Here is a 288,358-nt window from a genome sequence, read left to right as displayed (position 1 = left end):
CAGGTGAGGAAACAGACGCAGTAAGTCCAGCTGCCCAAGACAAGCTAAGCAAAGAACCTCTGATTCTAATCTTTCTCTTGCACCACACACCCATCTTATCACTTGAATGCTCAGGGTCTTAAACACTCTCTTCCCAAAACAAGGAAGAGCAGAAGGCTCAACTGCCTACCTTCTGCTCTTTGCATTCTACTTTTCCCCAAGGTGAACTTAACTATCACCTCACCTAAAACTACCATGACTCCTAAATCTGGGCTTCCCTCTCAGGCCTGGAATCTTCTTCAACTAATGGCTGGACATCTCCATCTAGTCCTCCAAAATGCCTAGTGAATGGGACTGAATGTCCTGCATCAGTTAAAAAATAAATAAATAAATAAATAAAGGAACACAAAACAAACAAAAATTTAATACTAACTGCTCTTTAATGTTACCACCTGCTTTTCACTCCCCAGCTTAAAAAACCCTACAATACATGGGATAAATGAAAGTGTAATAGTTGAATGAATTTTATTATATTTTCCCATCATGTTAGCATATGGTCTATAACAATTTGTTAACATTTTTTTTTCTTTCATTTTCAGTAAACGAGCTTTGTGGAAATAAAAGAAAACTTTGCAGCACCTTAATCTAATTTCTCCTTTACTATCTAAATCCAGCTGGCCAGGTTTTGGGCATTATACGTAACAATTCATTCATTCATCTAGCAAATACCAATTGTATGCCACATCTTTCCAGTCTACTTTGCATTCTATTGCTACATACTATGTAGTCTTGTGTGTCTGATTTCTTTCACTTACCATAATGTGAACAAGTTTACCCCTATCATAGCATGTATTAATACTTATTCCTCTTTTTTTTCAACCTTTATTTATTTATTTTTATGTGGTGCTGAGGATCAAACCCAGTGTCTCACATGTGCTAGGCAAGTGCTCTCTCTACCATTGAGTTACAACCCAGCCCCTATTTCATTCCTTTTTAGAGCCCAATAATATTCCATTGTATGGATATTCAACATTTTATTTACCACCCATCAATTGATGGACATTTGGGTTATCCCTTGGTTGTTGTTTTGTTAATATGAATAATGCTACTAGGAATTTTTTATTACTTTGGGTGCATACTTAGGAATAGAATTTCTGGGCTATCTGGTTAATGTATGTTTAACATTAGGATTGCCAGTTTCCCAAAGTGGCTATACCATGTTACATTCCCACCAAGATACAAGGGTTCCAATTTATTTACATCCTCACCAAATCTGTTATTGTCTCTTTTGGTTTATAAGCTATGTTGCGTGTAGAGTGGTTTGTGTGATTTTGACTTATTTTTCCTTAATGCCTAATTATATTGAGCATTTTTCATCTTTCCATTGGCTATTTTTTAATTCTTTGGGGAAATATCTGTTCAGATCTTTGGCCAATTTTTCAATTGACTTGTCTTTTTTGTTATTGAGTTACAAAAAGTGTTCTGGATACAATTCTGTTATTAGATAAATAATTTGCAAATATTATCTATCATTCAGTGAGTTGTCATTTTATATTATGAGGGTGTCTTTTCTTTTGTCACTTCTACCTTTGGTGTTGTGCCTAGGAAAGCTTTGCTTAAACCAAGGTCATGATGATTTATCCCTGTCTTCTGTTTTTTTTTGGTGTGGTGCTGGGGATGGAACCCATGGGCCAACTCTACTACTAACCTTCATCCTCAGCCCTCTTTTTAAATTTTGAGACAGGGTCTTGCTAAGTTGCCCAGTCTGGCCTCAAACTTGCAAACTTCCTGCCCCAGTCTGCTGAGTCTGAGATTATAGGAACATGCCATGGTGCTGAGGATTGAACCTTGTGCCTCACACATGGTAGGCAAGTGCTCCAGCACTGAGCTACAGTTCTAGCCCCTCGTAGCAGTATCTTTGGTGAGCAGAATCTTTCAATTGAGTTTCAAATTTTGATAAATTCTACTTTATTGATTTTTGTTTTATGGTTATTGCTTTTAGTATCAGAAGAATCTTTGCTTTATCCAAAGATCATGAAAATATCCTTCTATGTTTTCTTCTAAAAAATATTTCCATGGCCAGTAATTCCAGGACCATTTGTTGAACAGATTTTCTTTCCATATTGAACTACTTTTGCTCTTTGGATAAAAGTAAATTAACCACTATTTCTGGACTAACTATTCAGTCCCATTGATTTATTTTTCCATCTTTTTGTCAATACCATCCTATCTTGATTACTGTAGCATTCTTTTAAGTTTAGAAATAAGGTAAACTCACTGCCTCTGTCCTATTTCAAGACTGTTTTATTCTAGATCTTTAATGTATGCATATACATTTTGAACCCAACTTGTTGATTTCTACAAAAAAGCCTACCAGAAATTGGTTAATATTTCTTTAAACCTATTGATCCATTTGGGGAGAACTTAAGTTAATCATATTGCATTGTTCCAATCCATGAACATGGTATATTTTCCATTAGTGTCTTTAATTTCTCATCAGTGTTCATAACTTTTAGTATAAAAGTCTTACATATGTTTTGTTAAGGTTATCCCTAAATATTTTGTTTTTATATTATTTCAATTTTATATATTTTTCAATTATTGTATAAGAAAAAACTGAATTTTGTACATTCATCTTGTATGTTGTCACTTTATTAGCTTACTATCTTAATCCAGTTGTAACTTATTATTAAAATAGAGTTCTCTTTTTTCTTTTTTTTTGAATTTTTTAAAAAATTTATTTTTCAGTTTTCAGTTGACACAACATCTTTATTTTATTTTTATTTTTATTTTTTTTTTTTTTAAATATTTATTTATTTATGTATCTTTAGTTCTTAGGTGGATACAATAGTTTGTTTTTATGTGGTGCCGAGGATCGAACCCAGTGCTTCATGCATGCTAGGCGAGCACTCTACCGCTGAGCCACCACCCCAGCCCCTTTATTTTATTTTTATGTGGTGCTGAGGATCGAACCCAGTGCCCTCTCTTTTTTCTTTAGATTTAATAAGCTTTTTTTGTAATGATCATGTTCTTCGAAAATGAATATAGTTTTAAGTCTTCCTTTTTTAATCCATATGCTTTTTACTTACTTAACAAATTGGCTACAACCTCCAGTAATAAAATAATGAATGAACTGATAATAGGAGATATTATTGCTTTGCTCCCAAAGTTTTTGGAAAGATGTAGAATATTTTCATTATAAAATATGATAATAAGTTTTTCATAGATTTTTAACTTACCATATTAAGGATGTTTTCTTCTTAGTTTTGCTGCTGTTATTTTTGTTTACTGGTGATTGAAACCAGGGCACTTTACTACTAAGCCACATCCCTAGTCTTTTTTATTATATTTTATTTTGAAACAGTGTCTAAATTACTTAGGCTGGCCTAGAACTTTGCAATTCTCTGCCTCAAACTTCCTAAATTTCTGGGATTACAGGTGTGTGCCACTGTGCCTGACTATTCCTAGTTTTTGTAGTTTTCCTTTTGTCATATATAGGAGTTAAACTTTATAAAAAATGCATGATTTATCTTCCATGTGCAACAAAATAGAACAAGTATTCTGCAGTTATTGAGTGTATTTTATAGTATTTTGTTAAAAACTGGATATTTTAAATAATGTAATAATAATAATAATAAGCCTTGTTCCAAGGGATTGTATCCATGTCAGCATTATTTAATAGTCAATGATTTTTTTTTCAGTGGCTGTGCTCAAACACCCTGAGCTACTAGGACTTCTACCTTCTGCAATGGTTTTGTTATAAATCTATGGGTTGGGGAACACATACAAATGCAGTTTATAAGTCTGTTCCAGCTTTTACTCTCTGTTAGGCATATTCCTGTCTGCTTCAATGAATATGAGTATAGCCAAGTCTCTCTTTGGTCTCTCCTGCACATATGCCTTGCCAGGTATATGTAGGAGTTTATCAAAATCTACTAGGGCTATCTTACTCCCCATGTATCTCTGGTCTCTTACTTGCTCCAGTGAGGACCTTAAACTCAGGCTAGCTTGAGATCTTCCTGGTTTTTTAGTCACTGAGATTGCTGCTGTTTCAATCAATGCTCTGCTCCAAATCCAGTGAGTTCCCTCCCACAGCAAAGCTTCAGGTTTTCATGAGTTGCCTTTCCCTATAGAATAACAATCATGGTGCCTGAATTGGGGCAGGGTGAGGGGGAATAGGAAGAAGCTCCAGGCTAAAATACCACAGACTCCCCCTTTTCTTACCTGAGATTCAGTTTTTCATGAAAGCATCATAATTTATTATAAGCCTTTGGACAATTTTTTCCAGTTTTATTTATTTATTTTTTTTAAATGAGGATGTCCCTAGCTCCTTACTGGACCATTCCAGTAGTCCTGCTCCCATCACTCTACAGCCTCCTAAATTGTGGACTTATTTACTTTCTTTCTTTTTTTTTTTTTTTTTTAAGTTGTTAGTGTTTACTTCATGTTACTAAGTGTGTGCACATTTAAGGGTGTTACATCTTCTCAATGAATTAGTCCTCTTCTAAGAAATATGTCTCTTCATCTGAAAATACTCCTTATCCTGAAGTCTACTTCATCTCATATTAATATAGCCATTCCAGATTTCTTATGATTTATGTTTACCTGGTCTTTTTCTATTCCAGGAGTGTGTGTGTGTGTGTGTGTGTGTGTGTATTACTGGAGATCAAACCCAAAGGCCCTCTACCACTGAATCACACCCCCAGCCCTTTTAAGACAGGGCCTTGCTAAATTGCTGAGACTGTCCTTGAGTTTGCAATCCTCTTGCCTAAGTCTTCCAAGTACTGGAATTATAGGCGTGTGCCAGCTATCTCTGGACTTTCCTTTTTTTTTTTTTTCCCTCTTCTTTTTGGTATTGGGATTAAACCCAAGGTCACTTTACTACTAACTTACTTCCTAAGCCCTTTTTATTTTTTGAGATAGGCTCTTGCTAAATTGCTGAGGCTGGCCTTGAACTTCACATTCTACTGTCTCAGCCTCCCAGGTCACTGGGATTACAGGCCTGCACCACAATGCCTAGCTATCCTGGAATTCTTACTCTACCTGAATTTTTCTGTTTACATGCTCTCTTATGAGCAGCGTATGTTTGTGTAGTTTTTTTTTTTTTTAATCTGGTCTGAAAATTCCTATTCATTTTGTTTATGTATATATGTATATTTCAGTACTGGGGATTGAGTCCAGTGCCTCACATATAGTAGGCAAGCCCTCTACTACGAAGACACATCCCCAGACCTTCTTAGCTCTCATTTTGAGCCAGGGCTGGCCTTGACATTGCAACCCTCCTGCCTCAGCCTCCCAAACAGCTGGAATTAGAGGCTTGAGCCACATTTGGCCCAGTCTCTTTATGTTTAATGTTAATATGGTTAGTTTAAGTCTACTAATTTTCTATTGCATTTTACTTGTCCCATCTATTCTTTGTTTCTTCTTTTCCAACTTTCTTCATCTTTATTATTGGTTAAATTATTTTTGCATTTTGTTATTTTCAGTGATTTCTCTGAGTTACAATATGCATACTTAACTTGTAACAGTTTACTTATTTTCAGTGCTGGGGATTGAACCCAGGGCCTCATGCATGCTAGATAAGCACACTACCATCGAGCTACACCCAACTCTAATAGTTTATTTTTAAATGATATTATACCACCTCAAGTATAACATACTTGCCTATTTACTCTTCCCATCCTTTGTGATAGTTTTGCTATGTAGTTGATTTCTGCTTTTGGACCCCACACTATTACTTGTGCTGTTAACAATCAGGTTTTTAAAAGATACTTGAAATACAATTTTATTCTGATTCTAAACAAAAGGAAATGGGAATGTCAATAACAAGATTTTATTACTGAATATTATGATGTGAAATATATTTGAAACTTAAGGAAGATGAGACTCTAGAAGGAAACAACTGTTGGGCATAGTGGTGCATGACTGTAATCCCAGTGCTTAGGAGGCTGAGGTAGGAGGAACCAAGTTCAAAGTCAGCCTCAGCAATTTAGCAAGGATCTAAGCAACTTGGTGAGACCAAAAATAAAATATAAGGACTGGGGATATGGCTCAGTGGTTAAGCACCCCTGGGTTCAATCCCTGATATTTATATATTAAAAAAAAAAAAAGGAAAAAACTACATTCCAAAACAGCTAAATATATATGTCCAGCTAAATGTTTTTTAAACTGCCACACGCACTCCAAAGCCTATTCAGTCCTTCAGCACTTCAGAGATGAAGCTCAAGTTCATGTTCCATTTAGCTAATGCCAAACATGCTGCACCACTGACATGAAATTGGAGCTATACAGTATGTAGCCTTCTTTTACTTAGTAATAGACTGTCCCTAACTTAGAAAAATTTTACCTTGTGATGAGTTTATCCAGATGTAAACCCATTGTGAGTCAAGGAGCATCTGTGGTGCATTTAAGTATCTTCTATGTCTTTTCAAGCTTGATAGCTCATTTCTTTCTTGTGTGAAATAATATTCCATTATGAGGATAAACCTCAGTTCATTCTTCATTACTGACTGAGGATATCTTAGTTATTTTAAAATTTTGGCAACTACAAATAAAGGTGCTATAAACATCTGTATGCAAGTTTTTATGTGGATATGTTTTTAACTTTCTTGAATACTTAGGAATGTGATTAATTAATTATATGGTAAGAATATGTTCCGTTTTTTAAGAAACCATCTAAATGTCTCTCCAGTGATTGTGACAATCTGCATCGCACTAGCAATGAATGAGAATTCTACATCCTTGCCAATACTGGTATTGTCAGTGTTCTGGATTTTGGCCATTCTAATGGGTATGTAGTGGTACCTCACTGTTGTTTCAATTTGCAATTCCTTAATGACAAATGATACTGAGCATTTTTTATATGCTTATTTGCCATCTGTATGTCTTCTTTGCTGAAATGACTTTCCCCTATTTTTTTAAAATCAGTGTTTTCTTCTTGTTGAATTTCAAAATTCTTTGTATATTTTGCATAATAGTCATTTGTCAAATGTCTTTGCAAATATTTTCCTCCATTCTGTGGCTTCTCTTCTCATTCTTTTAATAGTCATTTCCAAAAACAAAAGTTTTGACCTTTAATGAAGTCCAATTTACCAATTCTATCTTTCAAGGATCACACCTAAATGTCAAAATTGTATCTAAAATGTCACCACTGAAATCCAAGGTCATAAGTTTTCTCCTGTGTTATCTTCTAGAAGTTTTCTAGTTTTATGTTTTACATTTAAGGTCTGTATTTAGATTCTCTCTCTTTTTTTTTTTGCTTGTGGATGTCCAGTTGTTCCAGCATCACTTGTTAAACAGATGATTATCTTCCATTGTGCTGCCTTTCCTCCTTTGTCGATGATCAGTTGGCTATATTAAGGTGGGTCATTTCTGGGCTGTCTGTTGTGTTCCACTGATTTGTCTTTTTGTTTTTCTCCTTGGTACTGGGGATTGAACCCAGGGGTACCATACTATGGAGCTATATCTCTATACCTTATTATTATTTGTGGTGCTAGGGATTGAACCCAGGACCTCTGCATTTGAGGCAAACACTCTACCAACTGAGCTTTATCCCCAGTCCCCCATACCTTATTTTTGAGACAGGATATTGCTAATTGGATAAGGCTGACCTTGAACATCCTCCTGCCTCAGTCTTCCAAGTGACTGAAATTATAGATATGTGCCACAGTGCCTGGCTATTTGTCTTTTCCTTTACTAATATCACACTGGATTCATTACTTTAGCTTTATAGTAAGTCTTGAAGCTGGATGGTGTCAGTCATCTGACTTTCTCTTTCCCTATTATGTAGATTATTCAAGTCTTTTGCCTCTCCATATAAACTTTAGAATCAGTATGTCCATGAAATAACTTGCTAGAATTTTGATTGGGATTACACTGAATCTATAGATCAAGGCATGAATTTTTTAAATTACATTTTTCAGATCTTTAATCTCTGATTTTTTGTAATAATTTTTTGGTGGTACTGGGGATTGAACTCGGTACCTTGCACACTCTAGGCACTACCATTGAGCTACCTTCCCTACCCCTTTATAATTTTACTTATTGAAATTGTTTATTTTTCCCCATTATGTTTGTACTTTTCTAAAGCCTTAAATATATTTATAACAACTGTTTTAAACTCTTTACTAATTCCAACATTAATGTATTTATGGGTCTATTTCTATTGAATGATTATTCTGATTATGGGACACATTTTTCTGCTTCTTTGTATTTCTGCTAATACATTTTATGCTGGACATGATAGGTACTGTATTTGGGGTGTCTGGATTTTGATTTTTTTTTTTTTTTGACACAGGGCTCTAGCTTCAAACTTGAAAGCCTTCTACCTCAGTGTCCTTGAGTAGCTGGGATTATTGGCATAGTGCCTAAGCTTTGTTATCTTCCTTAATGGAGTGTTAAGGTTTGCTCTGGCAGATAGTTTATTTATAGATGAGCTTGATCCTCTTGAAGTTGGTTTTTAAGCTTTGTTAGGGTGGATCTAGAGTAGCCTTTACTCTAGAGCTTGATTTGCCCTACATCTTAGGCTAGGCCTTTCTGAGACCTCTACTGAATGCTTGGGAGATTCAATGAGAACTCAAACATCTCAGTTCTCTGCATGCAATAGTAGTTGCTTAGCTTCCAGTTCTCTAGGAATTGATTCTTTTCTTGACCTTTTAGACTGTCACCCTATGCATGTGAAGGGTATACCTGTGCACATTTCTGCAATCCTTTTCTTCCCAGTATTGATGACTGAACCCTTGCTTTACTACTGAGCTAAATCACCAGCCCTTTTTAAAATTTTTGAGATAGGGTCTCGCTAAACTGCCAAGACTGGCCTTGAACTTGTGATCTTCCTGCCTAAGTAGTTGGGATTACAGGTGTGAGCCACTGTACCTGGCTAGAACTACTTTTCTGTGCAGCTCCATATTTCCTTAAATCCTGTCTCACAAGTTTCAGTTGCCTCAGTCACCTGAACCCCATCTCAGCAAAACTCTCACGTTCTGTTTGGCCTTTCCTTTCTTGTGTCAGAAAATGCCTCCAAATTGGGCTGAAATGAGGCACACTTCATTTTTCCCCCTTCTATTATGGATTATATATATTGTGTCCATTTTTGTAGTTACTTATTTGTAAGAAAGGGGAGAGTGCTAATTCAGTACTAGTTTTTCTATATAACCAGAAGCAAATATTTCCCAAGTTAAAATCATTTTTTAACTGTGTGATCTTCAGCAAGTCCCCTAACTTTCGTAAATCTCAATATTTTTTCAGGTCAAAATCAGGCCGATAACATCTACTTTAAAATATTATTAAAATGAAATAAATACTGTCTATAAACTCCTGAACTTACTGCCTGGAATATTACTGAAGTTGTAGATGGTTGCATTATGTTAAGGTCTATACAGGGCAGAGGTGATCAAAAATACTAACAAGAGCCGGTGAGGTGGCACATGCCTGTAATCCCTGTGGCTTGGGATGCTGAGGCAGGAGGATCACAAGTTCAAAGCCAGCCTTAGCAATGGCAAGGTGCTAAGTAACCAGTGAGACCCTGTCTCTCAATAAAATACAAAATAGGGCTGGGGATGTGGCTCAGTGGTCAAGTGCCCCTGGTTACAATTGCACACCCCCCCCCCCCCAAAAAAAAAAAAGAATAACAAGAAGTAAGAGGTGAGGAATCATACCTAGTCACAAGCTTTTTCACCATCCCACAGCAAAAAATGTAGCCATAAAGACACAGTCTGTTGGCTTTGGGTTGCTCTGACCGGCTGCTGATGTCCCTGGTTAACAGGTGCTATTCTAAAACCAAGAATTAGGTAAAGGCCGTTCTCTATAACAAGAAACGAAAGCAAAAGAATTGATCACAATGGAGGTAATGGGAAGTAGAGCAAAGAATACACCGGCTTTGGAGCCTGAAGAGGCCTAAATTCCAATCCCAGATGGGTTATTTGATCCTAGGTAAGCCTCATAATCTTGAATGTAAAGTAGGGGGTAATACATACCTCAGGTTGTTATAAACTCAGAGAGAATATATAAAATCTCAGTATATGGCTAACTAATATTATCTCTATCACTTGAATATATAACTTAATACCTGTCCCTGATTTCTTATATTCCTTAAGATAAAATCCAAACTCGTTGTAAGACCTACCATGACCTGACCTCCTTCTAACTCTTTAGACTTGAATCTTGACACCCTGAGCTTGATCTTACTTCAGGTACAATGAACTGTTCTTCATCTACCCAGATCTTTACATTGCCTTTATCTCTGTATGGGACATTCTTCCTATCTCCAACTTGACCTACCAACTTACTTTTTATAAATAAAAATATTTATTTTTCAGTTGTAGTTGGACACAATACCTTTATTTTGTTTACTTACTTTTATTTGGTGCTGAGAATTGAATCCAGGACCTTACATGTGCTAGGTGAGCACACTATAGCTGAGCCACAACCCCAGCCCTGGCCAATCAATTTAAATACCACTTTATTCATCCATTCATCAAATGTTTATGGAGAAGCCACCACGTGTCAAGGTCTTTGGATACAGCAGTGAACACAGTATATACACCCTGTCCTAATTGGGGTTTAAGCTCTTGCCGTGCCGTACTCAAAAAGCCTGGAGTTGGACCTGCTATATGTTTTTACAATACCCCATATTTCTTCTCTCCTAGCCCTTCTTTTAAGTTATTGCAATTGCTTATTGACCTATAGGTAAGCCTCACTAGATCAAATATTCTGTGGGAACATGAACCATACTGTCCTAATCCTCACTTTATTTCCACTTCCTAGCACATTAAATATTACTGAATTAACAACTAACTACTGAAAACAGCTACAGCACCCACTCTGTTGGGCAGGTAACAGTGGGAGATAAAGATACAAGCCCATCACTTCAGTTCTGGGGACAAAGTCATGTGTGAGGGTAACAATCACCAAGATCTGACTTGAGTCCCCAAATCTGCTGCTGTGGTATTATTACTATATTGTCGTGTCAATCTCTCAACCTTGCTTGAGGTGATAATTTGCCACTTTTTTCTGTACCCCGGCTTCTGCTGGAGAAGTTTTCTTACTTTTTAGGTACTTTTAAGGCTCCCAATTTAAAAAAGTTCTAACAGCTTTACAGGCCTTGCTTAAGTCTCTAGGAAGCACATCAAGTCTGAGTGGCAGCATCTGCACAACCAAGATGCCTCCCTTGCGCACACTAGGCAAGCGCTCTACCACTGAGCCACATCCCCAACCTCTAGAGAAAAATCATTCTTATGTACTGATGATGAGCATAAAAGCTGATGCAACCTTTGGGAGGGCAATTTGGCAACAGGTATCAAGAGTTTCTGTAAATGTATATCCTTTGACACAGTAATTCTATTTCTAAGAATCTATCCTAAGAATAATCTAACATGCTTCAAAGATTTGGTTGTAGTTACCCAAAAGGTGAGCATCATGCTCCGGAGAAATTTATCTCTGTCATATTTCCTTACAAGTTGCTTAGGAGACATTCTGTTTTCAGAAGAGTTACTATTACAAGGCATTTAGGTCCAAAATTTAGCCATCTGAAGGATTTGAGGGGAAAAAAAATTTCTCAACTCCAAAATGTGATAGAGTTACTGAGAAGTGGATTAGAATTTTAGGGATCAAGTTCTACCACTACTTACACAACAGACTTGGTAAGTCACCTACCTTTCCTGGGCCTATTTTCATATGAGTACGGTGGGGGAATCTCTGTTTTCTACTGACCTTTAACAGGCATTAAGGAATAGTCCAGCTCTCCCTTTTGTCTGAACTAGTGAGGTCTCTATAATGATAGGAATTGTCTTCAATGACTTCCCCTTGACTTGAGAATAACAATTCCTAGCCACAGCCTACAAGCCTCTGAAAGAGCCATCTGGCCTAGGTTACCTCTCTAGCCTTAATTTGAGCACTACCTCCCTGTTGATCAGTGTGCTCCAACCACATGCCCACCCAGCACCTTCACATACACTGTTCCTCTGCCTGAAATTCTTTGCCTGACCAACACCTCATGATCTCTAAAGTCTGAACTTAAGTGCCATTTTCACCAGGAAATCTTCACTGACAATTCCCAATGTGGTTAGGTCCCCCATTAGATACTCTAACCACATTGGGAGAGGCAGTTTTAAACTTCATTCATTCGATAAATATTTTCTAAGAGCTCACTTTGTTCCAGGTACTGTCCTAGGTGCTGGAGATAGAATGATGGACAAGACAATCCCTGCCTTCCTGGAGATTATACTGTGAGAGAGGGGATGGCCAATAAGCAAATAGAGAAATAATAGCTAAGAAAAGTGCTATGAAGAGAAAGGTGCTCTGTGGACAAGTCACATAACCAGCAAGCACTCAAACCTCTGCTTTCTGCTTCCAAGTGTAGGGCTCTTTCCACTACACCACGCTGTCTGCCTGAAGTAAACAAACAAAACCATAATTTATGAGTCTCCCTCAGCTGCCTGTGTGTGCACTTGGTGGGGTGAAACCCTCATGCTGTCCATGAAAGAGGGCCAACATCATCAGAAGCAGCAGCTGACTGGCTTGCTTACTAAAGCAGGTGTCACAGCACTGGCCAGCCTGGCCTCTGCTGCCTTGAAACTTCACATCTGGCATCCAAAGAGAGGAGTGTGTTTAAATAAAACAGCTATTGAAAGAGTGAATTGAGGGCTGGAGTTGGCTGGTCTCAGGGAATGATGCAAACCACAAGGGGACAGTACTCAGGAGGTGAACAGAAAAAACAGATGGGCTCAAACTGCAAGCGTGACTATTGCCTGGGCACCCCATATATCACTGGGGGAGGCTTCTTTGCTGCTGGAGACCTGTTTATTTTTTCATTAATCAAGGTACCCTCTGATTTCTGAAGTTAGGGAAAACATTTCAGGTAGAAATTGCAACAAGTGTATTCTGTATGCATGTAGAATAACACAGCTCACCCAAATCAGATGTGCTAGTGGATCATAGTCACAATTTGACAAGTGAGCAGAACTACAAAGATATGCACTGAAAGATTAAGTCCAACAGCACCTCTCCTTACTTTGATGTAACATCCGTTCTGATAGTTATATGTGTTGTCTATAAATAAACTGGGCATTCTAAATTAAAACTTAATGAAGTATGACATCTTATTTTTATCACATGGATAAGATTTAAGCCCAAGGAATTGTTTGGAAATTAGTAATAGTTAGCACTTGTTGACCAACCACTACAAACTGGGCAATTTAAGTCTAATCCTATAGTAACTTTGAGGTAGGTGTAGATTCATCTTACAGGTGAGCAAAGTGAAACCTGGAGAAATTAAGTGATTTTTCTGAAAAGTCAAGTTGATAATAAATGGGCACTGAGTTTCACTGTGTCTCTGAAGTCATGGGGGTATTTCATGCAGGAACTTCAGGATAGTTGTTCCCATATTTTAGGGAAGAACATAGGGGTTTATAGCAAAAACAAAAACAAAACAACAAAAAAAACCTTACTACTAGAGAAAAATCATATCAAAGTACCAAGTGTAACAGCCATCCAGTGAAGGCCTAATATGAACACCAATTATGATACATAAGACTGCTGACTGCATTCCATGCCATTGGGTAAGACTCATATCAAGAATGAATAACAGGATAGTCTGACTCTTAAATCCTAGCTCTTCCACATTCTAGCTGGGCAACTTCTATAGCACTGAACTTCCTAGTTCATGAAATAGGGCTAACTACATCTCACAAAATTGTTAAGAATTAAATGATATAAAGTGTATGAAAGCTCCTAGAAATACAATAGGTGTCTGATAAACATGAATTCAGTTGACCAGTCTGAGACCATGGTTCACTTTGGCCCAAAGAATTCCAGGGAGATGCAGTCAGTTCCAGCTCTAAATCAGAGTGTGTGCATGTGCGTCAGAAAAGGGCCTACATGAATCCTGAGTGGAACCGTGGAACCAATCCCATCTCCATGCTTTAACTAGGACCATGGCTCAGGGAAGAGCCAGAGGATTTCCAAGCGTGAGATGACCCAGCAAAAGGCTAATCATTCCACACTGAAGTCATTTCTAATACTCTCCTGTCCTGAGTTTCCAAGGGGATCAAGGGAGTCATCTGCCTAAAAGGGAACAAAATTCAACTTTGAATTATTTTCCTCTACTTGTTCTATCTCAAGATGTAGATGCAATTTGGCTCTTCATACCAGTAGTTTTCTCTCCAGTTGACTAAGGGTGATTTTTTTTACAAATCTGAGATGTCAAAATTCTTCCTCTGTCTATAAAGCAAAGTCTAAACTACTTAACAAAGGCCTATGATCTGGACTCTGCCTATTTGGCCTCATAATGCACTATTCTGCCTTTTACCAAGTCATTTTTTAACTCTCCGAATATTCCATGCTTTCTCAAGAGCCAGTTCCCTCAGCCTGGAACGCCCTTCTCACTTTTCCATCTGGCAAACTCATTCTTCTCAAGACTAGTTTAAGTACTTCTTCCTCTGTGACTCCTTCCTTAACCCCTCACCAGTCACAGGCAACCCTTATCTGGGTCCTTGGGCACACACCTTCTTTACACAAGACCAGGGACATGTTATATAGAAAGAATACAGGCTTCAAATCAGAAAGAATAGAATCCAAATTTTGGCCCTCTCTCCAGGGAAGCCAAAACACCAACCAGAGGAGAGAAAGCTTTAGCCTCTAACCTAATATATGGTCCACCAGTGTCATCTTCTGCATATGGAAACAAGACACAGGAGATTGCAGCCAAAGGGTTCAGTGTCCTGAACCATTGGCAAGATCATCGCATGAGGTTGACAATTTTAAAGGTATAATTCAGTTTGCTCCCTTTGTTATAAGTGATGGTGAGTCTGTATCCATGCAGGTTTGCTAATCACAAGCATTTAAATATTCTAGTGCTTCTAATTTTTCATTAAAAATCTATTATTAAAAATAAACGTGGGCTGGGTCTATAGTTCAGTGGCAAGCACTTGCTTAGCATGCATGAGGCACTGGGTTCAATCCTCAGCATCACATAAAAATAAACAAATAAAATAAAGGCATTCTATCCATCTACAACTACAAAAAAAATTTCAAAAATAAAACAAACAAACAAACAAAATAAACATGTCAGCCTGGGGATATAGTTCAGTTGGTAGAATGCGGGCCTTGCATGCACAAGGCCCTGGGTTCAATCCCAGTACCCCCCCCCCACACACACACACAAAAGTCTTGCTAGGCATTGTGACAAACACCTGTAATTCCAGCAACTCATGAGGCTGAGGCAAGAGGATCACAAGCTTCAGGTCAGCATCAGCAACTTCGCAAGACCCTTTCTCAAAAAAAAAAAAAAAAAAAAAAAAGGAGGGGGACTGAGTAGTTGAACACCCTTGGGTTCAATCCCTGGTATCAAAAAATACAAAAATAAATTCTTTGCCACTTACTGGGAAAATTATAACTCTCTGAGCCTTCCTGTCTTCATTTGCAAATAAAGCATTATGAGGATAAGAGAAAGTGTGTTTAAATATCTAGCAAATTTTGGACCATGGTAAGCATTTGAAGGGCAGGTACTGGGGATTTAACCCAGAGGTGCTTTACCACTGAGCTACATCCCTAGCCCCCACCCCCCATTTTTTTTTTTTTTTTTTTTTTTTGAGACAGGGTCTTGCTAAGTTCCAGGTGATGGTAATGCTAAATTGCTGGCATGACCTTCAACTTGTGATCTTTCTGCCTTAGCCTCCCAATTCACTGGGAATACAGGCATGTGTCACTATGCCCAGCTAAGCATTTTTATAAATGCTATGAAATCTGTGAAATGCAACAACATGCACATGTTTTTGTTTTTTCAAAAGACTGTCAGTTCTAAGAAGGCAGAGAACTTGTTATCTGTTTCTCTTAAATCCTCCATAGCAGACACCAGGGTTGTTGGGCCAAACAGTAAGCATTCAAATACTCAAAGCACACTTACGAGTGGACCACACATTTTCCCTAGGAGTTGATATACTGTGATAAGCCACACGATACAAAGTCTGAAGACCCAAGTTCCAGTTTTATTTCATTCCCTTACAGTGAGATGTTTGTTAAGCTAGCACAACTGCCTGGGCTTGTTTTCTGCAAAGTGTGGACAAGAAATACCTTGTAGGATTTCTTTTTTTACTTGCTGATGGACCTTTATTTTATTTATTTTCATGTGGTGCTGAGGATCACACTGAGTGCCCCACACATGCTAGGCAAGCACTCTACCACTGAGCCACAACCCCGGCCCTTCTAGGATTTCTTAAGGATGAAATAAGAGAAAAATAAAACATCATAAATGTAGATGATAAATATCATAGATAAATTTAGACTATATCTAAGAGGGACAAGAGAAATACTCTTATTAGGTGTTATGGTTTACAGGATAATGATTCTACCTTCTGTGTCTCTCACTCCAGAACAGACTTAAAAAGCTGTCTACCATCATTATTCTGCTTACATGCCTTTGAAACTTGAAGAAGTATCCCAGGAAAACAAGATTTTGATATTCAAAATGAAGACCAAGACCCTGGCCTAAACCAGGGGTCACTTTCCTACCTGTGAACTATAGCATGGCTTAAATAGGGTAAAAAATGCCAAATTCCTTTTTGATTTTTTTACAATGCTTAAATCAAAGGCAAGGCGAAAAATTAAATTAATATTTTCAGGAAAACTGAAACCAATTAAATGGATAATGTAGGGAACTATACTCTATTTAGAATCATTTCCTAATGATCTAAAATTCATCAGAAAACTTTATTTTATTCTAGTCTCTTTAAATTCTTCTTAACATTTATTAGTCTACTTATCTGACTTTGTAATTTAGTAAGCTTGGTATACTGAACATAATTGAATCTTTGTTTATAGATTCAGGACCATTTGGCAGGGATGCTGTAGAGGACTCAAGCAAGCATCAGACGAATGGCTGACTTAGATAAACATTTAGATTGCCTTCAAATCTGACAACCTGGTATCTAAACAACTAGGTTGACTTTCACTTATAAAAATGAACATTATCAAATGGTATGGAAGTTTAAACTAATATATAGCCAAGAGGGGATATAGCAGTGTTAAACTAATGGAGTTAAATTGTTAAGATTTAAATCCTTGCTTTGCTACTTACACTATCTCTGTGATCTTGAGCAAACTATCTCAGTTTCTTCCTATGCAAATGGGAATAAAAGTACCTATCTCATAGGCTGCTAGGATTAAGAGTGAATGTATCTCATGTGCTTAAAACACTGCCTGGCACATAGTAGGTGCTCAAAAAATTCTGCTTTGTATTGTTTAATACTAGGGACTGCCTACCCATGCATTATTTCACGAAAGCCTTAAAACAACCCTTTAAGGCAGGTGGCAGCTCATTTTAAAAATAGGGAAACTAAATTTCACAAAGGATGAGCCTACAGCCAATGTTGGAGGCTTTCTGCCTCCCAAGACTATTGTTTCCATCATAGCACCCAGCTTCCCCCCAAAACTGTTGATATACAAAATTGAGTTGAACTGGTGCTGAATCAGTATATATCCTATAAATTGCCTTTTGAGATAATCCTACTAACTGCTTGCTTTCTTGTCAAGACTCTAATTCTCTAATAAGAAATAACTTCATTAGAGATTCACCTCATCATGTTTTATATATGTTATGAGCGTATAAATGGTGAGTAAAGTTTGAACAATTAGATAAAATCCACTAAAATGGTGAACCTTCCTCGGCTGTTCCTATCTTAAATCCTTTGATGTTCTCTGCATAGAACTATGAGAATTTGCTCATTATGATGATGCCAGTTCTTTTCTGAATTATTAAGTCCCTTGTCTACCATTCATCTACGCACTGTCTCAAGTGCTGTTATGTGTGTAGACCCTATACTCCAAAATGGTAACTTCCAGGCTCTTGTAAAATCCCTAAAGTATCTTTTCCAGGACTAAACATAACTAGCATTCAAGAACCGCTTAATGCTTTGAATTTGAATGATTCAAAGCAGACACTAAACAAAGCAGTTTTTCCATTCTTCAAGAACAGTCCAGGAAATGACATGCCATATGGAAGAAGAATCTTGAGAAAGAAAACCTAAAAGACGAGAAGAAAAAAGCTAAAGAAGGACTAGCCATGATGAACTCTGAGCATTAAAAAAGAAGGTGGAGAGAGCCAAGGGAGGCCTTCAAGAAACAAGGAGTCTGGCAGAAGCAGGAGAGAAAAATAAAGGAGGAGGGGGAGTTTGGGGAGTCAGACAACATTTAAGGTTTGAAATGGAAGGGGAACTCTAGAGTTAGGTAGGTTCTGATCCAATGGAAAATTATTGGATCAGAAGCCTTACCAAGTTACTCTGGCTGAGGAACCTGGGTGGCAATGTGTGGGTGGCCCACACTTAAGAACATAAAAAAACTGGACACAGATACAAGCAGAGAGAAGTGTCATGCAGCAGGGAGTGGCAAGAGTCAATCCTAAATGCAGTCATTTGGGTACAATGTGCCCTTCAGAGAGGGCATGGTGACAGCATGGTCTAATTTACAGAGCTGCCAGGGCAATAACTCAGAAAGCAATACTGCCTTCTCACGACAAAACGAGGCAGCCCCTGAATGTTTCATGGTGGTAAAAGCTGCATTACAGCATATGAGATCCCGGAACCAATGAAAAGAGACAAGTTTACCAAAACGAGTCTTGACACAGAGTACATTTCTGGCAAATACATTATTAGGCACTCCTTCTACTCATATTCTGAAGAAACTATTTAGTTTCCTTATAAGGCCCTTCTCCTCAGCTCTCCCCTGTATAACTACTATGTCTTCTTAAAGAAACAAAGATAGAAAAGGAAGAGAACTGTTCCACTCACCCCTTCCCCCCACACCACACTCCCTCAGTGTTTTTTTAGGAAGTAGAGTAAGGTTGCTTTGTCATTGAGAGTCTCAGAGGCTTACCAGCTTATGAAATCACTTTTAAAAAACCCATTCTGCTAAAGAATTCTAAGTTGATGAGGAAAGATAAGGGAAACAATACAACTTTCTATGCTGGCTGCCAGAATTAAGCAGCATGTTTTAACCATGAGAGGTTTCTTTAATCCTGTTAAAACTTTACTACTACTAGACCTAAAACTTTACTACTACTAGACCCAAGACACAATGTACCAATGTGGGTGAACACACTATCATGGCATACATAATCACCTTAGGTGCCAGCTGCTACTCTTAACTGATAATCAACTTCTAATGTTACTCCTTAAAATCCTCCAGTTGGCCCCCATTATCCAAAATAGAATCCAAACTTCTCAGCAGCACCCCAACTTCACTTCTCATATATTTCCCATTCTCAAATTCTACAGCCCATCTCCCCCACCAAAAAAAATCTAAAAGCCATGCTCCTTTCCCTGGAAATTCCTGTCCATTCCTCTAGCTTGGTAAAAATCCTACTCGATCTTCAAGAAATTGGCTGGTTTCCCATCCTTCAGAAAGATTGCTTTGACACCCACCGTTCTATGAACTTTAGAGGACCCTGTGCTTATTGTCACTGTACTTGCATATGGTACTGTTCAGTGGCTTGTCTCTTCCACTGCATCCTGAGGAAAAGATACAAATTTTATGGTTTTTATTATATCCTCTAGTGCCCAAGTCAGAGTCCTGATTCATAGTAGATACACAATGAGTGTTTTAATGAATAGTAAATATTCCCATCTATAAATCTCACTTTCTTCCAACAAAAATCCACTCTTTAAAGTCTGTCATAAAATAGGATAACTGTCTTCCCCCCTTTGACCAGAACAGCTGTACAGCCAAAACAGCTGACAGTATACCATTTGGGTTAGATCCTTGATAACTTTCAGGAAGCTGATAGCTGATTGCATCATTCATGACATCAGAAAGGAGGTCACCATCTGCAGAGTAGCTATGCGGTTGCCACTGTGTACCAATGCTACATATACATTACTTCAATCTTGACAATCCACAGTAACTCATTTTAGCTCTATTTTGTTAAACAACCCGAGGCTCAAAAATTTGCCCAAGGTCACACACAGCTAGCAAATAATGAAGCCAAACTAATATAATGTGCAAAGTCAGGACTAGATTTTCTTCTAAATGAACTAAAAAATGAGGTTGGCTGAAAGTAAGATTTCCCACAGGGCTGAAAAAATGATGAAGGAAGCAAATAACTTGTCCATCTCAGACTATGGGTATGCAGTTTTAACAACATAAACTGAAAACCAGTCTTGTTTCTATTCGGAGTTTAGATAATTGCACATACTGCTGGCTGGCCTGTCAAATAACAGACTCATCAGATATTAGGTTTGAAGCACTGTTTTAAAACAACTTCTCAAATTTATTTAACTCATGTGGATAACATGGTAGAGTACTTTGTATAAAAAGTAAAGGAGAGGAAAAAAAAAAGCCACCACTCAATACTAACTTAGCCTCATAGACAGCTCTGAGTTTAGGCAGCATGATGGACATAGAAATCACAGGACTTGCATTATCCCTTGAAAAATGAAACTCCAACTAGCAACAGATTTTTCCAATTCAAATTCAGTTTTATTAGAGATCCCAGCATAGTAATTAAAAGAAAAAAAGACTAGATTTTTGCTTTTTAATTTTCCATTCCTATTTTAAAAAAATGACTAGAGGCAATGACAAAAATAACTGTTATAAGGCATTTTTCTCCAGAAGTTGTCTGTCAAGCTTTAATTCCAGGCTTTCCATCCTTTTCATTTTAAAAAGAAAGGGTTTGGGAGCAAGTCAGCCTTGGATTCAGCTTGCTATACAAAGCCTCTGCATTCTCAAGTCCTAGACATACTGCCAGCACTCATCTCCCAGACCTCTGGCCTTAATCAAGTCCATGCTTGGGTGCTAAAGAAGCTCATGTTAACCCAAGGTCAGTCACAATCCTAACCTTCAACAATAGACAGCTGATTGCATCACTTATGATATACACCAGGCTGAGGCGGAAGGAACAGGTCAGCCATCCCTTGTCTGCTATGGGTGAGTCACATCAGAAGTTGAGCCTGGTTTCCCTTCCCCAGAGCTCACTGTGCAAGATCACTGCCACACCACCTCAGTCCACTATCTTACTGCCAGCCTAGCCACAGTGGAAACTGCTTGAAAGTTACTATATTGGAGTAGATGATTTTCCATAAGTACAAAAGAAAATGTTTCATTTATCATTTAGACCTACCATTCAGCTTTTCCATTTCTTCTTAAGGAGCCTCTACTATTAGGCAAATAGGAGAGTTAAAAAGAAAGAGGAACAACATCTGTGTATGTGTGTCTTAAATTCTTTAACTTCCCGGCAAACTGCCATTTCTGAACATCCCATTTCCTTGAGAGGGACAAATTCTATGTACGTGTTGTACACTACATGTAGAAGTATTTCTCTTTTGTATCTTCATCTCACTGTATGGGTTCTCCTCTCTAGGTAATGAAAGTGGGAAGGTGGGGGAGCAAGAAACCACAAAGAGCACAGTATTCAGCATACCCCGTGTTAGCAACATGACAACTCCTCTAATATCATCCATGCTGACTCTAAGTAATTTCTGGTGGAGTTGGATACATCATTAAATTTCTATTTGTGCCCTGCCTGAGGCTTTTCCCTAACCACTAATTGCCAGGGAAGGTCTAGAGAGCTTTTGTGAAAGAAGCAGAATGCAAGCAATGTCCTGGGTCTGTAGCCAGGTGTCAGTGTACCATATAATGGAGGAAGGAGATTACAAGATGATTTTTGTTTCAGCTTTTAGTCCAACCAAGATTTAAGATTTACAGAAAACAGCTTTATGAGGCGAGGGGATAGAAATGTGGTAGTGGGGAGAGGAGAACACAGGAAGTAGTAAACACATCCAGTAGAATTCAGGGATAAAAACATCCACACAAGTTCACGGAACACAGAGGAACAAGAAGGAACACTTCCTGAACCCTAAGAGGAACAGGGTACAGGGTGAGTGGGGCACAGTGGGTAATTATGAAACCTGTCAAATTAATTTTGAAGTGAATTGTCCTAGACAGGTCAAAGATTGTGCTTTAAAAATGTCATTAGAAGGTAACAGCTTTTTAAATATCCTTTTGCCTCCTGCTTCCAGATGACTCTTTTGGTTAAAAAACCAGAAATAATATAAACCTCACAGGTTAGAAGCATAGTCTTTTGATACTGGTGAGGTGAGGAGCTAGATGAACTTACATAGTAAGTGAGAGCGTTTATATTTCTTGGTCTTCTCCCTTGACCACTCCAAGTCTTTGACCTGCCAGAAATAGCAGTTATTTCCTCTGGAAGAAGCCAGTAATGGACACTTGTCGGTTGGCTTTGCCCAGAGCAGCAGTCCCTTTTTTGGGGCCCTTTCGTTCCTCTTTTGGCTCTTTTTTCACAGTCATGGCAGGAGGTCTTTGGACACAGGATGTCTTCGTCTTATGCTCTTCTTCACTATCTGTGCAAGATTCACTCTCGTAAACTTTTTCAGTTACTGGAATAAGGGAAAAAATGGGGACATGGGTAAATGGAGTAATTTACCAAGAGAATGATATGTCTGCTTCCCACCCCACCCCATCCCTGAAACTGAACCTTTCTCCTATTGGGAGACCATATCTAGCTTCAGGTAGAAAGTACGTGGGCTTCTGAGCTTACATATCCTCCTAGCAAGGCTAAGAATTAACATTCATCCCTCCTTCCTCATGCCATTAAATCGGCCTTTATCATTAATTGGGTCCCATTCTAGGCTAGCTAACTTCTAGAGCTCTACATCTGAGTCATCAGTCTCATAGACACCTACTTATAATACCATGCTTTAACTGGTTCTATCTCTGTTATTCACAGAGCTTGCCTATTCCCATTGCTGGTTTTCCTGGTGTTAAAATTTCTGGCCCACTGAAGCCCCCACTCTGTCTGGTCAGGTTCACTGTCATGGACCCTCCTGGCTAGTTCCATCCTGATGTCATTCACACTCTGTACATCTTAAGCACAGAGAACTGGACATTAATTACTCAACAGTTCAGTTCTTAGTTTTGTGTGACTACAAAATAACCTAAGATTAAATACAAGTCTACATCATTAAGATAACTGTCCCAAGCAAATCCTACCAGATGAAATACTTAGTAGTTTAAAGAAAGGGCAATAACAAAATGAGAAGCAAAGTTACTAGTTTTCTTCCTTCCAATCGGCTGAAGGCATAAGTTGTTTGTTCTGCCACTAAAATTCTGCAAATCCTTCTCCAGGGAAACTTGGAAAAGAACTACACCAGTGAGTAGTCATTCACTGTAAGCAAATCCTAAAGGGCTCAGGCAGAAACAGTGGTTTCTAACCATGATGTCACAGAACTAATGAGGATCTCTTCACTACTACTGTATTACATACACCAACCACAAGTCAAAGTACAATGCCACCTTTCTGCAACTTTAGAGACTGTAGCATCAATGCCATCTAAATTCTTTCTCAGCCTTTCTGGTTGCAGCAGGTGGTGGAAAACATCTTTTCTCAGATGAAAAGAGTATCTTAATATGTACAATAAATGCTCAAAGTATCAAAGTATAAGGTATTTTCCCCATTAAAGAACATAACAGTTTTGAACTCTTAAATTACTAATAATTATTTCTAATATATTAGTTAACTTGTTCTAAAAGGCCTAGTCTTTGGAATCTAATATATCTGTTTTCAAATACCTAGTCTGTTACTTATATTCTCTCAAACTTTAACATTAGAATCATCTGGTGTGCTTGTTAAAACACAATACTGAGGGCTAGGGGTATGGCTCAGTGGTAGAGTACTTGCCTAGCATGTGTGAGGCACTGGGTTTGATTCTCAGCACTACATAAAAATAAATGAATAAATAAAGGTCCATCAATATCTTAAAAAAACAAAACACCACATTACTGGATTCTATCTCCAAAGTTTCAGATTTAATGGGTATGGGACAGGAACTGAGAACTTGCTTTTTTAACATGTTCCCAGATGACTCTGATGCTGCAGGTCTGGGGATGTTATTTTGTCATTGTCCTCCCCATCCCTGTTAAAATGGGGATAACACTGTACCTCAGGATATATAGATAAGCCTAACAGTCTTTGGCAAGTACTTTTTAGTGCTACTTTTTTCCTGCACAATAGACTGTGCTAAAGGTCAAATGACTACTACCACTATAGCATTCCTTCACACTATCCATCTAATTCCATTAGGGTTGCATAATTAACAATCCCCTCCCTAAGAGTTCCTATATTTCTTTACTTTCAAGAGCCTAGAGCTTGCTTTGATGACTCCTACCAACTTAAATGCTAAGAAATTTATATATGTGTATATACATACACACAAACAGATACATATTTAAAGAATATCAAGTGTGTGTTTGATTTTTTGGTACTAGAGATTGAACCCAGAGGCACTTTACCACTGAGCCATATTCCCTCTTCACCCCGACCTTTTTTTTAAATATATCGACCTTTTTTAAAATATATCTATTTTTTAGTTGTAGTTGGACACAATACCTTTATTTATTTATTTTTATGTGTTGCTGAGGATCAAACCCAGAGCCTTGCACATGCTGAGCCACAACCCCAGCCCCATTTTTTAAAAATTTTATTTTGAGACAAGGTCACACTAAATTGCTGAGGCTGGCTTTGAACTTGTGATCTTCCTACCTCAGCCTCCTGAGTTCCTGGGATTACAGGTGTGTGCACCACCATGCATAGAATATCAAGTGTTTCTGAAGGCTTTGCTACTCAAATTGTGCTCCCCAGACTAGAGACATCAGAATTATTAGAAATGAAGAATCTTAGGTCCTACTCCTGGCCTACTGAACCAGAATTTCAATTTTAGCAAGATCTTTAACTAATGCATGTAGTCAGTAAAGTTTGAGAAATCTTCCAGTCTTTTTGAGAAAATACTTAGGGAATTTCCATGGACTACCTAATAGAAAGCAGGATCCCAGAACACCAACCCCATCTCACATGCATCTTCAAAAGCATTATGTAACTGGCTTAACGGGACAAAATTATGAGCTGTGATTTATTCGATATTTTAAATTAGCAAAGTCTGAAGAGCCATCTATAAAAAGGAAACCATTACTAATAGTTGGTGTATAAGCCATTGCTACTTCATAAACTATATTCTGTATTCAAATGGCAGCATGTCTGAAATATTATACTTCAGCATCAATTAGTTTGTTATTTCACTACTTCTTAATGAAGCCACTGGCTGCCTCATTGCCAATTTTGTGTAATACATTGCTTAGGGGAGTTAAAAAACAGCCAGGGCAGCACTGACAAAATTTCATAAGCAGCACACTCAGTACACCTTAAAAGCTAAAAGGCATGTTTCTATGTTCAAAGTTGTAGCCACTTAAAACTATAGGACAAAGGAGATTTGGACTTAAAAATCCCAAGTGTTTTAGCTGAACAACATGCTATCTTTCTCAGCTTCCATTAACAAAAATATCTGGGTTTTTGGTTATTACCAAATATCTTGTAAATAACCAAATATCTTTGGCTATTACCAGGTATCGTTTCCATTTAACTACTTGGCTCTTAGAAATCCACCTATGTCAGAGAGGAAAGCAGAACTCCTTTGTTGGTAACCAGAGCCAAAATTCATTAGGTTGAGTTTGGATTAAAAACCTTACCAAAACAGTGCAATGTTACCACAGTTTTCACTCTTGCATCCAAGGCTCTTAATAGTCCTCTCTGAAGACAGAAGTGCAAAAAAGTCCATATCCTACATCTGGTCAAAACTTAAGTATTGTGTCTTGCACAAAGCAATAAGTAATTAGCCACAAATTCCTAATGAATTGTCATAAAGATATCTTTAACATTTTTTTTTGGTGGGGGGAGAGGAGGAAAAATCTGGCACTGGTGCTTTTGTTCTCTTTGAACTAAAAGAGGGAGGGGAAAAAAAGACTAAGAAATTCAATTGTACATACATTTATTACCACCAATGGCCAAATCATTGTCTTGAAAATGAACTATATTAGAATACTGAAACCAAAAAACCAAACCAAAACAACAACAAAAAATAATAAAATAAACTCCCACTCAAGGTCAAGAATCCATAGACTTGTCAAAGAAATCAGGCATGAAAAACACAATAAGTCATAATCCATTTATAATGTGTCAATGTATATAATAATGTATCAAAATGCATTCTACTGTCATGTATAACTAATTAGAACAAATTAAAAAATTAAATAAAAAAAAAAGAAATTTGGCATGAAAAAAGAATTCATACAGGTAAGGAATTGTATTACCTAATCACAAGCTACCATCAAAATGGCAGGGGCTGGACTGGGGCTGTAGCTCAGTGGCAGAGTATTTGCCTTGCAAGTGTGAGGCACTGGGTTAGCTCCTCAGTACCACATTTGAAAAAAATAAATAAATAAAGATACCGTGCCCATTTACAACTAAAAATATATTTTAAAATAGGGCAGGGGCTTTTTACGGGGAATGAGAAGTGGTAATTAATGGGATGAGGCACACGACAGATGTTTTCACAAGTTTTAATAACCACATTGCCTAGAAGTTGATTCTTCAAAGCTGATCAAACTTTTAAAACAGAAATTTGAACTAGAAAAGGAAATCAAGAAAGGGGGAAAAAAACCCTCTAGAAGATCCAAGATGTGGCTAGTGCCACAAGAGAGAGAAGTAATAATGATGGGTGTTCCGACTAACAAGAGGTTTATAAACCTAAATCTAAAACTCTTTCCAGACACAAAAGCACAGTATTGGGATCTGAGCATCTCATTGGGCCTCAAGTGCTAAATCCTAAATGCCTCACAGAAGTCTGGTCTGACTGTGGTAAGGGCAGAAGCAGCATTTTGCTTCTGAAGAATCAGCTAATGACTCAAAACTTGAATTCTAATTCCCTTCCGGGCCTTCATAACAAGCACATGCTTTTACCTAACATGGCTTACAAAGAGAAACAAAGGAAGCAATCTGGATGAGTCATACTCTTCTAAGAGCAAACGGGACCAAACACCAAAGACTCTTGATTCTCTCTTCAGAGTCTAATCATCTGTAGGTGCTTTTTCCCCCACTGTTCAAATTCAAGAAACAATCATTCTAAAACAACAAATGTTTCTCGATGTCTATGACAATATCTTAACTTTGTATTGTGATTTCCATCTTGAGTCTTTAAAGATAATTAATTACCTCACCTGAATCTTCATAACAACCCACATTCAGGCAAAGTATGTACCTGCCCTCTATTCTATAGATCAAATAACTCCCCACCAGAAATCACAAGACCTTTAGACAAGATCTCAGCACTTACTTTTATGATGTATGGCCCAAATAAGAACCTGGGTGTTTTGACTATAGTTGCAGCATCTCTATACTTTGCTACTTAATGTGTGGGCTATAGACAAGCAACATCAGCACCACTTGGGGGTGAGTTATATACACATTCTGAGATGTACTGCTCTACATAGGATTATGGGACATCTCTGTGGTGAATAACTTTCTCTCTGGATTTGGAGCCCCAAATTTGTCTTACCTATGCAGCCTTCCTCATCCAAAAATGTTTTAGATTTCAGTACACGTTTTCGTTTTCTTTTGTTTTCTCCACTTGAACTCTAGAAGATCAGAGGAAGATCAGAGGATACAATGTTAAGTTGACAAATGAAGCTGTAGAGAAAAACAATGAAAGCTTTTTAATCGATAACAACCACTGCCCAGTATTCCATTATGATTTAAAAAGTTGAAAGAGGACCAACCCTACCACACAGATAAGTTAGATATACTATATGTACACATTTGATGTTTCAGTGACGTTGAGAAGGAAAGTAGCATGCTGAGGAAAGAACTGTATTCATTCTGCCAATAAGTTTTTGTGGTGCAGTACGTGCACCATGGTTAAAAAGACAAATTGGATAAGGATGTTAGTGGAAGACAGAGTCAAGGAGAGAGACCATTGCAATATACTGTGTAAGAGCTTTAATGGGGGCAGATATTAGAGAAGCACACAGCAGTGGTCCTTAAATCAGACCAGGGATTTCTTAGTAAATGCCCAGGCCATAGACACTTGCCATGGTCAGCCTTGGCATTTCAATGGCATTACACCCACCAAGTTTAGACTGAAACAGGTGTTACTAATATTACTTTCCTCTTTACTCCATGGGTCTCTTTCATTCCCTCTTCCCTTCAGCTAAAGACAAAATCAGTGCAAGATTTAAATAAGTCTTAACGCAATGAATTAAGGAAAATATCACAAAGAAAAAAAAAACCTTGTCAGTGCCCATTCTCAACACTTCACTACCTACACTGATAAAGGCACGCACAGTTGAAGAGCATTCAAAACTGTATTTCCCCACTTGTTCTCATCCAGTTCTTTTCTTGAAGAACTTTACCAAAGCAACAAATGTTCATGAGTCCTTTGTTCCCTTCTATCTTTCACACTTTGCTCTGATGCAGGCATTACCTCTTTCTTTCCCTGCTTTTTGTGGTACTGGGGATTGAACCCAAGGATGCTGTACCACTGAGTTACCTCTCCAGACATTTTTATTTTTTTTGAGACAGGATCTCACTAAACTATAGCAGGACTTCTTTTTGCACAATTCCAACAGCAGCTGCACATCACAGCAGCCCTTGTACTAAAGGTCATGGAAAACAAAACCGCTCCCCAAATCCATCTCTAACCTCCCCGCGACTGACCTTCAATAAATCTCCCTAGGCTGGGGATATAGCTCAGGGCTGGAGTTACTTGTCTAACATGTGCAAAGCCCTGGGTTCAAGCCTCAGTACCACAAAAGTAAAATAAAACAAAATAAAAGCTCCCTTCTAGCTGGGCACAGTGGTGCACGCCTGTAATCCCAGCGGCCTGAGAGGCAGAATCAGGAGGATCCCGAGTTCAAAGCCATTTAGTGAGGCGCTAAGCAACTCAGTGAGACCCTGTCTCTCAATAAAATACAAAATAGGGCTGGGGATGTGGCTCAGTGGTCAAGTGCCCCTGAGTTCAATCGCCGGTAACAAAAAAAACCTTCCATTTTGTGAGAAGAGAGGGAATACCCATTCTGGTCAATCTGTAGAGGAGCAAAATAAGAACCATGTACTGGCATTTGTGATTTTTATAGCAAGAGAAATGACTCAGAATAGTAACTGTAGATCCTTGGGCAATCAAGGATACATGGAAAGGAAGCCTCCCAGTGAAGTTTACCTTGACAGAAGGAGGCTCAGGTTCAGGCTCAGACTTCCGTACGGGATCAGGAGATGGAGATACAGGAGGAGGTGGGGACGGTGACTTAGCTTCATAAGGCCCAGGAGAGTCTGGGAACGCTGAAATAATGGAACAAGCTAAGAGAACTACAAGCTTAGGCTGGTAGAACTTCTCCACTGGCATCTCTATGTCCAGCAAAGAAGACTTTGCAAACAGTAATTGAGGCCAACCAAGCACTCTGCAGTTATGAACTTATCTTTAAAATATACATTAATTTTGTACAACTAAAATCAAAGAATCAAAAATTATTAGTGCTAGAAGTACCTTAGAAGTCATTTTAGCTAAATGCTTTATTTTACAACTTGGTCAGGGCATGAAGTTGATTTATAAATATGAACTGATCACCTTCCATTTTTCATATATTTTACTTTACCCTCACAACCACCCTAAAAGACAGATACTATTTGCATATTACAACTGAGTAAAAAGAGGTTCAGAGAGATTCCTTCACTTGGCAAAGTCACACAGCTTGTAACTGAGACCAGAAGTTTTAAACCCAAGTCAGTCTGGTTGCACAGCCTTCCTAAGCCAACTATCCATGCCACCTAATGATTCATGACCAGACATTCTCTCTTTAGATCAAGTAAGTGTAAATAATCCTCAGATTACACCAAATGCTCCATGCCAGTCTTTGTGATCTGAGGATTATTTGCAATCTTCTGAGGTGTTTGTAAGATTGAAAATTTCCTGCCGATGGTAAGAGCATGAACTTTGGGGGACAGATCATCTTTGAAATAAAAACTCAGTATTTTGTATGGGAACTATTTCCAGGCTTGTTCTGCTATACCGAGAGTGAAGAAAAGAACACTTTTAGGATAGAAATGTTATGGAAGTGGTATCACCTAAGAGTGCACCAAAGAGAACCCATCATTTCTCAACATTTGCAGAAACAGTGGTCCTAGCACAAGGCCCTAATAGAAGAAAAATGAAAATCCTCAGCTGACCTATTGCTTAATCACCACAAAGAAACTGCTGGTCAGGGGATTGGGTAGCTGCTTAGCCTCACCTGCTCCCTAAACTTCCTGGCTGCATTCAAACTCTTAGCACAAGTCTTGGATCTAAAATTCTCCCAACTGATTAGGTCAGCATTAAAAATTATGACAGTAGAGGGTTCAAGGCCAAATGACCTGAAGAGGTAAAGCAGAACAAGGGCCAGAATGAAACAATAAATTACACACTTTGAGTATGAAATGGGCCCCAAAACTTTATAAGTGCTGGGAAACAAAAGACAGAACATAAAGACAAAGAGGTCCAGCTATTAACCCAGCTCAGGGAAATTAGCACATGATGGGAGCCCAAGCAAAAGGAGTGTCACACCCCAAAACCAAGCACCCATTGTGCTAAAGCAATAGCTGTTAAGAACTGGGCCATAATGGCAGATGTGTTACAGTGGTCAGAGGAAAGTTTAAGCAGTAAGGAAGCCAAAGAAAAGGAGTTTTGAGTACTCACAGTAATAAATTTACTTATTCTATTTCCAGTTCTGCAACCACTTGACTTATCCAAGGAAAACACTTAATCCCAGTAGCACCAGCTTAGACCCCTCTTACCACACTGCATTGCAGCTGTGTGTTTACCCACAACCACCCTCCAGACTCTGTGCTCCAAAGAGGCAGGGATGCCACAATTCCCCTGGCACCACAGAGCAATATTTTTTTTTGTTTGTTTTTTAATAAAGAAAAATAATAATTTTCTGAACTAAATTTAGGATGAGGAACATCCAGGTTAAGGAAGACTCAGCACAGACTCTTCCATTAACATGTCCCCAAGAGAAATATTATAATAAAGGAATATTGTGATCCCCCCTCATAAGAGAGAAGAGAACAGAGAAAGAATCAAGAGTCCTTAATAAAGAAGAAATTTCAACCCATGCCTGGAAGATGGAGAGCAGATGGGAGAAAAGTGACAAGGAATCATCAATTACATGATTCAGATGATAGAGATTACTATCTATTATAAAACTTCTGAGTTGAAATTATGTTTATCTACTACTTTGTTTAAACTTTAAAAAATATTTTAAGGAAGGGTAGAAAAAAACTAAAATTTTCTAGACTTTACAAACGCTAATCATTTTTTCTGATAAAACCCCACAAATCTCTACTATGTGTTTTAAACACCTAAGATTTCAAAAACATTTCTTAAAAAAATTTGCCCAGGGCTGGGGCTATAGCTCAGCGGCAGAATGCTTGCCTAGTATGCATGAGGCACTGGGTTTGATCCTCAGCACCACATAAAAATAAACAAAAAATAAAGGCATTCTGTCCATTTACAACTATTAAAAAAAAAAATTGCCCACATTCATATGCTGGAATAGAATACAATGTCAGTTTGCCTTAGTACTTAACCATCAAGTCGAGCTTTCTAACTCAATATATTTTTAGTGACATAAACCTATGGAAGTTGGATGCATCCGTGTATATTTATAGCAAATCTGCAACTCTTCAGATGAAAGATACTGAAGTAGTAAAACAGAACTTAAGCCAGGAAAGCAACTTTTGTTGGGGCAGAATAAGAACTGTGGTAAAACTAATTTCAGGGATCCAGCAATGGAACCACTTGTTTGTTAAGAGTCCTCTGGCAGAGATGGGTCATTAGAATTCCTGGAAAGCATTCGCAGCTTCCTAGGACCTAAGTTTTTAAAATATCTAGCCTTACCTTAAGAAAGGTATTTTAAAGATGAGGAAACAAGAAATTAAAGAAGTGAAGTCATCTGCCTAAAGTCACATAGTTAAGTGGTGCAGGGGAGATTTAAACACAGTCCAACTTCAAAGTCCTTACATTTCCTCCATTCTTGCTGCTTCCCTGCTAACTACTAGCTTAAGATAGCTAACATCATATAATTAGTGCAACAGAAATAAAATGATAATATGTTAGAGGCTGTAAAGATTTAAAATAACACTGGCTTTGAGACAAAGAAATTTAAGAATAAAATGGCAGAGGTTTATAAATTTAGTCAGGGGCCAAAAAGTATCTTGCCAGGGGAGAATATTTGAGAGCCTCTGGCTCTCTGTCATCTGTTACTTTAGGTTGCTCACCTCTATCACATTTCTTTACATTCCTTTCCAAACTAAATAGCTCCACCCATATTTCTAATCACCCATGGGTATTATTATTTTTGTGGGCTATGGATCAGAAACTAGGGAGAACATTTCAGAATTATGTAATGATGTTCCATCAACCATAGTAATTCCTTGATTTAAAGCTGACTCTCACTACTACTAGAGTATTTAGTGTTTTGTTGCTTTTTTTTTCTTCTCTCTTCTCCTTCTCCCAGTGGTGCTAAGGATCGAACCCAGAGCCTCACACCATGCTAGGCAAGTGTTCTACCACAGGAGTTACATTTCCAGGCTTAGCTTACCTTTTTTAAAAAAATATTTTTTTAGTCGTTGATAAAACTTTATTTTATTTATTTATATGCAGTGCTGAGAATCGAACCCAATGCCTCACACATGCAAGGCAAGTGCGCTACCACTGAGCCACAACCCCAGCCCCTTAGTTTACCTTTTAAATGTATATTAGGCTGATGGTTTACCCCTAAATCTGTAAGAATCAAAATGGTACTTCTACCCCAGAGATTCAACTTCCTAGGGCTATTTTTTAGATCTGTTCATTTGCAATACAGTCATCTACATATACAATTTGTTTCTTAACTCACTATTACTATCCTTTTGTGGGAAACCTCTTTGACAGCAACAGTAGGTTCCTCTTTTGCATTTTTTTTTTTTTTGGCACTGGGAATTGAATCCAGGGCCTTGTGCACGCAAAGCAAGCACTCTACCAACTGAGCTATAACCCCAGTTCCTCGTTATTCTTTAATCCCTTTTACTATCAGTTTATTTGCATTGTGTATGTACTTTTTAGTGATACTGAACTCCTTTGGATTGGATTTCCCCCTAGTACCTAAAATGGTTTATGCCAGGAATTCTTGGAGAACTGATCATGATAGCTTAAGCTTTTCACCAACTGGTTTTACAAGCATGACTTTCAAGGTAGCATATCCAGCATATAAATTCATCCCAGCTATCTTTCTCTTTAGCCTCTCTATGTATACTTTCCTCTATATTATGTGGTATGATATCTTGGTTCTTAAGAATAGTTGACATTCTTTTAAAAAACATATTAATTTTCCTGGCCAGAGTCTTGCTCTTATTCTGTTTGCTTATCTAACATTGCCCATGGTCTAAAACTAGAAGGGTCCATAGTGACATTCCCTTTCAACAACATTTTTATCATGATTTTATTTCTATGGTGTGGAACACCAATATCCTCGGTTCCTAGAACATTACAATTCTTAAGATTCACAATAAGGTAGCCAAAGGAATACACCCCCTTAAAAAAAAAAAAGAAAGAAAGAAAACGTATTAGACAGTATGTATACTAGTAGTACTTATCCTCTTTCCCTTTTTGTTGGTTATTTTGGCGAGTTACCAAAAGGTCATGGTTCTGGTCAAAAGGCTAAAGTAGATTTCAAACAAAAATAGATGCTATATTCTCTCAGTGCTAGGATTACTACTCTCATTATGACCCATAATAAATTACTTTTTAGCTCCTTCAGCATCATAAGAATTGATACTCTTAATAAAAAAATTAATAGCAATACCCACCTTCATCTTCACTGCTATCAGACTGAGGAAGTTTGATTCTTCGCCTCTTTTTCTTCATGATTTCAGTTTCCTTTGTTTCATCATCAGATAAATCTACTCGCTTCCCCCTGTTGCCATCAGGAATAAATTAAGCATGTTACATAGAGCAAAAATGTAAGTATTTACATGCTCCTATGAATCTCACTTTATAACTCATGGTCTTAATTCCAGAGGGTAGAAAAGAATAATCAAAGTATACCAATAAAGATTCTTTTTAAGGATATACTGTCAACCAACCATAGCTAGGTCACTTCAGAAGGTGACCAGAATAAAAAATTTCTCTAGCTCTCTGTAGACCACTGGCAACTGCAACCAGGTTATCAAGAATTTTTCTCAATGCTTTCTTACTTTCCCCATTGGCCTGTTAGTCATTTGACATGAATTAAATAAGCAGCTATTACCTATATATAAGGCTCTTTGCTTAAACACAGAGGATGCAAAGATCAGGAAGGAAAGACTGTTCTCAAGAAGCTCTGGCTGACATAACCAGCTATATAATACAATATAATAAATTTTAATGGAAAAAAAAAGATACAAAGCATGACTATTACTTGAAAACTTTAAAATCTAAGTAAAAGTTCATCAGAAAAGAGAAATATTTTAAAGGGAAAAACCAATAGGAACAAAGACATGACATAAGGCCATAAGGTGATTCTTATGAATAATAAAAAAACCTAGACTTCATCTTGATATTATTTAGCTTCTCTGGATATTCCACCAAAATTCATTTAATCAACAAATAATTTATCCAGGGCACATCATGTATTAGAAATGAATAGGAATTAAGACACATCCTTTGTCATCAAGCACCTTATGTCTTACTTATTTTTAAATATCAACCTTTCTTCTATTTTGAGCTAGAAAAAGAATATACTAAGCTCAAAGTAAGTAAAAGGAAATAATAAAGAGCAGAAATCAATGTGATAGAAAACAAAATTAAAGTGAAAAGTTGTCAGTTGGGGGGTAAAAATAGAGTTAATAAACTTTTTACATGGTTGATTAAAAAAAGAAAAGTTTCTCACCAATCAGAAATGTAAAAATGAGGGACTGGGGTTGTGGCTCAGAGGAAGAGCACTCGCCTAGCATGCGTGAGGCACTGGGTTCGATCCTTAGCCCCACAGGAAAATAAAATAAAGGTATTCTGTCCACCTACAACTAAAAAATAATTTTTTAAAAAAAGAAATGTAAAAATGAATTTTTTAGTGATAACTACAGATTCCACAGATATTCAAAGAACAAAGCTGTATTATTAACAACTTTATACTAACAAGCTCAATAACTTAGAATTCCTTTAAAATTACAACTTACTCAAAACTGATCCAAGAAAAACTAGAAAGTTTGAATAACTCTATTTAAAAAAAATCAAATTCACAATTTCAAAAAACCTCCTATGAAGAAAATCCAAGCCTAGATTCACTGATGAACTTTATCAAACATTTAAGAAACAAATATATCTATACAAATTCCGTTGGAAAACAAAGAAACTCTTCTCAACTAATTTTGTAAAGTTAGCACAACCTTGACACTAAAACTTGGCAAAAACATTACTAGAAAAGAACTGACCTACAGTTCCCGTAAAAAGAGAGGAAAAAAATCCTTAGTGTATATTAATAAATCCAACCCAGCAAAATATAAAAATAATACATCACAACCAAGTGAAGTTTATCCCAAGAATGCAAGATTGGTTTAACAGTTTAAAAAAATCAATCAGTATAATTCACCACAGTAGCAGAAACACCATAAGCATCTCAATAAATGCAGAAAAAATTATCTATTAAAATTCAACAGCCAAGCTGGGGTTATAGTTCAGTGGTAGAGCACTTGCCTCACATGCGTGAGGCACGCACGCACTGGGTTCGATTCTCAGTGTCGCATAAAAATAAATAAATGAAGATATTGTAAAACAAACAAAAAAACAACAATTCAACATCTATTCATGATCAAATCTCTCAGCTTAGAAAAAAAACTCAACCTGGTAAAGGGCATCTACTAAAAATGTACACTTAGTATCACGTTTAGTAATGAAATACTGAATGCATTCCTGGCAATAACCACCAACAGTAAGTATTATATCCACAGTTTGGGACATTTTAATCCATATGTATCACATGTTCCTAGGAGGCAAGGTCTACTAGACAGAGCCTTAACCCTCTGAAACAGCACCATTTTGTTGATGTTTTCTACTAAAGTTACCCCAACTTTGCCACAAAAGTCAGGTCTTTGTGGGCCTATCAGTGCTGACAGTGTCCTTTAGAATTTCTTTCAACAGACTAATTCCTACCAACTATGAGGTAGTGTCTCAAATTCCTGGATCCATTTTTAACAGCTTGTGTGCTTTTTATTTTCTTTTCTAATTACATTTTACCACTTGAAAAATAAACTCATTGATATAAAAAGAAAACAAAGAACTTTTTCTCTTAAATTTGACTGGAAACAGTAACCTTTCATTTGGCAGCTTGAAGTAAAACACATATGCTCACGCACACACTCACACACACTTTTAGGTACTTATACCATGTCCACATGTTTAAAATTAAGTAAGGAGAAAAAGGATTATCAATTTAGATCAATGAAGCAAAAATGAAACTTTGGGCCCTAAATCACCCAAACTGTCTTGATTTCACAAGACTATTTCACTAGATAAGCTACTAAGCTTCTCTCTCCATTTTGGTTGTGTGGTTGTATCCCTAAGGCATTAAGAAGGATTTACTACTCAACTGAAAAGTGTCCTCTGTCAATAAGCCCAAATAGACCTCTCACCCCCAGTAGACACTCTTCCCTCACAAGCGACAAAATTTTCCTACCATTTTTTTTCCTTCTGCTGCATCTTAACAGGCTCTGCTTTTTTGCTGGATTTCTTCAGGTCTGCAGGAGTTGCCAGTTTTGGTTCAGTGACAGGCACTTGAGGTTGCTCCACTATTTTTTCTTCTTTCACAGCTTGTTCTGAATCCAAATTGACTTTAAGTTTATCTACAAATAAAGTATAGCTGACGATACATAACCCCATGGTGCAATATTAATCCATCATTCTTTTGACAGTCCACTATGCGCCAGGTAACATATTAGCAGCAAGGCTAAAAGGATAAAAAACAGTCTCTCTCTTCCTAACAGATCCCATAGTCTATTCAGAAAATATTTCTCCTTTTTGATGACTACTCTAGCTATAACTGTTTTCATTTCTGCCTTCCACTAATCTCTCATCATATCACAGCCCCCAGGCCAAATGACAGTAAAAACAAGGCTTAGAAACACAACTTTGTGAGGTATCATCTTTCTAATTTTTTAGATAAGGAAAACTAAGAATCACAGGAATTAAAAGATGCTTCCCAAGAATACATAGTTTACAAATGACATCAACAGAATTTGTAGCAAGACCTTTCTATCATATTCAACCTTTTAATACCAGGCTATCTTATATTATTTTAATGATAAAATTGAAAGACATATTTTAGTTCAAATCCTCTTTCCTCCTGAGCAAGTTATTTTATCTAAAAGTCATTTTTCTCTTTAAAAATTGGGATAATAGATACAAGATTTTCATAAGGTTTCAAAAAATGCATTATAAGAGTTAAATGACTTACCCAAGGAACACTGATAGAAAAAGTAAAAGTGAAGATAAGGACCTGGTTTAACTCCTCAAAATTCTGGTCTCTTTCCTACACGAAACTAAAGAACATGAAAACAACTACTGTGCAACACAGAAGACTAAGAACTGCAAACAGGGTGGGCCTAGTCATCTGAGAAACTATAGAAGCATATAATCTTGGTTTCAAGCTGAACTCAAGAATAGCTTTCTGCCAGCAAGGTCACAAAATACAAATAGAAAGCTGTAAACCAGCCGGAGACTCCTCAAAAAGGTTTGGTTGCAAATTTTATCATAGTTTAAACCATCTATTGTGTAGGAAAAACAAAACAAAACACTGACATTGTAGTTTTGGCTGTTATGCACAGCTTAGAATAATGATTTTTTGTCATGTATATTACTTGAAAGTGTAAGGGATGGATCTGAATGTAAAATGCAATCCATTTATACTTTTGAAAACTTGAATGAGAAACCTGAATGGTGGAATCCATCAGCCAATGATGATACATTTGCTTGCATTTTCAATACTGTTGTTCTCAAGTACCACTGCTTTTCAAACTTTCCATCAGAACATCCCAAACTGAACAGGAGAATAAATATGTTGCAAATGATAGAATGCCATTCCTTTTTATGGCCAAATAATATTTCACTGTCTGGATATACCACATTTTGTTTATCCATTCATGTAAATGATTTTTAGATTGTTGCCACTTTTTTGGTTATCATGAAAAATGCTGCTATGGACATTTTGTACAAGTTTTTGTGTGGGAATACTGTTTTAATTCACCTGATACCTAGGTATGGAATTACTGGGTAACTCTGGTTTCATTTTTTAAAGTACTGACAAACCATTTTCCAAAGTAAGTACATTATTTTACACTTTCCACAGCAACATATGAGAGTTCAAATTCTCCACATCCTTGCCAACACTTGCTATCATCCAGCATTAAATTTAAATAGTTCAAGTCCCCACAATAAACTCTCTTCATCCAATTCTAGAGCTTATTTTCATTGCAATGATCTTGTCATGTGTCAAATGCAATAAAAAAATCATAATTTTACCCTGAACATTCAGCCTTTAAGAACATCTGTTAAATAAATCAACTTTGTAAGTGATTCTTTTATTAGGTGAATAATTTTCTTACTTTGTCCAGGTTTTCCCTCTTCCTCTATTACATGTTATCATAACATCTGTCTAGCAATTACACTGATTATTTTATTTTTTTCTATATATTTCTCTCTCTCTCCCATTTGTGTGTCTTCTCCTAGTAAAACATTACAGCCAAGGGCCTTTTGTCTTTTGTTTAACATTGTACCACCAGTACACACAGTAGGTGCTCAATCAATATTTGTTAAATAAACACATGAATAAATAAGTCTATTTTTATGTTCAGTTTGGTATTTTTTTCAAAACAAGCAAATATTCAAGTATCTTATGTATTTTTAAAATATCACTGTTTCTTAAGGTTACAAACATAAAACCACCACCAACTCCTGGGTCTCATCAAAATTGCCAAGAAACCATAATTTGCTTGGGTACTGGGTGGCCCAGTACAGTGACATCAGCATGATGTGTTTTCACAGAAGCCCTTTGATGCACTGTGCCTGTAATAATACAAATGTTGTTTCTCAATAACCTGAAAGTATAACATTTTCTATATGCTTTCAGAACACAAATGTTCTTCTTTGATAGCTTTCATGGTAAACAAGACACTATTACCTTAGTCCCTTCCTTGGCTACCAATTTGGCCATCAGAGGCAGAATTCGACTAATTTTCCTTGCATGTAACAAAATTTTTCCCTAAAAACTCTTCGCAAAACTGAGACTCCAGGGAAGTGTGCCATAATTATTCTGCTTCTCTTGAGTTGTTTCTATCCTAGTATTTTGTCACATATCCTCAGAGGTTGTGTACTTGATATTAGAAGTAAAAAAAAAATGTGACAATTGATTTTTTTTCCAAAAGAAAGACTTATTATTATTCTAAATATGGGAGAGTTTTGGTTTCCCAAAAACTATGTTTAAATGACCATTACTACTTGGGCTTGTCAAAATCATAATGAGGTCTAATTCATTATTGTGAATACTCTAAGTGAATGATCAACAAATATTATGAAAAAATCTTCATCATCACTAGCAATTGGAGAAATGCAAATTAAAACTACACTGAGCTGGGCCCAATGGCGCACATCTATAATCCCAGCATCTTGGGAGGCAGAGGCAGGAGGATCATGATTTCAATGTCAGCCTCAGCAACTTAATGAGACCCTGTCTCAAAATTATATGTGTGTGTGTATACATATATATTTTTTAAAATAAATAAATACACACACACACACACACATTCACATACAAATATAACTGGGGATGTGGCTCAGTGGTTGAGCATCCCTGGGTTCAATCCTAGTACAAAAAAATAAGTAAAAAAAAATACTACACTGAGATTTCATCTTACTCCAGTCAGACTGGCAATTATCCAGAATATAAGTATCAACACATGTTGGCAAGAATGCTTTCCCTGCTTTTTAAAATTGGTTCTTCTTAGTTGTACATGGTAGTAGAATCCATTTTGATAAAATTATACAAGTACAGAATATATCTTATTCTAATTAGGAGCCCCATTCATACATTTTTGGTGGGACTGCAAATTGGTGCAACCACTCTGAAAAGCAGTATAAAGATCCCTCAAAAAACTAGGAATGAAATGACTATTTGACCCAGAGGACTTAAAAATAGCATACTACAATGACCCAGCCACATCAGTGTTTATACCAGCACAATTCACAGTAGCTAAGCTATGGAACCAACCTAGATGCCCATCAACAGATGAATGGGTAAAGAAAGTATGCTATATATGCACAATGAAATATTACTCAGCCATAAAGAAGAATGAAATTATGACATTTGCTGGCAAGTGGATTGAACTGGAGACTATCATACTAAGTGAAATAGGCAATATAAAAAAACCAAAGGTTACAAATTTTCACTGATTTGTGGAAGCTAAACCACAATTAAGGGTGGGGGAGAGGAAGAGGAGAAATTCAGTAGATTAGACAAAGGGGAACAAAATGAAGGAAGGGGGAATAGGAAAAGGAAAGACAGTAGAATAAATGTAACATAATTTTCCTATGTACACATATGAAAATACCTAAGTGAATCTCACCATCATGCCCACCCACAAGAATGGGGTCCTAATTAGCATAAGATACTTGTATAATTTTATCAAAATGGATTCTACTGTCATGTATAAGTAAGAAGAACCAATTAAAAAAAATAACTAAAGAAAGGCAAAAGATTTGCTTTTGAGGCCCTTTGGGACACAGGAATAATTAAAGTCATACAAGTAAAGTGATGGCAATATCAATGACACTGACCTCAACATTATACTGTGTAAATAGGCAGTCTCCCTTTTGTTTTGAACATCCATTTTCAAGAGGTTTATCAAGTAAATACATCATTCTTGTTTGTCAAGGCAGTAAGTAGAAGTTCAAATAGTAAACTACCTTCCAAGATATCTCAACTGAGCCCAGCTAACCCAGAAAATTCACCTTGTCAGTTCATTACTTTCATCAACATACGATTAGTATATTGCAAATGTATGCAAGGAAGCAGGAGTGCCCGGATGGGCAAAAACTGGATAAGATGGCATTCATCTCAGGTTTAAAATGTTATTTCATTAACATTCACTTATTAGTCAAAGGAAAATAAAAACATGCTTACTCATAGCAGCTTTTCCAAAAAAATTGCTCATCACATTCCCCTTTCCTGGTACTTTGCTGCCTGTTGAAGATGCCTAAAAACATGGAAAAGAAAACACATGATTTTTTTTCTAGTGTTTAGGCTCCTCTTAAAGTAGCATTGTCTTGAACAATCTCTTCAATAACAGAGCACTGGCCAGTGGTACAGACTCTATGTAATCATGTGAAAATGTGTAAGTATTAGATTATAGTATCAAATGTTAATTTCCAAAGCTTTACTTCTCATAGTTCTTATAAAAATTATTATTATCCATGGATATGTTTAGGTTTTTCTTGAGCATATTTTACAACAATTTAGATTAAGAGGATTAAAAAAGATCAGAAGCAATACAGCAAAGAGGGAAACAAAATATTACGTTTTTAATAATCAGTAGTAGACTTGAATCCTGGTTCTACTTTTTTTTTTTTTCCACTTTCATTTTATTTGTTTATTTTTACGTGGTGCCAGGGATTGAACCTGGTGCCTCATGCATGCTTGGCAAGTGCTCTACCGCTGAGCCACAATCCTGGCCCTGGTTCTACATTTAACAGCAGTATAACCTCTACGCAAGTTATAAGTTTAGGCTTTAGTTTTATTACATATAATATAAAAATGGTAAGATCCAAAAAGAATTGATAAGAGGATTTAAGGGCTGGGGTTATGGCTCAGCAGTACAGCGCTCGTCTCGCACGCGCGGGACCCTGGGTTTGATCCTCAGCACCACGTAAAAATTAAAAGAGTGAAATAAAGGTATTGTGAATAAATATTAAAAAAAAAAAAGGAGGATTTAAGCAAAGATCAAACCAAATCAATAAATGTTTTGTTTCCCTCCACCCCTCTTTTCCTCTCCCAGAGCAAAAGCTTGAAAATGACAGTGATGATAACAGTAGTAACAATGCCATACTTTCCTGAATATTTTAAATGGCACCTGACATTTTTATTAAGTCAATACCCAAATAAGTGAGTTTAGATGACTAATCAATAAAAAACATGAAGAGAAGAGAAAGAAGGAAAAGATTCATAAAATAAAAACGTTAACTACACTAGGAAGGTATATATGGCAAAGACCAGAATATAAGATATTCTCAAAATGACACATTGCTAATACACAATTTCTTGAACTTTGTAATTTTTGAGGCATTTTCACATGCATTATTTCAACGGGCTCTCATAATAATCTTACAATGTGTATAGGGTAGGCATTACCATTTTATAGAAAGGGAATGCAAGCATCAGTGACAAGTATCAGCCAAAGAAAAAGGACTTGAGAATACAGTATTACAGGGATCAAAGTGGTAGAAAAATCAGAACTAAATGTCAGAACCTTACATAATTAAACTACCAAGGGCACTAGTAATGCTTTCCTGGATAACATTCCACACTGTAATAAAGGTCCATTTTCAAAGACAACTTACATTTGTTACTTCTTTAGTCTCTATTTTGGTCTCCTTGTTTGTATCTTGGCTTTTAGAAGCAGCTTTGGAGGCAAACATTCCCATAATTCCCTTGGGCTGCTGGGAAGCCTGTTTGGAGGCAGGTGGGCCATGACCATTGGTTGTCAGCTCATTACTGGCTTGTGTCTCACTGGATGCCTGAAGATTGGACTGTTCAAAATTGCTAGAAGATGAGGATTCTGTGGGAGCTCTAGGGACCGCAGCTGCACATTGTATGGCACTAAATCTAAAGACAAAATGGTAATATTAATTTGATGCCAGTATCAAACTCTTATTTTCAAACTCTTGTTTCTTTCACATAGTACCTTCTAACCCCTAATATTATAAAACTAGGGAATGTTAGAACTAGAATGGATTTTGGAAAAACTTTTGTACAAAATTTTCATTTAGATAAATAATTGGAGAGAAATAAGTGATCTGTTCTAAGTTATCCATCCAGTTAGTAATAGAGCTAGATTTGGAATCAAATAAGGTATTTGGAATACCTTATTGAATACTCTTGCTTTTTTGGAAAAAAAAAAAAATCCTAATTTAAAATAAATAAGAATATACAAAACAATAATAAAAGATTTAATAATTTTTCCATCCTTAGGAAACCAAATAGTTATCCCTTATTTAAGGACCTTCCTCTTATAAGGCCAGATACGCAACAACTATTGACTGAATCAAAACTAAAAGCTCCGTAGGGTGCAGTGGTGCATGCCTGTAATTCCAGCAGCTTGGGAGCTGAGGCAGGAGGATTGCGAGTTCAAAGCCAGCCTCAGCAACGGCGAGGCACTAGGCAACTCAGTGAGACCCTGTCTCTAAATAAAATACAAAATAGGGCTGGGGATGCTGCCCAGTGGTCGAGTGCCCCTGAGTTCAATCTCTAGTACCCAAAAAACAAACAGAGTCACTGGCTCTTATAACTTGTGGTCCTTCACAGCCATTTGCTACTAATTTCTTTCTTTCTTTTCTTTTTTTATTAGTTGCTCAAGACAATACAATGATCTTGACATATCATACATTTGATTCAAACAGGGTATGAATTCTCATTTTTCCATGTGTACAGATTGCAGGATCACATTGGTTATACATCCATGTGTATACATACAGCAATCCTAGTGTCAGTTGTATTCTGCTGCCCTCCCTATCCCCCCCTCCCCTCCCCTCCCCTCCCATTACTATTCTCTACCCATTCTACTGTGACACTTAACTCTTTTTTTTTCTTCCCTTCCCCCTCACACTATCATATATGTATTTTGTGAACCCATGAGGGTCTCCTTCCGTCTTCCATGCAATTCCCCTTCTCCCTCCCATTCCCTCCCACCTCTTTTCCTTGTTTCGTGGTAATCTTCTTCTCATGCTCCTCCTTCCTACTCTGTTTTGAGTCACCTCCCTTATATCAGAGAAGACATTCGGCATTTGTTTTTTAGGGATTGGCTAACTTTGCTTAGCATAATCTGCTCTAGTGCCATCCATTTCCCTGAAAATGCCATGATTTTGTTATTTTTTTAGTGCTGAGTAATATTCCATTGTGTATAAATGCCACATTTTTTTAAATCCATTCATCTGTTGAAGGGCATCTGGATTAGTTCCACAGTCTAGCTATTGTGAATTGTGCTGCTATGAACATTGATGTAGCTGTGTCCCTGTAGTATGCTCTTTTTAGGTCTTTTGGGTGTAGTCCAAGAAGGGGAATAGCTGGGTCAAATGGTGGGTCCATTCCCAGCTTTCCAAGGAATCTCCATACTGCCCTCCAAATTGGCTGCACCAATTTGCAGTCCCACCAGCAATGTACAAGTGTACCTTTTTCCCCACATCCTGGCCAGCACTTGTTATTGTTTGACTTCATAATTTAATTTGCATTTCTCTAGCAATCAGAGAAATGCAAATTAAAACCACTCTAAGATACCATCTCACTCCAGTAAGAATGGCAGCCATTATGAAGTCAAACATTTGCTACTAATTTCTAATAGTACCAACTAGCAACAGCAGACAAGTATTATGCTGAAGGCCAAGTGAAGGAATATGGTGAATGATCTGCATGGCCTATTAAAGGGAATATTCATCTCTTATTCTCTAAATTGTAGGTATGCCTACTTCACACCAATATATAATGTAATGTTCCACATTGTGAATGGGTAACTGATTCAGCTTTCACAAAGGGCTCTACATAAAGCAAAGTTCTTCAACTTTCCATATCAAAACATTTTGCTTCCCCTAGTTTGTTGCTTAATGGGGTAGGTGAGAGTTCCCTGAAGATCTTATTCATCTTTCATATTCCAGTCACCTGACACAAAATCTGACATACAGCAAGTTTCAGAAAAAACATGTTGAAAGAAAGACTATTTAAGCCACTGAAAGTGAGGTTTCTGGTTTGTCTCCCTTCTTTAGTGTATCACCTCAATTTGGAGTGGGAGATGGGGAAGATTTAGAAACTATGCAGTGACAGCAATTACCAGAAATCACAAATACAACTTCAACATTAACTGTTGGAATCAGTGGCGTAAGGAAAAAAAATCCCTAATATATCATTTCAATTCAGAAATAACATTAGACTCGAAAAGCTCTAAAGCTAGAGTTTACAGCTCCAAATATCTTACACTGATTCATTATGATCCCAGCAGAAAACCCTACATTAAAACACATCTTTGGTGTATCAGAGCTAAGAACAGACGGAAAACATTTACTTTCACCCACTGTTCTTCCTCTCTGGCCTTGCAGTGCTTCCATGCACAAGGAAAAGGGCAATGTTTTATTTCATTGTCAACATATAAAGTTGGCCCTCAGACAATTCTTTCTCCATTTGGTCTGCATTCCACGCCTTAGGGTCAAAACCAGGAACAGGCAATGAGGAAGAGACCAAGTTAGGTTGGGAGCATGTCTGAAGAGTGAAGAATCTGCTTAATCCTAAAATTTCAATTTTCTTCCTGTCATAGCACTTAAAACACATGAAACCATGAGTCAGATCTCAGTTGGCCCATAATTCTCAGGACCAAACACAAACTTCTTTATTGGAGATAAATTCTTCACATTTCTACCAAGGATACTTGAAGAATTTAGGTAAAGTTTCACTGAAGTGCATCCTATTACCACATTTCTACTTGCCCTGTTTATTTTAGTGGGCCCTGGGCAAATTTCATTTTGAACTTGTGAGTCACTTTTATTCTTGTTTGCTTACTTGCTAGCTATAACAGAACTGGTTTTAAGAACTTGACATGCCATGATAAGATTTTAATGCAGATTATTTTTAAAATCTAACAACATATTTTATATAAACTTATCAGAGTACTCTTGAAATCCTTCCCTAAAAGACACTGGACTTATAAAATTATGACTCTCTGGCTATATAATTACATTTATTTACTTAATAAATATTTGAATAGCTATATAATCAAAGTTTCAAACTAAAGAACAATTATTAAACAATTATTAAAGAACATTATAAAGAACATTAGTTAGCATTACTGAATGCTAACTAAATGCTAGGCACTATTTTTGGGTATATAGTTAACAAAATAGACACAGTCCCTATTCTCATGAACTTAACTATTTTTGGCAATTCTATATCTATTTCTTCTCAAGGACCAGTCTCTATCAGTTATCCCATCTACCCCAGGACCCTCAACCTTTTCCTATGAGAGTTTCTTAATAATACAACTTGAAGGCATTCTTGACTTTAAAACTGTATATTATCCTTCCTCAATCTCAACTTCTCAGCTACCGCTCTCTTTCCCTCCCATTTTCACAGTTAAATTTTCCAAGAAGAGTTGTTCATATCAGTTTGTCTCAATTCTCCTTGTTCCCCATTTACTTGGTTGACTAGCATCTGGTCCTTGCCCTGAAAAACTGTCTTGTCAAGGTTATCTCTAGATCCAGTGGACACTTTTCAGTTCCTACTTTACTTGGCTATTCAGCAACATTTAACAATGTCTACCAGTCCATCCTTGTTAAAACTTCCTTCAGCTTCTGGAATCCCATGTCCTTGTGCAATTTTCCTCTTTTCTCTGGCTGCTTCCTCTAGCACCCCTCTTTTTCTGACCATCTCTTTAAAAATAACCATAACTAGGGCTGGGATTGTAGCTCAGTGGTAGAGTGCTTGCCTCGCTGAGGCCCTGGGTTCAATCCTCAACACCACATAAAGATAAATAAAAATACTGTGTCCATCTACAACTATTAAAAAAAAAAATAACTATCACTAAACAGTGCTTACTATGTGCCAAAGACTATTCGTAAGAGCTCACATATTTTAATTTATTTAATCCTCTATAGCCCTGTGAGGATGGTACTATTAGATCAATTTTACTGGTAAGGAAGCTGAATCACAGAGAAACAATTTTCCCAAGGTCACACAGCTACTAATTGTGGCCTAGAGTTTTACTTTCTGCCTTTCTTCCATTCTATAAGTCTCTGCATGACTGTATCTGCTGCCATGGCCTGACTGTTTACTTACCTCCTTTGATTCTAAAATCTCTGTCTTTACCGCTTTTGTTAGCTCTAGACTCACCTATCTAATGGAATGCACATTCCCATCGGGATTTCCTACAGGCTTCTCAAACTCAACATGTCTAAAATCCAATCCAACATTTCCCCCTCTTTTCCTAAAGCCAATCTCTCTTAAATTCTCTTTTAGTACTCATAGGACCAAGCCAGAAACATGAGATCATACTTAACACCATGAACAGTGACCTCCAAACACACACCTTATCCCCAGCCACTACCATACTTAGAGGTTTTGAAGAGTTTTCAACCTTCATACCTCTCCACCCAATACCATTACTTCAATTCAGATAACTGTCAAATGCACACTGGATCACTGAGATATTTCTCCACTCTCATGTCCTTGCTTCCAGATTATTTCCTTCTGATCTACCTCCAACATCATAGCCAGGGTCACCTTTCTAAAGTACAGTTATGATCATTTCATCCACCTGTTTGAAAATGTTCAGTGGTTCTCAGATGCTCAGAATCAAAGCTAAACTCCATTTCCTAGTAGTCAAAGCATAATTTGACTCCTTTCAGACTTCTCTAGTCTTCTAATTATTTCTTACCTCTTACTCTAAGTTCAATCATAGATGATTATCATGGTTCCACACAAGCATGTTTTCTCTTAGCTGTATTTACTCTCCCATTTCTTTGCCTGCCTATTTGTACTGGGCCTTCAGTCATCAACTTAGCTGTCCTAAACTTTAGGGAGCCTTCTCTGTCTTGCCCCTTGCCTCATTCATCCAGAAGTGGGGAGAACTACCCATCCCCAATATCTTTTACACTATTCCTCCTGTGATTGCACTGCCAAGCTGTACTGTAACTGCTCATCTCCCATCAGACAATTAGCCCTAGAACAAGTACTGGCACATACTCAATCTATAGTGTGTGGCATTTCATAGGGATTCATCAGATATTGCTGAATGAATTCAAATTACCTTGCTTAGTATGTGTCAAAGCAGTAGGTGCTCACTATGTATGTTTGGGGAATTGACTTGAACCCTCAATAAAATCCCACTAAGCAGGCTAAATTATACCTAATTTATGGATGAATAAACCAAAGCTTAAAGAGTTTATGTAATTTGTCCAAAGCACTGGGCTATTAAGCAGCAAAGTACAACTTAAGCCTATAATCATCAATTTCCAAAATGTACAGGTATCATAGGCCATTACCTCTCTGTGCTGTAGAAGATACAAAAGATGGCCAAGATCTGATCCTAGCTACAGAGGAAAGAGATGCTTTTGGATGGAAGGCAGAGGAACATCAAATTAGGAATAATTTTTTGAAGGACAATATTTGAACTAGCTTTTGAAGGATGGGTAGAATTTAGACAGCAGAGACTGGGGTAAGGGAGTAATGAGGGGACACAACAAACATTTCTGGTGGTGGTGACAGGATAAATATATGAGAAATAGATTTATGGGGAGTCCACTGGGGTTTTCAATATGGGTTGTGGCTGCTATTTTTCACCTTATGATGTACTAATAAAACCAGGCATGTGTCTTACTGCAAGATAAATGGGGTTTTACTAGACTTGGCATTCACTCTTAAGAGGCAGCCACTGTGTAAACATCTTACAAAATCAATTCGTAAAGAAGCCCACAAGGAACATTAAGGAGCTTACTTGCTGCAGTTCTGCAAGTTGCTTTTAAGGATGTCATAGTCAGTATTGAACAGAGGCCCACTGTCCTTTAGCATAGCTTTCTGGATGCTGTACACATGGATGCTGGCAGTCACAGCTAGCTTGGACTTCACTGCTACAAGTCAACAGGAAAGCAGTCTGTTAATACACAAACTTCATAGCATGGGGGACTTTAACAAGAAACCCTTCTGCATTAAAACCATTTGCAATCTGTGGTGGTCTAAAAAACTCTAAAAGGCCAAATAGCCACATATACAATGTAATATCAACTCTTCTGTCTGCAATGGGGACATTATGACAAGGTAGGTGGTGGTGAATCATTTCTAAGTACTTCACCTGTGAGATTATCACTCATCCAGTAGACACTCAGCAAATATTAATTAATGATTGATGATGATTATGGGTTCCCCCCCGCCCCAGTCAGGGAGAACCTTACACTAGCATATAAAGACTAAATAATCTCAACCTGAAAAAAGTTGTTTATGTAGCCCAATTTTACTTTAGAGAAAGCAACTATATAACAAAAATACAACTAACTAGATAAGTCTGCAGAAGAAAAACTAGCATAAATTTAAGTTTCACAAGGGAAGGGGTTAGGCCTAACTTGCTCCATGTCCCCATTCCCTACCATAGAGCTTGGCACACAGTAGATAATCAATACACATATACTAAATGATGAATGCCTGCTTGCTTTGCTTCCACTGTGGAAATCCAGATAGAAAAATTAGACATTCCCAACACTTTGAATATTTCAGAATTAATTTGGTAAAAATCGCACTCCACTGGCAGGAGCCTTTGTATATACAAGGTACAACAGTGAAGTTTTGTCTTCAGATATGGACCCAAGATCATGAGGACATGAGGGTCATATTATTTTTTGAAATGGATTTTTAAACAATAGAATAGTAGCATTAATAGCACTGAAAGTCAGACTTTTTGTGTGTTTGATGCTAGGGATCAAATCCAGGACCTGTGCCCATTAGGCAAGCATTCTAACACTGAGCTATATCTCCCAGTTGGATTTATTTAATTTATTAGTCTTTCTGACTTTTAGAAAAACATTCTACAATGTTCTTCTCTAAAAATGTGTTATGAAATACAGCGCAATATTCAGACTACTGTCTTTTTACAGTGGATGAGATGGCCCACATTATATACATGACAGTTTTGCGTGTCTGCCATGAGGTTTAAAATCCTATGATAAAAGTGCTTTATAAATGTCAGAAGCTATTGACTTAGTGGGAAGTTATGCAGATGAAGTATCATATTTTAACATGTTTCAGAAACTACTAATAAAAAGAACACAGGGTTCTTAGGCTAAATTGCTAACATATTATATGCAGATGTTAGGGGCAGATTTATTATTATACCAACACTGATGCCATAAGAAGAAAAAGGAAAAACTTACTAAACTGTTAAAATACCTACCTTCCAATTTATCTTCTCTCACTACTGCAACCTTGTGGCACTGTAAAGAAACAACACTTCATCAACAGAACTTGAAACCTGGAAGTTTCCTTGTTAATAATTCAATTGTGCTTGAATTGTGAAATTAGGAAAATAATGGTACCATTCAAATGTATGTTATAGTTTAATAAAGTCAGATTCATTTTTAATTTGCTTCCTTTAAAACTTCTTAATAAGGTTAAGGAAAATGAGAGTACAGGGATAAATACTACAATGAAATAAAATACAGCATCTCAAATCAGTGTGAGAAGAAAGAGCTTTTTAGTAAGTGATTTAATGAGAAGTATTGTATTCCCATATGGATCCAGATAAAATTAGATCTTCCCCCTCATACCGTATACCAGAATTCATGCTAAACAGGGAGCATGGAAGTCTGGGTAGAGGCTGAAAGGAGGAAGAGGTTCTGGGGCTGTGGGTAATTGAGAGCCCATGCCATGGAGAAGAAATACCAAAAAAAGAAGAAATAATGGTCAGGCCAAAAAAGCCGCAGCCATGTGCAGCCTATTTGTTGCTCAAACTGTGCCAGGTGCATGCCAAGGACAAGGCCATTAAGAGGTTCGCCATTTGAAACACCGCAGCCATCAGGGACGTTTCTAAAGCAAGTATTTTAATGCTTATGTGTTTCCCAAGCTCCATGTAAAGGTGCATTACTGTGTGAGTTATGCAATTCACAGCAAGGTGGTCAGGAATCAATCTCATGAAGCCTGGAAGGACTGAATACTCCCACTCTGTTTTAGACCTGCTAGTGCCACCCCATGACCTCCACCAAAGCCCATGTAAGAGCTAGGTCCTTAAAGAGTGAAGAAAAGCTATCTTCTAGAAAAAAATAAAATGGGAATTATAATAAAAAAAAAGAAAAGAATGCTAAATGGATCAGAGATTTAAGAGTAAAAAATGAAAACATATATGCAATAGAAAACATACATGAATTCTTCTGTAATCTAATATAACCTAAGAATGAGGAAGTATCCTATGTATGATTCAAATCCAGAAAAAATTGAAATAACCCATAAAAAGACAAATGATTAAGTAAGAAAAGTATCTGCAACTAGCATCACAAATGGTTAATAGAGTTTCTTAAAAAACAAAAAAACCCCCACAAAACTAAAAACGAAGACCCTTTAGAAAAATGGGCAAGAGTTACAGATGATTCACAGCAAAAGGAATATAAATAGCCCTGACATAGATGACAACATATGCTGTGTGGAAACAGGTACTCTTCATACCTGTTCAGGAAAAATAAGAAATGGAGATGTATTCGTCAATCATCAACAAAAGTACATATATAGCCTAGTGACACATGCTTATAATCCCAGCATCTCCAGAGGCTGAGGAAGGAGGATCCCAAGTTCAAGGCCAATCCGGGAAACTCAGTAAGACCCTATTTCAAAATAAAATAAAAGGGCTGGGATGTAGTTCAGTGGGGAAAGGACCCCTGGATTCAATCCCTAGTATCCCCCCACCAAAAAAATACATATACATTTATACTTTGATCCAACCATCCTACTTCTAAGAATGTAATTTCAAAACACACTAACAAAAATACACATAATTGCCAGGTATGGTGGTGCATACCTGTAATCCCAGCAGCTTAGGAGGCTGAGGCAGGAGGATTAAGAGTTCAAAGCCAGCCTCAGCAACAGCAAGGCGCTAAGCAATTCAGTGAGACCCTGTCTCTAAATAAAATACAAAATAGGGCTGGGGATGTGGCTCAGTGGCTGAGTGTCCCTGAATCCAATCCCCAGTAACCCCCCCACCCAAAATACACATAACCCATATACTCTGAGCTATTCACTGAAGCACTATTGGCAATAGCCAAAGATTGTAAATAACTCAAATAATTCAATGTGGGACTGCTGAATCAACTAAGACATATTTATCAATGAATCCAGATGTGGCTATAATGAAAGAGGAATAGTTTTATAACTGCTACGTAATACTCAGGATCTACCTCTCAATTTCTTACTTTCCCAGTTGCTGGGATAATTGGCATGATCTACACCATCACATCCAGCTATGCCACCATGACTGGCAGATGAACAGAATCTTTTTTTTTTTGCAATACTGGGTTTGAATCCAGAACGTAGGAGGGGTGCTCTACCACTGAGCTTCATCCTCAACCCTTTTAAATTTTTGTGTTGAAACAGAGTCTTATTAAGTTGCCTCAAACTTGACTCCTCCTACTCAACCTCCCATGTCCCTGGGACTATAGGCATGTTCCACTGTGCTCAGCTAAATGTCCTCTTAAATTTAGAACAGAAGGCCCTCTATAAGTAAGGCACAGCATAAAAGTTTTTAACTTCTCCAACAGTTGGATTTTCAATGTTCTCTGATGGCCCATGGGTTAAAGGCTCAGCTCCCAGCTTGGTGCTATTGCTTGATGGTAGAAACTTTAAGAAGTGGAGCCTAATAGGAAGTTTTAGATTAGTGAGGGCATTGCCCTTGAAATGGATTGTGGGATGATACTTTCTTCTCTCTTTTGCATCCAGCCATGAGATGAGGGCTTCCTCTGCCATATATTCCCATAATGATGTTCTGCCTCATCACAGGCCCAAAAGCAATGGGGCCAATCAACCATAAACTGAAACCATGAGCCAAAATAAACCTTTCCTATTTTTAAGTTGACTATCTCTGGTCTTTTGTTATATTAACAAGAAGATGTCTAACAGAATTTCTATAAGTTTTTAACTAATCATAGGTGATACATATTTTGGAAGAAATTTTTTCTCAGAAAAATTCACTGGGGAACACAACTAGAATAAAATTCTAAGATCTCATCTAAGAATCCCCTGAACCCTAAAGATCAACTGCTAATACCATTTAAGGATTCCAAATTAAGAGTCCATGCCATAATGAGTTGGAGTAAAAACGTATGTTATCTGAAAACATAAATTCTTAACTTTAAATCCTAATACAGAAGATCTGTGAACTCTCAAAATTTTATGAATAACAACATATGAATCTCTATTACAAATTCTCAGATCAGTGACCAAAAACAAAATCACTGTAGGTTAAGCAACCCTAACTCAAAATCCCAAAGCTATAAATTCTGAAATCTTTTGAGCACTGGTATAACATCAAAAGTAAAAAATTCTGTACCATGAAACTGCTTCATGCAGTTTCTTCTTTTTCTTTTGATAGTGCTAAGGATTGAACTCAGTACCTTGCAAATGCTACATAAACATTCTACCACTGAGCTATGTCCCCAGCCCTTAAGCACAAAATTATTAAAATACTGTATAAGATTACATTTCAGGCTATGTGTATAAGACATATATGAAACAAAGGAATTTCATGTATAGACTTTTTATATTATAGTTCCAGGTGGTATCTGGTTATCCATCAACACAGATTACTACTGAGGGCTCTGAGAAGGAGCCCTGGTCCATGGGACTGGTGGTGAAAAAACAAAAGAACCGTCACATAGATTTCAAGAAGATGAGAACAAAGAGGGGATGTCTACTTTTGGGAGGAAGCCAGAGAGGGGGTACTAGATCAGAATTTATCACATTTCCCAAGATACCTTATTATGCATATGCAAATATTGAAATAAACAAACAAACAAAAACCATAATCTGAAACACTTCTCGTACCAAGCATTTCAGAAAAGGGAAATTCAACCTGTACTTCAAGGGAATACAAAGATACTGAGGAAAAGACTTAACTACATAGTTTAAAGGTACTGACATATCTAAAGAGACACGAATGTAGTTAAACCTAAAAAGAAAAATGACATACAGTTGCCAACTTTGACAGTATCCATTCAAAAGCCATACAGAGAGAAAATTCTGGTGGCAGGTTTATCCTTGAGAGTAAATAAATCAAGACTGCTTAATTTCCTATTTCAGATATATAATGATATCTGATTCTAAACTTGCAAATACCTTGATTATCATTTGGCTTGCCAAATAGCTTGCCAATAAGGACAGAAAATGCTGGCTAGAAAATATAAGGATTTGATCCCTTGAGGAGTTTTGTTTCTCCTTATGAATTACTAAATTAACATTCCAGTTTTAAACATCACATGTTTAAAATTCTTTTGCTAAAAAACAAAGAATCAGTATTCAGACAAGTCAGGGTTCTAAACCTACGATTCTGAGGACAAGTCAAAAGGGAAGAGGGAAACATATTAACATATCTCTGAGAAGGAGCCCTGGTCCATGGGACTGGTAGTGGAAGAAGCAAAAGAACTATCACACAGACTTGAAGAAGATGAGAGCAAGGAAGGTGTCTACTTTTGGGAGGAAGCTAGAGAGGGGGTATTACTAACATTGTTCCCAAGGCTCAGCCTGGTACAGGAGATGGAATAAGATATCTCGGCAGAGATTCCAGTGCCCACCAAGGCATGGGAATAGAATAATCTCTATGCCCCTGAGAAGGACAAATACAGAAGTAGTTAAGAGAAAGCCAACAGATTTGAGAAAGCTTTGTTGCTGGGTTGATGAAAACAGAATAGTAACCTGTGTTTAGAATGACCAGATAACACCTGGACCACAATATAAAAAGAAGATGTAGGAGCATAAAAGTGTTTCCAGCCCATGCTTCTGCACTGTATTAGGTCAGTCCCTGGCCAATATTTCCTACCCATTAAACATAGCTACACAACTACCAAAATGAGTGCTCAGAATTAAAATGAAGTTAAAAAACTTTTTTTTTTTCTTGTTTGAACACCTAGATTTGTGGCTTGAAATATGAACAAGATGAAAATTAATGACCACTGTCTCCAACATATCTTGAAGAAAGATATAAAGAATAATGGGGGCTGGGGTTGTGGCTCAGTGGTAGAGCACTTGCCTAGCACGTTTGAGGCACTAAGTTCGATTCTCAGCACCCCATTAAAAAAATAAAGATATTGTGTCCATCTATAACTAAAAAAAAAAAAAAAAAAAAAAAAAAAAAAGAATAGTGGAAGCAATCTCCCAATATCTTGTTGCCTAGAAAACTGCATAAAGATACAGCCTCTGTATCACAGCCAAGATATTTCCCAGGCAGGGGTTGTGGCACAGTGGTAGAGCATTTGCTTAGCATGTGAGAGGCACTGGGTTCAATTCTCGGAACCACATATCAATAAATAAAATAAGTCCATAGACAACTAAAAATATTTTGGGGAAAAAAGGATATTTCCCAAACTTTGTTGAGTTTCAGATGTAGTCTAAAAATTCAAATCCTCTTCTAAGATGAATATTTTGAACTTAAAACTTCCACAATACTGAATCATCTTCTTGTTTTTTTTCTTCTTCTCCAATGTAAGGTTATAACACTGTTTGTAGCTTAAACACATATAAGCCCATTATAAAATTCTGAGAACTCACGGAATGTCCATTCTGAATGATACTACCAGACACTAAATAGGTGACATGCAGTTGGGCTCCTGAATTTTCCCTCCGTTTCCTTTCGACATAATCATATAGCATCCTGTTCCAAAGAAACAAAAGTAATTCATTAGTAATAGTTTTTAACCTCATAAACTCTTTTAATTCATGACTTAAAAGCAGCCAGGCACAAGTTCAAGGACAGCCTCAGCAAGTTAGTGAGATCTTGTCTCAAAATAAAAAATAAAAAGGGTTGGGGATATAGTTCAGTGATAAAGTACCCCTGGATTCAAGCAGGATCTTTGTTCAGTCCATGAACAGAGTTTTTTTTTAAAGGGACTTTAGATTGGACTTGGGGATAGGAGTCAACTTGTTTGAGTTGGCATAGTGATTCAGTAAGTAACATACCCCTGGGTTAGATCCCTGGCACAGCAAAAAAAAAAAAAAAGTCTAATAAGAGGATAAGAGGGACAGAACCCATATTAAAATGGGAGCCATGATTTAGAATGAATACACTGCTGAATCAAGAGTAAGTTCAGTCACTTATCTATCTAGCTATGACAGATCCAGGATAAATCAATTTTTCTAGGCTCTTAACATCCTGAGGTAATGCAAGGGAATGCTGTACTAGATTAGTGAATCTCTTAATCTGGGATTCACATGTCTTATATAACCCTAACCACCAAAGTATCAGCAAATATATATGTGCTTTTTGGAGTGGAGATGACTCAGGGTTTCAAGAGATTTAGAATTCATTACTCTAAAATATTAAAAACTCTATTATGTATATGATCACAAATGTCCAGCTCTGAAATTCTAATGCTAATAATTACTCAGATTCAATGCTGCTTCATAACTAGAGAATTAAACAGCTTACTTATACCACCCAATATCCAAAATATTCATTAACCTGAAAGAACCAAACACTAAATGCAAAATGTTGCTTTTAATAAAATCCTTTAATTCATTTTTATTCTTTCTTCCAGCAAATGTTGCAGCTGACTCCCCTCAATAATTTATAGTTTAATGACAAAAAGATATCATTTATCTTTTATTTTAAGAGGCATTAATTAAGGTTCTTATATCATACTTCTACTAGGACAGCCAAAAACTCAAAAATTCCAAGAGAAAACTCCACCTACACTTTTGATCATTCTCTTCACCTCCTTAGCTACCATGAACCACGCCCCACTGAGTCTCCTACTACCCCTCCAACCGCCAAAGAAGATATACAAATGGCCAATAAGCACATAAAAGGACGTTCAATGTCATTAGGAAAATGCAAATTAAGACTATATGAGATACTACTTCATATTTACAAAGAGGTGAAATAAAGACATAATAAAAAGGGTTGGCAGGCTGGGGTTGTGGCTCAGCGTGTGAGGCACTGGGTTCGATCCTCAGCACCACATAAAAATAAAACAAAGGTATTGTGTCCACCTACAACTAAAAAATATATTAAAAAATAAATAAAAAGGGCTGGCAAGAATATGGAGAAATTGAAATCCTCACACAATGTTAGTGAGATTATTAAAATGGTTCAGCCATTCTAAAAAATAGTTTGTCAGTTCCTCAAAATGTTAAACAGCAATATGATCCGGCAATTCCAATCTGAGGAATCTATACTTGAGAATTAAAAGCATGTGTTTATACAAACATTTGTACACAGGCATTCACAGCAGTGCTATTCATAATAATCAAATGTAGAAACAATTAAAATGTCCATTAACAGATGAACAGATAAAATTAAATTTAGTATATCCATGCTATTGGCTAAACTGAGTCTGAAAAAGAAATACCTTTGCAATACCCTTAACACATTAACATATAACCTTATTTGGATTTAGGGTTAATACAGATGTATTTAATTAAGCCCAGATCATACTGTAGTTGGATGGGCTCTTAATCCAACATCTATGGTGTCCTTACAAAAAAATGGCTATGTGAAGATAGACACACAAGGAGAATATTATGTAACAATGAAGGCAAAGATTGGAATTAAGTAGCTACAAGCCAAGAAATGCCAAAGATCGTGGACAAAGGTAAGAAAAATTTCCTTACAGGTTTCCAAGGGAGCATAGTTCTGCTAACACCTTGACTTTGGCCTTCTAACCTCCAGAACTGAGTAAATAAAATTTGTTGTTTTAAGCCACCTAATTTGTAGTGCTTTATTATGGTAGCCTAATTAAGTGGAAACATACACCATACAATGGAATATTATTTAGCAATAAAACGGAATTAAGTATAGATGCATGCAGCAACCTGGACAAATCTGGAAAACATACTAAGTGAAAGAAACCAGATATATTAGACTGTACATGATTCTATGCATATGAAATGTCTGGAATAGACAAATCTACAGACAGAAAGATTAACGGTTGTCTATGGCTGGCAGGAAGAGGTTGGGGAAATGATTAGTGATTGTTAATAGGCATATAATTTCTTTCTGGGGTGATGAAAATATTCTAAAATTGATTGTGGTGATAGTTGCACAATTTTGATTATACTGAAAACCATTAAACTGTATACTTTAAATGGGTGAATTGTATAGTAAGTGAATTATATATCCATAAATCTTTATATCCATAATTTTTTTAAAAAAATGAGTATGAGGGACTGGGTTTGTGGCTCAGTGGTAGAGTGCTCACCTGGCATATGTGAGGCACTGGGTTTGATCCTCAGCACCACATAAATTTAGATAAATGAAATAAAGGTGTTGTGACCATCTACAACTAAAAAAAATTTTTTTTAATGAATTATGAGTTAGGCACCACCACACCCACTGTAATACCAGTGGCTTGGGAGGCTGAGGCAAGAGGATTGAGAGTTCAAAGCCAGCCTCAGAAACTTAGTGAAGCTCTAAGCTACTCAGTGAGATCCTGTTTCTAAATAAAATATAAAAAGGGGGCTGGGGATGTGGTTCACCCCTGGGTTCAATTCCAGGTACAAAAAAGAATTATGAAGGAAATTAATAGGATGACGTGACAAGAATTAAGAAGAGGTGAAACACTTGAAACAGAGCATTAGGGAAAGCTTATTACATATAACATGAAATCTGAGTTGAAACCTGAAGAATGAGGAAAGCTGGAAGAGGACCATGGCAGGCAGAAGAACTAGTACAAAGGTCCTACGATGAGAATAAATTTTGTATATTTGAAGAAGATAATAGGTGAGGTAGAGAGTAGAATAGGATTAAGTAGGACAGAAAGGCAGGAGCTAGACAGTGTTAAGCTATAAAAAATGATATATAATAAGTTTAGCGACAGTAAAATTATAGGCATCTTTATTTCAGAAACTCTAACCCTTAATATGCATTTTTAAACTCCAACAGGTGTGTATGTGTGTGTTTGTGTGTATATATAGTAACAGTTGCTTCATTTCTATCTACACATTCATAATTGCAATGACTAATAACTCTTATAAATGTCTATAATCAAAGTCACTGAAGCTCTTAGGTTTAGACCAGCACCATGGTCTTTGGCAATCTCATTCAAAACCAGCTCAAGTCTATCCCAGGGCTAACAGTTTCAGGTCTTAAAAGCTTAAACATCACAGCCAAAATCAGTCTCCTAGACCTAATATTAATACAACAAAGTCAAATCAATCTGCTCTAGAGATTAGGGACTTTTTAATTCTTGTGGAATGTTTTTATGATTCAGAGAAAACTCCTATCACTCAAGGAACAGACAAAAACCAGGTTACCATAAGGAATAAAACAAAGTAAATGTGTTCAATATGTGTGTCCTTAGTTGGTTCACCAATCCTGCCCCTTGGAATACAGACAGTATCTGCACTTTTGCAGGCTGAAAAATTCTAGAGTTAAATCAAAAGCTTGCTATTCCCCTCTGGGCTCAAGTTGGACCACAAGTTTCAGTGAGGAAAACTCATATAGTAAAATTCAAAAATGCTTTTAAACACTCACTTTGTAGTTTCTCTTAGTTTTCTTGTCATACACTATTATACATCTGTCAAACACCTGTTGACCTCCTTATGATAGTACTTCAATAACACCCCAAAATAAGCCTAAGAAGTACAGTGAAAATGTAGTAAAGATGTAAGATAACAGATATATAAATTTGAGTTATAAACAGAACTGGCAAGTCCATTTAATACATTCGAAATAACAAAGTGATGCTAACCAGAGGCCAAGGCTGCAACTAAATCCAGCAAAATTTATCACCACACATTCATATACAAGCCCACTAACCCCCCTATAGAGATAAAAGTTATTAAAAATAATATTATTTCCCATTTATCCAGGAGAAAAAAAATCAGTTCTAACCTAGGGGCTATGTATAGACAGGAAAATCAAAATAAACAAAACAAAAAACTCCAATGTCATTAAAATTGGAAGTAAACTGAACTTACTGTTTGGCCTGGTTAACATGAACCCCTAGCGTATAGCTCAGCCATTTGTATGTCACCTGCAAGAAACAGCAATATTCAAAATGTTTTATTAGATGACTTCAGTGTGCAGAAAATTCCCAAGGGCCTGATTCCCATTATTAGATGATTATCCCTTATAAATTACAATAGATGCCACTGTAGTTTAAAAGAACCCTCTATCTGGGCAAATTGAACCAACATATTTGTCTGTCTAGGAAGTCTGTTTTCACAAACTGATTAATGTAGAAGTATCTAAAACAGTAAGTGGAATATGCATTTAAAAAACTCATTTCCCTCACATTCCTTGTTTTACTTATGCCCTTTTTTCACATTCTGTCTCTGGTGGGGCCACTACCCAAAACTATCCCAAAACTCACCCAGAAACTAGATGACTCTGAAGTGTATGACTTAAAACTTTCAGGGAAAGTTGCAGCCATACAAACATTAAAAGACACAGGTGTGGAGGGTCAGGAAATGAGTGAGTAAAGTGGATAAACTGTATCAGTGGTTAGATTGGGAATTACTGGCATCAATTCTGCATTCTTCCTTGATCCAGTAAACCTCTTCTCTCGAAGTCTCTTCCTATTCAAAATGCTGAGCTTCCCAAAATAAAACTAATAGGTCGGGCAAAGGCAGTATAGCATTAATGGAGGAAAGAGACTTGGGTTCCAAAACTACCTATCCCTTACTAACTGCAAATAAACAATTTATTTGACCTCTTTGCTTCAACTTTTTCCTGTAGGGACAATACCACCCACCCGAAGGGCGTTTAGATCACTGCAAAGTCTACCAAAGTAAACAGTCAATCATCACAGTTTGCAAAGAGCGCTCAGATCCGTCCTCTCACTTGATCTTTACGCCAACCCCATTAGGCGGGGCAAACCACTATCAATATTTAAATTTTCAGGAAGAGGAAACCGTCTTGAGATTACACAACTTGTCACTTAACCAAGACACAATTTCCTCAACTGTAAACCTGGCACTCTGGACATCAACCACCTGAAAAGCTAGATGTACCCTTACAAATGTTCTCAACCAACGCCCCGCCCTCCGCGTTGACCTCGGTGGCGCCAGCCGGGTGCACAGTTCCCACACGTCCGCCCAAGACCCGCGGACTTGCGCGTAAGCCAGAGGATCTCCCCGCGAAAGCCCTCGCTCTTCCTGGGGCACGAGGGGTGGTGACCTACCTCCCCTCGTCCAATCCCCACGAGGCTACAAGCACAGGAGTCAAGGGCCCCGCTGCCCTGGCCGGGCCCAAGACCCCGCTCGCACGCCCACATTCCCCAGTCCTAGCTCCTCACGATCTTGTTCTGGTCCGTGACGAACTCATCTATATTCTCCAGATAAAGCTGGTCCGCCATCGTGCTGCAGCGCTGGTCCACGCCCGCTCCGAGCCCTTCTCTCAACCACAGCCACAGCTCCCGCCGGCGGGAAACAACTTCGCTTCCTCCCAGGTCGCGGGTCGTTTCCCACAGCAACGGAGGCGACGCGCTACGGCAGCCGTCCGAGGGTCAAACTTGACATGGAGACTGCGCAGGCTGGAGTGGGTGGAGCTAGTAAGAGAAAACGGAAGTGAGGAGCTGGGAAGGAGGGCGCGAGCAAGGCAAGGCTTCGAACTTAAGCTGTGCTACCAAAGATCAAGACTAAATACTTAATCTTTAGGAGCCTCAGTCTTTCCTCTTATAAACCTCTCGCAGAATGAAATTTTTAATCTTAAAAAAAAAAAAATCTTGTTAGACTCTATTATCTCTTCATCAAAAAAAGGCCGAAATTTGAAACCAGCTTTATGTTAATGGAAGCGTGAATAGGAAATAAGTCCGTATAGATTCCAAGACAAGGTTTGCTTAAACAAGTAACTTAGTAGAATTTTAGAACAACCATCTTCATAATATAACAGCATTAGCATCTAATAACTTCTCAATAAGTGTTTATTGCCCTAAACTTAATTATATTAAAAGCAGTGAGATTTTAGAGGGAAAACAGTGAAATAAGAAACAAGGAAAGGTCCATCAACATCTAAAAAATATATAAAAAAAGAAACAAGGAAGCCAGGCATGGTTGGCAAATACCTGTAAATAAATGAATAAAATAAAGGTCCATCAACATCTAAAAATATATATATAAAAAAGAAACAAGGAAGCCAGGCATGGTTGGCACATACCTGTAATCCCAGCTACTCCCAATCCTGAAGCAGGAGGATCATAACCTTAGGCTCTTCTCCTTAAGGATGAGGTTTAACACAAGGGCCTTATCTTGAGAACACAGCAGTTCCCCAGAATCAATCAGCCCAAGTATTTGCAGAAGCCAGACAAAAAAATGGTAGGATATTAGTGCCAGGTACTACCAGCAGTGGGAGCCATAGGATCACAATTCCTGTGGGGGCCTGTGGCACAGGCCCGTAATCCCAGTGGCTCCAGAGGCTGAGGCAGGAGGATCGCAGGTTCAAAGCTAGCCTCAGCAATTTAGCAAGGTCCTAAGTAACTGAGAGACCCTGTCTCAAATTTAAAAAAATAAAAAGGGCTAGGGATGTGGCTCAGGGGTTAAGTGCCCCTGGGTTCAGTCCCTGGGAGGAAAGGGGAGAGGGGTGGAGGGCAGGGGGAAAGAAGGAAAGGGATAGATAGATAAGGCTGACCTTCCTCTTTCTTCCTGTTCATCCCCATATCATCCCAAAAATGATGGGCAGCTGTGAGTCTAATGACAATGACAGGGCACAGAGTAGAAAAGCTGGACAGGACTCAATGTTGGGGTGGGATGAAGAGCAGTTTACCTATATGTAGGTGTTAACTGTCTAGGAGTGCTGAGTTTGTTTTCTCCATTCAGTAAAGAATTGAAGAACAGGACACAGAGAGAGCAAGCAAGTGGCAGGTTTATTGCAAAAGCGACAGAGACATACTTTTCTAGAGAGAAGGGGTCCCTTTTGGCTTGTTCTTTTTATGATCTCTGGAATTTCCTCCTTTCCTTATCTCCTCAAGCTCATCACCATTATTGATTGGTGCCCCTTGTGTCCTCAAGTCTATCTTAGTTTTTTTAATTGGATCCCCCGCTTCGGAGCATGAATACAGAAGTGTCTGTCTGATTGGGTCCCTGGCTTGTGTTCATGAGCGCTTTTGTTGGAAGTTGACCTCCTTAGAAGGTCCTCTCTATGCTCCTTTGTTCTAGCCCTGCCTCTGACCTCCTCACTCTCCATCTTGTCTTGGCTGCCTAAACCCTTCTACATCTCCCTCACAAATGGAGATCCCTGGACTCAGAGGGCCAGCTTCTTAGGAAAGAAGGCCTGCAGAAGCAACTCTGAAACTCCACCAGCTTACTGGGTTTCAAGGCTAGCACAGGTCTCCCAGGGATAGCATTCCAAGCCAAACAGAAGGTCAAAATCATGAAGTACAAGATTAAGAAGTATGACTCAGGGGCCCCATAACTGTTCAATCACCATTTCTCAGGGGCCCAGGGATTATTGATATTAAGGGATAAAGTGGATCATTCCTTCCTTCAACAAACATGACTGAAGGTCTCCTGTATGCCAAACTCTATGTGACTAATAGGGACACACAGCATAGTCTTTATCTCAGAGAGTTTACAGTCTGGGGGGTGTAAACAGCATGTTGTATAAGGGAATAGGGTGCCATGAGAATCCAGAAGAGGCAACTATCCCAGCCTGAAGATGAGAGGACATAAGGAGAAAACTTCAGACTTGGCTATCTAGGTCTAGATTCTATATTCTTTCACTATGGAAAAATATATGTGAAATGAACTCCTAGTGCTGCCTTTATTGTGTCTTTTTTAAATTATTTTTTAGTTATAGGTGGGCACAATATCTTTATTTTATTTTTATGTGGTGCTAAGGATCGAACCCTGAGCCTCATGCATGGTAGGCAAGCCCTCTACCTCTGAGCCACAATCCCAACCCTTTATTGTGTCTTTTAACACCCAACAAGCCTATATTTCCTCTATTTTAAAGAGTTGTGTTTTTCTAAGATTTTTTTAAAATATGGACACAATATCTCTATTTATTTATTTATTTATTATGTGGTGCTGAGGATGGAACCCAGTGCCTCATGCATGGTGGGCAAGCTCTCTACCCCTGAGCCACAACCCTGGCCCCTAAAAAGTTGTTTTTGTTGGATACAGAAAATGACAAACCCCAAAATAATATGGCCCAGGGAGAAGGAATGAGGGAGAAGGCAATACACTGATTCTTTCCCAGTGATAGGACAGGCCCTGAGGAGGAGATGTCCATCAAGTCTGAAATGACAGTTTATGGGAAGAGGCCAAAGCATTGATTCTGCCCTAAATAAATTCTTTCCCACATATTAACCACTGGCCCCACACCCTCCATCTGGCCTAGTAAAGATAGTTCAAACTGACATATTCATTGATCGAGTCATCCTCTCAGTGTAACCTAGATAAGCCTACACTCCCTCTTTGGCCAATGGCTCATTTTCCACCAGGAAAGTTGGTCCATAAGAGGTATCACTCTGTTCCTGAATAAAAGCTGTGCTGAGCTGATCCATGCAGTTGCATCCAGCCTGGTCCTTTTGTTGCTAACAGTTTTGGGGCCCAGAATTTGCATCCAGCCTGGTCCTTTTGTTGCTAACAGTTTTGGGGCCCAGAATTTAACACAGTGTTAGAACACTTGCCTAGCATTCATGAGGTTCTGGGTTCCATCCCCAGCACCACAAAAAAAAAAAAAAGTTGATTTATGAGAACATGTGAATAGACTGTCTGTATTGTGGAATGTACAGCTGCCCCTCCTGGCAGCTGGGGAGGCAGGAACCCAAGGGACACTGAGATAAGCCTCCAGGTGCCTGTTCTAAAACAATTTATCAGTTCTGTAAAATCAATGTAAAATCCCTCAGTTAACAAAACTAAGAGAGTGAGCCAAGAGGACATGCTTAGATACTGTTCCCCTGTTTCACACAACCAGCCTCTTTATTCCTCAATTCAATTACCAAATGTTCACAGTTCCACCTTCACCTTCTCAGACATTCAGGAAAAAAAAAAAAAAAGCAGGAGGACCCATACCATATCTGGCATGTCTTTTGTATATATTTTTTCCTTTCTCCCTTTGCTTGGGGGTTTGCAGGGTGCTTTGGAATAGTGATGGTAAAAGTGAAGATAATTGGAAACTGCCTGAAATGTTTTGTTGTAGGCACATCATTTCTGGATTCTTAAAACATGAAGGGGTTGTTGTTCAGGGCTAGGAAGAAATACATGATGGTTTTCCCAGAAACCATTGCTCTCTGACCCCAAAATGCTGCTGGTTGGGAAGACTTCCTGAGGAAATGTCATCTGGGTTCAGCTTTAGAATCCAGTAAAGGGCAAAAGCCATTCCAGACACAGTCTCAGTGGAGTGAGCTGCTCATTCTGCCTCCTTGTCTCTCTCTTGACATCACTACTTCTTTTCATATGTCTTCTGTTTTCTTCTTTGATCCATGGTTTCTACTTCTTTTTAAATTTTTTATATTTACTTTTATTGATTGATTGATTGATAGATAGATGCTAGGAATTGAACCCAGGGCTTAGCACATGGGAAGCACAGTGTACCACTGATCTATAGTCCGGACCCCCTCATAATTTGAAACATAACCATAGATTGCCATGACATGGCTCATCTCTATCACTACCTCTGGCCATTGCCTTATCCCTAACTACAGTTTTCTTACCAATTCTGTTTTATAATTACTAAACCTGATTTGTTCAGTTTTTTTTTTAATCTCACATTATCAAAATGTTTTTCAGTAGATGGAATCCAGGGAACAGCTTTCTCTTGGATAGATACTCATTTATTAATTCTTCAATTGTTCACTGAATTCCTTTTATGAACTCACTATATATAAGGTACCAAAGAATAAAAGAGACATATGGCCCTGTCTCAAGATAGATAAGTGAACAGTTTTAAAAATCATGTTATTAGAGAGGAAATGGGCAGGGAGCACCTACTGGAGTTCTTCAATAGTCTGTGGCATATATCTGTGCTTAAATGCAGGCTTAGATTGGGGATCCATAAGTTATAAATGGCAACTGAGGCTACCGGAAGGGGTGGGTTAGATTACCCAGGGACAGAGGTGAAGGCAGAATGCTAAATAACAGTAGTTAAGGGACATGCAAAGGAGGAAATGCCTAAAAAGGAAACTGAAAGAGAGGAAGATCCCCAGGAGGTTTCAGTGTGGAAAGAAATGGAGAAGTGAGTTTGAAGGAATCATCAACTATGTCAAATGCCTATTCCAAATGGCTTTGGATAAAAATAGAAATGTATTGGACTTGGTAATTAGGAGACCTTTAGTGACATTGGCCAGAGGAGTGAGAGACACAATAGCCAGAGTTCAGCAAGTTCAAGAATGAGGAGGAGTAAGAACTGAAGACAGGGTGGCAACAACTCAGGTCAGTTAACCTTGCGGAATGGAGAAGTGGGTGGGGCTGAGGATGGTCATGAGGCTTATAAATGTGCCCCTGCAACAGCAGGAGATGTGTCTTAGAAATGGGTGTGACAGACATTCTAGAGGCACCTCTCTCTAGAGAAGGACACTGACTGCAGGAACTGAAGGCCTGAATCTGTAGGACAGTAGGTAGTAGAGTCTCAGTTCCCACAGAATGGGACTTCTTCAAAGGTCTTTTCATCTCTGGATTCTTAGCACAGCCCCCGACCCCTTGGCCAAAGCTAGCATGGGGTAGGCCCTTAGCAAATATTTGTTGAACTGATAACTGAATGAATAGATGGATGAAATTGAATTAAATACTGTTCTGCTCTATAATCCCTTTTGTTGAGCTACAAAATAGTGTTTGTAGAAGGTGTTGTCTACTTTTCCTTCCACCACTGAAATTGTTATATTATGTGATCTGTTATCAGGGTGAGCATTATTGATAAGCTAACTGGGGGAAATTTAGCTTCCTTCAAAGGCCCAGTGATCAGAAATGAGGTGAGAGAAGTGACCTTTTAGGGAAAAAACTTAGGACCAAGCCAGATATTAACCTGTTTTGAGAGCTGCAAGAGAGCTACACGGCTGCTAGAGACCCCGGAGGGAGGCTTCAAACACTCCTATACATATATTTTTGATACATGGAACTTTTGGAAGCTCTCCATACACTTTGGGCTGACTCACTGAAGTGTCTTACCTTTCAATATTTTCTTCCAAGGCTCTGGAGTAAGTCCTCAGATGGAGGACTTTCCCAAACTCTCTCTCCTCTAGTTCCCTTTCTCATTCCCCCAGGGAGATGCCTCCATATACTTCAGATTTCCCTGCACCTGCCCTATTTCAGAGCCTCCTTATTATCAGTCTGCTTTTTTCTTTTGTTTTTCTGCTGAAAGGGGAAATTCATGCTACTCCTCATATTCTCTAGGCTCATCTCTATTCTAATCTGCCCCGTCTTGCCCTAGCCCACTTAAAAATATATTTATAATTATATCCTTTATTTGCAAAATTATTTTTAAAACATTTCTTTTTAACACACTTGAATTTTTCATATGTGTTTTAAGGGAAAAATTCCACCCTATTTAAAAATGTACTAGTAAACTTTAATGTGTGATTATATTATATTACAAACAATGACAATGTCTTATATGGTGATCAAACACATGCTCTTGTTCCATTTCTCAGTCATTGTCAGAATCCTTTGGAGGCAAGAAAATCACAACATTGAAAAGATGTCCAAATGCCTTAAGATGGTATACCCCATATATCATTATATGATTAGGAGTCAGTCCATTAAGAGTAACAGCCATATCTGAACAACATCCTTCTACCACCTGGTTGGAGTGATTAGTCATTGCTTCTTTAATAAAAAGCCCAATAGATTTGGTATTAAATACATCTTTTCCATCTGTATCTTCTGCATTTTCTGCGAATACTCCAGCATATTTCAGGCAGACTGCTAGCTGCTTATCTTCAGATATCTTCCAAATCATTCCTCCCTGTTCAGGACGCTTTTTTTAGGGACACTGAGAAGACTGTTAAGTCTTTCCATTGATTCTACGTTTAAAACAATTCCTCCTTCCACACTCACATATTCAAGGTCTCCATGTTTTATAGTGTGACCTATATAGAAAGGTTGTGATGGATCCTTTTTTAACAAAAAATACTTTAGATTTTCAACTATACAAATGTAGTGGGGTGCACAAGGAAGAACCAGTTGTATTGGTCGCCATACTTATCAAAGGTGTATTTGTAAGCTTTTCTCATCACTAACCAACCACATGTCACTTCTTTCCATATTAATTGACTCAAATATTTCAACATTTTCAAAACTGAAGAACTCTGCTTTGTCACGGTGTTTGGTTCAAGAATCCTTCACTGCAGCCCCAAAACTCACATCTTTGGGTTTTAAAAGGATGATACAATATACCTGCAAGCTCTTAGTGAGCTCTGAGTTCATCCTCTGAAACTTTCAAGAGATTTTCTTTGTTAGGAGCTGGTACATAATGATGCTCATGGTGGTGCACTGTATTTCCAGGACCAATTCTAACATAGCCTAGTAGAGTGATCAAAGCCCATAAAATGCTTCCAAGAATCACACTCTTCAAAAATGAACTGCTTTCAGAAAGCATTTTTCTCATGTCTTGAATGGCTTGGAGACAGGAAGGCCCAGCTTTCTTTCATAGTCATGGTGCGCCACTCTATCACGCTCCTGGCTGGACTACTCTGGGTGCTGGTGGTGCCCTCTAGTTGGTCTTGCTAAGCGCCGGGATATCCTGGAAGCTGATGCTGGGGGGCTGGTGGGTGGCCGGCAGAAGAACCCTGTGCCAGGCGGAAGGGCCTATGGCCTTGCACCCTAGCCCACTTTAAAATTTGTTCCAGAATAATGTTTTTAAAACCCAAAGATGTGAGTCTTTGGGCTGCAGTGAAGGAGTCTTGGACCAAACGCTGGACAAAGCAGAGTTCTTCAGTTCCGAAAATGTTGAAGTACTTGAGTCAATTAATATGGAAAAAGTGACATGTGGTTAATGATGATGTTATTCCCTGCTTAAAATCCCTCCGTGGTTCCCAGTGGATTTCAGAATAAAGTCCCAATTTTTAGCAAAGAAGAAGAGCATGCTATATAGCCAGGCGCGGTGGCACACGCCTGTAATCCCAGGGCCTCCAGAGCCTGAGGCAGGAGGAGTTCAAACTCAGCCTCAGCAATTCAGGGAGGTCCTGAGCAACTTGGCGAGACCCTGTCTCAAAATAAAATATAAAATAGGGCTGGGGATGAGGCTCAGTGGTTAAGCAATCCTCAGCTCCAAAAAGAAAAGAAAAGGACTTGCTCGAGGCACTTCTGATCTGTCCTCTCTCACTTCCCTCTTCAGCAGAGTCAGACTGCAGCGATGGGCCAGCCCCGACAACAGCATGTGTTTTCTTTCACAGCCAGGCGCCTTCACTTCCCACTTTTCCTACAGGTTGAAACATCACCCTCTTTCTCTTTTGGCCTTCCTCTTACAGCCTCCTGATGGGTATGTACCTAGCCCAGACCATGCTGCTGTCTGTCCCTCTCTGGCATTGGCCTCATTGTATTTTAACTTCTGATTTTCACAGATGCAATCATATAAAACATTTGAGGACTTGGGTAGGTTACTAAGGATGTGAGGACTGGAGGTGGAGGGGACAGTGCATAGTTTACCATAGTTCACGCCTTAAAATTTCCACCCAAGGTCTCTCCTCTCTGAAATTTCTTTCCTTCAATCAGCATCCCAGTGCTCCATATCTGCCTATGGTATCTGTTTCTTTTCCCTTGTTGCAGGGGCCAGGGGTGTCACTTGTAAACCTCCCTTGTTTCATGCAACCCCATTCCTTCCATCTCTACTCAAATACCAGGTGGTCATAAGCTCTGGTTATGTCCCGCAGGGTAGTTTATCATAGATTCTCATAATCTCTTAAAGAAAGAAGAAAATAAATAAATGAATAATAAAGTTATCGAGGTGTCCACATCTTACACATCTCTCTCCCTGAATTTTCTGTGAGCTCCTCAAGGCTGGGCCTGTCTGAATCCCATTCATCTCTGGTGCAGATGGGAACTGGCACAGAGAAGAACAGTAAATGCATGTTAATCAGCATTGTCATGGCTGGGCCACAAGTGAGCCTCCAGACTGTGGTGTGACCAGATGGGGCTGGGGACTGTGGGATTGCAGGTCAGTGAGAAATACCTCTCATTTCCCACCCTAAAGGGTTGGGCTTCTGACTACCTTCCACCCGTCCTTGTTCTCAGAGCTGACTCATACCCAGAAATACATCCACAGCCCCTGTCAACAATCTCTGCCTCTCAGTACTCTGCTAAGCCAGACAAAGGCACTATCCATCTGCTGGGCACTTTCACAAGGCCTTTCCTCCTCCAGGAAGCTGGCTGCCTCTGTGGCAGTCTCAAGGAGCCATGTTCCCTCCAGATTACCTCTCTTAAGAATAGGCTCTAGGTTTGTTCCCACCCTGATTGCTCATCCCGTAGCATAAAGCTGCCTCCCCACAGCTCTCCCTGCCTGCAGTTCCCCCTCCTTTAGCCTGTCCTCCACCCCCAGAAAGATGGTTTTAATGCCAAACGGATCTTGACCACCTGCCCCAGGTGACAGTCTTTTCAGGGCTTCCACTACTTTATTTGAATTGGGGAACAATATATATATCATATATCAATATATATATCATATAACAATATATATATCATGGATATATATCATATCCACCCATTTTAAGTATATAGTTGGATGAGTTCAAGTAAATTTACAGAGTTGTGCAACCATCATCAAAATTAAAATTTTAGAACACTTGGATCACCCCACCACCACCACACACACCCCAAGAATTCCACTGTGGTCTTATTTCCTACTCATGCAGTTAATATCTGCTTCCACTCCCCAGCCCCAGGCAACCACTGCTTTCATTTCTGTCTCTATAGGTTTGTCTATTCTAGAAATTTCATTCAAATGGAACCATACAATATATAGTCTTTTGTGTTATGGCTTTTGTTATAAATTGAATGGCTACTCCCCCACCCCTAGATTCATATGTTGAAGTCCTAACCTCTAGCAACTCAGAATGTGACTGTATTTGGAGATAGTTTTTAAAGAGGTACGTAAGTTAAAATGAGATCATTAGGATGGCCTTAATCTAATATGATCTGTGTCTTTATAAGAAGAGGCGATTAGGACATTAACACATGGTAGAAAGAAGGCCATGTGAATATACAAAGAGAAGGTGACCATTTATAAGCCTGGAAGAAAGTGCAAACACACACACACACACACACACACACACACAGATTCTAAGTTCTCTAGGACTTTTGGTTAAGTTGGGAAAACAAGACCCACTCAGGAACACTGGTTAGAGAACAAGGCAATAAAGAATCCAGGTGCTAATAAGCACTGCAGAGACCATTGTTCAGATTGGCAAGGCATCTGACTTATCTGGACCTCAGTTTCCTCATCTGTAAAATGGGGAGAATAATCAGACATATTGAGTTTGAGGTATTAGTGGAATATAAATGCTAATAATTAAACAACACCTCTCTTCTGGGTGGTACTTCACAGAAGTTTACAAATCTTATTCAAGTCCTTTATCTCATTTGATAAATTTTGTGAGATAGTCAGATATTATAACATAGCAACCATGGCAGACTATAAAAATGGGCAAAAGTTATTTCCCTTCTTCATACCTACACTTTCTGGAAGTGTCCTTCCACACTGTTTTGGCTTTGTGATCAGCTGTGACTAGAAACATTCTTGAGCATGGAGGCTTGCCCTCTCTTGTTACTCTTGGAATCCTGGGGCCACCATGCATGTGATGGCCTAACTAGCCTGCTGGAGGATGAAAGGCCACATGGAGGAGAACCAAGGTGCCCCGGCCAATTGCCAGTCACCAAATATGTGAGTGAGGCCATGTTAGACACATGCTAGTGCAACACAGATCAGCTGAGCTGGCTGAGACCAGAATTATGTGCTATGTAAATCTACTAAATTATGGAATTGTGAGCTTAAAAAAAAAAAGGTTGTTCTTTTAAGCCTCTACATTTCAGGGTAATTCATTTTATAATGAAAGATAACTAAGACAAAAACTCAGCAACAAAGCCTTATAGCTAAACAGTCTGGGGTTGGATTATAGCTCTTCCACTTTCTAGTCATGTGACTGTGAGCAAGATACTCCATTTTTAGAGCCTCAATGTCCTCACCTGAACAATGGGAGTAATGGCAGTACCCATTCCATGGGGTTGTGAGGATTCAAAAGGATGACAGAGGTCATTTGCAGCTTGTCTCAGCACAAAGGGAGTCACTGTCATGGTTGCCCCATCATTTTGACTATTAAATTAAAGATGAGAAAACTAAACTCTGAGATGTTGGTGACTTTTCCCAAGGTCACACAGCCATGAAATGACTGCCCTTGGGACTCATACTCAAACTACTTGACTCCCACTCAGTGTAGGATTCCTGATAGACTAGTAGGGGTAGCTGGCTGGGGTTAGTGATGAACATTTAGTGTCTACCTGGTGACAATTACCTTCTGTCCTGATGTCAGTAGGAAGCCAAAATAGGCTGGAAATGTTGGGTATTTTACAACATTTTTTTCCTTTTTGTTTTCTTTTGTATTGTTTTCCTTGGGCTAGAGTTAATGAATGATCAAACTGAAGTTTATGAAAAGTAATCAGTAGCATAAAGTGTAACTCCTTGGCAGGCACCCACAGACACACCCCTTCACCCTGTGTTTGACCTTATCCAGTCAGATTTTCTTTTTGTACTTTTTTTACACCAACTCTTTTCTTTCCATTTTCCCGCCTCAGCCTTTGGTCCTGAGATCTGCAATGGCCTCCAAACTATTCTGGTGTTTCCCACTGTAGTCCTTTCTGCTCTCCTGCCACCTTTCTCCAGCCACTCTTTGGCCCCTGCACTAGCACACGGCTGATGCTCCCCAAATCATGAGCTGCTGGCTAGAGGTTTCTGAGTGTTGGAATGTAAGGCCTCTATGTGCCTCACACACACGCTGGAGTAGATGCCCCACCACAACGCCTTCCACATCTGACCCTTTATGAGGGGAGCACAGGAACCCTGTACACTGCAGGTACATACCGCTAATGAGCAGCAGATGGCAGAGTCACCTCTCTTTTTCCATCTCCTGCTGGTGTTCCTTCCTCACATGAAGAATAACAATGAAGACAGCACCGCAGCGGCCAAGTAGAGAAAGTTCTGTGGGATGAAATTTAATTGAATTAATGGTCTGGATGAAAGAAAGAAAGAAAGAAAAAGATTTCACATTAAATTTACATTTTGGGCTTTTAAGAAAAAAATCCAAATATCTGGCTGCCATCTTCTGTCAAGTCACAGGCTCTATTGTAAACCAAAGTCCTTATTATTTCACCATGTTCTCCCCAACACTTAGGTCAAGTTCTTTTGCCATTATCCAGGTGTTGTACTGTTATTTTTCTTAAGCCTTTTACTTACAAGTAAAATATTTCTTGATCACACCTTCAATAAAAGTAAGAAAATAGGACCCAGAATGAGAAGACCATAAGTTTTCAAAGAAGAGGGCCTGGAGAAGAACACATCTCTTTATGAGAAGGAAGCAAGCACAGTGCATATGTGTTCCCAGAACATAACCTAAAATGCCATCATGAAAGTAAAACTTGAGAAGAACCATGAGAAAAATATGCACAAGATGTGAGATGAAAAAGCAACAAAATGGAAAAAAAGTGCCGGGTGTGGTGGCACACGCCTGTAATCCCAGTGGCTCAGGAGGCTGAGGCAGGAGGATTGCAAATTCAAAGCCAGTCTCAGCAACTTAGTGAGGCGCTAAGAACTCAATGAGACCCTGTCTCCAAATAAAATATAAAAAAAGGGCTGGGGTGTGACTCAGTGGGTTAAGCACCCCTGAGTTCAATCCCCAGTACAAAAAAAAAAAGAAAGAAAGAAAGAAAGAATCCAAAATTGCAACAGAATTTGTCCTTTGGAATGCAAATACCTGTCTCTGCTCTACATTGTAATCAAGAAGGAACCCATTATGAGTGAATAAAATATAATGGAATAAGTGAAACAGTAACACCTGCTGGAGGCTGGAGGCATTTAAGATTGTGCTTCTCTCCCCTGAGGTCCCCCACCCCATCCATTGCTTTTTGGATGAGATAGCTGAGGCCTGGAGATGTCAAATTACTTGGCCAAGATCACAGAATGACAAATCCAGGAGTAGAAATCACATCTCTGGACTCCATATTCTCTGCTTCTTCCATCTATCCTGTGAATACAGAGGTTAAAAACATTTGTCGTACTAATGTACAGAAGCACAGAATAGGGAAAGAACATTAAATTTGCTTAAGGAGTCCTAGATTCTAATCCTGGCTGTGCCATTGACTAGTTGTGTAACCTCAAGGAAATAACTCTCCCCCTCTGAATCTCATTGGTTTATATCACAGTATGGGGAAGGCTAAACTCCTAAAGGTACTAGGAAGTATGTCGCATTAGACAATAAGAGCCCTTTTATCCTGGGGCTAAGGACTGGCCCCCGAAGGAAAAGAGACAAAGGCTTTATGGTTGTAAAAAGCTAGTACATGAATGTTTATAGCAACATTATTTGTAAGAGACAAAACTGTAAACAAAAAATTATATACAATGTAATATTATTTAGATACATACAGGAATGGAGTACTAATACATGCTACAATATAGACAGATCTTCAAACATGCAAAGTGGAATCAGCCAGTCACAATGACCACATATTGTATGATTCCATTCATATGAAAATCCAAAATAGGGAAACCTAAAGACAGAAATTAGATTAGCAGTTGTTCAGAGCTGAGGAGGGATGGGGTCAGGGAGATGTTGAAAGCGCTAAAGCATATGGATGGGGTTTCTTTGAAATTATCAAAATGTTCTAAAATTGACTATGGTGATAGTTTCACATATCTGTGACTACACTAAAAAGTTATTGAATTGTACCTCTAAATCAGAAAATTATGTGGTGTGTGAATTTTATTTTATTTTTTTATAAAGGTACATTCACAGGAACACTTTTTTTTAAGAGAGAGAGAGAAATTTTTAATATTTATTTTTTAGTTATCGGTGGACATAACATCTTTGTTTGTATGTGGTGCTGAGGATCGAACCCGGGCCACACGCATACCAGGCGAGCGCGCTACCACTTGAGCCACATCCCTAGCCCCTGTGAATTGTATTTTAAAATAAAGTGTTTTTAAAGGATGGTATAAACAAAAAGTCAAGGCAAGTATGATCTTAACCTAAATCATAACAAAACCAATTCAGTAAGGACACCACTGCTATCTCTATCCCTGCCCCAAACACTGGACCCTGAGGCTACCATTTGCTCTGCTGGCATTGCTGCCCCCAAACCTAGATGTTACTACCACTGCCCCACAATTTGCCACAATGAACTCCACTTTCCTTGCTTCTTAATTTTATACACACACACACACACACACACACACACACACACACACACATATATATATATATATATATATATATATATATATATATATATAAAACTTAGTCCTGGGGATCAAATCTAGGGCCTTCTACATGCTGGTGAAGCTCTCTACCACTGAACTCCACCCTCAGTCCTCCTTCCTTTTAAGCATAAGTTTCTTAAAGTTCTAGATGAATATATTTGAGCTTGAACCTTACATGTTGGGAGCAGGAGCAGCAGCAGTGCTGGGGAAGCAAATACCTAGCCTTTTCCACCTCTATAATGGAAGACAAGATCTGTCTCCCTCCAAGACTCATGGTGGAGAATTATCCAAATATAAAACAGGGATTTGGATGTTAGATTTCAACCAAAAAAAAAAAAAAAAAAGCAAACAAACCAACTAAACAACAAACAAAAATGCTATATACACATATATAACCTCTGTTAAAAGGCAAATATTTCAGATTAATCAGATTAATTGAACATTCTTCCATTCGTGTGTGCCTGCAATCACTTGTAAGCATTTGTTAAGTACCTACAAACTCTTGCCAGGCCCATTGCAAAACCCCATGGAATTAGAAACAAAACTCAGACTCTGTTTTCAAAAGTTCACCATTAAGAAGGAAGAAAATGGAGAGGTTGTGGGTCCCGCTCTGAAAGTATAACTAGCACAATGGTAATGGAAAGGAGAGGCTGATTAGTTTTTCTTGGGGGACAGGATTAGAAAGTCTCTACAGAAGTAATAACTTTGATAGAAGTCTTAAAGGGAGGGTTGGGGCCTTGCTAGGCATAAGGAAGGAAATAGGGGCGTGGACCAGCCAAATGTATTGGAGGAAACTGGGTAACACTCTTGTGGAAGTTCAGGGTGTAGATGGGGCACAGCAAAAGAGGGGTGGGAGAGGTCACCAGGGGTCAGCTCAGGAAGGGCCTTGGAGCTTATACCAAAACTATTCAGACTTTCCTCTTTTTCCTCACCCTACTTCCTCCCTTCCTTCTTCCTATTTTGCCTTTAGTTAGCTTTAACCTTTAAGCTTTTAAAAATGTAATCAACCATGTGAGGCTCGTGGGAATATTTTCCAACACTTCCAGCATAAATGTAAATTTATGTTCTTTGAAGTAAAACAGGCTCTTCACCATTTTCAAAGTTACTCCCAAATTGCAAAAATTCTCTCCACATTTTCCCTGTGTCCCTCTATTCAATCAGACAGAAAGCGCAAGAACATTTTTCTCCTTTCAATAGAGACTTACTGGGGGCAGGGGTTGTGGCTCAGTGGTAGAGCCCTTGCCTAGCATGTGTGAGGCACTGGGTTTAATCCTCAGCACCACATAAACAAATAAACAAAATAAAGGTATTGTATCCATCTACAACTAAAAAAATATTTTAAAAATAGAGACTTATTGAAGGGTATTCTGTTTCTGAAACATGTTTTTGATGCTGTGCAGAGGATAGACTGGAGGACAGACTGGGCAAAGGAGTTAATTTAACAGGTTGCTGCCAGAGTCCAGATGTTAAATGGCTGAAGAAGGCTTGACCAAGGGTGACGGCAGTACAGATGAAGAGGGACAAAGATGAATATGAGCAATGAGGCATAGAAAACTTCAGTGCACCTTCCCTGCTCAGAATTACATATGAGAGCAGGAGCCTGATAACATGGTTATCAACCTGTCCACCCATCTATCCCATCCGTCTGTTCACTCACCCGTGCCCTCGCTATTAACTAATGCCCTGAGAACTGGGCATTCAGAAATGGTCCCCAGTTGGGAGGGACTTCCTAGAGAAGCAGACAGGCCTCTAAACAGATGGTTATAGAGTGAGGAGACTGCTGGAGGGAGGTTGCTGTGGGAGCACTGTGACCAGGTATTCAAGATTTGAGATCCCGAGGAGATGACCCAAAGAGAGCATTGGAAGGAGGGCATTGCAGGCAGAGAGAAGAGCATGTTGTGGGACTGTAAAAATTTCAGCTGAGCATGGTGGCACACACTTGTAATCCCGGCAACTTGGGAGGCTGAGGCAGGATGATTGAAAATTCAAGGCCAGCCTCAGCAATTTAGCAAGGTCCTAAGCAATTTAGTGACCCTGTCTCAAAAGAAAACATAAAAAGGGCTTGGGATGTGATTCAGTGTACTTAACCCAAGGTTAAGTACCCTTGGGTTCAATCCCCAGTACAAAAAAAAAAAAAAAAAAAAGTGCCCTGCACACCTCCAACTTAGAGGAGCAGGGTAGCCTCTCATGTGCTGCTCTGTGAAGTCTATTTTCTGATTTGTGCTGAGCCTCACCCACTATGAGCTACTGCCAAGCACTTAGTGTACCAGAGATATGACAGTAGGTACATTCTTGAGAGACATGGACTCCACTGACAGCCAATTTTGACTATATGATTATCCAAACTTTCTTACAGTGCATGGCAGTTTGGGATACTTCCACTCAATCTCCCTTCTCTGTCTGCTTTACTTAAGGTCAGATTTGCACTACAGACTTATGGTTAAACTCATACACACAAACACACACACTCACACACACACACACACACACATCCATGCTCATATTTTCAGAAGTGGAGCTTTGGGGAAGTGATTGGATCATCAAGGTGGATCGATCCATCAATGGCTGAGTGGAACACTGGGAGGTGGCACCTAGTTGGTACAGGTGGAAATATATATATATTCCACTAATAAAATCCTTACATTCATTATCCCATCTCAGCTCTGCTACTTAGAGGACTTGGCCTTATATATTGTGTATGTATAAACTCTAAGATTAGTCTTATGGAATAATTCATAAGACTTCAGATAATTTTAGTAAGGTATAATGACACAAAATAAAATTTGAAACTTGGAGGTAGATGGCTTAGAGATGCAGAAAAAAATGCAGAAGGAAAGCAGTAGCAAACTGCTGTAACTATTTTGGACTGATGGTCTTTGGGTCCTCTTTTTCATGCTTGGAGAGTTCCCCACCCTATGAGTCAGATAAATCCAGCTTCCCTTTACAGGAATAGAAAATGCCAGATTCACTTTTCCAGCATCCTCTGAAACTAAGGCATGGCATGTGCCAGCCCAGCAAGCACTGCAAGTCAGGCCCACCTGCAGCAGAATTGAAAGCTGGTGAATCAGAGTAGCTGCGCATGCAGAATCAACGTGAGCCACGACTGACAGTGGACAGCAGTGGCTGTAATGTGTAAGAGGAGCAAGGTCCACAGCAACCCATTAGCTATGTGACCTAGAACAAGTCAATCATTTGTCTGACCTCCAGACACCTATAAAATGGGGATATCAAAATGGGGTTTCTCTCATAAGACTGGGATGAGATCATGGACATGAAAATGTTTCACATACAGTAAGTGAGCTCTATAAATGTTTGTATTTTGCCTCCTTAACAGTGCTTGATTCAAAGTACAGCAGACAGAAAATGTTCTTTAAACATTTGATGCAAAGAGAAAGATTATAACAATTATTTTTGAAGCAATTACTATGTGCCAAGTACCGTGATAAATGTTTTATCAATGTTGTCCTCCTAATAGCCCAAGGTGACAGCTAAAGTCTGCTGCCTCCAAACTCATGTTGAAATTTGGTCCCTACTGCAAGTGTTGAGCGATCGTGGGAACTTTAAAAGGCAATTATGTCATTAAGAGGTGATTATTGCCAGGCATGGTGGAGAGACTAAGGCAGGAGGATCATGAATTCAAAGCCAGCCTCAGCAATTTAGTGAGACCTTGTCTATAAATAAAATATAAAAAGGGTTAGGGATGCAACTCAGTGGTTAAGTGCCTCTGAGTTCAATCCCTGGTACAAAAAAATGAAATAAAAGAGGTGATTACATCATTAAGAGGGAGATCAATGCTGTTCTCAGAGACTAGATTATTTATAGAGAAAGCAGATTTGCCTTCCTCTGCCTTCTCTTTTGCACGTGCCCAATTACTCTTCATCTTTTCCACATTATGATATAGCACGAGGCCCTCTCCAGCAGCTGAGCAGATGCCAGCCAAATAAACTTCTTTTCTGTATAAATTATCCAGGCTCAGGTATTCTGTTATATCAACAGAAAAACAGACTAAAACTATGACCAACAATGCCTGGGTCTCTTCTGGTTCTCGCATTGAAAGTCTCATGTGCTGGGATTCCAGCACAATATATAAGGCCAAGTCCTCTAAGTAGCAGTCTCAGATGTGGGTATAGAAGGTTTGAGTATCAATGTTTATTTCACAAGTGAGAAGTATATACTGTGGCTTAGGGAAAGTATGCTACACACCCCAAATCACATTAGTAAGTGACAAGAGTCAATATTTGAACACAGATCTCTCAAGGATAAAATATAGGGAGAGAAATTTTGGAATAAAGAATGGAGACTATTGGATGGAGGCTGTGGCTCGTGGTAGAGCGCTTGTCTAGCATGTACGAAGCCCTGGGTTTGATCCTCAGCACCACATAAAAATAAATAAATAAAATAAAGATATTGTGTCCAACTAAAAAAATAAATATTAAAAAAAAAAAGAATGAAGACTATCGACCCCTGCTCTTTAGCTACATGGCTCTATGTTTCAGGGGCATGTTGGGAGATTGCCCTAACGAAAACCAGAAGCCGGGCTCAACTTCAGGTTGCCTGCTCCTCTAGGGCAGTCCCTGGAAGATTATATTCTTCTTATTATTATTATTTTACTACATAGATACTCTTTTTCTATGGGGTAATTATTAAGTCTCTCGTGTCTCATACTGTTTATATTTTGCTTTGTGTTTTGTTTTGCTTATGAATAAAAGAACAATTGAGCCTTCTGTGCTGGTTTGGATCTAAAAGGTCCCCCTGAGGCTTATGTTTCCAGAGGTGGAGCTTTGGGGAAGTGATTGGATCATGAGGGCTCTAACCTCAAAGGTGGATTAATCCATCAATGGCTGAATGGGTTACTAGGAGGTGGGACCTTGTTGGAGGAATTAGGTCATGGGAGCATGCCCAGCAAGGGTTTATCTTCTCTCTAGCCCCTTCCTCTCTCTCCTGGCAGCTGGGGTGAGCTGAGCAGCTTTCTTCTGCCATGACCTTCCACCATGCCTTGCCTCAGGCCCAGAGCAATGTAGCCAGCTGACCATGAACTGAATCCTCTGAAACCATGAGCCCAAATAAATCTTGCCTCCTCTAAGATGTTCTTGTCAGGTACTTTGGTCACAGTGACAAAAATCGGACACATCTCTCAATCCAAACTGCTTGACCCTTAAAGCAGGTTTTTTGTTTTGTTTTTTGAGTCTTGAGCAATAATGTTACTATAAATACTTAAAAGCAGGCTGGGTAATTCTGTGCTCAGCCAGCATCATAAGCAAAGCATGTAAGTTCTGCTTGAGTGCAGAGGGAAAGTAGCTAGGGAAAAAAGAAGCCTGGTTGGCCTCAGCATCATGCTTCCTTTCTGCTCAAATATGCCCAGTTTCCCTGACTGACCTTCTACCCTTAGGTGTTACTGAATCCAGAGTCTGGGGGCCAGCCTGGGACCCCTAGCTTTGTCCCCTGGAAACTGTATGACCTGCACAAGTCTCTTTTCTCTCTGAATGTCAGTTTTCTCATCTGTCAAACGAAGGAATCAGATCAGATTAGATGCTTTCCTGGGGGGTCCTTGTATGGTTGACACTCTAGGACACTATAATTATACATATAATTAAACTGCTTCTGAAGGCAGGTTCTGGATTTGGCGACATGTACAAGTGCATGTGAATGTGTGTGTGCATGAGCATTTGAGTTTGAGACAGTGGGTGTGAATGTGCATATAGATGGTCCACCAAAAAACCAAAACAACGCTATTCCTAGGGCAGAGGGGAATCTCAACAAAGGGCCTTTCTGAAAGGTAAGGAATAAGTTCCTTATCCCCAGGGGGCCATAAGGAAGGACTACTTGTCATAAAATTACCCTTGTTGGAAGTCTTATAACCTAGAGTTGTTATCTTAAAGATAATAGAATTCCAGGGTGGATGATGTTCCAGGAGATGAAGATGAGGATTCAGGACACCTTCTGCAGCTTCTGTTTGTTCTGTAGCTTCTCATTCTGGGAAGGATCTGGGATACTTCAATGATTAATCAATAAACATTTACTGAGGCCAACTGTGTGCCAGGTCCTGCACTGGACACCAGGGACCCAAAGACAAAGCAACACAGTCTCTTTCCTCAAGGTCTCACAGTTTGGTAGGGACATATGAATGAAAGAACAATTGAGCCTTCTGTGCTGGTTTGGATCTAAACCATTTTTTTTGTATATTCACCTAAAAGCATGTACAAGAATACCTTTAGCAGCACCATTTGTAATAGTAGGGGAGATCAACATGCAGACAAACTATCACCATACTTGATGGTATAGTTTGTATGTTGAATGTCCCCTAAGTCCATGTGTTAAAGGGTGGTGCTAGTGGGAAGTGGCAGAACATTAAAGAGATAGGCCTAGTAGGAGGCCCTTAGGTCACTGGGATGTGCCCTCAAAGAAGATTATGCCCTCAAAGAAAGATCTCTCTTTTCCCACACTCTAGTTTGAGGTACAACTGCTCACACTAACTGATGTGTACTCCCGCCATTGCCATCTGCCCTCATGAAGGACAAACCGGTGGCCCCTGTGTGATCTTAAACCAAAGAGGTTATCTTCTCTTGTAAAGTCAGTTGCCTCAGGTATTTCTTTGTAGTAATGCAAAGTTGACTAATGCACTTGGAGTCGGGATTGGGATTGAAGGAAGCACAGGGGTGCCCAAGGAAAAGGGTGACAGAAAAGGAAAATAAGAATTTTCATGGCAAAGGAGAGGTATATATCTTTTGCCAAGAAGGAGGGGCAGCACAACCAAAGCCACAGAAGCATCAAAGAATGTGGCGATAAGGGGAACAGTAGGACTTCCCACACAAATAGAACTTCCGGGAAAGTGGATGAAGCAAGAGGTAAAGCTGTCAGTAGTGACTACTAGATCACAGGACCCTTTACTGCCAGGCTAAGGAGTATGGATTTAAACCTGTAGACTATGGGAATCCAGGGAAGTGATATGTATATTTCTGAATGTTATACATATTGCTCTGAGAGCTGGGGATGTAACTCAGTGGTAAACTGTGGGCTTAGCATACATGGGACCCTGGGTTTAATCTTCAGCACCTGTGTGTGCACATACACAAAACAAAAACCAAAAATATTGCTCTATACCTGAAGCAGTGGTGCAAACATGTAATCCCAGCTACACAGGAGGCCGGGGCAAGAGGATCACTTGAAACCAAGCAATGTGGGGCCAGCCTGGGCAACACGACAAGAGGCTCTGTCTTAAAAAAATTATACTGTTCTGAAAGAAAAGAAAGAAATCGCTAAATTAAAAACACAACATCAAGTGTTAACACAAGCCAGCATAGTGGCACATGCCTGTAATCTCAGCGGCTGGCGGTGGGGAGGGTGGGCTGAGGCAGAAGGATTGCGAATTCAAAGCCAGCCTCAACAACTTAGTGAGACTCCTTCCAAACTCTAAATAAAATATTTAAAAGGCTGGGGGTGTTGCTCAGTGGTTAAGGGCCCCTGGTTCAATTTCTTGTACCAAACAACAGCAATAACAGAATGACTGGAACTCTCCTGTGTTGTTGGTAAGAGTGTAAATTGGTTTGACCCACTTTAGAAATACTTTGGCAGTATTTGTTAAGCTGAAAACACACGTGCCTGATGACCCAACCATTTTTCTTGTATATTCACCTAAAAGCATGTACAAGAATATCTTTAGCAGCACCATTTGTAATAGTCAAAAACTGGAAACACCTCAAATGTCCATCAATAGTTGATCAGATAAAGACATTGTGACATTGTCAATCATTGGAACATTACACATCAGCTAGAATGCTACTTGTAACAACTTGGGTGAATCTCACAAATCTAATGTGATGAAAGAAGCCTGACATAAAAGAACACACACTACATGATCCCACTCATGGGGCTGGGATTGTGGCTCAGCGGTAGAGCGCTTGTCTAGCACATGCGAGGCCCTGGGTTTGATCCTCAGCACCACATAAAAATAAATAAATAAAATAAAGGTATTGTTTCCAACCACTTCCAAAAAATTATTAAAAATGTTAAAAAAAAATAAGTTCAACAACAGTCCTTGGTGGATAGGCTCCATTGCTATGGGCCTATGGTGAGGCAAAGAGGGCATGGTGGGGCAGAACTTCTCACTTCATGTCTACTGAGAAGCAGAGAGAGGAAGGGCAGGGGACAAGATAAAGTCCCCCAAAGTACCCCCCACCACTCACTCTTTTTAACTAGGTTCTACTACCTATGGTTTCCATCACCTCCCAATGAATCCATCAGTGGATTAATCCATTGATGAAATCAGATCCCTCATGATCCAATCTATTCCTCAAAGCCCCACCCCTGAACACTGCTGTAAGGGGGAACCAAGCCTTCCGTGCATGAACATTTGGGAACATTCTGGATCCAAACTATAACAGTGAGGGTCCCAAAATAACCCAAGAAACAAAAATCAAGACTTGGAAATCTCTTCCATCCCCACTCCTTCCTGAAACCACTCTGGCCATGGGAATGGGTAGATGAAGGTCACAGCAGGTGAGTCACTTGCTTCCTTAGTCCCTGAGAATATTTTCCCCACTCTGTTAATTCATCCTGCCTCCCTCCCAGACACAGAGGCTTGGTGTAGGATAAGGATGTCATGCATCCTTTCCCAGAGACTTGATCCTTTCTTTTACCTCTTTTACGTCACCTAAGTCCTTCTGGACCTCCAGGAAAGGAACTGAAGGATGGGGCCCAATGACAAAGAAGGAGCTACTGGGGGTGGAGGGTCACTGTCCACTGGGCAGAGGAATCCTACAGACCAGGGTATGACTGCACATTTGGAAGCTGGGAAGTCAGCCAGTGTTTCATCTTTTGTTTTTTCCTCCTGGGGCTTCCTGTCCCCGAGGTGGATGGAGAGGGGTCATGGAGACTTCCTGGCCCCTACAAATAAGCCTTTCCGTTGTCGTTGGTCAGGCCGACCAGGTTGATGGGCAGTCAGAGAAATAGCAGTGCTGCCCTCAGAGGAAACTCACTTCCAGTTCCACCAAATGTCCCCACGAGGGGAGGCTGTGCACTGCTGGGGTTGAAAAGTGGTCATGGAGGAGGCTGGAGGTGACTACCCATTATTGGTAGGCGAGTGGGAACTGAGAAGCATCAGAGAGTGTGAGCACTATCTGGTTTGTTCTATGATGATTCCCAATGCCTACAACAGTTCCTGGCACAAAATAGGAGCTCAATAAACATTTTATTAAATAAGTGAGTGAATACAGTCCAGCATCTTGTTATTGGACCAAGGAAGGAAGGCCCATAATGAGAACATTTCTCCAGGACACTCAGTGAATTAGTGTAATAACCCAGACTACAGCGGCAGTTCCACACCAGTGTCCTTTTTGCTGGGTAACCCTCAGTGCATAGGGGAGGGAGTGGTGTTCTTCTCCTTCCTTAAGCTAATAGAAACAGGAAACTTCAAGAAAACCACTCAGAAAGTTTGACATCTGAATGGCCCCAAAGTTTGGGGATCCTAAGATATGGAGTTTAACACATACTTGAGGAATTAAGAGCTGAGAGATTGAATGGAATTTGTAGGACAAGGAGAGAAATTGTTGTGGTGAGAACAAACCTCCCCTACTGGTTGTAGGGCAAATATGGGTGTTTCCTCAGGGTTGATGTGGACCTGTATTGCGGGGTGGTCAGCACCTCACCAGGGAACTCTCAGGAACCTGCTCAGAGGGATAAGCTTGCAAAGAACTTAAAGTCTGAAACAATTAGTAAAGAACAAAAGAGAGAGTCAGAATTATAGATTTAAAGGATGGAGCACCTGATAGGTTCAGTCCACACAGGAGCTGGAGCTGGACAATTAGAAAATGGCTCCCTTGGTTTATTTAGGGAGTACATCAAAGGCAGGGATAAGGTTTCAGGGGTGGAAATCTTGCTTCATGATGTTTTGCAGTGAACAAGTTGATTGGCATCTTGGCAGGTTACACCCATCTCTGAGAGGCTGTGTGACTACGGCAGGTCACCCATCTCTGGTGCTAGGTGGGACCTTTTTTAGCAGAGCTGAGGGGTAATTCACATGTATTTGGGCCATCTTACCCTGTGAGATTACTGTGGGAAGTTCCTAATACCAGACTTTCCCACTCACTAGCTACAATGCTGAAAAAGTCCTCACGTGCAGTTCACGGATGGCTCTCCACAGGCGTGGAAGAAGGGAGTTGACCTATGATCTTAGACATGACCTGTCCTCAAAAGAATCATATGGAGGGCACTATGACCCCCAACGAAGAGGGAAGACTTCTAGCAGTTCAAGAGCTAGTCCAGAAGACAGGCTTCACTTCCATGGGAAGTGCGGTTAGAGGCTCAGGGATCCCCAAAGGACTGGACAAAGCTTTCCAGAGAAAAAGAATCAGGGTTGGACATACGACCCACCCAAACAGCCATATCACATTACAACTCATGTCCTTCCCCCTCATCTTCTCTTCCTGGAGGCAGAGATGGATTTACTTTGAAACGAATGGTGCTAAATATTCAGGACCCCTCACTTGCATAGGTGTCTCTAGACCCATCCATTTTGTATTTATAACTTTGAGTTCTTTCTTCCATTGATGCATAAGTAATTACCACAAACTTAATGACTTAAGGTAAATTTGCTATCTCAGTTTTTGCATAGCAGAATTCTGGTAGGGTGAGACTCGGTTCTCCACTCAGGACTGAATGCAAGGTGTTGAATGTCTTGGGCTCAGCATCCTCTTTCAAGCTCACTGGTTATTGACAAACTCTAGTTCCCTGTGCTTTTAGGACTGAGATCCCTGTTTTCATGCTGGTTATCAGTTGGGGACCACTCTCAGCTCCAATAGGTCACTCACAGTTCCTTGTCACATGGCCCCTATTAAGGCTCGGAGTGTTTATGTTCTCCAAAACTCACATGTTGAAGCCTTAATCCCCAATGTGATGGTATTTGGAGAAGGAGTCTTTGGGAGGTAGTTAAGGTTAGAGGAGGTTATAAAGCTCTGATCCAATAGGGAAGGAAGTATGTAGGAGAGATGATAAAGAGGTCGAGAAGGTTTGTACACTCTACCGCTGTGAGCTACCTTTGAGTAGGGAGAAAGGACATATCAACTTCTATGATTGGTAATCATGATTAGAACATAGGTGACCACCTAGACTTGACTGGACTTTTTAATACTTAAACAGGACTGGAATAACTGAGAAATAAAACAAAACTCAAAAACCCTTTGTGATCAGGCCAATATTTCATCAAATGGCAAGGAAAGACCTATTTGGTAAATTGAATTTTAGAGAAAATGGTCAGGAAAAAAATAAGTGTTTCTGGCCACAACAGAGTGAGTTTAGCTTGTTCAACAAACTACATTTACATAATAGCAGAGGAAGCATAAGTACAATAAAACACATAGTAGTCCAGAGTGGAAAAAAATTCCTAGCCTGGGAGTTGAGAGATTAGGAAGTAGTTCTAATTTTTGCATTGACCACTTAAATTTCAGTGTGGCATGTATGCAAGAAAAATGAGCAAATGACAGAACAGATAATCCACAAAAGAGGAATTGTGAACCGACAACAAACATGAAAAGTTATCTTGTTATCTCATTTTGCATGGCAGAATTCTGGTAGTTGTCAAACCTGTTAGTTGTCAGAAAAATGTAAATTTTAAAAATAGTTCAACAATATGTCTGACAAAAATTAAAAGATTAAGAACACCTATCTCTTGTTACTGTGGGGGAAATAACTGTTTTTTTTTTCTTACCATTTTAGTTCTATGTCTGAGGCCCCTGAAACAAGAGAGATAACAAGCATACAAACTTATTTGATCCAAATTTTATGTGACACAGAAGGCTTTCTGAGGAAATGAAGACCAAAGGAATGGTATTTTTTTTTTTTTAATGTAATGCCTGATGAAGAAGTTGATAGTCTTGACTCTATGAGTGGAAACTGAGATTAGTATTAACTCACTAAGTTTGTATGGTTACTTATGAATCAATGGAAAGTTAATGCATCCTTTAAGAAAAAGAATACAAAATTATAAATACAAAATTCACCGGCCCAAAGGAGTCTATGCTTTATGAGTGGTTCATAAAAATCATGCTCTAATGATTATAAACTGGTGGGAAGGTAGCAAGACCTGTCTGTTCAGATTCTTCTCTGTGACCATGTGTCTTCAGTGATAAATTCCTCTAGTTATGGGGAGCAGACCTCTCAAATGCTTCAGGAGAAGGTCAGAAAATCTTTCCTAGGTTTCATGACCTGGGTTTGGGAGAAAAGGGCAAGAGAAAGGTAAGAGGGACCTTCCTACTTCTGCTGTTCTCAGGTGCCAAGGTGCCATATTTTGGGGTAGCATGTTCCAAACCTCATCATTACAGTAAGAAAATGAACATTATTCTGTATTGTTGGTAAAGGTATAACATTATACTATACTGTTTAGAAAGTCTGGGAGAATCTAGTAAAATTTAAAATGTCTATACCCTTGGCTTAGGCATCTCTGTTGTCAGACTACACTGTCAGAACAAAAGTATCAGTGCCTAAAAAATTATGTACAAGAATGTTGATGAGAACATAATTTATAGTGGAAAAAAAACCCAGAGGCTGGGGTTGTGGCTCAGTGGTAGAGTGCTTGCCTAGCATGTGCAAGGCCCTGGGTTCGATCCTCAGCAACACATAAAGATAAATAAGTAAAATAAAGATATTGTGTCCAATTACAACTGAAAAAGAAATATTTAAAAAAACAGAAATAATCTAGATGTCCAGAAGCAGAGAAATGATTGAGTATATTTTTGTTCATTTATATTATATTATAGAATATGTCCTAGCTATTTAAAATATAAGCTAAATCTTATACATGTTTAAATCAAGCCTAACATGTACCATCCAGGAGGAGTGTCTATAAAATGCCATCAAGTAAAAAAGCAAGTGGCACAGTAATGTTTGATGCTGTGAAATGTTTTTGTTAAAAAAAAAAAAATCAGGGCTGGGGCTGTAGCTCAATGGTAGAGTGCCCGCCTCGCACCGGGTTTGATCCTTAGCACCACATAAAAATAAATAAAGATTAAAAAATGTAAAAGAAAAAAACTCTTCATTTGCCAATATTTTTGAATTAGCAAAAAGAAGAATGGTGAGTTATGGAACATGCTGTTAATATTGGTTGACTGGGGGTGGGTGGGGAACAATAGTGAGAAAGTGGTGAAGATGTTAAAGGGAAGAAGGGGGAAATTTTTTTCTACATGGAATCTCATTTTCTTTTCATCCTTTTTACTATTGTAATCATTAGCATATATTAATTATAAAATTAATGGACCTCATTATGACATTTCCTTCCACACCTGTATCATGCCTTGATCACGTCCACCTTCTCTTCTGCCCTCTCTTGCCCACCCCATTCTCCCTCAAGAAGGGGGAAACCAACATGTGTTTTATATCTTAATTTTTCCATTGTTTGACTTATAAAAAGAATGTATTATTCTTCTAATTTTAAATAGTACATTGATAATCCCAGGGGCTTGGGAGGCTGAGGCAGGAGGATCATGAGTCCAAAGCCAGTCTCAGCAACTTAGTGAGGCCCTTTCCCCCAAAGGTTCATGTACTGGAAGCTTGGTCTCTAGTGTTGGCAATGTTGGGAGCCAGTGGAACCTTTAAAAGATGGAGCCTAATGAAAGGTCATTAGATCACTGGGGTGCTGACTCAGAAGGGATGAACGTGGTTTCTGGAAGAGGGGTTATTATTATTATTTTGTAAGATTTGTTGTTACACATTTGTACATGAAACAGTGGTTCTTACAAAAGAGCAAGACGGCCTCTCGACATTCTGACTTCCTATCTCTCCATATAAGCTCACCCTCTTGTGTGCTTCTGCCCTGATGCCATTCCACCATGATGTGGTATAGCCAAATGGGTTCTCACCACAGCCAAGAAGATGTCAGCGGCATATCAGGCCCATTTGCCAGTGAATCAACTATAACCGGAAAAATTATTAAATTAAAATTATTAAATTAAAATTATTAAAAACATTATTAAATTAAAATTATTGATTTTAATTATTAAAATCAATAATTTTAATTTAATAATTAAAATTATTAAAAAACAAATTGGAATCTGCAGATTGTCCTAAAGCATACAAAGACAAGGAAGCATTATTCAAGAAAGTCTACTACATCCCAGTGAGAACAAGGAGAGTCTTTGGACTTGGGTCATGATCCATTTCCCATTATTTCCCTTAGCTCATTTTCCTCATTCAAAAATTGTTAGCTGCTCAATAAACATTCTTAATAATAAATTCATCAATTATAACATGCAGTGATTTTCATATTTTCAAAAGGGACTAGTCGAAAGGCACTGAATGGAGAGGAGAGAAATTGCCCAAGCAGACTCCAGAAATTACTCCAGTCGACTAATGATCAGTGAGGAAACTACAAAGGTCAGGGAAAAAAAAAAAATCTCCCAAATGGACTACAGGTTACAATGCTCAGTACTGTTCAAGAATAGTGTGTCTTCCTACCAGCCAGACTGGAAAAACATATTTCACAGGCTACTGGATGGAGTAATTAGGAAGATCTTGGTTCAATAATTAATTAGCTGTAGGATGAACTAACCTCAAAAACCATCTCAAAAAAATAATACAGCCAATACCAAAGACAATCAAACTGTTTCTGTTGTTTTATTTTGTTTTTGGTACCAGGGGTGTTTAACCACTGAGCTACATCCCCAGCCCCCCTTTTTTTGTTGAATTTTTTTATTTTGAGACAGGGTCTTGCTAAGTTTCTGAGACTGGCTTGTCACTTGCAATCCTCCTGCAAACTGTTTCTGACATAACTATTTTGTAAAACAAAGCAAAAGATTGTTTACAGGAATATGAAAATATCCAGCATCCAATAAGGTTGAAGTTATAATGTCTGACATCTCATCAAATATTGGGAGACATACAAAGAGGCAGGAAAACATGACTCACAATGAAAATAACTGATCATTTGAAATTGATCCCAAACTGTCACAGATATTAGGATTAGCAAAAAAAGACTTTAAAATGGTTACAATAACTGTTTCCCATATTCTCAAAAGCTAAATAGAAACATGGAAAATATAAAAGAGATACAAATCAAAGTTTTAGAAATGAAAACCTCAACGTCTGTGATGACAAACACACTGGATGGGATTTACAGATTAAGCATATAGAAGAAAAGATCAGGGTATCTGAAATCATAGCAACATAAACTATATCAAATGAAATACAAAAATAGAATGAATTAAGAACCTTATTAAAGCCAACCTCAGGGAAAAAAAAAAGTGAGGCGCTAAGCAACTCAGTGAGAGACCCTGGCTCTAATAAAATACAAAAATTAAAAAGGGCTAGGGAAGTGGTTCAGTGATTGAGTGCCCCCTGAGTTTAATCTCTGGTACAATATTGGGCACACCCCGCCCTGCCAAAAAAATGAAACTTATTAATAAACATAAATAAAGAAAGAACATGAATGAGCTGTAGGATAACTTCAATCATTCTAACATATATGTAATTGGAGTTCCCACAGAAGAGAAAGAGGAAGTTGGAACAATATTTAAAGAATAACAGTGGAAATTCTTAAAATTTTCATTAAAATAAAAACCCACTGAAAATAAAGCTCAATAAATGCCAAACAGAAGAAGTGAAGAAAACTACATTAAGACACATCATAGAGGGCTGGGGCTGTACCTTAGTAGTAGAATGCTTGTCTGGCATGCATGAAGCACTGGGTTTGATCCTCAGCCCCACATAAAAATAAACAAATAAAATAAAGGCATGCTGTCCATCTACAACTACAAAAAAATTTTTTTAAAAGACACATAATAGAGCTGGGAATGTAGCTCAATGATACAGTGCTTGCCTAGAATGTGCAAAGCTTGGGGTTCTGTCCCCAGCAAAATACACACATACAATACATATATCATAGCTAGATTATTCAAAATCAGTGATAAAGAGAAAATGTTGACAGCAACCAGAGTGAGGGGAAAAGGCATGTTACATACAAAGGAACAAAGATAAGGATAATAACAGATTTCTTGTTGGAAACAATGAAAGTGAGAAAGCAGTATAGTAATATCATTAAAGTATTGAAAAAAGTTGTGAACCAAGAATTTTATTACCAGTGAAAACATCATGTAAAAAAGTCAAAACAAAGTTTTCTTTTCAGACATATAAAAATGGAGAGAATTTATCACTAGGGAACAAACACTCTAAGAAAGGCAGAATGAAATTCTTCAGCAAGAAGGAAAATAATATCAGATGGAAAAAATGGATCTCTACATAGGAATGAAGAGCATCTGAAGGGCTATCTGCATGAGTAAATGTGTAAGAATCCTTATTTATATCTCTTTCTAAAAAATTAACTATTTAACAATAAAAAAGAAGGTAGTGTATAGTTATACCATATGTAAAGAATGTCACAAAGCGCAGGAGACGAGAAACAGAAGTATGCTTTTTTTCAAAAGTATATTATTTTATGATTCTTATATCATATGTGAAATGGTACAATATCACTTAATGGCAGACTATGAAAGTTAAAAATGTATACTCTAATGTCTAAAACATACTGAAAAGAACAACACAAAGCATTATAGTTATAAGTTACAAAAGGAGATGAATGGAATTATTTTTAAAATTATACAAAAAGTAGGGTTAAGGAGAAAGACTTAACTTTCACATCCAAAAAAAGTTGATTGTAATGTTTTTCTAGACAAAATTTTATCTATATTGGTGACTAGGGAATTGCCTGGAAGGCACACATGACTCTGATACATTTTGTTTTCAATATCCACTTTTTTCCTTCTTGCTACAATTCATGCACAAAAAAATTAATATAATAATATAGCCAGGCTGGGGTTGTGGCTCAGTGGTAGAGTGCTTGCCTAGCATGTACAAGGTACCGGGTTCGATCCTCAGCACCACATAAATGTAAAATAAAGATATTGTATCCACCTAAAGCTTAAAAATAAATATTTTTAAAAAAATATATAGCAATACAATAAACGTGTTGCTGCAAGAAGCTTAACCTGGTCACAGGTCTCATCCTGACACTCTGGCTACAGTTTTAAAATCATAGAATGTTAATGATTGGTAGGACTTCACCAAGCACCTATTACATATAGCATTTATAGAGTATGAGGCCCAGCGAGCAGAAATGACTTGTTTGAATCAGACATTGATCACAGGACAGGAGCTGGAGCTCAAGTCTCCCGGCTCTATTAAATTCCATTCAATGCAATAATCACCAAAGTGCACCCTGGGGACCCAGTCAAGGAAAAGGAGAGGTGGGGGTTTTCTGGGAAGGGGCTCTACATGTGGGTGACTTCACTGGGGAGGGGCTCAGAGCCAAAGAATATTTGATTGTTCTACACAGTTGATAATCTGCCCCATCCCCACCCCACAGTGGGTGTGTCCTGGGTAAGTGACCCTGAATGATGCAAAGCTAGATTAAATTCCTGCAACCCAGGAGGCCAAGCATGAAGAAAGGAAGAGAGCTTAATTCTGGTAAGGATTTTTAAAAATAGGCAGGACTTCCACAGGTGAAGCTGGCAGCCTGCAAGTCATACATGTGCAATGATAATGCCAAAAGTGATTTGCACGTCTGAGTTAGGTTTGAATTCCAGTTCATCTATTTGAGCAAATTCCCTTCACTCTGTAAGCCTATTTGTTGAGCTATAAATTTGAGATAAACTATCTTCATGCAGTCTTGTTGGGAAGATTGAATGAGAAAAAGTAGGAAATGTGCCCAATACTAACGGTGCAGATTAGAATTATTATTATTGTGTTCCAAGCATTTGCCCAATTAATTCTCGTAACAACACTGAAAGAAAAAGAATTATTGGCATGACCATTTTACAGACCGGAAAGTGGAATGTGGGAAATGGGGGACCTTACCCAAGTCGCTTCATATACACTGCTAAGGTATCAACCACGTGGCTGCAGCAGAGGGTACACATTGGGGGGCAGTGGAAAGTAGCAAAGTACAAAAAGTACAAAAGTCACACTGTTCCTGACCCAGGAAGGTGCGCTCACCTCCCTGAGGCCCTGTTCAACTTTTTCTGGAACTATGTAATAACAGGTTGTGGTTCATCTCTTTGGAAGTCATTTTGACCTAAGGTACAGCTGAAAAGATTCCCTTTCAACTGGAGAAAGAAGTTCTGAACGATGAGGATTGCCAAGAGGCTAACAGAATGTTTTTCGAACTCAGGTAATACGTGGGTCCCTGTATAAAATGCTTACAGATCTACTCCAAACTTAAATTATTTTTATTTTAATACCACTTTCATATTTATAAGCACACAACTTAGTACAAATTCCTTATGCTTATAGCTACTCTAAAACTCCGAAGCAAGATAAGTGGGAAACAAACAAAACAACTAAATATGCCAGAAGCCATCGCCTTGCTGAAAGCAAATTGCTATTTGCAACCTGAGTGTGGTACGGATTGCTCTGGCACAAGTTCTTTTACTTCTTTCACACCCACAGTTCTGTGCAATGCAGACAGCTCCTACCATGCTGCTCTGGTCAAACTTCTGGAAAACCTCCACTCTAACCATTCAACAGGACCTCATTGTTTTTGTTTTATGCTTTTTTTCCCCCCTCTTTTGTTTGGCAGTGCTGAACCCAGAACATGACCCCCTTTGACTTTCACTTGGCATGGAGGCATCTTGTATATCAAGTTCATCTCTCAATTTACCTTGTTCAGGCTATCGTAATTATTATGGCACTATCAGGCATCAAAGCAGTCACACACCAAAGTGCCAGGTAGGTGGGGGTCTTCCAGAAAATTTAGAACATGATTATTTCATTCAATTGTATTATCACCAAAATGAAATAAAACATTCAAAAGTTTCCTAGCTTAGTTTCAGGCTCCTAAAAATACATCTATTAACCGTGAGGGAATCTACAGACACAGGTTTGAGAAACTCTGAAGTAATCATTCCTCAACTCCTGGGCTATCTTTACCTAAAAGCTATAAGGCAAGACATGGGTATTCAGAGATTGGAATGACTGAGTCACACAGCAGCATCTGTGCATATGCTCTCCTGCTGTTTCCTCCTTTTGGGGGGAGGGGAGGGTACGGGGATTGAACTCAGGAGCACTCGACCACTGAGCCACATCCCTAGCCCTATTTTATATTTTATTTACAGACAGGATCTCACTAAGTTGCTGAGGGCCTCACTAAATTGCTGAGGCTGGCTTTGAACTTGTGATCCTCCTGCCTCAGCCTCTGGAGTTGCTGGCATTAAGGCATGCACTATTGCGCCCACCTGCTGTTTCCTCCTTTATCAGCTGTTGAACTTCCATTTACTCTGAGTGGATTCTTCCTCTGGAAGTGTTTTCTACCTCTGCAAGCTGAACAGGTTTCACTTATTCTGCTCCCTACTGTCCCCTGCACACTTGGTCTCCAGCTCAGAGATTGAGAGCACATTCATTCATTCATTCATTCAACTTCTTGCCTCATTCCCAAGTTATCCCCTCTGTCCTCTAGACTGTGAGCTCCATGAAGGCAGGGACTGAGTCTGATAGCTCCTCATCCTCACTTCCCTACACAGAACTAGGCTTGGTAGAAATACCAAATGAATGAGTGAGTGAGCTAGATGATCTCTCAGATTCCTTCAGTTCTGGGATATTCAACTCTATTATTCAGCTCAGCATTTTCTTTCTTCTCTCCAACTCCCATTTTTGCCTCTGCAAGGGCTTAAAAAGAGCACATCCACATGCAGAAAGAATCAATCAAATATAAATCAATACATCAACCTCCAAGGGAAAGGAAGTCTAGTAAAGGAAGGAGAATGGGAGAGGGGAAGGAGGATTGGAAGGAAACAGGGAAGGGAAAAGGGGGATCATGAACTGAAATTGAATTCCATGCATGTATGAGTTTGTTGAGATGAACCCAACTATTACATATGAATATAAATCTCTTAGAAACAAAACAAAACAAGCAAGCAAAACAAACAAACAAACAAACAAAAACACACACACACACACAGCACATGCTAGATTCTTTCAATATGAGAGGCAGAAACAGCCTCATAGGTTATCTGGTGCCTGGTGCCTCCCCGCATTCTGCGCACAAAACAACTGATGTGCGATGGGGAGTGACTTGTCCCAGGTACCCAGCTTGGATATAAATATGCCAGACCAGAAGCCATGTGTCCTGATACTCACTTGAGTGTTTCTGCTAGGACACAGTCTTTTTATCATTGATTCATTTATGTCTTTTGGTCAGGGCTGCCCTGGGGGAAAGCAATGTTCCCTATGACCTCACCTCCCCATGGCAGTGTTTTGAGAACAAACTAGATTCTCACGGTTCTCCCAATAGTGGCAGGGTGCCCATATCAGGCAAGGTATTTTTCATACTGAAAAAGAAACAAGGATAGCGTCAGACCTCATTTGTAATTTCCCCAGAGCAGCTGAAATCTCAAAATCTCTGTTTCCCTTCATAGCTTATAGTGTTACCCTCATTCTTGGTAACATGGAGCAAGAAGACAGAGTTGGGGGGCTTTAAAAAATAAAACCTGTACTTATTTATTTACATATTCATTTCCAGACGCATTTATTTTTGCAACATAGTCCAAATGGACATCCTGCAACTCCTGCCTGCCTTTCCTCCTTAATTTAGATATTTCTCACTTCTCTCCCATGGCCAAAACCACTAGTGTCATCCCTGACCCCCAGACATCCTTCTTCCTTCCAGGCAGGGAGGTAGCCTGCCTCCTCATGCCTGACCTTCAAGTGGGCCATCCTGTCTTTGACCTCGCAATCACCAGACCCTCGTTCAACATTTAATCACTTCCTCTCTTGACAACCTGCCTGCTCTCCCTCACCCTGCGTTTTGGCCATGGCCCTGAAACCCAGGTGGAGAGAAATCCAGAGGGAAGAAGAAGAAAACATAGACCCATGGTCAAATATAAGAACACACAATAAATTATAAAATACATAATAATGATATTTATATATTAAATTTATAAAAATTACAAATGCATATAACAAATGGTGTTTTAATTTTGTCATCTAAGTCACCACAACTTACATTGATTTTTATCATTCCTTAAAGCAATAGCTAAGTTTATAAAGAATCAATCACATGTGCCACAACTAGACCTTCATATAAACAACTATAACAGTAGCAGAAATTGTTTAATATTGCAAAATATTTATTGATTCCCATGTACAACTGTTTCAGATACTCAGTAATTCCTAAACTCCACCCAGATCACAAACGAAAACACAGAAAGAAACAAGAAAACACTCTCTAATCCCCTGGGAAATTATACCATATTATGCACTCATACTGTCCGAGAGAAAAAATTTCACAGGACTTGTGTGGTGGTGCACACCTGTAATCCCCATGACTTGGGAAGCTGAGGCAGGAGAGTCATAAGCTTGAGGCCAGCCAGCCTCAGCAAGTTAGCAAGATCCTGTCTCAAAATAAAAAATAAAAGGGCTGGGGATGTAACTCAGCAGTAGAGACCCTGGGTTCAATCCCTACTCCAGTACCAAAAAAAAAAAAAAAGATTTCACAGGACCAGTAAATTGATGTGTCTCTTTTCTTACCTTAGAGTTCTTGTCACTCACATGCTTTCCATATTCCAAAACAGTGGTCATTTCTGGCATGGGCAGCAGATGATCCATGGAACATCAATCAGGGTGTGGAAATGGAAATTTCCATTGTTGGTCTGTACCAACAATCTCTTCTTAACAGACTTCTCTGCCTCCACTCTTGCCTTCTTACAGCCAGCATGGGTGGTGGTTGCACAAATACATACAATTGTCCAAGCTGCTTAAACTAGGCACTTTCACATATGTATCTTATTTTATGTCTTGTAGTGTGTTTTGAGGACGTAAGGCAAGATACAGAAGTGTTTCCATGGGCCTGAGTGGGGTTAGGAGGAATGTTACGGGGATAGGACACACAGTACCAGTGCTGAGTCCAGCTCTTGAGTGTCATAGTAACCACACATTCATTATTAAACTCTGCATTTGTTTGGATATACGTGTCCCCTCTTATCCAAGTCCATGGGTGATATTGCTTCCTTGATTCCTCACTCCCTATGCTCAACTAACGAGCTGGTTCTGTGGATTTCACCATCTTAAATTTCTTCCCTTTCTCCATCTCCATTGCCACCCTCCCTGAGAGCCCAGGCAGCTGTTTCTCACTTGGATTACAACAATCTCTCCTTAACAGACCTCTCTGCCTCCACTCTTGCCTTCTTACAGCCAGCATGATTTTTAAAATGTAAATGGTGCTGTGTCACTGCTTTGGTTAAAACCATTCAATGGCATTACCTTTGCTCTGAAGATAAAGACCAATAACCTTAATGTGACTTGCAGGGCTCTTGGGCCTTATTTCACAGCAGCCTTGCCCACTTCTTATATTTTCTTCATTCTATCACCCTACACCTTCACACAAACTCTTCTTTCAGCCTGGAATGATCTCCCAAATAACACTGGCTTGTCCTTCAGTGTCCTCAGAGACCTTCATATGGACATTATCTCAGGTGATCCTCCTGTTTTAGTCTCTATCGCCACACCTTGTTTAGTGATTTATTTGATTGTCAATAGGTTTGTGGGCTCCCCTACCTATGCCAAATAGGCAGAGACTATTATATTCACTCTACTTCTAGTGCTTATTCCAGTGCCTTGCATGATGAAAGCACTTAATAAATATTGCTAGACAAATGGACAAATGAATGTTTTAAAACAGGAGGGTGGCATTGACAGGACTGGGTCTTTGAAAGGTCTCTGGTTGCAGTGTGGAAGGGGAAGAAAGTGGATGGGTACCAGCAGGAGGGAGGTGGCGGCCATCTAACCTGGACTTAAGATCTCAGTGGACCGACTCTCACTATTGAGAGATTATGATTAAAAAAAAAAAAAACACAACAAAACAGACAGGTTTTACATAAAGGCTGAGACAGAAAGGGAGAAGTCAAGAGGGTGATCTTCTGGGAGCCCTACCTTACTTTAAACAGCCATTCTGCTTTATATAATAGGGATCTGTGTAATACCCATTAAGAAAGGGCCCCACAAACTGATTTCAGCCTTCTCCCATAATGCAAAAACCACCAAACTAAAGGTCAGGAGCCCTGAGTTCCTGTCCTGTCTATTTTACTGGATGCCCTTGCCTATCCTGAACCTTGGGGTGGGAAAGGGATCTGGATAATTTCTGAGATCAGGTCAGTGCTGAAAGTCTACACAGTGTGGTTGCTCTAGCCACAGGCCTTGTTTAGTCTGATCTTCGCCTCCTTAGAGGCTGATGAAGAAAGGGCCAATGATACCAAGGACTCAAGTCTTATGTCTTACCACATGCTTTGGTATAAAGGGTCAAGGTCAATTATCAGCATCAAAGTTCGAAGGGGGAGAAGTGGCTCAATCTAGGGTCATGTTAGCCAGCAAGAACCCCAGGATTCAGACTACATACAGAACTCTGGATCCCCAGGGCAAGGGTAGCTAGCAGCTGAGACAGGTTGTTCTGTCTCTGGATACTTGGGCTAGGGTCAGGCAGAACCCCAATCAAAATCTGTTCTATAGATTATGCAACATTTCTTGACAATCCCTCTTCTGCATACTGTGCTGCCATTGTCTGTGGACATGTGTGACTCTACCTCAAGATTGGCAGCTTCTCCAGGACAAGGACAAAATCAGATTTGTTTGTTAATCCCTGGCACTGTGGAGTGAGGGAAAATAGGGTAGGATAATAGCTATATTCATTGGATTGATGGACACACAAACCACATATTTTGAGGGGAATTCTGGGGCTCAACAGGCACATTGGTACTCAGGGAAACCTCATGCTTTTCTGATACCCAGCTGCCTAGCTTACTGTAGCTGTGTTCATTTATCCAGCAAACATTTACCACACATCTACTAATTGCTGGACCATGGGATGTATGCTGTGGGGTATTTAAAAATCAATAAGAAAGGGTCCTTGATAAGGCCAAAGATTCTAGAGCCTAACTTCCCAAATTTGAATCTTTTCCCTGAAGCTTTCTAGTAGTCCAATGGTTAGCAATTTATTCACTCTGTGCCTCAGTTTCCTCATCTGTAAAATGAAACAAATAGTAATACCTACTTTATGTATTATTAAGATATTAAATGCATTGATTATTTTAAAGCTTTTAGAGTACTCAACACATGGTAAGTACTATTTAAATGTTAGTTATCAGTCTGTGTTCTTAAGTCAGGAATGGAGGTGATAAGCCCAACTCAGAATAACCACAGCAGACTGGTAAGTAGAGGTACAATTTGTTGAGGTAGCGGTAGAGGAGACATGGTGGAGGAAGCAGGCTCTGAGCTGAGTCTTGTGGGCTAAATACAAATTTGATTCACCACGCCATAGTGTGTCATCCTTAAAGAAAAGGAGGTGTTGGGAAAACATATAACGACAGCAGCACCCCAGAAAAAAACCCAACATGGCGTCTAACGACCCTCTTTCTCCTCTTTGTTTCTTTCACTGGCGCAAAACGTTCCCGCAGGTGCCAATGTTCAAACCCTGCTGGTGGGAAGCCTTAGCCCCAATTAGAATTAACTTCTTGCGCTCCGGAACTGACAAATGGAAGAGCTTGCCAATAAACGGGCGACCTGTTATCTACCTCAGCCCTGTGACCTCTCCTTAGACCTATATAAACACACAGCCTTTTGTAATAAAGCGGAAACCTCTTTGGTGATCTGTGTCGTGTGGTGCGGAGTCTTCCAGTCTTACAGGAGGAAAGTAAAACACCATGTGCCTAATGTTCCTTTTCCAAAAACCTTGCCAAGTTAAGGGGAAAATAAGAGCGAGCATGGATCAGACTGTCCAGATACAAACTATCTTGAAGGAAATGGGCTTTCTCTTTGTACAATGGGAACTAGGTCAAGTTAGTGTTCTGTAGAAAGCTACTCTTACATGTACACTATGATAATTGCTGCTTGTGATGCTGGTTACACAGCAAACTAAGGTAAACTAATGCTGATGATGTCACTGCTTTTACAATATAACATATAAAAGCCCCCCCCCCTCTTTGTGGCCACTGGAGAAACTGAGAGCAATTAGTAGAAAGGATATGCATCACTCATCCAGCTGGTTGCCACTGGACAAAATGCCGTGAGGGACAGGAGCCACTGCTTGGCAAACCACTTTGAGGAATGGAGGTACTATCTGTTCACCTGCTGCCACTGAACTCCTCTTGGAACAGTCGCTGATCTCTTGGCGGGCTTTTCCCAACAAATCATATGTCCTGCATGCCATCTCAGGGCACTTTCTTTAGCCTCAGAAACCTACCCTATTTTCCTGACATACGTGGGCTGTGGACACAACATATGGACTGCATATTTTTTACAGGTGATGCTAGTCTTTGCATCCTGAGAACATGGGATCATTAGGGACCTGGAGGCCACCTTGATCCTATGCTTCTGTTTTTTTGGTTGGTACTTTGGTAAAAGGTCTCAATTCAAGGAACACACAGCAAGTTATTTATCAAATAATTCATCTATTCTGCAAGTATTTATTGAGAATTACTGGGTGCCAGGCTCTAGGCAAAATGGGAACCCAGGGATAAAGCAAAGAGTTCATTCTCAAATAAACAGTGATGGAGATGGAACATGACCCCTGATCCCTGGCCTCCCTATTTAGGACTCCTGTATGTCAGAACACATTTCAGGCTGGGGCACTGAGGTCATCTTCTTCAAAAACCAAGTCTTTTGAGTTTCTTTCCCCACCTAAAACATATTTATAAGCTTTAGGTACCATGGGACATGGCCTTATGTAATCTAACCTCTTTTTCCCTCAGAGCCCCTGGCTATCTAAAAGGTATGTTTATTTTTTCAACCAAAGTGCTGCCATTGATGACTCACAATGACTTTTGTGATCTGGTCTGAAACCTACCATTGTCTATTTTGCCCATGCTAGTCTGTCTTCCTTCCCAACTTTTGGCCCTGAGCCTCACTCCGATTGCTATTCTGTTCTTCCTCTTACCACTTCCTGCCCTACCCACCCCTGGGGACTGTTTCCCAAATATATGAGGATTAGTTAATAATTGAGTGTTTACATTACCTTAGCCCCACCACTTGTATACTGAATCTAACCACACACCCTGTGCAGGGGTTGCCTTCCTGTTTAGAAGGGGAATGGAAGAGAGAGGGAGAGATTATACTTGTCCTGGTTTCTTCTCTTGGATAGTGGCCTCATAATTCACAGAGATCTTGTATGCCTCAGGGACAGCACCTGGAAGTGACTTTTTAAGGGCCTAGAAAAATGTTCAAATGTTTAAGAACAGACCCCCCCCTTTTTAAACAGATTTGCTCAAATGACACTCCAATTGCAACTCAGTGGGTGCTGTGGGCCACTATCAGAACTTAATCATTGATTCCTCCAGCTTCTAGGAGTGGGTTGCTAATGACTCACGACTGAGTTCCTCTCTGGGACCTGACTGTCCACCACTAAAGGAAGCTGGCTTACCAAAAGTCTCAGTGCCTTTCTAGTGCAGCCTGTATAGGTGGATGGTCAATGCAAGGATCTAAATTTCTGACTCCTTGCTTCAATTTGGAATAACTGATGGTTCATACCAGGCTCAGAGCACTCCTTGGGTTTGGCTAAGGCCTCTGATGTAATTGTTTCAAAGTGCAACTTCTTCCTCCTCAATCCTGCTCTCTATCATCCTCCTTACAGGTGATGGTCTTGAAGGACAACCCTCTCCTGCCCTTCATAAAGCCTCCTGCAGGTAATCTCCATCTTAGAATCTTCTAAAAAGTCAACCTAACACCACATTACCGTGTTTTATTTTTCTTTTCATAGCACTTATCACTATGTGAAATGCTGTAATTTAATACTTTAATGCACTTGCTAGTTGTCTGCTGTAAGAATGTACGGCTACCAACGCAGATCTTTCTCATACACAGTGAACCCCTGTACCGCGCGCCCAGGACAGTGCCTGCAGGAACAGCACATACTAAATACTGATTATTGAAACTAATGAATGGATGACGCCGAACCTTCTGATCACACAGCTTCTCCGGAGCTTACACCAGGACTCCGGAACAGCGATTCGGGGCGTGGCCTTGAATCCCCGCCCTCCGGCCCAGGCAGGGGCCCGGGTCCTGGACGCCACCGCCAGTAAGATGTCGCAACCCGGGGTTCGGCTGGTGTGGCTGGGTCGCGTGCAGTATGCCGAGCTACTGGCGCTACAAGAGCGCTGGCTGCGGCGACTGCAGGCCGAGCCTGCAACTAAGGCCTCGTCGGGGACTGAGGCGGGCGCGCTCCTGCTGTGCGAGCCCGCGGGGCCCGTTTACACAGCCGGGCTGCGCGGTGGCCTGACATCGGAGGAAACCGCGCGGCTGCGGGCCTTGGGCGCCGAGGTGCGTGCCACAGGCCGCGGCGGCCTGGCCACCTTCCACGGTCCGGGGCAGCTGCTTTGCCACCCGTTGCTGGACTTGCGGCGCCTAGGCCTGCGCTTGCGCACTCACGTGGCGGCGCTGGAGGCGTGCGCCGTGCGCCTGTGCGAACTCCAGGGCCTCAGGGGCGCCCGCGCGCGGCCCCCGCCCTACACCGGCGTCTGGCTGGGCGAGCGCAAGGTTTGCGCGATCGGTGAGCGCCGCGGGGCGGGGCCTGGGGCTGGACCCGTGAAGGTGAGGGTAGAGCTCTGGGCGGAGCAGGGGTGACCCTAGTGGGCTTTGAATCCGTACTGCGCGCTGCTGCGTTTGAATTATTTTAGGTTCTTCAGAGACATCTTATATCCAGAAGCAGTAGGGTCCTCAGAAGTCATATAGTCCAACACCTTTTTTAAGGGCGGAGAGACATAAAAAGTGAATCGCCAGATTACTTGTGAATCACAATGTGAAAACAGGTCACTAATTTTCAAACTTTAAAAGCAATAATCCTTCTATTACAGGAATCCCCATAATAAGACAGCTTGGTTTGGTAGTCGCCGTCCCCCAGTCTGTGCACAATCCATGCTCCAGAAACAAAAATTGAAAACCAGTCATCTGGCCTAGTTCCCTCTTTGTGCTGAGATCCCAAGACCTGGGAAGAGGAGGCTATCTATTCTAAAACCCTTTGACTTGCCTTGCAGGAGTTCGTTGTGGAAGGCACATCACATCCCACGGCCTGGCTCTGAATTGCTCTACGGACCTCACATGGTTTGAGCATATTGTACCTTGCGGACTGGTTGGGACAGGCGTCACTTCCCTAAGTGAGGAGCTCCAGAGGCACATCACCGTGGATGAAATAATGCCATCTTTCCTTGTGGCCTTTAAGGAGACGTACAAGTGCACACTGGTCTCGGACGACAGCCCCAGCTGAAGAGTATTCATGTTATCCCAGCCAGGATGACCCTGTCTTAGAAACCACCAAATCTGACTTGAGTCACTGGAACCCCAGTTCTAGACCTGGCTTATTATTCACTGACTGTGAGACCAAGGGCAAATCATGAGCTCTGAACCATTGTCTGCTTATGTGTTGCAGTTTAATTATATTATCTTTGCCTACCTCAGGTTCTAGATTGAAAACATGAAAAGAAACATATGCTGTATAACATTAGTATGGCCCGTTTCTCAGCCTAGAGAAACTCAGATGTCATAGACTGACATTCTCAATTGTTTGTTACTTCCCTAATACTGTATCTAATTGAATATTTCTGGTGGAGTTCCATTGATTTTTGTAGGAATCAAATCCCTGGATGGCCCACATTAAAGTGATGTGATGTGGCACTTTTTGCATTCTCAAGAGACCTGGGTGCCTTCTGCAATAAAGGGAAGAGCATTATCAAAGAAAAAAGTGGGATCTTGTCTTCCTGGGTTAGATTCTTCAAGTTTGATAATTTCCCTGTTTTGGGTTGGGATACCCTGAACTGGGTCAGAGGTTACAGGAAGAACAAGAATAATTTCTTGGGCTGGGGATATAGCTCAGTTGGTAGAGTGCTTGCCTTGCATGCACATGGCCCTGGGTTCAATCCCCAGCACCACAAAAATAATAATTTTTCACACTGTACAAATGCTGAAGAGGAAAGTGAATGTTCCTACATGAGACCCTTAAGTTTAGAATGCTGTGTACTGGTTGCCTCTTGCTGCATAATGAGTCACCAAAACTTAATTGACTTAAAACTATAGTAAACATTTATTATCTCATTTTTTGTAGATCAAAAATTTGGGAGAAGCTTAGCTGGATGTTTCTTTTTTTATTATCAAATTTTTAATTGATTTTATTTTTTAACTACATGACAGCAGAATGCATTACAATTCTTTTTTTTTTTTTAAAGAGAGAGAGGAGAGAAAGAATTTTTAATATTTATTTTTTAGTTTTCGGTGGACACAACATCCTTGTTTGTATGTGGTGCTGAGGATCGAACCCGGGCCGCACACATGCCAGGCGAGCACACTACCGCTTGAGCCACACCCCCAGCCCAACATTACAATTCTTATTACACATATAGAGCACAATTTTTCATATCTCTGTATATAAAGTATGTTCACACCAATTCATGTCTTCATACATGTACTTTGGACAATGATGTCCATCACATTCCACCATCATTGCTAACCCCCTGCCCCCTCCTTACTCCCCCCACCCCTCTGCCCTATCTAGGGTTCATCTATTCCTTCCATGCTCCCCCTCCCTACCCCACTATGAGTCAGACTCCTTATGTCAGAGAAAACATTCGGCATTTGGTTTTTTTGGGATTGGCTAACTTAGCATTATCTCTCCAACTCCATTCATTTACCTGCAAATGCCATGATTTTATTCTCTTTTATTGCTAGTAATATTCCATTGTGTATAAATGCCACATTTTTTTTATCCATTCATCTACTGAAGGGCATCTAGGTTAATTCCACAGTTTAGCTATTGTGAATTGTGCTGCTATAAACATTGATGTGGCTGTGTCCCTGTAGGCTGATTTGCAGTCCCACCACCAATTTGCAGTCCCACCAGCAATGTATGAGTGTGCCTTTTTCCCCCACATCTTCGCCAACACTTACTTAATAGCTGCCATTCTGACTGGAGTAAGATGATATCTTAGAATAGTTTTGATTTGCATTTCTCTAATTGCTAGAGATGATGAACTTTTTTTCATATATTTGTTGATTGATTGTATATCCTCTTCTGAGAAGTGTCTGTTCAGGTCATTGGCTCATTTATTAATTGGGTTATTTGTTTTTTTGGTTAGCTAGATGTTTCTAGTTTAGTATTATGGATGATTTTGGATTAAAGATGTCAGCTATTATCTGAAGGCTTGATGGGTTGGAGGACAGCTTCCAAGATGTTCACACAGTTTCCTGGTTGGTTCTGGTTGTTGAGAGGAGGCCTCAGTTCCTCACCATGTGGACCCTTTGATAGAAACTACTAGAAAGTTCTTATGATAAAACATGTGGCTTCTCCAAGCAAGTGATATTAGAGAGAAAGTAGGAGCCACTGTGACTTTTATGTCCAAGCCTTGGAAGTCATACAGTAATTTTTGCAGTTTCCAAACAGATGAGCCCTATTTAGTATGAAAGGGATGTCAGGGGTGCTGCAAGAGATGAGGATCTTTAGGGGCCAGCTTGGAGTATGGCTTCCACAGCTCATTGAGAATAGAAAGAACCTTGACTGAGAAGACAACCTCTCTCTGGGCTTCAGCTTTTCCCTGGACCAGTGTTCACTAGAAATTAATGAGGGCCACTGTAGAGAATCAGATGTAACTGCGTTACTATTACTGTCCTTGATGGAGTCTGCCTGCAAACGGGATATTCTGTCAAAGTATAGATAGGTAACAGCAGACATGCTTGAAAACAAGGTGTCTGCTGTCCTTGGGAGGGCCTACTCACAAACGAGAGGCTCCTTCAAGGTTTAGATAAGGTAACAGCCGACATGCTTGAAAACGAGGTGTCTGCTATCCTTGGGAGGACTTGCCTGCAAACGGGATGTTCTGCCAAGTGGGCTAGGAGGGCGCTGAGAAAAATTTTATTATCTGTTCTTAACAAAGAGCAAGCTCAACATACTCCAAGCTGAGAATAGATTAGCCATGAGAAGCGGGTCACTTCTGATTAGAAAGTAAAACTTCTGTATGCTTTGTTTAATTAGCTGAAAGACCTGATTTATTGATGTTGGAAGGCTGCCTTCTTTGTTCACAATACTATAAAAAGATTGCTTGTACACAATAAAGGACTTTTTTTTCTGCTGCTGCTTGGCTTGCTCTGCTTCTTCTTTCTTTTCCCATGCTGACCTGCAAGTGAATTACTGCAACAGGCCACATTGTAATTTGACATTTTCTAGGAGCCCCACTAAAAAGGTACAAAAAAGGAAAAAAGGGTAATATTAGTTTTAATATACTTAATCTTAATTTAGTGAAAAATTAATATAAAGCAATATAAACATTAATGAGATATTTTACTGTTTTTCATATGAACTCTTTGAGATCTGGTATGGGTTTTGCACTATAGCACACCTCACATTTTATAAGTAAGTGCTCATTAGTCATTCAGGGGTAGCCTTAGACTGACTTTTGAGTTCCAGGATTCTGTGGCTTCCCTTGCTTTTAAAAAGAAAGGCTGGGGCTGTAGCTCAGTGGCAGTGCACTTGCCTAGCATGTGTGAGGCACTGGGTTCGATCCTTAGAACCACATGAAAAACTAAACAAATAAAGGCATGCTGTCCATCTGCAACTACAAAAAATTTTTTTAAAAAATAATTAAAAAAAGAAAGGCAAGGCCTTTCTTTTGACATCTGATTTTTGAGTGCAAACAATTTATATCAGTTGTTCAAGATGAAATTAGTCTAGAGGTATATTTCTACTCCCTCCTCACCCATTGTATAGAGATGAAACCAAAGCTTAGGAAAAACCTGAAGTTCCCACAGTAAATTCAAGACAAAGCTAGGACTGAGTTTTGGGTGGAAACCTTTTCTCCTCATCTTTTCCTGCTGTGCACAGACTTAGAGCTCAGAACAATATGCTTTATGACATGGACACTCAGTCAATATTAATTAACTGATGATTTGTCTTCCTCTTCCCATGATTTAACTCATATCCTTTCTAAGCCTTTAGTTTCCCATTCCTGGGACCACTGCCACTGTTATAGATCGGGGGCAGGTTGGGGAGTAGTCAATAATTACCTTGCAGTATTACTGCCAAGAAGGGAAATAATTATTTTTTAAGAAAAGAGATTTTCACGCTTGGAAGGTCATGAACATGTTTATACCCATCTGACACTTGGCCTTCCTCTCTAGCACCTCTAATAAGTGACCACACAGCTCATTCTTAAATGACTCCAGAGAGAATAAAAATTTACTCAGCACCCATTTATAGTGCCAGATATTAGCTCTCTTAGGTACATTCTCTCATTAGACAGCCTGTCCTGCTCTGGACCAGAGAAAATCACTCTGTGTGGTGTAATGGCTGATTTACCTGACCTTCCTGAGACTCACTTCATTACATGAAACAAAGAATGTTACAGCATTTGCCTCAGAGAGTGGTAAAAATTAAGTGACCTAATGACAGGTAAAGCGCAGAGTATCGTGTTGGCATAGAGCAAATGCTCAGTAAATTGTTATCATTATTATTAATATAATCTGTTTTCCATGAATCTCCTTGAAAGAATTATCCTCAGATCACTTAACTGACTCCTCCACCCCCAAGGCAGTAGGGTCCTTAAGAGTAGAGCTGTGGCTGTCCTCTTTCCACTAGTTGTAAATACTGATTAAATGGAATTGAACTATTTAAAGTTTCCCCCCATCCTGCCTACCTGTCTGCACACCAGCCCTGGCTCATGTGTGTCCTATTAGGGGTAGTGGTCACAGCTGAGCATCACACCCTTGGTATAGACAGACCAGTGTGTAGCAAGGCAAAGTGTCATTCTGTGTGCTAGACTTGGGGGCACAAACTGGCACTCGTGGGCTATTGGTGGCCCCAGATGTGTTCTTGAGAATTTATGAATGTGTATCTAATTGTTGTTAACATTTAAGAATGGGCCATCTTCCATTCTCACTAATTGGTGAGAAGTGAGAAGTAGGTATAACGATCTCCAGTCGCTGCAGTACCACCCCTTCTTTCTCCTCCAGCCCACTTGTTGACATTGGCTTTCCGACATCTAGAGGCATTTGAGTTGTTGACTCCTGATGTAGACTTTCCCTTATTTTGAGATGCCACAGAGGGTGGACCCTTCTATCACAGCACCTCTGTACTGTTGTCATGAGGAGGCTTTCGGAAGGGCCATGACTTCCAACAGGTATATGAAAAAAATGTTCCACTTCACTAGCAAACAGGGGAATGTAAATTCACACTATAATGAGATTACTACCTCACTCCAGCTGAATGGCTTTTATTGAAAGATAAAAGATAACAGATATTGAGAGGATGTGAAGAAAAGGGAGCCATTACATACATACTGTTGATGGAATATAAATTCATATAACAATATGGAAAACAGTATGGAAGTTTCCCAAAAAATTACAGGATAGAATTACCTGTGATGCAGCAATCCCACTACTAGGTATACATTCAAAGGAATTGAAGTTAGTATACCCAAAAGACATTTGCACTCCATGTTAATTGCAGCACTATTCACAATAGTCAAGAAATAGAAACAACATAAGAATCCATGAACTAGTGAAGAAAATATGATACACACACACACACACACACACACACACAATGGAATATTATTCAGCCCTTAAAAAGAAAGATATCCTGTCATTTGCAACAACATGGATGAACATGGAAAATATTATTTTTAGGTGAAATAATCAGACACAACCACAGAAAAACATACTGCATAATCTTATCTGTATGTGGAATCTAAAAATTGATCTCAGGGAAGTTGAGAGTAGCATAGTAGTTACCAGAGGCTGGGAAGCATAGGGAAAAAGAAGGGTAAGGAGAAGTCGGTCAGCAGATACAGTGTTATAGTTAGATGAGCTCTAGTGTTTTATTTTTACACAGTAGGGTGTTAGTCAATAATATAGTGTATATTTCAAGCAGTTAGGAGAGAGAAATTTGTTCTCACCACAAAGAAATGATAAATAATAGGTGATGCATATGTTTTTTACTCTGATTTGATCAATGCACGATGTATACACATATCAAAATACCATATCACACCCCCAAAAATGTACAATTATTATGTCAATCAAAAATAAAATGAAAATTGGGCGGGATTGTGGCTCACTTGCCTAGCATGTGTGAAGCACTGGGTTCTACCCACAGCACCACATAAAAATAAATAAAGATAATGTGTCCCTCTACAACTAAAAAAATATTTTAAAAAAGTAAAATGAAAATCTTAAAAATCTACTAAAACAAAGGAGCCATGGCTTACTCGTTCCCATATCTCTGGCTCCTACCTCAGGGCCTGGCACAGAATAGACAGCCGGAAATGTGTGGTAATTATTAATGTTCACCAAATATGTCTGGCTCTCTGCCTTTTGGACACATGATAGAATTCTACTTCATGGCCCCCCTTGTGATTGGATAAGGCTAGGTAACTTATTCTGGTTAATGAGTTATAAATGGAGATAGCTTATAACTTCTAAGCTGGAGTATTGAGTAGCTGGGACCAATTTTTCTTTCCCTCTGGAACATAAACCAATAAAATTAAAGGTGGTGACTTTTTTTTTTCTTAAATATTTGTTTTTTTAGTTGTAGTCAGGCACAATACCCTTGTTTTATTTATTTATTTTTATGTGGTGCTAAGGATTGAACCCAGGGCCCCGCATATGCTAGGCAAGAGCTCTACCACAATCCCAGCCCCAAAGGTGGTGACTTCTTCCTGAGGGACTGCAATGAGTAGAGCCTCCTGCTTCTGACAGACACATGTAAGAGTTAACCCACCTAAATGTGGAGGTTAATTATCACAATGTAACTTGCATCCATGTTGTTGCAAATGACAGGATCTCTTTCTTTTTAAAGGCTGAATAATATTCTATTATGTGTATATACCATGTATCTATCCTGATTAATACATTTTTATTAATCGGAACTCTTATATTTGCAAGTATAGAAAACCAACTCAAACATAAAAAAAAAAAAAACACTGAGAACAGACAGGGATGGGGAGAGGTTATTGGAAAAGGTTCTGGGGTCTTATGGATTCCAAGGGTAGGGCAGCAGCTGGACTCAAGAATAGGACGAGAGCATGAAGCCCTTTAGGGAACTCAGGGAGTCTTTTCTCTCCTATTTTCTGCTTCATCCCCTCATGCATGCTTCACTCCAGCTTTCTCTACTTCCCAGGTTACGTGATGGAAAATGGCTGCTTCTGCTTCTGCTCCTGTTGTCATCTATGAGTAGTGGCATACCACTCAGGAAAATCCCCAGATTTCTGGCTTTAGCAGGTGGGTGGATGGATGCTAGAGGTAATGCTGGAATGGAGAACACCGAATGAAGACCAAGTTGGGAGAGGAAGATGATGAGTTCAGTTTTGATAAATCAAGTTTGAGACACTCATTGGAGATCCAAGTGGAGAGAGTCAAGAAGCAGGGAGCATGGATCAGGAGTACAGTGTGGATGAGTGAGAGTGATGGCTTAGGTCCGGGATCTCTAGGAGAGAGAAGAGAGCAGATGACTAATAAATGTGAGCCATAGGCTGAGGAGGAGCAGGCCAAGGAGATGGAGAAGTGCCACATTCCTCGTGACAAAAACACTCAGGGTCACTCCAGGAGAACTGGGCCGCGCTAAATAATCACACAAGAGACAGAGAAACCTTTTTCTTTGAGGGTCCTGTGATGGCTCCTCTGACCTTAAGGGTCCGCAAAAAGAGAGAGCCAGCATGTGCTGTCCCTTTTATTGAGGAAAAGCCATTCAAATGAGTCAAGGGGTCAGGTTTCAGGGGGTTGAGTCTAGCTTTGTGATGTCGGCTGTCAGTAGGTTGACTGACATCTAGGAAGGCCACACCCAAAGGCAGAGCAAGAGATGGGGACACACAAAGGGAGTTTCCATGGAACATTCTATCCCAAACAGGGCAAAGGGGTAATATCACAAAAGAACAGGTGAGCATAGCTCAATCCATGGGGCTGCAGGAAGGCATGCCTATGAAGGAAGACACATTCTGTTACTTCCGTGCAGTGGCCACTTCGAATGTGGCCAGATCACTATGAAAGTGACCAGAAAGTGACCGGCAGAGCCTCTATCGATCACAGGAAGGAAAATGCTGGTCATTCAGTGTGACGGCCTCCCACAGAGAAGCAGGTAGCACAGAAGTGGGGCAGGGGAACAGAGATTATGTGTCTGTCTCATTCAGCCATCCCACAGCCTGGCAAGGTTGATTGATTGTATGGATGAGAAAACCAATGCTCAGAGGCTAAGTGACGTCCATAATCGTGAAGTTGAGAAGGGGCAGGATTAGTCTCAGGTTCCAGGTCTGGGATCTGAAGAGCAAGTGGGGCTAGCATTCTGGAGGAGTGGAGCCTCCAACAACAGGTGGGCAGGGATGGGGGGATGCAGAGTAGAAGGCCAGAGTTTGGGTAAGCTGGGCCTGTGGCATAGGGTCAGGGCACTGTTTCAGATTCCTGACTCTTCTTCCTGCCAGGATGGATCCCACTCCAGTTTCCCACTGTAGCCCTTCCTCCAGGAAGGAAACTGAGCATTTGAAGGAGGATATTTAACACCCTGGTTCTCCTCCACCACGGAAAAAATCCTCTTCTTGTTTGTTTAGAGTCTTTTCCTCATAAATAAATAGATTGTCTAGCCCCAGTGAACGAGTGCCGAGGGTGAGGACGTGACCAGGTGCAGTTACTGGCTCAAGATGGAGTTCCTTCAGTGAGGCTGGCAGGAAACCAGATAGAACCTGCTCTGGCAGCGTGACCAGGTGCCCCCAGCATTGTATAAGCCTCTCTCTGAATCTTCTGGTGAACATCAGATTTTTGCAATCTAAATAAAAACTTGATTTTTAAACCTATTTTTCGTTTACTGTACTCTACATATTTTTCATACCATACTATAATATTTAAAGTTAAAAGAAAAAATAATCCTTGCATTCATCTAACACATCCTTTGACTTGTGTTTGTTTCCAGTACTTGATCATGGAGAAACATATTTGTATGTACTTTTAATTATTACCTGGGTAAAACCAAATATAAAATTACAAACATTGTCCCACACTGCTTTGTTTTTTATAATTATATATTTCAATGCCTTAATTTTTTTATTTTTGAAAATCTTTGATCAGTTTTTTAAATCTCAGTAATGCACATGGAATAAAATTTAAAAGGTGCAGAGTGGTAGGTTTGAAATATAGGTCTTATTCCTACCCCTTTTCCCTATAAATGAAGTTTCCTTTCCTGGAGGCCTAATGATGATAAAAATCTTCTTTAGAGGTATTTCCTGTATGCATTTTTCTTGTAGTAGCATACTATGTGAACAGTTCTGTACTTCAGCCATTGTTTCAGATCACTACATAAAGAACATCCTCATTCTTTTAACAGCTATGAAGTATTCTACTGAGTGATTTACTAGAATTTAATTAGCTAATCCTCAATGAAGACATTTAGGTTATTACAAATCTTTTGCTTCTAGATCAAGGCTGCAATGAGAATCCATACACAAATATGTGCGTGTATTATTTCACACAAGGTGAGTACAGAGGTTGCATTTCTAGAAATGATTTTCCAAGTCAAAGGATATATGTTTTTATTTTAATAGATATTGTTATATTGCCTTCAATAAAAGTTATACAAATTTATACACTTAACAGTTGTGTACAAGTGTTATGGAATTTTAAATACACAAGTCATGGAATTTTCAATTTCCAACATCTTAAATTTTTTTTTGTTACAAAAGTTTTATAAAATAAAAAATTTTAACATAAGCCAAGTGCAGCAGTGCGCATGCCTGTAATCCCAGCCACTCGGGAGACGGAGGCAGGAGGATAGTGAGTTCAAAGCCAGCCTCAAAAACTTAATGAGGCCCTAAGCAATTTAGTTACTTGAAGTTTGCCAGAAAGCTGGACAGCCTCATGTTAAACATGAAATACAAAGGATTCATTAGGTGAGAGATTTGACTAGAAAACTGTAAGAGTCCTTCAACTTAGGTTCTGTCACTAAATGACTCTAGCACTCTAAGTTGGTAAGAATTTAAAACTATAACTCTAAAATTGTATTAAAATAGGAGACAATCTCTGTCTTAAAGAACTAACCATCTAGTAGCTGAGGAGGAGAAATAGTTACTTTCACTAACTATAATAAGTAGTATTAAGGAATGACTGCAAGTCCTGGACAGGATCTGGGAGGGAGACCCCACTGAGCAGAGCTATTTCCTTAAGGCTAGTCTCAAACACCATTTGCATCAGAGTGTTTGGGAATCTTGTTAAAAATGCTGATTTCTGGGCTGTACTCCAGATCTCCTGAATTGGAATCTCTGGAGTAGAGCCCAAAAGTCTATTGAGGGGCTGTGGCTGTGGCTTAGCGGCAGAGTGCTTGCCTGGCATGTGTGAGGCACTGGGTTTGATCTTCAGCACCACATAAAAATAAACAAATAAAATAAAGGCATTCTGTCCATCTACAACTACAATAAATAAATAAATAAGTCTACTGTGTTAAAAACAAGTTCTCCGGTTGATTTTTAGGTAAACTGAAAATTGAGACTGCACAGCTAGGTGGTCAGGATGACTTCTCTGAGCAGAGATCGCCAGACTGAGAAGGAATAGCTGGGTCAAAACATGTGACCACAGAAACAACCCAGAAATCAATGTGTTTTGATGGAGATTAGAGATTTTGTACAAAATGTCCACCATGTGGTAGGTCTTTTTTAAATGATAGCATTTCTTAGATACTGTATCTTGAGATTCTGTGAACTGCAGATATCCTAGAGCAGATCTTTGCAAAGGCTGAGTTTGTTACTAATTATTGCAAGGCCTTGGTCTGGTATTGAGGATTTAGATAGGCTCCCTACAGAGTCCCTGAAAGGTTGTTCCTTGTTTCTGTCCATTCCCCCTCTGTTAGCTTTCTGGCCTTCATTTCTGACTGTCCCTGACTGCTGCTTTTTTTGGAGACTGCAATGTCACCAATAACATTTGAATGAGGACCTGATGGCTGGAAAATGAAGAGTGTTCTGGGACAGAGACAGGTTGATGTGCCAAACACAAGCTGGTCAGGCTTGAGGGACCTACTGAAACTTTGGCTGCAGGAGAAACCTGCTGGGGCTAGGGAGAGGGATGTAGTGGATTCTGAGTCTGAATTCTGCCACTGACTTGCTTGATGAGCATGAGCAAGTCCACTTCCCAATTTGGGGGTCTGTATCCTGTCTGGAAAAAAGGATTTGTGTTACAATCAGGTGTTTTCTCAGTGACCCTCCAGTTTTCATATTTTGTATTCCTGAGAACTCGTTTGATCCTACCATAAGACTGTGAAGAACATATGCAGGAACCATACCCACTTCACAGACAGGAAGCCAAGGTTCAGCAAGGAGCAGTAACTTGCCTATCACAATACAGACACGGAATTCGGTCTCAGGTCCAGGAAACGGTACGGGGACAGAAGGTCCGATCCCACAGCAGGGTGAGGCTAAGGAGCTGGGCGGAGGCGCTTGAAGCCAGCCCCGGGAAAAGTGGGTGTGCTAAGATCGGGCGGGGTCAGGGGAGGAGACACCCTGGGGAAGGGAAAAGGGAGCTGAGCGCGGGTTGGAGCGCAGAGCCCCGAGGGCGCAGGACAGTGCTGGGGGCTGTCGGAGCGCACCTGGAGGGGGCAGAACTCTCACCAAGAGCGGAGGGCGCCTCATCCAACGTGCGCCCTTGGGTCTTTGCCAGAGACAGGTAAGGCGCACTCTCAGGGCTGGGAAAGCTGAGCTGCAGCTGGAGATTTAAAAAAAAAAAAAAAAAGCGAGATCTTTGGGCCTCTCTTCCTTGGGCCAAAACACGTTCTCCTTGAGAGTGCGGACCCAGCAAGGGTTGCAGCTTAAGTACCAAGCAGATCCTCCCGGGGCAGAGAGCAGATATTCGCGGCATGAGGAGCTGGACACCTTGCATACTAATGCTAAGCCAGCGCGCGCGCGTGTGTGTGTGTGAAAGAGAGAGGGAGGGAGGAGTGTGTGTGTGTGGGGGGGAGGGGTGGGGCGGAGGGGTGGACTTGCACCCATGCTCCCAGGCCCCCCAGAGGGTGGCATAAAAGCTCCTCCATGCCTATAGGAATGCAAGCAAATACCTGGTCCGCAGCTCCTGTACACGAGGAACTCCATTCCAGCGGTCAGTGTTTCCCCCTTGGCCAGAACTGCTGGCTTTGCAGAGTTGACTTACTCATTCTCTACTTGGTTGTGTGTCTTACCCTGACCAACCCAGTACCTGGGAAAGCATGGGGACTCCCAGAGGCTTCTTCTGCTGCTAGTAACCTTAAGGATTAGTCTGATGGTCCAGAGATCTGGGTTTCAGTGAGCAGGTTGTGTTGCCTGCTCTGTGCCTTGTGCTTTCTTATCCTGGTTCACCACCAGTAAAATGGGTCTTGTGCTCCTATTGCCTAGTACCCAAGGGACATGAGGGGAAGGGGGGCCTGGACCTGGAATCTCTTATCTAGTAAGTAAGTATTAAAGCTCAGCCCTAGCATGAGAGCCCACTGAGAGTATCTTCTCTTAATCCCCCTCTCAACTCCCCTGGGCAACATGATTAACTTACGGTCACACCTGGATCCAAAGAGAATTAGAACCAAGTTTCTTCACTCCTACTCCAGGGCTCTCTCCACAATCTCCTACAAAGGGATATTGTAAGGGTAGAAACTCATTATCTCCTGGCATCCGGCCACTTTGCCAGTTCCAAATGGAGGAGGTAACATGCTAGAGGCACGGAAACTGCTTTCAGATTTTCTTGACTCCTGGGGATGAAAACCAACAACACATTCTCCATCCTTCTCACTTCACTCTTCTCAAAGTATATTCCTACTCATAAACTTAATGTGTGGGTGCTCCAAATTCCTTCTAAGAGGAAGACAAGAAAACCCATCTTACTAAGGAGGAAAACAAGGCTGAGGGGAGAAGGTTCTTAACACATGGCTAGATGTGTTGGAAAATGGAGGCAGAAACCCAGGTCTATTGATTTCCAGGACTTACAGAATGGTGCCCTCAAATGGTCAGGGACTACAAGAATGATCAGAGAGGGTGGGAAACAAGGATGGGTCTGAAGGAGGTAAGCATTTCTGAAAATCCTGAAGAGTAATAAGAGCCCCCGGCTGATTCTGAGGGTAAAAGAGCCAGAGTGGGGAGAGGTGGCATCGAGATGGCTGGTCTAACTAATATGGGGGAGGGGGAGAGTTGGAGACAAACAGTGTGACCAGGCTGCCCAGTAATATTCTCCTATGTTTACAGTTTCTAAAACACTTTCCTATCTGTTGTCTCCTTCAGTTTTCATGTGTGGTAAGCAGGGCAGGGATAATTATTCCCATTTTATAGATGTGGTTCAAAGGAAATAAATGTGGTCCTCAAGGTCACAAAACTAAACATGGAGCCAAGATTGGAATCTGAAAGGCACCCTTGAAAGGAAAGATCAGAAGCCAAGAATGAGACCTGGATTAAGTGTGTGTGCTTTGTAGTGGGTGTGTAGAGCCACACCCTTCGTAGGTATACAGGGAAGAAGACTGCAAAACCACTGCTTGTGTTTGGGGCCCAAGAATGTTTGCCATTTGGATTAAATGGGGTTCAGGTGCAGGAAGTGTCTGAACTTCCAAAGGACTCTCAGAATTCCTCCTCCCCTAATTAGCCCCACCTGATAAAGGCGGCTTCTTTTCTTTGAACCTTCTCTTTCCCAGACTAAATGAACAATCTGTTTTTGCCAGTCCTTGATGTTGGTTCTCTTTTTAAAAAAAGTATTATAAGCTGTTTACATGATACAGAGAGAGAGTGTGAGTGTGTGCGTGGCTGTGTGTCCTGGAGGAGGGATGCCTGCATAGAGGAGGTATTGATTCATTTATTCCTGAGTGCCAGCTGTGTCCTCAGGCGTGGGGAATAAAGTTATGTATGAGGCAGAAATTCTGGCCCTCAACACCTCACAGCACCTGCACACACACACACACACACACACAGTTTCATTACAGCACAGTGCTCTAATAGAGCTTTGTGCAAAGCAATTTGGGAATAGATAAGAGGGAGAGAATAACTGTCTAGGGAGTAGGGAAGGAGGTGTCTCAGGGAAGGATCTAAAGAGTTGACATTGAAGCTGGATCCTGAAGGATGATGAGTAGGCGTTTGCTGAGTGGAAGGAAATTCCTGCTAAGAAAACAGCATAATCAAAGGCAGGAGGTGTGCGAGTGCAAGGAATGCTTAGAGAATGGGTACAAGGCACTGGGAAAACTGTAGGGTGATGGAGCCCGTGTCGGTGTCTTATCCAAAGAAGTTTGAATGATAATCAGAAGAGTTTAGACCCTACTTTATAGGAAGCAGGGAACTTATGGTGGAAATATCTGTGGAAGGAGAGTAGGAATATCTGATTTTTGGTCCCATCCCTGCCTCTACCAGGCGTAAGACCTTGAGCAAGTGATTCCTCGAGGTATGGATGGTTGAAAGAGGGTGCATACTTACAACCTAGTCATTAAAATCCCTTCCAGCTCAGATTCCATTCCTGTGTCTCTTCCCAACTAGATGTTAAGGTCCACCCTTAAACTCTTCTCCGGCTCCGCAGGCTTTCCAGTCTACAGCAGTGACAAGACCATCAAAATGACAGTGGCAACACTGTACACCTCAGGAGTTATCTTTGGATCTCCTATTTGCTTTATGTCACTTTTTCTATCTGCCTCTCTTTACCTCAACTCCAGGGCCTTAAGACACTCATCCAGAAAGAGTAGTTGAAACAAAGCAATGGGGAACTAAAGGAACCAATGGTGGAGTTTCACTTTTCCCCAGAGAAACCTGAAAGAAAATGTCACTAAGTTTATCCTTCATATCACACTTGTACCCCAAACCCCAAATTAGAGGCTGGTGAGTTCAAGTCAAATACTTTTTTTTTTTAAAGAGAGAGAGAGGGAGAATTTTTTAATATTTTTCAGTTTCAGTGGACACAACATCTTTATTTTATTTTTATGTGGTGCTGGGGATCGAACCCAGCACCCCGCGCATGCCAGGCAAGCGCGCTATGGCTTGAGCCACATCCCTAGCCCTCAAGTCAAATACTTTTACAGAGGACTTGTTTATGTGATGGAAATAGCAGAGCACAGTGTAGACAGAGAGTGCTTGGGAGTCAGGAGTAGGTCTAGGGCAGAGCAGCCATGGGAAATGAGACCACAGAGGAAGGCTAGCTGTCTTTCAAAACCTACCAACTCCCCCCTTACTGGATCCTTGACTAAGATTGGCAAGAATATGTAGTATAGGAAAAGGTAGTGATAATAGAATAGGGGAGGATGCCCCATGCCTTGAGGAGGCAGTGTTTGGTGTAATATCCAGCTAAGATGCAAGGGAACACTGTCATCTGAAGTAGAAAAACAGCCCAACAAAGACCTGGGTTCTCATCCAAGTTCTGCCACTCACTGGCCATTTCATTTTGGACTAGTTACTTCCCCTTTCTGAGCATCAGTCTCCCCAACCACAGAAATGGAGACTTGGGCCTAGAATTTAGACTGGAGATGGTCTTTAAAATACCTTTCAGCTTGCTCAGGAACTTTTAAAAATCTTTCTTCTAAACTGGTCCATCTTGGGAGCTTGGTGATCCATTGATGCTCTCTTAGAGAGGGAAGCCAAAGAGCACAGGAAAGAGAAGCAAAATGCCCAGTGTTGCTGACTGCCAATACCCAACCTGAAATCAAAGGCAGGTCATAGAGAACCAACCTGTCCCTTCATTAGTTCTCTGCCTCTCCTGACTGAAACAGGATGCCCTTGTACCCAGGCCCTCATCCCCATCCAAATCCATGGCCTATGGCCTCTTTGCTCCTCCCATCAGAACCACAAATACCTGAGTCTATCCACAGAAACCCTAGCAGGAGAGCCTGATGATGAATCTTCACACCTTTCAGTGAACCCCACCTCAGAGCCCACCCTGTCCTCCACACTGTACCATTCACCACTTTGCACACAGTATGTCTCCTCCCCATGCTAGACCACTTATCAGCAGGTGGGCTGCTAAGAGGGAAAATGAACAAGTCAATTGATTTGGTTCTTAGCTTATCTAGATTGGAATGAATATTAGGTGTAAGTTGGTCCCAGGGCTCAGGAGTGACTTTTTTTAAAAAATATTTTTTTGAGTTGCCAGTGGACCTTTATTTTATCTATATGTGGTGCTGAGAATCAAACCCCATGCCTCACACATGCTAGGCAAGCACTCTACCACTGAGCCACAGCTACAACCCTCAGTAGTATCTTAACCTGAGGAAAACATCTGCAGTCTTCTCTATCTTGGGAATTGAGGGGCTCTAAAAAACCATCAAAGTGCCTCTCCCACCAGTCTAACCAGTCTCCCAAGATCTCACAGCCTGGTTTGTGATCTGTACTGTCACAGGATGTTAGAGCTGATCAGATCCCTTCATTTTACAGAGGCCGATAGAAGCTGAGAGGGAAAAAAAAAAGGAAGTCATATGCCCAAAGTCACACAAGTAGCAGCTGAGCCAAGGCATTTCTCTCATGAAATGAGGACACTTAGACTAGATGGACTTTGAAGGCCCTTCCAGCCTCTTCTTCATAAAAATAAAACGTCCGTCAGTATCTGGGGAGTGTCTGGTTCCAATGCTTCATAATATTCTGCTTTAATTTTCCCAAGAAAAGTGTGCACAAATAGTGTTAATTGTGAGACAATTGAATGTATTTGGACCCTGTCTGTCTAGATAGATTTGATCAGTAGCACATCATTTGTTATTACATAACTACTATTCTACCACTTGCATCACTCCCTTGGGATTCTAAAAGTCTCTTGGGTAGGAGGATGTTTTAAGCTGCACCATTAGCTGATCCCACAGCAGGAGTCCATATATTAAACTGGGGCTTTTCATGAAGTCATGCAGTTAAGACATTGTGAGTCTGGAGCTGGGAGACAGCAATCTGGTGCCTCTTGGCCACTGCATAGTTCCTGTAAGTACAGCCCTAGGCAGGCCTGACCCAGCTGCTGCAGGAAGGGGAGGAGAACTAGAAGGGGGTCTGAGCCCACAGAAAGACTATTGCACAACCCTCAGGAACTGGCCTTGAGTGATCCACCCTGGTTCTGAAGTTTGTTCTATGTGTCTGGTTTCTTCTTCCTTCCCATTTTCCAGCTCTGGCCCCTTCTAGTGCCTAAAGTCAATACTGAGACCCCAGACATGTCCAGAGACATCCTGAAGAGACTGAGCAATTAAGGAGCCTTAAGGTATCCACAAGGAGATTCCTGAAGCCATCTCAGAGTCAGAGAGTTTGCCTGCCGTTTGGTGAGTTTTCTAGATTGAGGTTACCCTCCCTCTAGCCGTCATTTAAAGCCCCTTTCCAAGGATACCTAAGAAAATTAACAGTAGTGTCTGCCCTGGAAAGGAGCCCTGGATGACCAGGAATAGAGAGAGTTTACCTTCATATATGTACTGCTTTTATTTAAAAAAATATATATATGTATTTGTTTCTAAAAAAATTGAGTTATATTCAACATAATAAAAATATATGCTTATAGCAAGCCTTTAGGGAAGCCAGGGCAGGGGTGATAATCTTTTTTGATTGTTTTAACTATGGTAAAAAAAACACATAATACAAAATTTGCCATCTTAACCATTTAAGTATTGGATAATGTTAACTATTTTCATATCATTGTGCTATAGATCTCTAGAACTTTTCCATCTTGCAAAACTAACATTCTGTGTCCATTCTATAACAACTCCCAATGATGGTCTATTTTGATAGATAAGAAGACTGAAGGCCAAACTGGGAATACTTCCCTTAAAGTGTGCTCCTCTAGACACAAATGCTGTCTATTGTCTACCTGTAAACTTGTCTGAGGTCTCTTCCTCCTTCAACCCACATTTAGCCCTTCCATCCTCCAGACAACTGTCACATCTCCACATCTGTTCCTGCCCCAGCCCAGTCATCCCTTCTGCCCTCACCCAGGACTCAGCATCTTACCCCTAAACAATTTCAACACCCTTATCACTAGACCTCCTGCCTCAATTCTTGTCCCTTCCAGTCCACATAGCAACCAGAGCATCTTTTCTCAGTATAGATCTGATCATTTTATCTTCTTTCAAAGGATAAAATGTGAGTTTGCCTGCCATTTAGTGAGTTTTCTAGATTGAGGTCTCTCCTACGATTGCTTTTTTTTCTTTCTTCTTCATCTTTTCTTCTTACAATCCTACTACAGGATAAAGTCCAACTCTGTAGCATGTCACTCACAGTCCTTCATGGTCTGGCTCCTGTCGGTTTCTCCTGTCCCACATCCTGTTTTGCCCTCCATGACTTTATGCTCTAACCTCATCATGTTACTTTCCATGCATCTAAACATTTTATGCACTTTCTCATTAATGTACTTTGTTCAACCCTTTCCTTCTCTTGTCTTCTCTACCTCCTAAAAATCTTTCAAAGTCCAGTTGAAATGCTTCCCACACTGTGAATGTTCTCTGAGCCCTGATCAAAATTCACTACTTCTTTTAAGCCTCAGTAGCTCCTGGTTTGACCCCAATCATTTAAAACTGGAGATGAGCCTCTGAGTGCAGGGACTAGGTTCAAGTCTCCCTGAGGTCCCAGCATAGGACCTGGCCTAGAAAAAGGATGACTTGCTAAGTGATTCATTGAGTCATTCATTTCATTGTGATGCTCCTCCATGCCATTGGCACATGCAAGCAAAGACACAGATTTCTTGCCTGTCAAGAGTACTAGGTGAGAATCTATGTCTCCTAGATCTTAACTGAGTGAGCCCTTGATCTTTTCCCCCTCCTCCATCCAGATAAGACAACACAAGTACTAGATGGCAGAGGGTCCGAGACTGATTCTTCCTCCCAACTTATGCATTCAAAGAACCACTCATCAATATTTATCATATTTTCTGGGAGGGAGACCTTGCAGTTAATTATCATTATTTGGTTTATTGATAGCTCTACCTACATGAAGGATGGCTTTGGAACTAGTGAGTGAATTATGGGTGTTTGAGCTATAAAGTCCTAAGAGTAGACATATTTACAGGAAACTGCTGAGAGGAGAATACCCATCCAGTCCCCTGGTAAAAAAGAACACCAAATGAGTCTCAGGGTAGTCTCCTAGACTTGGGGGGAGATATAGTCCTGCTAAATAGGACCATGTGGCCTGATATGCTTATGAAAAACAAGAGTACAGCCACTGGCTGGGGTTGTGGCTCAGCAGTAGAGCACTCACCTAGCACGTGTGAAGCACTGGGTTTAATCATCAGCACCACATAAAAATAAATACATAAAATTAAGGTATTGTGTCTAATTACACTGAAAAAAAGAAAGGAAGAAAGAAAAAAAGAGTACAGCCGCAAATTGCCTTATATGTAAATGGTGGGGGAAGGGAAAGCTGAGCTGGTAAACTTATGGAATATGGTTGAGGGGTGGGAGCCCTGGATGAAGGCTTCCTGATGGAAGTAAGTGTGAAACCTAGTTAATGGGAATGGCATGTTTTTTTGTTTGTTTGTTTTTTGTTTAGAGACAGGATGCAAAGTTGTCTTAGGATTTTTTTTTTTTTTTTTTTTTTTTTTTTGTAATAGACTAAGGATTTTTGAGAAGAAGGAAAGGGAAAATTTATTATCACCTAATGTAAACTAGGTATGTAATGCCTTTGTTTTAGGAGGCAGGATAGTTGAGGTGCTGCAGGTAAACCCCAAACCAGACTGAACATTTTACTCCCTTCACAGCTGGATCTGTTCTCCTTTTCTCCAGTGCCTGAAGGGATCATTAACCTTCTTTCTGCTCTTCCAGTCCCATCTTTTCCAAAACAATTTCCCCAAAGAGCTAGGAATACCTAGTATTTGGCACCAAGGATTCTTTTTTTTTTAAATTTTAATATTTATTTATTTTTTTTAGTTCTTGGCGGACACAACATCTTTGTTTGTATGTGGTGCTGAGGATCGAACACAGGCCGCACGCATGCCAGGTGAGCGCGCTACCGCTTGAGCCACATCCCCAGCCCGCACCAAGAATTCTTGAGAGGTCCCATGAGCCAGTCTTTGGTTCCAAATAGGTGAAATCTAAGCCATCTAAGTATCTTTAAATGGCATCTATGCATTATATAAAAAGAACTGTTCTGAAGGAGAGTCTGATGCCTATCTTCTAATGGTTCCACATGGTCCCATGGAGAGCTGGGATGGGACCTGAAGGAACTCTAAGTTGGTCTTGCAAGAGTGAGACTTTATCTCGGCCATACCTCTCAGTCTCTGTGATCATGGACAAGCTACTTATTTGTTGTGGGCTTTAGTTTCCCTGTGCATAAAATGGAAGGAGCTATATTAAATAATTCTAGGGCCCTTCTAGCCTAAAGCTCAGTGACATAAGGGGATAAAAGAAACAAGTGAAATTAATGTGGGTTACAATGGTCCAGGAAGGTTTTATTCTACAGGTATTTACTGGAGCACTATGAAGTACTGTCACAAGTACTGTCACTACCTATATCAGTAGATAAACAGATATAGTTCCTGCATTTATTGAGCTTGTGATGTAGTGGAGAAGACAGACAAGTAAGCAAATAGTGAGAGTACACTGTAATGTTAGGATTCTAGCTGAGATCTGAAAAGTGGGGAAGTCACTCAAGCTGAAGGTAATAGAAGCCATCCTCTCCCTCTTTTCTCTCACCATCATAGCATCCTCTGATTCTCCCCCAGCCTCAATTTCTGTTGCTATGGAGACTACCAATGGGACTGAGACGTGGTATGAGAGCCTGCATGCTGTGCTGAAGGCCTTAAATGCTACTCTTCACAGCAACTTGCTTTGCCGGCCAGGACCAGGACCAGGGTCAGATAACCAGACTGAGGAGCGGCGGCTCAACCTCCCTGGCCGTGATGACAACTCCTACATGTATATTCTCTTTGTCATGTTCCTGTTTGCTGTTACTGTGGGCAGCCTCATCCTGGGATACACCCGTTCTCGCAAAGTGGACAAGCGTAGTGACCCCTATCATGTATACATCAAGAATCGTGTGTCTATGATCTGACACAAAGGGGCTGGGGATGGTAGATATTAAGACACTTGAGGATTGTCTTCTGGAACCTCCAGAACTCAGCTATGGACCACATCAGCCTTCACTGTCTATAAAGTCAACAAGAAACAGGGCTAAGGGAGGTCGTCAATGGGGTGTGAGAGGAGGGGCTACCAGGCCTGGGCCTTGTGGATAAAACTTTTTCCAGGCAAAGACAGACTTTATATAACAGTGTGAGCCCATGATCAAACACAGAACAGTACAAAAAAGATAATGACCAATGATTGGTCAAGTGGCAGGAGTACTTGGGGGATGGGGTTGTAAAGAAGGAGAAGTTGTAGCAAAGGGAAATGAACAGGAAGATGCTCTGGAGACATTTTTTAATGTGTTCTCTTCAACAACCATGAGATGCAGTAATGATTATCCCATATCGTGGACAGGAAGTCTGAGTAAATTTACTTATTTATGTTAGTTCACATTTCTGGGTGGTTTTTAAAACACACACAGTGGTTTTACCTTTTCTACCCTGCACAAAAAGCAGGCAAAGTGCCATGCTGCCCATTTGGGCCAGAGAGGTACCATGACTGGGAACCACAGAGCTCTGGTCTCCTTGCCTAGCACTTCAAAACTCTGTGTCACACTGGAGTGGACCCAAGCCTGAAGCCTATACAATTCTGGGGATTCTCTTTAAGAAAACGAATCAGCGAGGCCCTAAACAACTTTATAAGAGCCTGTCTCACAATAAAAAATAAAAAAGGATTAGGGATGTGGGTGTGGCCCCTGGCTCAGTGGTAAAACACTCTAGAGGTCATTACCTGGTGCAATAAAAAGAGAGAAGAAAGGAAAATTCAGAAGTACCTTACTTTAGTAAAGATTACAAAAATGTACCACCATATCTCCAGTCATGGGACCTTCACTACATCTAAAGCAGCCTCTTCTGCTTTGATTACATTCTGTGACATATCTTCTGATACTAAGTTGGAATGCTCTTCTAGAACATTATTATCACACCTATGAGATTATCATATTAACAGATTCAGAGTGTGGTTCAATAGGAGAACTAGCCCTGTTTCTGCCACTAATATGGTAAATGACCTTAGGCTGGTCATTTTTCTCTCTAGTTCCTTTTCTCTCTGGTCCTTTTTCTTCTTCAGCACTATGTAATAATTAAACTCGAAAGTCTCCAAGGAACCCATGAGTTCTGTCCTAGGCTTCATATGCATTCAGTTGAACCATGTAAAATCGCTGTGTTTTTATAGGACAAAAATTGCCAAATATCAGTAATTTCATGTAGTTCAATCTAATTTGTACAATATGGTGAGTGAATTATTTAAAAGCTATTTGCCCTGAATCCCTGACTGGAGCTGCCCACCATTCTGTCTGTCTGATTTCAATTTAAGGGATCTCTATGTGGTACCCAGCAGGCCCCACTGAAACATACATATTTGTGTATAGCAAAACTCTGAAAGACTATTTTGATCTCTGAGGAATAGGATTATGTATGATTTTTCCCTTTCTACTTTATAATTGAATATATAATACTTGACTTATTTGACCATAAGTATGTTACTTATGTAACAAGTGGGAGAGGAGCTACTTCTACTTTGAAAAAATAAAAATAAATGCCTTTGTGTTTCTTGAATGGAAGCTTAAGGATGCATTCTCTCCCACAAGCAGTTGGTGAACTACCTGCAAATCTGTGTTGAGCCCCTTTTGTGTTCAAGCCTTCCTTTATTTCTTCTTGAGGGAGAAAGTGGAGACTTAAGGAGATGTGCCCTATGGAAAGAACAGATTCTGAAATATACAGCTTATAGGGCTTTAGAGACTGCCCAGCTCAAACTCCCAAATAAAATATGGAGAACAATAGAGTGTAAGAATGAATGGCCAAGGGAGAGTGCTGTAAGGGTTTTGAGAAATGAGATTGAGTAGCTCTAAAAGAGTCATTGACTGGGCTTTGAAAGATAGGACAGATCTAAGTGAGCAAAGGGAATGAAGGGAATAAGGCAAAGCAAGCTTGTAGAGAAAAGTGTGAGAAATAGCTTCCTGGAGAGACAGAGCAGCAAGCAGGCCTGGGATGGCTCCTCTAAGACTTCAGAGTCCCCATTGGTAGGAGAGGTTCTCCCTCACACACTTTTCACACTCACAGAGCTTAATAATAAAATAACTCAAATGCTTTTGCTTGCATATTTTAGAAGCCCAATGTAAATTAGCATAAGCACAAAAGGGGATTTATGAGAGGTCTGGGGTAGCTTCTAAGTTCAAAAGAAGAGCTACAGATAATATGGCAAATCTAGGGAGCTCTCAGGGCCTTAGAATTAATTATCTATCTGAATTCACAAAGTAGATGATGAGTGTATTACATTACTGAGAGTTGGATTAAATAAAATTCTAGTATTTTAAAGGGTTATATTTAAACTTTCTAATGTGCTATGATGTAGGCATTGCTCTCTCAGCCCTCCCTTATATCTGTGCCAGCCTGTCTGAAAGCTCTGTTCCAATCATCTCCCTCAGCCCATCAGATCTTTGCATAGGTTCTGCCCTCTGCTGGTCAAATGCCAGCACATCACCTTGAACCCTCAAAGCAAAACTTAAATAATCATTCATTCAACACATTACTTACTGAGTGCACACTATGTGAAAGTACTCACCTGGATGTACTTGGGATACACAAGTAAACAAAAACAAAAACAAAAACAAAAAAAGAAAAGAAAAAGAAATCCCCGCTCTCAAACTTCCAAGAGAATGTACTACATGTCAGGCACTGGACTAAGTAAGCATTTACCTCAGAATGACCCTACATTGCAGGTATTTCTTACAATTACTTCAAAAGAACCCACTTTTTTTTTATCTAGTTCCTTAGTACACACACATGAGCTAATTTAGATCCTGTGATGCTCACAGCCCAGAGTGGATCTGAAATTCTCCAGAAATTAATAAAAACATGATTTGGGAAAATAGAGCAGAGTATTAACATGTGGCCTGATGCTGGGTTCCCTATAAGCAGAACCTGAGACAGGCATTCAGTGATGAGGAAAAACCTGCAAGTGAGAGAGTGAAGTAGTTAGGAAAGGAAAAGAGCCAAACAAAGTGTTTCAGTTTATGTCTAATCTTAGTCTGATCCATAGGGGCACTGTGACATATGGTTGGGACATAAACCACTTGGCAGAATGTATACATCTTTGAAGCAAAGGAAACTGTATCAGTCATTGTTGTGAGCCATCTTGTGGAGGTGGAGGGACTGGAGGAAGGTTGCAAGGAGGTTCCCTTCAGCAGAGGGCAATTCTGTAGAGAAGGGAGGCAAAAAAAAGTAGGAAGACGACTCTGCTCTACTCAATTAAATAATTACTGCCTAGAATAAGTGCTGCCATCTTCAACATGTAATGTCCAAGTCAATCTGGTCAAAGCATTTCTAGCTAGTGAGGAGAGACAAAGAAGTCCAGGGCAGACAAAATCTGCATTCATTTCTTCTGCTCAGATCCATTCACAAGGACATAGGCCACAAATGGCATGGAACTAGTGAATGAGGTGACTATCTGGGTAGTCATGTTCCAGCCAAATGTCTACTCCTATGGAAGAAAGAATGGATTTTGGCAGACAGCCAGAATGGTCCTTACCACACACTCATCCCTTTCTCCCCAGGACTAGTAAGATCACAACATTTACAACTCTTCCAAGAAGGGAAAAGTGCTACTACTCTGATGAGCTCATGCTTTTAGAGGGGTGAGGATGGGAGTCCTATAAATAACTAATCCTGTCTTGAGAATGTGACTTTTTATCATTTTTTTTTATGGCACCATGGAGTCTGGTCTCTCCTCTCATTAGAATAGTAATATCAAGATATTGGTATTATCTTACCATAGGAGGAATAGACAAAGCATGGTTTTCAGCCAATATTGTACTCTTGTACTCTTTCAAGTGCCATGAAGAAGTCAAGAACATAATCTTCCTGGATGAAATCAGAGACCCCATCTGTGGCAGTGGTTAAACTGACAGAGAATGAGGTCCTGGGAATAAAGGAGTCAGAAATTAATGAAAAGGGAAGAGAAACTAATTTGATGAACAACTGCATCCCTTACTGCAATTCCCCTGAGCCATAGGGAACTGTCTTACTAAGGTTACAACCCCTCTAGGAGCCTCTCACAACCAACACAGAGGGATACAAAGGTCTTGCTCTACTACCTCAACTTGGGTCAATTCTGAGGGATCATCTCAGCTCCAGAATAGGATCAGCTGAGTCATCAGTTGCAACCACATTGTGAGTTAGCTCCTTCTTTTGCCCACTCCTGTTTCCTAATTTCCTTAGAACACTCACCCAAGAAAACCTGCATGAAATTTTCTCTACCTTAATCTGTTTCCAAAGGGAATCAATATCTCCTTCTAGAACTGTGCCCTAATACTGAGCCTGTTCCAAACGAAAACTAGAGGAATGGGATGACAGAATGTAGATGGAGTCTGTCTAGCAAACCAAAAAGGAAAAAAGGCAATGATGAGACCAGCAGTGCAGAAACAGCCAGTTATGTTCATTGAATAAAAAGAACTAGCCTCTAGAGGGCCCAGCACTACAGCTCTGCAGCTCTGCTTCTACTTCACAGCATAGAACTTTACCCTTGACTCCCAGCATAATTGTCTATGAAAGGGAAAAAAACTGATGGCCCATTATTCCCTTCTGCTTTACATATTCCAGGGACACTAGTGTCCTAGGTTCTTTTTTTAAGAGAGAGAGAGAGAGAGAGAGAGAGAGAGAGAGAGAGAGAGAGAGAGAATTTTTTCAGTTTTTGGTGGACACAACATCTTTATTTTATTTTTATGTGGTGCTGAGGATCGGACCCAGCGCCCCGTGCATGCCAGGCAAACACGTTACCATTTGAGCCACATCCCTAGCCCTGTCCTAGGTTCTTATAATACCTTTAACACTGATCCCTCTGTACCATTACATATACTACACTTACTCTCCCAAATCAAGGTTTCCAAAGCCTGTTTTTTTCCGGCTACCCTCTACCCTCATTATTTTCAAGGGGTTCTGAAGATATGAAATGTAGAATTCCAAACAGTTGGTTGGGAGGGTTCATATAGGAATGGAAAGAATTGGCAAAATAATCTGTTAAGTCCTGGCACTTGCCCCACCCCTTCTACTTTCCCAATTTGCAGCAAAGATAAGACATCCAGGCTTTGGGGCTGGGGCTGTGGCTCAGTGGTAGAGTACTTACCTAGCATGTGCGGGGCCCTGGGTTCGATCCTCAGCACCACATAAAAATAAATAAATAAATAAATAAAGGTATTGTGTCCGACTACAATTAAAAAATTAAAAAAAAAAAAAAGACATACACGCTTAGATCTAAGATATAGAAAGGGTCATGGAAGCCTGAAAAGTCCAAGCACATTGTATAATGAAGTGAATTAATTAATTTTCTGATGTGTACTTAGTAAAGAGACTTAAAGGAAATATTATTCTGTACCCTATTTAAAAGAACATTTAGTCCTTTATAGGTTGGATACTTTCTGGCAGGAAACACTTGAAGGTCACTGTTTCCAATGTATACATTTCTGAAGGGACAGAGTTGTAATTGTAATGCCTGGGCGCAGGAAAGCTCTGGGGATCAAAAGGAGCAGAGCCAGATTCTATAAAACTGGAAGGGCAAAGGGGTGTTGGGTACCAGTGCTTGACCCTCTCCCAGTGCCCTCCCACTATCCCTGGCAGTGATCATTCCAGGATACTTGGGGAATGGATACCAAACCATGGTTTGGGAGCCATACAGAAGTTCATGGTGGCCAGGTTTGCAATGGAAGGTATAGATGCATACCTTGAAAAACTGCACTAGGGACTTTTTACTGGTCCATACCTGCTTGAAAAATCAGTGTCTTCACTACAACTACAATGGACTGAAGACAGTTTCCCAGATTTTCTAGATTTGGTAAGATCTGGAATTTTGCATCCCTACAAAAGATCTGAAATTGCATATCTCACCAACCTGGTAGGTTGGAAGTGAAGCAAAATTTAATTTAATTTTTTTTTTTTTAGTAGTGATGATTGAACCCAGAGGGCTTTTACCACTGAGCCACATCCACAGCCCTTTTTGTTTTTGTTTTTTATGTTGAGACAGGGTCTCAATAAGTTGCTTAGGGCTTTACTAAATTGCTGAGGTTGGCCTTGGATTTACCATCCTCCTGCCTCACTCTACTGAGTTGCTGGGATTACAGGCATGCGTTACCACATCCAGCTAAAATATAATTTCATTTTTAAGTTTTTATTTATTTAAAATTTCCTTTAGGGCTGATGCTGTAATTCAGTGGCAGAGCACTTGCCTAGCATGTGTGAGGTACTGGGTTCAATCCTTAGCACTGCATAAAAATAGACAAATAAAATAATTATTAAAAATGGTTAATAAAAATTTCGAAACAGGGCCTCAATGTGTTGCCCAGGCTGGTCTTGAACTCCTAGGTTCAAGTGATCCTCCCATCTCAGACTCTCAAGTAACTCAAATTATAGGTGTACATTGCAGTGTCCAGCTTTTTTTTCCTAAATAAATAAATGTTTCTATACTTGTTATTAAACAACTCAACTGAGTTACAATATTTGGAGCTTTAATATCACAATAGCAAATCTAGTCTACCCAGGTAAATGAAAGAATAATAATAATCTATTAAGAGATTACCATGCATTAGGTAGTGTACTATTTTGTTTAATCCTCACAACATACCTGTGAAGTAGACTGAGACTCAAAGAAGTGGGCTGCCCAAGGTCACTTTGGTTAGTAAATGGCAGAACCTGGTTTGTTGAACTCCCTATCTAACTCCTAGAGCCATTCCCTGACATCTAGTTTATCACTCACCAATTCATTTAGCCAGACATGCACTCAAACAGTGAATGGGATTACTATAATTATTTTGTAGAAGTTTAAAGAACAAAAGAATCTTAGAATAATAAACTGTGTGTACTGGCAGCTGGTCTAGTGAGAAGAACAAAGACCAGATAGACTAGACTGGAATCTTTCCTCTGTTATTCACTCCCTCTGTGACATTAAGCAATTTAATTAGCCTTTTTGGTTTTCAACTAGCCTGTCTGCATGTCATAAATAATAATACACATACATTATCATTAGACTGAGATAATGGTACACAGGACCAGCTACATAATTTTCAGGGCCAATCCAAAACAAAAATATGGGGCCCCTTGTTAAAAATGATAAAGAATTTCCAGATGGTGACAGCAGAGTATTAAACAAAGTGCAAGGCTCTTTTAAGCACAAAGCCCTGATTGCATGATCAGGGTGGCACAGATGAGGTGTGCAATAAATTGTTGTCTTTTTTTTCCTCTCTAGATCATTGATTCTAATCCTCTCTTTATGCAGATGAGGAAACTGAAGCTCAAAGAAGAGTAAAAATGCAAGTCAGTGGCAAAGCCAGGACTGCAACCCAGACCTTCTTTGTTCCCAGCATTTCCCAAGTGGGTTTTGTGTGGTGATTATAGATATCCCATGAATAAAATTTTCCATCAACAAGAAAATTTGTAAAACATTGGTTTAAGGTTAAATAGACATCTTTTGCAGAGTTTTTCAGACATTTCTCTCTGCAACATGAATCTCCAAGAAGGAATATAATATGGAACAAAAATATCTGATATGAAAACCTCTTTCAGGAACACATTAAATATCTCTTAAAACTCTTTCAGAAATGCTGCTCTATATACTGCTTTAGGGCAGTGGAAGTTTCCGTGGGTTTAGATCTGTGGGGTGTGGTTGTTCTTATTTCAAATTAGAAGCACACATATTCCTTCCATTAGGCCTTTCTGCCGGCATCCCTGTCCTTTTGAGCCTGAGGATACACAAGTAATGAAAACCAGATTCCAGGAAAAGCATACTTGTTTAGAGTCACCCAGTTGCATCCAAAAGGCAGATCCAATATGCCTCTCTCCCAGGACTGAGAATACAAAGACAAAACATACACCACGACCCCAAAATTCTTTCCATTTTGGGTAATTTTCTCATAGTCTTCACATTACAAAATTAAAAGCTAATGTCCCATTTAAAGTCACATGAGAAACAGGAAAATCAGAATTCTCAGCTCCACAACTTATTAGCCATTTGACCTACACTGATAAATTCACCTGCTTATCCCTTTACTTTTTTTAATTTCTATTTTTTTATAGTTGTAGATGGACTTAATACCTTTATTTTATTTATTTATCTTTATATGGTGCTGAGGATTGAACCCAGGGCCTCACTCTACCACAGGGCAAGCATTCTACCACTGAGCTACAGCCCCAGCCCCTGTCCCTTTACTTTTATTCAATACTCTCTTGAATCAAATTAACCTCATGCCTCTTTTTATTTTTTTATTTTGGTGCTGGGGATTGAGCCCAGGGCCTCAAATATGCCAGGCAACTGCTACACCACTGAGCTACATCCCCAGCCCTAATCTCTCCTTTCTTTAAACTACCACACTTTTAGATTTAATCTGTAGCAAGCCCTTGAAAATCTCTACGGGACTTAGTTTGGAAACCAGCTGACTAGATGATCTCTATGGTTCTTTTCATCTCTGATGGTCTGTGATTAGAATTTTTAGATAGTTTTGTGACCTCTTGCCTCCACCTGTTAACAAAGGCCCCTAGCTCCTTGAGAAATGCTCCTCTTAATATCTGAGAGGCTTAAAGGGTGAATCTCACATGCTATATTGATGAGATGCCAGGTGGCATGGATTCTTAGAGTTCTCAGTATGTGGAATCCATTATATAGAACTTACAGAGGGGAGAAGATCACCTGTCCACCCATCACGCTGTATGTCACTTGGGCCTTTAATAGGTATTACATGTGCCCTTTTGACTCATAGTTTTTAGTAAAGTGATTCTTATATATATTTCTGATTTCTCCCTCACCCCCATTTTATTTCCACAAATTACTAAATATAAACTGCTGGTGGGCTTGCCGTAGGGCCAATGGCAATGTGGGGCTGCCATGAACCCAAGAAACAAAATTGCATGCTAAACCCAATGTTGAATTTGGATCTGCTCCTCCTTGCTTTTGAAGATTCTGTTACTGAACTCACATTGCTTAACTTTTCACTTTCTTTAGAATGAGTTCTCTCCTAGGAGAGACCTAAAGCCCTCAGGAAAAACAGACTTTTTGTGATTCGGGCCTACTGGGTTGGAGTGCCTGTATGGATCCACAGGGAAACAGATCAAGATGGAGTAAGAAGTGCAAGAAATTTATTGGGGGAAACACCTGTGAAAGCATAAAGGTGTGAGGCATCTGGTGTAGGTGGGAGAGCCTCAGATTGTGATGCAGGTCTAATACCAGTTTAAAAACAGAGGGAAGGATCAAGTAGAGGGAGTCTCAGACTTTGATGGGGCTTTGAGAAAGTCTCAGCTAGGTCGATGGGAAGCTGAGATTGTCTGTTTGAGGAGCTCTGTGTTGGGCAGATATGAGCTAGCTTTAGTACCAGGGAGACTGTAATGGAGTGAGGTGGGTGAGGGTAAACACTGCAATAAATCCTGGAAGGTGCACCTAGATGCCGGCAGCTGACTATACTCCTCCCAGCAGGTTCCTTAGGAGATCTGAGCAGCACACCCCCTAGGGCTGCCCCATGGATGCACATGCCCACAGTCTGAATTACAAAAATGGACATAATTTGGGGGGATAGTTCTAGAGAATGGACCTAGGGGTGCTTAACCACTGAGCCATACTCCCAGCCCTTTTTATTTTTATTTTGAGGAAGGGTCCCGCTAAGTTGCTTAGGGCCTTGCCAGTTGCTAAGGCTAGCCTATGTGGACATTATTTAAACTCAAACTGAGGTCTATTGAACACTAAACCTGTTTTGATAAAAGTTATCTCAATTGTAATAATATTTATTACAAATATTTAATACGTGTAGAAAAGATATTGTATTAGGCACTGCAGCAGCCCTTCCCTTTCCAGTGGCATAAAGAGCTAAAAAAGGGCTAGTATGGGAAGATTTCAGGCAATTAGATGAGTTGTTATGACCATTATTGTCAACAATACGCATGTTTTAATAACCTCCGTTGTATATTAACACCAGGTCAATATGAAAGAAAATAATCCTTAGGGAGCTCAAAGTAAGTTTGCAATAAAATATCCCTTACCTTTGGGGAGCTCAGAGCAGATTTTAGTTTTCATGCCATTCACTGAATGCTCCAAGGACATAGGAGCCTTTTAGTAGAATTGGCCTTGGAGATTGCCAAAAAGACCTTGAAACTGATCTGGCAGCCAGTTTGGTAGTGCAAGGGCATGCTCCACCCCCAGGACCCTGCCAGCCAAGATTCAGGATTTGCTGAGATGCAGGCCCAACACCTGTTGTGGCTACTGGACAAGATTCAAAATTTGAGAATGGAGGGAAGAGGAAGGAACTAGAAAAGAGCAATTTGTAGCTAGAAGAAGTAAGACAGAAGGCTATTTAGAACCGTACAAAAAATTCATTCCAATTTAATCACCTGGCACAAAAGAAAGCGTCAGTAGTAGAGCACTGGCTATGATGTCTAATCTCTGCCTCTACACCTTGGCTGACCTTTGTCACTCAATGCCCCTTTGGGCCTGTGCTCCTTGGCTATAGTCTGCAGAGCTAAGCCAGATACTCTTGAAAGTTCTTCCATTTGAATAGTCTAGAATTCTAACAGCTTCTTTAAGATAATCTTGGAAGAGCCTACAGAGAAGCAAGAAAGAGGAACGGGATGGAAAGAATTCCCCATGAACCCAGAAATAATATATCATCATATCACAACATAATATCCTCACCTCCTACCCTAACCTAACAAGCATTACCATGGGTGTGGAGTCTGGTAATGGGGACCAGTAACATCTTAAGGTGGAGCTAATTTCATGATTGAGATACCAGGGCATTGAAATATGACCCTGTTCTATCTTTAAAAAAAAAATTTTTTTTGTAGTTGTAGATGAACAGAATGCTGTATTTTATTTGTTTATTTTTATGTGGTGCCAAGGATTGAACCCAGTGCTTCACGCATGCCAGGCAAGCGCTCTACCACTGAGCTACAGCCCCAGCCCTGTTCTATCTTTACACAGAGGTGCAGATGGTTGGAGAAGGAAAGTTGTCCCACCTGTCAGCTGGTTCTAAAAGATCTGTGATTCATATATATATTTCAGCAACACATGAACCCTCAATGTAACTAAAGAAAACATGAAACTGTACTGAGCTCTCTTCCAGTTTTTTTTTTTCTTATAAAAACAAACAATTTCTACACTCCTTTAAATCTGCATTTGCTTTCATTTCCACTTAGATAAGAATGCTGAAAGGGTTTTTTCCCCAGGCCTAATATTTTAGGATTCTATAAATAACAGGGGCGCATATACCCTTATTAGTTTCTCCTATTGAGCTAAGAAAATGCCACAGATGAAAGAAAGAAAAAGAAACAAAAAAAGAAAGAAAGAGAGAAAGAAAAAGAAGGAAACAAAAAACTGCAGTCCAGGGAATAACATAATTAGCAGCCAATCATGAAAAGGCTATGCAATCCTCAGGCCTTCTGATACTTAACCTTCCAGGCTAGGCCTCCCAGAGAGGATCAGGTTTTCTCTTGGGGTTACTTCCTTTTTGAATTAAGCACCACTGCAGGCCACAGTCCAGAAACACAAACTCTTAACCTAGTCCCCGATAGACAAACAGATCTGGGGAGATTGAATGACCTGCAGGGACAGAGTGCTCAGGGTTCCATGGAAGACCAGACTGAAAAGAAGGAGAAGGAATTGTGGCTTCAGAGAGGACACCAGAGCAGCCACAGGAGGGCCATACTGCCTCAATAAATAATGGCACATTTGGCAGCTGACCCCGTTCTGGGACAGGCCTGAGGCCTTCAGGTAGGCAGCCTGCTAATGTACTCTGGCCCTTCGATCTCAGCCTAAATGTAATTTCCTCCGGGAAGCAGAGTGCCACACACAGCTGTGCTGGCTGCATACACCTAGGGTGTGCTGAACACAGCATAGTGAATACAGACTTACAAAAGTTTAAGAAAAATTTCTGTCATTTGGCATCAAGAGTTTTGAGGAAAGGATGCTTATTTCTCCTTTTTGTTCTTCTCTTTCTGTTTCACAGAAAGTTACTATAGGGACTGGCACTAGCCCTGCTGACAGTCCTTCCCTAACTCTTTTTTTTTTTTTTTTAATTTTTATTTGTTCTATTTATTTGTACATGACAGCAGAATGCATTTCAATTTATCACCTTCCCTAACTCTTATCAAAACAAGTTTAGTGCTTCTCATAGCTACTTAAAACTCCTTCCACCATTCCATCTACCATACTTTATCTTAATTTCCTGTTTTCTGGGATATATATTATGCTAGATTATCATCTTTGTGAGGACAGAGACCATGTCCTAGTTAGTCCTATACTTGGGTCCTAGAATGGCACTTTGTCCTAGCACAGGCTCAATGATGTTTGTTGACTGAATGAACAACATATTCTGAATCACTTTAAGGCTCTTGCCCAAGTGGACAGAGAGCTTGGCATTTCTAGCAAATAGTACTAGCTATATCCTGGGCTCAAGATCTTAATCTAGCTGGATGCGATGGTGCATGCCTGTAATTCGGAGTGAATTCGGATTTTGAGGCAGGAGGATAACAAGTTCAACGCCAGCCTCAGCAATTTAGCAAGGCCCTATGCAACTTAGTAAGTTCCTGTCTCAAAAGAAAAAATAAAAAGGGCTGGGTATGTTGCACAGTGGTAAAGCATCCCTGGGTTCAACTCCCACTACCACACACACACACACACACACACACACACACACCAGAAGTATCACCTGGTAAACCACAAAAATACTGAACACATGAGAAGTAAGGGGCTGCCCCAGGGAAGCTGAACCATATGTAGTCACCTCCAGCAGAAAATTTGTCTTCTTTCAAATGGTGTAACCCACATAGCTTATAGATGGAGAAACCAGAGTCTCAGAGAGGGAAAATTTCTTATCTAACATCACATAATAAAAGGGAGCTCACAGCTAACCCAAGATCAGATTCCAGGTTATCTGACACTTGATTTTCCCATTAAACTTCCCTTTGTTTTTTTGCATGTTTATGACCTGAGAGTTGAGGTCAGGGAAAGAGCTGAATGCTAGGGACAGAAAGCCCAAAATGTCAAAGGACAAATTTATTGCTTCACATAAGAAGCGCTGGAAATAGATATAATAATGCCACAAAGTAGACTGTATTCTTTTCTTTATTTTTGGTACTCGGGATTGAACCAGGGGTGCTTTATCACTGAGTTACATTTCAGCCCTTTATATATATTTTTTTGTTTTGAGGCAGGATCTTACTAAATTGCCAAGGCTAGTCTTGAATATGTGATCCTCTGTCTCAGCCTCCCCAGTAGCTGGGATTACAGGCAGGTACCACTATGCCCAGCAGACTGTATTCTCATTCTCCTCTTCTTCTCACCCTCCTATGCTATGTCACCTTCCTCTTTTCTCTGGGTGTCAGCCTACTGAGTACAGACCAGTTTCCTCCTCACAGCAAAGGACACGGCTACTAATAGCTTCTGGCTCCATCTCACTGTTTTGCCATCTGAGAGGAACTGAGCCCCTATCCTTATTTAAAATTGGCAAAATCTCTCCTCACCCTGGCTTGAAGTGACACATCTACCCTTGTGCTAATGATTTTCAATCTTTACCAGAACTACTAGATTGGAGTGGGGGAATCAGTGTTGGAAAAAAAGGGGGATACTGTTCCAAGAAGAAAGAATGGGTACTAGGCAGACAAAATGATTGATGTCCACCACAGTATTCTAAAGATCATTCTCCCACTGAGATCTGAAGTGTCACCATTTGCAATCAGTTTTCTTTATTTTGGGCCCTGCTCCTCTAAGATCATTTCTCCATATACCTTCTCTGAGTTCTGTAATAGAAAGAGGAAAGCAGGAGGGTGCCAAGATCAGGAGGGAGACAGGTAACTAAATAAAATCACAGTGTGCTTTCCTCTGCAAACCTTCAGTAAGCACAGAAGTGAGCCATGAATTACAAAAGTTAGTTTCCTTTCTAGAATTGTTACTTAGTGACTTCATTGGCTCAGTATCAGGTCCTACATTCCTTTATGCTCTGGCCAGGCTGTGGCTGGAGTGTCAGTGTTGCTGAACTGCAGCACTAAGCTACTCAATATAGCTTGGCTGACTTCTGTGATGAGCGTTCAGTTCTTGTCTCCTTCAACCCACATAGTTTATAGATGGAGAAACCGGAGTCTCAAAGAAGGAAAATTCCTTATCCAACATCACATAATAAAAAAGGAGTTTATGGCTAAACCAAGATCAGATTCTAGGTTATCTGAAACTTGACTTTCCCATTATGCTTCCCTTTGTTTTTCTGCCTGTTTATGACCTGAGAAATGAACTACTCTTAATCTCACTTTTCCCCATTCTTTTCTCTCTAAGAAAACCTCGTGAGATGCCTTCTCTGGTCACTTTCACTATATTATTCACCTTTGGGTTATGATCAACTAGACTTTGTCTTATTCTCAGCTGTCAGGAATGAAATTCCAGTACCAGATGTTGACCTCAATAATGTGGCATTGTCTTCACTGCTCCTCTGCATGAGCTCACTATTTAAGCGAGCTAGTCTTATAAAATTTCAGAAACAATCCTGGCCAACTCCTACTTATCTCTTGAGTATCCATTTAGATCACATCATTTCAAGAGGTGAAATACATTGTATTTGGTTTCTCTCCCCACCCTGAGTCAGGAATACTTCCTGGAAGATCTGGTAACACCCCATGCTTACTCTAACAAAAAGGTCTCCATGCTGTATAGTAATCACCTGCTGACTTCATCTCTCTTCTCTGCTCTTCTGTAAAATCTGTGACAACAGAGACAATTTCTGTTTACCTTTCCATTATTTTCCTCCTGACCCAGAAAAGAACCTGATGCCAATGATAAATGCTGCAAAACTATTTGTTGAATCAGTGACTAGAACTCTGACTTCATGTTCCTAATTATTTGCACACTAGAAATCAAATGACAAAAAGATTTGAAATGTTTTATAGGTGAACATACAATACAGATATTAAGGATTTATTACCCTAATGGGACTTATACTAGCCATCATTATAATATAAGCCTTTCCTACCTTTGACAAAAAGATGAAAAAAATTCAGTAGTCCATCCACAAAAATTGAGCAGACACTTAAATCTTTAGAAGGTCTGTGCTACTGTCAAAAGCAAACACATTATCAGAATAAAATTCTGCCTTTGGGATGTCCCCCTCACCTTGATGGCAGGCTGGGCTGCCCATCTGCTTGATGACCATGACTTGAGTGCTCACTATGAGTCAGCTCCTGCTCTAAGTTTTTTACTTATGTTACCTCATTTGCAACAAGCCTTTGAGGCAGGTTCTATTTTTATTACTTTTTAACAGATGGCAATACCAAAACACAGAGAAATTCTATGACGCTAGAAGTCATAAAGCTGTTGAGCAGTTGAGCTAGGACACAAACCCGGCTCTTACTCTGAATCACTGTGCTATAAGACTCTTCCTTCCTCTATTTCTTCTACAACAACTTTCTACCTTAATTAGACGAGCCTACTGTTTTCCAAACATACCTTGGGTTTTACCAATTCTATAGATCTAATACTGTAATTTTTAAAACAATTTAAAGGAGAGTTATAGATTACCTTATCAAGTATTGCTATGTCATAGGTGACCAAGTAGTAGTATGTATTTTGGAAAGAATACGATCTTTGCAACAAGGAAGACCTAACATCAAAACCTGTCCATTTCAGTTATCTAATAACAAACCTCTTTATAATATAGCAGCTCAGAACAACAATTATTTCTTCTCACAGTTTTGTGGACTGGCAGGACAGTTCCTCTGCTGGCTTCTCCTGCAGTTGCTCAGCTGGAGGGTTGGCTGGGCTGGAAGGTTCACCATCATCTCACTTATGTGTCTGGCTTGAAAAGGAACCTTCCTTTGGCCTCTCATCCTCCCAGCAAGACCAGCTTCCTTAGATAGTGGCCTTGATGAGAGCTACTGAAAAGAATTGTGATATTTAGTCTCCTTCAATTCCTAGCTAATGGACCGCAGGAAATTACATTTTATTTCCTGATATCAATTTCATTATCTATACAATTTAGATTGTTTATCCCAATTATTGTATACAATTGAAATTATATAGATTGTAATCCAATTATCCCAGGTTCTTGTGAGCATTAAAAGAAATAATAGGTTAAGTATGTAGCAAATTTCCTGCCATGTAGCAATCATTCATTTAATGTCAGTTCTCTTTGCTCTATGTCATTTTTTTTACTTGCCACTTCTAGGGCTTGGAGTGAAGGCATCCTCCCCTTCCCCATAATCTCTCCACAGTCTGTTTAAATACTATACTTTTATCAATCAATACTATACTTTCTCTACCTCCATGTCCTCTAAAAAATGTCCCAAATCATCAACTTTCAATAATTATCTACTTTAGAAAATTCCAAATTCCTATTATGTATTTATTGTTCTCAGTCTTTCTTTCATCTCCACAGGGGAAAACCACTTAATAGATTTGTTTTACATGTAAATTTATTTATTTTTATGCACAGTTTATAATCTCTGGCTAGCTGGTGTCAGAATACCACTCCTTTCTTCACAGTTAAAGAATGCCACTGAAAGGCAAGTGAATGAGAAAGTCTTTATCATCCCTATGACTGCTTTAAAGGAAAATCATTTGCAAAATTTGCTACCTTATTATTAGCAACAAATTACTTGTCATGCTTCACTGGTTTAAGTTTTTTATTAACCACTAAATACATGCTCCTTTTAAAAAATCCTTTTGTGGATCTGTCCTATATTCCTAACTGGATAAAAAAATACTAATAAAACCAAGAACCTTTATATATATGCATATGTATAACATATATGCACATATATATTTTATTTATCTTGTATTCGGTTATCATACCCTAAACATAAGAGAACACATTTCCCAACACTCTTTATTGAGGTTTATGTGGACAAGGAGTGAAGCAGCTAAAGAATAGTGGGAAAGAAACTGGATTTAGAACCACAGAACCTAAGCTTATGTGCTGGCTCTTGGGTTGTGGACCATGAAGTTACTTATGTATTCCTTAAGCTTCTTTACTTCTATAGGAGAAAACACTGGATGAGAAGAGTAGGAGCTCTTGGGTACTCAAAATGCATTTAAGCCAGTGGGTATTAAAGGGGTATGTGTGTTTCTATATATATTTCAATAAAATATATTCCTCCTTCTCATATTCACTAATGCACATCAAATAGGACAGGGCAAAGAGAGTAGTATTTGGAAAATGTTTTCTCTGTGAGAAACATGACAGCCTTAGAATCTAAGATATTCACTGTAATTAACAACTGTGTGCAGTTGCAGGGAGGAAGCATCTTTGCCCATATTTCCATATTATTCTGATTATTAAAAGCCATTTTTAAAACTGAACCCAGTTACCATTTTCTCAGAGTATTCATCTCCAGGTGACTAGAAAGGGGAACACTGAGATTCATAGGTTTCTTAAGCTCTCTATGGTCTACTAAAAGCCACCTTGCTACATTTCCTAATCATATTGTCACTTTCTTAATACTTTCTTCCTTATCACAGTCAAGCCAGAAAAGTTCTTACATTGACGGGAGCTTGTATAAACCCTTGAAGGTAACACAATAACTGCTGCCTGACTACTCTCCAGCAGCATAGAAGTTTGCTTTCCTGTCATAATTCACACTAACTGTTATAGCTATATTTGGTCTTGCACAGGAAGAGACACCCCAAAGTGCTCAATAAGTACTTTTGAGCTGACCAACTAGAATTACCATACATTTTTGTTCTTTATCGGGGCAATGAAGAAGAACCTCTAATTCAAACCAACTCTGGCTCTTACTAGCTCAGGGAAAAGTCTAAGGAAAGGGGAGAGAATTAAACCTTAGGGAGGTTGTTAACAATCTAGCATTTTTAAGTCAGGTGGGAATATTTAATTTGTTCACCAAAGAGAGCAACATGATCTCCAGGGTATGATGAGAACAATGCTATGTGCCCACAGAAAACAATACCATATTGTGCACTTAAAGGAAAAGGGTACACTTGTACATTGCTGGTGGGACTGCAAATTGGTGCGGCCAATATGGAAAGCAGTATGGAGATTCCTGGGAAAGCTGGGAATGGAACCACCATTTGACCCAGCTATCGCCCTTCTGGGTCTATTCCCTGAGGACCTTAAAAGAGCATACTATAGGGATACTGCCACATCAATGATCATAGCAGCACAATTCACAATAGCTAGACTCTGGAATCAACCTAGATGCCCTTCAATAGATGAATGGATAAAAAAATGTGGCATTTATACACAATGGAGTATTACGCAGCACTAAAAAACGACAAAATCATGGAATTTGCAGGGAAATGGATGGCATTAGAGCAGATTATGCTAAGTGAAGCTAGCCAATCCTTAAAAAACAAATGCAAAATGTCTTCTTTGATATAAAGAGAGCAACTAAGAACAGAACAGGGAGGAAGAGCATGAGGAAAAGATTAACATTAAACAGAGACGAGTTGGGGGAGAGAAAGGGAGAGAGAAGGGAAACTGTATGGAAATGGAAAGAGACCCTCATTGTTACACAAAATTACATATAAGAGTTTGTGAGGGGAAAGGGGGAAAAAAACAAGGGAGAGAATTGAATAACAGCAGATGGGGTAGAGAGGGAAGATGGGAGGGAAGGGGAGGGGGGATAGTAGGGGATAGGAAAGGTAGCAGAATACAACAGTCACTAATATGGCATTATGTAAAAATGTGGATGTGTAACCGATGTGATTCTGCAACTTGTATTTGGGGTAAAAATGGGAGTTCATAACCCACTTGAATCAAATGTATGAAAGATGATATGTCATGAGCTTTGTAATGTTTTGAACAACCAATAAAAAAAATCTGTTAAGAGAGTAGATCTCATGTTAAGTGTACTCATCACAATAAAATAAAAATTTTAAAAGGGGCTCTTACTTTTATTTAATATAGGTTACAAAGTGCTTTTTAAAAATCTCTCATCTCAGGGCTGGGGCTGTAGCTCAATGGCATAGTGCTTGCCCAGCATGTGTGAGGCACTGGGTTTGATCCTTAGCACAACAGGAAAATACACAAATAAAATAAAGGCATTCTGTCCATCTACAACTATAAGAAAGAAAGAAAAACAAAATCTATCATCTCACTCAAGCCTCCAGCAATTTTATCAGTTAGATAATCTTAATTTTACAGAAGCAGAAGCTAAGGCTGAGATGGCTTCTGTCTGTGCCCAAAGTCACACAGCTAGTCAATGGCAGAGATAAGTACCAAGATCTTCCTAGACAAGAAGGAAACCTAACATAAAACAGTTTAAGCAGGATATAGAATATTGGCTTTGTTGCTGGGCAGGTATAGAAGATATTTATGGTTAGCTCCTGATATTAATCCCCTTTTCTCTTAGTAGCTCCCCTAATTGTTGTTTATTTTCATTCTCCCCCTTACTTCTATACTGTGGAGCCCAAGTGCTTTTGGAGAAGGCAATCTCATCCCTGACTCAAGAGGCAGAGCTCATGGCTCAGGTTTACATAAATCAGCACATTTTATTTCCTGGCTTTGGCTACTGTCTCAAAGATGGGCATGTGACACTATCTCAGCCAATAAGAAGAAAAGAAAGTTCTGCTGAGGGTTTCTGGGAATGAACTTCTTGTATTTTCTGAGAGCACCTGAAAGAAACTGTCTCCCACCAAATGTGAAGAGGGTACATGTGCATGTCTTTCTACAACTCTGTAGAAAGCCAGTTTAGAATGAAGCTGACACTGGAGGACAAACAGAGTTTTTGGTGATACTGTCAAGCTAGTAGATCAATTAATTCTGAAGTACAACCTTACTCTGGACCTTTCAGTTTCATAAACCACAAACTATTCTAGTCCAATTCATGGCAAGTAACAGAAAACCCAACTCAAACATTAATGGGCCTCCTATTACTTGCCTTCATGCCATGGAAGATACAGTTAACAGTAATAAAAATAATCTAATAATAAGTCCATGAGGTAATTCATAGAATGGAAGGAGGAGCTGCAGAGATTAGGACCTTGGGGACTAGAATTAGGGGCTCCACAGCACTTGGACACCTCTCTCTCTCTCTCTCTCTCTCTCTCTCTCTCTCTCTCTTTCTCTCTCTCTCCCCTTTTCTCTTATTCTCTTCTACTAAAGATGTATCTTTTCACAATGTGGCAAGAACTTGATCAGTCTATTGGTGAGGGTTGCAACAGGAAAGAGGTGCCCTTTTAGACTGAATAATCTGAGAAGAGTATAATAAACTAGACTATTGCTGGGGATATGGCTCAACCGGTAACACGCTCGCCTGGCATGCGCGGGATGCTGGGTTCGGTCCTCAGCACCACATAAAAATAAAATAAAGATGTTGTGTCCACCGAAAACTGAAAAATAAATATTAAAAAATTCCCTCCCTCCCCCCCTCTCTCCTCTCTCTCTCTCTAAAAAAAAAAAAAAAAAAAAAAAAAAAAAAAAAAAAATTTAAAACTGGACTATTTACAAAGATCTGGGTAAAAAATACCACCAAGAATAGTGCAGTGCCACAGAGCTGGAAATAGCCTGGTAGGGAGATAGTACCACTTCCAAGCCTTAAGGGATGAGGGGAAGGAACCAGAGACTGACAGGGCTGTGTGGAGAGGGCCACCTGAAAGGGATAAATCAGATTGCTTTCCAACCTCAACCACTTCCTCCCTCCAATCACCTGCTGGTATTCTCCATAGTTTGGCCCCACCAGAAGCCAGAAGAAAGCCTGTGGATGAATTCCTTAGGGTCAACCTCCTGAGGCACTGAGTGGGCCATAAAATGGTGGAGGGTGGGTTTGAAGGAATAAGTAGAAGATATCCAGTACCCTTAGGTTAGTAACCTCTGCAGAAAGAGAGCATTTCTTTTCCTTTCCTTTTCTTTTTTCTTTTCTTTTCTTTCTTTTTTTCAACAGCATTTGAATGCCAAACCAGAAAAGGGTTTTGGCACTATCTGGCACAGCAGCTCAGTTCTTGGATCGACTGAATAAGCACAGAAGCAATTCCTTACTCCTAACAAATATTCTATATCACCATGAATCAAAGGATATTTACCTGGTTTCCAACTGACTTTTTAAATGTATGAATTTAATATAGGGGCTATCATAAAACATATCAGGTCTATGAAACAGTGTTATTATGCACCTATTTGTTTTTTCAAAAATAAATTATAAGCATGTTATTATTTTATTGTAATTATTAGATTATATAATTATTTTATTGTCGTTTAAATAAAGCATTATCAGTACTACTATGGCTATTATTATTTTAAACTTCAATTATTATCAGCAGAATTTTTGCAATTGCAACAATATGTATTCAAATCCCAACTCTTCCACTTACTGGTCTATGAAACTGAGCAAGTCATTTATCTTCCCTAAGCTTCATCTATAAAATAAGGATAATAATTTGGCTCTTATAGATTTAAGATAATAAAATAACACAATCATTAATGGGAGTGGCATATATGATCTGGCCAAGAGAAGCCTCAGATCAGGTTTTAAAAACTGTTGAGATTAGACGGATGTCCCATCATTTCTACCTCTCTTCTGATGAATACTGAAATAATGCAGAAATGTTCATTGACATCAGATGAGGATTAAGACATGGTATCTGTTTCCAGCAAATTGGATTAGAAAACATAAATTGGACTGCTCCCCCAAACTAGGCTTTGGACCTGCACATGGGGAACATTACTTCTTGGAGCAGACTTACCCAACCAGCCATGTGGAGAATCAAAATCAGCTTCATGCTACAATGACCAGAGCAAAGGAGTCAGGCAGCTAACTAACATCCACGAGGGAGTAGAACAGGTGTAAAGGATGCAAGAATCCTAGGAACTAATCCCTCCATCCCTTTGCCAGAAACAGTATCAGGAATATACCATCTATAGTAGGAAACATCTAGAAGAGTTGAAGAAACTCTGAGGATAACCTGTACTCAAGCTACAAAGAGAGAAGAATATTGGCTGGAAACAAGCACCAGGTATGGTTGTGGTTCAACTACTGAGCCAAATACCATCAACAGCAGCCACGACAGCAGCAAAAGCAACCACTGAGGGACCAAAACTGAAAAGAGACGTGCAGCCAGGACCAAGCCAGGCACATCACTCAGAGCCTCTGCCTATCTTGAGGTTTTTGAAGTCTCAGGTTTCTGAGTCTTTCCTTCACTCAACCCTTGGGAAATTCCTATAGCAGCAGAACTTACTGCTTCCAACAGGGAGCACACACTGTTCATGAACAGAGAATTTCCCCTGGCCATTCTGAGTACCTCCCATCTCTACAGCTCTTCAGTATCTTTTTACCTACCTTTCTTTCATGAGGCTTTGGTGAAGATGATTCTCTAGAATTGAAAAATAATGTATTAGGTCAAATCTGAACTTAGAGAACAGCCTATTCATTAAGATGATTTGCAGATCTCTTAAAGGAACCACAAGATATTAGGTAGGCAAATAAAGAAAGCTTCCTATCAGATATTGAAACTTTAAAACGGTAATAAGCAAAGTGGTATTGGTGCCAAGATAACTAAATAGTCTAATGGGACAAAGCAGAGAGCCTAAAAAGAGACCAACATATGGAACTAGGTACATGATAAATATAACATTTCAAATACACATATATAGATTGTTAAATAAACAATGCTAGAAAAACAGGTTAGTCTCATGAAACTATATTCAGTGAGACCCCTATCTTTTACCACACTAAAAATAAACTGAATATGAATTATAAATTCAAATCTGAAAAGCAAAACTTTCAAAGAAAGGTTTGGGGGGCTTCCTTTTTTCTTCCTCTCTCTTCCTTTTCTTTCCTTCCTTTCTTCCCTCTTTTCTTTCAGGGTACTGGAGATTGAACTCAGGACCTTGTACCTGCTAGGCAAGCACTCCACCACTAAGCTACATCCTTAGCCCTTGTTAAAATTTTGTTTTGAGACAAGGTTTCACTAACTGCCCAGGCTGGCTTGGAACTTACCATCCTCCTGCCTCACCCTCCCCAGTAGTAGTACTACCATGCTCAAGGTGGAAGGGTTACTTAAGGAAAAAACTATATTGCTTATGTTATGTAACAAACAACCCCAAAACTGGGTGGTTTTAAACAACCATCATTTTATTTGCTCTCAGTTCTGTGGTCAGCAGTTTAGGCTGGGTTCAACTGGGTGATGCTTACAAAAAAATATATTCAGTAAGACTCCTATCATTTACCATACTCAAAAATTAATTGAAGATAGATTATAAAGCCAAATATGAAAAGCAAAACTTTAGAAGAAAAGTTTTTGGTTTGTTTTTTGTTGTTTTGTTTTGTGTGAAATACTGGGGATTAAACCCAGGGCCTCATACATGCTGTGCTAGGTGATGTCACCTGGGGTCTTTCATATGGCTGTATCAGCTACATTAGGGTAATCTAACGTTGACTGACTTACATTACTTGCAGTTGGTGCTGCCCATAAATTAGGTCACATGTCTCTAGCAGGCAAACCTTGAAGGTGGCTGTGTTCCAAGACACAAGTCCCAGTACATAAGCACTTTTCCAGCTTCATGTTACATCACAGTTTCTGATGTCCATTTAGCCAAAGCAAGTCATTGAGTCTATTCAGTCAAGTCCAGAATCATTGTAGATAAGAGCATGGATAAATTAAGGTGTGATTCATTAGAGCCATTACTATAATAATTTATGGCAAAATTATAGAAAACATCTTTATGACATTGGAATTAGGAGAGCATTTATTAAATGAAACAAAGGGCACAAATTTTAAGGGAAAATATTGCTGAATTTGATCACATTTAAAATTAAATCTGTGTGATCAAAGTAACATATGAAGTAAAAAGACAAATCATAAATTGGGAAAGGATATTTGCCACCAACAAAGCATTAAGGAATAATATCCAAAACATACAAGGAGTGCCTTCATATTGATAATAAAAAGGTAAATGACAAAAATTTTAGATGGACAAAAGGTAAAAGCAGGCAATTCACAGAAAAGGAAACCCTAAAGACCAGTAAATATATGAAAAGATGCTCAACTTCATTGAAAACAGTAAAATAGAAATTAAAACACATAACATACAATTCTACACTCATCTGAGTTGGCAAAGAATGAAAACACAAAATGTTGATAAGAATGTGGGGAAATGGAAACTCAGATATGTTGCTATTGGAACTGCATATTGATAACTAATTTAGAAGGCAGTTTGTCAGTACTAACAAAGTGAAGACATGCCTTGCCTCTAACTTTGCAATTCCAAATCAAACATATACTTAACTGAGTGGTTCTCAATTGCCTTTTTTTAAAAAAAAAAATGCTGATACCCAGAGTCCACTGTAAACAAATTAAACCAGAATATATATTGTGTGGAGGGATGTTAAGAGTTATTGCCCTAAGATAACTAGCTCATGCACATATGTCCAGTGTATAGGAGGATGTTCATTGCAACATTGTTTATTATTATGAAAAAATTGGAAACAATGCAAGTGTGTATCAATAGGGGAATGAATAAATTGTGGTTAATTATTTCCACTCTTAGGACAATTTCAGTTGTCCTATTTTCAAGTTTAGTTTTTCCTACATATTCAACTGCTATTGAACTCCTCTAGTGAAATATTATACTTTTCAGTTCCAAATTATTTCCCTTTGTTTCTCTTTTTTTTTCTAACAATTTCTCCTTTTTGATACTTTCATTTTGTTTATTGTTTTCCTGGTCTCCTTTAGTACTTTGTCTGTGATTTCCTTTTTTTTTTTTTTTTGTCTACTAAACTTACTGTTTCTACCAAATTATTTTGTTCTTTTGAGTGGACAAAACTTTTCTGTATCTTTATATGTTTTTTCTTAATAGAAACTATTTTTTAATTATAATGTAGTCACTTTGGAAATCAGATATTCACTCTTCATTTGAGTTTTGATGTTGTCAAGTGTTGAGAGCTGTAGTAATCTGTTCATTTAATGACATTTCAAATTATTTTTTGCAGACTCTATTCACTGTCATGTATGTATGGTCAGTGAAGATTGATCCACTGTTTCAGTGGTTAGTCAAGAACCTAACAGAGATTTCTTTAAATACCTGGAGCCAAAAAGAGAGAGAAAGAGAGAAATACTACTCTTCTGGTCTAAACTAAAATGATGGCTGCAAAATATTTAATATAATGTGCAAAATATGAGCAACCTCATAATTTTGAAAATATAAATTGAGAGTCCCTGCCAGAAGCATAATTGCCTGCTGAGCTAAATGGTATCTGCTTTTGTGATCCAGGAGATGGGGAGATGTGGTTTGCAGAGGCGAGGCAGTTCCCTCCTTGTGGCATCTGCTCACCAGAGCCCAGGGGCCCCTCCCAGCTTGTGGAAGAATCAGTGTCAGGTTTCACAGTTCTGTAATGACCTTAGATAACATCAATTTTGTGGCTGAGGATTGAATAATCCTGGTGAATTATGCAGGTGAATATGGGGCAAACCATATCCATGCAGGCCAGATGGCCATCCTGGGCAGGATAAGCATAGGGCTGGTCTTTTGGAAAATGTGGGATCAAGAAAAGAACCAGTTGGAAAAGTTCAGCAAGCTGATGGGTGCCTTCAGGGTCCGACCAAAAATTCTCATGCCCTTTTGGAACGTGCTGGGCTTTGCACTGGGGGCAGGGGCCGCCAGGGGCTGCTTTGCTGGGGAAAGAAGGAACAATGGCCTGCTCTGTGGTGGTGGAAGAGTCCACAGCACATCACTATAACAGATCAGGACGCTGATGAAGGAGGACCTTGAAAAATATGAGGAGTTTCTTCAGGTGATAAAGAAATGTCGAGATGAAGAGCTTGAGTACCATGATGTAGGACTTGACCATGACGTGGAATTGGCCCCAGCATATGCCATCCAGAAGAGCACTATCCAAGCTGGAGGCAGCGCAGCCATATATTTATCAGAAAGATTTTAAAGTATTTCTGCTTATCCCTGTCTATAAAAGACGGAAGTAGTACAGTTCCTTCTCTGTAATGAGTAACATTTACAGAGAAGGGACTGTACAATCATTATTATGTGAATTTTGTTAAGAGACTATAAGTTAAAAAACTTTTATTTTTCATTAATAAAACCCTCCAATGTTTTTTTTTTTTCTTCAGTCTTATGCCTAAGGCTGATAGTTTACCAGGTCTGTTCAAATTACAGCAAATAAACCAGTCATTTTTTGGTCTCATGGTTAATTTTGCCCTACAGCTTCAAGAATGAATCGACAAGTTAATAGGAATAATTTTTTTTTTTTCTTTTTGTGATGCTGGGGTGAAACCTAGGGCATCAAGCTTGCTAGGCAAGTGCTCTACCACTGAGCTACCACCCCAGCCTGAGGAATCTTTAAGAGGAAAAAATGTTGAGTTCTCTGGCGACAAAATGCACTTTAAAACTTAAAGTTATTTAAGTTTTACTGAGCAAGATTATGAAGTCCATTGAGTAAGATGAAAACTGTCATTGTTTCTGTTTTGAATTGTGCATGATGTGGGTGGGAGGGTGCTATGGTCTCAATGTTTGTGTCTCCCCCAAGATTCCTATGTGGAATTCCCCATCCCACAGGTGATGATACTAGCAGGTGATCAGGCCATGGGAGTAGAGGCCTTTCAAATGGTGTTAGTGCCTGATAAAGGAGGCCTGAGACCCCTCAGCCCTTCTACCCTGTGCTTCAGATGGGAACCTCACCAGCCACCAATTTGCTGGCACTTTGATTTGGGACTTCACAGCCTTCAGAACTGTGAACAGGACAGTTTTGCTGTCTATAAGCTGCCTGGTCTGTGGTGTTTTGTTCCAGCTGCTGGAACAGATGAAGACAGGGAAGTGTTAATCCCAGCAAAGAACATACCAAGTTGTGAATTATTTGCAAAGTCGAATTATACTTATTTCTTTAAGGTCTGTTACCAAAAGAATGAACCAAAACTGACTAAAAATTTCATTCTTTGATTAAATATTTTATGATTTTCAAATTTTAAAATTATTTAATAAAATCCAAGATCAATGGTAAAAGAAACAATAAACTGAAATTTTAAAACTTTTTGAAAGGTTTGTAACAAATTGTACTGGCCAATGTTTGAGGGATAAAAATGAGTGAACAGAATCCAGAGCCTCCAGTCCTTTTATGTCATTATCTCTTTTCATTCCTCCGTTTATTTATTTAACAGAAATTCATAACATGTGGTGATTTCCTCTTAGGTGCCAAGTATTATTTGAGTTGAATGTAGAATTAAACAAAATAAATAAAACTCTCTGTCCTTATAAAGCTCACATTCATTCAGGTAGGAGGTAGGGTAATGTGGTGGAATAAGCTTTGGATGAAGAGAGGATACTGTAGGAGAGAGAAGGATGAACCTTACCTTCTGCACATCTCTCTGTGTATGAATCTCCTCCTTTCCAATTGTCTGTCAATATTCTTCCATCCCAAATGAACTTTATCTCTTCTTTGACTATTTTCTACCCACTGCATATTGTAAATTTTTTTTAAATTTTAAGACACGGGGCTGGGGTTGTAGCTCAATGATAGAGCACTTGCCTTGCATGAATGAGGCACTGAGTTCAATTCTCAGCACCACATATAAATAAATAAAAATAAAGTTCCATCAACAACTAAAAAAATTGTAGAACATTATATAATTTAGTAGGTTTTTAAATATTTCTCACAGCATATACTATATAGTTTTGTCTTGAATGTTTTGGGTGGTCAGTAAATAAATGAATTTTTGTCAAAGACAGCATGTGATATATGTAAGCAGTGATGCTGTTATAAGAGAAAGCAGATGGGCACTGGGGGAGAATACAGATCAGATGACCTGGTTGCTGCTCCAAGAGGTAAAACATACACATATTAACTGTGTGATAAACATGAATCATCAATACTGAGTCAACAAATATGAAATCATTTTAAGCATTTTGTTTAAGGTAGTAAAAGAATTAATGAAATATAATAAAAGCAGTCCAATATGCATATCTATTTTTGTTTGACCAATTAAAAACAATGTATTAAATAGGTGAAGCCATAATACAATGAAAATATACCTCATTAATAGTTAAATAAAAATACTATAGGGTTGAAGAATTACTCTTGAGGCTTTTCAGCCTAAATTTAACTAACTGAAACTCTTCTGAAGTGGAATATATTCAGTCTTTTTGAAATAAAATGTTTTTCTCCAGGGCTATTATTATAAAGCTGGAACACAACAACTTTGTCTTAACATGTAATAAAGCTGCCTTATTTTTATGTGTATACTTGTAATTCAAGCGTGTATAAAGAGAGACTGCAGAACATTCAGGAATAAAAAACTGAGAACAAGTGGAAACAAACAAAATAAAAAGCCGACATTACAATGCTCAAATTACATGGTTCTAAGAGCTGTATAATGAATGCACTTTTCAAAGGGTTACACATTACCAAACTCCCTTTTCACCAACATGAGGTCAGGGAAGTAGAGGAAATAACACAAAGAGGCAGACTTAGAATAATTAAGTGACATAGTTCAAGTCAGTGATTCATTAGGAAAGAGTTCCCAAGGGTCAAATGAGTCATCATCAATTTTAAGCAATAAATTTTCCATTTCTTATTTTGGGGGACAAGTACATTGCTCTATCCTACTTCAAGTCATTATTATTACCAATTGAAAGTAATGAATATGTATTTTAAAGATATAAGAACAAAAAAAGCCTGCACTGTGGTGAAGGCCTGTTATCCCAAAACTCAGGAGGCTAAGGCAGGAGGACCTGCCAGCTTGAGGCCAACCTTGGCAACTTAAGGAAAACTTGTCTCAAAACAAAAATTTAAAAGGGCTGAGGATATAGCTCAATGGTAGAGTCTCCCTGGATTTGATCCCCAATATAAATAAATAAATAAATAAATTTCAAAATATAAATTGAAGGATAGTTCTTCATCTACAATAGGTAGAAATCAGAATCAATACTAAAACCATACCAATGGCAACTAAACCCCACATGGTAGATGTATTCAGGGCAGAATTAAACAGAATGAATTGCTATGGGGGCATCCTATGTGAGGACCTGTCTCTACCAATGTATTACAAACAATAGGAGTTCCAACTTAGGCAGCAATAACTGCCTTCTAAAGTCAGTCTCAGCTTGCCAGTTGTTAGCATCTATCCCCAGGGTTCCTGTAGGAGATGATGTACCCCAATATCCAGTGGTTGCTCTAGGAGTTAGGGACTCTGATAGCTTCATTTCAGAGAAGAGCTGTCAAAAAGAACTGCTAAAGTGATTGTGTTGATCTTTTCAATATGCATTCATAATAAGGAGCACGGTGAAATAAAGGTGGGCTGTTGCTTGCTTAGCTGATGCATTGGGTGGATCCAACACTCATACTCTGTGGATGAGGGCACAGAATCAGTGGTTGGGAAAACCAGGGAACCCGGTGGTTACACAAAGGTTTTTTGCCCCCCTGATCCTTAGGTGCTCATGTACTCTGTATTGTTATGTATTATTTAGCATCATGCCCATCTTCTCTATGAAATAACATGTAATGGTTAGTATAGACACATCCACATAGCCCCCTAAACTCTCATTGTTCCCTACCCGAATCAACCAGCCACACCATGTTTCTACACCTGTCCCAAATCTTCTTCCTGTCTCTTAGTCCAGCGGTCAAAATAATCTTTTCTCCCTAAGGCCTCCAGTTGTCATGGTAACCAAAAGCCTTGTACAAAGAAAAAAAAATCATACAGCAAGGCTAGATACATAATTTGAGCTATCCCCAACTGACTTGCTGAGACCACTTCCTTTCTTTCATCTTGAATGTGTGTAATAAATAAACTAATCTTTGTGGTTAGTTTTAACCATTTTACATGCTTACCTTAAACAGAGGGGGAAACTGGCTTTACCTGTTTAAAAAGAGGCTTGTTGCCAAACTTTAAGGCTATTTGCTTTAATTGCCTCAGATTTTTAAAGATCTTATTAAAAAAAAAAAAACTTTAAAAGTGACTCATAGAGGATTTCAATGAATTCTACTCCAGACAAAGAATATCCATTTCTTGATAATAGGGAATGTTTTATGTATAAACAGGTAGTCCACTGAGCTCCATTCTTGCTTACTTTCCATGATTGAGATCAAACATAGAAACAAATTCTCCAACTGTTCAGTGAGCACCACCACAGGAGACAGTGGACTGTTCTTGGGACAGTCTATATCAATTGTTTAAACATGTACTTCATGAGGCCAAATTATTACTTCCTTAAGTGTAAAGGTTCATGCAGTCAAACATAAGAAGTAAGCACAAATTAACTTCTTTGTGAACTCCAGTCTCTCTTGAGGTTCTTTTTTTTAATTAATTTTTTTTTGTAGTTGTACACAATAACTATTTATTTATTTTTATGTGGTGCTGAGGATTGAACCCAGGGCCTTTCACGTGCAAGGTAAGTGCTCTACCACTGAGTCATAACCCCAGCCCCCCTCTTAAGGTTCTTATGGGTGGATATGACATTCTGATGTCTTCTTAGGATATTTCGATACCACTGTGCCTTCAAGAACTTAGAAGAGTGTGTCCTTTCTGTCTCTCACTCTTATCTTTGATATTTCTCTCTCTCTTCCCTTTGTTATTTTTATTGTCTTTCTCCATCTCCAGCAGATACTGCTGGAGCTTCTCCATCTGCCACTTCTTCCTTTTCCTGTACTTCCAGAACTCTACATTTAAAAAAAAAAAGTTTTTTAGTTGTAGGTGCACACAATTCCTTTTTTTATTTGTTTATTTTTATGCAGAACTAGGGATCAAACTCAGTGCTTCCCGCATGCCACGCAAGTGCCCTACCACTAAGTTACAATCCCAGCCCCACAGAGCTCCACTTTTGTGTAGGTTCCCTCTTTCTGCCCAAGGCCTTCTAGCTCTGGTCCTCCAAGAGGGAATTATGATGGATCTAAGGCACTCATGTGGTCTCATTCACTTTGCTAGAGATTAATTAAGATGTGTCTAATTTGGGCAATTAGATTCGAATATAAATTTACTAAGAATTTCTGAAAAAGGCTTCTTAGCTAATAAAAAGAAACACACAATCCTTTTCTGCTGTTGGACATTAAAATGTAATACTTGAAAATTTAGTAGTAGCATCTTGCAAGCATGAGGTTAAAGATGATACATAGAAGATGGCAGAGTTCTCAACCATTGAATAAAAACAATCCTGCAGTGTTCCCAATGCAGAATTTCCTGTGTTCTGCACAAGAAATTGTGCATTCCCCTATGATTGCAACCAATTGAATTAAGGTTTGCAGTTACTTCCTGCTAAGATTTCTCAGGAGATTTTTTTTTAAACTTTTTTCCAATTTTACTTTTTTAAAAAATTTGTTCTAATTAGTTGTACATCACAGTAGAATGCATTTTTACACATCATACAAAAATGGAGTGTAACTACTCATTCTTCTGGCTGTACATGATGTAGAGTTATACCAGTTGTATAATCATATATGCCCATAGGGAAATAATATCCAACTCATTCTACTGTCCTTCCTATTTCCATGCCCCTCCCCTCCCTTCACTCCCTTCGTCTAATCCAAAGTACCTCTATTCTGCCTTGACCAACCCCCTTCTCACAAGTTTTTTAAGGAAATTAAGGAATGAGTACAAGTTATTGTTTTCTAATTTGTAATAAATACAATTTATAAAAATAATTAAAATCAGAGCAAACCTGGCAATGGCTAAAATGGCACATGGTAAAATTGGTGTTTTTTTGTTTGTTTGTTTGTTTTAGAGAATCAAATTTTCACAGAATTAATTTATATAATCTCACTTTTTATAGTAATCTGAAAAACAGCCTGTACTGAGTGCTACAGCCAGCAGCTGGGCAGCCTGTTCTGCTGAGGCCTTGATAAGTAGACAGATGATTCTACCCACCAACCCTGGCCCTGGGAAGCAGCTAGGTTGCCTCAATTCCGTGCAATCCCACTAATAATGATGGACACCCCAAACCTGAAGCCTGGTACATCGTGCCCAGAGCTGCCAGCAAACTTGCCCCACCTAAAAGAGCTACATCCTAGTTGGTGATGAAATTCCACAACCCCTGCAGTCACTGAGACACTGGCAGATGACAGACATCACAGACACTAATTACAGTTAAAAGAAGCTATGTAGATACTACACTAAAGCACCTAACCTGGCAATGCCCTGGGTTTGGGGTTTGATCCCTAGCAACACACACACACACACACACACACACACACACATGCACATACAATTTAGAAACAAACAAACAAACCTACCTGAAATCAAAGCCAATGCAATTCAGTTTATCCAACCAAAATCCTAAGACATATTATTAGGACAGTCTTTTCCTACGAAAGCCACCCTAGAAAATTAGTAGAAGCAACTGATCTGCCAGATGCACAGATGTCAATACAGGGATACAAGAAGCATGAAAATATAAGATAACATGATGCTTCTAAAAGAACATAACTCTCTAACCATAAAGAAAAGGAAATTGATGAATTGCAGACAATTTAATGAAATCAGGAACACAATTCATAGTCTGAATGATAACTTCAGCAAAGAGAGATTATGAAAAAGAAATCAAGATTTCTGTTTGGTTCTTTTTTTTTTTTTAATTTAGTCTCAACAGCAGACTTGATCAAGCAGATGAAAGAAAGATGAAAGAATTTCTGAGCTTGAAGACCGGTCTTTTGAAATAACCAAGTCAGAAAAAGAAAAGAATTAAAAGAATGAAAAAACCTATGAAATGTATGGAACACCATTTGTAGGGACAACCTACAGAATGAAGGAAAATATTTTCAAGCTATTCATCTGACAAGGAATTAACAAATGGAGTATATAAGTAACTCAAATAATTCAAAAGCAAAAAAAAAAAAAGAAGAAGGAGGAGGAGGAGCAGGAGGACGAGGAGGAAAGAAAAGAAAAAAAAACATGTGATTTAAAAATGGGCAAATGCTTGAGAGGATGAAGCAGGGGGATTTGCAAATCCGAGGCCAGCCTGGGTAACTTAATGAGATCCAAACTAAAAATAAAATAGCTACGTGTAGCTTAGTGGTAGAGTGCTTGCCTAGCATGCATGAGGCCCTGGGTTCAATCCCCAATACTGAAACAAACACACAAAGGGCAAATAACTTGAATAGGCATTTGCCAAAAAAGAATATACAAATGGTCAAGAAATATATGAAAAAATATTCAAAATCGCTAATGATCAGGGAAATGCAAATCCAAATCACAGTGAGGGGGCTAGGGTTGTAGCTCAGTGGTAGAGAGCTTGCCTAGCATGTGTGAAGCACTGGGCTCAATCTTCAGCACCACATAAAAATAAACAAACAAAATAAAGGTATTGTGTCCATCTAAAATTAATATATTTTTTAAGAAGAGTGAGAATCTTCTCACTATAATTAGAATGGCTATTATCAACAAAACAAAGAATAACCAGTGCTGGCAAGGATGTGGTAAAGGGAGAATTATGATACACTGTTATAAGGATGTACATTATTAAAGCCATAATGGACTTTCCTCAAAAACAAAAACTAGAAATACAACTATCAACCTTCAATCCTACTACTGGGTATATATCCAGAGGAACAGAAATCAATACATCACAGAGACATCTGCATTCATATGTTTCTTGTAATACTATTCACAATAGCCAAGACATGGAAGTCACCTATGTGTCCACTGAGGGATGAATGGATTTTAAAAATGTAGTACATATACACAGTAGAATAATGTTTGGCCATAAAACAACCAAATTCTGTCATTTGCTGCAAAATGGATAGAACTGAAGAACATTATGGTAGTAAAATAATTCAGGCACAGAAAGACAAATACCAGATGTTCTCACTTTAATGCGGAAGCTAAAAAGTTGGTTTCAGATAATGTGAGACTAGAATAGTGATTACCAGAGCCTGGTAAGTGTGTGGGGGAGGGAGATGGAGAAAGTATGGTTAACAGGTGCAGGGGCATGGTTGGATAAGAGTAATAACTCTAAAGTTCTATAGACCATTTAATAACAATGGATGACAAAAATTGATTATTTCAAAATCATTAGTAGAATTCTGAATGTCTCCAACAAAAAAATGATAAATGTCTGATAAGTGATAGATATCTAATTACCCTGATCTTACCATCACACATTATATACATAAGTTGGAATGTCACACAGTACCCCATAAATGTGTACAATTACTATGTGTCAATTACAAGTAAAACATATTTTTTAAAAACAGAACAATGTGACAGCGGCTAAGAAACTGTTGGACAGTTGGTAAGCGCCAGACAAAATATATGCCTATGTTAAAGTATTTAAGTCTTACAAGAATCCTATGATAGACTTATTGTTAGCTCATGCTAGAGAACTTCAGAGAAGTTCAGTACTTGTTCAAGACCAATGAGTTAGAAAGTAACAGAACCAGAATTTGAATCCAGAGTTCAGTTATCTAACTTGCCTGAGAAGGAATGGGAAACAAGATTGGTAACAGGAGGATACACTGTACTCTGTGCCTCCATTGCTTACCTTGTGGAAATAAAAGTAGAGAACCAGGCAAGGGTACTGTGAACTATCATTCACATACATCCCTGAGAGAGACCACAAATAATTTGTGAATGGGAAGAAAGTCCCCAAGTTACCGAAGGCCAGCATTATAATGGTAAATTCCCAATCCTCAAGGGAAAATATGTCAAGGATTCCCTTTCCAGCTTATGGTTCTCAAAGAATTGTTGAGTGCTCAGTTCTCTTTTTGTTTCTGTTTCTCTGTTTCTTCAGGCAGGGAAGAGATGGGTTGGGTTGCACTTTCGCTATAGCTGGCCACTCTGAACGTTGCCCAGACATGTGATGGTATATTTTGTCCTCAAGTCATTCTGCTGAATTACAAAATTCTAGAAGGTCAAACCTCACTTGTATAGAATTGCAACTTTTGTCAACAAGGATTTTACTGTGAAGGACAGAGACAAACCTTTTTTTTAGTACATCTTTGTGTGTGTGTGTGTGTGTTTTTGTTTGTTCTGTTTTGTTTTAATGGTACAGGGAATTGAACATAGGGATACTTTACCACTGAGCTACATCCCTAACCCTTTTTATTTATTTATTTTTAATTTGAGACAGCATCTCACTAAATTGCCGAGGCTGGCCTGAAATTTGTGATCCTCCTGCCTCAGCCTCCTAAGTCACTGGGATTTACAGGCATGTGTCACCACACCCAGTTTAAGTACATCTCTAATTGTTTAATTTGGGGAAAGGGAAAAAAATAAACTGTGAATATTCTTTTAGAAAACTTATATAATGAATTCCCATGTATCTATCACTTAGCTTCAATAATTAGAGCTAATTTTGTTTCATCTATAACCCTACCCACTTCTCCTATCCCTAGGATTTTTTTTTTTTTTTTTTTTGGTACTGGGGATTGAATCCAGGGGTGTTTTTACCACTGAACCACATCCCTAACCTTTTTTTTTTTTTTTTAATTTTAAGACAGGGCCTTGCTAAATTACTGAAGCTGGCCTTAAACTTGCAATCCTACTGCTTCAGCCTCCCAAATGCCCGGCTATCTCTAAGATATTCTGAAGCAAATCCAAGACCTCATATTATTTCAAGTAAATATTTTAGGTATTTATAAGAAATAAAGACTCTTGAAAATATCATTATCATACCTCAAATTAATAATTGATCAATATCATTAAATATCCTGTTAATGTCCAAATTTCCCAGGTTGTCTCATTTCTTTAAATCAGGATCAAACAAGATTCACAAATTGTAGCTGGTTGACATGTTTCTTAAGTCTCTTTTTTGATGGGGTAGCGGGTACTGGGGATTGAACTCAGGGACACACAACCACTAAGCCACATCCCCAGCCCTGTTTTGGATTTTATTTAGAGACAGGGTTTCACTGAGTTGCTTAGTGCCTCACTGTTGCTGAGGCTGGCTTTGAACTCTCAATCCTCCTGCCTCAGCCTCCTAAGCTGCTGGGATTACAGGTGTGCACACCATACCCAGCTTCTTAAGTCTTTTTAAATATATAATTTGTTCTGCCCCTAATTTTTCCTTGCAATCTGTTTTTTAATAGATTTTCAAAATCCACTCCAGAAAAAAATTACATTTTATGGAAATAATAACCACCAAAGAAACTGTACAATGGCAGAAGTTATAGAAACTTCTGTCCATCTGATATGGCAAAAACTGATCAAAAAGCCAACTCTTGGTTGTAAGATATAAGAAGAAAGGAACTTATTTCAATAGTAATTTTAGGGAAAAAAATATAAAAAAGAAAAAAGAAAAACAAAAAATGGAAAATTGGGAGAAAATAGTTTAAAATACACATTTCTCGTGGCATTTGCCCCATAAAATATTTTCATGAAAATTTATCGACATCTCTGGCTCCCAGTGCTAGGTTGAAATCTATTGCTGTTGTTTGCTACAGAACCACATACTGATAAACTCATTAACTTCATAGGATCTATGTTATAGTTTCAGCAGTCACTGAGATAAACTCTTCAATACACTACAAAATTTGTAGATTATCAAGCTCTTGAGTCACATCTTCTTTCCCCCATTGACACCTGTGGCAGCTCTGCTAATTACTTACAAAATATCCATTCTTCCTGTTTCTTTGCAATGAGAAACACTCTTTTGCTCAAGGCAACAGCATGTCCAGCTAAAAACTTGATTTCATAGTAATCCACAGACACAGTACAGGGCAATGAGTTATAAGGAAAAGTATATGGGAGGGGCTCAGGGAAAAACAGGGGGACGCAGGCAGGCTTGGCTGATATGTACTATCTGCCTTCACCCTCTGTCTAGAATTCAGACATAAGGCTGAAGATGGCAGAGTCATCTTCTGACTGTGAGGGTGAGAGCACATGGTAGACGGAGCAGAAAGATAAAAAGAGACTGGGAGCCTTCTTTTACTACCTGCATATGATATGCCTTCCTTGGAACTTATTATTTAAATAGAAAAGAAAATGTATCTCTCTTTGTCAAGCCACTTAGTTTGGTTTTAGTTACATGCAGCTGAAAGGCAATCATAATTGATACTTTTTGCCATTTCAATTCTCACAGATAATTTTAACCAAAAGGTGGGTAAAAAAAGTAAAGATAAAATTTTTGAGTGTACAAACATTATATAATATACATACATGCAACATAATTATGTATATATGTGTATAAATTGTTCCAATTTATGATTTACATATTGATTTTCAAACAATAAAATCTACAGAAAATCATATCTTTTAGTTTATCAAATAACATGTGTTTTTCCTGTTTCCTTGAATCCAAAATGAGTCATTTTTTTTTCTAATCCTGGAAACTTTCCAGGATATATCAGGCTGAGAGAATATCATCATAAAATCATAATCTCTCACCAAGAGCTGGTTGCAACAGATTTAATTTCCCTTTGTCTACAATGTATCATATTGTCTGCATTTTATATTTGAAGGAGGATCTTTGATTTCATCAGGAAATAAAACACTGTTAGGAATATGAAATTGACTACAGATTCTTTCAACTGAATAAATAGAACACACACAAAAAAAAGAATGATAGGAGAACAAAGTACCATACAACAATAGTATCCCCAAGTGCAAAGATATTTTCTTAAACTGAAAGCAACATAATTTTCAAAATGAGCTATCGGGTATGCAGAAAAGAAAATGAACACAAACCGGAAAAATGAAGGTTCAGAATTGAAGTAAATAAATCACTTCACAATTTTTGAAGTTCAGAATGACACACATATATATTAAGGTGCTCTAGGTAAAGAATACTTTTTGTTTTATTTACTCAGTACTGTTTCCTCCCTGTCTGCATCACAAAAAGGGCTTGCAGCAGATATTTGTCATGTTTAGGTTTCTGCATCCAAATATCCTTATTTTGTTTCCTTTGCCTAGAATGCCATATCCTTATTTGCTAACTCTTATTTATTTTCTTCAGGTCCAAGCTAAGCTATAAAAACAAAAACATTTACATTTGCACAAAAAGCATAAAATATTTAGTAATACATTTAAGACTTACAAGATCTCTGTTGGGGTTGTGGCTCTGTGGTAGAGTACTCACCTAGCACATGTGAGGCACTGGGTTTGATCCTCAGCACCACATAAAAAATAAACAAATAAAGGTATTGTGTCCATCTACAACAAAAACATATTTAAAAAAGACTTATAAGATCTTTACACTGAAAACTACATATTATTGCTAAGTGAAATTAGGAAAATCTTTTAAAAATAGAAATGCCATTTTCATGGACTGGAAAACTCAATATTTTTAAGATGTTAATTATCCCCAAATAGATCTTGAGATTTAACATGATCCTAATCATAATCTCAACGGACTATTTTGGGTAGAAATTGTTCTAAAATTTATATGGAAATGCAAAGGACCCAGAAAATACAAATACTACTGAAAAATAATGACCAGAGTGGGGAATTTCGGCTACCTGACTTCAAGACTTACCAATTTTAGCTAAGCCTTCCTCTCAGTTGCCTACCTTAGTCCTTAGAGTCTGAATTTAGTGCCCCTCCTCTGCAGTTCCATAGTGTTATGAAATACTGTCAGCAAAGCAGTTATCACAGTGTATTTCAATGATGTATTATTTGTCTGTTACCCAAGACTTCTTAAGGGCAAGGAATGGGCTTGTTTATCCTGTTTACTACTGAGTCCAGAATACATGAAATGGTACCTATACGCTATAGATATAACGTTCATTGCATGAAGTTGAATTTAAAATAAATTATGCAAAAGAGTTAATATTTTAAAACAAAGCTCCATCTTCTGCCTAAGAGCTTTTTATTCAGATATCCAGGACTAGTTTATTGGACTTGGTTTTAAAAGATAATAATATTACTGTCACAGAGAGAAAAAGATTAAGATCACAGTTTGATTCCCTAAGAAACTGGTTCAAACTCTTGGAAATCAAACATCTTAAACATTATAGAAAATTGCCCAGTAATTGTACTCTCAAGAATTTAGATGTATGGATTAATGTAAAAGGCAAAAATAACTTTATGCACAAAGATATTCATTGTTGTTGTTATTCCAGAGAAAAATGGAAACAACCTGAGAGTCCTTCAAATGAGAATCATTTTAAAATACCTTAGTGGATTAACTTGACATATTTTACAGCTACTAGATGATTAACAAAGCTCAATAACATTTTTAACCTTCTTTTAAGTTACAGAGGGGAAATGACAGAACAGTAAGAAGTTACCAGGGCAAAGGTGAAGTGAAAATGTTATCCCAGAGAGGTAGTTATACAAAATGTGGCTTTTGCCCTGAAAGCATTTACCAATCCTAAAAATTCTGAACTTTAATTTTGAAACTCCAGTAGGCCAATGAGACAGAAAATAAAGTTCCATGGTTAAACAAAATTGACAGGAAAAGTCTTCTAACAGGAAAAGTCTTCTCACAATATGTTGGGATCCCAAAGAACTACCACTCAGAGTAGATAACCTAAAGATGAATATCTTACCTGAAATTACAGCTGACATAGAGTCATCAGAGCTGAAGAGAATTTCAAAACTTAAAATAGTCAAACTACCAGGCACATGTGAAATCCTCTCTAGAGAAATAAAGTTTCATTGCAAGTCTAAGTTTATTCCCACAAATGATTTTTCAAATATAATGTCCAATACACAAGGCTCACAAGGAAACTAATTCTATAAGCAGAATCTAACAAAAACCAAGAGACAAGAAAGAACTGACCCATAAAAATTTTAGACACTGGAGGCTGTGGTTGTGGTAGAGCGCTCGCCTGGTGTGGGTGAGACACTGGGTTCGATTCTCAGCATCACATAAAAATTAAGGCATTGTGTCCATTTACAACTAAAAAAAAATTTTTAAAAAAATTTTAGACATTGGATAATTATTATGCTGACCATAGATAAAAAAGGTAAAAACCAAGTTTGAAGAATTCTGTAGAAAATAAGAAATAATGAAAAGCACTATAGGAAATTTTCAAAAGAATTAAAAAAGAATTCTATAAATAAAAATGCAATAACTAAAATTAAAAAACCAAGGTGGAACTGCTGGCTTGGTAACTACATCAAGGTGTAGGAGGGTGGTGTGTCCTGGGAAGCTTCAGAATCACCATGTCATATGCTCCTACATAATATGTCCTATGTTTTCTTCCATTTGGCTGTTCTGGAGATTGAGAAGAAGGTCCCCTGAAGACAGAGGTAGAGATGAGTTATGCAGCCATGAGCTAAGAAATACTTGCAGCCATCAGAAGCTATAATAGGTCAGGAATTCTTCCAAAGAGTCTAGAGGGAGTTTGTCCCTACTGACATCTTGACTTTTGACTTCTCGTCTCCAGAATTCTGAGATAATAAATTTCTGTTGTCTTAAAAACAATCCCAAATGTCAGATATCTGCTCTGAAGAGATGTCTTTCAGCCTTGGCAGTACATTGGAAATACCTGGGAGAACTTAAAATAGACAAAAACTATTAGTGTTGCTCCCACTCAAATCAGAATGGCAGGGGTGAAGCCCAGGGGTTAGTTTCTTTAAAAGATGTGCATCCACAGTTAGAGATGGAAAAATTGTAGCCCATTGAACAAATATGGCCTTCTACCTGCTTTTTCAAATAGTTTCATTGTAATACATATACATGCACACATACAAAACCAAAAGGTCAGTGAGGTGGATTAGATAATGTTGGAAGGAGAATTAGTAAGCTGAAGGAAAAGAAACAATAATGATTAGAGTGTCAAGTAATTAAAAAATAATTTTAAAACTTGGAAAGCAATAAAGGAAATTAGTGAGACCAAAAGTTTGTCCTTTAAAAAGATCAACAAAATTGATAAACCTTGCTGGGTTAGTGCAATACCTGTAATCCCAGTGGCTCAGGAGGCTGAAACAGGAGGATCTCAAGTTCAAAGCCAGCCTCAGCCTCAGCAATAGTGAGATACTAACATTGTATTGTTGAAGGTTCTAGCTAGGGCAACTAAGGAAGAAAAAGAAGTCAAAGGCAATTCAGATTGAAGAAGTAAAACTCTTTCTCTGGACAGGTGACACAATCTTACATATAAAAAATTCCAAGGAGTGGGAGGCGAGACAGGAGGATTGCAAGTTCAAGGCCAGCATCAGCAAATAAAGGAGACCCTAAGCAACTTAGTGAGATCCTGTCTCAAAATACTATTAATAAAAAAGGGCTAGGGATGTGGCTCAGTGGTTAAGCGCCCCTGGGTTCAATCCCTGGTATCTAAATAAGTAAATCCTAAGGAATCCACTAAAAAACTATTAGAGGTAATAAATGAGTTCCATAGGGTTGTAAGACATAAGGTCAATATATAAAAATCAATTTTATTTTCATACACTTGAACTATCTGAAAATAAAATCAACAAAAATCCAATTTGCAGCTTAGGGCATAAAAAGGAATAAAACAGTAATAAATTTAACAAAGTGCAAAACTATATTGTGAAACCCACCAAACCTTTTAAAGATATTAAAGAAGATGTATTATTAGAAAAATATCCATGTTCATACACCAGAAGAATTAACATTGTTAAGATGTTGATGAATCCCAATCTGATCTATAGATTCAATGCAATCCAATCAAAATCCCAGATGACTTCTTTGTAGAATCTGACTAGCTGACTGTAAAATTTATATAGAATTATTTAAACAATCTTGAAAAAGAAGGACTTATACTTCCACATTTTAAAATTTACCCCAAAACAACAGTAATCCAGACCCTGTGGTACTAGCACAAGTATGGACATATAGACCAATGAATAATACTTAGAGTCCAGAAAGAAAGGCATATGTTTAAGGTCAACTGACTTCCAACAAGTATGCCAAGCCCATACAATGGTGGAAAGAATAATCTTTTCAACAAAAGATTTTGGGGCAACTGGATAGTTGTGTTCTAAAAGAATAAAGTTAGACCCCTTCCTCATACCATAAAATGAAGCAAGGTCAGCAGTAAAAAAAAAAAAAAAGAAGAATGAAGTACTAATACATGCTACAATAGAGATGAACCTTGCAAACTTTATACTACTTAAAAGAATCCTGTCACAAATACCATATATTATATAATTCCATTCCGATGTTTAGAAAAGGCAAACTACAGAGAAAGAAAGATTAGAGGCTGCTTAGTCACAGAGGTGGAGAAACTCACATGAAGCTAATAGCTAAAGGCAGTTTTCTTTTTAAGGTGATGACAATGTTTTAAAATTGACTATAGGGGGCTGGGGATGTGGTTCAAGCGGTAGCGCTCGCCTGGCATGCTTGCGGCCCGGGTTCGATCCTCAGCACCACATACAAACAAAGATGTTGTGTCTGCCGAAAACTAAAAAATAAACATTAAAATTCTCTCTCTCTCTAAAAAAAGAAAAAGACTACTGTAAATATCACATGACATAATAGATACAAAAATACTTTCAAAAAAATTGACTATGATAACGTTTATTCATATCTGTGGATATAATACAAACCCAATAAATTGTACACTTTATTTTTTAGTAGTTTTTGTAGTTGTAGTTGGACATAGTACCTTTATTTAATTTATTTATTTTTATGTGGTGACAAGGCTTGAACCCTGTGCTGGGCACGTGTTAGGTGAGTGCTCTACCACTGAGCCACAACCCCAACCCTGAATTGTACACTTTAAATAGATAGATTATATGATACATGATTTATGTAAGTAAAGCTACTGAAAATGTAATGAGATACTCACTCTAGGGTAACAACTCTGTACTGCAAACCTGAGAGTAAATGTCTATTTGCATTTTGCACCTGGGTTCTTCACTTTATTGTAATCATGGCTGTGTTCTGTATCCTTTCTTCCTTACACAAAGGTAACTACCTTTTTATTTGTTGATGTTGTATCTCCTTGCCTAAGAGGAGGTTATTTGTATTAGGGCTAAAAGTTGAGTTGCTTCAAGGTACTTCCTTTTCTGACACTCTTTCTCTTTTTAAATAAAGAACTCACTAATGTTTATGACAAGTATCTTTATGAGCAACAAGAAAATACTTCTTTTAAAAGAGAAATCACAGAGTAAAATGATAAATTTCTTCCTATTTCTTAAAATAGGAAGATGATATAGTCCTTGAGTTCTTCTTGGTGGCAGCCCTTCAAGGAATTGGCAGGATTTTGGAGGGGATGGCTGTATGATAAACCTAGACAGAGGCTTTCAGATTCAGAGCCTCAGTCAAGTTTCCTGGTGATTGCTTACGAATATTATGTAAGGAGAAAGCTGTCAGACTTGCAGTGTCAGTGACCAGTATGGCCCTAGACAATGCAGATGTTAGCAGGAAACTTGATGAGCTAGGGCTGTACACTCTTGGTGTTTCCCCCTGTACCATATAAAGCTGGAAGAACCTTAAATAAAAATTTAATCTCTTGCTACCCTCACAGAATGAGGGCATCAAGTCTTAGAATTCAATTTTTAAAAACAATCAAGAAATGCATAATTGAGGTTTTTCTTTTATACTTTTTTATTAGAAAATAATTTTAAAGTTAGAAAAAAGAAAAAGATACAAAAAATACCTATATACTATACCCAGGTTCACCTATTGCTAACATTTCTCCCTGTTTGCTTTATCATTTACTCCTCATGTAATTCTATTATATAATAAATATAAATAAATAAATAAATATATATATATATATATGGCATGTGATATTATTTTTCTGAACCATGAGGGAGTGAGTCCAAAATATTAAGTCCATTACATGTTTTTGGATCATATATATCAACATATGATGTATAAACACCATGCTATAGTTTGGGTCTTAAATGTTTCTCCAAATGGGTGCCTATACTTGAAATATTGATCCTCACCCTGTCACACTATTGGGAGGTGGTGGAATCCTTTTGAAATGGTAAAAGGAAGTTAGGTCATTGGAGATGTACCCTTGAAGGGGATCTTGTAAAAATGTAGATTCTGATTCAGTAGAACTGGTTTAAGGTTTTAAATTCTGTATTTCTTAATAAACTTCCAGAGGATGCCAATACATTGGTCACACTTTGAGCTGCAAGATTATGGCCACCTCACAGTCCATAGATAATTTTATATAGGTACTTAAGCCCTGGTTTCTTCCTATCTCTCTTATTTCCAGGCCACCATTCTCAGAAGCTTTGCTTTACCAGTGCTTCCTGCCCTGATATGCTGCCTCATCATAGGCCCCAAAATAATGGGGCCAACCAACCATGGACTGAAGCCTCTGAAACTATGAATCAAAATAAGTCTTTCCTCTTATGAAGTTTTTTTCTATCTGAGGTATTTTGTCAGAGTAACAGAACGCTAACACAATATACAATATCATAACTATATATGATAATGTTATATGTATTACATACTTATTAATTATACAATCATGCATTATATAACAATGTTTGAATCAAAGGTAGATTGCACATACGATGGTAGTCCCTTAAGATTTCATCACACAGTGATGTTGTAGCCTTTGATTTTCACACAATGATGATATTGCCTAACAATGCATTCTTCAGAAGATATTTCTGTTCTGAGAACCAAGGGGAATATTCTCTTTCATAACCGTAGTTAGGGTTGACAGACTTAGGAAATAAAAATACATGATGCCAAAGGCAAATTCCAACAGAAATGAAAGTTTCTGAACTTTTCCAGATTAGAGAAACTACTATACTCCCCCTTCTGGAAACACTTTGACATTGTTCCTAGATTTGATGAGTTTTGGGTTACCCATCAATGGCCTGGGTTACTCATCAATGCCTAAACAGTAAGTTTAATCTGCTGGACAAGATTTCTGGTAACCAGTTAATGTCTGTAATGATCTTACTGATAAAAGTGAAGGTTAGCTGACTCTGGTATCAAATTAAAGCTTGTATTTCTCCTATTTTCTACATCTGCCCCACGTGATTCCATTTCTTAAATATTCTGTTGATCTGGTTGTATATTGCAGGATTGAATAAGAATTGTCTTATAAAAGCTACTACTTCTAAAATTTAAATATAAATCATCATTGGATCTTGTAAAATTGTAGACTCTGATTCAGTAGAACTGGTTTAAGGTCTGAAATTCTGTATTTCTTAATAAACTCCCAGAAGATACCAATACACTGGCCCTGTCATTGCACTTTGAGCAGCAAGATTATGGCCACCTCATAATCAATAGATATTTTTATATAGGCACTTAGGCCCTATCCAAATACACTGAATCAGAATCTGTGGGGGCATTATCCATGAATATACAGTACATTTTAAACAATCTCCTAGGGAGATTTGAGAGATACTGGTCTTTGCATTTGAAATGCCCTCTGCCTTTTCCCTTGACTTGTTTATTTTCTGTTCCTGAAAGTTGAGTGTAATTTGATGCTTTTACTGGTCACCTCAAACTTAAATTACCAGTTGTTTGCAACAACTATTTGCTATTTATCATTAGCTATACTTTCTTGCATATATCCTATCTCTCTAGACAGATTTTACTTCTTGAAATAAACAATTATACACATTCTTGTAGCCTCAGATCCTAGCATACTTCTTAGTATTGAGTAAATTTTTAATATTTGTCATGGACAATAATCATGATGATGATGGAAGATCAATTTCTTTCTCAGACACATGGTTGTTTTCCAGGCTCTGTGTGATTAAAAGAACCTGCTGACTCCATAAAAGAAACATTCAATTGCTTAGCAAAACTCTAACTCCCAACTATGGCACAACATTTTTTAGGAACTGGTACCACAATCCTTTTTGTGCTTTGGTAGTTTGGATTTTATTATGGTAAACAGAAGTTTAAAGGAAAGGAAGTAATGCTTTGAATTTATTTTGTCTTTCATCTGAGAACCTCAAAACATTCTAAAACCACTTATTATGTTTCTGTGCAGCTGTGCTGTAAATATTATTATACTCTCCTTACAAAAAGCTGACTAGGGAGAGTTGTAATATACTTGATCAAAATCAAAATCAAAATCAAGCTTTTGTAAGAAGGCCACACCAAGAAACTCGGGAGCAGCTGGGCTGAACTTGACAGGTAACACAGCACTTTCTCAAGTTATATGACTTGACAAGTGCACATTCAAGACCTCAAGTTATATAACTTGACAGGTGCACATCCGTTGAAGGTGAGAGGAAATCAAAGATTATTTCCATTCTGGAGAACAAATTCCCCCCCACCACCCATTCCCAGTGCCACTGCCCAGTGTTACCATGACTTATACATTCTTACATCGCGGTTAACAGCTTCTTTATCTATTTCCCAGTCATTTTCCCGCTTAACAACTTCCTTATCTATTTTGCAGTCATCTTGTTCTCCCTATCTCCGAGCCCATTGGGGCAGCTGAACAAAACACTGCTTCTTAGAAAATTCTTTTCACCTCTCAGTTTCCTCTTTGTGTGTACACGGGGATGGATCACGCCCACCCACCTCACAGGATGGCTGGAGGGGCAGAACGCGCCTCAATAAATGGATAAATGGACACTCGTTGCTGCCTTACTATGCCACTCCTTGTTTAACTTAACGCCACAAACCATAACAGGCACAGGGCATGTTGACAGGGCACAAACTCGAGGCAGAGTTTTTTCCTCTGCGGAAAGGGAGAGCGCGGGCTCCTGCGAGCTGTCTGGCGGTCTTCGCAGAGCGCCGGAAAGGAAAAACTACCTCTCCCGTGAGGCCGCGCGGGGCAGCCCGCGCCGCCCCACCAGGCGCGTACCCCAGACAAACCTGGAAGCGGGTGTTGGGGGCGCACTAGAAAGAAATCGCTGAGGCTGGCTACTTCGCGGGGGGGGGGGGGGGACTTGACAGCACATAGAACAAAGGAAACGTATAGGACTGTGGGGATGGTAGCCAGGATAAGACTCCTGGCAAAAGGCAAGTTTAAAAATAGAGCCGTGCACCCTTTCCTCGCTACCCCAGCGGACCGTAAATTCGCGCGGCTGCGGAGACGTCGAGGACGCGCTCCGGGGCTCGCGCCTCTGCCTCGGGGACTCAAATCAGCGGGAGCGGGAAGGGGCGGGGCGGACGGCGCGGGGGCGGGGCCTGAGGCGGCGAGGGCGGCGGCGGCGGCGGCGGCTGCGGCCACGACCCAGACATCTGGGACTGTTGTTGTTCTCTCGGCGCACGCCCGCCTCAGTCAGATCACCCAGAGACCCGGACCTGGTCAGCCGGGGCGCGGGCGGCGGTATCCGACCTCTCTCTCGGTTCTCTAGAGCTACGACAGGAGGTGGCACTAACACGCTGCAGCTGGTCTCCGATGCCCTTCAGTGAGGAGGGGGAGTCCGGACCCTGGTGAGCACATCCAGGTTCCCAGTTGGGTGTCTTGGCCGGCCGCTCAGGCCCGCATATCCACGTCTCGCTGACATGGCTGAAAACGCAGAGGGAGACCTGAACTCCAACCTGCTCCACGCCCCCTACCGCACCGGCGACCCTCAGCTAGACACGGCTATCGCGCAGTGGCTCCGTTGGGATAAGGTAGGTACCTGCTCAACCGTCATCCAACCCCTCTTCCTGCACACCCTCCCACGCACAGTCCTCCCTTTCCAGTGCCATCCAGGGCTCCACGGGCTTCCGAGGAGATGGCCCAGGGAGCCGGGCGTTGCCACCCACTTAAGCTTCGGCTGCGTTCCTCGGGTGGTCTGGGCTGGTCGGGGGCATCCGCAGTCGCTTCCTTTTGCGGTGCGCTAAATTGCAAACCCCTCGTTTTCCTCCCTTCAGTGCGTGTCATCTCTCATTCTCAAAAATAATCATCATCGTAAGTTATATCCTTCACAGAGCTATTTCTTTCCTCGTTTCTCTCTTAACTTCCTTCTCTGCAAACCTGCAAGTGGTTTCAGGCATCCCTGGAGGTTTCCAACCTCTCTCCGCTTTAGTGCTGGTCTAGTGTGTTTCCATCTTCTGTCACTAGGTAGTCGCTGGTCTTTATACACTCCCTTGTATTCTATCGTATCACCTTTTGCTCTTGGTAAAAGAAAAGACTCTCTTAACTCTTATTTCTTTCCCTTGCTGGCCTTTGTTTTCTGGAAGTATCCTGTTCAAAATATGGTGTTTTCTAGGTTTCATATGATATTCCTGATATGAAATTGTTTTTGGTTTACCCCCTCCTCTGCTCTCCCCCTCTTCTTGTGCAGGCATATGGAATGGATTCATGAACGCAGAAATAAAAAAATACAGCTGTCTCACTTGTAATAGAAGCCATTGGAGACTGTAAGGGAGGATGATAAACCAAGCTTTTGCTTTGTCAGGTGCATAAAAAAATACATTTGTTGAAGCAGAGAAGGCAACACATTTAAAATTGAATTAATAATACTGAATTAGGGGATTTGCATGGCAGTATGTGAAATCATGTTGTACAAAAGAATTTCTAAAGGACAAGATTTCTGAAAAAAGTTTATTTTTACTTTGTTCAATCATTCATTCAGTAAAAACAAACAAACAAACAAAAACCCTGAGCATTTGAATCATCAGATCCAAGTTCTAGGCCCTATTAGGGCCAAGAAATACTAGTGGTGAGGAATATAGAAAGGCTTCCTGTCTTCAATAAGCTGTCAACGGATAGGGATAACCAGCAGATAAGCTATTATGATGAGGTATTGGGCATTAAGTGGTCATGTGCATCTTGGCCATTCTGATTTTTCTGGAGTCTAAACCAGTGCTTCTCAAATGTAAATTGCTTATAGATCATCTTCAAGGTCTTTAAATGCAGGTTCTGATTCAGAGATCAGGGGTGGAGTCTGTGAGGCTGCCTCAGAGTGAGCCTCCAGGTAATACCAGTGATGCTGATTTGTGGACCACATTTGGAGTAGCAAGGCTTTGTCTTTTGGTACCTATTTTGACTATATTTTCCCTAATCAATGTCCTGATTAATTTGTAAAAGACTGGTTGAATGATTAACATTCATTAATTGCCCATGCTATGCCTAGATACTGTGGAGATATGTTGAAATATTTAAAAACTATAAATTGTACATAATAACACAAGACTAGAATAATTTTGGTGGCAATTAAATAGTTTACAGATATCTAGTTTTCATAGAAATTCAAAAGTGGGAGTGAACTGTGGATTGGGATGGTCAAGGATACTTTATAAGAAGATAGAATACATATAAAAAGAATAAGGAATGCTTTCATTGAAAGTGGAATAGAAAGTCTTAATTTATTTGAAAGTGCCCTCTACATAAAAGGAACTGACTGAAAACCTATAGGAGATAGAAAGATTAGACAGACATGAATCAGACCTTCAGAGAATATAGAAGGAAAGATGAAACAAAGGCTAACAAATATAATGCAGGGAGCAAATAATAATTGCCCTTAGCAAGAATAGATTTAAATACTTTTATTAATTATTTAATAGAAATAATAAATATCTTAATGATTCATTTTTTTTAATTTTAAATTTTTATAAATGTTCTTTGTTCACAAAATGGGAAAAAATTACAACAAACACAAACATACATTTTCAGATATGGTACCTCCCATCACTTGGAAGCTATGGTAAAACCAAATGATAAACCAAATGATTCGTGATCCTGAAGAATCCAACCACATTATTATCTTTTTTTTTTAAGAGAGAGTGAGAGAGAGAGAGAGAGAGAGAATTTTTTAATATTTATTTTATTTTATTTTTTTAGTTTTCGGCCGACACAACATCTTTGTTTGTATGTGGTGCTGAGGATCGAACCCGGGCCACACGCATGCCAGGCGAGCGCGCTACCGCTTGAGCCACATCCCCAGCCCAATATCTTTTGTTTTTTGAAACACCAAATTATTTTGGAAAAACTGCTATGAATGAGATAGGAGGCCTCTTAACTTCTTTATATTCATATGAAATAATTCTTAAGAGTATCCATATAGTATTAGAAGGCCCTTCATTTATCATTATATGTGTGATCATGATCCCTTTTTTAATGGAGAAAATATTTTAATTGGGAAACAAAAATGTATATACTGTAGATGGATATTGTAAGTAAGCTAGGTTAAGTCCCAGAGCACTGAAATTTAGAGGACAGAAATGTAAAATAATAAATCAGATTTTTAACATTTATTCCATTAATTGTTGATAGCACACATAGTCTTTTAATATAGGGAAAATGAATTTAACACCTGATTAATACCTATTTTGTTAAAAAAGGAACCTACCAAATAGTGCTGATTGTTAATGACTATAATGGTATGTGATAAGTTATAAACTGAGGGCAATTTGCTATTTACCTTGGCCACCAAAATTACTAATTTTAGCCTTGGTGGTACTTTAAAATATCTTCATGAAAGAAAGTTACTTGTGTTGAACTTTCAGAATTAGTTAAGATTTAGACTTGTTAAGGTAGAGAGGACTATGACAAGCAGAGAGATTGGAACTTTAATGCACGTAGTTAGCACATTTGTTTCTGTTATAGCTCAGGGTACATAGATTTTTGGAAAAGTGTAAAGAACAGATCATAGCAGGGCTTTAGTATGTGTTTAGTGGCTTTGAACAAATAAAGTGTATGTAAGTTTTAAAAATAGTGCAAAAAGACAGGGTTTATTGGGGGCAATGTAGGGTTTCCCATGTAGTTCTCATGGGGTAACTTTTTGTTGGTACATTTACCAGTCTAAGGTCTTACCTCCCAGTTCCCAGGCCTTCAGTCCAATATGTTAAGCATACCCTGTCTCAGTATGGACTCATCATACTCAAAGTCACAGAAACTGATGTTCTATTTAAGAATGCCTTTTAATTAATTTATGGTACAGATCTAATAGCTAAGTGGATTTGTTTCTAGCTAGGGCATTTTATAGATCCAAAGGGAAGTAAAAGAAAAAAGAAGGTTTTTGGTGATTGTGAAACCAAATAACAGGAGGTCAGATATATGATGTAAAAATTTAACAGCATCAGCCTATAACAAGTAAATGCATCCATCTTCACGATGGGACAACCCTACCACTAGAACCCAATAAGTCCATGGATCAAGGTGTTCTTCCTCCAGGCAGTGCACAGATAACTCTTCCACCAGAGTACTCTCCCTCTTGTGTTCTAGGGCTAAAGCTTCTATCTCCTCCCCACTTCTTTCTTCAGTGCTTTCATGTATTGTCAAATTACAGGCATGCCATTCTTACCTAGAAACTAGGTTTTCTTTAACATGATAACTCTCCTGTTTCTGATCCATCATGAATTTTAACTAATAGTGGTTTTATATGCTGTATATTAAGCACTGTCAAAGCTTGGGTGGGTAGATGGGTAGGGAATGGACTAAGACACTGGGCAGAGCTGCTCATCCAGCTGTAGTAGCAACAACAAAGGTGTTGAACTTCCTATATATTGACAACAATGTGGAGGCAGAAAATGACTGTTGAATTTTAAGAAATAGTGAGTAGAGTACTGGTCTGAAGAAAGTAGGTCTGCATTGAGAAAGAGTTGACTTCACAGTTGAAGATAGGTTAAGCTTATCAAAAGCTTGAAAACAAAAGACTTTGGTACAAGCCAATGATTTTCAAACATCTAACAATAGAAGGTTTTTCAGCCAAACTGTAGCCCAGGTAAAAAGAGGATGAATTCCCTTTTAAATCATTATTGTATGATGGAAAATAGACCTATGAAGCACCTCTGCAAAGTGGGTCTAGTTCAATTTTATTGTATAGAGACCCAAGAAAGTTGTAGAAATCATCCCTTGTGGAACCTGAACTGAATTTTCTACTATTTCAATACAATTTTATAATACTAGTTTATATAGCCTTTTTGTTCACATTTTTCTAATACTTTACTCAATTTAGCACTCAATCAATGAAGAGTATAGAATACATATTGGCCTTATGAACTTTGGGAAATGTTTGTGCTTATTCCTAGAATTTACTTGTTTCAATCTTTGTACAGTGATCTAAATCTCATTTGATACAGCAACCCTATATGGTAGGAATGTGGTAGTTATCCTCATTTTTACAAGTAAAGAAATAGGTTCAGAAAAGGAAAATGATTTACTCAAGAAGAAATGACCTTTAAGTGGAAGATTTGGAACTAGAACCTGTCATGTGACTTTTTACTTTAGTCTTCTTATCACTGTAATAGACTTTATAAATTGAATATTCAGTAAATGTTAGTGATATCATAACCGAGTTTCAAGGACCTCATTAAATCATTTTATTGGCTTTTGTAAAGCTAGAGGATATAAGATACTATAGAATAAACTGTTTTGGATTTTGTTGTTGTGAAGAGCTGCTCAACAGTTGCTTTAGTCTCCTTAGCAACAATATTCTCCCTTTGTCCAAGAAATTTAGTACATATAAATAAGTGCTTGAATTTTTTTTCTTTTTAGAATTAACATTAATTTTTTATTTCCAAATTTCCTTTATTCCGCTTAATTTTCAACTTATTTGTACTTATTTTGGATAAATACATACTTACAGTTTTTTAAAGATAGTACAGAAGGGATTATCATGGAAAGTAATGCTCTTAATTGTCTCTTCTCTTCCTTAGTTTGCTCCTTAAATGCCATTTTTAATGATTTTTTTAGTTATTTTTGCATTACCATCAACAGACAAAATAATATGCCAGTGCCATTATTTCTTGATTTAAAAAAAATTTTAGAAAGTATGTCAAATATATGCCTATGCTATAAGAACATGGGAGCTCGCTCACAGTATTCTCTGTGTCTCCTTCATTAGTTCACATTACATTGCTATAATAATACCTGAGATTGGGTAATGCATAAAGAGAAGAGGTTTATTTAGCTCACCATTTTGGACGCAAAAAAACACAAGACCCGGTAGTGCCATTGTTTTGTCTCTAGGTAGGGCCTCATGGCAGATGGCCTCATAGTAGGAGCATAAGTAAGAGGGATCACATGGTAAGATAGAACGCCAGAGACCTGCGAGGGGCCAGCCTTCATTTTTTTGTTTGTTTGTTTGTTTTTATTAACAACTCAAATGTGTGGGAACTCACTCCACAAAACTAGCATTTCCTTGCCAAGGCAGTGCCTACAGTGACCCAGTTACCCTTCACTAGGCCCCACCTCTTAAAGCTTCCAGAACCTCAACACCTCCACACTGAAGACCAACCCTTTAACACATGAACTGTTGGGGGACAAACCACATCCAAACTATAGCACTTCCTAAATTTTGATAGTTATAGTCTTTTACTTATTTCTTTGCAAGTTTAAATAATAAAGAATTCTGCAGGACAATAACTCATAAACACAGACCTTCCAATTGGCCATTCTGTTTTAGAGAATATTGGCAGAAAATATATTCTATGTACAAAAATAGAGAAAACCCATATTGGCTTCCTGAAAAAGTCTGTGGATGTCAGTAACTAAGGATCAAGCTATATGAAGAGGGCTGGGTTGTGACTCAGTGGTAGAGCGCTTGCCTAGCATGTGTGAGATACTGAGTTCAATCCTCAGCACCACATAAAAATAAATAAATAAAATAAAGGCATTGTGTCCATTTACACCTAAAACAATTTTTTAAAAAGTTATATGAAGAAAACCGTTTACATGAAAAATAAAATAAAGCAGTAAACATATACACAAAGAGATAAAACAGGGAACAAAAGATCTTAAATTTCTCTAATTAAATTAAAATAGGGGCTGAGATTGTGGCTCAGTGGTAGAGTGCTCACCTAGCATGCATGAAGCACTGGGTTCGATCCTCAGCACCACATAAATGTAAAATAAAGATATTGTGTCCACCTGAAGCTTAAGAATAAATATTTTTTAAAATTAAAATTATTTTCATCAAAGAAAGATACTATGAAAAAGAAACAGAAAACAAGGATGAACTCTAGGAAATTAATGAGCTCTAGGAATATAGAGTGATTCCACCTCCACCTCCTGCCAAATATAATAAAAAATATAAAAATTAGAGTTGGGGGGCTGGGGTTGTGACTCAGTGGTAGAGCGCTTCCCTGGCATGTGTGAGGTCCTGGGTTCAATCCTCAGCACCACATATAAACAAATAAAGTAAAAAAAAATCTATTGACAACTAAAAAATATTTTTTAAAAAGTTGGAGTTGGAAAAACATGCTAAAAGGAAGTAGGAAATATGAGAGGAGTCTGATATGGAATAACTACTCCAGGAGCCTAATGTAAATACTCTAATTGATAATAGTGCACTAGATCCACATTGGGCTTCAAAAAATATATCTTGAAAAAGAATGCAATATCTATGCCCTATTAGTAAAAAAATTGAAAGCTGTGGTGTTATGGTGAAGATGGCATTTTTCTGTCAACAGCAATATCAAAGAAAAGCAGTCAGTCTTGGAAGGGAGGGAGGGAGGGAGGGAACAAGGCGGGGAGGGCAGGCCTGAATAAGCAAGAAGAGAGGAAAGAGAGCTGAGGTATAGCTTAGAGGCAGAGCACTTGCCCTGGGTTCAATCCCCAGCATCACTGGAGGAAAAAAGAAAGGACAGACTTGAACAAGCTGAAAATGAAGCAAACTAAAACAGGGCATGATTTTGAATATTTAATCAATGGACCTTAAGAAAAAAATACATTTAATTTTAAAACTCATAGGTGACACAAAATGAAAGTTAAGAGAAGAAAGCTTAATCTGAATCCATTGTGGGATCTAATGTGAAGAATACTTAGATAGTTTTAACTTAGTGTATTAGTCACCTTTCTATCCCTGTGACCAAAGTACCTGATGTGAACGATTTAATGGAGGAAAGGTTTATTTGGGTTTATGGTTTGAAAGTCCATAGTTAGCTGGCGCCATTGCTTTGGGCCTGAGGTGAGACAGAATATCATGGCAAAAAGGGATTTTGGAAAGAAGCTGCTCAGTGCATGGCAGCCAGGAAGAAGGGACAAATTATAGTTCCTAAGGGCATGTCTCAGTGACCTATTTTCTCCAACTATGGTTCATCTGCCTACAGTTTCACCCTCCTCTCAGTAATCAATTCAAATTATTAATCCATCAAATCCACTGATTAGGTTAGAGCCCCTCATGATCCCATCACTTTCCCCAAAGTCATGCTTCTGCACATTTCTGCATTGGGAACCAAGCCTTCAACACATGAACCTTTGGGGAACATTCAAGATCCAAATCATAACACCTAGTGATTAAAGTATTTTAAGGATCAAAAAGAAGACAAAGCACACAGTTCAGTTATTTTATTATGGTAGAAAACACATAACACAAAAGTTGCCATCTTGACCATTTTTAAGTGTACAGTTCAATAGTTTTTTTTTAAGTGTATACACATTGTTGTGTTACAAATCTTCAGAATTATTTTTAATCTTGCTGAACTGAACAACTTCCTGTTTTCCTCCTTCCTTTTCCCCTAGCAACCACCATTCTACTTTCTGTTTCTACAAATTTGATTACTCGAGGTACCTCATATAAATAGAAACAATTGGACAGTATTTTGTCTTTTTGTGACTGGTTTATTTCACTTGTCATAATGTCCTCATGGTTCATCCATGTTATAGATAAGTTTTAATTTTTTAAATATATACCACAGATTGAACCCAGGGGGTGCTTAACCACTTAGCTAAGGTCTTGCTAAGGTACCTAGAGCCTCACTAATTTTCTGAGGCTGGCTTTGAACACAAAATCTTCCTGCTTCAACCTCCCAAGCTGCTGGGATTACAGGTGTGTGCTATCATGCCCATCAATAAGATTTGATTTAGATCAAAATGTAGATGTAATCATCAGCCTGTTTGGTGTTTTGACTTATTGTGCTTTGTAATTGTGATTTGAATCATCAGACTGTGTGTCATTCAAATATTTGTTGAAATTACATCTGCTTCTCTATATGCACTGACTCTTTTCTTTTCTCGTTGCATTGTAATAAGTTCTCAAGAGGGAGAGGAGACAAGTGTTTATGTCTTTCATTTTGAACTAAGACTCTTTTAGTTTTCAAAATTGGAGGCAGTTAAACTGTCCTTCACTATGTGAAGGAATACACAAACTGGTATATCCACACAATGGAATATTATTCAGTGATTAAAAAGAAATAGGCTATAAGGCCATAAAAAGACACGGAGAAACATTAAATGCAGATTGCTGACTGAAAGAAATGGGTGTGAAAAAGCTACCTACTATATGATTTCAATTACATGTCATTCTGAAAAATTTTGGCAAAACTACAGAGACAGTAAAATGATCAGTAGTTACCAGAGACCTGGAGAAGCAGAAAGGAAGGAGAAATAAGTGTAACACCTGTGATTTTATAGCAGCAAAGCTATTCTATATGATACAATAATGATACATGTCCTTATAATTCATCTAAAACCTTAGAACTTTAATATAGGAAAATTGAGCCATAATGTAGTCTGTGTATTTTACTAATAATGTATCAGCATTGGCTTAAGTATATGAAATGTACCACTATACAATGTTAATAGAAGAAACTGAAAGGGGGATGTGTATGTGAGAGTACCCTGTATTCAGTTTTTAGTAAACCTAAAACTGTTCTAAAAATAGTATATTTATTTATTTAAAACTGTTCTAAAATAGTGTATGTATGTATAGATATATATGTGTATTTATATTTATATTTGAAAGGGGAGAGATTCATATGTGAAAGTACTTTCTTTCTAGACAATTTTCAAAATAGGTAGACTTCTCCTTTGAGGACAGTCTCTGTCTTATTTCTTTCTTTCAGAAAGGATTTTTGTTTAGTTCCTTCAAGTCTCCTACAAGGCCATTAGAAAGCCTATTTGTTTATATCTTTGGTCTAGAATTATTTTCCCAGTCTCTTATTTTTTAAAATAATATGGAGAATCTAATAAAAAGACATTTATCATCATTTGGTTCCTCCTAATTTTACTTGTGAAGTATATTGAATTAACAAAAGAATATAAATACTACTATATTCCACTAGTTCAGATTTTCATGGTTCCTTCTTGGATAAAAATTAGATGTTTTTTTCCATCTGTCTTTTTGCAGAGACATCATGATTGACTTGTTTAATTATTTTTACCTAATTTACACATTTGTTCTGTTTTATAGAAATATTTCCCCACAATAAAAGGTTGACTAGTAATTTAGTGCAGGTTTTACTAAAGGAGTATATTTTTCTTTAGTGAATTGCTTTCTTCATTACTGCTAATTACTACTGAGGCTGCTGCCCTCTGGTGTTGGGAGTTAATGGAGAAAATGATTTATGCAGGTGGAGAAGAGGCAGGGAGATGCTTAGTGGGATAATGTCACCAATTCTGCATAGGATCTTCTACACAAAACAATTGAATGAGCACTATATCTCACTAAAATATGGAAATGGTCATATTTAATGGCAGAAAGAGTATGAAACCTATAACACTGTAGATGAAATATATTCTCTTGGATACAAAGGAATTTTGGTTTTCAGCTAAACAGAACCTATCTTGTTGGAGAATCCCTTTAACATAAATAGTAGTTTTGTTTTGTTTCTGCTTTAGAATTTTCTCACATCATTTTCTCTTTGAAATATTTAATTACTTATGCAAATAAAAATTAGAGAAAGATGAATGCCCACTGTGATTGTTAGCTTCCTATCACACAAAATGTCTGATATAATCCACTTACAATGAGTTTTGGAGGTTATAGTCCACGATCCATTGGCTCCATTGCTTTGGACTTGGGGCAAGGCAACCTGTGATGGCAGGAGCATGTGACAGAGCAAAACCACTCACCTCATGCACAGGAAGCAAAAGAGAGAGAAGATGCCAGAGTCTCACATTCCCCTCCACAGCACAACCCTAATGATCTAAGGACCTCCCTAGAAGGCCTACCTCTTAAAGTTTCTGCATCTTCACAATATCGTTTTCCTGGGACCAAGCCTTTTGGGAGACATTCAAGATCCAAACTATAATATGCACCTGTAAGGAAATGTTTAAATAAACTGGAACACTCTTCAGTGAAAAGTGTAGTGTAGATATTTATTATTATTATTATTATTATTATTATTATTATTATTGGTACTGGGGATTGAATTTAGTGGCACTTATCCACTGAGCCATATCCCCAGCCCTTTTTTGAACTTTATTTAGAGACAGGGTCTTGCTGAGTTGCTTAGGACATTGCTAAGTTGCTGAGGCTGACTTTGAACTCATGAAACTCCTACCTCAGCATCCCATGCCATAGGCATGCACCACCACGCCCAGCAAGACTATATATTTTTAAAATTTTATTTTGTTGTGGTGAAAACATTTAGCATGAGATCCACCCTATTAACATATTTTCAAGTATACAATACAATATTTCGAACTATAGGTATCTTTATTGTTGGTAGACAACTATACATAATTGTTAGTATTTACTGAATTGAACACTTAAAGGGGTGATATTTACTATTAATTATGTAAATGTAAGTTTTACCTCAATAAGCCCAACTTACAAAAAAAAAAAAAAAAAACAACCCCAAAAGTATACAGAAAGCCCTGTCTAAAATTGGTATTGTACAGGCTATATGGATAAATCCTAATGGGTACTGTTTTGTTCTTATGTATGAATTAATGGCAAAAAATACTTGATAATATTCACATTTTTCCTTATAAAATATTTGGGAAATATAATTTAATGTTAAAAACCCAATACTTGAAATATGCCTGAATTCACAGTAGCTTCTTATGAAGCAGAGATTTTTTTTCAAGGCATGCAAATTATGAAAATAGATTCAGGACTGTGGCTGTAGTTCAGTGTTAAAATGTGTACTTAGTATGTGCAAGACCCTGCATTCAAACCCTCGTACAAAAAAAGCAAAAACAAACAACAATAAAAATTAATTCATGTTGGTTTGTATTGTAGTATATTATCAACTTACTTTTTACATATTTTTATTGGTGCATTATACTTGTACATAATGGTGGGGTTTGTTGTTAAATATTTTACATGCATATAACCATGTAATTTGGCCAGTATTATTCCCCAGTATTTTCCATTTCTGATCCTTCCTGCCCCCCCTAGGTTCCTTTCCTTTATTCTACTAACCTCCCTTTGATTTTCATAAGATCTTCCCCCACTTTCTTTTCCTTTTTCCCCTAGCTTTCACATCAGTTCTCTCATTTTTAAGTTTTTGTTGATCATGATATAAAATTTTTTGATATTTGAGGGAGAGGACGTTAAGCCACTTATTTTGTATAAGCAAGAACCCAATTTTGTCTTTGCCACATGCATCTCAGGTAGAGCAATAATCTCCAGGATACATAAAGAACTCAAAAAACTTGACACCAAAAAAACCAAATAACCCAATCATTAAATGGACAAACGAACTGAACAGACACTTCACAGAAGAAATACAAACAACAAATATATGAAAAAATGTTCAACATCTCTAGCAATTACAGCAATGCAAATTAAAACTACACTGAGATTTTATCTCACTCCAGTCAGAATGGCAATTATCAAGAATAAAAGTAACAATAAATGTTGGAGAGGATGTGCGGTAAAAGGTGTAATGATACGTTGCTGGTAGAACTGCAAATTGGTGCAACTGCTCTAGGAAGTTTATGGAGATTCCTCAGAAAACTTAGAATGGAACTACCATTTTTCTAGTTATCCCACTCCTCAGTATATACCCAAGGACTTAAAATCAGCATACTATAGTGATGCAGCCACATCAATGTTTATAGCAGCTCAATTCACAATAGCTAAGCTTTGGAACCAACCTAGGTGCCCTTCAACAGATGAATGGATAAAGAAAATGTGGTACATATACACAATATTACTCACCCATAAAGAAGAATGAAATTATGGCATTTTCTGGTAAACGGATGGAACTGGAGACTATCATGCTAAATGAAATAAGCCAATCCCTAAAAAACAAAGGCTGAATGTTCTCTCTGATATGAGGATGCTGACTCACAACAAGAGGGAGGAGGAGGAGTGGAGGTTCACCGGATTGGCGATTGGCTGGGGAGTGGGGGGAAGGGAGGGAGGATGAGAATGGGAAAGAGTAGAATGAAATGGACATAACTTTTCTATGTTCATATATTACTACATGACCAGTGTAATTCCACATCATGTACAACCATAAAAATGAGAATTTATACTCCATGTATGTATGATATGTCAAAATACATTGTACTGTCATATATAACTAAAAAAAAAATTTTAAAAAGAACCAAATTTTATAGAAATAAAAAATGGAAATTAATATCTTTGTAAAATATGATATTGTTATTTAGAGAACATCTTAAGCTGTATTTGCAGTGTTATTTTGTTGTTGGCTTGCATTTTGTTAAGGAACTATAACTTCTGAAAATCTTGTAATATACTATTTAGGGATCAGTTAATAGCATCCACATTTCAAAAATTACATCTTAACTATTTATAGTAGAAGTGTAATAAATATTTCATTTTTGACTTGAGTGTTCTGGCATTTAAATAGTTTTGTTTGTTTGTTTTTTTAAAGGGGCTGTTTAACTTCCAGGATAACCTTTTTTTAAGTAAAAACAAAAACAATTTTTGCTTTAGTACTGAGGATTAAACCCAGAACCTCATGAGTGTTAGGCAAGCCCTCTACCACTGAGCTAGTTTCACGGACCTTTTTATTTTCTTTTAAAACAGGGTCTCACTCAGTTGCCTAGAGTGGCCTCAAACTTATAATTCTCCTGCCTCAGCCTCCTGAGCAGCTGGGATTATAGGATCATCGTGCCTGGTTAGAAAACAGCTTTTTAACCAAACCAGAAGCTCCAGACAAAATGCTAGTTCCTAGATATGCATTGGTAACTGTGAGGAAAGGAAGAAGGGAAGACTGGGAAGTAGATATGAGAATTTTAAAAAAGAATTTAATTTGTTGTTTTTAGTCATACATGAGAGTAGGGGAGAATTTAAGCTATATTCACAATTTATTTATTTAAAAAGATCTGATTCAAATTAAGCAAAATGTTATGATTAACAAAATGGGAACTCTATTAATATTTTCTGTCTTTTCAAAAAGAAGAAACAAGTCTCATTACTTCTTAATTTTTCTAAAAAGGTTCTATAGGCATCTAATGTAAAGCTTTGATAATCACATTTCTCTAAGAGTCTCTTTAGGCTACCACCCTCCACAATTCCTGTCTACCTCATCCTAATTCCTTACTGCAGCAGATTAATTAGCCAGAAATTAACAATAAATAGAATCTAATGCCAGTTAAATCAAATGTAAAGGTTAGAAAGGGCAGATAGATCCCAAAGGGCACAGAAGTTCAATTTTTTTTTAATTCAACTACTCTCTTCATTTCTCTGAGTCTGAGTTTATTGTTATACATTTTAAAAATGGGACTAGCAACCTCTAACAATCCTTGGGAAGATTAAGATTACTAAAATTTCCATTTGGTTCTTTTTAATATTTTTTGTTTCTCCTCTGAGATATCTCATGTTTTCCTTCATTGCAAGCATGTTTTCCTTAAATCACTGAGCATAGATAATAGCTGCTTTAAAAATTCTCGTCTGCCAATGCTAACATTTGGATATCTTGGAGTTGTCATCACTGATGATCTTTGCTTTTGGTTCTTTATTTGTTTAGTAATCATGGGTTGTATCATAGACATTGTAAATACTATGTTGTGGAGATCCCGGATTCTGTTAATCCCTAGAAGAGTGTTTGATTTGTTTGTTTTAATAGGTTATTAAATTGGTTGGATTCAGACTACAAACTCTGTTTCTTAAACCACTCAAATCTCAATCTCTCTCTTCCTTCCTTCCTTCCTTCCCCTCCCTCCCTCCCTCCTTCTTCTTTCCTACCTTCCTTCCTTCCTTTCCTTCTTTCTTTTCTTTATTTCTTTCTTTCATTGGTGTCTGCCCCACACATATGTAGTACAAGAATCAGCCAGAGATTTGGGTAGAGTTTACACACAGAATGTGAGATTCTCCCTCTCTAACTCAGTTCTTTCTGGACACATATTCTAGTGGCTGTGGTGGCCTTAACTATGGCATTTCCACTGGTAATTTAGCCCCTATTCATGGCCCTACTAATATCTGTGATCAAAATAAATCATAAAAATGGGTAATTCGCCATATGCTGTCCTATCTCTTAAGTGTTAACTCTTCTAGAATCAATTCTGTTTTCCTTCACTTTTTAAAATCTTCAGTCCTTTGTGGGCTTTGGTTTTGTTTGTTTTTGTATTTTGTCTAGAATTTATAACTATTAACTGTGGGAAAGTCAGATATGGTTGGAATTTATTTGATCATACAGAAAACAAATGGTACTTGTTTTTTTGTTGTTGTTCTTTATTTTTTGGTGCTACTGGCAATTGAATTCAGGGTTTTGCATATGCTAGACAAGCGTTCTACCACTGAGCTACATCCCTAGTCCTTTATATTTTATTTTGAGACAGGATCTCACCAAGTTGCCCAGGCTGGACTTGAACACTTGAACACTTACCTTAGCCTCCTAAGTAACTGGGATTATGGGTGTGTGCTACCGCACTAGGCAATACATGATTTTTTAAAAAATGCCATTTGAAATTACTTATTTTTCTGTTTGTTGATATGCAGAAGTACAGTTAACTTTTGTATAATAATCTTGTATCTAGCAGCTGTACTATATTCTAACACATCTAAAAATTATTTGCTACTTTGGATTTTTTTTTTTTTTTTTGCAAACTGGGAATTGAACCCAGGGCTTCACATAGGCTAGTCAAGCACTCTCTGCCACTGAGCTACATCCCCAACCCTTTTATTTTATTTTGAGATAGGATCTCACTATCTCAGCCTAGGCTAGGGTTGAACTTGCAGTCCTTTTCCCAGTGGCTGGGATTATAAGTGTGTATCACCATGCCAAAGTATATAAATCATTTCAACTGAAAAATATGAGTTTTGTTTCTTTTCTTTTTTTCTTTCTAGTTAAGACTATTTTTCTTTTATTCTTTTCTATTTTTAATATACCTACCCATTATCAGTATCAGGAAGTTTCTATTCCTTATATTTTAAGAGTTTTTATATATATATAAACATACATATATATACACTAAACATACTGTTTAAATTTCATAGGATTTTGAATTTTATAATGATCTAGTATTATGTTATTTTAAGGAATATATTTGTTTTTGTTCTTTGTTCCTGGTGCAGAGCTTTTGGAATTTCCTGAGTTACAGGAATGTCTTTTGTGTTTTGTGTTTCAATCATATCTGAGTTTATGCTTATGAAATGACTTAAGTGGAACCCCTGGATATCCTTAGAATTGGGCTGGTCACCAGAATAACCCAAGTGATAAGAGGATTGGACCTTTCAGCCTACCTACCAAGCTGTAGCCTCTGGGGAGGAGAGGCCAGGGGGCTGGAAAGTGATCTTTTTTTTTTTTGGTTTCATTCTTTTTTTTTTAATTTTTTTATTGTTGGTTGTTCAAAACATTACATAGTTCTTGATATATCGTATTTCACACTTTGATTCCAGTGGGTTATGAACTCCCATTTTTATCCCATATACAGATTGCAGAATCACATCAGTTACACATCCATTGATTTACATATTGCCATACTAGTGTCTGTTGTGTTCTGCTGCCTTTCCTGTCCTCTACTATCCCCCCTCCCCTCCCCTCCCCTACCCTCTTCTCTCTCTACCCCCTCTACTGTCATTCATTTCTCCCCCTTGAATTATTTTTCCCTTTCCCCTCACTTCCTCTTGTATGTACTTTTGTATAACCCTGAGGGTCTCCTTCCATTTCCATGCAATTTCCCTTCTCTCTCCCTTTCCCTCCCACCTCTCATCCCTGTTTAATGTTAATCTTCTTCTCATGCTCTTCGTCCCTACTCTGTTCTTAGTTACTCTCCTTATATCAAAGAAGACATTTGGCATTTGTTTTTTAGGGATTGGCTAGCTTCACTTAGCATAATCTGCTCTAATGCCATCCATTTCCCTGCAAATTCTATGATTTTGTCATTTTTTAATGCAGAGTAATACTCCATTGTGTATAAATGCCACATTTTTTTTTATCCATTCGTCTATTGAAGGGCATCTAGGTTGGTTCCACAGTCTTGCTATTGTGAATTGTGCTGCTATGAACATCGATGTAGCAGTGTCCCTGTAGCATGCTCTTTTTAGGTCTTTAGGGAATAGACCGAGAAGGGGGGAATAGCTGGGTCAAATGGTGGCTCCATTCCCAGCTTGGAAAGTGATCTTGATGACAACTCTGAACAACCAGATCCAGAATGCTTCCCAGTTCGTTAACACATCTCAAAGTACAGGAGGGTGATGTGCTGGAGACAGAATGGAAATTCCACGCCTCCTCCCATGTATGCTGTTAGAGTCTGTAAACAAGTCAAGATGGCTCCTGGGATTTTGCAGAGGGAGTGGTTTGTGAAGTAACGCCAGCGAGCCATTAAGTGTGGAGATTCCTTATTGGTTGACTGCTGTATCTAGTTTATGTTAATTAAGATAAGCTGTGTGTAATGTATATATACCCCTCCGGTCCTACAATAAACGGCTCCCACTCCTGCTGTATCAATGTACACAAGTTGCTTGTCACTCCCCGGTTATTTTGCTGCAGCCGGACTGCGGCAGTATGCCTTGCCATATTCATTTCTTCCATTTAGCTCTTCCTGAGTTGTATCCTTTATAATAAACTAGTAAACTTAAGTGTTTTCCTGAGTTCTGTGAGCTGTTCTAGCAAATTCTTGAACATAAGGGGATGGATGGTCTTGAAAATTCAATCTTCTGATCTTCTAGCTCTTTGATCAAAAGTATCCATGGCCCAGAATTTGGGATTGATATCTGAGATAGTGGTCTTGTGGGACTAAGCCCTTTAACTATTGATATCTGATGCCAACTCTAGGTTGATAGTGTCAGAAATTAAATTGAATTGTTGAATTCTCAGTTTATAGACAGAGAGGTGAAAAATTGATTGATGTTGGGAAAGATACCATGTGTTTGGTGTCAGGAGAAAAAAACTCAAAGGTACAGTTTACAGTACATGGTACATATTCAACAAATATTTATTAAATAAATGAATAATTTTATTTTCCCCATAAGTTCATTAGGTCTTACTTATTTTAATTTTTGCATAAGTTGTGTTATGAATTGGAGCAAGTAGATATATAATTTTATAACTTTGTAATAGATAAAAACCATATTTAGGGGCTGGGGTTGTGACTCAGCAGTGGAACACTTGTTTCTCAGGAGTGAGGCACTGTGTTCAATCCTTGGCACCACATAAAAGTAAAATAAACAAAGTAAAGGTTTTGTGTCCATCTAAAACTAAAAAAAAAAATTTAAACCATATTTAATTAATTTAAAATACTTCGTAAACACTTGAGTGCTACTAAATTTGTCCTTTGTATTTAAGATTGAAATGAATGGTTAGGTGTTTTTTTTTTCCAAACAAAATACAGTATAAGAGTTGAGATTCAGTGAGAGATTCTAATTCTGAATTTAAAAAAATACTCAAAAATTCACCACTTTGAACCATACATATTAAGTCAGTGACCTGTATGCTTGTAATATAACTTAGGAAATATTCTTTTTTGGAGTCAGGGCTTAGTGTGCTTCTACAGAAGGATTTTTTTGTTACAGTAAGGTCCAAGTCAGTAGTGCTTGTTTGGATGTCGTTACCTTATAACAGATGTTTATTTTTGTCTTCCAGATATAATCTGTATCTGTACCTGCCAGGATCCGTTTAAAAAATTAAAAAGAAAAGATCATTTTAGTGCGAAGCCCATCACATCATCCAATCCTGAATACTCTTAAAATGTTGCCAAATATAGATTTGTCCAGAACATGCTTGTTTAGACACAGATTTCCTGGAGTGGCTCCCAGAATTTACTTTCAGTGAACCCTCTATAGAAGGCTAAATAAAACAAGCTGTGATGTTGACCTGTACCCTTTAGGGTAGCTATGAAGGGTGAAGACAGGAAGGGAGTAGACAATATTTGCATCAGTGAGTAACCAGGTACTAGACAAGGCCTTTCTAGATGTACTTACATTCACATGCATGCTCACTAAATGACATTCTCAGGCATGTAAGATCAAACATCTAGATCTTTTTCCTTCATCAGTTGTTTTGCATTGTTTAGTCAGTTTTTTTGCTGCTGTGACTAAAAGACCTGACCAGAACAACTATAGAGAAGAAAAAGTTTATTTGGGGGGCTCACAGTTTTGGAGGTCTCAGTCCATAGGCAGCTGGCTCCATTCCTTGGGGCTTGAGGTGAGGCTGAACATCATGGCAGAAGAGTGTGTTGGAGGAAGCAGCCAATATGATAATCAAAAAGTAGACAGAGAGAGTCTGCACTCCTCAGATACAAAATACATACCCACAGGCATGCCTCCACCCCTGCCCAGACTCACCTCCTTTAGCCACACCCCACTGGCCTTTTGTCTCCACTCAGTTGATCCCATCAAGGAATTATCTTACTGATTGGATTAAGGCTCTCATAACCTTCTTGCATTATCTCACACATAAGCTTTTGGGGGACACCTCACATCCAAACTATAATATTACATATGAATAACTTTAATATATTAGGATAAATTAATATAAAAACTTACACTGTAATATGACATCCTTATAAATGTATTTTTCTTTTTTCCCATTTAGTCTTTGTCAATAAGCATATCTAGTTTTTCCTTGCTTGTTAGCACAGTGTAATTAAATTTGTGGGATTTTTCCTACTTAACACATTTCCATGCTTATTATATTTTTTATTCTATATAATTTTTAATTATTTAAAAAATAGCCTATACATGCACAAATACTTAGTAAACACTTGAGTGCTACTAAATTTGTCCTTTGTATTTAAGATTGAAATGAATGTTTAGGGTTTTTTTCAAACAAAATATAGTATAAGAGTTGAGATTCTGTGAGAGATTCTAATTCTGAAAAAAAAAAAAAAAAAGAAACCTCCAAAATTCACCACTTTGAACCATACATAGTAAGTCATTGACCCATATGCTTGTGATAGAACTTAGGAAATATTCTTTTTTGGAGTCAGGACTTAGTGTGCTGTTTTAAATGAAAAACCTATTTGTGTAACCTCTCAATTATTTTTTTCTATAATCATCTAGTTTTCTATCCAGAGACACTATCATTAACTTACATATATATGTATTTTATATATATATATATATACACACAGAGATATTTAATATGCTGCTACTACAAATAGTATAAATAGTAGAATATGATTCTGACAGTGTACTACCCTTTGCTTTTTTCCCGTGTGTGTGTGTGTGTGTGTGTGTGTGTGCGCGCGTGCTTCATTCCAAACTAACAAGTCTTACTGATGAACATTTATGTTCCTTTTTTTCCTTTTCTCACTTTCAGTTATTACAATATAAGTACTGTTTCTAGTGTACAATCTTCAGATACATGTATAAATATCTCTATGGAATCAATTCCTAGAAATGGAATTATGAGTCAAGTGTTGGGTATTTAAAATTTCACTAGAGGTGGGTGCAGTGGCTGCTTGGGTGACTGAGGCAGAATTGCAAGTTTGAGGTCAGATTCTACAACTTAGTGAGACCCTGTCCCAAGATTTAAAAAAAAAAAAAATAGGGGCTAGGGTTGCTGCTTAATGGTAGAGTGCTCGTCTAGCATGCATGAGGCACTGGATTTGATCCTCAGCACCACATAAAAATAAAATAAATATATATGTCCACCTAAAACTAAAAGCTAAATATTAAAAAAAAAATTAAAGGGCTAAATGTATAGCTCAGTATTAGAACCAGTCCCTTGGTTCAATCCCCAGTGGGGTGGGGGGAGTAAATGCTCTATATACATCTATATTTGAGTGTTTTTCATAAGCGTATATTTAATTCTGAAGGAAAACTTGAAATTATTTGTCATGAGGTCTTTTATCTTAAAAGTTATACCCTTGTTTAGGAAATTCATTTCTATTGGAAGTTCTTAAAATAGTTTTTTTCTCTAATATTTACTTTTTCTAAAAGAACATGGCTATTTTGTCACTATTATGAATCATAACCAGTGGACACATATTAAGCATCTTCTATATACAAGGAACTGTGGAGAACAGATTAAAAAGACATTTAGGAGGGCTGGGGTTGTAGCTCAGTGAGAGCGCTTGCCTCACATGTGTAAGGCACTGAGTTTGATCCTCAGCACCACATAAAAATAAATAAATAAATAAAAATTTTTTAGAAGATTTTAGGAACACTGTCAACTGAAGGTACTCCCATTATGTGAGTAATTGATTACTGGTTTTAAGGGAATTCTCACTATCTTGACTTTTTTTCTGAAGCTTATTTTTGGTAGCACTGTACTTGGATTATAGGAAAAATACAGAATACCAAGAACATATAATCATTTTCCTCAAATGCTTGCAAAATAAGGACTTTGATGAATGTTAATTTAATGTATGGATGGGGGAAAAGAATGGTTGAGGATAAGAAGGAGAAGGAGAACTGATAGAGGATAGAACTCTGTATGGAAAAAGATTTGTTCAGGACAAGATTGTCAGAAGACAGTCTTTATTTCACACTAGTCACAAACATTACCTACTGTATTGCTTAGGGCACAGTCTGAGCTCAAAGACTGTAAAATATAGTGTCTTGAAGGCAAGAGAAGATACTGTCTCTCACAACATTCAAAGGAGAGAGGGGTAGTATGGGGCTGGTGGGGTGGCTGTCCCATCCTCAATATATGACTGCCCCTAAGTAACTACTCCAGCTTTCATATAACTCAGCCCATTGAGGAGGGATAAGACTTAGAAAAGGACACATTTAATCCTTTTCAGGCAAGACCTAAAAGTGGAACATATTTCCATTTCTCATGCTATTGGCCAGAACTTAGTTAAGTAGTTATACCTAGCTATAAGGCAAACTGAGGTGTAGTCCTTGACTAGGACAAATAATTTTTCAGAGCATAAGGTTCATTAGGAAAAAAGTCAAATGCTGACAAAGAGATTGAGTTCTTGACTAGATTCCAAAGTGAGTCTTGGGTCTGACAATCCAAAGTGAGTCTTGGGTCTGACAATCAAAATGTTAGAATTGGAAAGAATCTTTCTTTTTTAAAGGTATATAGAGAAACTGAAAACTAGGAGGGGATCTTTTAAGATTAAATGTAAACCCCTAAATTGTACTGTTGAGCCTCAGGGAGGCTTATTTGAAAGAAGAACTCAAACCTTCCAAGTCTTAGGCTGTAAAGAGGCTAAGAACATTGTGGTAAGAGCCCAACCAGGACACAGCATGAGCTGAAAATACAGACCCAGAGAGTGGAGCCATTTCTTTCAACCAACCACTTTTATAAAAAGTTTTGAGGGTTATATGAGTAGTTCTTTCTGTATACTAAAGACTGTATACTAAGTATTAAGTAGTACAGGCTAACCATGGTAACAAATGCTTCAGAATTTCATTGGGTTAAACAATGGAAGTTTATTTCTTGTTCACATTACAGTTCAACACTGGCCCATGAGATAGGAAGTAAAAAAGAGGGCATTTTGCTCCATGAAGTCCTTTATTCTATCCTTTTACTACAAACTCCTCTTGGTACTTGGTTACTAAGTGAATGGGAAAAAGAAGATAGGCAGGGGAGGTTTTATGGGTTAGGCTTGGAAATGATTCACATCTCTTTTTTCTCTCATCTGCTGGCCATACCTCTGTCACATGTCTTATGTAGCTCCAAAAAATATTATCCTAGCCATGTACCCGGGAAGGTTAGAACATTATGCCTATTTTTAGAAGTAAAGATACTATAATGAAATTACCTGTTCATGGTCCTAAAACTAGTAATACATGCTACTGAATAGAGCCCTTGAATTTGGTGTTCTTAGTAGTTTACATGATCACTTACTGATAAAACCTGTAGAATTTGAAAAGATACCAAATTCAACATACCTGCTTGGAATCTAAAGATCAAGGGGAGATAAAATGATTTGTTCAGGATTATCTAACTAACCAATTGCAGACTTGCAATCAGAATCATAGTTCAGTCATCTTTCCATTACCCTATAATTATCCACTGTGCTGCTGAGCAATAATTGGATTCTTCATTTGTTAAGAAAAGAATGATATGTCAGAATATCTAAGTAAGATTATGAACATTTGAACTATTTTATGTTGACTACCTTATATGAGAAATACTTTTTATTTAAAAATATTTTTATTGTTGAAACTTAACAGAGATAAGTGTTTTTGAATAGTAAAATTCAGCTCAATGTATGTGGTTTGGTAGGAAAAAAAGTGTAGTTTAAAAAAAAATTTTGTGGTTGTAGATGGACAGTATGCCTTTATTTTTTGTGCTTATTTTTGATTGCGGTGCTAAGGATCAAACCTGGTGTCTCATACATGCTACATAAGCGCTCTGTCACTGAGCCACAACCCTGGCCCCAAACAAGGTAGTTTTTTTTTTTTAAAGACTCTTTAGTACTGGGCATGGTGACACACACAGAGTGGCTTGGGAGGCTGAGGCCGGAGGATTTCAAAGTTCAACTTAGCAAGTTACTGAGGACTATGAGGACTATGAGGTAGCTTAACTTTTAAAATAATAAACATTATAATTTTTATCTCTCACATTAATCTTGGCATATCCAATATTATGCGTAAGTGCTAACACTATGCTATATTTCAAGGCTTATTTTCTGTTTTGGAGATAGTTAACATCTTCATTTCCTTGGTTGATTTTTGTATTTGTTGATTATTCAAGTAAATCTCATTTGTATGAAAAGTATAGTCATTCAAGTTTTTTTTAATCTAAGCCAATTCATGCTAATTTCTACCAAATTTTTAAAATATGGAAATTAAATTTAAAATTATACAAAAATCCTTTAAATGAAAAACATTGATTGGTTTAGCATGACTATATTTTGGACTTAATAAGGAAGCATCTGATTTGGAAAACCTGCCCTACTCCAGAACTCTGGAAATGGATCGTCAAGCTGGCTGACGCTCAGAAGTAAATGTCAAGCTGTGTTCACCCTTCAGCTTTTCAGATTGCAGTTTCCTATTTTAACTTCTGTTTAAAAAGAAACTTTACATTTTTTCCTCTGAAGTTATATTAAATTAATATTTGTTATTTAAGCACAAGTCTTTGACAGTGATATTTTAGAATATTATCTGTAGTTTTATAACTTTAGATGTATTCGAGTGACTAAAGAGTCAATTTTGTATATTTGCTGCCTTACGTGAATAACAATATTAGGATTTGGGGTTGTTAATATATATCATGTTCTTTTAGATCTGTTCCAATCTTCTAAATAATGAAGGTCATGGTTTAGATTGTTTCTAAGCTGTTAGATCTAGTACTAGAATATTAATAAAATAGATTCAAGTTGTATAGGAAGTATAAAACTATTAGGTTTATAAAATAGAAAAAAGGTAAATTCCTCATTGGCAAACTTGATCGCTTTTTTTTTTTACACACTTTTATATATGTTTGTATTTATTGTGTATAAATAATACAGGAGTCCCTAGTTATTAACACAATAGGTTCAAAAAGCTTTGATGAGTCCAAAATGGTCCTTAAGTGAATGCTGATACTTTGATTTGATGGCAGGAAGAGTTGGTGTGATTTTGGTCTGACATGTAGCTTTCTTCACATCTATGAACGTCTGTAAAAAGTTATATTTGTTAAAAGAAATCCTTCTATATGTTTAACATTTTAAAAATAATTTCTTTCATATTTTCTTTGAATTGGGTCTTATGGTTCTACAATATGGGAAAAACCTCCATGAGTATTATGTAAGAGGACACTTTCTTTTCTTCATTTCAGCCATATAAAGTTACAGCAATCCATAGGATTAGAACTTAAAGGTTCTACATTTTTGGTATACAGGTAAAATTTGAAAATAATGCACAAATTTAATTCTATATTCTTCAACTTACTGATTTCATACTAAACAATTATTTTATTCATTATGAATGACATATAGAAAATGCTAGTACAGAAAATGCTAGGGGTCACTAAAATCTCTCTGGATTTTCTACAGGATTCCTTTTGGGGGCTACTAAAATTATTAGGAATCTAAGATGCCAGATAAGAGTAAATTTAGTTCAGATTGAACGTATTTACTTCTAAATAATTTTCATTTTATGTCATGGGTCAATAGGTACATTCTGAAATATGTTAATTTAATAGCTACTACGTACAGTTTTAGGGGTACTTTTTAAATAATTGGTGCCAGCTGACCAATTTTATTATTCTTTTTTTTTTCCTGACTGGTTTCTCTTGTCCTTAGGTACAGAATAAATTGTGAATAAGAAAGCACATTTAAAAAGCAAACAATAATTTATATTTGAGAAAACTTTAGTATGTTTTATAAATTCAGATCATATTAATAGCTTTCTGTAAGTAGGAAAAGAAAGGCAATTTGTGAGATGAAAAGTATTCACATAGACATACAAGTAGTTGTTTTTCTCAGCCATCATGAATACTTAACTGGCTTGACCATAAAAATTAAGTAATATGTACATAAAATACTCAAACAACCCATAGCTATAGTCAGAGGATCATGATTTTTAGCCCTTTTTTTGCTAAAAAAAAAATGAATATTTCTGGATGGTATATAAATATACATATACCTCTTTTTCTACAAATTCTTCTGCTTTCCTTTTCATTTACTGTATCTGAATTCTGCATGGAAATTACATTTGAAAATAATTTGCTTAAACCAGGTATAGTGGTGCACACCTGTAATCCCAGCAGCTTGGGAGGCAGGAGGATCTCGAGTTCAAAGCCAGCCTCAGCAAAAGCAAAGCACTAAGTCCAAAGCCAGCCTCAGCAAAAGCAAGGCACTATCTCAAAATAAAATTCAAAATAGGGTTGGGCATGTGGCTCAGTGGTTGAGTGCTCCTGAGTTCAATCCCTGGTACCCAATCCCCCCCCAAAATAATAATAATTTGCTTATAGTTCATTAAATCTTAAGATTTTAGCAACAAAATACAAATGCAGTGTATTACCTGAATGGAAAAATATAAGATAGTGTGGCTACATAGATAGTTTTTTTAAGTTATATTTTTTAAAATTTGTAATTTGATATCTGGCTGTTAAATAGTGGAGAAATCTGAATTTAAAGTAGATTTTAAATGGCTATCATAATTATTTATCTCATCTTATCATACAAGTTTACTAATTATATTTAATGCATCATGATTCTTTATCTGTTTTTATTTTCTCAACCCTACAAACCTTGTAAGAACCAGGAATTTCGTTGTGAGGTTTGTAGTAGGAAATGGAATTTTCAGGCCCTACCCTAGTAGCTGTTCAGTTAAACATTAGGAAATTCAGTAAGTTCATAGTATTTGTGTCTGGTGTATCATTTTTATATTTTATAGCTATAACGAAAATATTATTTTGCTTTGTAGCTGAAGTTAAATTATTATGAGAAGCATTATTTACCTGCTCAATATAGTTATTTTGTTTTATTGAGATAATACAGTTCTTAATATAGTCTAGACCAGTCGGTGTAGGTTCAAATCCTGAGTAAATCTCTAGTACTAGCTCAGTGCTACTGGGCTCCTTGTGTAAATTTTGTCTATGTAGTGGTAATAATGATACTACTAGTAGGAATGCTGCAGTGAATATTCTTGTTTAAATATTTTTGTTTGTATGAAGATATTGCCATGGTCAGAAAAATCTGTGAGCCAATAAGCATGTGCAGTTTAAAATTTAATGCTTTGCTTTAAAATCACTCCAAAAAGATCATCCCGATTTGCAGTCTCACTGACTGTATCATAATGCTGTAGATCTCCTATGTGTGAAAAATCCACTCAATTTTTGCTGTTCTTGTGCCAATCTTTAAGTGTTGACCTTCTCTGAATCTCTTTGATGTCCTTATCAAATCTGGTGATATCTTAGACTTTGGAATTATATGCTAGTAACTCAGATATTGTTATTATTTAGATTTTTCTTTTAAGAGCTATGCATCTTTTTATGTAAGCGGTGTAGTTTTAGTTTGTGCCATTTAAAATGGAAACTTCTTGAGTGTAAGTATATATATATATGTGTGTATATACACATACATATGTATATAGTATATATATTTTCAACATCCATCAATTTTAACTAGATTAAAATTTCAGTTAACCAGAATTTTCATGGTTTTGTTGTTAGTTTGACCATGTACTCTGTTTACTTTAATTTCCACATAAACAGAAAACTGTATTGTTTAAATTATATATTGATATATTTTGTCTTTGTAAGTATAAATATACTCTAATAGCACCTTTTAGCTGCCTTGGATTCTAATTCTGAATATTCATTATAGTGTATAGATATAGAAGATATAAATAGTACAGACTCAATTCATACTAACCTGAAAGAGAAGTTGTATTTTACCTTATTTTCTTGGTAAATTGACTCTCCAAAAAGAAAATATTAGAAATTTCCATTTAAGTTTTATTTTATATTATAATTTCATTTCTGTTTAAAATATGCTACTGTTTAATTTATATTTTTAATCTCAAAAGTGAATGAAGGGCCTTGTACATGCAAACCACACGCTTTACCCACTGAACTTATACCTCCAGCCCCAAATCTGCAACTTTTTGGTAAAGCACTGTTTTCAGTCATAGATATCCTTAAGATTTATGAAAACAAGTTGAAGTACATGCCAGTGAAATACAGAATCCTAAAATATGGATGTCGGCATTGCCCTGCCTCTCAACCTATTTAGAAAATTCAACATAATATGTTTGATATCTAAGACCTTTTTATGTTCAGCTATAGATAAATTAAAAGGTTTTCTATGATTCTAAAGAGTAGTAAGGTTTATCCAGTTATTTGGATTTGCAGAGGTTTAGGTAAGGTGATTGGTAGGCATGTTTTGATGGTGTTATTCAGTAGCAGTCATATTTCTTTTAAAATTTATTAAAGATTCTAGTCAGGCGCAGTGGTTCACACCCATAATCTCTGAGATAGGAGGCTCATGAGTTCAAAGCCAACTTCAGCAAAAGTGAGGTGCTAAGCAACTCAGTGAGACCCTGTCTCTAAATAAAATACAAAATAGGGCTGGGGATGTGGCTCAGTGGTTGAGTGCTCCTGAGTTCAATCTCTGGTACCAAAAAAAAACAAAAAACTTAATATAGATTCTAAATGATGTCATTTTTGACAAGTTTATTTTGGATCCTTGGCTCTTAAGTTTATCAAATTGTTTAGAAGAACATTCTTGAGTATGTTATTTAAGAATGTTCTAAAAATCAGAAGTATGTAAATTACCTTTAATGGGCCCTGTCCTTGTGGGACTCAATAAATGCCAGGTATTGTGTTTATGTTAGTAAAGAGTATAGACTAATTTAATAAGTAGCACTATGGAATTTGTAGTGAATGTAAAACCTTGTGATATATGCATATTGGACCCTTAGAAGACTTTGATATTTGGACTCTAATCCTGATTTAGCTTTAACTTCTTTTGTAGAATCCTAAAACAAAAGAGCAGATTGAAAATCTTTTACGGAATGGGATGAATAAGGAGTTGCGGGATCGTCTTTGCTGCCGAATGACTTTTGGGACTGCAGGACTTCGTTCTGCTATGGGGGCAGGATTTTGCTATATTAATGACCTTACAGTAATACAATCAACACAGGTAAGTATTATGAATTATATTTTTTCTTACTCTGTCATTCAGCTTTATAAGTTAGATAATGTCTTTCTTTAAAAAAAAAAAAAGCCAGTGAGGGGGAGCCTTTTGTCTGGGGAGGTATTCTCCTGTAAGTAAAGAGTATAGACCAAATTCAGACCTTTGTTCTTGCCTGAGATTAATCTTAGAAGTAATTTTTGTATCTTCAAGTTCACAGACTAAGTTTCTGATTAAGAGTTATTTTGGTAGCCATTGTCATTTCTTGCCAGAGTTACTTTGCATTTGAAACCAAGAAATGGATAAATTGATATGTCCAGATAACATAAACAAGCAAACTTAGAAAGAAGATAATTACTCATTTGGGCATCTGGTATTCATAAAGGTTAACCAGAGTATGGAAAATTTAGTTGAAAATATTCTACTTAGATATGGTTTTCCAAAGCCATTTGAGAGTTCTTTTATAACAAAATATAATTTGTTTTTATTTCTCTCCATTTTTATGAAACTTATTTTAGAAACAAATTGCTTCTCTTCCCAGTAAATCATCCTCACTGTTTGAAGGAACCACGCCTTTGAGGCCAGTAATGCATTTAGCATATAGTAAAAATAGTTCCAGGCTATAGAATACCTCAGTGGACATTAATTTTAGTCAGTACTGCCAAACAGGAAATCATCTTTATCCTCGTTCTAAAGCCAATGGCTTATATGCAGGGGATGGAGAAGAACGGATGACAGGTTAGCACTGGGTAGGTAGGATACTTGTCACCTTCCCTACCTTCCCCTTCTTCATATCCTTTCTTGTCCTCACCAGAAATGCTTATAGTTCAGTCTTTTTTTATGTATATATTGAGTTTCCTCATAAACCAGGCCAAATGAGATCTGGTTCATAAGGACTAACCCTTTTCATACTTTGCATGTGAGGGAATAAGATAAAATGGATTCTCATAGTAGATAATAATATGAGGGTCTATAAGGTTTAGGATAGTGTCATCGTTAGAAAGAAATTGGTGAAACTAGCCCATTTGGGCTCTATTAATCTGTCTCCATCACCCAATCACTCATAGGGAATAGTTGGAAGAAATAAGTGTACTTGAAAGACCCATGTACTGGAAGTCACTGGGGCTTTATCATAGGTCTTCAATAAACTTTAATAACTTAAATTTTAATTGAATGACAGGCCTTGGACAAGTCATTACATGGAGCTTCAGACTTATTCTGTTTCTTCTTTTTTAAAAGAAATTTTAAGACAGACAAAAATGGTATTTGCATTTCTTTTCAGGGTTGTTATAATGATTAAATTTTCTATCCTTGTGTAGATATGTGTTTGGGTGTAATTCTAAAGAACTGTAAGGATATAAGTGTTATTTTTAGAGATGAAATGTTTATTAAAGTTAGAAAATCATTTCTAAGATAAATGGTTTTATTTTATCATTGCCATAGTTTCAATGTGAAATATTTCATTTTTTTGTCACCCTTGATTGCAGATTTTTCTAATCTGACTTCTTCTTTTCCTATAAAATTTTAAAACTAAAAAATTATAAGTGGTATCAGCCATCTTAAAAAATGTGCCAGTGAAGAATTGTGTGGCTAATTAAAAATATTTGTGTCATAAATAGGTCAGATCTTTTGGTTAGCTTCAATGGCATGATTTAGCAAGGGCCTAAATGGTTAAAATTCTGTTTTCTAGAGCCTTGAATAAAGAAACGAGTTCTTTTGGCTCTTCAACAATATATTTTAGCCCATTGACTCACAGCTTTCATCTTTTTTCCTCTCCTGTTTTGTGGATTTTATGGTTACTAAATTGATATTTGTATCGTATTAAATGTGTCTAAAAATCCACAAAATGTTTGTCAACTCACATTTGTGGATCGAACATTATTGTGTCCACATTAGTAAACATGAGCATAAAGGCAGAAGCCAGTAAGATGCACACCAAACATAAAGAGGTTTTAAGTCTTATAATACACAAGTAAGCATTCAGCAGGAACTGATCTTTTGTATTTATTTGCTTCAGGGGATGTACAAATACCTTGAGAGATGTTTCTCAGACTTCAAGCAGAGAGGCTTTGTTGTTGGATATGACACTCGGGGTCAAGTAACTAGCAGCTGCAGCAGCCAGAGGTACAGTGTTAATTTGTTTCAAAGATTAAGTTGAAGTGGACTTAAACAAGATTTTTTTTTTTTTTCCAATAGTAGGATTTCTGAACAGGAGACTGTCAAACAGAAGTGTGAACACATGACAATGTTTATTTTAGAGCTGAAAGAGAAGTAAAAGTATTTCAAAGATAAGGTTTAATTTTACAGAAAGAAGTAAAATGTTCAAATACTTAAAGGTCACATTGAGAATAATATTGTAGCTTATAAATTAACATTGGTGATGGCACTGGGTAGGAATGATTATGTAGCTTGTATTCTTGCATTAAAATCTTATTTGGTTATTTTTAGAGTTTTTTTCATAATAGATAATTATGATGTGATATTTTCTTTTCAGGGGTAATTATATATTTTGGATTTGTTTTATTTCACTTTCCTCCATTCCTGTTACCTTGTTACATTCCTGTTACAGGTTATATTTCTTAGTAAAATACTCATCAAAAGATTATTTGAGAGCAAAAGAAGAATTGTAATGTCAGTTCTGTTAATTGTTAAGTTCCTTTTAGTTTAGGGGGCTTTTTGTTTTGTTTTTTGGTTTTTTTGTTTTTGTTTTTGTTTTTTTGCTTATTTTTTGTTGGTTTTGTTTTTCTTTTTGTGTGGTGCTGGGGAGGAACAAAACCAGGCCTTGCAAAGCTTAGCTAAGAAGGCTCTCTATCACTGAGCTATATCCATAGCCCAAAGCTTCTTTAAAAAAAAAAAAAAAAACTTATTTAACATTTTTAAGTTGGAGCACATGCTTAAATAATCAGTGATGATAAGATCTGGTTTATATTAAGATACCATATATTCAGAATAATTGGAATATGAAACATTTATTTATGTTAAAGTTTGGTTTTTAAAAAGTGGTGGAACTAAGCTGGGTGTTGTGGCACAAGCCTATAATCCCAGAAGTTTGGGAAGCTGAGGCAGGAGGATTATGAGTTCAAAGCCAGCCTCAGCAACTTAGTGAGGCCCTAAGCAATTTATCAAGACCATGTTTCTAAATAAAATACAAAAAGGGCTGGGGATGTAGCTTAATGATTAAATGCCCCTAGGTTGGATCCCTGGTACCAACAAAATAAAAAATAAAATAATAAAAAGTGGTAAACTAAAGACTAAGTGAGATCTCTCTTATTTTTAGGCTTGCTAAACTCACTGCTGCAGTTTTGCTGGCTAAAGATGTTCCTGTGTACCTTTTTTCAAGATACGTTCCTACACCTTTTGTAGTAAGTATGTTGTGTTAGTGATCATTCAGTTTGCTGCCCTTGAAAATATTTTTTAAATCAACTAGGATTCAAATCTTTGTCATAAATATGGTTTTGTATTGAGTGATATGAGAAACCAAAGGAAGGAAAACAAATTTTACTCTGAGTTTATTTTCATTTCATCAGTCATTTGTTGAACTACAAAGAATTTGATCAAGAATTGAGAAGTCACAGTCATAGTGGGAAATTTCAATACCCTTCTTTCAGAAATTAATTAATCAGGTGGATAGGTAGCTTTGAGCACAATGTTAACAGGTTTGGTATGTGTGTGTGTGTGTGTGTGTGTGTGTGTGTGTGTGTGTAAAAACTCTGCATTCCATGATGGTAGAATGTACATTATTATTTAGCAGAGTCACAAAAGAAGTCTCAACAAATTCCAGAGAACTGCTTATCAGGTACTGTGGCACACACCTGTAATCCCAGTGACTCCAGAGGCTAAGGCAGGAGTATTGCAAGCTTGAGTCCAACCTCAGTGACTTAGTGAGACCCTGTCTCAAAAATAAAAAATAAAAAGGACTGGGGATGTAGCTCAGTGGTAAAGTACCCCTAGGTTCAATCCTCAGTACCCAAAAAAGCAAACAAGCTATATACTTGGACTCCAATACAATAAAATTAGAAGTAAAAAACTCCTTCCAAATTCTCTATGTTTAGAAATTTTAAAACACATTGATAAATAATTCATGGATAAGGAAGATAACACAATGAAGATGAGAGGTACAGACAGTCCTTTTGAATGGTGCTATAGAATTATAAAGGCAGCTGTGCAAGCTAAAAGCATGCAAAGTAATCTTAATAATCAATAAACAGCTACAGCTGTTCTATGACCTTTAAAATATCTGGACAAAACATTAAAAACACCAAAGTTTACTCTTGGTTAAAAATATTTAAGGGGGGCTGGGGTCGTGGCTCAGTGGTAAAAGTACTTGCCTAGCATGTGTGAGGCAATGGGTTCAATTCTCAGCACCACATATAAATAAATAAAATAAAGGTCCATCAACAACTAAAAAAAATTTTTAAAAAATATTTAAGGAAAGGAAAAAATGGTAAAAATAATAGTATATTATAATTTAAAACAATAGAGACGTTGAGAAGTAAAGTGTTTTATTACTTTGTTTTTTAAAAAAACTTACCAAGAATATAAATATTACTTACTTCCTGTCATTAACTTTCAATATGAGTGAGCATCTTTTGTACGCCTTGGCAAATTATTATATATCTTTGTAAGTTTGGATCAGCTTCAAACATTTTATCCTTTGTTATTTTAAATGTAGTGAAATATCTCTGAGAGTTCCTTTAATGTATTTTGCCTTAAAAGTGCTTTGCTTATATCACTTCTTCTGAAATGTTTTGCATTCTGTTTAATCACAACCCCATTCCTCATTTCCTCCATATGTTCACCTGCGGATGGTGAAATCCTTTGGTTGCATTTTAAATGTGGCAGTGTAAGCATTCCTGACTGTTTCTTTTATAATTCCATTTATTCAACTCAAATTTCCCTTCTACCATTGTCATTTTTTGTTTCTTTGCAGCACTTTCATCTTCTTTGGCCAATACCCATTTTTAGTTATGTAATTTGGTAAACTGTCATGTGGATTAATCACTGGAAAATAACTGTCATGTAGATTTATCACTGGGAAATAAAGAGGCAACATAGGTACATGCTTTGCTATTTGTGACTAACACTGGCAGGATTTAAAAGAGTGATGTGGTTGGTCATTGATCATGGTGGAAATAGTGATTTATGGACTGAGGAGTAAGCAACCACATTTGTGCTTAAGTGGTTAATATACCATGATATCTGAATTTGAACCTGTTGTTAGGAGACTGGTACTATTTAACAACAATATGGTAGTAGAAATCTGTGTTTATGAACTGTGCAAAGCAAAGATTGCCTGTATTTAAAACTGAGCTATAATGAAAACAATAAATAGCAAAAATTTGGGCTAGAGGTAAGCCCCATGTAAAGATAAATTTATAGTTTTAATGAGTATATTAGGGAAAAAGATTAGAAAATAATTAGCTAAGCAGTTAACTTAATATGTTTGTGCTAAAACCGAATAAATCCAAATTAAGTAAAAGGTATGAAATAATAAAGGTATGAGAAAAAAATCAAGTAAATAAAAAATAAAGAAGATATCAGCTGCTTAAAAAGCAAAAGTTAGATCTCTGGGGCTGGGGCTGGGGCTCAGTGGCAGAGCGCTTGCCTCTCACATGTGAGGCACTGGGTTCGATCCTCAGCACCACATAAAAATAAGCAAACAAACATATTTCTATAACTAAAAACAAAATTTTTTTAAAAAGTTAGATCTCTGAATAGAATTACAGATAAAACCCTGGAAAGGGTGCTCAAGAAACAAAGAAGCCATAAATTTAAAAATTAAAAGGAGAGCATAATAAATAAAATAGGAATTAAGAAAAATCACAACATTCTGAACAACATAACACAAATTAATGTGCAAACTTAAATGAATTGGCCAGTTTCCTAGAATAACAATTGATACATTAAAACTGATAAAAAATAGAAACTGGAATAAGCATATAATCATTAAATAAATTTAATTTGTATTTTTTAAATATTCTAAAATTTAAAATGTAATGTCCAGATGATTTTATAGCAAGTTTTACCAAAAATTTGAGCAATAGAAAATGTTTCTATAAAATATTGTAGTGATTTGTTGGAAATATAATTAGTGGCTTAAGAATCAAAGTAATTGCTAATATACATATATGTATGTATATATATAAATATATGTTTATATATATGTCTATATATATATATGTATATATGTATTTTTGATGAATAATGGAAGCCGGGCACTGTGGTACACACCTGAAATCCCAGTGGTTTGGGAGGCTAAAGCAGGAGGATTGCAAATTCAGAGCCAGCCTCAGCAACTTTGTGAGGCACTAAACAACTTAGTGAGACCCTGTCTCAGAATAAAAAATAAAAAGGGCTGGGGATGTAGCTCAGTGGTTAAGCACCCCTGGGTTCAATTCCTGATACCAAAATAAAATAAAATAATAGAAGCCAGGGAGAATCTAGAAATATAGACCATCTCTGTAAGATTCTGTCACTGAGTTGTTATTTCCAGTCAGCATCAATCCTACTGTGTTGGCTTTTCTCTCTCATTGCAGATAGATTTGCTTTAGCTGGTAGGGGAGGTATTTTTAGCAATCCCAGATTTCACACTCTTTTATCACCATGACTTAAGTGAAAAGCACTCTTGACTAACTATAGCCAGAATATTTTGGAGAAAGACTCTGATCAGGTTTGGTTGATGAAACAGTTTCTGAATCATACCAAGGGAATAGATTGCTGTGATCAGATCTGGCTCATGTATTCAACATTGCCCTCCCACAACTGTGATCCAGGAGGGCAGTCAGATATGATGGTAGAAACAGAAGGAGAACTATCCGAAGGTGACAAATAATAGCTACTACTGAGATGGGAAATACAATCTAAGAATTAACTGTGGGAGAGAATACGGTGAGTTGACCCTTATATATATGACATAGAGGCCACATAGTATATTTAAAAATCTTTAAATTGGAAGGCAAGAAACTTATGCTCTCCCTTTGAATCTTCTACCAATGACTGTATTATGTTGGATGACCCTCAATGTAAAGTGTAATGGATTCGATGATTTCTAAATTTACTTCCAACTCCAATATTTTATGATTCTATTTTTCACATCTCCAGAGTTTGGTGGAATGTCTGACATATAGTAGGTGTTCATTAAATATTGGCAAATAAACAAAAGAATAAGAAATGCTTATAGGACTAAGTTAAACAAGACTGGGAAAGCTGTTCAGTCTAACAATTGGATGATTATTGAACCACATATTTTAGAAATGGACTCCACCCAATCAACATGGAGTTGATAAGATTTAGGTCATTTAAGCCATAATGTCTTTTTCTGTTATTTAATCAAAGTTCTTCTCACAACAAATGAAACAAAATGGAAATATAATGTTATTATTTTTTAGCCATATGCAGTCCAGGAGCTCAAAGCAGTTGCTGGTGTGATGATTACTGCATCTCACAACCGCAAGGAAGACAATGGATACAAGGTAAACCTTGGACTCCTGAACTTTACTTATTTTATAGTTTTCTCACTATGAGCTTTTCAGGGCTTACAGAGAGAATCCTTTTTTTTTTTTTGCAGCTTGGAATGTGGGAGCATCTCTCCCGAGCAAGTTTGTTTAATGTCTGCCAGAACCTCAAGGGTTTCACTGACTGGGAGCAATTTCTGTGTTAACTTATCAATTCTCACATTTGAAATTTTGGGGGAGGGGAATAATACAATTTATATAAAGTTCATAAATATTCAAACAATGTTGTGTATTATTTGCATATTCATGCATATATAGTAAACCACACAAGCATATAAACAAAAGATTTCTAATAGTATTCACCCCTGAAAGAGGTAGGGAAGTAATATGATCAGAGATAGTATCTTCCCTTGGGTCTTTCAGAAGCAGAAGTTGAGATGAGAATTTCTATGAAAGTGGCTTTTTAAGGGAACACTCTTGGAAAAAGGAAAGTGAGAGAAGCAGGTAGAGGGTGGAGTGATAGTAGGATGAAAATCAAGCAACTGTGTGGTCTCAGCTGGAATTTAGATTCATCATGGTCTTATAGGAGAGATGGAATGAAATGTGTGCATCACAGGACATCACCAAGCTGGCCCCATTTTGAGGTTCACACGAACCCCATGTTAGCCATTGACCAAGAGTAGCTGGTGGTGATGGGTAAACTTCCCAAGGACTTTTGGACAAGGAACGGTCTCCAGAGAATGGGGCAGCTGTAGGCAATGTAGCAGCTAAATGATAGATAAATTAGGTCTGGCTAGGGGGATCTGAATGGGTACCAAGAATATCTACTATAGTTCTTCACTTATATCATTCCAGTCCTCATTTGGCTCATTATATTCAGTCCCAACTTATTTAGGATTCTGGTTGGTCAGAATTTTCTGGAAATTCATCTCAACTTCTACTTCTAGAAGACCCAATGAAAGATAGTTCCCTGATTATATAAAAGGAGGATGTGTGGGATGGACCACAGCCCTGACTGTTGCATTTGCCTCTGAGGAATTAACTGATTACTCATATCACTGTCTTTGGCCATACCATCTATACTTCCCTACTCCTTTGGTAGTTATTTTTTTCTTATCTAGATGGTTTGTTCTATAGGATGACCCTCTGATGGGTCATTGGTTATAAGCCTATATGAATCCATGGCTGCTATACTTTTTTATTTACAGTTAAAATAAGACATACCCCAGTAAACCAAGTGCCAAAAATATTTGCTGAGGCACCCAGTTTGTAGTAGCAATCTTACATTTTCATGAAGATCAGAGTCAAGTGGCCCTACCAGTGTGATAATGCTTTTTCATGTCTGCTCAAAATGGCCAGGCAACACCTCTAGCTTTAACGTTAGTGGGACTCACACTATTTGCTCAGAAGCATCCTCTCTGGGACTCAGTTCCTCCAGAAAGTCAGATTCTAAAGGGTTTCTGAGGTCTCAGACCATAGATGGCCAACTCTGTTGCTCTGGGCCCAAGGGCAGAACATCGTGATGGAAGTAGCTTGGGATTTGAAACCAGGAAGTAGACAAAGAGCTGAAATTTTTTTTTTTAATCGCCCAAAACCCAAGAAGAAATAGACTTGCTTCCTTATGATCTCCCTACTATAGTGAACAGGATTCTTTCTGTTCTCTTTGACTAAGAGGGAAACATTTCAAGAATCTCATTTTTTAAATTATTTTTTATTCTAATTTGTTATATATGATAACAAGAGTGCATTACAGGGCTGGGGATGTGGCTCAAGCAGTAGCGTGCTCACCTGGCATGTGTGCGGCCCGGGTTTGATCCTCAGCACCACATACAAACAAAGATGTTGCGTCTGCCGAAAACTAAAAAAATAAATAAAAATTCTCTCTCTCTCTCTCTCTCTCTCTCTCTCTCTCTCAAAAAAAAAAAAAAGAGTGCAATACAATTCATATTATATAGAGAGAGCACAATTTTTCATATCTCTGGTTGTATACAAATTAGAGTCATACCATTTGTACTTAGGGTAATGATGTCCATCTCATTCCACCGCAAGACTCCCGTTCTTATTAGGGGAATCTCAATTCCAGCTCACTACCTTGCACATAGGCATTACAATGTAGAAGCCAGATAAATCAACAGTTCCCAAACCCCAGCATTACCCCTACAAGCTTATCACTCTGAGTTTCAATTCTTTCCTTTTTCCCCACGGCCTGGAGTTTTTCCTGTCCTCTTGTGAATTAAGCTATATATTTAAGGTAATATTTTTTCTATTTTATCTTTAATTAGAGCTGTTTGCTTTTAGAACAATTTTTTAAATGTGTATTTATTTTTTAATTGTAGAGAGACACAATACCTTTATTATTTTTATGTGGTGCTGAGGATCAAACCCAGTGCCTCACACATGTGAGGCAAGCACTCTACCATTGAGCTACAACCCCAGCCCCTAAAAATGTATATTTATTTTTAATTGAACACAATAATTTTACATAAGAACAAGAATTTTTAAACTATGTAGTTCACCATATTTCTTGACATAAAGCTTAGTATGTAGTACATATTCAAGTGTATATGTCTTTTCTTCATTTGGAGTGCAATAGAGAGAATTCATATCATATACATGGTAGAAATCCAGCATAGATATTCTCTAAGCAAAGTCTCTTTTAATTTTGAGATCTTGTGAATTATTGGAATTTATATTTTTTGCTTTTTTGGTAACTGTTCCTAATACTGTTTTTATCAAAGTATTTGACAAACTGAAAGCTTATTGAAATGTATGTGGATAATTGACATGTTAATTATATTTCCTGATATGGATTTTATTTGGTGTGACATAAATTCTACTTTAATTTATGATAGAAAACAGCTTCTGTATCACAAAATAGAATCATTTTATAATGTTAAGTTTAATAGTATGGAGTTTTATGGGATATTTTGTGGTTTCTTAGATTATCTCTAATATACAATTATAAACCTAAGAGTATGTTTGGATACTGTGGTATATGCATATTCTAATATTGGCCTGATGCCCTGCTTATATTTTACTTGTATTGTTTTCCAAGTAAATTCTTAAAAAAGGAAATAATACATAATTATTTTATTATTGAGTCTCTGTGGAATCATCATCAGTGTATTTTGGTATTTACTAGTCTCATGTTGACATTCTTTTACTCAATTTACTTGATATGTTTCTTCATAAAGCCAAAGATCTCTATTGTAGCTAAGAAAAATCTGTTGAGTATTTCAATATATCATTCATAACAATATTTACCTACACCTATCACCTAGGTTTATTGGGAAACTGGTGCTCAAATCACATCTCCTCATGATAAAGAAATTCTGAAATGTATAGAAGAATGTGTTGAACCCTGGAATGGTTCCTGGAATGATAATTTAGTGGACACTAGTCCACTGAAGAAAGATCCTCTACAGGACATTTGCAAGAGATACATGGAAGATCTGAAAAAGATCTGTTTTTACAGGTAACCAAATGGGAATATAGGATAGTATTACCTTAGGATAAGGTTAGCAAGTGAGGAAAGAAAAAGTGATAAAAATATTTTCTGTTCATCATATTAAATTATAGCTAAGTAGTATTATTCATAACAGAATAAAAGTAGAAGTAACCCAAATATCCATCAAATGATGAATGGATAAATAAAATGTTTGTATCCATATAATGATAATATTATTTAGTACTGATGCATACTATAGGTATATAAACCTTGAAAACATTATGCTAGTGAAAGAAGCCAGTCACAAAAAACCACATATTGTATGATTTTGTGTATATAAAATGTCCAGAATAGGCAAATCTGCAGAGACCAAAATAGAGTAGTGGTTGCCTATGGCTGGGAGGAATCAGAGTTGGGAGGGTAACAAAAATGGGATTTAGAGTTTGTTTTGGGAGTAACAAGAATGTTCTAAAATTAATTGAAGTAATTAATGGTTGAACAGCTCTATGAATAAAGTAAAAACCATTTTATTGTACACTTTGAATGGGTGAATTGTTCAGTAAGTAAATTATATCTTAATAAAGCTGTTAAACTAATTATACTTATAACTGTATGTATTTCCTTTATGTAAGATACCTATGACACAAAATTGATTTTTAGCTTTTTCTCTATTTTCAAAAGTTTACACATCACAATTATCAGTTGTTTGCTTCTCCTTCCAAAATGAGAAGTAGGCTACAGTACTAGCTAACTGCTAGCTATAGTCAATCTAAAAAGACTTTGAGCCAGGCACAGTGATGCATGCTTATAATCTCAGTGACTCAGGAGGCTGAGGCAGGAGGATTGCAAGTTCAAGGCCCACCTCAGCAAGTTGGCGAGTTCCTGTCTCAAAAAATAAAAAGGGTTGTAGCTCAGTGGCAGAGTACCTGAAGATTCAATTCCTAGTACCACCAAATAAAAAGTAAAAAATATGATATTTTCTGTTTTTGCTTACTTAAGTTCTTGTTTTTTAAAGAATATATGTACAGGGACTGTGATTGTAGCTCAGTGATAAAGCGCTTGCCTAGTACTGGTGAGGCCCTGGGTTCAATCCTTAGCACATAGAAACAAATAAATAAAATAAAGATTAAATTCTTTTTAAAAAAGCGTTTATATGCAAATTAACAAATGAATCTAATTATATATCAAGCTGAAAACATAATCACACAGAGAGAGATTCAAGTGACTTTAAATCTGACTATTTTCTAATGGGTCATATGGAAGGATAAAGAACCACACACCTACAATGAATCAAAATGCATTCTGCTGTCATGTATACATAATTAAATAAGTAAATTTTTTTACCATACGATTTATTTTTATTTTTTTAGTCATACATGACAGCAGAATGTATTTTGACATATAATACATATATGGAATGTACATACATCAATCATAATGTCTATTCTATTCTGCTGCCCTTCCTATCCCCCCTACTCCTCTCCTCCTCTCCCATCCTTTCTATCCAATCTAATGTGACACACTTTTTTTTTCTTTTTCTCACCACAACATTATATATGTATTCTGTATAACAATGAGGTTTTCCTTCCATCTTCTGTGCAACTCCTCTTCTCCAGTAAATTTATTTTTTAAAAAAGAACCACTTACCTGATTTGTACTTGTCATCTCTACAATTAGTAAAATTGATGGTTTTATAGATATAGATATGCATACATATATCCATAGATATATTATAAAACAAATGGATAATTTTTAAAAATATTTTTTAGTTGTAAATGAACACAATACCTTTATTTTATTTATTTATTTTTATGTGGTGCTGAGGATGGAACCTAGGGCCTCACACAAGCTAGGCAAGTACTCTACCACTGAGCCACAACCCCAGCCCATGGAGAATTATTTTGATGTCAACAAGGAACTAAGATTTTAGTATAAGAGAAGTAAATGTAAAATAAGAGAAAATAATTGTAAAATTATATTTTAAGTTTGGATTTGAAACATTAGTGATTTATTTACTTCTTTCTGAAATACTAGTTCTGTTGCTAAAAAGGCTTATGAGTCACCTTAAAACACAGATTATAGTTTCTAAATGGCATTTCCCACCAAAAGGAACCAGGGCTCCTGGAGAAATTGATGAATCCAGGACTGGGGCAAAAAATATACTTCTGGAATTAATCTTAATATCTCTGTGTCGCTCTTTGTCTCTGCCTTTCTCTGCCATAAAGCAAGAAAGTACTGAGAGATATTTGGTTCATATCAAAAGGATATAAGAGCATACTTTATGGGGGCTTTTATTGACCAAAAATTGGACAGTTGGGTATCAAAAAGAATAATCACTAAGTTGCCCATGCTGACTATTAACTTGCAATCCTCTTGCTCCAGCCCTCCTAGTAGCTGGAATTACAGGTGTGCACAACCCTGTTTCAAAACAAGGGCTGCCAGAGTAGCTCAGTGATAGGGTGCTTCTTGCCTAACATACCTGAAGACGGGGGTTCAATCTCCCAGAACTACAAAAAAAAAAAAAAAAGAAGAATCACTGTAATTAACTAAGACTTTAAACATAAAAGGTTGTTGGCTGGTAGTAACACTACGCAAACATTTCACAGATCACCTTCAAGAGTTGCTAGATTTGAAATTACTCATTCTGAAATTTGATAAATTCTGAATTTTCATTCAGCAAATTGATAAATGCTTAGATATTTTCTTTTGTCTTTCCTATATGTACTGACTTTCAGGGTTAATTAAATAATTGCTGAAGGATAAATATTTTAAAAGAAAAATCCAACTATTAATTGCGAAGGAGTAAAAGAATTAAAATAACACTATTTTATTACCACTAATAAAAGTGATGATCATCAAGGGCTACTAAGACTTATAGGTAAAAAGTTATTGGGAAATTTTTGATGGATGGATCAAGATGACAAAATTCTGATGAATCAATGACATCATGTGCCTCCCCTCAAGATTCAACATTTGTTCTTGCCTAAAGATTTGAAATTGAATCTATAATCTATAATGTTGCCTTTAGATTCACCTACCTATTTACAGAAAAAGAAGGTTTGTGGAACATGCTAATACATAAAGGATGAAATATGCATACCCAAGATGTAGGAAATTCTCCAGAACAAATGATTTAGTTTCTTCAACAAATGGCATAGGGATTGGAGAAGAAAAAAAGAACATGTCTAGATTACAAGTGATTTGAGAGACAGATGGTGTGGACCTTATTCAGGTCTGGATTCAAGTAAACCAATTGTATTTTTGAGACATTTGGGGAAAATTTGAGCACAGATAGGGTACTGAATAATATTAAGAAATTATTGTGGATTGGGGAGCCTGGCGATATAGCTTAGTTGGTAGAATGCTTGCCTAGTATGCAGAAGTCCCTAGATTCAATCCCCAGTACGACCAAAAAAAAAAAAAAAAAAAATTGTGGGTTTTGTTGGGTGCAATAATGGTATTATGGTTACGTTTTTAAATTCTAAAGCATTTGTAAAGTAATTTGATGTCTTGCATAAATTAAACTAAGTTGACAGAATGTTGATAAATGTTGAATTGAGATGATAAGTATATTAATAGTAGGCATTCTTCTTATGTATATTTTGAAAATTTTATTTTACTTTAATAATTTTATTTATTACAGAGAGTGGTTAATAAGTAGTCGGTAAGAATGTAGAAAGTTTTGCTATAGAAGAACCAAAGAAACTGTGACTGGATGTTAATGGGAATGATGCAGGAGGGAGGGGGTGACTAGAGTGATAAAGTTCTTGAGTGAGAAGAGATGGGAACCAGAGCCAAAGTGGAGCACTGACCTTTGAGAGAAAGAAAAACACTCTGTTGTCAGAAGAAGGAAAAGATATGTATGGATGCTGTTAGATTATGGATTAGATGTAGAAAGATTAGGAAGTTCTCATCAGATGGCTTCTGTATTATGTTTGCATTAGGTAAAGGGAGAGGAAAAGAATAGGAGAGAAGAAAAGATTTTACACACCGTTTTAGAGAGAAAATAGTAAGCTTTTTGAGTAACAAAGTAAAAGTGCCTGACAGTGCTGAATGCCCTTTGAAAGTGAAGCTCTTAACCCTTTTGTGAGATTTACTCTAGCAGTATTGTGCTATTTTGGTACAAGTCTGGAAAAACGTACATTGTTGGGTTCAACACAGGGTAAGGTATTAGAGGATCAAGGTATCCAATGTGAAAATAAAAGAAGGTAATTGAAATTAGATACCTTGGAATTTAAGCTGGACTGAAAGAAAAAAAGGAGTCTGCAGAGAATAAGAAAGGCCAGTTAGGAAGTTCTTGTGGTGGATCTGGCAAGAGATATATAGCGGCTTGGGTTAGGATACTGGTATAGCATATGGAAGGAAGCAATCCAGGTTAGGAAGTTGAACCACAAAGGAAGAATGTAGTTGAATTAAAAATCTTCTGAAATTTACTTTAATACCACATAGTTTTAAAAAAAAATCTTACAGGGCTGGGTTTGTGGCTCAGTGGTAGAGTGCTTGCCTAGTGAGGCACTGGGTTCAGTTCTCAGCATCACATAAAAAATTAAAGATATTGTGTCCAACTATAACTAAAAATATTTTAAAATATATCTTACAGCTCTGCTGAAGGCTTTAATCACTTTTTCTCAAATTTAAGTGTTTTGAATTATATCACAGGTGGCAAGTTTTATGATATTGATTGGTGATTTTTACCTTACAGGGAATTAAACTCAAAGACCACCTTGAAATTTGTGCATACATCCTTTCATGGTGTCGGACATGACTATGTGCAGTTGGCTTTTCAAGTGTTTGGTTTTAAGCCTCCAATTCCAGTACCAGAACAAAAAGATCCTGATCCAGACTTTTCTACTGTTAAATGCCCAAATCCTGAAGAAGGAGAATCTGTACTGGTATTTTTCTAATATTTAAATTATTACTAGTTTATTAAACCATCAGAATAAATAGAACTTATTGACAATTTAGAGATTACTTACAAAAGCAGAAACCATTGTAGTTTATATCATTTAAATTACACTGGAATATAATTGTGTTTTGTTTGAAATCTCTACTACTTCTAGGCTACTTATTTTAAACTTAACAAAATTGTATGCCTTCTAAAATTCATATCACTAACATAGTGCCTACATTTAGGAATATTAGCATTGATTCAGATTCTTCAATACAATCTAACTTTTTGGGTTACTGTTTCAGGAACTTTCTCTGAGACTGGCAGAAAGAGAAAATGCCCGGATAGTGCTAGCCACAGATCCTGATGCAGACCGACTGGCAGTGGCAGAACTTCAGGCGAAGTAAGTAGAATCTGTTATTTGATTAAAAGCTTGAGCTATGAGGGGTCGAGACTATAAAACACAGTGGTTTTGACCATTGTAGAGGGCTTGACTGGCATACGTGAGGCCCTGATTTCAACCCCAGCATCACACACACACAAAAAGCTTGAGCTATGAAAAGCAATTTTTAAAAACAAAAACATCAAAAAAATTAAGTCTCACAGGTTCATTGAAAATAGGAAAGAAAATAAATCTTATATAACTCCACCATCCATATAACTACCTAAATCAGTACTTCAACATTTCCTTTTTTTCTACTCAAATAAAGATGTATTTGTTCATATAAAATTGTGAAATTATGATCATACTATATGTAGTTTTATATCTTAATTATTTTCTATACCATTTATACTATGAGCATTTTTCTCATTCTTATATAATTGTTTGAAAATATTAATTTTAACCACAGCATATTTCAACAGGTTGCTTTATCAATATAATCATTTCCTAATCCTGGTCCTTTGGATTGCTGTATATTTTCACCATTTTGATATGACATGTCTTCACAATTTTTTCTCATTAAGTAAAAGAATAAAATTAGCCTTGTAATAATCTTCCAAAAGACATTGCAACCTGGAGTAGTGGCATATGTCTGTAATCCCAGCAACTCAGAAAGCTGAGGCAGGAGGATCACAAATTCAAGTTGAGCCTCAGCAACTTAGCAAAATAATCCTGTCTCAAAATAAAAAATAAAAAGGGTGGGGGGGGGGTTGGGGCTCAGCTGTAGAGTGCTCACCTAGCATGTGCAAGGTGCTGGGTTCAATCCTCAGCACCACATAAAAATAAATTTTTTAAAAAATAAAGGTACTGTGTCCAACTACAACTTCAAAAAAAAAAAAAAAAAAACAATTAAAAAAAAAAAAAGGATTGGGAATATAGCTCAGTGGTAGAGTACCCCTGGTTTCAATCCTCAGTATAAAAAGTAAGATGGGGGGAAGAGAGAGAGAAAGATTGATTGGTTATAACTATCCCTACCCTAAAGATCCCAGGTCAATTATAAAAGAAGTAGTAGTAAATATTTTCTCAAAAGTTCCATATTATAAAACTGAATTGGAGCAGGTTGTATTCCCTGTTTTTGTGATAATGGCAGAGTGTATCCTTGTGTTATAAATAAATAAAAAAGAATAAAGTTTTTTTAAAAAGTCTCATAGCTGTAGGATTTTCCTATCTGAAGGATGATAATTTGTAGGTCTTGGAGTCAAGAAGTTTTAATGAGAAGCTGGAAAGGTCTTGACTTGGAATTTTCTCTCTACAGTGGTCGTTGGAAAGTCTTCACAGGAAATGAGCTGGCAGCATTATTTGGATGGTGGATGTTTGATTGCTGGAAGAAAAATAAACCAAGAAATGCTGATGTGAAGAATGTTTATATGTTAGCCACTACTGTCTCTTCTAAAATTTTGAAGGCAATTGCACTTGAAGAAGGATTTCATTTTGAAGTAATAAATAATATCTGTGTGCTACTTTTCTAAATATATTCCTGTATATTAAAGGCACCCCACCAAAACTGACATTTCATTAATTCATTTATAATCTCTTCATTTTTTAAAATTGCTGATATTTGCTTAATATTTTTATAACTTAGACACCCAGAGACAAATTCATCTAGTATGTGAATTTTTAACTGAGACAAGATTTTTTCCAAAAATTACGTTAGCACATATTATTTCATACAACATCTGGTTTGCAGATGGAAAATCTAGTGACCTCATCACTAACACAGACTTCACTCCAAAAGCTTGTAAATGCCATCAATCCTTTGTTTAGATTCTTCAAGCACAGTATTAATAAACTTTTAAGTAGACTTCAAACTTGCAAACAAAAATCCATTGGTTCTACATAATAATAATAAGAAGAAGAATGACTTTGTATCAACCAGATCATTAATGTTTGTGAACCGCAAACAGTTAAGTACAACAGTTTTGTAACTACCTGGACTAAAGCCAGCTTTATTGCTTTTCCTCTACCATCTTTGCCAGGTGTCAGTAACTAAGTGTTACCCCCAGGCATTTTCCTTGAGTCATACTCAAGCAACAAGTCTCAGTAATAATTGACTCAGTAAAAGAAAATTGTACTTGTTTTTATGAAATACAGCTTTTAATCTTAGACTTTCAAAAAACACCGATAGCAAAAGATACTGAAAATTTATTCAAGCCTAAAATTCTGAATTTCAATAGTTTTTTTGTTTATAGCAAGAAAAGTAAGTGCACAAAAGAAAGAAAATAACATGATTCTAAAGATCAGTATTATAAATTTGTTTTGGTTTGAGGGGATTGCCAGAATTTTTATTTTTGGTGAAAGTAGAAAAGTGATTTAGGAAATTTAAGTTAGTAATGATGGACCCCAGAATTAGTGTGCATATGTTGACTCTAGAACGCAGCAGGTCTTTAAAGCTCATCAGATGAAAGTTCCCCGAACATAATTATTAATGAATGACTTGGTAACTGTCTTGGTGGTTTTATTTAGGTCACAGTGTTGTGGAAAGGTGTACTTGTTTCAAGCATAGGTTGTGATAATGTATTACTTGGGGAGACTAAATCAAAACCTTCACAGGCTCTCTTATGTTAGTGACTGTAGTATGGCTTACAGGACAGTTGTTGGGAAGCAGTGTAATTGAAACGTACCTCCATTTTGTATAAGCTGCATCTTAGGCAAATTTACTTAATCTCTGAGCCTCTCTTCTGACAACAGTGTTTATGAACATTAGAAAAGATCATGCTTTGGGGCTGGGGCTGGGACTGGGGCTCAGCGGTAGAGCACTCACCTGGCATGTGCGAGGCACTGGGTTTGATCCTCAGCAACACATAAAAATAAATAAATAAAATAGATAAAAAAATTTTTAAAAAAGATCATGCTACTATAGTGCTATTAAGTACCTATTATAGTATTTAGTAAATAGTACTAATAGTGCTTAACAAATAAATATAGTACCTATGTTTTAGATAATAATATAGGTATATATTTATGTTACTTTGTAACTTTATTGTCGCACATATAAATATGGGATATATTTGATATAAATCATCTAGTACTGTACTGTATCAATAGTAGACCACCAGTAGTGGTAGTATGTGTGTTTATAGCCCTTTATGACTATGTGTCTACCACTGTATAAATCATTGTGGACCAAAAAGCCTAATAGAAGATCACTACTCAGGAATTATGTGCATTTATTGATAGATTTTTCTCTGTGTTTAACTAGAGTATCTTCCTCTGCATTTCAGGAAACATTACCAGGTTTTAAATGGATTGGAAGTAGGATAAAAGATCTCCTGGAAAATGGGAAAGAAGTCCTCTTTGCATTTGAAGAGTCTATTGGTATGTAGTAAATATTTAAATCTTTGAAGTTTGATTGAAAACATTTTTTTAATGTGACAATTCTGTAGAGAGGAATTTTTGCCATCTGGCTTTGTATTTTAAGTTGTAAAAACTGCAGAGAACTCAGAAATATGTAAATGCATGTCTCATCAGGAAAAGAAAAAGAACATAAAGGTCTTCTGAAAACATTCAGTATTGATGGGTTTCATCTGTTTCTAGGCTCTTAAAGTCACTGGTCCTTCTGAAGAAATATGAAACTATGGGTTTAAGTTTTCCCCTTTTCTAAAGATGGTTTTGAATCCCCAGGTTTTCTGTGTGGAACTTCCGTTTTGGATAAAGATGGGGTAAGTGCAGCCGTTGTTGTTGCTGAGATGGCATCTTACCTGGAAACCATGAGTATAACATTGATGGAGCAACTGATTAAAGTTTATGAAAAGTAAGTTCATATGCTAGATCTTTCGTTCAATTTTTTTTTTGTCCTATCCATAGTTTTCTAAATTTGTTTTTGTTTTGTTTTGGTTTTTGGTTCTGGGGATTGAACCCAGGGGCACTTAACCACTGGCCACGTCCTCTTCCCCACCTTTCTTTTAATATTTTCTTTTAAGATAGTTTCTCACTAAGTTGCTTAAGGCCTCAATAATTACTGAGGCTGTCTTTTGAATTCACAACCCTTCGGCTGCAGCCTCCTGAGCCACTGGGATTATAGGCACAGACACCACCATGCCTGGCTGCTAAATTTGTTTTTGAAGAACAGTCAACATCCTTTTATAAAAAGCATTAAAATTCTACAAAATATTCTAATAGGCTTGTTTTTATTTAATGTGTACATTTCTAAAGTTATCGGAAATCTGATTTTAATACTTTAAATCTTTGTACAGATATGGTTATCACATGTCAAAAACTTCATATTTCTTGTGTTATGATCCACCTACCATCAAAAGTATATTTGAAAGGCTTCGCAATTTTGATTCTCCGAAAGAATATCCAAAGTTTTGTGGGACATTTGCTATATTGCACATACGGGATGTTACCACTGGATATGACAGCAGCCAGCCTAATAAAAAATCAGTAAGTACTTTTTAAATTTATAACATTGACAAAAACTTAATGGCTCATGTCACCAAAAAGTCCAGAGATGGGTTTTACATGAGGCTCAATCCTGTTTCCTCATGTTTCCTAGTTTATTATAAAGGAAACAGTTTAGGAACACCAAGACAGAAGAGATGCATAGGGCAGGGAGGGTATGGAGTAGGATCTCATGCCCTTTTTAGGTACATCACCCTCCCAGAAGGTCCATGTGCTCACCAGCCTGGAAACTCCTGAAAGTACCTATTTTAAAAAATATATATATTTTTAATAATTTGTAATAATTCATACTATACTAAAATAGTAGAAGTTCAGGCCTGTGAGTTTTTGGGACTAGGACCCATCCCTAGAGTAGTTTTAAGTGACCAAAGATCCTCATCAGTCCCCAGGTAATCATCTGGAATACCTTAGGGAAAAGAGTATGAGGATAGAAAGAGGAAGGTAGAGACAGAGAGAGAAAAAGAGAATGTACAATGACACTAAAACAATGTTGAGAATAAAGTCTTTCTAAAATCCAAGAATTGCAAAGTGTTTATACTACTTTTTTTTCTACTTTTCTTCTTTTTCTTTGAAAAAAGAAAAAAGTATTTCTACTTTGGGGTGTGGGGAGTACAGGGGATGTTAATCAAGGACCCTTTGACCACTGAGCCACATTGCCAGCCCTTTCTTGTCTAAGTTGCTTAGGGCCTTGCTAAATTGCTGAGGCTGGCTTTGAACTCATGATCCTCCTGCCTCAGCCTCCTGAGTTACTAGGATTAAATGTGTACCCCACCATGTTGGACTATCCTTCTAGTTTCAAGTTCTCTTTTTAACTTTACTCCTGGTATCTCTAGCCAAAAAGAATAAGTTATAATTTCAAATATATATAATTTATGTATTTCTTTTTTCTTTGTTAAATTATATTTTTATCTTTTTTCTGATTTCTGTATTTTTGATCAAGTTTGTTTTCTTAGTTTACCTTTTCTTCCTCTGCTACAGGTTCATACCTTGCCATTATTTAAGATTTAAGGCAAATATGTCCTCCAAGTCCCACAATCATATACCTTCCTCCACATGATATGTGTCATTTTTTTTTCTATTTATGTTACCATTGTGTTGTGCATGGCAGGTCCATTTCTGAAGGACCTTTATGCCTTTCAAAGCTCCTGCCAGTGGGATAGGTGCTCAAACAAACACTTACATACAAGAGATTGCTGATCATATTCATTTTGTTGTTGTTATTTTTAGGATGATTATTAGCTTAAATTTCCATTTGTAATGCTCTGATGTTGTCAGAAGATTCTGGGGACATAATGTATTTTGGGAAATTTGCAGCTTCTTACATAGGATAATACTCATATTCCTTATAGATAGGCAAAATTAATATTGTTAAAAATGAGCATATATACCAAAAGCAATATACAGATTCAGTGCAATTCCCATCAAAATACCAATGACATTCTTCACAGAACTAGTCCTAAAATTCATTTTGGAACAATAAAAGATCCAGGGCTGGGGCGGTAGCTTAGTGGTAGAGCACCTGCCTTGCATGTGTGAGGCACTGGGTTTAATCCTCAGCACCACATAAAAATGAATTAATAAAGATATTGTGTCCATCTACAACTAAATAATTTTTTTTAAAAAAGACCCAGAACATCTAAAGCAAATCTAAGCAAAAAAAAAATGCAATGCTAGAGGCATCACAATACCTGACTTTAAATTATCCTACAGAGCTATTGTAACAAAAACTGCATAGTACTGGCATAAAAACAGACCCATAGACCAATGGTACAGAATAGATGACACTGAGACAAACCTACACAGATGCAGTTATCTGGTCCTTGACAAAGGCATGTTGGAGAAAAGACAGCCTATTTAACAAATGGTTCTGGGAAAACTGGTTTCTCCATAGATAGAAAAATGAAGCTAAATCCCTGCCTCTTGACCTGCACAAAAGTCAACTTAAAATGAATCAAAGTCCTAGGAATGAGACCAGAAACTCTGCAACTCCTAGAAGAAAATGTGGGGTCTACACTCCCAACATATTGGTTCAGGCAAGGGCTTTCTCAATAGAACCTCTTAAGCTCAGAAAATAATACCAAGAATTAATAAACAGGATGACATCAGATTAAAAGGTTTCTGCCAAATATATTAAAAATTGTTCAACATCTTTAACAATTAGGAAACCGCAGATCAACACTACACTGAGATTTCATCTCATTCCAGTTAGAATGACAGAATATAAACAATTATAAATGCTGGAGAGGATCTAGGGGAAAAGGAACACTTTTACTCTGTTGGTGAGATTGTAATAATTTACAATCAATGGAAATCATTATGGAACTTCCTCAAAAGACTAGAAATGGAATAACCATATAACCCAGCTAAATTACTCTTCAGTGTCTATCCTAAAGTCAGCATACTACAGCAATAGTATTCTGTGTATGTGTGTGTGTTTGTATATTATATATTAACTGAATAAAATCTTGACTTTTCTTTTCTCTAATGTTTCTATAGTCTTTGGTATGATTTTTTTCTCTTTCCTGTCTTTAAATTTATGATTTTATTATTTGAGGTGCTTTTAAACTCTTCTGCTCTTATGGTAAAATATGTTTTTAGTAGCACAATTCAGAATAGCCAAACTATGAAACTAGCCTAGGTGTTCATCAGTGGATGAATGGATAAAGAAAATGTGGTATGTATACACAATGGAATTTTATTCATCCATAAAGAAGAATGAAATTATAGCATTTGCAGGAAAATGGATGAAACTTGAGAGCATTCTGTTAAGTTAAATAAACCAGACTCATAAAGTCAGAAATCATATGTTTTCTCTCATCTATTAAAACTGGAGAGGAAAGAGGAAAAGAAAGGTTGGGGAAGAGTCATGAAAATCTAAGGGAGACAGGTAGAGTAGAAGAAGAGGACTAGGGAGAAGGAAGAGAGGAGGGGAAAGGAAAATACTTAAGAAGTATATTTACCAGATTATATTGTTATATTGTTTGCATGTATGAATATGTAACAATGAATCCCACTATTTTGTATAGTTATAATAAGCCAATAAAAACTGTGGGAAAAGAATACTATCCATATTTCATTTTTTGCAGATTTATCCAGTCAACAAATATTGGTTCCTAGTTGTCAATATTCTGAGTATGTGCACAGGCATGTGTGTGTGTATTTCTCTTTTTTATATATTTTTAGCTGTTAATGGACTTTATTTTATTTATTTATATGCAATGCTGAGAATCAAACCCAGTGCTTCACACATGCTTGGCAAGTGCTCTACCACTGAGCCACAACCCCAGCTCATGTGTATTTCTGTCCTTGTAAATTAACTGAATAAAATCTTTGACTTCTTTTTATTTCTCTAATGTTTTTATGCTTAGTCTTTGCTGTGATGGTTTTTTCCTCTTGTCTGTCTTTAAAGTTTAAATTTATTTAAACTATTTAAGGTATTTCATCCCTTCTGCTCTGACGCTCAGAGCTTTGTAGGATAGGTAGCATAGATGTTGTTATCCCCAAGATTCTTGGTAAGTGTGGAAGACTTCCTGAATTCTCTCTTCACATTTCAAATTGACATTCATCTGTACATTCATTTATAAAAATAATTCTGTGCTGCAGCCAAAGGTACACTAGAGATACAGTGATAGCAAAGGCATGCTTGCACTTAAGAAATGAGTATAGAGGGGCTTTAGCTCAGCGGATGGAAGTTGAGAGCATTCTGTTGGATGGAAGAGCATAGAAAAGACCTCTTACTGAGACTCTACTGAGTTCTCAAGTATAATTAGATGTTACCCAGATACAGGAGGTGTAGAGCCTGTTTCAAACAAAGGAAGCAGTAAGTGCAAGGTCTGACAGCAAGAAGGCATGTCCTCCAGAAAACCACAAGTAGTTATTTGTAACTGGAGTGTAGGCTGAGAGCAAGAGTGGCCTGGTGAGTGGGTTACCAGGGCAGAATTCCAGGCAGACAGATCAGTTACTAAGCTGTTTCAGCAGTCTTAGTGAGTGATGTTAGTGGCCAGAATTTAATATAGTAACAATGGTGATGGAGAGAATTGAAAAGGTGAATTGAATGAAGGATATTATAAACAGGACTTGATAGTTAATGGTCTATGAGTGAAAAAGAGGAGCAAAAGATCTGTTTTAAGCATCTGGCATATCATAATGCATTGACGGAGAGAGGGTTCTTTAGGCCAGGGCCAGCACTTGGAGCCCTGAGGAGAAGTAGCATTGGCAACCCCTCTGTTGTAGGACAACAGCACAGTCCCCTCGAGATACTTCAACAGGTTAAAGTGTGAATGAGAAAGAGTACCAGCATTAATTCATATATTCAATGTCAGTAAAACTTCATTTCTTTTTTAAAAATATAGTTTTTGTCAGCACCTAGTACATTCCTTTGCATGTCCTCTAGGATAACGTATATTTATCTTTGGAGGCCATAGATTAACTGTCATCATGCTTTGCAAATGCAGAGGTGCTTTAGAACAGATACAGCTTCCACTTTTTGTTCTACCACTTAGCTAGTTGAGCAGATTGTTTACTCTCATCGAGCCTTGTCCATAAAATGGCAATTATACTGACTTTGCAGGATTATTGTTGAAGCCTGGAGATCATGTATGTAAAGTATATAAACCAATGCCTGGATTATTATAAGGGTTCACTTAATATGTTTATGAATTATTATGGTAATCTTTTGTATTTTCATTCTTTTAATTTTAAAAGTTTTATAATTATGGTTAAAAACATAGAAGATTGGGGCTGGGGATATAGCTCAGTGGTAGAGCGCTTGCCTAACATGTGAGGCACTGGCTTTGATTCTTAACACTGCATATAAATAAATAAAATAAAGGTCCATTGACAGCTAAAAAATATTTTTAAAAAAACACAAAAGATTTACTGCCTTAACTATAGTTAAGGGTACAGTTAAATTATCTTAAGTATATTCATATTGTTGTGCCACAGATCTCTAGAACCTAAACTGAAACCCATTAAACAACTCCCAGTCTTTATTCCCCCAGCCCCTCACAATCAACATTCTACTTTCTGTTTCTATGAATTAGACTAGTTTAGATGCCTCATATAACTGGAATGTATTTTATAATTCTTGAAAAATGAATTAGATACCAGATGTAATTAAGCTGTTGTTGCAATCTTGCATAGGTGCTGCCTGTGAGTAAAAACAGTCAAATGATTACTTTTACTTTTCAAAATGGATGTGTTGCTACTCTTCGGACAAGCGGGACAGAACCAAAAATAAAGTATTATGCAGAGATGTGTGCTTCACCTGACCAGAGGTGAGAATTGATTTATTAGATACATATTTAAAAGCTTTTTTGAGATATAATTCACATACCATAAGATCATCCACTTAAAATGTATGATTCAGTGTATTTTAATATATGCAGAGTTTGTGTGGCTATCACTACTATCAATTTTAGGATCACCCCAAAAAGAAGCCCCATATTCAGTAGAAATCAATTCCCATTTCCCTCCCTCACAGCCCTAAGCAGCCACTAGTCTACTGTCTTTCCCAATAGATCTGCATATTCTGGATATTTCATATGAATGTAATCATACAATATGTGGTCCTTTGTGATTGGCATCTTAGCATTGTTTTTCCAGGTTTATCAGTGTTAATAACATGAGTTAGTACTTTATTCACTTTTTTAAAAAATGTATTATTTTTGCCCCGAATAGTCCATTCTGTGGATATACCACATTTTTAATCCATTCATCAGTGGATGTTCAAATTATTTAAATTTTTGCTTATTATGAATAGTACGGTTATGAACAGTTGTGAACAGCTATTTGTATGTGGATATATGTTTTCATTTCTCTTGTATATATATGTAGGATTGAAATTGTTGGGTCATATTACTCTATGTTTAACCTTTTGAGGAACTGTTTCCCAAAGAAGCTGTATTTTGCAGAACTGAATATCAAAGTCATAGTAAATTTCTATTCTTGAGAAGATTTTCTAAGCTTTAATTTATATATAATGAGCCTAAAGAAATGATCAATAAATAATGTGTTTGTTGCCAAATATTTGTTTTCTGTGTCCAATTTGGCTTGACACAATCTGCCTAGTTCATTTCTTTCTAAGGGTACAAATTATGACTATGTCACAAATTGTTAACATGTTTAATAAACCAAAGACTATTTAAACTTATTGAAAATAGTATTAACTTTGTTGTTAATGACCAATGTATTTTTTGAAATAGCCTTGAGAACCCAACCAGGGCACATTATTTTGTATTTTCCTACATCTTTGCCTTAAGATTTTATTTCCACTGGGGGAGAAAAAAGACCTCCTAAAGTCATTCAGAGAAGTATTTAAAGTTAACCAAATCAGGTAATGCTATATTTGGTTAAAAACAAAGAATGGATATCAAAGTAATAGCTAATTTATTGTATAGCTGATAAGATGACTGTGAAGGCTGTTTGAAAGAGGCTCCTCAGTGACAATTTTGAAGGGCTTACTTGTAAGTTTGTGTATCTGTTTTTTAAAACACTCATTCTTCTGCTACCAACAACCTGAAGGATAGTCATATTATCCCACAACACCTTAGCTGAGTCTCCTTCAAAGCATTTCAGGAAGCCATTCTATTATAATACTCATATTGATGTTTAAAGTTGTTAAATTGCCTGACCCAAGAGAATCATTTAGACATACTGTAATTCATTCTTTATCATGTGCCAAGGAATTACTATTAATGAAGTTCAATTTCAGTTTATGATCATGTTATTTTCTTTGTGTGTTATTTTATTTGAGGGGTTAGTTTTAACTGAGCAAATTTCTCTTTTGTTTATCAATTATTTAATCATTACATCAGATATATGCCCTCTCCAAAGTAAAAAAAAATAATTAAAACAAACTTTAAATCTATTAAATAGAGAATTTCAAAACTCTTTTTTCCTTAGTGATACTGCGTTGCTAGAAGAAGAATTGAAGAAACTCATTGAAGCTCTGATAGAGAATTTTCTTGAGCCTAGTAAGAACGGACTGATCTGGCGTTCTGTGTAGGGCACCTCGGCATGTCATGACTTTGCACTGGCATATGGAACAGACAACCCAAGACTCCACGTGTTGAACCTCATGTCAGCCTTCTCTATCTCATCTGGCCAAGTATCTTTTTCCTTCTTCTTTTCTTTTTCATTTGTTCAGCTGACTAAATGAAAAGTATCAATTTGAAAGTAAAATGTCTGGAGGGAAATGAAATTCAAGTTTTTCATAATCTTGAATGAAAATCATAACGTTAAAATATTATAGTGATATATCATTACTGTTTAAAACTAATATCATGCTGACTTTAAAGCAAAGCATAACAATATAAAAGTGAGTTTTCTTATTGTAGTGTGATTAAGCTTAGTTCTGTATCTTGTAACTGTGTATAGCATGGTTTAAAAAATGGGGTAAATAGATAAATGTTATGTAATTACACTGGTAGCTAAGGTAATTAATTACTAAAATTGGCAAGAAAATAATACTCTTCCTGGAGCATTATGGAAAAGTGTCATTGTTGTATCATGAGTATTAACTTATAAATTAGAGTATTTGAAATAGGGTATTTAGTTCTTCTAGTTTAGGACAGATATTACAATATGTGGGTTTGCACCTCTGCTTCAGGTGCCCTTTTGGTGCAGTGTAAATTTACTGTATGTATTAAAAACTTTGATGTTTACTAAACATAGAACAATAGTGGCAACACTCCTAGTGGCTTTGTTCTTGTCAAATTTCTCAGTGCCTTCTCAAGAGAATGGTATGAACTCAAACAATGTTCCTGCATTGAATATCATTTTATCAGTCAATTTTCAGATAGTTAAGAAAAAAATCTTCCAAACTTTATGGGTGCTTCCTCTATATCAAATGGGTTTGTTGATTTCAAAAATCCTATGATTGTCTTTTTTTTTTTTTTTGGTGGTGGTGGTTGGGGAGGTGCTGGGGATAGAACCCAGGGCCTTGTGCATGCAAGGCAAACAATCTGCCAACTTAGCTATACTCCCAGCCCTATCAGAGAAGGTCTTAATAAAAGAAGGCTTAATATAACTATAGTCAAGAGTTTTCAAGTTAGAATTACATCAGTTATCTTAATCTTTAGGTAAAGGGAAAAAGGGGGAACTATAAATGAGCTCTCAGTTTGACAGTCCAACATTTGAATCACGTGTTTGTAAGTAAATTTATTCTTTAGCTGATGAAATAATGTAAATTTTACTAAAAAATAAAGCACCCAGATTTTAAGTATTAATGAAACCCTAAAATTACTGTTTAAAACTAACATCATGCTGATTTCTAGGGAATTTTTGATTACATGAGGAGTATTTATCTTTTTTAATATGGAAAACAGTTGTTTAGGAAAGTCATTTTTGGTTGATTCTTCAATCTTCTGAAAAGATTCAGTGCAGAAGTAGTTTAATCTTCTTAAGATGTATTTTCTCTTGTACAGTTTGCAGAATACAAATGGCATAATTAGGAGGTAAGAATAACAAGGCCTTGGGTGTAATCACCTAAACAGGTTGCCTATGGGAGATAGCACTGATATTAGAGAAATTATTTCCTAAACATAATAATGACAAAGATATAAAGTTTGAACTGATTAGAATGTCATGGTTTGGTTTGTTACAGCTATAAACTAACTTTTGAGCTGATATAATCCAAACATAACTTTTAAATTATTGTATTGCCACTATTGTTAATTTGTTCCTTCCTTGCTTTCTTATAGCTGGATCTTGTATGATTCCAGATAATAGACAGGTAACTATATGTAGAGCACCATTTTATGAATGAGTTTGTGTAGAATTTTTATTTAAAAATGTTTAAAACATTTTTTGTTTTATTGGCTTTTAGTAATGTAGATTGTAACTTAGGAAATGGCATATATTCTACAAAATATGAACAATGTTTTATATATATATATATGAAAAACATGTATATTTGGTTTTGGTATCTGTGTTTCAGAGATTGTCATAAAATATTTGAAATGAATTTAAAGTGATACAACAACCCATTCAGAACCACTAAAGCCATGTCATGATTATCCTTTTATGAAGAAAATAGTTTCATTTGCTTGCTTTAATATAAAGTAATATGTAAGTCATCTTAAGGTGAAAAGTCATTGAAGCTTGGATTCTCATCTAAAAATTCTAAATCTAAAGTTAAAATTAACGAAATTTTATAAAGGTTCCTGAATTATATAAATCTAAGGAACTATCTGATTCTGTCCACACTCTTGAGTCTGTCTGAGCATGATATTAACATGAATGTGACATTGTGCACCTTGCCTAACAGGATACATTCAGAGACCTCCCAAGAGACAGAAATGCAGGCCTGGGGTCTCAGCCTTGGGCCATTTTTTTTTAAATATCGTGGAAATACGTATATTCTCATTCTGCGCATAAATCAAAACTGGTATTTTCTGAGGCTTTGGGGAAAAGAAAAGAAGTAGGACAAGATCAAAGCATAAATTAGAAATAAAAATTAAACAATATAAAGGGCAATAAGACAGCACATAAAATGCTTCTTATGAAAGACAAACCTAACACCATAAAGGTAGAAAATAAAGTGTGTATAAGGTTGTTTACTTGTGTTTATTTGTTGTTATGATGAGCAGGCAGTGAACCTATTGTTTACTTTTATTATTCAAGTTTTTGGAGCTGAGAAAAAATATCCCTATTATGGAATCAGTTCCTGATAGGTATTGTATCAGAATCATGGGAGAACTTGGGAGGAGACAGAGCAAAAATAAAAAAGAATAAACTACAGAAAAAATTCAAATTCTGCCTGGATACATTTAATTTTTATACAAATAAGACCTCCAAGAAAAAGTTCAAGAATTTAGGTTCATTTAACTCTAGAGAAAAGAAAGCCATTGAGATCATTTACACTAAGTTATTAATCATTAATCAATGTTTTTGTTGAAGGACTCAAAATAAGAAGTACTATTGCTATACCATTTTCCTTCTCTAGTGAGGATAGACCAGAGGGAATTTGGGATTAAAAAAAAATAGGCAGCAGGAAATGTTTAAGAACTTTGGCAGAGATTGTCATAAAAATCTATTCTTTTAAGGAAATAGTTTTTTTTTTTTTTTTTTTTTTTTTAGTTAAGGGATACTAAATGACTTTAGAAGGTTCCTTCCTTCCAGCACATTTTTTTTTTCAAATTCAGGTTGGAACAAAAATGATGTTGTAAAGAACACTAACAGTATCATTTGGGTTTCACTCCACATCTACACAGCTTTAGCTCAAAAGACATTTTTTGTGTGTTTTAAATAGTATATGCGTGAATGCAATGAATAAAGACCTGCTTCGATGTTATTTTTAATTTGACCTCGCAAATCAATTGAGACTTGAACACAAGTGTGTTCGTCTTGAAGAATGTATAGTGTTATAGGATATTTGAGGTTTTTGCTTTAAATATAAAATATTGATATTTAGATGTACAAACTTCCACAGAGAGGATCTGAGAGATTGGACATTTAGGAGAATACATCTTCCATTTCTTAAGCAGGATACTTCTGAAATTGATGCAACAGAATGTTAGCTGGAGGATGATGGGGAAATTGTTCTATGAACTGCTGATATTGTTGTTGTTTTTTAAGTTGTATTCCACTGGTGTTTGTAATGCTTGAAAAATCCAAATTTCTCTTGGATACATTTAATTTTATGCCTTTTTCTCTCTACCTCCCTCTTTTGCCACACACACTCGTCTACATTTTGTTACTGTGAAAAGCTTTCTCCCTATTACCTCACTGATAAGAAATTTAACTGTTTTCATTCAGAGTGCTTTAAACTTATTCATAAACTGTTTATGAACTTTTAAAATTTTGTTACTATTATAAAAATATTTAAGATTTCTTATAAGAAGTAATTTTAAATCTATTTCATAGCCTGTTTTAGTCTGTCTGGATACTACTATATGTTAATTTATTATAGCTTTTTACAATTCACTTGTTTTCTGAGCTTACTCTAGAAACTGATGAGGAAGTAGTCATTCTAACCAAAATGGTCACTTGTTCTAGAATTTCATTTGAGATTTCCTTGTATTTTGGGCAGCCAAAGTGCACAATTTGAGGAAATCTTTCTTATATTTGTCTCTCAAAGCATTTTACCATTAATCATAAGTCTAAATAAAAAAAGAGGCTGGTTCATTGTTTGACTCTACAAAGCATGACTTTAGTTCCATTTGGAAACATAATTAATGTTGATTATTGGTTATTTTTAAATATTCACATACTATTACATTCACTAAGGTATCTTTCCTCTTGGTTAAGTCAAGACTGTGTACTTAAAGAAGAGAACCTAAAAGAATGAATAAAGTGGCCAATATATGGGGCAAAGGGACATATCTAGAGTTTGCTTCTCAGTTTTTTTTCACCAGCAGAACCCTAAATCAGAGGAACATGAAGGAAGGGGAAGGAGGCCTGAGAGCAAAATCGGAAGCAGCCTACCACTGATGATGAAATTTCGTGTTCTGGCTTTAATTTTGCCTTCTCCTAATAAAACTATTTAATATAAAAGTGAAATCTTCAATCTTGAATGAAACTGATATACCAGAAAGGAGCACCGTGTTTATCACATGGCCTCTCAATTTTCTCCCTCATTGCCCCCACCCCCAATTGCTGCATATCCCAGTACACAATTGACTCTAGTGTGAGAAACATAAGCATAGAACATATCTAGGATATTCCCTGCCCTTTAGAAGCTGACCTCCTAAAATATTAACCCCTAGTTAACTAACCTGCAACATTTATGTTATATTTGAACCTTACAAGATAGTCTGAGGTGTTGGCCTGTTTGTTCTCTTCAATTCCTTGGCATTCCTTGATGAAGAAGGAGCATCCACCTGTCAGCTCCCTAAGAGTGAGAATCATGGCTCACTTTTCCTATCCACACTACCTACCTAAGTTCAGTAACTAAACAATATTATTTTAAAGACATGAATAGTTTTAAAAAGTAATTAAAATTTTGACTTTAATTCAGTTTTTAATGACTCTCATTACTGAAATTTATAATAAGTGGTATTTACTAAGAACACACACCCTTAAATACTCAGCTTCTTTTGAGAGAGCAGAGCATTTTTCTATGTGGAAATTGTATATAATGTTAGCACTTTATATCAAAAGCAAGGTGTTGACCAGGAAGGCTCAGAATGTATCTCTGTAGGCTTAATATCACTAGTCTAAGCGCCATTTTGAGCCTATTAGTACTACCTTCCAAATGTTTCACGACTAATTTGGTACTATTTGGTATATATTTGTCCAGCGTTATGATTCATCATGTGCCACTCAGGCAAGAATCTGCATCTATATATGGTGAGGTCTTGTTATAGGTTAGAATAAACTCGTGGTATACATCATTGAAAATACCAGGTAAAATATGTACAATTAAGAATGAATTATTTTTCTGACTAAGTATGTAGAAGTAGTTCAAAATTGTGCCCTTATTTTAACAATTTCTGTCAACATCTCATTTTCCCCAACAAAATACCAGGGTGTATTATAAATACTGCCTATGAGAATTTGCACTTTATGTATTTGTGTGTGGATTTCTTGTGGTTTTAGCCAAATAAAGTTTTATCAATAATAAACAGGTCTCTTCATAAGCATGAGTTTCTATGTAATTTTTATTATCTTAGATACTGTGCAGTTCACAATCTGAAAATGTTCTACTCAAACTGAAAATGTTCTTGAAATTTATGCATGACATACACTAGTATCTACTATTGAGTCTAAATATTCTGGCTGTGAGCACTCAGTAAATATTTCCTGATTGACTCATCTGATGTCCTAGAAGTAAAAGCTAATGCTAGAGTCCTTACAGTTTTCTTTTTTTTTCTCCCTCAGCAGACCTAGCTTGTTTCCTGATGTTAGCATTAGCTTCCATAATAACATAGTAAAATTAAAGGTTTGGAAATCCATCAAGGTAGCAACTATAGATGTGTGATGCAATAGTGGTAGAGAATGAGTCTCCAGGGGTGGTTATGTCTGTGGTTCTGATCTCCATTGTCTGTCTTACCCCTGATCAAGCTCAAAAGGAAAGAGGAGTGACAGTAGTATTCCACAAGGCGCTTCTATCACCACCTTAACTGAAGATCTGAGAACCATTTTGACTCTATTTTTAACCCCTTCGTTAACTATTATTCTTTATAGCATATAAACAAGGGAACAAATGAATTTAAGTAGTAGTTATCATCTGTCTTCCTGAGAGTAGCTTTTTCACTAGACCACTGCCTGGCACCCAGTAGGTGCTCAATAAATATTTTTTTGAATGAATGAACCCATCTCATGTTTTCTCTTGCAGACAAAAAGTCCTTCATTCTGCATGTGCAGAGTTGCATGTGGTATGAAATGCTCAGGAGCAACACCATCTGTTCAGAGGCTTCTCGCTGCCACTGGGTCATCTTTTCCCACAGTATATATCCTGCTGAAATCTCAGGCTCAATGTTTTTTTCCTAATGTCCCTTAGGAGCTTTTCATCTTCCTGGTTTGAAACCTCGAGGTCATCTTTGATTTCTCCTGCACTGGATACGTGCAAATCGACAAATTCTTTAACATTCTTTATAGGTAAGGACAAGGTCATTGATTTGAGACCCACATAAACAGAGACAAATAGGCTAAATCAACCTAATAGGACTGTTATCACTCCCAAAGGAGAGGAGTTGGTAGGTGTATAAATTAAGAAGTTTTAGAGGGAGGATGATAATGAAAAATTTATTATTCACCACCTGTCCTCCTTGAACTAGCGCTTCCTCATTATATTTTATTATTCTCCTCTGTATCTTTATTTCCTTCTCTTTACCTTTGGATCTAATAATTAAGTGGTCCAACATTACGTGTAATTTGTTTTAATTTAAGGATTTGACCTATATCCCTCTGCTTTATTCATTTGTTTTATAAATATGTATTAATTAACCTGGAAATGGGTAGAAATAAAGGACACCCAGAAGGCTGAATAGTAGGAAAAAAGAGATAGCAACCATTGCCTGCATGGACTGTTCAGGACACCATTCCCGCTCTCCCTACAACCCCAGATATATCACCTTTATCTACCCCTTATGTGTTTGAATTCAGAGGTCTTCAAGAGAAGGCCTATCTTGAGGAAAGGTGGATGTAGTCCCACGCCTGCCTGCTGGCTGGTAAGGGAAGAATTGGATTCCCCCAACTCCCTTCTGTATGGTAGAGGGAGGAGCCACTAGGTATCCTTCCATTAAGATAAACCGGGAGAATTAATGTCCCAAATCAGAAGTTATGGTGTAGACTAAAAGTGCACCCACTGCAATGCCAAAGAATATTTAGAAAATAAGTAAACTCTAGATAAGGGGGGAGTGTTTTAAACACAGAAACAGCAAGTGCGTTCAGAGAACAAATGGCTTGGTGTTGCTTCTGGAACACGAGGCTGATCATGAAGAGGAATGCGACTGGACAGTGGCAGAGGCCCTGTACTGTGCTGTGGAGCTTGGCCTTCAGTCAGCAAGTGATGAGAGTGTTCAGGGATTATGGGAGACGGGGTGCAATGGATCCACACTGGAAAGAGCCATCTTAACCAATGCTCCTCATTTCTTTCAACATGACTACCAAATGCGGATGTGTTTTCTGGTTTCCAGGACTGATTTGCCAAGACAAGTTGGTTCCCTCTGAAAGTCCAGTAGAGTTCTTTCTTTTTTCTTTTTTTTTTTTTTTTTTTGTAGATAGACACATACCTTCATTTTTTTTATTTATATGTGGTGCTGAGGATCAAACCCAGTGCCTCATACGTGCTAGGCAAACACTCTACCACTGAGCTACAACCCCATCCCCCAGTGGAGTTCTTTCTCAAGTTCAGCTGAAACTTGCCTTCTGAAGCTTCTATGCTTTGGTTGTACTTGAAAACTCAGTGTTTTACAAAAGTCTGTTTCCTTTAATTCAGTCTTCCTACTTTAGTCTAAATATCTATAATTCAGCTACTGGTTCCCTATATGACCAGTTTGGGGTAACTTCATTTTCTTTATCACTCTGTAGACAGTTTGTTGGGTCCAGAAATTAATATAATCCCCTGGAAATGGTGGAGCTGGCCCAGAGTAGAGAAAGGTGGGACTTCTGCCTGACATGGGGTAGACAGAGGGGCTTCAGCCTGCAGCATGCTGTGGGACTCTTCTTCAACTCTTCCTCCTCCTCCTTTACTCTAAACTCAAACATTGTCCCTTCCCCCAAAGCCTGCCTATTACCCCAAACCAAGCTGGGCAATCCCCTGCCTCTACTTCCTCAGGTCCCTATGCCACTTCTGACACAGTGTTTCCTGTTGTGGGTTCCCTGAGGCTGGAACTAGCTGACTCTCTTCAGAACCTAAGTGCCCAGAACCAAGCCAAAGCAAATAATGAGCCACTAACTGAATAAATAAATAATAAAAGATTGAACTGAAGTGGAATTTGAGCTGTTTTTAAAAGCAGGTAAGATTGTGAGTAAACTGCATGATGAGGAGGGGCACATGGTATGCAAATCAAGTCAAAACACTCAAAAAAAAAAAAAATACTCAAAACACAGGAGATAGCTGCAGGAGTGTCGAGTGGGGAGCAGGAGGTCCTGAGACTTGCTAGCCACTTCCAGCCAGGCTTAAGCTAACCTGAGGTGAGTAATGGAAAGTTGAGTGGCAGGAGAGCAGATTCCCCTTGGGCAGGGAATGAGGACAGAAAAAAATAAAGGCACAGCTGGATCTGATGAACTGCTTCCAGTTGTTGGCCCTCCCCACATGTGCATGCTTACCCCTGGCAGACAAGGAACTCCTGTCTTCTAGCAGAATTCCAAATTCAGTTCCAACGTTTCTCTCTATAGTCAGGAAAGCCTGAGAGTCAGGTTGGAATGACTTGAGTCCACAGAGTGGATTCCTGACAAATACAAGGCACCTTCTTCCCACTCAGCAGCTTCCTCCTCTACGACCTAAGGATGGCTAAGTAAAATCATTCCAAGAATCGTAGTCTTCCAGCCAGATGGAAACCTCCCTACTTCTTTCTATATAGGAGAACTCTAAGGCCCAGAGAGAAGCGATTTCCCAGTGGTCACAGGGATGGTGGCTGACCTGGGTCCTCAGGTTCTCCTCCTGTATTAATGTCTGCTAGCCTAAGGAGCAGGGCGGTGAATAAAAAGTTGCTAAGATGTAACCCACACCTTTGAGAAGACAAAAACACTTAAGGTGCATTAGAAGTGCTCTAGTAGAACTAAGTACAAAATGGCACAGGACAGAGGAAGGGAAACTGTACTGGGCCCAGGAGGATCTTAAAGAAGAGCAGGGGCTAGAGGCACGCCTTACAGGACAAGCAGGTGTTGGTCACAGAGAAAGTTGGAGAGGCATGGCAGAGCCAGGAGAGAGCACAGAGAAAGCAGAAAGCAGCTTTCTGGAGACACTAGGGCATCGATCTCCAATTTCAATCAACAGCCATTCCAATTCTAAACACACTTTCAAATTCCAACTCACTCTGAAGTTGACAACTTCCCGATCTGTATTTTTAGTCCAGTCTTTCTCTCCGGGCTTCAGAGCCATACATCCAATGACTTTCAAGTCATCCCCACCTGGCTACCCCCAGGCACTTCAATCCTCCTCTGTCCAGATCCAAGCTTCTTTTCTTTTTCACTGCTGATATCCCCACCACCATCATGCCACCAACCTTGCTCCTTCTGCTCTATGGATTGTCACTGTGGGCTGTGGTTCATTATTTCTTCTCTCTCCCTCTCTTCCCCTGACTTGAGTTTAGTATCTGGTGCTTTTTAAATATGTGGGAACCACTTTCTGATTCAACAGAATGGAGGTGAGAATTTTTTCATTAAAATAATGAAATAGAGTCATATGATTTTAGGGTAATGGAGCCAGCCTTCGGTTTTAAGTATGGTTGTACTATCCACATCTGCCCAGCCCTGACTATGGCTTGGTTCTACCTGGAAACAATTCCTGGTTGGGAATTCCTGACAGGAACTTTGTGATGGCAGTAAGGATTCTAGTTGATCCTTTAGTGGTAGCTGAGGAGAAAACTCAGTATGTCTGAAAGCTATCCTCCACCTTCTAGTTTCTGAAGTTGGAGTTGCCTGCTACATCTCACCTTCCCCTTCAATAACCTTGGCCCAGCCAGCTATGGTTGTCAACTCAATTCAGTTCTTGTGGAGTTTTACTATAGAATGCATATAAAATCCATCTCCCTTTTCCTTCTTTACCTGCCCTGTAGTGGTTATGAACACAGGTTGTGATGTCAGAGAATATTGGTTCAAATCCACCCCACATCAATTACTAGCTAGCTACAAGACTTTGAGCAATGTGATGGCTGTGCTCCAAGAGGTTCCCCAATGAATTCTGCCTGGCAGAAGTGATGGCATGCCACACCAAATTAGGTTATAAAAGACACTGTGGCTTCCATCTTGGTTGCCCTTTTTCCGACCATTTGCTCTGGGTGAAGCCAGTTGTTCCATGGAAAGTCTCATATGGTAAGGAACCAAGGCTCCTGGCCAACTGCCATGAGGATAAAATTGGAAGCCCTGGTATTTCAATGAATTAAGAATATGAATATGGATGCAGCTGATTTTACGAGACTGCCATCAGATGTCAACAGGGGATGCAATCATAAAAAGGTGGAATGTGGGCTGGGGCTGGGGCTCAGTGTTAGCACACTTGCCTGGCATGTGTGAGGCACTGGGTTCGATTCTCAGCACCACATATAAATAAATAAATAAAGGACTATAAACAAGTTTAAAAAACATTAAAATTTTTTTTTTAAAAAGGTGGAATGATGACTGGAGAATCAGCTTCCCAGATGGCTCATTCATGTGGCTGTGGCAAGAGGCCTGTTTCCCATCTATAGGGTTGCTTGAGTATCCTCATGACTGAGCAGCTGGCTTTCTCCAAAGTGGATGATACAAAGAAAGAGCAAGATACAAGCCACAATGTCTTGTGACCTAGCCTTGGAAGTCACACTGTTGTTTTTGGCGAATTCTATGATTACACAGATTAAATGTGGGGAAGAGACTATGTAGAGTGTGAACATCAGATGCTGGGTCTCACTGGGGACATTGTGGTGACTAGCTACCACAGAGGGGAAGATTAAATTAAATTTTAAACATATTATATTTGAGATTCTTAAGAGACACTTAGTGTAGATGTCAAGTAGAAAATGAGTCCAGAGCTTGAATGAGAAGTCAGAGCTAGAGATATAAATTTGAAAGTTATCAATATACAGAAATATTTAAAGCCATGGAAATGTGAATATGGAGAAAAAAAAGAACTCCAACATTTAGTCTCTTCATTTTAAAGATATGATTTAATTTTTTTATGATGAAACTTTAAAAAAACAGATGGAAGAATATAACAAATATCCATCCACTTACCACCTGGGAAACAAATGTCAGCACTCTTTCTCATTTGTCCCACATATTTTCCTTTCCTTTTAAATTCCTCCCTATCCAATCCCCTGACTTGACTCTTCTATTGTTTAGATGTATTTTAATTGGTTAACTTTTGCCGAATAGCAAATCACCCCCAAAGACTTAGTGGTTTAAAACAGCAAGCATTTATATAGCTCACAATTCTGCAAGTCAACAATTTGTGTTGAGCTTGGCTAAGTTGTTCTGGCCTTGGCTGGGACATTCATGGGTCTGAGGTCAGTTGCTAAATTGGCTGAGTGCAGGATAATCTCACATAGCCTCAACTGGATGGCTCATTTCTGTTTCATGCAATCTCTTGGCCTCCCAATAGGTTAGCTCAGGGTTGTTCATGTGAATGGCTGGACAGGAGTTCAAAAGAAAGAGCCAAAACATGCAAGGCACCTGGAGTCTTAGGCACAGACCCCATGCCATTCTTCTATTGCATTCCATTGGCAAAAAAATACCACAAAATCAGTTCAGATTGAAGAGGAGGAGAAATAGTCTCCACTTCTTAATGGGAGATACTGCAAAGTCACAACTCAAAGAATGTAGATTCAGGGAGGATTAAAAGATAGCATCCAGTGGCTGGGGATGTGGCTGGAGTGGTAGCACGCTTGCCTGGTATGCACGAGGCGCTGGGTTCGATCCTCACCACCACATACAAATAAAAAATAAAGATGTTGTGTTCACCGAAAAATAAAAAATAAATATTAAAAAAAAAGAGATCGTGTCCATTTGTAAAATCTACCGAACTTCACTCTATGACCATAGTTGTTCACATTACTCCCACAGGAAAAACATTTTCCTTTATTCCAGGACCCCCAAAATCTCTTGCAATTATGTTATCAGGCTTGAAGCCTAGGATCTTATAATCTGCATAGGTTTGTATGTGACGTGATGGATGCTGTACTTTCTAATCTTGACAATATGAATTTAAAAGACACATTGCCCCATATACCCTTAATATACAATGGATAGAGGTAGGATAACCTCAATAGACTCTCATACAAAAAAAAAGGGGGGGGGGGGAGAATAAGAGGCACATGATCATCCTCAAGCATAATAATTTAAACATTTCCAGGTTCCCCTGTCCTTGGAGAGCAACTATTTCTTGCCAAGGCCTAAGTTCTACTCTTGGGAAGTGGTTTCTTAGTCTGTGGATCTCTGGCTCTTGGCTCCAGCCTCTGGAACGCTGTCCATTATATATAACCCTCCTTGGCTACTTTTGAAGAAGTGGCATATGTTGGTAGCCGAGTAGCAATTTGAATAATTTCAGTTCCTTTTGGTGAGGCTGGTGATGCTTTCACATGTACAACTCATTTAAAAAATGTTGTGGGCTCTTTATGTATCTAGTCTATTCCATATTCCAAATGACACACAATTGTTTTTTAGATATCTTGCTCAATTTTATCAATGCTATTTTGGAAGTGGGCTTTTGTAGGATCTTATTCTTGAGATTCCAAGAATCCCTTTTGTCTAGGAATCTACTAGGCAACACTTTAATTCTTTAAAAGGTCTTTATAAAATGTTTTACAGCCACACCTTGGATGAACTAGATTTGCAGGACGTATTTTACTATAGGGAACTTTGCTTGCCAGAACTGTAAGATGAAAAGGAGTTTTATTTATTTATTTATTTATTTTATTTTATTTTTGAGACAGGCTCTCATTATGTTGTTCAGGCTGTCCTCAAACTTCTGAGATCAAGTGATCCTCCACCTCAACCTCCTGAGCAGGGGGGAATACAGGTACATGTCACAATATCTGGCTGAGTTTTAGTTTTTTAATCTAGCAAATTCTGCCTGCTCTCTCTGAATTCTTTTTGCAAACAGGCCAGCTCTTTAGCAGTCAGCTTTAGCTCTTATTCCTCTCCCTGTTATAAAGTGTCACATACAGCTACAAACATCCAACTGATACTTTCTTTTTTTTTTTTTTTTTTGAGAGAGAGAGAGAGAATTTTTTTTTTTTTTTAACATTTATTTGGCGGGCACAACATCTTTGTTTGTATGTGGTGCTGAGGATCGAACCCGGGTCGCACGCATGCCAGGAGAGCGCGCTACCACCTGAGCCACATCCCTAGCCCCCCAACTGATACTTTCAACATTCTGTTTGGAGATCTCCTTAGCTAGACCAAAAAATTTTAAAGTGCCTTTCCCAGGATCTTCCAAGTTACTGTAGTTGGCAACCACGTTGCCAACTGCTTTGTCACTATAAGACACAGGTTGCCATTTCTCTAGCCTCTGCTAAGAATTTCCTCACCATTCTTCCAGACTTCACTGTTTGCCATTTTTCCAGTCTCCACCCATCCCCTATCCCAACAGCCAATGCCACAAATTTTAGGTTTGTTTTTTTTTTTTAAAGGTAGGATCTCACTTTGAGACACCCCTTTCTCTATCAGTCAACTTCTGCTGCAAAACAAACAACTGAAGAGCTTGGTGGCTTAGAACAGCAACTATTTCTATATTTCCCAGTTGTGTGAATTGGCAATTTTGACTGAGACCAGCTGGGTAGTTCTTCTGGACACCTCCCCTGGTCCAAATAGCAATTTCGACTGAGATGGGCTGGAGTTTGCTTATCAATCATAGGTCCACCTGGCAGTTCAGTTTAGTCTGGTTTAGTTTGATAAGACCTCAGCTGGCGTGGCTGAGCTCTGCCCCATGTTCTCTCATTTTGCAGCAGGGTAGCCCAGGCCGGGGCACATAGGTGCCTGGACAGGGTTCCAAAGAAATAGCCATAGCAGGCAGAGTCTCCAGAGGCCTAAGCTCAGGCCTGGCACTCTGCCCCTTCCGTGGCAAAGTATTGGCTAAAGTAAGCAAAAGGCCTTCCCAGATTCAAGGGGAAATAGACTCCATCTCTTTTTTCCTCCCATTTTTAATAATTTTATTGAAGTATAATTGATAGGCCATAAAGCTCACATATCATACACAATTTGATAAATGTTGACATATGTATATGACCATGAAACCATAACCACAATCCAGAGAATGAACATATCCATCACTCCCAAAAGTATTCTGTGACCTTTGCAATATCCTCCTCTCCCAGCCCAACTTTTATGCATGCCCTCAAGCAATCACTGATTTGGTTTTGATCACTATTGATTAGTTTGCATTTTCTGGAAGTTTATATAAATGAAATCACAGAGTATTCTTTTTTGTCTGGATTTTTTTGCAGCATTATTATTATTTCAAGATTAAGCCACATTGGTCTATTTCAATATTCTTTTCATTGCTGAGTAGTATTCTAGTGAATCTGTGTATCCCAATTTCTATTTACCAATATTTTGGTTGCTTCCAATCTGGGATATTACTATGTTCTTATTTAGACATAGACTTGGCTTTTCCTCTTGAGTAGAGACTGAAGAGTTAAATAGGTGGATCATATGACAGGGGTATGTTTCACTTTTTGAAAAACTGCCAAACTTTTCCAAAGTTCTGCTATTTGACATTTATACTGGCTGGTGTATGAGTGTTCCAGTTTCTTCACATTCTCAGCAGTTGGTATAGTCACAGGCTTCCCCTTAATGGAGGGGGCAGGGGATACAAAATCATTCAGCAAAGGGTGTGAACGTGCAACCATGACAACCATGACTGTCTTCACAATCTCCCACACCTCCTCAGAGGCCACCCTCATCATGAAGTTGGTGGCATCCTTTCTTCCCAGTCTTTTGAATTTATGTGGTATCTGTATATATCAAAAGTATATGGTAGTTTTTCCAGTAAACTTTATGCTTTTAAGTGAACAGTTTCACATATACTGAAGAATTTGTGTAATATAAATGTAAGGTATAAAGAATGAAACCCTTTAGAACCTCCACCCAGGGCAAGAAATGGAATCTTACCAATGTATTTTAAATCCCTATGCATCCCTCCTGATCTAACAGTAATTCCTTATCTAGAATGTGCTGCAGCTTCCCAACTGTCTTCCAGTTCTGCTCCTCCAATCAGCTCTCCCCACTGTATCCAGCATGACCTTTTAGAAACAATATAATTATAAACTAATTATAACATTCTTCTGCTAAAACTGTATGGTTGTTCCCATTAACCATGGAGTAAAATTCAAATTTGTTAGTAGAGGAGCCTCTTCATCATCTGGCTCTTGTTTATACTTCATGTCCTATTTTGTGCTATCCATCTCTCCATGTGACATCCTGTTTTTCAAAAGAGATTACTGAGTTTTGGCCAAAGAAAGTTGCTTTCCATAGTCCCCTGTACTTTCTTCTTCATAGCATGCATCACTGCTATGATTGGCTGTTTACTTGTCTATTTCCACTCCTTGACTAGAAGGGTTCTGAGGGCAGGCTGTCCACCTGATTCTTCTGCTATATCCCTGGAAACAGGCACAGCATGAGCATCAGGGATGCTCAGTCGTGGTTGAATTAATGCATAAATGAGGGAATGGCCAGACTCTGGCGACTAAGAGGTATTCCACAATAAAGTTCCTAGTCTTGGTGAAGAATAGGTATGTACAATTGTCCCTCAGTATTCATGGGGGACTGGTTTCAGGATTCCAGCAGATACCCAAATCTGCAGATACTCAAATCCCTCATATAAAATGGCAAGTTATTTGCATACAGCCTGCAAATTCCTTCCATATATTTAAGTCATTTCTAGATCACCTATAATACTTAACACAATGCAAATGCTATGTATAATACATACTACATTGTTTAAAAGATAATGGCAGGAAAAAGGTGTGTACATGTTCAGTGTAGATACAACTTTTTCTGAGCATTTTTAATACATAGTTGGTTGAATCCATAAATGTGGAACACGTGGATATGGAGGGATTAATAAATTAATCTCTTGGCTAAGCCAATAGCAAATGTATGACAAGGATGGTGGACACACATTAGCTTTTAAAGGACAAAAATAAAATAAGATAAAATAAAGGGTTCCACCAGGGGGCACTATGGGAATGCCTCAGATTCTCCTTTAAAAATCACATTATTTCTTTGGAAATCACATATCTACTTTGAATGGGAATGTGATTTCTAAAGTGTTTGTTTTTCCATCCAGTTGCTGGAGAAATCTGTATCTGAGCCGTCTGTGAGTTTGAAGGACTGAGTGACCTCTGTTGGTGTCTACTTATACCTGTAGTTCTTCAACTTGGAATTATCATAGCAGCTTCCACAAACATAATATAATTTATATTCTATATCTGTTGTTGGGAGCCAGGATAGGGACTGTTATTATTTCCATCTTAACAATGGTAATTCTAAAAGTCAAAGAATTTAAGTATTTTCCTGAGGAACCACAGATGGAAAACACCTAAGCACACACTTGAATCTGTTTCTCCCAAATCCAGATGTATTTGGTCACAAAACACATTGAGTTCTAGGCTCTATAAAAGATGATAGGGGGCTGGGGCTGTGGTTCAGTGGTAGTGCACTTGCCTGGCATGTGTGAAGCACTGGGTTCAATTCTCAGCACCATGTATAAATAAATAAAATAAGATCTATCAACAACTAAAAGAATTTTTAAAAAGATGATGGAGCACAAAGGCGTGTCCTCCAAATTTATTGTCTTAGAAGCAAAGGCTGTCAAATCTAGAAGAAACTTTGAAATCTAATGAACTAAGAACACCTTGTGGAGTATTCTTAACTCTAATGTGGATAAGAAACACCCCTAAAGTCTGTTAAAATGCAGATTCCTGGGCTTAGCCTATCTCACCCACCCCTACATTCTGATTTGATGAGTTTGGATGGAGTCCAGGAATCTGATTGTTTTCATAAGAAAATCTACCTTTCCCCTTAAGATTCAGATACAAATGGACTGTGGACCAGACTGCAAAACACAATCCCTTCTTAACACAGAGGGGAAAACTGAGAGGTGAGCAGAACTGAGTCCCCCCCAAAACTCTCCTTGGATGTAGAAAGGAAGCTGATCCAGGACTGATAATGAGCCACCTGAAGAAATGAGTCTGGGCAAGAAGAGCAGAGACCCTGGGTTCCATTTCAACCTTCACCATTTTGCAACTGAGTCCCTTAATTCAATAAACTAATTTTCTCAATTGTACAGAATAAAAGGACAGTACCTCATAGGTTTATGATGAGAAATAAAGAAGATAAATATTATAAAAGATCTGGCAGAGGATTGGCACATAGGGAATCCTTGATAAGAGATTGATGAATGGGTTTGTTTCAAATACCCTCTTTAATTTATTTATTCTATTATTTTAAATGAGTACCTACTGGTTACCAGGCACTCTGCTAGATACAGTCCTGCCTGCATGAAGTTTAAAATCTAGTGGGGCAGGCAGCCATTAACTACACAAATAAAAACATATGATTGTAATAAACATTCCCAAGGGAAATAAATACAGGGAGCATTTTGAATAATATGGAGACTTGAATCTAGTCTGCAGACAAATAAAATGTCCCTGAGAAAATGACTCAAAAGATGAGTTAGTCAGAAGTTACACATGAATCAAGAAAGAGCTTGGCAGGAGCAAGAAATGACGAGGCCAAAGGCCAGCATGGCTAGAGTGGCATGAGCAGGGAGGGTGACCCCACTAAACCTGAGGGTAAGGATTAATCTTGGAGAAGACGTTCTCTTTTCCTTGGAAATCTTCATCTTTTCCTCAATCTTTTTACTTCTACATCAATTTTTCTTCCTCCCCACCCCCAACAAAGGGCCTCAAAGCTTACAAACATTTTCTTTTTTTTTTTTTGACATTCAGAAAGGAATGGTCTAATAATACAGGTTGCAAACAAAATTAAAAAACCTCTACCTTGTTAAGTAACAAACAGGAAGTTGAGCTCTCACAAAGCTAACTGCATTAGGAAAATATTCTAATGTCATATAATGATTTGTATTTGTAGATTAATTTAGTTAAGTTTTAGTTTGATTCAGTTTTAGTTAAACTTGGAGCCCTGCTGTTACTTAAAGTGACTTAAAGTCTTACCTGATGAGGAATTTAAACAAAATATTGTGGGACATTCTGGTTGTGGGAAAGATGAAACAAATGCATTCTACCTTGTCTGACCCACTGTGTGTAGTTATAAAATCCGGACAGAATGCATGGAGCAGGCATTTGAGGGCTCTGTCATGCCATTTGGCCTTGGATATGTGTGGTCTCAAAAAGTACATAGCATAGTGGGTAAATGAAACCTCTGGTTTCTGGCCAGAAGACCAAATGTAGGAACTTCAAGGGACTGACAAATACCAGACTGATCACAGGGAAGACCTTGGGAGAGCAAGCCCATAATTCTTGGGTTCACTAAGCTATGCATACATGGATTTGACATTGAAGGGTATACCAAAGGTTTGAGTTCTGAGGCAGAACACTGTCTACATCCAAAACCAGCTAATGGCTGTGCACAGGTCTGAATGGAATTGCAAAGGCATTGAAAACTGAACTGACCACAACCACAGAGGCAGACCAGGACTTGTGCCCTCAATCCAAGTAGGCCAATAGTATACTTAAACAAGGATATTAATATTTCTCTAAAGATTTAGACAAGCTTTAGACACTTGCAATATTCAAAATGTCTAGTATTTGATCCAAAATTACTCTGTATAAAAAGATCAAGGAAATCTCAATTAGCATGAAAAAGCAATCAATAGCTGTCAATGAAGAAAGAACACAAACTTTGAACTTGTTGAAGATGTTAAGATAAATGTTATAAAATGCTCTAAGAAGCAAGAGTTAATATTCTTGAAATTAATGGAAAGAAAGTATCAACAAAATATAGCTGATTTAAAGAGGAACTAAATGGAAATGTCAGAACTGAAAGTTTAATAACCAAAATAAAAAATTCATGATGGATTCAACAGAACAGAAATGACAGAGGAAAGAAGAGTCAGTGAACTTGAAAATAGAAAATATTTAATCTAAATGAAAAAAAATTGATGATCAGAGCTACAGGGACCTGTGAAGCAATATCAAATTCATGTCCTTAGAATTCTAAAAGAGGGGACTGGGATTGTAGCTCAGTGGCAAAGTGCTTGCCTTGCACATGTGAGACACTGAGTTCGATCCTCAGCACCACATAAAAATAAGTAAACAAAAATAAAGGTATTGTGTCCATGTATAACTAAAAAACCAAAAAAATTTTTAAAAAAGAATTATAGGAGAGGAAAAAGTTTTTGAGGAAATAATGCCTAAATATTTCCCAAATTTGATAAAAGACACAAACGTACAGAACTAAGTTCAGTGAATCCCAAACAGGATCAACTCAAAGAAATCTATGACATCCATATCATAATCAAACTGCTAAAAAATAAAGACAAAGAAGAGTCTTGAAACTAGACAGAGAAAAAATGATGCATTATAAATAGGATAACAATGATTCAAGTAACTGAATTTCTTGTCAGAAACTATGAGGCCAGGACATTTTTAAAGCACTGAAAGAAAAGAATTGCTAACCCAGAAGTCTACATTCAGTGAAAATAAACATCAGGAATAAAAGTGAAATAAAAGCATTCTCAGATGAAAGAAAATTAAGAGGATTCATTGCCAACAGCCTTGCTCTAAAATTGCTAACGAAATTGAATCAATAACAATAATAATTTCCTAAAAGAAGCCAAGGCTTAAATGACTTTAATATGTAAAGAAGAATGAAGTTTAATCCTTCACAAACTCTTCCAAAATATAGAAAAGGAGGGAACCGTTCCCAAATCTTTCTCAGAGACCAGTGTTGTCTTTTTTTTTTTTAGCTGCAGATGGACACAATACTTAAAAAAAATTTTTTTTAGTTATCAATGGACCTTTATTTTATTTTATTTATATGCTTACAATCGAACCCAGTGCCTCACACATGCGAGACAAGGGCCCTATTATTTATTAATTTATTTATTATTAATTAATTAATTACTTTTAAGCATGATTTTTATTTTATTTGTTCATTTTTATGCGATGCTAAGGATTGAACGCAGTGCCTCAAGCGTGCTAGGCGAGTGCTCTACCACTGAGCGACAGTCCCAGCCCCGAGATCAATATTATCTTGAGAGCAAAAGCAGACAAAGATAACACAAGAAAACTATCAACTAACTTACTCTATGAACATAGTCGTAAAAATCCTCAACAAAATTTTAGCAAACCAAACCCAGCAACATGTGATCAAGATTATACACTGTGTGGGATGTGGGATGTGGCTCAGTGATGGAGTGCCTGCCTAGCATGCTCAAGCCCCAGGGTTAGATCCTGTGTTACTTAGCTATTTGTCACTGTGATCAAAATACCTAACAATAACAACTTAGAGGAAGAAAAATTTATTTTGGAATCACGGTTTTGGAGGTTGACTCCATGGTTGGCCGGCTGTATTGCTCCGGACTTGAGGTGAGGCAGAACATCATGGTGGAAGGGTGTGGCAGAGAAAAGCTGTTCAGCTCATCACAGAGAGGAAGCAGAGAGAGGGCAAGAGGAGCTGGGGACAATATATATCATCCCCAAGGACACCTTTCCCCTATTTCCTCCAGCCATGCCCCAACTGCCTATAATTACCAGCCAGTAATCCTTTCAAATTATTAATACATCAACTGGGTCAACCCATTGGTTAGGTTACAACTCTCATAATCTAATCATTTCACCTCTGACCATTCCTCCATTGTCTAACATGAGATTTGGGGGTGGGAGTAACACCTCACATTCAATCCATAACAAATTGCCAGCACCACACACAAAAATAAATAAATAAATAATGATTATATGCTATGACCAATTAGCATTTATTTTAGGAATGCAAAGTTGGTTCAAACATACAAAAATCAGTCAATATAACACAGCATATTAAGAAAATAAATGACAAAACCACATGATCATCTCAATACATACAGAAAATACATTCACCAGATTAACAACACAACAAACTGGGAGTAGAACATTGACACAAAACAAAAACAAAAACACCCAACCCTACAGCTAACATCAGATAATGATGGAAGACTGAAAGCCCTTTTACCAAGACGTGGAATAAGAACATGTTGTCTTTTCTTGTCTCTTCTATTCAACATTACACTAGAAGTACCACCCCCATCAATTAGGTTCAATAAAACAAGGAAAGAAAGAAAAAAGGGGCTGGGGTTGTGGCTCAGTGGTAGAGTGCTTGACCCTCACTTGTGGGGCACTGGGTTCAATCCTCAGCACCAGATTAAAAAAAAATAAACAAATTGAAATAGAAGAAATAAACTACTTTCAGATAGTTTAAAATAATAAAATCTATAAAATCATAAGAAATAAAAAGCCTCATTAGACCTAATAAACAGGTTCAATAAGATGACAGGATACAATATCAGTATACAAAACTCTACTGTATTTCTGTACACTTGCAATGGACTGTATCTTATCCCTGACACCTCCCCCACATCTCTCTTTCCCTCTCCCCCACTTCTGGAGGCCACCACCAGGGGAGTTAGTACATGTAGGATGCTTGGGACAGTTGCCAACAGGGAGAACTTAGTATTTATTATTTTACGGTTGCTATTGTTATTACTAGTATCATAACCTTTAAAAATTCTATTGGGTTTTCAGAGGAGAGTGGCTACGTTTTCTTTGTATGACATGCACAGGCTTTCACAACCTGGCAGTCCCAACCATCCGGAGCGTTTCATCATTTTTGGAATTCAAACTATTTTCCACCTGCAAATCTTGGTACACATAGATACTTTCTGCCAGGAAAACCCCATTTGCCTGTCATCATCCAGGCAATTAATTCCTTTTCATCCTGTTGGACTAATACACATCTGTGAAACCCTCTCCACCACCTATAAACAGGGGTGGGCTTCCTTCTCAGTGCTGCCATGGCACATCACACAGCCCTCAATTATCTGACAGCATTTTAAAAATTTTAATTCATTATTTATTTATTTTTGCGGTACTGGGGATTGAACCCAGGGCACTTACCATGGTACTACCCCACTAGCCCTTGTTTATTTTTAAGACAAGGTGTCACTAAATTGCCCAGGCTGGCCTCAAACTTGGGATCCTCCTACCTCAGATTCTCCAGTATCTGTGATTACAGGTATGTGCCAACGGTTGCCAGAGGAAAGCACTTTTTTATGGGTTTTGTAAATATTTCCATCTGCCCATGTGAGTACTGGTTTGGATCTGCTATTTTTCTATGTCCTAAACACAATAGCATAAATGCTAATATTTGTTGCATGAAAATAAATGAGCGTTGCCTGGGAATTTAATAAAAGGGGGCAAAAATGAGTAACCTGGTAGAATATTGTTGTTTGCTTAAGTGACTTTTAAGATACACAACAGGCATATTGTGTAATGACGCAGGATCCCTAGGTTTTAAGTTCTATAAGTCCTGTGCTATTCATCCTTCAAGATAGCTCAGGGGTGACTTCTGCGAAGTGTTTGCTGTTTGCCATTTGACATCTGCTCTCTCACCGTTTCACCCGCACCGCTATCACCGTACCGCATCATTTACTCTCGCCTCCCCACCAGAATCCAGGTGTGTATTTCCACCTCTTGAACCCGAGGGGTGAATATTTGGGGGATGGTATAGTGCAGCCCTGGACCAGTGAATTCATTGCTCACTACACCTCCTGCCTCAATTTCCCCACTGTGACCGGCACAGAGGAAATCTTCCGGGGACTGCGATTTAGTGTCGGGTGGGCGGACACCGAGGTGCACAAGGGGCAGGTGGAGCGGCGCGAGGCGTCTGAACCCCGCGCAGCGCCTGGCGCGGGACGAGACGGGGCGGGGAGTTGGCCGAGGGGCGGGGCAGGCAGGAGCGCGGGGCCGACGGGCGGGACGTTGAGGGGACTCGCGAGCGCCGGCGATGGGCCCAGCCGCGAGGCTGGCGGCGCTGCTGGCGGTGCTGGCGCTCCGGGCCGAGGACCCGGCAGGGGCAGCGGCGCGAGAGGACACGTTCTCGGCGCTGACCTGCGTGGCGCGCGCCCTGGCGCCCGAGCGCCGGCTGCTGGGGCTGCTGCGGCGCTACCTGCGCGGGGAGGAGGCGCGACTGAGGGACCTGACCAGGTGAGGGCGTGGAGGGTGAGCGCCGCCGAGGACCCTGAGTGGCTGACACTGTGGCCTGGGGTGGGGAGTGACTCTGAGGCTCAGTGTGACCTACAGAGCCACTGTCACTGTATGCGGGACCCTTGGACACCGTGGGGGAGCTGTTTCATACTGCACACCATGTGGGAACACACACACACACCAGATCCAGTCTCACACAGAGAAGTTGATACTCTGTGGGAAAGTGTGGCGGGGTGACTGTCTGTAGGGCCAAGTGGGACCTCAGAAGAGCTGTGTCGAGCTGTGTGGGACCTCAGGCTCTGTGTCACATTGCCACAGGCACAGGCACGGGAAATGTTGCATTGAAATAGAGACACTGCCAGAGTGAGTTGGTGTGAGAACAGGGTGATGCTGTATCTCAACGTGTATTGGATTTTCTTTTAAATTGTAGATGGACACAATACCTTTATTTTATTTATTTATGTTTGTATGTGGTGCTGAGGATGGAACCCAGGGCCTCACACATGCCCAACAATTGCTGTACCACTGAGCTATAGCCACAGCCCTGTGTATTGGCTTTGTGAGCCCCCACTGTGAAGTACTATGTGACCCAGCAAACTGATGTTTAGTATGAGGAATCAGATGACATTCTGCTACCACGTCAGAGATGGATGTGTCACTGGGACACAATATGGATATCATACTGTGCATATGAAAGATGACAAATAATTGTGCAGATCACTATATGAATAATGCTTTATTAATTCATCCAACACATATGTTTGAGTGCCCACTCTAAGCCCTGCACTGTTCCAGGCACTGGGGATAAAATGGTGAAAAGACCTAACTATGTCATAAAAGAGTTTGGGTCTTTAGCACTATTATTCTATTATTGTTAATCAAAGATATATTTTCTCTCCCTTGTTTTCCTCTCTCTCTCTCTCTCTCTCTCTCTCTCTCTCTCTCTCTCTCTCTCTCTCCCAGGATTGAAATCAGGGGCATTCAACCACTGAGCCACATCCTCAGCCCTTTTTTATATTTTTTATTTAGAGACAGGGTCTTGCCAAGTAGCTTAGGGCCTTGCTAAATTGCTGAGGCTGGCTTTAAACTTTCAATCCTTCTGCCTCAGCCTCCAGAGCTGAGCCATTGGAATTACAGGTGTCTCCCACCCCCTACCGTGCCAAACTTTCCTTCTCTTTACACAGGAAAAAGCTGCTCAGGTGGTGGGTGGGAGCCTCCAAGGAGCCTGGGCGGGGAGACATTGTTTCTTGAGGTTGGGAGTAACTCTAAGGCTCAGTGTGATCTCCAAACCTACTAAATACTAAATAAATGGTAACTGAGATGTTATATGTGTGTGAAAGTATTTGACACCAAGAAAACACTTTGAAAAGCCCTATTTGATGCTAGAAGACATTGAGGGTAGCATTAATAGGCAGATGCTCAGTTTTTTGCTATCCAAGCAAAAAACTACACAATATGGGATAAATTATTATAAAGCTGGGGATTCTGGGACATGATGATCATGTATTAACTCAGCGTCAAATGATGAAAGATGAATGTTTGTATATAGTACCATATGTATCACTATGTGTTATGCCTTCTCTGCTTGGGACATTGAGAAACCCACAACCCTGTAAGAAGCAGTGACTGTGACCATCTCGCTATTCAGCATGCTAAAATTGTACTTATACAAGTGACCCTGTCAGATGTATACAGCTGAGACAACACAATGAGCTGTTATAAAACTTTCAGTGAGGGCTGTGGTTGTATCTCAGTGGTCAAGTGCTTGCCTATCACATGTAAGGCACTGGGTTCGATCCTCAGAACCATATAAAAAAATTAAAAAGATATTGTGTCCATCTACACTAAAAAAACTTTGAGTGTGTGTGATATTAATACTGATTCTGGAGTGACACCGGGAAAAGGTGTGTGGGACTTTGGCTGGCTGTGTGAGAGTCCATGTAGAAGAGAATTTGGAGATGTGTGAGCGGCTTGTCACAGTTTTGTCACAGTGGGAGGCCTTGCATAAACCTTATTTCATTTGATTCTCACAATGCTTAGGTTTGTTTTATGCTCTTAGTAAATGAGAGATCATCTAGTAGCTTGTCCAAGATTATAAATCTAGGAGCTAGCAAATCCATGATAGGATATAGTTCTCTTGACCCTGTTTACCCAATGTTCTTTCCATCATGCTGCAATGTCCCTCCTGCTTGCTTTGTCTGATATGCCAGGACACAGACCAAGCCCCATAACTGCAGGAGGTTTTGTTAGTGGCCAGAGTATGTGATGGCTCAGTGCCTGGATTCAAGAGTTCAGTAGACCTCTGTTTAAATCCTAGACTCTGGCCTTGGACATGTTCCCTTATCCCTTGAAGCTTTAAGCAGCTTGTCTATCAAATAATGATAAAAATAGTGCTACCCCCCTCATAGGATTGTTGTAAGGATTGATTACTGTGTAAAGGTATTTATCATTGTGTGTGACATGTAATAATTACTTGACAGATGTTAATGCTACCTGATTATTGTTCATTAGGACTGGCTGATGAAATTAATCCCCACTGTTGGCTCTAAGCATTTGCTAGAATTCTCAGAGGCCAGATAGAAAAAACAATTAGAAAAGTTCTAAATCTGTTTCTCAGATAATTTATGAACATTTTATTTTGTAAAGTTTGATTAAGTTGTAAAATTGTGAAGTTTGATATTTTGGAGACTCTAATTCTGTTCTCTAGTTATACTCAAAAACCCAGTGAAATATTTGCTTTTTAAAACATGAATTTTTGGCAGTTTCTGCTCGCTTTTCTGTACCTCCAATATGGTAATCTTATGTAATTTCAGATGTTATTTCTAAAGCCCCCAGTTTATATTTTTTGAATTTCTAAGTTGGGAAATGAAATATTTTTGGATGTTGAAACGACTCCCTACCCCAAGTTAATGAATAAAATTTATACTAGTTATAGTATCTATCATTATATTCTAGCATAATGCATATATTACCCATACATATACAGTTAACCTATAGTTTTTTTTTTGTTGCAGTTTAAAAACTATGAAGTGTGAATAGATTTAGAATTAGCAACAATTTTTTTCTGGACTAAGAATTAAGTATTCAGAATGTCTCAGAAGCACTGAGACAAAGCCGTTTCTGAGTTTCAAAGAAGAAACACACTGAGTTGAAACAGCCATGTCCTGGATCAGATAACCAACCAAGGCTATGTTTTATGCAGGAAATGGGTTGCAAATTTTCTGTGCAAATTCTTGAAGAAAAGGATCAGATTTTCCACTCAGAAACGTTTGTTAAAGCAAAAAGCCATTTAAGAAACCCTGAGGTTTGAATTCAGCATCCCGTAACTCAGTCTCTGGAAGCTAGCTATTTGCTCAGACACTGGGCATAGGGCCAATTTTTGGATTCCAAACCAGCCTCAGATATCAGTCAATATATTTTTTCCCCTTTTTTCTTTGTGGAACAGAAAAAAAACCAAAAAACCCCAGCATATTTGAACAGTGGATTGGGTTGATGTGCTCTAGTAAAGATCAAACTCCTGACCTAAACAAATCAACCCCAAAATGGAAAGTGGGGTGGAAGAAAACAAAGATATAGACAGTACTTTTAATTTGATGGATGGCTTAGAGCAAATATTCATCTCTCTGCCTTGCTTCTTTCCCTTCATGCCTCAGTTTTCTCAGATGCCTGTTAAAAGTTAGTCTTTAAGCTAATGAGGAGTCTACTCAGTCGTGGTCAAGGTGGGGGAAGAAATAATGGAATGTGCGTGTTGAAGGGACATATAGAGACCTTCTAGACTAGAGTAACTTTTTATTTTATAGAGTTTGAAACTGAAGGTGGGTTGGAGACTGCGTCCAAGTAAGTCTCGGGCCTCCTCCCCGCTCTTCCCTGTCCAACATCTTATAAAATCACTGCCTACTCAGTCTCAATTGTTCCTGGACTTGCTTTTTAAGCTGGGTTCGGCCCAAGTCTCTGCTTGTACATTTTTTGTCGTCTAGCAGTGGAATATCTTTTACTAAATAGTTCCATATGGAGCCAAAACAGGAAATAATGGGCAGTGAAATGATCCCACACCCTAGAGGCTGGTTTAGTTTCAAAACCCTGGAGTAGCAGCTCACAGACTGCCCTGTCTTTGGGATCAGAGACATCCCGGAACTTGACAGACATCCCATGTCCTGCCTGGGTCACCCAGGCCCAGGTTCTTGTTCCTTAATTTATGTTGAATTGAACATTCTTCTTCCCGGAAACTGCTGGGCTAGTCACTTCTATTTCAGGCCCCCTTTCTTAGTTGAGAGCCCCAGTCTTTAGAAATCCTCAGATCAGACTCTGTATCCAGGGATTGAAATCCTTTTGCCCTGCCAGCCCTCTCTTCTTCTTGTTCATGCCATTCTACTTGCTCATTCTTCCCAAAAGACTCATAGTCTCATGTGTTCTTGGACACATTCATATTCTCACCTTGAACACATACTTTTTTCTTTTTGTTATTATATTATTTTTGAAATTAACAATATTTAGATAAAGGGAAAACACTCTAAAAGGACAGGGCTAACATCCTTAACCTGCCCTATTAAATATAACCAATAGATTTCAATCATATAAATTCCATCAATGTGTTGGAAATAGAATGACCACAGTATGCCAGGAGAGAAAGCAGCATCTTTTGCTAATATGAACACTATTGTAGGACATACGAGGAAGAGATAGAATAGTTGGAAAGAAGATCACTTCAGGTCCCATCATATCCAGCCCTTTTCTGCAAATGTCACCAATCTGAAAAGTTGGAAGTGAACTGGACAATCCCAATCTATTCCCCATTACAATCATCACCAGCTTCTACATTGTCTTCTTCCTATATCTCCCTTGAATCCATCCCATCTTTTGCCTCTGTAATCACTGTTGTAGACTCCCGTGTCTCTTGTACAATTTTGAAGGGACCTCCTCCCTGGTCTTTCTGTCTCCAGTCCCTTCCACTTCTGAATCCTCCCCACCCTCTCATGGATTTATGTATGTAAACATAAAGTGATTCCACTCTCACTTGTCTCTTAAAACCTCCCTTGACCTAATCTGGCCAATTAACCACCCTGTCTCTGTACTCCCCACTATGTCTTGTTCTTAAACCTGGTATTACATCTGTAATATAATTATTTGTGTCTGTTTTACCCACTGGACTGTGAGTCCTTGAGGCCAGGTTTTTATTAAAATTTTTTTCCTCAGCTTCTATAAAAGTATATTTCATTCATTTTTGCATAGAAATATGAATTGAACTTGGGTACACACAGTGATGAGAAATATATTTTGGGGGGTCCATAAACTTTTCGTGCATTGGCTCTATCTTTCTTCTGTATTCCCACTATCCAGCGTGGAGTCTGACATCTAGAAACTAACCAGATAGATTAATAGGTTAAAATGAATAAATATAGGTCAAGTCTCTGCCCCTTTGTATACACTGACCCCTGTTGGCTCAAAGAAGATTGTTCCTCTCTTTGTTCAATCACCACAGGAAACGTGGCAGAATCAGCTGAGAACTCAGTCTTCTGAGTTAGGCAGACTTGGGCTCATTTCTGGTTTTGCCATTTACTAACAATGTGGCCTTGTTCCAGTTTCCTCTCCCATAAATGGGCAAAATAAATACACTAAGAGTTGTTGGGGGGATTAAATGAGGCAGTATATTAAAGAATGCCCAATCATGGTAAGGGCTTAGTAAGTAGTAACCACTGATATTTTAACAAATCCTTCAAGAATCAGATTAAATGCTCTCTCTTCTGGGAAGTCTTTCCTCACCTTTTCTAACTGGGTTAGATGAGCTGCTTGCAAGCTCCCATAAGATTATATGTTTAATTTCTCATAGCATGTGTCACAGTTATCATAATTTTTTAAGAGAGAGAGAGAATTTTTTAATATTTATTTTTTTAGTTTTTGGTGGACACAACATCTTTATTTTATTTTTATGTGGTGCTGAGGATCGAACCCAGTGCCCCGCGCATGCCAGGCAAGCGCACTACCACTTGAGCCACATCCCCAGCCCCAGTTATCATAATTTATTCAACAGTGTTTTGAGTTTCTGCCAGACACTAAGTATTGTATATAGGGTGATAACAGAATAAAAAGACTTACTTTTAAAAAATTATTTGTATCTCTAAGACCTAGCATGACATACAGCATTTAGTATAGACTTATTCATTCAGTGAACAAACAAGTAGATAGACCTATTTTTAATTTTGTTACGGGGGATTGAACCCAGGGGCTCTCAACCACTGAGCCTATCCCCAGCCTGTCTCCCTTTTAAATATACCTTTATTTTATTTATTTACTTTTATGTGATGCTGAGGATCGAACTCAGGGCCTCACATGTGCAAGGCAAGTACTTTCCCACTAAGCAACAACTCCATGCCTCCACAGCCTTTTTTTGTATTTTATTTAGAGACAGAGTCTTGCTGAGTTCCTTAGGGCCTTACTAAGTTACTGAGACTGGCTTTGATTTTGTGATCCTTCTGCCTCAGCCTCCCAAGATGCTGGGATTACAGGATTACTGTGCCCAACAGACCTACTTTTAAAAAAATCTATTTTTATGTTTATTTTTCATTGTTGATGGACCTTTATTTTATTTGTTTATTTTTTACGTGGTGCTGAGAATCCAACCCAGTGCCTCACACATGCTAGGCAAGTGCTCTACACTGAGCCACAACCACAACCCCAGACCTACTTTTACTGAATGTGTAGTTTTCATATTCTTTGTGCTTCCCTGGCTTTTTGGTTATCCTGTTACATGAGTTTCAAGAGGTTCAGAATTTCAGTTTTAGCTACTCCCCACCCCTGCTGCCCTTGGGATCAAATCCAGGGCCTGGTGTATGATAGGCAAGTGCTCTACCACTGAGCTATCCAGGGTGAAGTCTGACATCCCCCAGCCCCATTTTGTCCTTTACTTTTAATGTATGCACAGCATACAACCAACTTCCATGAGTGGAGTAGTTGTATCAGGAGGTGAGCTCATTCTACTCCTCTCTTTCAGGTTCTATGACAAGGTGCTTTCACTCCATGAGGACCCAGCAGCCCCTGTGGCTAACCCTCTGCTTGCCTTTACTCTCATCAAACGGCTGCAGTCTGACTGGAGGAATGTGGTACATAGCCTGGAGGCCAGTGAGAACATCAAAGGTAATGAGGAAGAGGGCTGGAGGGTGAGGGGGAAACTCCTGCCTTCTGACTCAGTCAGTGGTAAGGAGAGGAACTCTGGTGGGATGTGATGAAGAGTAATGGAGTGGGTACGTGTTAGTTAATGTTCTTAGCTCTTGTAAGTTCAAAGAATTAGGTCTTCTTGTTAATAAGTTATATGATTATGGATTGGAAAACACTTTCATGTCCATAGTCTCTGATCTTCACTATGATCCTGTGAGGATGTACAGGATCTATCATGCCATGGGTATGTGTGTGAAAGAGTGGTCTTCTGGTAGTTCCTATTTCACTAAGTTTTTGATGGGAAAATACAATGTCATCTGCAGCAAGAGTACTTTCCTAACTTATTCTACTTGTACTTTAAGAAGTTTGTTGGCTTTTAGAAAGTGAAGAGAAAGAAAAGTTGTCCCCCTGTAGGGCAAGATTCCTAGGGTTATAAGATGGGACAATATGGTGAGGGTGTATGCCTATTTTGTTCTTCATTTACTCATTCTAAATGTTCCTCTACCCTGTTCCAGTAACTGTGATTCCCAGGAACTGGGAACACAATACAAAAAAACCTTATCTCATGGAATATTTGAATGGGTGGTCATGCTTTGCAGGCATTAAATGCTTAATACTTTTTTTTTTTTTTTGATGGCACTGGGGATGAAACTCAGGGCCTTGTTCAAGCTAGGCAGGGGCTCTACCACTACCTCATCCCCAGCCCATTACCTGTTTTTTTTGAAGGATAAATTATGTTTTTACTAATTTTACAGTTCTTAAGGATGGTTATGAGAAGGTGGAACAAGACCTCCCAGCCTTTGAGGACCTTGAGGGAGCAGCACGGGCCCTGATGCGGCTGCAGGATGTGTACATGCTCAATGTGAAGGGCCTGGCTCGAGGTGTCTTTCAGAGAGTCACTGGCTCTGACGTCACTGACTTGTACAGTCCCAGACGGATCTTCTCCCTCACAGCAGATGATTGCTTCCAAGTAGGCAAGGTAATGGTATTCAGAGAGAAGGCCAATTGCTTAGCTCTAGTTGCTTGTGGATGAAATAAGTATGTCTGAATTGCTTTTACATATTTCTCATACTTACAGTAAACTTGGAAATTTGATATTATCCCCATTTGCAGAGAAAGAAACCAGATTCAGGGAGTGTAGATAATGAAGATTACACAATTCTAAGCAGCAAACTAAATTTTGAACTTGGTCTTTAAAACAAATCTCACATTCTTTCCATGGGAAGGTGAGGTGATCATATACTTAGGATGCCCTTGAGAGTGAAATGGGTATTGTTAATTGTGCCAGGACAAAAGACATAAATTAGGCAAAATGATCCTTTGGTCACCCCAATGATTACCCCTGCTAGTAGATGAGCCACTGGGTGGAAAGGGAAAGCAGGCTGAATGGGTGGGGAAAGGGAGAAGATATGGTGATGTGAAGATAAGATCATGGAAACTCCCCTCCTGAGACTTTCTGGAATCCTCTGCAATGTTTCCTAAGTATTTGGAAATACTAAATTAAATCAGTGTCAAAAAACTGAGGCCATTCACTGTAACATTACTTGGGGAAATAGACTTCAGGAACCTCTTATATGATGTGTTTAACTGGTCTTTGATCACAAGTTATAATCACACTTGAGATCATTTTATAATATACTCTTTGCCAACCTTTGCCTTAAGAAGTAATGGAGGGGCTGGGGTTGTAGCTCAGTGTTAGAGCGCTTGCCTAGCACAGATAATGCACTGGGTTTGATTCCCAGCACAACATAAAAATAAACAAACAAAATAAAGGTATTGTATCTGTCTACAACTAAAAAAAAATTAAATGAAGCAATGGAGTAAATGCTTTTTAATTTTAAGGTGCATATTAAAAGGAAGTGAATTTTTCCTGACTTCTACAATATTCATTAGCAGATCTGATAGTGGGCTTTGTAGGTCCTACTTCAAACTTTTAGGAATCAGTTTCCAAATTACCACTACAGAGTGGGTAACCCTGGGTCTCTCTACATACTATTTTCCCTTTCTGAGGTCCTGAGTGGAATCAGACCCCAATTGTCATGTTCATGGCTAATTTAAATTTAAGTCAGTTAAAGTAGTTTGATGTATGGTACCAATATGAGCTTCATCAGTGAGGCCTTTCTGAAACTAAAACCATATGTTGAAAATTTAGTAAATCACTCTGGAAAAACTTCCTGGCAATCCTTATTTCTATATTTATCTATTTATTTTGAAAGGTAAAACATTACAAATATCAGAAGAGTACATGAAATAATATAACAAGTAACTTTATAATTAAAATTATATATGTTTGAATTTTGCTGTTTCAGCATTTTTCTTAGATTTTTTTTGTTTTGTTTCTGGTACCTGGTATTTTCCTTTTTTTTTTTTCCTTGAAAATATATAATAAAATGATTTTTGTATTTTGTTTAAAATATCTAAATATTTCTGGAAGAATTTCAGCTGACTACATTGCTAGAACTTAAAGCTGCTCATGGAAGTATTCATTAAATAAATAGTTAAATAAATAAATAGCTATTAAATAAATAAATAGCTCAGTGGTAGAGTGCTTGCCTAGTATGCAGGAGCGTCTGGGTTTAATCCTAGCACCAGAAAAAAGAATAAAATAAAATAAAAGGTTAACTTAGTAGAAAAAGTTCAGTCATTTTTTAAATGTTATTCTTCAGCTCAATCCTTTCACAAAGAGGAAACTTGAGGAACAGAAATGTAAAACAGAAGGTTAATGGAAGTCCTAGGATGGGAATTAATTTACTATTTAGGCTACAAGCTGCCATATCTCTAGGTTCCATTCTGTCAGGATGTTACACCTGAATTTTGTAAGAGTTTTTCCAACTCTGTGACTGTAATTCCATGTTGTTTCCAGTAATGACTTCCAGGAAATTCCACCTTCCGGTCTGGTTTTCTAGTTAGCGTAAGCTATTAGGAGACAGGAGCTATGCTTGGCACATGTTGCCATATTGCCCAGCATTCTGACATTTAATCAGAACAACTCCACTGAGCTGCCACAGCATTCCCATCTCTGCCTTCACTGCGGTGTCTAATGCATTTGTCACAATGATTGCTTTGCTCTTGTACCCTCATTTGATTCAAGTTCTTCAAGGACAAGGACCACCAAGAATATAACGCTCAGCAAATACTGAATAAGTAAATAAATTTAATCCATTTCTCACATTGCCACCACTAATATCTTCCTTAACAATGTGACATTTAAGACTGTAATTAGCTTAGCTCACGTTCCTTATGTTTATTTTCTGTTTCTATGGAACATATTCTGTCTTTGACTTCTGTTTTTGCCATTCTCCCTTTTTTTATTTTGATACATGGGATTAAACTCAGGGGCACTCAACCACTGAGCCACATCTCCAGCCCTTTTTAATATTTTATTTAGAGACAGGGTCTCACTGAGTTGCTTAGGGCCTCACTAAGTTGCTGAGGCTGGCTTTGAACTTGTGATCTTCCTTCCTCGGCCTCCAGAGCTGAGCCTCTGGGATTACAGGTGTGCACCAGCACACCCAGCCCATTTTCCCATCCTAAAATGCTCTTCTTCCTTACTTCTGTTCTTGAAACCTTTTCCTTCTTCAAAGAAGGCTATCTCAGATGCCGTTTCCTGCATGAACCTTAGACTCCCAAGTCTCCTCACTTCTCTATCTCTCCAAAGCATATTATGCGTTTTCCTTCAAGCATTCCTACCATTCCGTTATGGTTTCTTGAGTTCATATTTCTTTTCTCTCACAGATTATACAGTCCTTAAATGCAACAACTCTTGTGTCTCCTCTCCACCTTGTACAATGCCTTGTATATAATAGATGTTCAGTAAATCAAATTAAAATTAATTTGAGGTTAAGACTTGCCTTCTTGGGTTCCAAAGGCTGTTTTACTCTTTAAATCATCATTTCCTTTCCTCTGCCTGTGGACTAAGCCTTTAGTAGTGGTACTTGTGTCCCTGCAGGTGGCCTATGACATGGGGGATTACTACCATGCCATTCCATGGCTGGAGGAGGCTGTCAGTCTCTTCCGAGGCTCTTATGGGGAGTGGAAAACAGAGGATGAAGCAAGCCTAGAAGATGCCTTGGATCACTTGGCCTTTGCCTGTTTCCAGGTAGGGGAGTGAGTGAAGCTCACTGCTTGTATCATAATAAAGGTAATGCTTTACATCTGCTTTACAACTTTCTAAGCATTTTCTTGTCTCTTAATTTATTTCATCTTCCCAATAGGACCAAGTGGGAAGGGCATTTATTTTATTATTTCCATATATCACATGTGAGTAAACGGAGTCTACAAAAAAATTCTAAACTTATCATGAAGCTCATATTAGGAGGCAATTAGTTGGGTCATGGTAGCTGTAGATCACTTGTTTGTGCTCTCAGCAACTCATAGCTCTTCACAGACATTGTGTCATGATGTTGCCATGGAGGAAGAAGTTTGAGCGCTCTCCCACTGAATCCGGCTATAACATGTCTGGTGTCTGTCTCCAGAGCTGGCATTTTTGTGCTGTAGCACCAGCCTCAGTGCCTCATGCAGCTGTCATCTTCCCTTGGCACTGTTGAAGGACTACTTGCTGTGCCTCACTTAGAGGTTCAGTTCCCTAAGTACACAGCTGCCATCTTTTTGTATTGTTAACCCCATTTCTCACTGGAGTTGTGCAGTATTCAAGAATAGGCTGAAAAAAAATCTCTATGGAGTCAGTTCCCTGGTTTCCAAAGCTAATAAACCATTTTTATTTCCTTAATTCCTTTTTTATTTTATTTATTTTTACAGTGCTGGGGATTGAGCCCCGGGAATGCTAGGCAAGCACTCTTTCACTGATCTAAACCCTCAGAACCCCCGTATTCCATTTTCTTTCCTTGTTTTCCTAAGAAAAATGAGGGTGGTGTGGGTGGTTCAAACCCACATGTTACTGTGAAAACAGTCGTATCCTCAGCGCAGCTGATACTGTTCACTCATGGAAGCTCCTGAGTCTTTATTGTAAAATGTCTGTGTGCTTTTCTTTACTCTCCTACTTAATGGCTGCATGTTAAAGTGAAAATGGAATAGTTATGATGTAATAAAGGGGGAGAAGATTTGAGTTTCAATCAAGGAAGAAAATGGAGATTTGATGTAGAAAGACTTAGAGAAGGTAGCCTGATGTAGCACATCCCAAAAGATGAGGTGTTAAATACAGTGCCCAATTATTATTATTTTGTATTATGCAAAGTGTTTGCAGTGCCTGGATTTCAGTGGGGGTCATTTTTATCACATTGCTCATTGCATATCATATTTTAATGTGCATATTGCTTTTATCACTAAAATGAATTCTTAATATGCTAAAGTAAGATGAAAGGATTGAAAAGATATTTTTTATCAGCTAATCATCATTTGGAAGCACCCAAAGGAGGATTGCACCCCACTGTATGGGATTCTGTTGCCCAGATTGGTCTAGAAATCTCCTATTTCCTTTTGACCAGTTGAGCTCAAGGTTGAATGGCTGCAGGGACAATTAATTCTTATGCATTGGGGAATGTTTCTCTTTTGGTTTGGAGAAACATTTGCTTCCTTCCTCTGACTTTCTATACCCTAGAAATAAATTATAATTTTAATAGAGTTTTTACAGTTTCATTTAAATTTAATAACAAAATACCCCGTCATTATATCATTTTGCATACTTTGAGATTTGAGTGCCTTAAAGAAAGATTATCTTAATTTATTTTTAAGAAATTTTTACTAAATTACCCTTGTTCTTCTGGTAAGGGTGGTAGTAAATCATTTATAAGTGAGGAGTCTGAGGACACCTGATTTTTACAGCAGAGTCACAAATTCTCTACATCTCTAGCCTGCTGCTTCTTTCAAAGAGCCTTATTATCTACTTGATAACAAGAATATTTTATAGTTTAAAAAATGTCCATTGAATGATTTGGTCAGAGAGTATATCTTTAATACAGTTAACACTTTCTTTTCTTTTTTTAATAAGGCAGGAAATGTTTCGTGTGCCCTGAGCCTCTCCCGAGAGTTTCTTCTCTACAGTAAGTGATGATAAGATAATCCAGCCATTGGTCTGACTTTTGCTTTTGGCCTGTAATCCCTGCAAAGTAAAGTACACTTATCTATTTTCATTCTTTTAATTTTGTTGTCTAAAGAACATTTCAAATTTGGGTGAGATCTCATGTATATTCACATCAGTGCACTGGGAGAAATTTGTAAGTCAGTTGGAAAATGCAGAGATGTCAACCTGTCCCTCCCAGCTTGTTCTTCAAAGGGAACAAGCCTAGGCTGGGAACCAGTTTCTTCAGAGACATTTTATTTTATTTTATTTTTTATTGGTTGTTCAAAACATTACAAAGCTCTTGACTATCATATTTCATACATTTGATTTAAGTGGGTTATGAACTCCCATTTTTACCCTGTATACAGATTGCAGAATCACATCGGTTACACATCCACATTTTTACATATTGCCATACTAGTGACTGTTGTATTCTGCTACCTTTCCTATCCACTACTATCCCCGCTCCCCTCCCCTCCCATCTTCTCTCTCTACCCCATCTACTGTAATTCATTTCTCTTCCTTGTTTTTTTTTTCCCCTTTCCCCTCACATCCTCTTATATGTAATTTTGTATAACAATGAGCATCTCCTTCCATTTCCATGCAATTTCCCTTCTTCTTCAGAGACATTTTAAAGACCTAGGTTTTGGAAGACCCAGGAATGAATGAAATCAATGTGTGCTGTGTGTGCAGGAAGGAGCATGATTCAGAGGATTATTCACTTTGGCTGTTTACAGAGAGCTATCTGTTCTTTCCTTTAAAACCAGAGCTCACTTTGCTAGGCGAGCACCCTGCCCAGGTGGTTACAGTTCAGCTTCATTCCCCTTCAGGGAGGGCCTTACCGATAACAAAATGAGTTCAACTGGAGGAAGACGCTTCCTGTCTCAGCTTGGATAATTTTGCTTAAAATTTTGGTAGTGAATGGCTTCCTAGGTTTTCTTTTAATAAGGTATTTAGATACTCAAATAAGACACAAAAGCTATTTTAATTGTCCTAATATTTATAAGGTATTTCATGTAGGACTTTATAACTGTATTTATTCAGTACTTCTTAATGAATCCATTTAGTAAAGTCTGCTCTCCACGTCTGTGAACCCAACCACCCAACCAACTTCAGATTGAAGATGGTTGAAAAAAATGGTGTCTGTTCTGAACACGTACAGAATTTTTTTTTGTCATTATTCATTAGGTGATAACAGTAAAACAATTATGTAATAGCATTACATTGTATTGTGTATTACAAATAATGTAGATGGGGCTGGCATTGTAGCTCAGTAGTAGAGCACTTGCCTAGCACACATGAGGGACTGGGTTGGATCCCCAGCACCACATAAAAATAAATAAATAAATACATCTACAACTAAAATTTTTTTAAAAAAGAAAAATAATAATGTAGAGATAATTTAAAGTTTATGGGAGGATGTGCACAGGTTATATACAAATACTATATCATTATATATAAGGGGCTTGAACATCTATGGATTTCTGGAACCAGTCCCCTGTGGATACAAAGCAATGACTATAACAATTATTCCTTTCTGATAATTTGGCGAACAGTAGGATATGGAAGTTATTAAGTGGTCTGGAAACTCATGAGCATTACTAATATAAACAAAATTAAAACTCAGCCTTCCTTTATTTCTTTGTGCTTGATCTATTAAAATCTGTGTCTTGGGGGCTAAAGTTGTGGCTCAACGGTAGAGTGCTCGCCTAGCATGTGCAAAGCCCTGGGTTTGATACTCAGCACCACATAAAAATAAATAAAATAAAGGTATTGTGCCCAACTACAACAGAAAAATAAATATATTTTTAAAAATCTCTGTCTCTCCCCCCAAAATCAAAATTGTGTGCTATCACAGGTGAGTAAATAGGGCTTAGTAAGTTGAGGGTCCCAGCTCATTCTAGCTTTGCAGTATTTTTCACTTGAGTTTGGGCTCATCATTTCCATTCTCCAAAATCTGATTTTTCCTTTTGTTAGCAAGGAATAGTAACTTCTGCGCACTCCTTTGCTCTTTTGCCAGGGTGGTTGTGGTGGTTAGAAGCACACGGGGCTCTTCAGACACTTTGGGAGCATTAGAACAATTCAGCACCTCCTTCTGAGATGCACTGAGAGTCATACACAGAGGCCAGCGGGCCATGGGTAGCTGCCAACCCATGGGACATCTTGCAGCCAAAGTGGGCACAAACAGGTGGGCACAAGCAAGACTCAGGGTTTCTCAAGGGCTTGTGGGAATTAGCCTAGAACCCAGATCTAAAATCCCTTTGTCTCATATTGCACTGCTCTAGGCCTAGGCCTGTTAGGAATGCTGAGGGATCTAATGGAGCCGAGGATGAATTAGCTTCGGGTTCCCCAGGGAAGAACAGGTTGGGTCGCTGTGCCATAGGCTTTGACTCTCTGGACTTCCTTTTGTTGTCCTTACCATGTTTTTTCTTCTTTTTAAAAAATATATCTTTATTTTATTTACTTATTTATTTTTATGTGGTGCTGAGGATCAAACCCAGTGCCTCACTGAGCTACAACCCCTAGCCCCTGACATGTTTTCTTCTAAGCGGTCATTAGACTCTGAATTCTGGGAGGTTAGCCTCTAGCACAGTATCTGGTTGTTTATTGAGCATTTATTGAATGGATGGGTAATGAATGAATGAACAAATTAATGAATGAAGTTTCTATTCTATGGATAAAACTAACCATAAAGCCATCCCAGAACAGTCATCTTCATGGTCCCTGGATCTAAGAGTGTAGGTACCACCTTCCTTCCCAAAACCTTTTGCACTTTCAGATCCACCGGGTGCAAGTCAGTCTTTTTTAAATACCAGATTCTCTTCTGGGAATATGGGCACTGACAAGGAGTTATTCAGAATGTCCTAGAGCCAGTCTTCTGTGACAGTAAAGTTGCAGGAAATCTTGGTAGCACTTTCTGGGGCTAGTGTTTGTTAATCTGTATTATTCCCTGCTCTGATTTTCCCCAGGCCCAGAAAATAAGAGGATGGCCAGGAATGTGTTGAAATATGAAAGGCTCTTGGCAGAGAGCCCGCACCAGGCTGTAGCTGAGACTGTCATCCAGAGACCCAGAGTACCCCACCTGCGGACTAGAGACACATATGAGGAGTTGTGTCAGACCCTGGGCTCCCAGGTAGGATTCCTCAGGAAAAAAGAAAGGGGATAGGCCTGGCTACAGAGTGAGAAGCTAGAATTTGGACAGTGAAAAGGGGAAAAGCTGATGCCTTGAAAAACAATAAAGCTCCCTTGGACAGTATCCAAGTAACCATATTCAATATCTCTCAAATTCCTGGTTTTATGCTTTAGTTCCCCTAAGATTATTTCACTCTTAGGTCCATCTTCTTTTATGCTGAGTCTATTTTTTCCTTCCAGCCCATTCAATACCAGATCCCTAGCCTCTACTGCTCCTATGAGACCAATTCCAGCCCCTACCTGCTTCTGCAGCCCATCCGGAAGGAGATCATTCACCTAGAGCCCTATGTTGCTCTCTATCATGACTTTGTCAGTGACTCAGAGGCTCAGAAAATTCGCGAGCTTGCAGAACCATGGGTGAGTGTCCCCAAATCTCCTGTGTCTTCACGTGCCTGGAATTCAGAGCTTGAGAAAGGAAGGCTCCACAGCTAGTCCCTTCATCATCCAGGGGTTCAGAATGCCAGCCAGCCCATAAGATGGTGGAGGAAATCACAACAGCAGTTGCCTCTAGAGGGAAAGGATTAAGTGGAATGAGGTGCCAGAGGATTTTTTCTAGAATGTTGAAAATGTGCCCTCAGTATCTTCTTAAGAGTGTGGAGTCCATAGCTATACACAGTTGTCAAAACTCAGCAAATGGTCCACTTGAGGTCTATGCTTGTCATTGTACGTAAATCTCACCTCAATAAATAAAAAGGAAACTTCCCCAAACACCAGCCATTAATTAGTAGAAGAAATGGAAAACATGACAGGGACAAGGAATAAAATCCTAATACATATTTACAGACTGACAGCTGGAAAGATTATTTAGTTCAACTTCATAATCTTGTTAAAGAGGGAACTAAGGCCCAGGGAGAGGAAAGTCATACATGTAGCAATGTCATTACTGACACTTAGAGGTAGATTGGTTGCCGTTCTGCTATTCTTGAAGCCTAAGTTACGTGTGGTAACAAGCAGCCCCTGAATCTAGTGACAGTCCCCACATTACATGTCTGTCCTGGGTGGGCTGCAGCTTTGCCCTCCCATCTCCACTCTGGGACCCAGCCTCGCAGAGCAGCAAATATGGACTGGAGGGAGAACAGCAATAATCGTTTTAACCCAAAGTCTCTCTGGGCAAGTCTGGAATCTTTGTACATGATGTTTTTGAAATGATCAAGCTCTATTGGTGATGGGACAATATATTTTCAATAGCGTCAGCAGTCACATTTGGCCAGCAGTGGCTTTTTACTCAGAACAGCTCTGTTGCTATGGTATGGGACAGGTGGCCCACCCAGAGATGTTCATGGAATCCTTCAGGACAGGTCTTCCATGTGGCACACAAAAGCCTTACCAGACTCCCTTCCCCCAGAAGTTATGGATGCCTGACTGGCCTTTGATTCTTCCAGAAGTAAGCCCTGGGTTTGTGTGGCAGTGTCCCCCCAACCTCCCACTCCCCACAGCTGAGCACAGAAGCTGCAGAGGCTTGAGTTGGATTTACCTGTTTACTTTCCGCTGTATCTTTCCAAAGCTTGCTCTGTCATCACTTCTCTATCCACATCCTGCCCACCCTGGAAGATTCTGTTAAAACCCCATGCCTCCCTCGGGCCTGCTAGTCCTAACTGCTCTGGTCTACTTTCATTGGTTCTTTGAGTGACTCTACATTTCAGAGCACTTTGGTGGGGGCAGCACATGTAATAATGCATTCCTCCTCTGAACTCAAAATTTTTGTCATGAATTGTTTGGTAATTAACTTTTAAATTTTGGTACCAAGAATTGAACACAGTGGCACTTAACCACAGGGCCACACTCTGTCCCTTTAAAAAAAAATTTTTTTTTTTTTGAGACTGGGTCTCATTGAGTTGCTTTAGAACCTCATTCAGTTGCTGAGGCTGACTTTGAATTCATGATCCTCCTGCCTCAGTCTCCTGAGCGCGTGCCACCATCCCAGCTAGTCTACCGTTTATATGTTGTTTGATGTTAGTAGCTGTTTCATGGGTTAGTACTCTGTCTCCCTGGCCACGCTATAAACTAGCAAGCATCATGTATTGTCTTTCTTAAAATGCCTTTGCCTGTGTTGTGCCTCCTGCAGTCAGCGTAATCTTTAAAAGCCAGATTTCCTTCTAAATGCCTTGCTTTAACTCTTTAATGGGTCACTGTGTCCTTAAATGTTTACAAAGCGCCATGGCCTGACTGCTGCTCACCCCTTTCACCACATCTCCCTCTTGTACTTGACACTCCACTGCAGGGAGCTTTCTTTTCTGTAAATGGCTTGTGCTGTTTCTTCTTTCTGCCTGCAAAACTCTTGATGTCTTTTTACCTGTATGATTGCAATGGGTCTTATGGATATCCTGGGAAGCCATCCTATCCCTGTAAGAGTGGCCTAGATGCCCATCTTTGTATTTCCACAGCACCCTGTACTTGCTGTTATGGCCCCATTATATGACATGTGGTCAAGGACTCTGGGTTAATGTATTGTTCTTCCAATGCATAGCAGAATACTTAGGACAGAAGACAACAAATAAATTGAATGACTTGGAGGTAAACAGTAAATGAATGTTAAAGGAGTTAGGTACAGAGTAGCTCCTTAATTGGAGAATTTTTAAAAATATTTTTTTTGCTTGTTGATGGATCTTTATTTTTTTAAATTTACATGCGGTGCTGAGAATTGAACCCAGTGTCTCACATGCGAGGCAAGCGCTCTACCACTGACCACAACCCCGGCCCAGGATTTTTTTTTTTTAAGTCCTTGATTTTGCCCTAAAATAACAGAAGGAAACATCTTTCATCTGTCCTTTTTGAATTCCTCCTCTCTCTTCTATGCATATCCCAGGAAGAGATACCAGGAATGATTAGTGAAGGATGGATAGAGGTAATATCAGTCACCTGATTCCCTGCATCCTAATCTTGTGGAACAACAGGCCAAGGAACGTGTTGAGGTGCTGTGTAGACTGTCCCCACTAGAATCCCAACTGCCTGGGAAGCACCAGGGCTGGCTGAGTCCTGGGAGTACCTTTCAGCACAGGGCACTGTTTTGTTCATCTGTTTGTTTGCTTAATCCATACTGAGCACCTCCCTGCCCAGCTCTGTACCCTGGGGGCACAGCTGTGAAAACAGACCAAGACCTTGCCCTCACAGAGCTGCTACTCTGATGACAGAAGCAGAAGTAGACACATCCTCGTGTAAATAAGTAATGTTTATCTTTCGGTCCCTCATTCAGTGATTTTGCCATTAGGAGGTACTTTATGAAAAATAATTTAAGAGCTATATATAACCAGATATTCACAACAAAATAGAGACATTGAGTTAAATCAGTGACTTCAAATTGTTTATAGATTTTTCCTCATCAAGGCAGTTGAAGTAAAAGGGATTGTGCTTCTCTGTGAGGAAGGGCTTTTGTTAGAATCATTCAAATGAAGCAGCTGCCTCTGAGCACACACTTTGCTGTTATGGAAGGAGCTCATTTAATTCAACAAACACCAAGTGCAGCCTACCTTATGTGAGGGCTGGTGACCCACACTGTGCTATACAAAGAAGGATGAGAAATAGCCCTTGTTCTTATCACAGACTAACAGACACAAAGTAGATTCAAGAATCAGTTCATTTCAGTTAGACAAACTTTTATTAAGTGCTTGCTGGCTACCAGATCCTGTGGTTAAGGATAAGATTTTTGGTCACTTGTTTTGAGTTTTTTCATTTTCAAAACTGACCCATCCCTAAAATGTGCAAAATATCTTCTAATGACCAAGGAACTGGCTATTGTCTATGTTTGTGCTTCCATAAAGGGCATGTCTGTGGGCATGACAGCCCCTCCCCATGCATCATAACTGCCTGGACTTTGTCTCATGTCCTTCCCACCAGCTCCAGAGATCAGTGGTGGCATCAGGGGAAAAGCAGTTGCAAGTAGAGTACCGTATCAGCAAAAGGTAAGAGGAGCCCTTCCTCTCAGACTCCTGGGCCCAGGCACAGCTGACTGCCCGGTTGGCAAGGACACTTGGAGACCCTACAGGTCAATGTTGAAAATGTTATATATCTCTACATTCTTTCTGAGAGGAAGAAGTTTCCACTGTCCTCACTCGAGTTTGTTATATTTCTGAGGAATTCATGAGGGAGGCCATGAGGGAAAGACTTGAAAAAAACTCCTTTGCCTTCCACCCCAGAATAAGCATATAATTATTCTTCTAAGCAGGATCACTTTTCCAGAGAATTTCTGCCTGCATTTGTAATTTGACTTTATAAGGTTCCATTCCCACCTCCTGATTCATATGCAAGCACAGCTTGCCAACATTCAGCAAAAGGGATGAATAGACTTCCAAGACCTCAGGGCTTCTCCAGAGGAAGAGATTCAACTGTGGGAGTCCAGCTTTTCCTCTTCCCTCGACCCCTGCCCTCCCCTTGAATCCCTTATTTGCACTGAGGGGACTGATGATACAGTAGGAGGAAAAAAAATCTCCCTCTAAGCCACTGGAGACAGGGAGACAGTGTTGGCAGCCTCCCTGGGGAGAGACCAGATCTCAGAATGGATGGTTAGTTTGCGTTGCCTAGGAAATGAGGTGAGAAATGAAAGCTTTCATTCAGAATCATTTTGGCCTAACTGGTACCTTTAGCATTAGGAGTTATTCACCAATATTTACAAGGTCTGTGTGACCTCAACTTCATTGTCTTTTCTAACCTTTCTGAAATTCTTGTGTTAAAGAATATTCAATCTTCTATTTAGATTTGTTTCCTTTAGGGGAATAGGTGATATTTTCTTTTCAGATCAGACTACCTCCATCCTCTCACATCACTCCTTAATCCTCTGAATTTTGGTTCTGTCCTCATAACTCCACTGGAATTGGTCTCTCAGAAGTCCTTGGGGAGCTCTGAATTGCCAAATCATTTTCTTGCTCACAACCTTTGTTACAGAGCAAGGGCCTGCCTGTGGGGCCAAGTAGCTGCAAAGGTGAGGCATTGTGGAGGTCCAGTTCTTGGGATCACACCAGAGAGCTTTCAAACATGTTGTTCAGAGGCATGAGTTTATTAGAAGGAATAGGAGAAGGGGACATTCTCAAGGGAGAGAGTGGGTCCTTACAGAGAGGAGAAGGGCCACATCCTACTCCTGCCCTCCAGTTCTGTTGAGGGTCCCAGAGAAGTTTCCAGAGAGTCCCACACAGGTCCACCTCTTGACTTTTGACTTCAGCAGGATTGCATCAAACTTCCAAGCCCCACTGCACATGCTAAAGGCCCAAAGCAACTCTAAGTCTCTTTGGCCCATTGAACTTGTTCTTACAAAAAAGTCACTTCAGGGTAATGTGTTCTGCTTATTGGCATTTTGGTCCTGTATTTCTCCTGCAGATAGCAGGTTGGTTGCTGAGAAATGTAATATATATTTAGTTATAGATGGATACAACTTTATTTTATTTATTTTTATGTGGTGCCTCATATGTGCTAGGTAAGCACTCTACCAGTGAGCCACAACCCCAGCCCCAATGTAATACATCTTATTAACTTAACCCAGGCAGGGCTGCAGATAAATTAAATTGCTTTTTTTTTTTTTTTTTTAAGAAAGCACATGGGAGTCAGCTCAGTTTATAGAATTATCCCCTTAACCTCATGTTCCCAACACTTATGTCTGTCTGCTGTCACCTTCACTATCAATTACCCATTTCTCAGTCCATTTTTGGTTGCAATAATTGGATACTACAGAATGGATAATATATAAAGAATAGAAGTTTATCTAGCTCACAGTTTGCAAGTTGGGAAGTTTATGAGCATCTGGTAAGGACCTTTGCACATATTTATCATCACACCTTCATGCTTGTACTCATGCAATTTCTTCAGCCTGGAATACACCTGCTCTTTTCCGTCTGTTGAATTGGTACACACCCTTCAGAATTTTGTTTAAATGTTATCATTTTACCTAATTGCCTTGGTAGAATTAACTCCTTCCTCTCTGCTCCCCAGCAGTTTAAAGTGTATTTCTCATTTTCTCACTCTACTTATTTTCTGTTAGTCATCATTTAAAGAGCAAAGAAGTGGCCTTCCAATGTCATGCCAGGGTTCTTCCCTTCGAAGCCTTCATGGTGTTCCCATGAGGCTTTGCTTGGGGAGCATGTTCTCATTTCCCTGGAACCTAGATTCTGATTCCAAAATTTTACTTTGTCAGAATCTCAACAAGACATTTAGGAAGAGTCTGAGCTATATGTTCTTCGGTCTTTGACCTGTCCTGGTTTCCCAGAGATGCTCCTGGAATTCACAGCAGTCACCAACACAGCTTACAAAGCATCCTCATAGTGTTTCTCTCACAATCTTCATGAGTCTGTGAAGCAGATATTATTATTATCCTCATTTTATTGAAGAGCACACTGACTCTTAGGCTCAAAATTAAGTATCTGACTTAGGATCACACAGAGAGAGGATCAGGAACTAGTCTTATTACTTTAATTCTTCCCTCCCTCCCTTCTTTCTTTCTTTTGGGTCTTACTATGTTGCACAGACTGGCCTCAAATTCCTAGGCTCAAGTGATCTTCCTGTCTTAGTCTCCTGAGTCGCTGGGACTACAGGGGCATGCTAGAATGTTCAGAAATCTTCTTACTTTAAATCCCAAGCTTTTCCATTATGGCACCGGCTTCCTCTGTTGTAGAAGTCTTTTCCACATAGCAGTTTCAGGGGCAGTCACAGTCATGAGTGTCGCAGTCATGGGCACCGTGCACCTTTACTCTATAGCCTCAGCACCTAGCTCAGAAATGGGTCAGGGCCTCCAAGAATGTTTAATTGACTGAATGAACCTGTGAATGTTGAGACAGAAAGCAAAGTGAATTGGGCAGACTTAACATGAGGGATGTGTATTTGATCAGGCATTCATGCTGCTTCTTTTCCCCTCTCCCCTGGCCCTCCAGAACGTGTATCCATTTGATCATTTATTTATTCATTCACAGACATGACATGTAGTCATTTCCAGCACTGAATCACTGATGTTCTACTCTGTGGTATGTTTTAGTGCCTGGCTAAAGGACACTGTTGACCCAATGCTGGTGACCCTTGACCACCGCATCGCAGCCCTCACAGGCCTTGATGTCCAGCCTCCCTACGCAGAGTATCTCCAGGTGGTGAACTATGGCATTGGAGGGCACTATGAGCCTCACTTTGACCATGCTACGGTAATAATGGGTCCGATGACCAATCTTCTGAGGCCAAAGCGAATGCATTGCTTATTTATGTGAGATGTAGCTCTTGTAGGGCTCTCAGAGTCATACAAAACGAAATCTTAGAACAAAGGTTCTTATTTAAGGAATATCTAAAAATCTTGGTTTTAGCTGATTGTTGCTGGTTCATTTTCTTATCTGTTATCATTCCACTTTCCAGAATTTGCTATGTTGGCAGAATGTGGCCTGTTATGGAATCTTGTCTCCTGTTCATTTGGGGACTTCCCAGGGAGGACTGTCCTTATCTCAGCCCTTCTTCTTTTCTTATGATCTCAACTGCCTTCCTTTGCTGGCAGTAACAATCAATTTTTGAGGGTTAAAAAAACAGCCCCCAAATCTAACTATACATTCAACCCCAACATTATTAAAATTCCAGAGGGCTTATTTTTGTAGAAATTAACACACGGATACTAAAATGTATATGGAAATGCAAAGGACTAGAATAGCCAAACAATTTAGAAAAAGAAGAACAAAATTGGAGGCTATACACTACCTGATTTCATGATTCACTTGTTCATTTGTTCACTGACTCATTCACAGACATCATATAGTCATTTCCAGAGTAGAGCTACAAGAACCAGGGCTGTATATGGTATTGGTGGAAGGACAGAAACATAGGTCAAGGAAACAGAATGGAGGATCCAGAAATAAGCCTGTACAATTATGGTCAGTTGTTTTTTTCACAAAGATGCCAAGGAAACTCCATGAAGAAAATATAGCCTTTTCAACAAATGGTGCTGGGATAATTCAATAATCTACCAGCAAAATAATGATAGCAACATTAGAATCTATTTCATGACATTTATGAAAATCAATGCAAAATGGATTGTAGATGTATATGCAAAATATAAAACTTCTAGAAGAGGGCTTGGAGTTGTGGCTCACCTTGCATGTGCGAGGCACGGGATTTGATCCTCAGCACCACATAAAAATAAATAAAATGTATATAAAACAGAATATATTCTTTAAAAAAAAAACAAACTTCTAGAAGAAAACCTAAGAGAAAATCTTTATAACCACAGGTTAGGCAAAGCAGAGTTATAGATCACCAAATTCTTATCCATAAAAGAAGAAAAAAGTGATAAATTGGACCTTGTCAAAATTAAAATCTTGCTTTTCAGAAAACACCATTAGAAAATGAAAAATCAGGTCATCAATTAGGAGAAAATATTTGTAAATTATATACTTGATAAAGGATTTGTATCCAAAATATATGCAGAACTTCTGTAACTCAACAGACAACTAATTTTTTTCTTTTTTTTAAGGGTGAGTTTAATTTGTTTTCTTTTTCTTAACTTTATTTTATTTATTTACATTTTATTTGGTGCTGAGGATCAAACCCAGTACCTCACATGTGCCAGGCAAGTGCTGTACTACTGAGCCACAACCCTGGCCTCACAACTCAAAAATTTTAAATGAGCAAAAGATTATTTAAAGAGGCACTTCAAAGAAGAGAAATAAATGGCTAATAAACATGTGAAAAGATGCTCAACACCATTAGAGAAATGAAAGTTGAACCCATAATGAAATATCGCTGTATTCCTATTAGAAGAGCTAAAATGAAAAAGATATCTTATGAGATCATACCAAGTGTGGATGAGGACAGTGAGGACTCACACACTGGGGGGATGTAAAATAAAACAGTCACTTTGGAAAAGAGTTTGGCAGTTCTTAAAAAGTTAAAGGTACACCAGCCTATGATCCAGCCACTTCAATTCCAGATATTTTACACAGGAGAAAAGGAAATATACATCTATACACACACTTGCATGTGAATGTTCATAATAGCTTTATTAGCCAAGAATTAGAAACAGCTTAAATCCATCCATAGGTTAATGGATAACAAATTTTTATATATCTGCACAATGGAATACTATTCATCAAGGGAAAGAATGGACAGGTACATCCAACCACAGAGAAGAACCTTCAAAATAGTGCACAAGCAAGAGCAGCCTGATGGATAAGATTCCACATTTTATGATTCTATTTATATGAAAAGGGAAAAAACAGAATGGAAAGTAGGTAAGTGTATTGCTCAGAGTTATAGAGGGATTAACTGAACACTGGCATGAGAGAACTTTACCGGTTGATGGAAATGTTCTAAAACTGGATTGTGGAAATGGTTGGACAAATGTTGAAATTAGCTAAAGTTCATCAAATAGTATGCTTACAATGGGTGAATTTTATGGTATGTAAGTTTTATGTCAGATTGTTCTATGACCAAAAAAAAAAAAAAAAAAAAAAAGATTTCTCTTTGGCAAGTAATTGGGAACTCCAGAGGTCTTATCATTTGGTATTCCTACAGAATAATGATCTATAAGAATTTACATATAAATTTATTTCACAGAATCCAAAGGCAAAATTCACCTCTCATATAGAGCTTTCACTATTGACAAGTAGTTTTATTTGATTAGCACACAATTCATTCATGTGAGTATCTAATAAATAGTGTCTATAAAGAGTATTGAGTACCTGTCAGCAAAGATGAGCACATGGTCCCCTCATTATGTCATCCTGGTGCCATCTGCATAAAATAATGTTATGTTCTATTTTTGTCTCAGTCGCCAAGCAGCCCCCTATACAGAATGAAGTCTGGAAACCGAGTTGCAACATTTATGATCTATGTGAGTCTTGCTCTGGAGGGACCAGGGCTTCTTACCTAATGACTATATCTCTCCTCTTTTTTATTGTGTTCAAAACAATTTCATGTATTGATTTTATCTGGTACTAAACACAAAAGTCTTCAGGAAATTTATGAATTTTAAATAGCATTTTTTTTTGTTCAACACTATAAGAGATATAAAGGAATGGATCTAATATGACCTTGTCATAGGCCATGGATTAGGATGGACAGTAGGTTTACAATGAAGGCAAAGAGTTTGTGAGACTTAAACAATGCAGGAAGAGAATACAGGAGTCTCCCTCTTTGAGGTCCCACAGCCTACTCAGTGTTGAAAAGTGTGGGCCCTTAAGTGCAGCTGCAGAGGTGTGGGAGAGAGAGAGGAGAGACAGGCAGCTCAGTCACCAGCAGGAAAGCACAGGGAGGCCGACAGAGAAATTCCTCAAGTGTGGCCTCTGAGATGAAAATCTCAGAGAAGTCTCAGTGAAAATCCTCCTCCTATTTCCCCATAAATTCTTCAGTAAAATCTCCACTATATCCCCTGAAAAAGCAAAACAATAAATTTGTCTCTTCTGGTTCCCAGCCTGGTCCTGTGGGACTTGATCCCAGCATTTGTTATCTCACCCATCACCTTCCTTTCAGGTCCGGTGGGTTTATTTCCTTCTTCACACCTAAGCCATAATTCTGATCATCTCTTACTTGGGAGAGATTATTAGAAGCAAACACTTATTGGAAAAGATTACTCCTGACTGAGGCTGTGAATAACAACCAGAGATGAAGTCCTGTTTTCGGGCTCGTTGGATGAGCAGACACTCCCTTAGCTTCCCCTCTTCTCTCAGGCCTGTATCTGGTTTCTGCAGATACAAGAGCCAAGAAAGGGCAGTCAGAGACTGGCATTGCATATAGTCTCTATGCCTGCAATTCTGGTTTTGTTTCCAGTGGCTAAATTTTATGCTTCCTGAAGAACTGGAGACTTTTAAAACATGCCATCTGACCTCTCGGTGGTCATTCTGATCAGGCACAGCTGAAGCCAGCTGCCAGGCAGGGAGCACATCTTGGATCTGCAGCTGGTTGTGTCTCTGGCTGATCACTGAAGCTGGCATGGGAGGTCACAGGCAGTGAAAAGTGTAGATATCAACCAGACAGTATGAGCATCTGGGGGCACAGTATGTCTGTTCTTTACCCTCTTGCCTTGCCCAAATCTTTTATGGCTAGTTCCCTAGATACAGAAGCCCAGTTATTGTAATGAAGGTAGGATGGATAAAGGCCCAGCAATTTTAAATGGCAATTGTGCACATATCTATTTGTGTGTGTGTGTGTGTGTGTGTGAGAGAGAGAGACAGAGAGAGACAGAGAGAGAATGAGAGAACATGCATGTACATTTGAGTTTTAGGCATTTGAGACACAGTAAAATGGAATGCACTTTGGTTTTGGACTCAGTTGGTCTGATCCTGATTCTTTGGTTTACTATGGGGCCTCAGTACATATCACATCAATTATTTGAGCTCATTTTCTTGCTCTGCACTTCCTCACAGGGTTGTAATAAGGATCTGAGGAGATAGTGCAGGGGGAACGTCACTGTGGAAAGTTTCATATGTTTCTCTCATTGTATCCCACCAAGCAAGTAAGGAAAGAACCCTATAAAGGGGAATTAGTGTCATGGGACCAATACTTTCATCTTCAGGTTGGGTAAAGACCATCAAATTTCTAAAGGCAAATAATGTTAAGGTTTGTGGGAGACAAGAGTAATATTGTAGAGAGAAAATAATTTCTAAGAAGTACAGAAGATGGACTTGAAATAAGTTAGTGATTTTCTGCCCAGACTGGACATAAGTTCAGCCCTAATACAGTGAAGGTATTCATAAAGAATATCTCTTTCAGCACTGTTCTACAATTCATGCCCTTGAACTTCATTGCATACAGAATGAGATTTTCTTTTGAATATGTTGGTTTATCATTCCTTACATTGTGTCTAAAACCACAGGAAAAGGAATGCAGGAAAGTCAAGGTTGCCCCTGGTGAGTCATGCTTGTACCCACAGTGACTACAACAGAACAGAATCATCCCGTCTTTTAGTTTCTTGAACACAAAGATCGAGTTGTTCCCATTGGCCCTCCAAGTGGCCAGAGTGGGAACCAAGGAGCACTGACAGCTAAAACTGCCATTTCCAGGTTCTGAATCACCAAGACAGTTCAGTTTCCTGTAAGTGACAACCTCTTCAGGCCTAAAGTTCTTGCTCTGTAACACAGATTGTGGTGGGATGGGGTTTGATGACCACAAAATTAAAAGAACATGGACCTTCTAGTAGTGCTAGGCAGAGTGAGGTAATACTTGCTCTCTCATGTTGTATGGCTGGTGAGAAAATAATTTAGCAGTATATATCAGAAATATTAAATGTATGCATACCAATTTGGACTCATAACGCTAATTCTTTTTCCTATGAAAACAACCCAAAATTCAAAAACAATTTCATTGATTAAGATGTTCAGGGGCTGGGGTTGTGGCTCAGTGGTAGAATGCTCGCCTAGCATGCATGAGGCACTGGGGTTCAATCCTCAGCACCACATAAAAATAAAAATAAAGATATTGTGTCCACCTATAACTAAAAAAAATTTTTTAAAAAAGATGTTCAAGATGGGCTTGGTGGCACATGCCTGTAATCACAGCATTTTGGGAGTCTGAGGCAGGAGGATTGCAAGTTCAAGGCCAGCTTGGGCAAATTAGTGAGACTCTGTCTCAAAATAAAAAATAAAAGGTGTTGGGGATGTAATTTAGTGATAGAGTACCCCTGGGTTTAATCCCCAATACCACACATACACCCCCCCCCAAAAAAAGTTTCAGTGCAGTGTTGTTTATAATAGTAAATATTTCAAATAACCTAAATGTTCAAAAGTACAGCATAATGTTTATGAGCAGGGACTTTGTAGTCAGATAGTACTGGCTCAGCTCAAATCCTGACTGTCACAGAAGAGTTATGTGTCCTTTTGAAAAGTATTTAATATCTCTGAGATTTATTTCCTCATCTGTAAAATATAAATAATAATAATTAATACTAATCCTTCTAGTATAGTATTTAATATAAGTACTTAGTGTGATGTCTAGCATATAGTCAGTGCTTACTAAATGTCAGCTATTACTATGTAACTGTAATACTGCATTTTTTTTCCTGGATGGCAAGATGATAAGTGATTTTTTCAAATGCTTTCCTGTATTAAAAAATGTCTATGATTACTATGTATTTCTTTGACAATCGAGAAAAAATATCTTTATATTAAGAAAACATATCTGCAATCCAAGAATATACCAGTGGTGGAAACCCTCAGCTTAGGTGACCTAGAGTGGAACTGAGTGATCTGGGGAACCTGAGAAAGGTGCAGTAAATAGTTCTTGAGATGGCCACCTTTCAAAAACAGATCGTTGTAATCTAAACCAGTGTTCAAGTCACAAGTTATGATCCACTAGTAGGTTGTGAAATTAAATTTAATGAATCTGATCTGTATTTTAAAAAACTGTACTAGAATAGAATAAAATAAATAAATAAAAGGAAAAATATCAGAGGTGTCTCACGCAGTTGGAATGTCTTTATGAAATTTATGTGTATGTGTCAGATTATGATGCATTTCTCCCTGAGGGTCTCAATCAAAAAAGTTTGAATCTACTTATTGTAGCCCTTAATAAGGATATTAGCTGAAAGGAAAAAGAAAGAAGGGTTCCCAAAATCTTGTCTTCTTGTGTTCCTGCCGGCAAACACCAGGGGACTTATTCAGGGAGACTTATTTCCTCATCTATAAAATGTGAAGAATAATAATAACAACAATTCTGACTCATAGTATGGTACTTAGTATAAGCAGAAGTGTGAAGATTAGGGTGAGGAAAATTAGGGTAACAGTCACAGTAGAGCTCCGGGAGGGAAAGGACTCTGTTGGAGTTACCTTTGGGTTCCCTACAGCAGCTCGTTAAGGTTAGGAAAGAGTCTTAGCATTAGTGTTATTGGTTCAAATGGGTATGCATAGATTTAGTACTCCTGATACATACTGCTAAGCTGTTTTCTCACTAGTGTTATTCACATTTTACATATGAGGAAATAAGGCTCCCTGAATTCTGAAGTTGGATGACTGTCTTTCAAGGATGACTGTCTTTCAGAGTTGAAACAGGGCACCACAAGAGGGCAGCTATGCAAAAATGACGTCAGAGGCCAGGCCACTGGGCACAGGACAGAATAGGGATGTGGTGGCAATGTTAACTGTGGCTTCTTCCTCTGGCATTGTAGCTGAGCTCAGTGGAAGCTGGAGGAGCCACGGCCTTCATCTACGCCAACTTCAGCGTGCCTGTGGTTAAGGTGAGTGGGGCCTGTTCCCAGAGGAGCAGGCTGAGAGGGCACAGAAGTAACCCCCTAACCTTCACACTTCTGCTTGAAATCCGATGCCTGGGAGGGGGGATAACAAGAAGTTTTCCCTGATTTTCAGGATCAAACATAAAGTCACAGTCTTCTCTATTACCCTAGCATGTTACTTGTGGCTCTGTTTATTTATACTTCTGTGACAAGTAGGTGTCTGTCTTCCCTGTCACAGTAGAGCTGGAAGGGAAGACCTATTTGTTTTTGTTTGTTTGTATTTTTTGAAGGGAGGACACCAGAGATTGAACTCAGGGTTACTCTACCACTGAGCCACATCCCCAGCCCTATTCTGTATTTTATTTAGAGACAGGGTCTCACTGAGTTGCTTAGTGCCTTGCTTTTGCTGAGGCTGGCTTTGAACCCGTGATCCTCCTGCCTCAGCCTCCTGAGCCACTGGGATGACAGGCGTGTGCCACTGTGCCTGGCTGGGAAGACCTCTTTTGATTGGCCCTTGGGTTCTCTACAGTAGTTTGTTCCTGCAGTTATTAATTGCATCCACACTGAACTCTAGAGGCACTGAGGATACAGAGGAATCAGAGTCCTTTTCTTCCGGGGCTCACAGAGAAGCTAATATATAGTAACAACTGAAATTGGAGCTATGGGAAAGATAGGTCCAGAGGAGAGTCATGCGGTAAGAGTTCTGTTTAATGAATGAATATTTCCTCCAAGTTTCAGATCTATCAAACTCCCTGACAGCCCTTACCTAATTCAGAAATGAAATGAAAATAAATTCATGGCCCCTCTGTACAATTAGTACAGAGCCTGGCATGTTCTAAGCATTCAATAAAAGATGTGTCTGTGAGTACCTAGGGCTTTAGCATCTCCTAAATTTAGGAACAGAGGTGTCGGCATATCCTTCATTACTTTAGGCTTGATCTACTTCTAATGGCCAAAGTTAAACTAAGTCTCTAGGAAATGCATGGGACAAAAAAGCAGAGTGTAGGGGCAAAAGAACACACACCTGGGCTTGAGTCCTACCTTTGCTCTTTCTTGGTTACATTATTTCAAGCCCTAAGCATGGACTACTTCAGGAAGGGGGTTATGATGAGGCCTACTTCCTGGGTGCTGGTAATAAGTGCCTCAAGGAGCATAAACTTTGAAACTAATGAAGTTTCCACTGAGGAATATCTTGTTCTGCCTTGTGGGTTTTGTTAGGCATCTGTCCTCAGTAATCCCACCACACCCATCCTTACCTCACCCTTTCACTCCCCACACTGTATCACCCTTTTCTATTTTATCTCTGCCTCTCGTGAACTCCAAAGAACAGAGCTGGATGGGCTTTGTCTCTGCACACTCAGGGCCTGGAGAGGAACAGAGCTTTAAATCAGTGTCCTATGCATGAGTACAGCAATTTATATCAGATTGTGCTGTTTTCACTGTGCCTTGCCCCAGAGTGCAGGGAGGGTTTCCTTATTGAACCACATGCATGCATTTGTCCTTAGTCACGGGCTTCCCAAGGACTGAGATTCTGGCCTGATTCTCCTACTGGGCTGGCCTCTCTTGTTTTCAGAATGCAGCACTATTTTGGTGGAACCTGCATAGGAGTGGTGAGGGGGATGGTGACACACTTCATGCTGGCTGTCCTGTCCTGGTGGGAGATAAGTGGGGTAAGTCCTTCCTTTCTGAACATGAGAATGGGGTGAGGGGTGCTGAGATAGGGAGTGGGTTGGGTGGGAGATCGCAAAGCCCTCCCATGCCACAGGCTTCATTATGGAGCCACACTGTATTAAGATGATCAGACTATCAACCGGGTGCCCCGCACAGGTAGGAGCTTGTGAAGAGCAGGGTCCTGACACAGAGTAAGTGTCTACAAAGGTGTATTGACCTTGCCACATGGGCCTTGATCCTGGGCACAGCTGAGAAGGAATGTGGCAACAGAGTCCCTCCCCTTCACTGCTCGAAGACATGAGCCATCAGGCTCTCTGTCAGTGCCACCTGTGCAGAGGCGGCCCTAAAAAAGCAGCAGGCAGATGTGCTTATGGCTCTGTGTGCCCAAGAGCACTGAGCTCTGAAAAGGAGGTGCAAGAAGGCTTTCATGCTGACATGGGCACTGCCAAAGAAGCCACCGCACTTCTGTCATTACTCAGGAGTGGCTTTGTGGGGGAGGTGGGATTTTATAATGAAGGGTGAGTGACTTCAGTGCCCACACACTTGAAAATCACTTTCTAGTAGGCAGGATCTCTTGGACTTTAGGAGAACACTGTCCTCTGCTATTCTCTGCTAGAAGAAACAGTGTGAAACCCAGTGTGAGCCGGGACTGGGTGGGCCGGAGGGTGTTAGGAGGTGCTTGCATATCCGCCCCTCCCCGCCCGCACAGCCCACGGCTGCCCTGCTCAGCTGGCTGTCTTCCTTCCCGCTGTCTCCAGTGGCCAACAAGTGGATACACGAGCATGGACAGGAATTCCGCAGACCCTGCGGCTCCAACCCAGAAGACTGAAGATTCCCCAGAGCAGCTGCGGAGTCTCGCGGAGTCTCGTATCCAGGAGCCAAAAACTGGAGAAGGAGAACCAGGGGAGAGCAGCCTCCTGAAAGAGGCATTTGCCCATTCCTTGAAAATGGAAGGCTAGGAGCCTTCACCGGGGACCCCTGAGAAGTTAAATTTGTTTCTGGTCCAGCCACAAGAGTCATAGGAGAATGGACAGTACAAATAAGGGGTCCATGGAGGCCTGGGAGAGAAGCTTCTAGAACTCAGTCTGTGTTAGGAATAGAATTTACCCACAGTCTCTAGGGTTTGGGCTTTCAGAGTTTTTGCCACTCTGACCACGGGGACCCAGAAGTGGCAGTGAGGACACCTGCAGAAGTCAGTCCGATCCCTAAGACTTTTGTCCTTCTCCCCACTGACTTCTGCTGTAGCCTGAGCAGGGAGTGTGTCTGACTTGGATGTGCACCCCATGCAAGAAGTACATCATTTGGTGATTTTTTTTTTTTTAAATAGAGAGCAACTTTTATGTGATGATTTTTTTTAGTACATTAAAAATTTTTGATGTAAACATTAAAAATGTTTACAAATCATTCTTCCCAACTACCGATCTTCTTATATTCAAATGATGCGTGAAATAGCAGAGTGTACCATTTTGTCATATTCTCCTCTTGGCCTGGCTCGCTCCCCTGCTCACATTCCCTGCGCTGACATTCTACCTGTCCCTTGGAGCCACTGTGCTCAGGGCCACCTTTGCTACCTTCTCAGGCCTTCTTTTGCTGCCTCTGCAGCTCCCCACAGCCCAGCTCTGCTCATTCCGTTCTTGGCCTGATGTTCCCTCAGGGGGCCTCCCCTGACTACCCTCCCTTCTAGCCTCTTTATGCCATATTACCTGATTTTATTTTCTTCCCACCATTTATCAGTATTGAAGTTACTTTGTTTGTTTAATTGCGGTCAGCTTCCCTCCTTGCAGGGCAAATGTTTCATGGCCCCTGTACTTTGTCAGTGTCTCTGTTATAGCCCCTATCTCACTGAATTTCAATGTTTGTTTATTTGCCAGGCTGCTCCCACTAGACTGCTCTGTTCCTCTTGGAGTCCTCAGAAGGTCTGGTTCAAACTAAGTAGGCATTCAGCAGTTTTGCAAAGGCATCCTTTGAACAGCACTGTAGAGGTGTAATTTCTACAGGTGGGGTCTGAAGAGAAGTCTTTCCCAGCAGAGGGACTAGTGTGGGCTGTGGCCGCAGTGATGGTGAAGGTGCTATTTGAGAGCTTGCACTGAAACATCACTTGGTTTGGGTTCCTCCCCAGGGGATGTGGGTGTGTCTTGCTCTCAGAGGAGCCACAAGGTGAAGGACCAGGTGGTTAGACTCCATGTTGCCTCTGCCCCCTCCCCTCGCCAAGCCCCTAGGATCTCAGCTTCCCGAGCTGTGCAGCCCTCCAAGGTTAGGGCTCTGATGTCCTGATGTCCAGCTTCCTTGGAGCCTCTATGAGTATCTTGTCACATTGCCTGTATTTATGCTGATTGTGCCAGTATTCTAGAAAGCTGCTGTCACCCACTCTGCCTGCCTCTTCCAGCTCCAGAGACAGAAGTAGTCCTGAGACAGAAAGCTTTGGTGGGGCGGGGTACTGCTTCCTTTCTCCACAGAACCAGAACTTCTCAGAATTACATTGTCGGTCTGAGCTAATGTAGCAATGGAGCAACAAACGGTGAGTCTATTGAGATGGCACTATTTTAAGGGCCTCATGCATTCCATGTTTAATGCTCATCCTAACTCTGGAGGTTTGATATGGTTTTCATCCCTGTTTTATAAACAAGGAGGTAGAGTTAGAGTTAAGAACTTTTTAAAGTCCTACAGTCTGGCCCCAAACCTTGTGCCTTTAATATATGTGCTTTTAACCAAGCCTGAGATATGAGAATTATCAAACACCTTAACCAAGTGACTAAGACCCGGGAACACCTAACTGCAAATTAAGCAACAACTACTTACTGAACATTTTCCAGGAGGAGGTGTGGGGCTCAGCCGGTGTTGTGGGTATATAGAGAGGCCCAGGACAGAATCCCTGGGAACAATGCCAGCAGGAGTTAATCACCATTTGAACACAATATGAAAATATTGCATGCAAGAAGAAATGAATTACTACTGATTGCAGTAATGAGAGCAAGGAGATCATGGTGATTTAGGGTATTTTCCTGTGTTAGACTTTTCTGTTACTCTAACAAAATATGAGAGGCTGGGAACTTTTCTTTATAAAGAGGTTTATTTAACTCCTGGTGTTGGAGGATCAAGGGCATGGCAATGGCCTCAGTCCAGCTCTGGTAAAGGCCTCATGGTGGATGGTATCACAATGGCAGAAGCATGTGCGAGGCAAGCAACCATAGAGAGATTCAGGGGTCTCAGAAACAGAGATAGACCCTCAATTCATCACAAGACCTTGTAGCCATGAGTAGACAGACATGATCTGAGGGCACTATGAGTCTTCATGGGAAGGAGGGCCATGCACAAGTCTTGAAGATGAGAGGCTCCATAGTGGCCAGGAAGGAGTGACAGGACTGGACCGGCAGTAGGGGAAGTGCCTGTCCCTAAAGCTCTGAATATTAATACCTTACTTTGACCAGCATGTTAGTTTTCAAAACTTTTCCACTCCTCTTGAAACTCACTTCCCTGGGGAGGAAAGCAGAGCAAGTGCTATGGAAAGTGACTTGCTGGGGTGACGTAGCAGAGTATGGGATAGACACCTGGCCATCTGTGTCCCTCACCAGTGCCCTTTCCACTGGATACTTTCTGTGTTAGTCAGCTTTTTGCTGTGACCAAAATGCTTGACAAGAACAATTTAGATTAAGAAAAGTTTATTTGGGTCTCACGGTTTCAGAGGTCTCAGTCCACAGTCAGTCAGCTCCATTACTCTAGGCCTGAGGTGAGGCAGAACATCACAGCAGAACATGGTAGAGAAAAGCCGCTCAGCTCAGGGCTGTTGGAAAGCAAAGAGAGGACGAGGCCAGAGGCTGATACCATCCAAGGCTGCACCCCCAGAGCATGAATTCCCCTGGCCAGTGCCCCGCCTGCTACAGTTCAGTAGTTCATTCAAAATACTGATCCATCAAGTGGATAAATCCACTGATGAGATGACAGCTCTCATCTTTCAGTTTTTTCCCTAAAGTCCCACCTCTCAACCTTGCTTCATTGTTTATCACGCTTTCAACACAAGCTTTTCTGGGGACACTTCATATCCAAACCATAACACTTTCAAAGCCATGTCCCTCTACCACACCACAGCCAGAGTGGAACTGCCTCATTCTTTTATATTTTCGCCAGTCTCCATGCCCCCAAAGTCTGACTAGTCCTGCTAGGAAGTGCTGTGCAGATGTGAGGTCCCAGTAGCACTAAGTGGGTAGGTAGATCATTCATAATAGGATCAATTTGAGGATTGCTTATTTATAATTTTCTTTGTCTTTTTACACTGAGTTTCCAACTGTTTTCTAACAGCCTTGTCCAACACAATTCCTGACCTTGAACTATATATCACTTGTAAGCCTCATGGCAGGTAATCTTGTTGACATTAATGATTGTTATTATCCTTAGTAACCCTATGTTGTTTAACCTGGGCACTTTGCTAAGATCATAGATGCACTCATCCCCTTTATTCTTTATAATAAGTACTGTTATACCTGTTTTATAGATGAGAGAAACTGAGGCAGAGAAAGTCTAACTTGCCTTAGGTCACGTGGCTATAAGGTGGCAGAGGAAGGATTCAAATCCAGATTTCTCTGTCACCAAAGAGCTTAACCAGCCCTCCACTGTCTGGATGGTGTTCCTTTGGCTGTTGGTGCTTTGCTCCTGTTGCAGTAATAGTTCTCAAAGCCAACAATTGTAGAGATGTTTTCCAATACTTTCCCAGGTTGAAAAGGTCTATCTATTGTGCCTCTGATGCCTGCTGGCCACGAGCCCCGTCATATGAATCATTTCAGTCCTGCAGATGTCAAGCGAGTGGCCACTGGATGAGCAGCCCCATGTTAGCTGCTTCACGAGAGTCCAAGAGAGGAGGTGCCCGGCTCGCTGCCCTTCAGGCACAGGTAGCACACTCTGAATGTAACAAGAGATAAGTGGGTACAATCAAGTGGGAAGCAGCGTGGTGCTCAGCCTAAGGATGGTGAGGCCAGAGAGGGTCGAGAGGGCTTCCATGTTGGAGCCCCAGGAACACACTGGAGAGTGAATGTGTGCCACTGGAAGGCGGGAGCAGGGGCTACCTGCTTGTCCCCCTTTCACATACAAGGGAGCAGGGAGAGCTGTCCTGGAGGAGGAAGTGAGAGGGTGTTGATCCTGGGGAACTCCTGTCCAGCAATGCCAGGAGCAGCACAAACTGCCCTTTCATGGCATGTCTCAAAGAGTCCCCTGTTTGGGGACCTTGGCTGCTCAAGCTGAAGAAGCCAAAGAAGCCTGTATGTAGGGTATGTGTGTGGGGGGGAGGGACATTTGCCTGCAGGTTGCTGTGTACACAGCTGAATTATGGAATCAGCTAAGAGTTAGGGGGAGGAAACAAACATTTGTGCCCACTCTGCAAGCTATTTAATGTCCCATATCTTATTCTCAACAATTGTCAGCTTTTTGGCAAAGGAGGAAAGTGGGGCTCAAAGGTAAGATTTCCTGGGCTCACACAGCTGGGAGCAGAGACAGCATCTGGAGCCAGGCAGGTCTCCGCCACCAGCTGTCTCCAGGATCTTTCTCTCTGGACTTCTTTTTCTTCCTCACCTTGAAATTCTCACAGTTTTCTCCCCCTTTGGAATAAAAGCCTGTTTCTTTCCTCTCTGTCCATCCCTCTTTATGTTTATTTCTTACACAGAATCCCTCTGTTTCCACCAAGGTTTGAGTGACAAAAAGTTTCTCTGTCCTTGCAAGGGAAGTATTTGCATTTGAAATAAGAAACCTGGAGAAATAAAAAATTATCTCAAAGGAACGAGGTGCTAAGGGTAGATTTAAGCATCACGATAGCTGGGTGGTGTCTTTTTTGGCTATGGGCTGAAGGGCATGGCTTAGATGGCTCCCCATAGACAACTGCATCTCTACCTTGCTTAGAATTCACCACATTTTCAGATGGAGCATAACTACAAGATCATACCCCCCAGGGCTCCTGTTCATCTGCTTACCATCTAATAGGGACTGAGGGCAGAGTTACTTCCTCTGGCCCAGGAAGGTGAAGTGACTTGCCCATATCTCAGTGTGTCAGGGTCAGAGCCAAGG

General features: G+C 38.5%; 5 protein-coding genes, 1 long non-coding RNA gene and 3 pseudogenes across 13 annotated transcripts; 6 read left to right on the top strand and 3 right to left on the bottom strand.

Moving 5' to 3' along the window:
* Positions 1 to 21,622: 21,622 nt before the first annotated feature.
* Positions 21,623 to 61,224, bottom strand: Pold3 (DNA polymerase delta 3, accessory subunit). 4 transcript variants are annotated; one of them, XM_027942589.2, is made up of 12 exons: positions 61,077 to 61,224; positions 59,758 to 59,813; positions 55,390 to 55,492; positions 50,039 to 50,078; positions 48,593 to 48,725; positions 42,462 to 42,726; positions 41,029 to 41,101; positions 36,532 to 36,697; positions 33,689 to 33,795; positions 29,028 to 29,146; positions 27,369 to 27,447; positions 21,623 to 22,361 (listed from the first exon to the last, which is right to left on the bottom strand). In XM_027942589.2, the coding sequence occupies exons 1-12, from the start codon at positions 61,134 to 61,136 to the stop codon at positions 22,159 to 22,161; spliced, it is 1,404 nt and encodes a 467-aa protein (XP_027798390.1). In that variant the 5' UTR covers positions 61,137 to 61,224; the 3' UTR covers positions 21,623 to 22,158. The 4 variants fall into 4 exon arrangements, with proteins under 4 accessions (XP_027798390.1, XP_027798389.1, XP_027798393.1 ...); XM_027942588.2 differs by lacking the exon at positions 61,077 to 61,224 and adding an exon at positions 60,963 to 61,063; XM_027942592.2 differs by lacking the exons at positions 21,623 to 22,361; positions 61,077 to 61,224 and adding an exon at positions 60,963 to 61,066 and having other exon boundaries at positions 27,411 to 27,499.
* Positions 50,507 to 50,857, top strand: LOC114098383 (small ribosomal subunit protein eS26 pseudogene; annotated as a pseudogene).
* A 6,139-nt stretch (positions 61,225 to 67,363) lies between the features above and the next one.
* Positions 67,364 to 68,314, bottom strand: LOC114098329 (C1GALT1-specific chaperone 1-like; annotated as a pseudogene).
* A 33,903-nt stretch (positions 68,315 to 102,217) lies between these two features.
* Positions 102,218 to 106,253, top strand: Lipt2 (lipoyl(octanoyl) transferase 2). Its single transcript, XM_027942646.3, has 2 exons — positions 102,218 to 102,683; positions 103,168 to 106,253. The coding sequence occupies exons 1-2, from the start codon at positions 102,218 to 102,220 to the stop codon at positions 103,395 to 103,397; spliced, it is 696 nt and encodes a 231-aa protein (XP_027798447.1). The 3' UTR covers positions 103,398 to 106,253.
* A 1,545-nt stretch (positions 106,254 to 107,798) lies between these two features.
* LOC139706889 (uncharacterized) lies at positions 107,799 to 162,539 on the bottom strand. 2 transcript variants are annotated; one of them, XR_011708573.1, is made up of 3 exons: positions 162,476 to 162,539; positions 162,046 to 162,119; positions 107,799 to 110,597 (listed from the first exon to the last, which is right to left on the bottom strand). It is a non-coding gene; the product is annotated as an uncharacterized lncRNA (long non-coding RNA). The 2 variants fall into 2 exon arrangements; XR_011708574.1 differs by lacking the exon at positions 107,799 to 110,597 and adding an exon at positions 154,408 to 154,699.
* On the top strand, positions 114,695 to 125,692 carry Kcne3 (potassium voltage-gated channel subfamily E regulatory subunit 3). Of its 4 annotated transcripts, none has more exons than XM_071616483.1 (4): positions 114,695 to 114,805; positions 120,204 to 120,353; positions 122,943 to 123,012; positions 123,737 to 125,692. In XM_071616483.1, exons 3-4 carry the CDS (start codon positions 123,006 to 123,008, stop codon positions 124,063 to 124,065), a joined length of 336 nt encoding a protein of 111 aa, XP_071472584.1. In that variant the 5' UTR covers positions 114,695 to 114,805; positions 120,204 to 120,353; positions 122,943 to 123,005; the 3' UTR covers positions 124,066 to 125,692. The 4 variants fall into 4 exon arrangements, with proteins under 4 accessions (XP_071472584.1, XP_071472583.1, XP_027798544.1 ...); XM_071616482.1 differs by having other exon boundaries at positions 123,716 to 125,692; XM_027942743.2 differs by lacking the exon at positions 120,204 to 120,353.
* On the top strand, positions 149,387 to 149,974 carry LOC114098319 (5-demethoxyubiquinone hydroxylase, mitochondrial pseudogene; annotated as a pseudogene).
* An 8,435-nt stretch (positions 162,540 to 170,974) lies between the features above and the next one.
* On the top strand, positions 170,975 to 232,457 carry Pgm2l1 (phosphoglucomutase 2 like 1). The gene is made up of 14 exons (XM_027942648.2): positions 170,975 to 171,381; positions 199,085 to 199,252; positions 201,261 to 201,367; positions 202,521 to 202,605; positions 206,632 to 206,715; positions 209,979 to 210,172; positions 214,848 to 215,037; positions 215,339 to 215,436; positions 216,731 to 216,911; positions 218,697 to 218,790; positions 219,097 to 219,226; positions 219,669 to 219,858; positions 225,019 to 225,152; positions 226,780 to 232,457. The coding sequence occupies exons 1-14, from the start codon at positions 171,271 to 171,273 to the stop codon at positions 226,880 to 226,882; spliced, it is 1,869 nt and encodes a 622-aa protein (XP_027798449.1). The 5' UTR covers positions 170,975 to 171,270; the 3' UTR covers positions 226,883 to 232,457.
* A 17,479-nt stretch (positions 232,458 to 249,936) lies between these two features.
* Positions 249,937 to 283,220, top strand: P4ha3 (prolyl 4-hydroxylase subunit alpha 3). The gene is made up of 13 exons (XM_027942679.2): positions 249,937 to 250,166; positions 257,155 to 257,297; positions 258,074 to 258,297; positions 261,268 to 261,417; positions 263,266 to 263,317; positions 266,307 to 266,470; positions 266,710 to 266,886; positions 270,364 to 270,428; positions 273,482 to 273,641; positions 276,248 to 276,310; positions 280,577 to 280,645; positions 282,213 to 282,309; positions 283,069 to 283,220. Exons 1-13 carry the CDS (start codon positions 249,967 to 249,969, stop codon positions 283,137 to 283,139), a joined length of 1,635 nt encoding a protein of 544 aa, XP_027798480.1. The 5' UTR covers positions 249,937 to 249,966; the 3' UTR covers positions 283,140 to 283,220.
* Positions 283,221 to 288,358: the final 5,138 nt, after the last annotated feature.

Source organism: Marmota flaviventris, chromosome 9, assembly GCF_047511675.1.
Source record: "Marmota flaviventris isolate mMarFla1 chromosome 9, mMarFla1.hap1, whole genome shotgun sequence".
In the NCBI taxonomy this organism is placed as follows: domain Eukaryota; kingdom Metazoa; phylum Chordata; class Mammalia; order Rodentia; family Sciuridae; genus Marmota; species Marmota flaviventris.
The sequence above is the reverse complement of the archived record's forward strand: the minus strand, read 5'-3'. Positions and strand labels throughout refer to the sequence as shown.

Coding starts and splice junctions, on each gene's coding strand:
- Pold3 (XM_027942588.2), bottom strand. CDS start 61,055: ATGTGGGCGTGCGAGCGGGGTCTTGGGCCCGGCCAGGGCAGCGGGGCC. Junction 36,698..41,028: donor TTTTGGAAAAGCTGCTATGA/GTAAGCATGTTT, acceptor CTTTATTTGTAG/ATAAACTTAAAGTCAATTTG. Junction 29,147..33,688: donor TGATAGCAGTGAAGATGAAG/GTGGGTATTGCT, acceptor CCATTATTTCAG/CGTTCCCAGACTCTCCTGGG.
- Pgm2l1 (XM_027942648.2), top strand. CDS start 171,271: ATGGCTGAAAACGCAGAGGGAGACCTGAACTCCAACCTGCTCCACGCC. Junction 171,382..199,084: donor AGTGGCTCCGTTGGGATAAG/GTAGGTACCTGC, acceptor CTTCTTTTGTAG/AATCCTAAAACAAAAGAGCA. Junction 202,606..206,631: donor ACGTTCCTACACCTTTTGTA/GTAAGTATGTTG, acceptor ATTATTTTTTAG/CCATATGCAGTCCAGGAGCT.
- P4ha3 (XM_027942679.2), top strand. CDS start 249,967: ATGGGCCCAGCCGCGAGGCTGGCGGCGCTGCTGGCGGTGCTGGCGCTC. Junction 266,887..270,363: donor GCGAGCTTGCAGAACCATGG/GTGAGTGTCCCC, acceptor CCTTCCCACCAG/CTCCAGAGATCAGTGGTGGC. Junction 273,642..276,247: donor CTCACTTTGACCATGCTACG/GTAATAATGGGT, acceptor TTTTTGTCTCAG/TCGCCAAGCAGCCCCCTATA.
- Lipt2 (XM_027942646.3), top strand. CDS start 102,218: ATGTCGCAACCCGGGGTTCGGCTGGTGTGGCTGGGTCGCGTGCAGTAT. Junction 102,684..103,167: donor GCGCAAGGTTTGCGCGATCG/GTGAGCGCCGCG, acceptor CTTGCCTTGCAG/GAGTTCGTTGTGGAAGGCAC.